The sequence below is a fragment of the Haemaphysalis longicornis genome, unplaced genomic scaffold (assembly GCF_048455015.1).
Source record: "Haemaphysalis longicornis isolate Haplotype H1 unplaced genomic scaffold, Haemaphysalis longicornis Haplotype H1 scaffold_2, whole genome shotgun sequence".
In the NCBI taxonomy this organism is placed as follows: Eukaryota; Metazoa; Arthropoda; class Arachnida; order Ixodida; family Ixodidae; genus Haemaphysalis; species Haemaphysalis longicornis.
Genome location: NW_027526295.1, coordinates 162,824,107 through 163,067,899, shown reverse-complemented (window position 1 = coordinate 163,067,899; position 243,793 = coordinate 162,824,107). Strand labels below are relative to the sequence as shown.

The window sequence follows — 243,793 nt, the reverse complement described above, 5'->3', positions numbered from 1 at the left end:
AATGTTATGACGTCAGTATGACGTCACGCGTGGCAGCAGCCGTTGCCAGGGGGGCGTGGCTGCTGCCACGCGCGTGGCAGAAGACGCTGCCAAAATATAATGTCTGTTTTGTTAAAAAACGCAAAATATGCCAGGGTTATTATAAGAAAAATACATTTGTAAGCAAATTTATAGGCAAAAAAATAAATTTAATCAATTCTGTGTTTTGAAATTCTACAATTGTCTGTCGTTTATTTCGACGGTACGACAAGAGCGCCACACTTCTCTACCTCAGCGCTGCCCTGGCGTCTGTTTTTGCCAAAATGGCTGCGGCCTGTTGTGGGTCGGACTCTTGGAATTTGGACATCAAAATCAAGTCCATCGAAAAGACCATCGCGCCCTTGGTGCAACAGGTGAGACTCGCCGGGCAAGTTTTTTTCAGCACGGTCGTTGCGCTGGCCCAATGCATACATCCAGTGGTGCTGTTGCGGAAACTTGTTCCGCTCACTCCTCGCGTGCCTGGGTGAGCGCAAATCGTCTGCTATCGATGCTTGGACGCAGACGACCATCCGTAACGCCACAGTCGCCGGCACATCGGCGCGCGGGCTGCTCGCGAGATGGCTGGAATTATTCGTCCCCTCCAGTTTACAATACAATTTCCTTCGTCTGAAGTTTGAGAATACTCCCTCATCGCGAAGAAAAGAGAGAAAAGGAAACGAAGAAACGCCGTGTTTTGGTTGCCAAGAGCGACTTCTGGAAACAGCGCAGGCCGGGGTTTCAGCGCTTGACCTTTCCGTCCAAGCGAGGGATTTAGATGTGTGCGCGGAAGTAGCGCGGACAGGATGCGCTTAATCTCCCGGCGTAAGCTTGATGAAGGCGGGCACCAGCAAATTAATTTGCTCCTTTTCGAAACACGGCTCTCACTGGAAAGATAAATGGTACAAAAAGCAAGCCGATTCAACTCGTGTTTACACCGCGATTGTTTCTGGAACTTGTCCGTGGGTCAATTGCTTTAGTTTCAGTACATGGAGGTCCGGACTTGGTACGGCTTTCCTCACGTGTATTGCGGAAAACACGTAGGTTTAGCTTATCAGTGTATATATGGCGGTTAAAAAAAAAAGAGTTTTCATCCGCTATCTTTATGAATAACGGCAGACATTTCTTACTCCCTTTTTGCAAGATTAATGACGGTTTGGTTCGCCTCGGCCGTAGTGCATTCCTTTACGCTTGCTTGCGAAAAAAAAGAATAAGAGGAAGGAGGTTCTTTCCAAGTTATAATGGCACGTCGTCTTTTGGGGCGATGAACCCGTAATAAAAGTAATTAAATTTTTTTCCGCTCTTAGATTTCGCGATGCTTTGCACGAGGGTGGATTAACCAACCTTAAAGGTTGGTTGATCTCAGTGCTCCCGTGGCTGCGGATTACAGCAAATATGTTGAACCCTGATGCCTTGAAAACGCGCGGTAACACAAATCCTGACATGAGAACTAAAACAAGCCGTTGCATTAGCTGATGAAAAATGAATAAAAAAGATTGAGTTATAAAAGTGGATTTGCACAGTGGGGGATTTGAAAGATAATAAGAAAGCTCCTAACCTACAGTGCCTACGCATTGTTTATGAGTTCGCAGGATTGCCCGTGAACCATGATTGAGATTTACGCCGCTGAAGTCTCTTTCATTTGCGTCATTTTGTCATTTTGAGTGATGTATATTGAACTGCCAGTAACGCCAGTTGAAGGCTTGGTTTTACTGGCCTTCTACCTTGCTCTCCCGTTCGTTGCCGAAAGTTGCAACTGACACAGTCGACACGCTGTGTGCGCGTTGAGTGCACCTTCAAAAAAGAAAAAAACAAAAACGAGGCGAGAGACATTTATGTAGTGATACTTGGTAGTAATGTGTTCAGATGCGCGGCTGAATTATACGGAATTCTTGGAACACCACGGCTGAGGGTACACAAAGCTTTAATAACGCCATGGCGCTGCTCCTGTTAGATGCATCCCTCCCCATCCCGCAAAGAATTCCAAGAGGCCATTTCGTTGATTCGACGAGGCTTTTGTCTTTGGCGTCCTTGTTATTCATGCCCAAAATTAGCAGTAAACTCCTTAAAAATAACTGTCTTCTGGTTCGAAACCTTAGCCACATCTAGGCGTAATTTTTTTTTTTGTATGACCACGCCTCTCACGAGACGCAATTCTCTGCACCCACCATTTTTCTAATACCCTTCACATGCAGCAACTGAAGCAGGACTGCGAGAGAGAAGATAAAAGGTCATCGTGGGTAACGCTCACTCATCTGGACATCCTAATGAATATTCAAAGCTGATTAGTGGTCGATGCTATTGGTCTCGGCAACGCTCGTTAGAAGCTCATTTGGGGCGCATCCAAGTCGTCCAACAGGCCAGCACTTCTCTCAAGAGGCTCCAAGAAAGAAAAAGAAATGTCGCCTCATGGCCAGAGATTCAGGGGACAAACATACTGATGGCGCGCAAAAAAAATAAAATAAAAAAAAATAAACATTCGAGAATGTGTGGCGCTTTATGAGCGCTTCGTTACGGGGTTCGCTAGTGCAACATTTCCTGCACAGCACGCAAGCTTGCAGGAAAAGCGAGGAAAGAAGCTCGGTGGAGTACAGAAAATATCGTCGCGGTGATAAGCGGACTACAGTTTCGCGTTTTTTTTTTTTTAAGTGTGAGATTCACGTACTTTGAGTGAAGATGTTTGTTAGTTGTTGATTGATTTAAAACTTGTACAACGGCATATTGTAGCTGTTTTCGGCGAGCAAATGCGATTTTAGCGTTCTTCGTGTTGCCAGCAGCGCGAAGGTGCATGTTGCGAAATGATTATTACATCGGCAATGTAGCAGTAGCAGGCATCGGATGCGGGTATATCAAATATCTGGAAAAGGGGACAACAGCCCTAAGGGATTTTCTCGCGAACAGATTTTTTTTTTCTTTCCAAACGCGGTTCCTTGACTTAATCTGTGTATTTTGTTTTTGTTAGAGCTGGCGTTTCAAAAAGAGTGTATCGAGTTCGCACCGTAATGTTAATAGTTTGAATCTAACCTGTTTTTACGCAACCTTCCTCTTCACAGAAACAAGTGCTTGCCTTTTACGCATCCTATTGCGCATGCTGTAGGATTGAGAGACACTTTGCGACGTCGCCGTGCAGTGCGGACAACTTTCTTCGTGGTAAAACCCAACTACGATACTTTCGCAGCTTACCTGGAATTCTTAATACCCCCCCCCCTTTCCACCCTTCATCTTCTGCGGTCGGTGGAGGTGAAGAGAGGGAAGGGTGTGATCGAAGGGGATGAACGCAACCGCCGTGGTGATTACAGACGTAGGGTGTCGGGCCACGATTTCAATTCCCGGCTCTGGAGACTATTTGGGATGGAGGCGAAATGTCGAAAACACTTTTGCGTGCGATGTTTCAGCGCACGGCTCACTCCCGGCTTGGCTATGTCAATCCGTAGCCCTCAACTACGGTGCATATCGTACCAAGCTGTAGCTTCGGGGCGCAACACCGAAATTCGAAAAGAAATTGCAAGGTCAGACGGGTAGGTTTCACGTGACGCCCCGCATTTCGTATTTATCGCAGCGTCGACTACGACGTGCTGAAGGGTAGTTCCTTTAAATAGTCACAGAATTGGAAAAAAAGAGTTACTCTGAGCTTATGAGCAGATACAACTTAGAAAAATGAAGCAGTAGTGTTTTTTTTTTTTTTCGGTGTCGGTAATAGAAAGCTCCGGTAGGCCATGTGTATATTTTTCGTTTCGCACTATGGAAAACATTTACTGTACCGGCGGGTCAATGGCTCTGTGGGTGGTTTGTGGCTACAACGCAATTCACGTTACGGCCTTACAAAAGACCCTACAGAAGTGTAAGAAATTCAATGCTTTACAAAAGTGTCGCAACAGGACGCAATTACATGCTCGTGCTGATGTGTTGATTCCGTGCCCAAACCTCATTTCATTTTTCTTGCGGTTTACTTTCCACAAGTTAAGCCGTTAGATTATGCATTTGAAAGATAGTATAACACGGGCCTTCTTTTCTTCGTGCTTCTAAACTTTTGCTAGGATTTTCTATACGTACGTTGATAGTATCATTTTTTGATATATATCCGGTGTGTTTTAAATTGTGCATAACTTACGAATGCATGCCCCCGCCTCTTCCAACCTTTTTTTATTGTTAGGAATGAAGGCCTGGTCAGGAAAAGCTGTTTGCCCTGGCTATGCTTCCGTATTGGTCCTAAACAAATAAATTCAATTGATTTGTGTACATACACAGACACAATTGGCAATGAATACCGCCCAACGATTGTATTTAGTAACGCGTGCGCACTTCACACGTTAGAGGCCAACGTTACTAGTTTATCCTACGGGCGGGGGAGCCATTGTGGCTGATCCTAGAATCAACTGTTATTCTTCTTACAACCGATGCAGGGCCGTGAAGCTTGCAATGTAAAGCGCCTCGAGGTTGAAGAGTTGTCACCTAAACTTTAATTGATTCGTGTTCAAACTCCTTAAAGAGGTCAAATCTTATGGTCAGTTCCCTACGGAACATCCACTTAACAGCGGTGAGGATTTCTAGGGCAGAAAATTATCCAACGTCTCGCAAAAGCGTGTGTTTTACCTGAACTTGAACAAAGCGAAACATATTATTGTTTCACAAAGTGCACTTTTAGATTATTTTTATATTTTACTGTCGATAGACTTAACATCCGAGCCACCTTGAGCAGAGCTACGCGCTTATGTTAATGTGTTGATATTCAGCAACCTGGGTATTTCGCGTTGAAACGATTTTACAGGCCACGCTTTAGGACTCCATCCATTAAACTACTTCTCGTCCATTCTCTCAAGGGAAAGGGTGGTTGCGACATACGAGTTACTGTAGTTATAGTCGAACGACAACACCTGCGGGTTTTTTCTTCATTCTTTTATTCAACTGTCTTTTTGTTTTTACTAGAACCTGCCATGTCTTCTCCGTGAAGTCGCCTTTCCCTCATAATAGACTCACTCGAAGTGAAGTACCCTTTACAGGGGATTGTGTTGATCGGCATGCACGCATGCTGGCGCGCAAAGCCGTGGGTACTTCCCGTTTGCAGCTTTCGCAGCAAAAAGAAACGCCGTAAAAATGGCGTCAGAGTAGTGAAGTACTGATGCATGTCTATATATATATATATATATATATAGGTAAAAGGTATGAACAACTTTGCGGTTAACGTGTTTATTAGAAATTAGTCCAACAGTTTCGGAAGTGGAACTTCCTTCTTCAGGGACAATCTTACAATCAATCTTACAATATATATATATATATATATATATATATATATATATATATATATATATATATATATATATATATATATATATATATATATATATATATATATATATATATATATATATATATATATATATAGAGAGAGAGAGAGAGAGAGAGAGAGAGAAAGAGGCAAATGGTTATCGATTTGCCCAAATATTTTATTTGGGTAAACCACGGGGAGGCTGAGACTAAAGGTGGATGTAGCCTGACAGAGGCCTCAGCCACCCGATTCATTTAAGATTTCCCCACAATCTTTGTGGTACCAACACAACGCGGCGTCCCATGCGTAGCCCGTCGCAAGGAAAAATGAAATGACATGGTTTGGGCGTTCAACTGGTTCCTTATCCCTTCTCACACTCACTCAGGGTTTAGCGTCCGTGAGATTTATTCTTGTTCGCAAACATGGAGGTCTGGCTCGGCGGGAGGAAATTTTCGTGCAACACAGCGCAACACCGACGTCAGTGCATGCGTCGCTCCACTTGACAATTTGTATTTTTTGGTATGGGACGTAGAGTACCAACGTACTGTGGAATGATCTCGGTGCCGTGAGGTGCGCTTTCGACACGCTGCTTCTGCAGCCTTCTTTACCGTCGGTTTACTGTGATGACATTAAAAGTACTGGAGACGAAATTTCGAACACGCGCCTAATGCCCTGCTTTGTGATCCCTCGGGCGCTTCTTTTTCGCGCCCAGTTCGGTGGTGGACGCGCCACAACCACGCATTAAGTTACGTATTAAGTTGCTCGTTCGCGCGCTTCCTGTAAATCGGCGGCTTCGATATTTTGCATTCCATATTTTCGACGACTTTTTCCGGGAAAGATCAACTGCCATTTTTTGGCTGACAATGGCGTTCACTTTCACCATCTGTTGGGATAGAGCGCGGCAAGAGGCTTGTGGACTCCGCTCCGTAAAAGTCGCCATCTGCTGTCATAGAAGAGCAACCCTTTGCAGGATCTACTGTCCGTGCTGTTGTAATATCCCATCAGTTATATTTGACGCTTCGGTTCCTCTCTCGAACTGCATCTTCGTTTATGCAATTATGTGTTACTGCAGCGTACAAAAGCGAGATAAATCTTGCCGTAACAGGAAATAAATAAAAAAAAAACATGCGAATGCAGCCACTTCGTGGCTGTGCCCAGCGTGCGACCGCTGTTTTTGTCGGTGTATTTTGGCTGCGCACGCTTGCTAATGCAGCGTCAATTGCAAAACACTGAAAGATTTAGCGCCCGCGTAATAAACGGCACTGATGGATCGATCGGAAAGTTTTGAGCTTTCAAAAGTTCGCTCTGTGATCGTGCTCGCTTCGCAGACACGCGGCGCTGCGGCCCCCGCCAACATATGCAAGGCAACGCGCGTAAACAAACACGTCCCTGCGCGTGCCGCCGGTATACGGCACGATAACATCTGCGAGCAGCCGGGCGAACGGAGAGCAATCGTGACTTGCGAGCGGGCGCCCCGCACGCTCGCTGATCGAGGCGGGCCGTAAAGAACGCGCGCGTCAAACGCCAGCGCCGAGAGCATGCACTACAAAATAAAAAAAAAGACTCGCTAGGGAACGAAGGTGGTTCAGGCGTGATGCACCCATGGCAGCTGCCACCACGAGACGCCATGACTTGTAAGTGGGCGCGGTGTCTCGGTTAGGAGACCGTTCACACATCCTAAACGTGCTCAATGACCGAAGCGTCGCAAACCGTGATGGCAATAGCGAGCAGGGTTCTTTGGGAGACCCGAATGTTCGTCCACCGGATGTGCAGGGCTGAAGTCGAGACGTTCGTACAGTCGACACGCATACGAAGCGCTGGATTCGACGCGCATACGCGCATACTGAGTCGACGCTCGCTCGTATTTCCGCAATCCTAGAGCTCTTCGCGCTCGCAGCATTTCTCTTAACTTCTAGACGAATCTTAAACTACGCTGTAGTGAGAATAGTATCTCCTTACGTAATCGTGATAGTGTACCCGAAGCTCAATAAACCGGCTAATTAAATTAGTGCGCACAACGTTTGGGTGTGCCGCTTCAGTGGGCAAACCCGACGCGGCTTCGTTAGCTCTTTCGAGCGTGGAAATTATGAACCCATTCCGACCGCAGCGATCTGACTTACTTCGGTTTTGGAGAGGCATTTATCGCTGTGCGGAGTCTGATTCGCAAGTTGGGCTCTTCAGTTGAGGATACAGATAGAGTCGTTTTCGTGGAAGCGGGGAGAGGAGATTAACTGGTAAACAGAGGCTGCGTTTAATAGTATGCGTTGTTTCTGCTGCGTTGGCACTGGCTCAAGATTGCACTCGGGACGAGAGGTAAAGGCATCTTAGCATGGCCAGTGCGGCACTCATGCTTTAGTTATCATTACACCAATAACAAACAAACAAAAAACGTAGGATAGGATTGGAAAAGACTTTAATGACAAAGATCCTGCAGTAGGTGGGGGCCGATTCACGGCTCCGCCTCAACGCGGCCTAACGTTGCACCTCCTTTCGCAGCCCGTGCCTTTCAAGCGCGGTGAAGATCTGCTGGATGGCCCATTCTTGATCCATCTTGCTGGCTGACTCGATGGCTCCATGAAGTTTCGCTGGATACATCTCGAAACTGGCACTGTCCGGTTCGGTGCACAGTCCCACATAACGTGCCACCGGTTGGCCGGTCCCTTCTTGCACACACTGCACAGGGCCTCGGGGTATTCGTCCGGGAACATCCGATGTAACGCTGCCGGTGATGTGACCGACGCTGTCTAAAGTCTTCTTAGCCACACCGCTTCCTCGCGACCCAGTGACCGATGCGGCGACGGGTACGCCCGTCTCGAAAGCCGCATGTTCTTGAGTGTTTCGCCATAGCCTCTCGCTCGGACCTTGTTCTCCGACCACCATTTGCACTCGGGACGACTCTCCACGTTGGGAGCGCGGTGAGTAAAAGCGCGCGCCTCCCTGTGGGCCGCCTCGTTGTGGTTGGGTGTATTCGGAGAGCACTCACCCGCGTGCGTAGGGATCCACCTGACTTCCACTCTTCTTTCTTCCTGCGCAACCACTCGTTCGATTATCTTGGCTGCCTTGTCACTGATCCGGCCGTTCGCGAGGTTTCGGACATAGCCAATCGCTTAGGACGGTGTCACACCACGGCTCGGCCATTGCTAGGGCGATGGCGATCTCCTCTGCTTCGGTTGCATTAACACACCGCATACTCGCTGACGTGGACACTTCCCCCGTTCTCGCATTGATGGTAACCGCTGCGTGTGGAATAGTATTTGTAGTCTACGATTTGACTAAATGAAGCAGATGATTTTCAGCGCTGCTGTGGGTCCTTGTAGGTTAGTTTTTCGCCGGTTGCACCCGCCGCGGTGTCTCAGTGACTGAGGCATTGTGCTGCTGAGCACGAGGACGCGTGTTGGATTCCCGGCCGCGGCGGCCGCTTTTCTGATGGAGGCGAAAAGCAAAAACGCCCGTGTGTTCGAGATTTCGGCGCACGTTAAAAATCCCCAGGTGGTCAAAATTAATCCGGAGCCATCCACTACGGCGCGCCTCATCGCCTGTGAAGTGTCGGCGCGTTAAACCCCACAATCAATCAATCAATCAATCAATCAATCAATCAATCAATCAATCAATCAATCAATCAATCAATCAATCAATCAATCAATCAATCAATCGATCAATCAATCAATCAATTGGTCAATCAATCAATCAATCAATCAATCAATCAATCAATCAATCAATCAATCAATCAATCAATCAATCAATCAATCAATCAATCAGTCAATCAATCAATCAATCAATCAAATCTTCGCCCGTTGTGCATGTTTATACGTGTTGACATGCATTCGAGCAGTCGTTTCCTGCTGCCATTTTTGTAACCGTACTCCTTTCGTAGAAGCCCAATTAAACGTTTCGGAATTCCCGTCTGCTGTCAACACAGTTTGGCGGCAGACGGGAATTCTGAAACATTTACTACTTCACCGTGAAATAATTATAACAACTAAATAAAACTCCGCAGAATTACAGTCGTATTAGCGGTGAATTTCGCTATGATTTCTTCGAAGATATCAATCTTAGATTGAGAGCTACAGAGCTTTAAAAAGAAAGCTGGCTTTGTCGCAAAGCGTATTTTGCTGCCGAACGACACAAAAAATTCTGCCCAAAGTACCTTTAACAGCTTAGATGTAAAGCATCCCACGAATTTTCCCCTCTTTTTTAGCTCGTGTGAAGAACTACGCCCTTGGACAAGGACTCGTCCCGGAAAAGTGCACCCAAGGATAAGCAAATGAACTTAAGAATCTGAGATTTGTCATCACAAGAGTCTAACGCCCCTTTCTGGAAGAAAGGTGGTTGAAACGCGAAGCTTTCCCCGATCAAGATGCACAGTTTACAAACCCAATCAGCCCAAGTTCAAATCTACGACAACGCTGAGCTAACCGAATGTGATGATATGATTTTCTACCTATGAGTTTGTTATTGGATAATCTGAATGTGCTGATTCGGTTAGCTCAGCGTCATTGTTAATTTGGGCTCCCCATTGGTTAAGCTTGTGGCATGATCAACTTACCATCTGTGGGCCTGTTAGAGAAGGCTTGCATTATCATCATTGCTAAACCGTATGACGCCGAAATTCAAGCGTATACCACAATGGAACCCGTTATGCGTGTAAAGACACTCCATTGTTTATGCGGTGTGTGATTGACGTGCGCTTTGTTGAAACCAATTGTGTAAAGTTGGCTCTCCTGCAGCAAATTTTGTTTTCCTGCAGTGCGTTTTTTTCTGACACCGCGCTAAAAAAAAAAGATATAAGACGACCTGATGGACATCTGTTCAACATGCGCAAGCATACCTCATTTGGTTCATCTGCGTCAGTAAGCAAAAACAAATGAAGCGGCTTGGCTCAGCTAACCTTGGATATGCAAAGCAAACGCTTGGCTTAGTCTGGTTGAGTCTTGGTTTCGCTTGGTTAACCTTTGATGTAGCTGTGTTGCCGACCACGGCTCAAGGTCGTTCGTTCCCGTGCAACGCTCACAGGAGAAGGCCCGGCCTCGTTTTCATTCTCGGCGAACGTGGCCGGTTCCTCTTTCACGGCGAACGCAGCGCAAGATGAGTCAAATACATGGAGGAATTTCTTCCTCCATGGTCACATAGCCCTAGACGACCCAGCGGCGCATGCGTGTGAGGCTACGGGTTTGGTCGGCTGCCGATCAGCCGAGCGGCCGCTACCGCTGCGGCCGCCGCAACTACGTCACCGGAACGACTGAAAACGGTGCCTTGTGCGCAGCGCCGACAGCGGGCCCGGCGAATCAGGCGATGCACTTCGAGGGGTGTGTCGCCGGGTGTGTGTCTCCGCTCAAAAGGTTAACTTGCGCATCCTGTACGAAACCGCTGGACGAAAGTAGAAAAGCTTCTCTGCACCAGGTTTTTTATTTTTGCGCCTATCGTTGTTTCCCCTTGCCAACGCGGTGCGTGTGCCTTCTTTCGCGCCGTTGCTGATTCCGGAGGTCGTGCGCATATATACACACAAACACCCGCGCGGAGAGCTCTGTAGTAGTCTTCCACCGCCGCGCTCCTTCACTGTGCAGGCGCAGCGCGGGATGGCATCAGTCGTCCTCTTTCATCTCCGCTGTACTGTCGTTCGTTCTTGCGAAGCCTTCCGAAAGCGCTCGAAGATTTCGAGGCTTCAGAGTGCGCGTGCAGATTTCGCACGGTCGGCACTGCTAGCGCTCTCACGCTAAACAAAATGGCCGCGTATCTGTTCACTTCGCTGCAAACGTCGAAAGACGACAGTCTTCTGCCGCTCCTGCTGCGTAAACACATCATCTCTTTCGCGCCCGCCTATGAAGCTCCTCCCTTCCCATTTCGCTCCTCCCACGATGAACGCAGTGGAGGTTTGTTCAAGCCAATTCAAATTTGCCGCGTTTTACTGCTCGCGCGCCATCTACTGGAACCTTTTGTTGTTTTTGGATTTCTTGGAATGGCGCCACGATTGGGTGCCGCGAGCGCTTTTTGAATTTTCAGGTCAAAACCTCTTTTTTAGGCGTATTTCTTTGCTATAGCAAAAATCAAGCAGCCATGTATTTTTAATCAAAATAACACTGCAAATATCACTTATGTATTGATGTTTTCCTTAAATATGCGTAATGTTTTTTTTTTGGCTCAACAGTGTTGAAATGTATGAAGTACAGTGGCTAGCCACTGTAGTATGAAGTATGGTACCAGATTTAGTGGTTTGGAAAGGTTGTGCCTATTTGAACGTCCTGTTCAAGAATTATTATATTATAAATTTTGACCGTGCGGCTGAATAGACGGACGGACGGACGGACAGACAGACAGACAGACAGACAGACAGACAGACAGACAGACAGACAGACAGACAGACAGACAGACAGACAGACAGACAGACAGACAGACAGACACAAAAATTTTCTCGTTTGAGTAACCCGACAAACGACTCATCTTTAAAAGAGCGGATGGACCGTCGTTAGGCTGCCCGAGGCTTGAAATCAGTCGGCTTCGACACAAGACGACGTGGGAATTTTCCGGGTTAATGCTTCGCCTTCCAACCACAGACACGGTACCCCACGTCATCCTCGCTCGCGGAATGAGCGAACGGGCGCTCGTTTTAGCTTCCCGCCGCCCCTGCCCCTCACTTTCCTCGAGGTTGTCGTTTTTAGCCTCTTTTACAAGACATGCTTCCTCACCCACACTATCACTCAGTGTCGACAACCATGACAACGCTGAATGGATGGGACGTACCAACAGTTCGATTACTGGAGCCAAGAGCTTGACGGCATGTTGCGAAGTGTCGGCGTAATCGGTCACTTAATTTTTTAGTGTACTGAAGGGAGCCACTTTTAAGACAAACAACCCACTAGCTTCCCGTCTCAGTGGCGGTTTGCGCGCGCCTGTTGTGAAGGTCTCTTCACAAATTACGTTTTTTGTATATTCAAAACTTGCCGTGCACACCCACATCCGATGACGTACGTAAAGGACTGGACAGTTAGTGTCGCCAAATCGTGGGCAAATTTCCGGCAGTTTCAGGAAATTTAAAGTTTAAAGGGACCATGCAGGCTACATTTGTTATATTCGAAAGATTTGGTGTTTCATAGTGTCCCCAGCGCTTGTCCGGCAGCAAACGATGCTTTATTCACTGAAAAATTAATTAATGTAGGTTAAAATTTTGATTCTCCCGCCAAATCGCGTGTTTCGTGACGTCTGCGACGACGTAACAAAGACAGGTCTTCAAGCGAACGTTAGTGCGCTGTTTACTCTTGTTACGAATGGGCCAGCGCCGCCGTACTTTCCCGCATTACTCCTCGGCTGTGCGGCGAAGCAGCCACTGCGTACACCTTTCAGCCGTCAGGCGCCAGCATGTTCATTCAAGTTTCGACAAGCCGGGCCAGACGCCTCGCTTTCAACGCGCTTTAAACTCCGGCGGTTGCCAGCGGCACGTCGAGACTTGTTCAAGGACACAGAGGCCCCGAGATCTCAGCGGAGTCCTCCTCTTTCCCCTCTCTCGGACTCAACGTGCGCCGAGGCTGCCGAGGCTACCGACTGTCACGAACTCTGGAAAGAGCGTTGTGTGTGTCTGTGACGTTCGTGGCGTGTTGCCGCTTGTTGGCGTTTTGACCGTTACGGCTTTTGGGTATAAACAGAAGCCGCCCAAGCGCTGTAACTCATTCCTGTTTGAGCAGCGAATCCATGCTGTCGCTCTGCTCGAGTCCTGTATTGTAACCTCGCCCGTCGGGGCATTGTTTTTTTTTGGCTTCGGCTCACCTCTCGCTATGAAGTAAACAGTTACGTTGGCCTACGGCTTTTGGACTTCTTCACGGCTGCAACAGCGGCTGGCCGCTCGCATCATACACGCTACCACGCAACACTCTGCAGAGTATAGCGGAACTCCTTTTTACCGTTAGTCATCCTAGATGGCTCCACCATACTGCGCAGGACCGCTCCCCCCCCCTCCCCCCTCGCTTTGTTTTAGACCTATTTGCAACTGGCTTCGTTTTGTTACGGTAGGTAGTAATAGTTTCGTAAAACATAGGGTATGATCGACAATCAGGGTCACGTAAGACCATGTCGCTTACGCCAGTCGGCGTGTGTCGTGTGAGACAACCTCAATGCGCCAGAATGCTGTGAGCTAAAACAAGCATAGTGCGCGCAGTACCGACAACAGTAAGCACTGGTACTTCTATGTTTACGTATGTTTTCGTAACTTCCATTGTTTACCCCGCCATTCTTACTGCTATAAAATGAATGCGCATTACATTTAAGGAAAAATTACTCGTTCTGCAAGCTTACAATCCCTGCCTAACTTGCGTTTGCTTTTGCCGGCCTCAGCCAATCGCACAACTGTGCGTATGACGTCAGAGGTTCTAGTGTGGGAAATGAGCTAGTGAGTCTCATGGCCATTCGACTTTTTCCTAATTCTGTAGCTTATTTGAGCGACGTTTACATTAAAAGTGGTATCAATATGGTTCTAACGAGGTAATCTTTCGAATGAACCAAACTTGTGTATTGCCGGCATGGCCCCTTAAAGATAAAAATGGAAATTTAGCTATAAAAATGAAAAATCTCTCAAACGGAATTATCGTTTCGAAGTTTTTCGGTTTTTCATTTACGAAATAGGGAAAGACTGCCATAGAACAGAACGAAAGTTTCTGCACTCCGTATGAGCGGAAGACCATTGTGAGCCCTCAACGGGCACTCGACATACGCTGAAAACACTCAGCATACAGTTTTTTTTTATTCACGCACAAGGCGAAGCTCCTAAAATAATGTGCCTCAGCGCATGTATCTACCCACAGTTCCGCTGTTAGGGCTGTGCCATATCTGGGACGGGAAGCTTCTGTATGCGCCGTACAGGCTCGCACACGGGCACGCTGCCGAAATCACTGACACATGCTGCTTCCCACGTGCGGGGACTCATAAAGCGCAGGGTGAAAGTGTCGCGATTTGGCGCAGCTGGCCCAGTATACAATTGGCCAGGCGTTTACGTGGGTGTCAACGCACTCTTTCCCACAGTTGGCGTGCGCTCTCATCTCTTTTCTTTTACCACTGTCCATCCACCCTGTTCTTAAATGTTGCATCGTCATCATCATCATTAACACTATTGAGAAAGAGAGGGTTAAGGGATCTTTCCAAGCCACACCACTCACCTCTTTCTTCCCTCTCTTTCTGTCTTCCTATTCTTTGCACCCTCTATCCCTTGCCTGGACTGGGTTGTATGAGGGTGAACTCCCCGTTGAGTTCAACAATATCCCCAGTTCTTTTCTCTTCCCTGCCTTCTTAGTAAATCACCACCCACCTCTTTCCAAGCCCGTGTAGCGCTTTGCCCGGTCCAGCTAGGCCTTGCTGATCGCTTGCGCTAATCCTGCCGGTGCCTGCTGGCCAAGGTTATCTCCCACGTTTCTTAAGGAGCCATGAAGAGAAAATACAACTTCTTTTAATTTGAAAGAACTAGGATTCAGTATCTCACTCAGCTCCATTACAGCCACAAAAGATGTTTTTTAACGAAAAAACAGCAAGAAGTACTTAAAAACTTTCAAATGTTGCGCCACAGTGACGTGTATGAGCAAGAATGACGTCATACGGACCAACAATAAAAGATAATTTTCAGTGCGTTAACTGCACGTTAGCATTCAAGTGATGCGGTTAAATGGAACTAGAGGCCCCTTTACAGACGTCCAGTCATGCGTCGTCGCGACAGGTCAGTTAGGCGGCTGCCAATCGCAAAAACAAGGTTCCGTGACGTCACAGAAAAGTTGCGGGAAATTGGCTAGGGGGTCGCGACTGCTTCACACGTTTTCTTTAATATCTCCGTTATTTGTTCGAAGATTGCGATGATATTGGTATAATTGTTACCGGGACTAAGCCGTCTTTTTAATAAACCCAACTTGTATTTTGTCTTCATGGCTCCTTTAAGAAGGTGTGTTCTGTGTTTGCCAAATGACGGGACAATTCGATATAGTGTGGGAGAGGTTGGCTTTGTCTTTGCATTGGTAACAATTTTCGCTGTATCTGCATGTCCGGGAACATTAAATCGACTCTTGATTTGTGCGGAGAGCTGTTTGTTCGAATTTTTCTGAGTGTTTGGACCTCGCAAGAGCTCTTCTTGTGGTACGGGGAGAATTCTTCTTTCTAGGCCTTTTCTTGTAAGGCGTTTGGCGTAGGTTTCATTTTGTGGGAGGGCGTACGTGCGGTCAGGCGCGCCCCGGAAATAGAGGTTCCTCGCGAGAGCATCCTCGCATTTGTTGGCTTCCAAGCCTTCGTGAGCGGGGTGTCAAATGAAGTTGTGTATTTTTTCCAGCACTTCTTCTCTGATCACCCGGCAATTATTATTGAGCTTCTTGGCCAGTCCGCCGTCGACAAAAACGATGGCATCGGAAGCGAGGATTAACTATTGGTGACGCGATGGCCCGAAACTTAATTATAATAGCTTACGTCGCAAATGACCGGATCCCAGTCACCCTGGCCGTGGTATGCCTTTCGTCTTCGCTCCCGTTTCCATGCATCACCAGCCACTGTAATCGTTTCTGCCTTTCTCATTGCAACGCGCTCTACTGAGCGAACCTCCAGGCGATCAAGGCGCAACAACCGCCCGTTGTCTGCTTAGCATCCATCCTCACAGGGACTTTCGTCGGTCGTCTTCTATTTCCAGTTATTGCTGGGAATAAAATGAACAAAGACACGTTTCGCAGGACAAAATATCTTCGTCGTTTATTAACACAAAATTTAGTGTATGATCGAGGTCTGTTAGCACTTCTGTTTGTTGTTTGTGTCTGTTTTGTACGGCTCCCTACGGCGGGTGGGCATCAAGCGAAACACACTAACTGCAGAGAGAAAGAAGACGCTTTATTAAATTAAGGGGTCTCGATCTGTGTCGTCGTACCCAAGTGCTTCGCTCTGAACCCCCTGAGGATATCAGCTAGGCTGGTAGGCGTTCCTTCGGGGTCCGAGAATCTCGAGGCGATGAACCGGCAGGAGCTGCTGTGCTGCCTGGAGGTTGACGTGCCACCTCGGTGCCAGCCAGTTCTCCCAAAAGGTTATGCGGAGGAGGCAATAGGGGTAGATGGAGGGAGGAGTACATTCTCAATAGAAATGAGGCAATTCGGAAAGGGGGGGGGGGGGGGGTGTAATGAGAGAAATCGGGGTTGGAGCTGGCTGATACTGGCTGTAAAGTGGTGGAGAACTTTTATAATAAAAATTAACTTCCACGTATGGCGCTTCAAGATTTCATGGCATCCCTGAACCCTAGGTTTGTTATTTGTTTTTGCCACGATAATAAAAAAAAAAACACTTTCGAGTTCGTCGTCGCGCGCCGCTGCGCCTTACCGTAGTATCAAGCTCATCGAAGAGTTTGCACCGAAAATAATTCTTACAAGCTCTAAATTTGCCCGAAATAACCGAGCGAAACTTCAAGAACGTCTGCTTAAACGAATGAATTTCGCGCTAATAATGTGAAATCATTCGTAAAACATTAATTACGCGAGGTTAGATTTTGGCAGCACAGCACGTTTGAAGCGTGCTTTAAACTTCCGTCCGCTTCTAACGCCGGTGTGGGGGCGTATTTCACTGCGAGGAACGTTACGAAAGTGGTTCCATCATTAAAATGCGGTTCCGGGAAGCATGCAGGGTTGGCGAAAAGCCGTTCGGAAGCACGTTTCCGCCGAAGAAAAAAGGCCCAGTGCGCGGCGACCATACTATGGGGGGGCTGTTGGCAGGAGCCAAGATCAACAAAAACTCGTGCGGGCCAGTGCTTCATGAGCCGTTCAGTTCGTCCCTCTGTTCAAGCGCGGACCGATGAAACACGTTTAACGTGTGCTGCCGCCAAAACTAAAGAAAACAATGACAAGTCGCTAAGGTGAGGACGTTCAGCCGCTGACAGGGTGCGACTAAACACGCCAAGCCGGAGTGATGCACAGAAATAAACGTCTCGTCAAACACCGTACCCTCATGTCAGTGTGGCGTATACTTTGAATATATTCAAAGTGTGTTTAGGGGGAGGAGAAAAACGGAAAACGTTTATTTAAATTTTTTAGTGGTTGCACTGCACTCCACCGGGGTATTGTGCAACGTGTGATAGTTCCCGTCCAGGGATCCAACGGCTTCTGCTGCTTTGCGTGTCCGCTGAATGAGACCCATCTGGTCTCCACAGCAGTCGCTGGCCAGCAGTGCCTCCCATTGCTCCGCATTAGGGTTTCTGATTTTGGGGACAGCCGTTGTGCTTTGGCATTCCCGTGAGGTGTGGTAGGAGGTGGGCTTTTCTTGATGGCACAATGGGCATGCCGGGGAGAGTTATGCCACCGGGAGTGCGTCCTATAAATGCTTTTTTTAATTCGCATTTTTTGCAATGTGGCATATGAAGAAAAGATAACACATTAGGTCGAATAAAGAGAAGGGGTACAGAAGCACAGGTAGTCAGGAAATTGATGACCCTGTACAAGTCCAAAGGTATGGAGTCCGGTCTCGTGTAAGAAGTTCAGCAGCGACCTGCAGTAGCGGTCTTAGTGCACCCACCGGTTGAAGACCCCCGGTTTATCCCACCGAAGACCAACCACTCTTAGCGCACTGTCCCGAGCTGTTCTGGTTCCTGTACACGTCCACAAGAGATGATTGACATCCGCTTCAACCGCCGGAGCCGGAAACTTGGGCCATGTTCCTGGGTCTTTTGGTGCGGGTCTCCAAGTCCAGGTGACTGAAGGTGTGAGAGCCACCCCAGCCCGAAGCCTCCTGAGAGAAACTTCCTCCACCCGGGAAAGATGAGGGGGCAGGAAGCAGACACATGGGGGAATTAGGGCACGTGTGTCCCTTCTCAGGAGAGATTTCATGGCTAAAAGGAGGAAGCGTGGATCACTAGGAAAAGGGCTAGGGCTAGATTCAGGTGGGGCTAGATTCAGGTGGGGCAGGCGAGTGCGAAAGGTTGTCCGCTAATTGGTTGAAAAAATTGCGACCGTGCCCCTGTATTTAATGTACGCGTACCATTAGCTGTGCTGTCATGTGGAGGCTGTGAATGTGCTGGCACATCAAAGGAGTCTTTTTCACTTGCTTTTAGGTTCTTCACAGCACCGAGCTAGTCTGTGTATATATACGCCTCTTTGATGTTAGGGAGGGCACTCGCAGCTTTGGTTGCGTCATATACAGCCTGGAGCTCCAGTAGCAGCGGGTCTGGCGTGTCGGTGAAATAACAGCGCGAGCCTTTCAGTTCTGAGTGTGTGGAACTGACGAAAGCGGTTCGTCCTCCGTGCGGTAGAAGGGCTGCGTCTGTGTACAATACACAGTGATCTTCAGGAACTGTGATATCTGAGGTTGGCGCTGACTGTTCACGGCGACAAAGCTTAATTCGTTGTCTTGTTGGTTGTTATTGCTGTATAGCGCCACTGTGGAAGGTCGTCTATGGTTGAAGTCACGGGAGGCTCCTTACAGAAATACGAATGGAGCGCTCCGACCATAGGTTTATAGAAACGCTTGAGCTTTCTTGCTTCTTCACGCTGATTGACAAGCTCCATGATATTGAGCTGGGCGTGCTTTCATCCCTTATTCTTTGAAAAGTTCAGCATGTGTTCCGGGCTCTACTGCGCATGCGCAGTTACTTGTCGACTGCGCCGTTTAGAAGGACGCTAGCACAGTCCACTGATAAAATGGCAGCTCCCAGGGCGAAAAAGGTAAAAAGGTCTATAGCTGCCATGCGCGTGCGTGCGTGCGCCCGCGGGCGCGCGCATTTGGGGTGATGTATTCTGGACTCGACGTCTTTCACACAAATCTGGCATTTTGTAAAACCGGAGGGAACCTGTGTACGCACTTGCGCGAGATCACGGAAACACGTTTCAAAGTTGCGGCGAAATCGCAATGCAGTTTGCATTACTGGCGTTTATTACGACATCTCTCCACTTTATTTTAATGTCAGGGGAGGCTTCTGATACGCGAAATATGTGTCTGGACAACCGATGAGGGATTTTAACGCCGGAAGCACCACGTGGGGCACTTAACGATTTTTTTTATCAGTGCGTTCGCTCTCACATCTTCGAGTACGCCTCCGACCCGGGTAAGGGCATCGCAGTCCGACTCCTTCGTTATGCCGCTTCACGAAAGGCAACATCATGAGTCCGCATCGTACGAACTCTTCACACTTACTTCGTGAGGGATGAGGCATCACTACCTCTTATACCAAAGAATGTCATTCGGTCCATGACGCGAAAGGGGTCTGCACACCCTGCGCCATCGAATTAGGCTGCTTCAAGCTAAACCTATTCACAAGATCGCGCCCAAGTTCGGACGAAGGTCCCAACTTTTTTTTTTCAATCCTCAACGCCATGGCCGGTTGTTAGTTGTAACTTGGCAGTAACCCCGATCACGCGAGTAAAAACAGACCATGCGGAGTAAATTTTGCTGCGAAAAATATTTTTAGGACTCCGAAGCGCTGTTACCGGTCCTTTATAAGGCTCTGCTGGTGTTAGCGCAACCAGGCTAGCGTCTGTCGGCTCATTGTGTTAAATTATCTATGGAAGAGCATCACAACTTTTGAAATTTCACTTGAATTCCTGGCCTGAGCCTGAAGCGCAACTAATAATTGTGAGCAATTACGTACGGTTAGACAGACGTTGGACGAAGAGTTGCACTGTATAGTGGCATCATTTATCATTTCGATCTCGACCGGGAGGATGAACGAGGCGCTTGTACGCACCCAAGCCTGTCGCAAATGCGCCACAATGTAATTTTAGTTGTTGTTGCCGATTAACACGAAGGAGCGTGGTCGAGAAATCCGCTTACAGCGTCGCTGGAAAACTAATTATAGTTTCCTTCGCGGCGATTCCTTGACGACACACACGACAAATTTCATCTGCGTTGGATAGAAGCATTGGAGGGCAGCTTATCATTAAATATTTGTAGGGTGCATCTGCGCGTTCGACTCCTCCCTGAATAAACTGCGAAGCGCCGTCCACGAGGAGTAGCAGCGACATCGCACTCTCTCATTCTCCATTGACATCGGTAGCAGCGCCATGATCTTGTTCCACCAGCTCCATATATATATATATATATATATATATATATATATATATATATATATATATATATATATATATATATATATATATATATATATATATATATATATATATATATATATATATATATATATATATATACATATATATATATAGCGAATCAGTATGGGAAAATAAGGGGCTCACTATTTAAGACAGAAATAAGGGTTGGCAGTCAGGACAGCCAAAGAAAGTAACGGGAAAATGTGGTAGATTATTTATATGATCATTAAAACAGATACAGTGTTTTGAAAGAAAGTGGAGAAACACATGCCCGCCGGGTGGAATGTTTCTTTCTTTCTTTCTTTCTTTCTTTCTTTCTTTCAAAAAACTATCTCTTTCAATAATCACAAAATGACCTACCTCATTTCCCCGTTGCTTTCTTTGGGTGTCTTGACTGCCTGCCCTTATTTCTGACACACAGACACACACAATTGATTGATTGATTGATTGATTGTAGGGTTTAACGCGCCGACGCAACGCAGACGATGAGGCGCGCCGTAGTGGAGGGCTCCGGATTAATTTTGACCACCTGGGGATCTTTATCGTGCGCCGAAATCTCGTACACACGGGCGTTTTTGCTTTTCGCCTCCATCAGAAAAGCGGCCGCCGCGGCCGGGAATCAGACACACACAAATATATATATATATATATATATATATATATATATATATATATATATATATATATATATATATATATATGAGATTTCGATGAGTTTTGCAACGGGCCAGAAAAAACGGTCAGGTAAAAGATAAGAACAACTTTGCGGTTAACTTGTTTATTATAAATTAGTCCGACAGTTTCGGAAGTGGAACTTCCTTCCTCAGGGACAGAGTCATTCCTATATATATAGATATATATATAAATATATATATATATATATATATATATATATATATATATATATATATATATATATATATATATATATATATGTGTGTGTGTGTGTGTGGGTTATACACGTTACAGAGGTTATATTGGCCCCATGAGAAGGGCTTGTTCCTTATGTTTCTCTATGTAGTTTCTCACACCCCTTCCCGATGAACTTAATCCCGCTCGCGGTGCCACTATTTACGTTAAAGAGCGGCTAAATTTGTTTCCTATTCGAAACAACGTCAATCCTTCCTTATTAAAGAAGAGCTGACATACGCGGCTATGAAGTAGGCAGATTAGGACTGGTTGTTCTGTTAGCTTCGTGGCTCAACACGCGTTTTTTTTTTTTTTTTTTTTGTGAAGTGTACCGGAAAATCTCGCTTCATAGCCTGCCTCCCGGTCGTCGCTTACTCTGTCGTGTCCATCACTATTACGAATATAGATGTTGGCGCGGCCGAATTGAGGTACGAACGACGCCTCCACTGGACGAAAAAGTGGCCCCGCAAATTGGGTGTGCCCACTGCGAATGGAAGACGAAAGAAGGAAATCTAGAGAGACCTCCGGGAAGCTAAATAGCGCCCCTCACCCCTCCTCCCCGTGGCAAATAGGAACGATAGATGGAAGACGGGCACAATGCAGCCGCGTCATTGATCGCAAGAACGCCCGCCCGGTAACAAAGGAACGCCACCGGGGGGGGAGGGCGCAGAATGGTTGATCAAGTGCTGCGTTGTGGTGGCCGCAGAGCAGCGGTGGGTAAAGGTCCTGCGCAGCTGCTTCCGTTTCGCTAAAAGGGGGAAGAAGGCACAGCCTTTCCCCACCATCATTTCAATGCGGACGCGGGATGGAATTGCAGAACGGCGTCACTCGCACGCCGGCTTGCAAGGCGGTAGACGGAAAGCAAGGGATGTCAGTTGGAAGATTCCACGAAGCTTTATGACAGAGTCATTCCTGCTGTCCTTTTACTCTAAGTAAAATTCTCTCTTTCTGCACCCATGCAAAGAGCACGTATACCGTACGCTATGCAAGGTTGAGGTTGCTGGGCAGGCTGTGTTAGCTACCTCCGAGCAAGGTGCGCCCACGGCCTTCGCTCATTGATTTCTGCGGATGTAAATGGTTACGTGAAGCTGCCGTGAGTCGCGGAAGCGAATGCTGTCATTTTTAACAGCTGTTTAAGCTTTTAGTTCCACCGTACAGCGTAACCATAAGAAAAATACAAATAAAAAAAACAGACCGAGTGCACGTCAGCGTGCACCTGGTGAGGAGCTCCCGGCGTCGTCCAGGTTTGCGCGAGGGCTTGCGCAACGTGAGGAGCTCGCAAAAAAAATACAAGGAAAAAAAAATTCCCGCGCCTTCCCGCGAGGGGAACGCGAGTAAATGCAGAGCATTGGGGCCTCAGTACTGGTTGAAGGCAGTGTTGCTTCCATCGCTTCTTCCGTGATGCTGGAGTAGCAGACACGAGTAAACGTGGGAGCGAGCGTCAACCAAGGAAGGAGCAACGCAGTGACTGAAGCACGAGCGACCGCTAGCCGCTTTATATTTGCAGCGCGCGCAGTAGAGGGAGAGCAGTACGGGGGGGAGCGCGCATGCGCAAGCAGCGCGCGCCCTTCTACGTCCCACCGCGCAGCTATCACGCACCGTTACGCCGAGACCGCGACGGAGCGAACGGGCTGACTACGACCCATGCGCGCGCCAGCTGCTGTTGAGAGAGAGGAGGGAAGGTGGAGAGGCGCACCTGCTGCGGACGCGGAGCTGTGGACGCCGTCCGACGCAGGAAGAGGCGAGGCTAAGAAATGCTCTGCATTTAAAATATAGAGCGCACGTGGGCGTGCGCTTTGTCAGGAACGCCCGGCGTCGGCCAGCTCGACCTTCGAGAAAACACTCTGCCCAGCGTTCGTTCCGGGATCTTTCGCGTGCTCTTCTCTTCGGCAGTTCACGTACGTTCTCGCCTGAAGTGGAGAGCACAGCTGCGCCGATTTCGCGGTACCGACGCCGAGATCGCGAAGCCGGTCGCCGCGGGTTCTAGTGCGTGCTAACGCGGTCCTCTTTGGGAGAGATTTGAAAGGCTGCGGAGAAAACGCAATCCAGGCCTGCCAGTCGTGATGAACTTTCAGCGGCAAATTCGGAAATCCATGTGAGGAGCAACAGCCGGGTCTCCGACGGCGGGAGAGGGGCCGCCAGCTCTTGTTTCTCTAGTCTTGCACCACTACAGCAAGTTGCGCCTTTTTTATTAATGCAAACAAATCAGAAGCGAAATCATGTTCTATACTTGCTGAAGTGACAGATAGGGTAGAAGCGGAAGACGGGTCATAATGAAATGCCCCAGGATAACCTAAACGGAGGCACTCAATAATCGCTCGTTCGCCGGCAACAGCATCTAGGCTCCAGAAATCGCTGCTGAAATTATCCGTATACCTCCATCCGATGGCCTGTCATAAACATTTTCCTGCACGTTTCCAGAGAGTGGTAGTCAGGCCGCCGGATTATACTGCTAATATGCGCATGCACGCGCGCATGCACGCATGCACAGACAGAGAGAAGGAGGCTGCACTTGCGTACTGTACGTTGCATATATTCTTTCTCGTAATTAATGTTTCGCGGTTTATATTTTTTCATTGCTAAATATTGCAAATACACTGAAGCCACAGACACGGTGTGGGGACTTTTCCTCGCGCATTTAAGGACTCGTTTATTTTATTTTTTTAATCTTCGGCAATCAATGTTTTGTTTGTTTCATACCTTTATTTCCTCGTGGATCTCCGCTTACGCCGTGTGGGCGAAAGTCGATGCCGATGGCGGCTGGAAATGAAAACTTGCGATCTCGTACGCCACGCGGCCGTCTTGATGCAGAGTCAGCGAGCCTCACTCACGCTGCTCTGAAATGAAATATCGACTGAAGAGTGATTAAACTTCGCCTCGCACTTTGTCGTTATCGGGGACATTTTGGACTACGCAAACGTCGCGTCCAGTCCAGATGTCGCAAAATTGGCCGTTTTCGATCTCGCAAAGCCGTGTATACACCCGGCCAGATCTGGATGCAGGATTTGTTGGACGGTCCCCTTTTTCGTTAGCTTTAGGAAGGAAATGTATTTTCAGAGTGTGTTTCAGTAACTGAGGAGAGGGAACGCTTGTTTATCTACGAAAGGGAAATACGCCCAGCCGTAGAAAGAAGCGTGTAAACCTCTGCGATTTTATTTCTTCCGAAAAACTTTCAAGAAACATGCTGTCCTGACCAGAAGCCGTTAGGTTTGATTCTTTTGTTGTTCATTTCGGTTTTTTTTCTAAGAACTGGAGATTACGTGCAGTTCACAGAAATGTTTGTTTCTGTTTTCACCGGAGAGCTCCGGTTCGTACTCACCGAACGGATCATCGAACGGATGTCGGAAGCTCGTAGGCGGGCGCATTTTTTCACTTTTAGCTGTCTCACTAAAGCACCGTATAGTTTTTGAACTGCAGCAAACACCCACCTGGCTCGATTGGAGCTGTGACAGTTTCTCTTCATTCGTGGGTCCAGACGCACGAGGCAGGGGCAAAAAACAACTAAACAATTAAATCAAAAAGAAAGAAAAGAGAGACGGAGGTACGGGCGTTCGTGACGGCTTCACTCTCATACTTCGCCCCAGCATCATTAGGCTGAAACCAAATAAGTTCCTCTATCGCTAAATCCGGGCAGTTCATTGCCTTCGTCGCTGTCATTCCCGCTGTAATTACTTTCGTCGGTAGGAGCGGTTCGCATTCCTGCTTTAGAAATATTAATCGAAACCGAGATTCGATGCCAGTTTCTGTCTGGAGTACTACCTGTCACGCACGCGGCAACAGCAGAAGAAGCACAGCGCTATGACCACCTCTGACAGCGTCGTTATAGTGGTAATAGTGCTGGACCTGTCAGGTTGTAAAGAGTGGTATAGAAACCACCATTTCTCTAGCGTACAAGTACACCGCATAGCATAAAGCTCCGACGTCGTTTAAAGTGTATAGCTAGCGGGCTGTAGTCCGGAAAAATGGTGTTTTATTATTTTTATTCTTGTCGGAGACGTATATTTTTTTCATTTTTACTTTTTAGAGCCACTGATTTTTAAATTCCTGGTCAGCTCCACACCTAACGTCACGTGACGCGGTCCGGCTGTGTCGTGGTGACGGTGTTAACCGCGACAGCGTCACGCGCATTGTGGACCAAAAGCTCAGTGCGTAAACTTAGGCGTACGAGCTGCGTGGAGACGTCCTTTGGGTGAAGATGCGCAGTAACGACGAACCGTGTCCCGCGGCTGTCTGATCAGCGGCGCCCGAACAATGGATTTTGTAATTAGCGGTTCCAAAAAGTCAGGAAAATAAAAGCTCCCGAGCCTCCATTAGTCTCCTGTTTTTGACATCAAGAACAGCGAGCGCCAGCCTTCGAACACCGAACCCGAAGCAAAAGTTGCCGGGTAAGGTTCGTTTTTTTTTTTCTTTTTGCGTTATTCGCTTTATGGGAGCCCGCTACTAAGTAATCACACGTGTGCTTCACTTTTGGTGGTTGAGCCGGGCTGGTAGTACCTAATCTGTAACTATTTTTCCCGAGCGCAATTCTATGCCTTGTCACGGCAGCGGTGGCAATGAAGATAACGCTGCCGGGGGAAAATATTTTTCACCTGTTAGTTTTATTTTTTACCGCAAGTGTGTCGCAATATAAAATCGCGATATCTACTCCTCCTGATGTTACCACTTGAGGGAGATCTAGTTCCGAAAGCCGACGGGGCCCATTTAACGCAGGAGTCAGGACTGGTGCGTGATATTATTAAAGCGAAGATTTGTGCCTCACTTGCGCCGCAGATCGAACAACAAAACGCATTGCACGAAAGCCAACTTTACACAATGGGTTACCACAAAAGGCACGTGATGACGATGGTGTCAAAACGCGAAGCGCCTCAAGAAAAAAAAAAATGGCTGCGGTTTAGCTCCGCTAACCTTGGATATGCAAAGCAAAAGCTTGGCTTAGCCTGGTTGAGTCTTGGTTTCGCTTGGTTAACCTTTGATTTAGCTGTATTGCCGACCACGTCTCAAAGCCGTTCGGTTCCGTGCAACGCTCACAGAAGGAGGCTGGGCAAACGTGGCGTTCATTCATGGCGAACGCACCGTTCCTCTCCGCCGGGCGCGAGACGATTCACGTTGCCCGAAACGACCCAGCGCCGCATGCATGGGAGGCTGCGGGGGTGGTTGGATGCCTCGGCCGCAGCGGCGGTGGCGCCAACAGCGGACCCGGCGAATCACGCAATGCGCTTCGAGGGGCGTGTCGCCGGGGGTGTGTCTCCGGTCAAAAGGTCATTTGCGCATCCTCCACAAAATCGCTGGACAAAAGTAGTAAAGCGTAGCTTTAAAAACGCTTTCCGTGGTTGGAATCGAACCTGGGCACCTTGCGTTATGAAGCCAACGTCTTTCCGATTGAGCCATTCCGACACGGTCGAGGCAGTTTGGATTTTGTAAATTCTAAATAAATCGAATTAAAAAAAAATCAGTCGTAAACAAAGACCCACTTGCTTAATTTCGTGCAAAAGCTTTGCGACTCCACCATCTTTCTCGTTACATGAAAGTGGCTTTGATTTTGTTGCAGTAGGCTCGAAATATCAACGAACCGACAGGGAATTTTGTGTCAACTCTACGAAGACGCTTTTAGAGAAACCGTAACGAGAACCATACCTCGGCAAAGTTGGCGCGGCTCACTCAAACTCACTCACAATTTTTTTTTCGAATCACCACTCACTCAAACTCAGACTCAATGCTGAGCAGCACATCTGCGCTCACTCAAACTCAAACTCACATTGAGCTCAAAACTCAGAACTCACTCGGACTCAAAACTCAAACTGTACTCAGAACTCAAAATGTACTCAAACTCAAAATGTAATCAAAACTCAAAATGTACTCAAACTCAAAATGTACTCAAACTCAATTTGGACTCAAAACTCAAAATGTACTCAAAACTCAAAATGTACTCAAACTCAAAGTGTTCTCAAACTCAAAATGGACTCAAAATCAAAATGTACTCAAACTCAAAATGAACTCAAAACTCAAAATGGACTCAAAACTCAAAATGTACTCAAACTCAAAGTGACCTCAAACTCAAAATGGACTCAAAACTCAAAATGTACTCAAAACTCAAAATGTGCTCAAACCTCAAAATGTACTCAAACTCAAAATGTACTCAAAACTCAAAATGTACTCAAAACTCAAAATGTACTCAAACTCAAAATGGACTCAAAACTCAAAATGTACTCAAAACTCAAAATGAACTCAGAACTCAAAATGGGCTGAGAACTCAAAATGAATTAAGAACTCACATGGCCTCACAGAGATTGAGACAGTCAGAGAGTGAGAGTGAGAGTTTGAGAGTGTGAGATTGAGAGTGTGAGAGTGAGAGTGAGAGTGTGAGTGTGAGTGAGAGTGTGAGTGAGAGTGTGAGTGTGAGTGTGACTGAGTGAGAGTGAGAGTGAGAGTGTGAGTGTGAGTGAGTGTGAGTGTGAGTGAGAGTGAGAAGTGAGAGTGAGAGTGGGAGTGAATGTGAGTGTGAGTGAGAGTGAGAGTGAGAGTGAGAGTGAGAGTGAGAGTGTGAGTGTGAGTGTGAGTGAGAGTGAGAGTGAGAGTGTGAGTGAGAGTGAGAGTGAGAGTGTGAGTGTGAGTGAGAGTGAGAGTGAGAGTGTGAGTGAGAGTGTGTACCTTTCGCTGTATACCTTTTGCGATATCCTCATAATTATAACCAGAAAGCATTTTCATATTTGTCCCACGTGACCCCCTCGACGAGACCTTTAATTTGATACCCCACACACCCTAGCAGGGTCATATGGAATTCATACCAGTCAAACTAACCATGACTCATGACTGTAACCAGGACGCATTATTTAGGTGTCCGACATGATTCCCCTAACTGGAACCTTCAATTTGACGCCCCACATGCTTCAGCGGCCTCACCTTGAATTTAACCCCATCTATGACTCATAATGACCATCTCATGATTCGAACTACGAAGCCTTTTTTTTATTTGTACCACGTGATTCCCCTCTTCAAGACCGTAAATTTGATACCCTACACTCCCTAGCGGGGTCACTTCGAATTTTACCCCAATATAAGACTCGCCATGACAATCTAATGGTTATAACCAGGAAGCATTTTTGTATTTCTCCCACGTGATTCGGCTCATCAAGACCATTGATTTGATACCCATCACATCCTAGCGGAATCAATTTGAACGTTAAAACAATCAATGACTAACCATGACTATCTCATGATATAGCCCTACCACATTTTTGTCCCACGTGATTTTCCTTATCGGAACCTTCAATTTGATACCCCTGACACCCAGTGGCATCATTGTGAATTTTAACCTAATTTATGACCCATTTTGACTATGTCATGATAATAATCAGGAAGCACGTGATTACCCTCATCGAGACCTTTAATTTGATACGCCCTAGCGTCATGAACCTGAATTTTAACCGAATCTTTGATTTACCATGACTACGTCATGATATATCCATATCTCATGTTCGTCCCGAATGATTCCCCACATCGAGACCTTGAATTTGATTCCCCACATGCCCTCGCAGCGTCATTTTGAATTTTAACCCAATCTATGACTCATTATGACTGCATGATGACTACAATCAGGAAGCATTTTTTTTATTTACCCCGCGTGATCCCGTTAATCCGGACCTTTCATTTCATACCTTACACGCCTTAGCCTCATCAGTTTCACTTTTCACCCAATCTAATGTGGTCATTATTCTGTCTTAAGGGGCGCTGCCCAGTCAATTCAGCTAATTCATTTGAAACAGTAGAAAGGACAGCCCCCGCCCCCATTTCCCCCCGGCTCTCACCTCTTCCTTTGTGACCCCTAGTATATCAAGCCGTTAACAGTAGCAGGCGAACAACCAGCACGCCAGCGCCGCCGTGTGCTTTCCCACCACCCTTTCCCACGCTCTTAGTTGATCCGTCAGGAGGAAAAGTTAAGACAACCCTTTTTTATGACCTCACCAGTCAATTATCACTCACGCGCCCAGCCGCGAAAATTAGGTATACAGCAAGTGCTTATGGCCATAAAAATTCAACAAGAAACTAAAAAAAATCAGACACCACCTCCCTCCCAACCGATCATGCAGATCGCGATTGGTGCCATGCCCGCAGGTAACTTGAATTCCGAGCCCACAGTGACGCATGAAACTTAACAGCCAACCATAGCTGCCTGCTAGGCTACTCATATGTACTCAAACTCCAAATGGACTTAAAACTCCTATTTACTCAGAACTCAAAATGTACTCAAAACTCAATATGTAATCAAACTCAAAATGTGCTCAAGCTCAAAATGTACTCAGAACTCAAAATGGACTCAAACTCAAAATGTACTCAGAACTCAAAATGGACTCAAACTCAAAATGGACTCAAACTCAAAATGTACTCAGAACTCAAAATGAACTCAAACTCAAAATGGACTCAAACTCAAAGTGTACTCAGAACTCAAAATGGACTCAAACTCAAAGTGTACTCAGAACTCAAAATGGACTCAAACTCAAAATGTACTCAGAACTCAAAATGGACTCAAACTCAAATTGTACTCAGAACTCAAAATGGACTCAAACTCAAAATGTACTCAGAACTCAAAATGGACTCAAACTCAAAATGGACTCAGAACTCAAAATGGACTCAAACTCAAAATGTACTCAGAACTCAAAATGGACTCAAACTCAAAATGTACTCAGAACTCAAAATGGACTCAAACTCAAAATGTACTCAGAACTCAAAATGGACTCAAACTCAGTCGGACTCAAACTCAGTCGTGATCACTCGGCTCAAACTCACTCAAGCTCAAACTCACCATGCCACACTAGCCTCGCGCTCACTCAAACTCAAACTCACGCGTGAGTTTGAGTCCAAATGAGTCTGAGTGAGTGGACTCATGAGTGAGTTTGCCGACCTCTGACGAGAACTTCATATCCGAACGATGAGTGCAGTTATAACGCAGAAACATCGGCGTAGCCAATGGTATGCGGAGAGCTGCGCGTTCGTCTCTTGTGCGGTTTTGGAAACGGCCACGCGGACGCCTTCCAAGTGAGAGGGTCACTGAACGCGTGTTTCAACAGCACGATGCCTACTGGGCCTCCGCGCGCAAGGACCGGGGGCCTGGTGCAGCGGCGAAACATGATTGGGAGTTTCCTCCTCTCCCACCAGCGCCACCCATGGCCAACGGCAAGCAACAGTGCTTGCTGATGTCGTTGGCCCATGACCAACAACATCAGCAAGCACGCACTTTCTTCCTATAATGCGACAGACACAGGGACACAGGAATAACGCCCTACAGGACGGGGGCACACAGGTGACTCGACGTCACTGATCACTATAAAATGAAGAGATATTTAGATATTTGGTGGCCGTTTTATTCTATCGGGACCAGGGTGTTGAACCGAAACCAAACCTGAACCGTCATTCTCTTAGCACGCTGAATCCGAGCTAAAACCTAACAAAAAAATGTCCACCATCTTACCGTAGGGAAACCCTGACTAGTATGCGAAGCAGCCAAGGGGTCGACTAAAGTTCCCATTAGTTTTCAGTTCGATCGCGGCGTTGCGGGAGGAGAATGAGGGGAGCGGAATGCGCGCGCGCGTCATTTATACCGCGGAGCTACAGTGGCGCCCCCAACGGAGTATGCAGCGGCTACCGTCGCGCAGGTGTTGCCATTCGTTGCGCAATCCCGGAGAAGGGAGGAGCTTCGGAGAGGAGAGGAGGAATGCCCGAGAGGAGAGGGGGAATGCTGGAGAAGAGAGGAGCGTCGGAGAGGAGAGGAGGAATGCCTCGCATACTACTCAGGGTTCCCCTACGGGAAGATGACGACGGTATTTGAACACGAAGCTATCTCCTGATGGATTCTTTGGTTGGCCAATCCCTAGGGGCATCCTGCCACAATCATCATCAGCGGTGCGTGGTTAGGCATGCGCAGTGGGGGTGTGGACACCGCACAACGGCGCCCACACAACGGCGGAGGGAACAGCGAGCTCGACCATAAGCTGCTTCGCATCTAAAATCCGCGCCAATCCACCCTGTGAAGGTGGTTGGGAAAAGAAGCCGGAAACGACGCCCACAGTGATTACTTAGTGACGTCACTTCAATTTACACACGTAGCTCTACAAAGTGTGAAACTGGAGACAAGTGAAATACACTTAACTACACCCTTTATTACTTCAGAGATATTCTTTGCTATAGGAGTAAATCAATGCATGATCCATGAATGATGGTTGGTTGAGCTGTACTGGTGAAGACATGAAGATATGAGTAGAAACTTGTTTTTTATAAAATTAAAGAAAGCTCAAACCCGGGGCTGGACGATCTCACTTCTCCTCCATCTCTGCCGCCGCCGATGGAGGTGACGAGATCGGCAGCAGAGACGGGGCAGAAGTGTGATGCCATGCGTTGGTGTGAGCTTCTTTTAATTTGTGTAATTCCTAGCGCACGCGCAAGGCGCGCACACGGCCGCTACACGTGTCGTGGGCGGAGCGCACAGCGGTGCAAGAGGTCGCGTGACGCTATCACGTGTCCTTCAGCAAGAATGCAGGGGTATAAGCCCGCAGATGTGCTCGGGGAATGCATTGTTGGTCTCCCCCGTCTCCGCGTGGGCTCGGGTTCAATCGATAGGACAACGGGCTCTCGTTCCGTATCTCTATTTGTTCCAGGTTGGATTCCTATTGGTGCCAGTAACTTCTTTTATTTGTTCGCGGGATTTTTCTGTTGACATCAACGGTTGCGAAAGAACCGCTGGGGGTAGAGGTAAAACGCTTCGCGTTAAAAACATGACACATTCTACCGTATGAAGGCAGGCGACCAGCGAAGCTTTTTAGCACACGGTATATAGGTGACGCAGAATTTAGGTATACCTTTACCGTTGGTTAACGCGTTAAACCAAGCTTGTCGAGCCTCGGTTTTCGCGCCGGGGACGCGTCGGTGAACGCACACACAGTTGCAGCGCAAGACAAAACGCAGACGCTGCTCGTCGCAGCCGGCGCGCGAACGCTCAGTAAACTTTGATCCTTGTTGTGTCATTTCCTGATGGCACCCGCCTTTACTCTTCCTCCTATCCCTTCGGCGCACCGTTCCTCTGGAGCGAGTGAGAAACGTACGAGTGACTAGGCGCTTTCACTGCGCAACCGCACGAGCCACTGGGCACCCTTTGGCATCATTTTTTAAGGCACGCACTCTTACTCCCTCTCCTAATTTCCTCTCCGCATCCTCTTTGGAACACGTTTTCAGTGCGCAACCGCACGAGAAACTGGCTTAACCTTGGCTGAGCTTGACGGTCAGATTGACGCTGCGGGAAACGAGCCGTTTTCTGCGTTTGACCTCAAATAATCAGTTTCGCTTAAAAATGGAACAGCGGTGACACATTACCGAAACGGATTCGACCATGAGATGTTGAAGGCGCGGTCAATCCCGCTTCCGGGCAATCGCAAGGCTACACTCATGCCTTGCGGTTGCAAGGTGAAAATGAGTGCGCAAGGTCAAACAAGGTGGAACTACAAGGTCATGCAAGGGGGTCAAGGTCATGCGCAAGGTCATGCAAGACGGTCATGCAAGGAGTGAGATTGCAAGCTCATGAAAGGTGGAAAGGATTGCGCACGAATACACGGAGCCCATGTTGATCCCAGTCGCGAGCGCGGAGCGCAAGGCTGCGCAAGGGAAATACCCACCACCCCGAAGTCTGAAGATGATAAGAAACATTGTCTTTGCGCGCCCAAGGCACAGGTCCAGCTGCCTCTGTGCAGGAGCAAGCATGTCACAAGCTTGCTGTTCTGCGCATCGGCGATGGCACACACTGCAAGTTGATGCTAGTTGCATTTCATTATTCCGTACAGGTTGCACAACTTGAAAGGGCAATTACATTAGAAGTGTGTTTCCATGGTAAAAAAGAGACAAAAGGCCGTGCATGTGGTTTGAAGTTAACCCGCATGCAGACAGAACAGAGTAATTTCTTCTCCTATTTCTAGCTGCCTTCGACCATGGCGTAAACATTAAACGAAAGCGTTGAATTCGCTTTAGACATTCCTTCCTATATGCCTGACCTTTCACATAACCAGATGTGTCACCGTTACGGAGGCAATGATCCCCGTGCGGCCTGTTATCAGGACGCGCACAGAACGGGGAAGTTCGCGTTTTTCAACGAAGCCAAATATAGGTAATAAATAATGCACAGAAGCCTGCTGGCGCATGGCGGCGCACATTTTTGTGCTTTTGCGAGAAACTGGATATATCCTCCCTTTCTTGAAAGCACCACGTATTTCGTCTTTGAAGAAAAGGGAACGCTGGAGGAGATCAAACATGCAGGCAGGCAGGCAGTTCGGTCGCTGTCCCATTTGTCCAGCGCCCGCCCGGTCTGCATTTTTAACGCGAAGACGTTTCTTGCCTAGGCTGGCGAAAGTGCTTGCCCTGCTGGCATCTGCAAAAGCAGTCCGCAAAAGCCGGGCCCGGAAAGCCCGTGAACTCTCCCGCCGCCACTAAAGCCGACGCCAACAGATGCCGCAGCAACACTCAGCTTTGGTTGTAACGCGTTCGTTGGCGCGTGCGTCAGAATTCTACGGAAACTGAAGTCTGCTTACGTGCTTTGAAAGCGAAAGCCTAGCGATTATCAAAGGCTTCTTTACCGCTTCACGGGGTTTGCGTCTCTTCGCTTTCGTTTCTTCGTCCTTTGACGCGAATTAATCTGACGTGAATTACTCGGAGTGAGTGAGAACACATTCATTCCATTTTGTTGCACTGGGGCGCTGCTGCGGATGATCGTAGGGTTAGTAGAGGGATTTTAAGGGAAGGGGAAAGTGCGAACCCAGTCTAAAATCAGAACAGGAATACCACAAAAACCTAACATGAATTCCTGTCGTACGACAAAAACTTTGTTGCGACAACAGAAGTCCTGTTGTTACTACAAAGTCATCTGTTGTTACGACACGCATTTCTGTCGCAACGGCAACGTCAATTTTCTCAACGACAAACGCTCCAGTAGTCACAACAGAACTGCCATTTGCGCTATTCGTCACAATGGGCAATAACATTTCAAACCATGCCTAACTGCTTATGGAACATCAGGATCACGACAAGACAGGAATTCGGCACAACGGAGCATCAAAATGAGGACAGGAATACGACACACGACAGAACATCATAATCACGACACAAGAATACAACAAGGCGACAGTACGACACGCGAAAATACAACTACAGAAATTTTTCTTGTCGTTATTTTTGACGGGGAAGGAATAACTATACCTCCAGTTACTGTGTCAGCGGCGGGGAGGCATCTCTTCAGTGAGCTGGAAGTCGATGTCCTTGTCGTCTCCTGCGCATCGCCGTGACGCCGCTCACCGACGACTGGAATTTGCGGGGTCCAGGAGGAAGAGCAGCCAGCAGCGCAGGCCGCAAGCTCCTCAAGCTAACAGCGTACCTGGTAGTTGCTTTAGCCGGCGAGCAGGACCAGGGCTGGAGAGACGTGGACCATGGTCCCAGTCGCATGTTTGGCGTGGGCACGGTACCGAGCAATGCTGTAGCGGGGGCAGTCCCACACAGTGATGTTCCATCCACGGGGAGAAGAACACCAATTTCTAGGCTCAGAAATTCCCTAGTTTTAGCATTTTCCCCGCAGGTTTCTCCAGAATTCCCCGCAAATTTCCCTGCATCCTCTTTTGTAGCTGACAGATCTTTACGTGGTTTCCTGTTCGGTTTTGGGCGTTAGCTAGCTCCACCTATGTCTACTTTACATCGCCTTCCGGACGCAGACGCCGTTCAGAGAGTGACAGTTTCCGCGTGAACTAAATTCCACTACGTCTGCAGCTCAGAAGCTTTTGACTATGCATTTCACGTTTTGTACCAAAGAGCATGCTTACTTTGCATGCTGAAGCTCTACGTTAAAACTGCCCGTCTGAAAAAACAAAAAACAAAAAAAACAAGCCATTGTCGGGTAATTGAGGTAATTTTAGCTTAGCGCCGGGACTGCTGGCGCCACCTTATGTTGACAATACGGGGACTAGGGCGCCCCCGAAATAATTTTATATTGCGCAGGAATACATGCGAACAGGCTACAGCCGTTACAGGCTACACGCCGCCGTCTCACGCTTTAATAGCTTTTTCTCATTGTGTTGTTCTTCCTCTGTGCTCCCTCCTGTTTTATGAACAGTATTGGAAGCGGTCCTAAATGATTGTGGCTTGCGCGAACAAGACCGTAGATAATTGAACACAAATCCAACGAGGCATTAAGAGAACTACTTAAAAGAAAACGAATCAATAAATGACGTGAAATCCAGTTTTATTTTTCCTTTTTACTCCACCACTCCTACAATTCTGTTAAAGATTCCCTTTTTCCCTTCTGGCCAAAATTGCAGCAGAAAATTCCGCGAGAAAGAGAAAATTCCTGCCACGGAACATCACTGGTCCCACATTAGATGTTTTAAGTCAGCCCTAACATGCCAAGTGCTGCGCGTGCTCGGGACACCGGCAGGGGCCCCACGGCGATGGAAGCTGTGGAGAGAGAGAGAGAGAGAGAGAGAGAGAGAGAGAGAGAGAGAGAGAGTAAACTTTATTTTGAAAAAAAAAAAAGGAGCACGTGGTCGGATTCCTCATTTCAGGAAGCGGTGGAGCAAAACGGGCGTAAGCAGCGTACTCGTATGAAGTAGTCGTATGGTTACAGTTTCCCGCCGCGAGATCTCACAGGATCACGCTGCGGCTTCCCCACAGTCGGCGCTTTTTTCCGCTCGCACCCGTTCTACGCACGTGCCGCCACACGCAGCTGTCACGGCGCACGCATCGGGCTGGTTCTTCTTGCATTCTGGCAGGGTTCTGAGTCAGCGCTGTGCTTGGAGTACTTGGCTACTGCCTTGGCCGCCCGGATTGAAATCCCGCACTGACCAAATTTATTTCCTCTTTACAGCGGCGGTCATTCTAGTGCCATTCGTGTTGACGGCGACTACGGTCACTTTTCGTGTTTGATGAGAAAGACACAACGCACAGACGTAGTATCTACAAGCGCGCTCTTGCCAGAAGTCTCAGATGGGCTTCAGCTTCTGTAGAGGCAGTGTCGCAACAGCATGGATATTAGAGAGTCGTAGCAGAGCAGAGAACCGGTCTAAGAACCGGTCCCGGTCAACCGGCGTCACTGGGCGTGCGCAAAGGCGGAAAAACTGGTTGTGCGCATGCGCAGGTGTACCGGGTACCGTTCCGGGACCCGCGTTGACTCGGCGCATACCCGCGTTCATATCGCAAGCAAAGAGGAAATTTCGCGGGAACGTACTTTGATACACCCATTATAGCTACTTCTGCAATTAACGTGCTCAAATTGTTCGTTAGGACCTGAGCAGATGCATTTAACACACGTTTACAAGTCAAAAGGCATAGCGTATCCATTAGGTTCAATTTTTGTTAACTGGAGTAATCGAGATGTGGTGATATTGGGGATGCGTGCTTGTATGGCCCCGGTTTCGAATTCCACACTGATGCAAATTTGCTTGATTTTGTTTGCAATTCAATCACTTGTTCTGCCGAGGAACGCTTGCATTCTGTTGAACCGAGGAACGGTGTTACTACAGTTTTTCTAAGCTAGGAAGCTTAACCCAGCGAGTACCTGTCCGTGCCCTGTCAAATTCGGCGTCAATCTGAGCATTCTTTGCTCTGTTCGCTATTCTTTGGGCCGTCGGCGTCGGCTATTTTCTGTGCCATTCATCGGCCGTTTTGTGTGTTATCTTTTGGCCGCCACGCCCGATTGTCGACCTGCCGAGTTATCTATTAATGCTCTCGAATTAAAAAAAGAAATCCGAAGCGTTTCTCGGCTGTAGAAGCTGACAAAATATTTCACGCGCTTGGTGCGTGCTCCGAAAAGATAAAAAGAAACTGCATAATGTTTTCCAAGCCCTACACGAATTCTCGTGAAACGAAACCGACTGTTTAATGCTAAGCAACCACGTTTACGTTGGGTTTTCTTTAGCAGTTGCGCGGTGCTAGCGGTGTTAGCCAAGGGATGCGGGATGCTTTATGTTCAGATGGTAGCGTATTCGCCTACATCATTTTTTATGTCATTAGCTAATTACAATCTATCTACGAGGGTTATCAAGCACTCCCCCCGCAGGCAAGAAAACACATTTCCATAAGCTATACTGCAAACTTCTCCCTGGATTAGTCGACTTCATTGCGTCCAATTAATTAGAGGCCCGTGGGCGTCGGTTGCATGTTGTGTGGCCGTCTTTCTCATTTCCTACATGTGCCCCTTATTCTCTACATCCCCGTGGTTTTCTCTATAGCTTGCAGCCTCATGCCGCGGGAACGCGCAATATGTTATCCGCAGTCTTACCGCAATGCAATGTGAGTTATCCTACCGCTCCTACGCGAATCATGAGCTCACCCTGAAAGCTGCTTTTCGCTGGCGTAGGAAACGCTGTTTTGTGTGTGAGTACGCGCGGGCTTGATGGTGCGTGCGTGCGTACGTTAGTGCGTATGAGTGCGGGTGTGTGCGCACCCTCATAAAAATTTTTACCAACATTGAGTTCAATGTTTGTTGACAAAAGTCGACAAAAGCTACCAAAATTGAGTAGACTGTCTACTTACTGTCTATAGACTTCCTAGCAACAGCCTACCAACTTTTTGTCAACCATTGGCCACCGTGTTTGAACTGAAACGTTTCTGTAGACTTTCTACAGAAAGTTTTTTGTAGACTTTATACTCAATCGCTGTTGCTAACCGAAGCGTTTCTGACAGGATTATCGAAACGTGATGCAGTGAGAAAAGCCGGCCATTCCTAGACCGTGGTGTCAATACAGCTTAATAGAACGTCGTCATTATTGCCCTTTAAGAGATCGTTTAGTGGGAGCAAAAATGAAAAAAAAAAAGAAAGCAGAAACAGATTAGGCCTCGGGAACCTCGTCTGCGAGGGTTCACATTTTGTGGAGCCACACATCCACACGCGCACTTTCTGAAAGACAACACAACAAACAACACAACCCCAGCTCACAAACGTACTACATCCGAAAAACCACATGCGCTTGCAAGCAGGACACTGACACCGCACAAATGCTAGCAGTGCACTTCATGTATATATACCCGCCAGCCGCGGGATGCCGATGCCGCGGTGAGGCGCGCCTCTCATTGCATGTTTACAAAACTACGCGTTATTATTTCCAAAATATAATACCGCGAAACACTGGAACGTAAGCAATTGCACATATCTTCATGTTTACTTTATTGTTGCAAGCTGTAACTAAACAAAACGGAAATCTGGAATGGGTTGCGCGCCGCGTTTCGGCTGCCTCCGGTGATTGACGCGTTTCTCCCGGAGGTACGCAAAGAGGGAGGGGCGCCGCTGGCGGTTGGCCGAGAGCGACCAAAACATCTGCGCCGGCCGTATTAGGTGGGCATAGCAGGCGATTTTAGATTATCCCCGTTGTTGGAGACACGTCCAGTAGTCTGTCGCGAAATATTTACGGGCATAATTCGTTCCTTTCAACCATGCATGGCACTTAGCTTGCGCAAATCAAAACACAGTGACGAGCGGTTGCGCGTGGTTGATGCCGCTGGCTGGCGCTTGTTCGGAACCGCTGAATAGTCATGTTGATCACCGTGAAGAGTGAAAGCGAGCGGGTCGTGAAGTACCAACCCGTGCGGCTGAGGGACGAACTGGTTGTTCCGAGGGAGAAACTGCGCGGCTCGAGGTACGAACAGTGAAAGTTGCTCCCTTTTGCTACTTTTTTTTTTCTCGGGCTGCACAAGTGTGAAGATACATGCAGAGAGAGAGGGAGAGAGAAAGACACGTGTGTGTGTGTGTGTGTGTGTGTGTGTGTGTGTGTGTGTGTGTGTGTGTGTGTGTGTGTGTGTGTGTGTGTGAGAGTGTGTCTGTGTCTGTGTGCGTACGTGCGTGCGTGCGTGCAGGCGCTCGGGCGCGCGTGTGTTTGTGTGTGTGTGTGTGTGTTTAAAACCTGATTCAAACAAAGTAACGTAATTTGGTTAAAGTCAAGTAAATAGTTTGTCCCCAAATATTGTGAACCTGTCCTGGTATTTAGCAAAAACCAATATGAATTAATTGAAATCGGACTCCAGGACGAAGGAAAAAGATGTTTGCGTTAAATTCAACTTGAGACAAAGCGTGTTAAAACACTTTTAGTGGTCATCCTACAGAAGCTCGTCAACAGATAAATGTCAACAAAAATGAGGTAGACTTTCTATATACAACCGTCAACAGACAAATGTCAACGTGAATTAAGTAGACTTTCTACATACAACAGTCAACAGACGGGTGTCAACATACATTCAGTAGACTTTTTACAGACGACTGTCAATAGAATGTAAGAGTATGTAGGATAGCAATAAAGTTGGTAGGATGTCAACAGAACGTCTACAGAATGTAAAAAAGCATTTTTGTAAGGGCAGTCCTGCGTGTGCGTTTTACGCGAAAGTTTTGTTGTTGATTTTTAGTGTTAGGGGGCGCACGTAGCATTCCCCTGTGTCGGGCTTTGCTGAATGCCAAAAGCGCCGAAGTCTGTAGTCGGCGCTATTCTTCGGAGGCTTCTAATACGCTCGGATTAGAACGTTAAACCTCGGAGTTTCATGCGCTCTTTATTTGTTGAACTTGGTAGTTAATTTAACTTACCGAAACGGCTGGCGGACCATTTGGGGAAGTGCCTTGGTCGAACAGGAACTGTACCAGATCGAAATGAAGTTACCTGAACCTGAACCGAACCGGTATTTTTACCGCTTCGACATCCTAGTTAGGCCGGAAAATAAAATTGTTGCAAGGTAATTCTCTTGCAGACCGCATATTGACGATGATATTTGCTTAGAGGCGACTTTTGAAAGCGCGTGTGAAGTGCAGCACCACTTACCAGCGATCGACCCGACCCAACGACAAGTTTTCGGTAGCATTACTGAAGGCGCAGTGTGCACGAGTGTTTTCTTTTTGTTGTTAAAAATTCCAGCTTGTCTGAATTAATCCGGGGCTCTCGTCTGCGTGCAGATACTGCGCACATTAAATCGTGCAGCGAGTGTGTATACGGTGAAAACGCGTCGACCTTCACCTGGCTGAAATGACTTCGCTGCAGACGACCAGAAATCGTTTCCGATTCGGTTTCATCTCAGTTAAATAAATCCGAGCAAAGTTACGCACGTTTTTTTTCTTCCTTTTCTTGCTCTCCGAACATACCGACACGGGCAGTAGACAGATTTCGCACGCTCACCCAGCAAATTTTAACAAGCCAGATTTGTCGATTTTTCGCTGCGTATTCGTTTTGTCGTCCCCAAGACTACTAGCTAAAATTGGGTCGTCCGTCCTCTTTCTTACCATATTCAAACCTTCTCTCCCTGCCTGTCTAAGCATTGGTGCACGCATGCGGAACACGAACGGCTGACACAAAGACGTAGTCAGGCATTTATGCCGTTCCAGCCTCACGAAATAACGAAAACCAGAGCTCAGTTTCGGTGGCTCAGTTTCTGGGATAAAAATCGGCAGCTCTGTTTTTGGGAATTTGGAGCTCCATGCCTGTTAAATTTGCCGCCCATTTTGCCGCTTTTTTGCCCTCGTTGCACTAGTGCCAGTAAACTTTGACAACAACAACAACAAAAAGAGAGCCTTTTCATCGTGTAAACTACGCCTGTATCTGTTTTGTTTTTTTCCCGCGTCTTCCTCTGACCTCCCGCTTCTCAGCATAGACCCAATGGAATTCGCGCCGCCTTAAAAAAGAAAAGCAGTCAGCAGTCATGCCCGCCTCGGGCCGACCACGTCTTGCTATTTCCCGAGACGAAAAAAAAAAACAGAAACAGCTGAGCTGATGATTTTCCGGGAAAAACACGGAAGCTGCGACAGCCTTTCTGCGGACACCGCCTGGAGCGTTTAGCGAGGGGGCGTAGACGTGACGCAAATGCCTTCCCGGCCGACGTTCATCATCCGTCTTCTTATCACCGCGTGGCTCATTCCAATACATGGCTCTGTCGCCTGCATTTACGCCAGCGGTCGCGCCTTGAATATTCACCCGGCTGCTTGGCGACTTTCTGTCACCCTCAATATAGAAGGAAGACCGAACCACCACCGCGAGCCCACCGCCGGCTTTCTCCTTTCCTTTGTCGCAGAAAGAGAGATTGGGGCAGAAAATAAAGAAGACAAGCAAGGCGTTCATCCGTCTTCCGGACGGAGCGAAGAAGAAAAGGATGCCCCGGAGCAAGTCGCCGATGGCGTCGTCCATATGATCTGGGAAGCTGCGGTGGCTCGCCTCTTCCGTCCCCGTGTGTCCATCTGCGGGCCTCCTGCACGCGACGATCCCCGGCTCCTCCCGAAGGCATCGGATCGCCGCAGATGCGCCGTCGCTAACCGTATAAAGGAGTGTCCTCGGCACGTGCGGCGAATGTGCCGCTAAATATATACGCGGCGCGTACACAGCGTTCTCGGCGAACGCCGAGGGCAACCCTGTGGCGCTGTGCAAAGACACGGGTGGAGCCTCCCCGCTCCGGGTACGAGCGCTCCCACGTCCGGCGGAGACAATGCGGCGTAGGGGTTCTCGTTGTCCGCTCCTAATACACGGCACGGAGACGAGCTATACGTGTGTACATAAAGGCGTTCCCGTTTTGTGCACGCCGTGGTGCGGAGTTAATTGAATCTTCGGGCACGTGTGTGTGTGTGCAGGGCGGGTGGAGGACCTCCGTGTGTGCGCGTATAGGGCAGAGCTATAGGGGTTCGGCATCGAAGGATCTCTGTGTGTGGGATGGGGCGTGCCGAGTTTGTGCTTAACGAGCTTAATTTAGCTGCCTAATTGCCCGGCGACGATCGCAAGTGGTGTGCACTTGTGACGAAGCTGTGTGGAGTGCGCTGCTAACCAGCTCGAGTTATCCCTCACGCCTTGCAGATTTGAGCGAAGGGATGTTGCGGTCGAAATCGGTCGGATGCCGGCTCGCGTGGTTAGTGATTAAAGGGACCCTGCAACACTTTCGATAAGCGCTTTCACTCTTTCCTTCGCGTCTGGAACCTCTGCGAAAGCCATAGTTATCGCCAGCACGGAGCGGCACTGCGTGATTTGCTCGTCGCACCAGATACGCCTGCCATTTCTGCTTTGTTTTTGTGACTTTTTTTTTTAAGTTGCTACCGAAAAGCTTTCATTGCTGAAACTGAAGGAAAACAGGCTGCTGGCGTAATTCGAGCCGTCGAAGAACGTCAAGACCGGGAAAGAGGGGAAAATCTTTTGAGCGAGTTTACAAGTTATCTGATGGGCATGGAGCAGTAATATTTGGCTGGGGTTCTTTGCGACCCCCTAATCTATGTACTGGGTGTGTTGAGCGACTACGTTCTACAAGCATTTAAGATTTCAAAAAAAAAGTTTGAAAAAGTTCTGCAGGGTCCCTTTTATACGGGCCGAGTTCACGCGAGTGACTCCGAGGACAACTTTTTCCTAGAAGCTGAATGTACGAAACTTCTTATAAGGAACAAGCTTGATGATTTGATGTGCTGTATCTGGGGGTCTTTGCTTCTTGTTGTTTCTCTTTCGCAATCGGGTTTACGCCGCGCAATTCGTTTTTTTGCCCCTTCGGTTTACCCGATTTTTTCCGCCGTGCCATTATTTCTGCGCGAACTTACGCGCGTAAACACAATGACATCTTCATGTGTGCTGGTGCTCAATAAATCGAATTCTGAAACCCGAGGAATGCGGCCTGACAGCGATGAGTGTGAATTATACTTCCTTGAGTTCGACGCTTTTCGAGGAAGAGCGAGCGAGTGCTTGTTTCAGAAAATGCGTAAATAATGCAGGCTGAAATCGTGGGGGAAATTTGCTGAATCATTATTCTTTTTGCACCAGTGTCGTTTTTTCGCATGTCTTTTTTTTAATGTGTAGTAGCATCGCATAAAAGTGCACCGACAAAATCATGGCGGCTGTCACCGCCTTGATACCTCGTGGCCCCTACGCAGTGGGCAATAAAAAAGGCGGGTATAAACTCCCCTTTCGCCCCCTCTATCTGTGTTTGTGTACCCGTCTCCCCTCGTTCTGCTCCGCCGAAGCTTTGTTCATTTGTCATAATTCGGCCGCTGTCCCTGCCCGCTCCCTGTCCTCTGTCTAATGTTTCATTTTCGAATCGCGCCAGGCATAACTTCAAAATATCTCCCTCAAATTTTCGCTCTTTGTCGAACTAGCACCGGCTCATAGTGAAAAACTGCAAAGTGTAAAGCAACTAGCACCGTTGCTTTACACTCTACACGGAGTGTAAAGGGTAAAGGGTGTAAAACAACGAAGCTAGTTGCTTTACACTCTGCTTTGTTGTACCGACAAGTCTTTTTTTTTTTTTTTTTGCAGCGAAGGTCACAACCAGAAATCAGAAGTATGTTTATTTGATGAAAAACAGGTACAGAAAATGGGTGAAGAGTCATCTGGATCCTTAGCCGACATGGCTAGTCATGGCATCATAATATAATAACTACAAAAAACAACAAAAAACCAATCCAAACAATTTTTTACAATAATTACACTTTATGTGAGCTAGGTAAACATATTTAGCTATGTGTTAACAGGGTGAAGTATAATGTTCAGAGAGGAAAAATTCTCTGAAGGAGCGAGTGTTATTTGGTTTTATTTTTATATTCACTGCCACATTGTTCCATAGTTTGGCACTTAGGTAAGTAACAGTGCGGCGACCGTACACATTATGTATTTTTGGTAAATTAAAATTACATTTGTGGGCGTGTCTGGTGTTTCGTTTAGGTTATATTATAACGGATGATCGGTTGGATTTATTTAGTGCTCTTTGATGTTGTTTTCTAGTCCGTTGCTACATTAAATGGCATAATGTTAAGTTCTGACCAGATTCGGGAAGATGGCGCGGTGGTGGGGGGTGCATGTCATTATTCTCATCGCCCTTCTTTTTTTTGGAGTTTGGCAATAACGGAGCTGCATGACGCGAATGCATATCCCCAAGACTCTATGCAATAACTAAGATGGCGGTGAAAAATGCTAAAGTAAAGTATATAATTCTTAGTGTTTTAGCGTCAAAGTGTTTGCGCGCTTGAAGTAATGTATAGCATTCAAATGACAATTTTTTGCTCAGCTATCTTATGTGAGACGCCCAGTGCATTGATTTATCTATAGTTAATCCCAAATATTTATATTCCTCAACTTTACTAAGGGCTGTATTTCCTATGTATAACTTGCAGTCGTCTGCTACTTGTTTTCGGTTAGAGCAGAAGACTATAAATTTTTTTTTAATATTAGAACTAATCTATTACTGTTAAACCACTTTAATGTCTCACGTAAATCTAAATTTGCTAGAGTTTCGGGTTCTTTTAGACTGTGATGAGAGACGAGTAAAGCTGTATCATCGGCATAGATAAATGCGTCTGCGTGATTTAGGGAAGTGAGGTAGTCGTTTATAAATAGAGAAAATAATATGGGACCAAGAACCGACCCCTGGGGTACCCCTGCTTGGACAGTTTTTAACCCAGATTTGCTATCTGCTATATGTACAAACTGTTTGCGGTTACTTAAATCACTGCGGAAAAAGTTTAAGGTTGGCCCTCGAAAACCGTAGCGTTCTAGTTTTTGCAACAAAAGGCCGTGATCCACACAATCAAAAGCCTTTTGTATATCAAGGAATATGCCTAATGTAATCTTGTTGTTATTTAGGGCTTGGTTAATTACAACTGTTACTGCATTAACTGCCGTTGTGGATGAGTCATTTTTGCGGAAACCATGTTGATATTTCATGTCTCTATGCATGTACGTGCAAAACGTTTTGGTTGGGTACTACTACCGGCATTTTAGGCTTACAAACGGTGGTCGCATCGCGGACTGTGATGTTTGGGCAACCGATTTGAGAGGTGCATTACGCACAGATTATTCGTACGCAATGACAGGAGCGGGCCTTCGAGAAGCAACAAGGAGGACGTACATGCCTGCAACAGCGCTAAGGAACGATCGGCGCTTCCGCCTTGTGCAACGATGTGTGCAAGCGAATTCGTCCAGCCAACTGTTCCAAAGGGCCGACCATGCGTCATACAACGGGTAGCGGCATGAACATTTCGAAGGGCATTGAAAAAACCAACGTGGATGGCTTGGGAGTTGTCTTCAGCGAATATAAGGCGGGTCCTACAGTGTTTTGATACAGGCTTCGCTTGGCGCATGCCCCTATGGTTTGGCGCTTGAATGGGAGAACGCCCGTATGCGGTACGTTATGGAGTCAGGTAACTTCGCTTTTCGCTGTATCTAATTGTGCGCAGTATTGATTGTTGATAGATTGTAGGGTTTAATGCGTAGACGCAACGGAAGCGATGAGGCGCGCCGTAGTGGAGGTCTCCGGATTAATTTTGACCACCTGGGGTTTTTAATGTGCCGAAGTCTCGTATACACACGGGTGTTTCCGCTTTCCGCCTCCACCAGAAAATCGGCCGCCGCGGCTGGGAATCGAACCCGCGTCGTTGTGCTCAGCAGCACAATGCCTTAGCCACTGAGCCACCGCGGCGGGTAATTGTGCGCAGTAGAGGGGATGTACTTTGCATCTTTATCGTTGTTTCGGTTTATACTGTTGCATAGGCGATGGTTATGATAAATAGAGCGACTGCCGCCGCATTGATCTCTGAAATTTGCACGCCCTATATGAAAGCACTAACCTCTCCTCGTAACATGCGCGGTTCTAGCAGGGCAAAATTAAAAAAAAAACTTCCTGTTTTATAGGGCTATTTGTTCTCAGCGTGTTTGTAGTGCACCCTTAAACTTTCCAAAGAGGTCTGACTCGCCAGGATCCAGTAGGGCAATGAAGCTCCATCAGTTATCAATGGTGCACATTCGCTTACATTGACTGTTCTCAATCCGTCGTTGTAGTCGTTTTGATGTCTATCAAGTCTTTGCGATTTTTTTTATTCTCAATGGCAACGTGTAATAGACTTTCGCAGTCTCTTGTCGTATTTATATAGCTTACAGTGCCTGTCAAACTGTGCCAAGCTTACCTGTACCAAGCTTTGTCGCCCTTTGCGCAATCAGGCACCAAGAACCAAATGTAGGCCTTTCTGAAGCAAACAGCGAATAAATGTCCCAGTGAGCCCACTTTTACGCATTTGCGGTTGATACCCCCCGCTGAGGTCGCACAGTTTTTCACGGAACGGGCCCAGGTAAATTTTGAAGACGTTATTCTTTCGTTGGCTACGTAAACGCGGAAAGTTTTGGTCTGCCTGAAGCTCGATTCAACCGCCCGGCCAAAAAACAGGCGAAAAAATGCTTGAACACGAAGCATATATACGCAAGACCGTTCAAAACTACTGAAACCGCTGCCGTGGCTTATACATGTCCACGTTATTTTGCACAAAAGAAATCTTGGGCACGTTTGAGATAAAATATAAGTACATAAGTGAGAGTACCGGAGTTTTTAAAAGTACGAATACACTCTGGATTAGTTGTTACGAGAGCCAACGAAAAGATAAAAAAGAAAATGTGTCAAAATTGGTGTAGATGAGAAAAACGATACAAGCAAACTAAAGCAAAGCACGTCGGCTCGCGCTGCTTTCAGCGCAGCAGAAAAGATTAAAAAAGAATAACGACGCGCACTTTCCCAACGGATGGCCCGTGAGCAGTGCGAACGTGGTAAAATGGAACAATTCTTCATTGCACTCATCCCAGGACGATTGAGAGATGTGGGAGGAGGAGAGATGAGAGGGAGTTATGGATCCTGGGTGACCGAGGGCTATCATCTTTCGACGACATTTGTAGCGAAGCAAGCAGATACGCTGACAGTTTTTCTTCTATATACGTCGCGTCTCGTCATAAACGTGCCCTCTTCCTCACCAGCCATGTATGAGCCGCTCCAGACTAACATATGGCGGGAAGAGTGGGATCACTGTCATCCTCCTCCTCCTCCTCCTCCTCCTCCTCCTCCTCCTCCTTGTGACGGACAATGACGGGTCAGCAGATTCTTCCAGCCGAGTCGCGAAGCGCCATTGTCGAAGCGCGAGCACGGAAGGAAGAGCCGTCATGCGCGAGCCGCGTGCGCGGTCTATTTTCGTTTTCTTAATCTGGTGCGACGATCGAGGTGCCGCAAGCGTAGTAGAACGCTGCCGCTGGGCGACGGATCGGCGACGCGACCGGGCGCGGTGGGCGTCGTCGACGAGATGGCCGACGACGACCGAAGTGCGTGCCTGCCGCACAGCCGCGCTCGTTCATCAATCAAAGTCCGCGGTGCGCGCGCGCTTTCACATTCTTTGCGGAGAACGCCCTGACCAAATTTAGACGCGCTCTTTGAAGAGTATTTTTTTGTTCGCTCTTTTTCGGGGTTAACGTTGCTGCGTTGTGTGTGGGTTCTTCAAATCCTAAGTAGGTTGGAGGAGAAAAAAGAAAGGGTACTGGAAGAAAGAACAGAACGGAAGGAAATAGCTCCGGGCCTGAAATACGAGTGAAACTTGTTTGAACGGAAGCATGCAATGGGAGTAAGCACCCTGGAATTTTCGAGCCGGCAAATCGGTATTCTGAGTAGCGGAAGGGACACCAGGTCGCTTGAGGCTGCTCTTTTGTTATTCTGCTATCTTTTGCGGCTGTTTCTTTGGAAATGTTGCGTGCTAGCTGCGTGCTCACTTTCTCCATTCGGGCTGACCGTGCTCAAGTATAGCGCTACAGAGGCAGGTTGCAATAAGTTGGGTACAATGGTGCGTTGATTACTCTTCTGTTCAGCTTCGTTTCGTATAGTTTCACCGGGCGACAACGGTGGCTTTGGGTATTTTCTTCACGAAGACAAATGCAAGCCTTCGCGCCCTCAGGAGAAGTACAGCTACGTAATCGAGGAGCCGTGACTCGGTTGAGGTAGGTGTAATGCCCGTGTGTGTTGGCCGCTGTAGCGCTTCACTCACCTTGTACGCAACGTTGATAGCGTAAGTTTTATTTATTTATTTATTTATTTATTTATTGTTCGTTTGTTTGTTTTGCGAGGGATTGCCTTACTGCCGAAGTACTAAACCACGCTCGCTTAGCGCAGAAAGCCAAGAAGAAACGGGTGGGGATAGCCCAATATCTTCCGTTAGAAGTCAGGGGATCTTTTGTTACGCTGCCCCGTGCCCCGGAGGTGTCTCATGAGGGCTGTACGAGATGTAAGACAGGTGGTTCTTGTCTGCTGCTTGAGAAGGAACTATACAAAAGGGGCAGGTGTCACCTATAGATGCATGAAATCGGCCCAGGGAAGAAAGGAGCAAATTAATGTACACGCTGGGGATTACAGTTTACAGTAGCCGACCGTTTTTTTCGGACTCCTGAAAGTCGGACTTGCTGGATATTTAGGACTTCCCCAAGGATCCGCCAGTTGTCCTATAGGAGTAATGACTCACGGGTTTTCCAGACTGCTCTTTTATTCGACCCATTTCTCGCTCCCCTCCACGTCCGAAAAATCGGTCGGCTACTGTACTTACATTGTAAGGGACACCTCATTTTGGCCACATTCGGAGGAAGTAGATTAGGGTGGTAGGCGGAGTCAAGAAGTGATGGGCCTGGGAATAAGTGTTTAGGGAAGCGAAAGAAACGGAGTCGGTGTCATAAGGTTGCATCGTGCGACTAAGTCCCGCTAAATCGAGGCGGCTGAGAAGCTGGGCAAGCGCCTTGATGCGGATTGTCACTGGGCCCTTTAGCCACGCTTTGTCCAGATGGCCGAAGAAGCCGCCTGGAACAAAACTCTCCGGGCTGACTGACGCCGCAGATAGAACCGAAAGCTCACTACTTGTAGGCGAACAAAGTTCCCTCTCTCTCTCTCACTGAGTTTATTGGAAAGAACAGCTCGTCCTTATGGTGAAGCGGTCCACCGCGAAAGCCGGGAAATAGCAGAGCAAGCGTTGCACTGTTCCATCGGAGGATCATGTACTGCGAGCACGCATAGTCAGACGTCTTTGATGGTGCAGTCTCGCGGCTATGTCGCCGCAGTCAAGACGGAGACGGATAAGCAGGGCTTTGGCTGCACGGCTAACGTTGGTGACAGTAATGCCACATTAACTTGAAGCCTCCACTCCAAGACCTCTCCCCAGCGAGAATTTCCGCCTTTATCGGAAGCGCAAAAAAAAAAAAAAAAAACAGAGAACACGTCTGTTTTAGACCTTGCTGAATCTTCACTGCGGCTGCGCAGAAAATAACCTTAAGCGTTGTTTGCACTCTTATTGTGTACGAACCAATGTGATTCAAGAGTGCCAATTTGACATTAATCGGCTTTTGAATATCGGCGGTGCCGAGCATCGACCTCTTAGATGAATTTTTGTAGCGCAAGATACACTACGATGCCTGGGGCAGTCTTCGCGGGTGGACCAGTTTTACCCTTGAGTGCTAGAGGTCAAACCACACTCCCTTCCGCGAGCTCCCGGCACGGAGCAGCGGCCCGATGGCTGGGAGAGATAGGCGGCAAGGGAGAGATAAGCGAGGAGGAGACGTGCGCGGGACCCGTGTGCGGGACGTGGCGGAGGAAGGCGAGGACAAGCTTATTCTAGTACCGTTGGGCGAGGAGGCGGCCACCGCATCGATAAGCGCACGCCACGAAGGAAGGCCACGAGGCCACGTGCAGCGCAGGAACACGAACATCCAGCTGTGGTCCCACGTAGAGCGGTGAGGCTTAAAAGAGCCATGAAGAGAAAATACAACTTCGTTTAATTTGAAAGAACTACGATTCAGTATCTCACTCAGCTCCATTACAGCCACAAAAGATGCTTTTTTTAACAAAAAAAAAGCAAGAAGTGTTTAAAAACTTTCAAATTTTGCGCCACAGTGACGTGTTATGAGCAAGAATGACGTCACACGGGCCAACAATAAAACATAATTTTCAGTGCGTTAACTGCACGTTAGCATTCAAGTGATGCCGTCAAATGGAACTAGAGGCCCCATTACAGACGTCCAGTCATGTGTTGTCGCGCCAGGTCAGTTAGGCGGCCGCCAATCGCACAAACAAGGTTCTGTGACGTCACAGAAAAGTTGCGGGAAAGTGGCTAGGGGGTCGCGACTGCTTCACACGTTTTCTTTAATATCTCCGTTATTTGTTCGAAGATTGCGATGATATTGGTATCATTGTTATCGGGACTGAGCAGTCTTTCTCATAAACCCAACTTGTATTTTGTCTTCATGGCTCCTTTTGTCTTTTTGTCTCCAAGGCCGTGAGGCGAAAAAGAGAAAAAACGCTACTGTTTGTGAGCTTCCTTCTTTTTTTTTGGTCTTCAGTTTACGTTTCGTACGTTGTTTCTGCTGGCGGTGCTTTGGCGGGCCGTTACGTCAACCGTATTGCTCTTCGACTGCTATTCGTAGAGGTTTACCGCGGCACGGCGCTACGTGTCTTACCGAATTCTGCCTCTTGGCCGGCGGAAATAAAAGATGCGCACGTACGCTGGCTGAACGCAAGGACAGAGCCGGGCGTAAGCGTGGCTACTTCGTGGCGTTTGTGCGTGGGAGGCGCGGGGGCGGTGGGTCCTTCCGGAAGAAATGGCCCGACCGGAAGCGCCAGCGGAACACAGGTTCGGAAGTGATGCTTCAAGGGAATCGCGCGAGAAGGTCCCGGAGAAGGCGGCCACCGCAGTTACCGTAGATACAGTAGTCTCAGCTCGAGAATTCCTCGGTACTATACTCGTATGTACGGAGGTATACTACTTTTTGCTTCCTTTTTATTTCTTTTTAGTCGCTATTTATATGCCACCTCCGCCCTCCTTTTTCAGCAGCCACTTTGTTCGAGCGGTGCGTTGACAACGCAGTATTGAATTTGTTCTTTCTCTCGGTGCTTTTGCGCCCCTCTTTGTCGGCGCCGACAATTGGAAGGAGGCCAGGTCGGCAGACGCGGCGGCTCCCTCCTTGATACGAGACCCCCCACGGAGCGGCTCACTCGCGATCGTCGATCGTTGAAGAGCTCGCAAATAAACATTCGTCAGAGCATTGACGATTTATGCCCGAGCGGCGCCCGTATTATGCACAGTCGTTGCCCGCGTTGAGTTCCCACCACGCGTCTATACGGATGGCGCGTCTTTTTGTCGCGTTTATAGGCACCGAATACTCGACCACTTTCGCGTCCGAACGAGTAGATAACGATCGGAAGAGTCACTGAGAGGAATTTCGGGAGGATCTCGCTTGGCGGCTTATCGTTGACCGGGACGAGGGGCTGTCGACCATGATGGATTGCGACGGCATTGGGGAGACATGTAATACGAGTCCTTGCCGTGACGAGTGACAAGGTTACTCTTGCGATTCGCGTGCACGATGCGCCATAATTAGCCGTTCACTGCAACGTATATATGACCGCAAAACTATTGGGCTTTTGTGAATGTGTTAAACAATGCTTGTTATTTTAATTGGAGTGGTCCTAAAACGGTTCATTGCGACGTTCTGCTGTAGAGAAGGCGCTGGTTGAACTAAAAAAATCGCGGGCGGAATTCGTCTCCGGTGGGCGTCCTCAAATGTGCAGTATTGTTTGACTTAGGAGAATCACTCGCCGAATCACTTGGCTGTAATGCCAAGAAATTTCGACGCGTTCGTGCGTGTGTGTGTGTGTGTGAAGAGAGATAGGTGTCGGAAAGCTATCATACATTTTGCAACCCACGGACAGACAGTTTGCACAGGCACCGCAGACAATTTGCAGACAGCAGCAGAGAGCACAGTAGTGAACATTGTGGTTCGTGAAAGGAATATAGAAAAATTCAGAATTTATATATCTTTTGAAGCAACTGAACAATATATATATATATATATATATATATATATATATATATATATATATATACGGCTGCAGATTGTCATCACCATCATATTTTATTTCCTTAAAGAACCCACAAGGGGGTATTAATTACATAAGGGTGGATATACAGGGTATCAAAAACATTTGCCACATAAGGGGTTAGTATACACGATATAAAAACTTTTGCTACATAAGGGGCGTATAGAAGGTATAAAAACATTGCTAGATAGGGGTGGATATAAACATTGCCATTAAGGTCTCACTGGCACAGATGAGTCGTTACATTTTAGTGAAAGTTGATGGGCAGGTGATTGTGGCGACGTGGTTCGAGAGGTCGTTCCATTCCTTCACAGCACGCGGAAAGAAGGACGCGGAGAAGGTAGCAGTCCTCGTGCGGTAACGGGAAACTTGGAGGGGGTGGCTGGTGCGGTGCGAAATGTACGTCGGGGGGATGACGTATGGAGGATGGTTGAGGGGCGAATGAAACAGCTTGGGAAACAGGGAAAGAGTGGCTATGCGATGTCGAAAGGAAAGTGGCTGTAATCCAGATTGGGCTTTTCAGGATGAAACACTAATGTCATAAGAATATGACGAATGTATGAATCGGGCTGAGCGATTTTGAAGTGATTCAAGGTCATTGATTATGGATGGCAATGGCGATGGAGATGCCGTGACATACGTACGTACGTTCCGATGGACAGGCGTACATCGTACTCTGGCTTAAAAAAAGAAGAAAAAAAATGAGAAAGGAAGATCCCGGCGCCTCGCTTCAGCTAAATCCGGTCGAGTCTTGTGTCTACCGTACGCACATAGCTGGCCGGTCCATTTTAGCCGTGCCGACGCGACGGCGTCATCCCGCGGCCGCTAAGTCAGCGCTGTTGCAAATCCTCACGGATTTTTCCAACTTATATACGCTTGTGTCAACAACGGCAACGGAGAAGCGGCCGTCTCCGGGCCGCAACCGATTCGCAGATCTCTCTCTCCTCTTCGATCGGGCGCGCCTCTTTTTCGGAGACAAAGCTAAGAAATGAATCGCCAAGCAAAGAGAAACGCACCAGAACAACAATAACAACAACAAAAAAAATGGTACAGGGGGTGAGAACGCACATCCGTCGCGCTTCGCGGTGTGTTTGCACAAAGCGACCAACAGACAGACGGAGAAAAGAGTCAACATGAGATGGTCGAAGCACTTTCGCGACCAAATGTGCGCGTCCGGTATCGATTCTGCTCTTTACAGAGCCCCCTCCCCGTCTCCTCTCACTTCGTACACTGGCTGCCTGGCGGGAATATATAGTTTTGATAAGACGCTGGGAATGCGTTCGACCACTGTCGCGATGTTCTCGAACGCTCTTCAGCTTCCTTAACATCCCTTTCAGCGCCGTATTCTTGCGCGTGCCATCAGCGCCAGCGCTGCTGGTTTTCTTGCCCCCGAGAACGTTAATAAGTGAAACGAGTCGGGTATCCATTATCGTTGATTACTGAGGAGCAGACTCAGGACTTATTCACATCTCGTTTTTTTTAACCCTTCGGTAGTTCGGGGTTTGTTGTTGTTTTGCGGTGTGAGCAGCCCGGCTCGTATACCACGAACGTGGGAGGAGCGTAAACCGATTAAGTATAAATGGACTGGAGAGGCTGGATAAGTAATTCGGGAAGGAAAACAACAATCAATAAAAAATGACCTCAGGGCAATCCTTTTCGAGGGCTTGGTTAGTCCCGCACTGCGCTGCTTGGCCATCGGCAAGGGGAGGGGCGGCAGGGATCGGCCAGGAAATAGATGAAGAGGATTAGTCATCACCAATTTCCGCCCCCACTACCTTCGACTTGGAGTGTCTCACACGGAAAATACGTTCTTTTGCAGCCAAGCCTACTAATACTGGCTTCCTTCACTCTCGAAAACATGTGTGTTATTAATGTTGTTCATGACCATGTTACGTATTCGCGTACTTAATGGGGCCATGAAGACAAAAGACAACTTTGTTTAATTTGAAAGAAAGAGCCCCGAGTAGCTCGCTCAGCTTTATTCAAGCCACGAAAGACAATTGTTGACCGAGAAAAAGAACCGCAAGCAGTATTAAAAACTTCCACATTTCGCGATACAGTGGCGTGTTATGGGCAAGCGCTGAAAATATAATTTTCAGCATTAAAGTGATGCGATCAAACGGAACCAGAGGCCCCACTGGAATCGTCCAGTCACGTGTCTTAGCGATGGGTTAGTTCGGCGGCCCCCAGTCGCGCGAACAAGATTCTGTGACGTCATAGAACAGTTGCCAGGAAGTGGCGGGGGAGTCGCCACTGCTCCACGTGTTTCCTTTAATATCTTCCTTATTGCTCGAAGTTTGCGACAAAGTTGGTATCATTGCTATCGGCCGAAAGCAGTTCTTGTAAATAACCAAACTTATATTTTGTCTTCATTGCACTATAATAGCTACAGTGCACATCGAGAGTGTCATAAATCCGGCAATCTATAGAGTGATGGCGCTGGCGGCTTTGTGAGGTGGGCACGCTTGAAGCGATCCCATAATGTGTACGGAGAGAGGCCTCAAGGGCTGAAAGCTGAGAATGCAAGAGTTGCAAGTACGGAGGGGTGTACAGAACGCGTCGACGGCAAGGAGCAAGCGATGCTCGTGGATTCCTTTTCTTTGAGACGCTGAAGCTTGGTGATACGAGTGTGGAGTGCCTGCAGAGTCAGCACCCCCCCCCCCCCCTCTCTCTCTCTCTCTCTCTCTCTCTCTCTCTCTCTCTCTCTCTCTCTCTCTCTCTCTCTCTCTATACTTATCTCTCTCTCTCTCCTCTCTCTCCCTCTCTCTGTCTGTCTGTCTGTCTGTCTGTCTGTCTGTCTGTCTGTCTCTCTCTCTCTCACTCTATACTTCTCTCTCTCTCTCTGTCTCTCTCTCTCTCTCTCTCTCTCTCTCTCTCTCTCTCTCTCTCTCTCTCTCTCTCTCTCTCTCTCTCTCTCTCTGTCTGTCTGTCTGTCTGTCTGTCTCATCCCCCCATCTTGCAAAAGCTGTTGCAAGCGGCGAAATGGGCGTGCGCAAAGCGAAATCCGGGGCAGTCGCCAGCGAGGCCCCATCCACACCTAATGTTTTTATGGCAGCAGAAGAGTTGGAATACTAATATGTCGTTGCAGGTTCCGGCGAGAATGACAGCGCGTGATTGACTTCCGCTGCTGCTAAAGTGGGTTCAGAATCCCGCCCGTTTCCGAAGCAACAGGGGCAGACCGAAGAGCGTTTGTTTGCATCCGTGCAGAGTTTGTCGCTGCGATGCGAAGAGAGGCGCCACTGTTTACTCGACCGCCCTGCCGCGATGGCTGGCACCTGTGGAGCGTATGCGGGCCTTGGGGGAGCGGCGAATTTCCATTCTCGCTACGATGCGGGATTTTTCTCTTTAGCGCATGCGTACCGGGTGGTACGCCACGACCCGTCGGCTGCCGTAATTATTCAGCGAACGAGGGCGGGAAACGCCGAGTCGGGGATTGCGTTTCCGCCGGGCAGATTTCGTGCGCTACGTTTAGGTACAGTTTCTGAAGAGGTGGCGGAAAAGTTGAACTGCGTTTGCAGTTCTGCGAACTGATCACTCGTTTTGCAGGAAGCAAAATGAGTAGGATTTATTTATTTGGTTGCTCCTCCCCCTTGTACAGAACAGTCTGTACAAACAGGCCTCCACAGCCTATCCCTCACATCCTTCCTAACGAAGCTTCTGGCGATAGCTTGGAAAAAGCGGTGTGAGCTTTATAAGCAGAAATAACAATTCCTGCTCCAAAGGGACCTCCGAAGTGGCCGATAAAAGATGCCGTGCTGTATAAGAGAGCCGCTGTTCACTTAATTATTGCTAGAAAGAGCCCGGTTAAATTGATTATAAGCCTTTTCTGTTTACTTATGCGTACAGGAAAGTTGATTAACATTGTCGCGCATTGTACCATTAACTGCGGGATAAGCGGGTACCCTTGTTTGTCGCTTTGTATAGTCACCTAAAATTTCCGTGTTCAGGGTGGTAGAACACGTCGTTGTCTCGCTTTATCTTGAAAAAGAGTTCCAGTTTGACTGCCGTGCCAGCTCACGCAACTTTTTCCCGTCGTTATTGGTGCGCTTTTCGATGCCCTTCGCACTGTGACCTTGGCTTCGACGATCTAGTGCTACGACTGCACCCTGCGGGATGTGGAGTGTGCGCTACTGGATGCCTGGCCCCGGCAAGTGATGTAACAAGTTACTTGAGGAAGTGCAAACTACGTTAAGCGGAAGTTAGTGCCGCTGTGCATGACTTTAAACATTTGGCCTTTCTTTAATTAAATTTGCAGGCGTGGGCGGCAATGGAACACGGCAGGTGTTATTAGATTCATCCGCCGCGATGAATGACACGGCATCGGTCATTCGCTCTATATTTGTGTGTTTCAGTTTTTTGGCCAGCAGACAGCTGTTGTGAGAGAGCCATGTGTATGTGCTCTTCGTAAGGATCCTATACCATGGTAAACATACTACACTATCTGCCAACAGTATTCTAAACCACAGACAAAAAAACGCGCAAATGACCTCTTTTTATATCTATATATAGTGGACGAACCGCCTTAAGAAAAATGACAACTGCTCGCCTGTTTCGCGCTAGAATTTGGGATGTAAATTCGAAGCTTGGTTTCTGAGTTGCGCTTGTTTGTTTCGTTTGGGGGTGGAGGTATTTCAAAAAGCGCCATTGCTTCAAATCTTTTGGTAGAAGCAGCGCAGCTTCGCCATTCACGTAGTGCGCTGAATGAATACCGTATGAATACCCCCCCCCCCTTATGTAATGCCTTCGGGCCTTTAAGGTGCAAATAAATGAAATGAAATGAAATAAGGTGAGGTTTTTTTCCAAAATCTGTAGTCTCGAAGTCATACCCCGCCTTATATACGAAGCTCAGTATGTAAATATATATGGCTATTTTTAGGGGCGAAGCTCTTTAAGGCGTGGGTCTGTCCATCCTCGACGTATGTATGTAGCCACCTCTAGTTTAGTTCTTGGATTGTTTACTAGATGGCGTGGCTACCTCTAGTTGAGTTCTTGGGTTGTTTACTAGATGGCGGTACTTGTATATGATGAAAAGATGCGCTTGGATTGTTTACTAGATGGCGTGGCTACCTCTAGTTTAGTTCTTGGATTGTTTACTAGATGGCGGGGAGCGTTGTAATAAAATCCGTTCGCTGTTGGCGCGCGCTGGGAGTCGCCCGATGTATAAGGCTGCAGATGTGCGAGCCCGCGAGGCAGAAGCGCTCCGTGAAGCTGCGCGACGCCGCCGCCAAGATCCTGCCGTACGAGAGCGGGAGGCCGAAGCGTGTCGTCTGGCTGCGCGACGACGCCGCCAAGATCCCAGCGTTCGAGAACGAGAGGCCCAAGCGTCACGGCAACGGCGCGAGGACCCTGCCGTACGCGAAGCGGCACGGCTGCGGTGCGAAGAGGATCTCCAAAACGTCAGAGAACGGGAAGCGGCGAGAAAGCGCGCGTATCGGCAGGCAGACCCCCATGCAGTGAGAGCTCGTGAGGCGTCTGCAAAACGCATCAGGCGAGCTCAGCCCCAAGGTGCCGACGCGCGGTTTAAGCGAGACTTTCTAGACGTTACGTTCGGACACAGATGTAGTGGGCGAACTTTCACTGAAGAGTCACGGTTTTACCGATGATTTCTCCTCAGGAGCTTCGCCCACTCATCATCATTCACCCCGTGGATATGCTGTGAATTTTTTTACTCTCCAAACTGCACCCTCGCATTATAATTTTGACCGCCTTGTAATCGGATAAATACGGTATCCTAGATGCAAATTCCACGTTGTCGCGCAGTTCAGGCCGCGCCGGGTGACCCTGCCGCGCGCCCAACAGCACAGACCTTCGTCCGTGCAGGAAACTTTGGCGCACATCCGCATTGGAACCGAATTTCTCGAAAAACTATTAGAGATAATACTGCCCTGCCCGAAACTGTTGCTTCCGCTGCTTATGAAATGTTTTCCGCTGCACTTTCGCAGCACTTGCGTACAAGTGCAACATGAGTTGTAGCTGTTTGCATTGAGTGCGGCTGTAATCTGCTGTACGCCCTGGTAGTGGTGTATGTTCACACCAAAGGTTATATTTTTTCCTCATTGTTTTTATGTCTTGTTTTAGATTATTGGTGTTTATTATACATGTATCACACCCCCTAAACAATGTAGGGATAATGTAGGTATTTTATTAAAGTAACCAAATAAATAAATAAATAAATAAGGCCGTGACGTCTGCATCGCAGCCAGATGACCGCGGCAATCACACGTGGGGCTCAGCACTGCGCCTATCGGAACAAACGGAGAGAGTATGGGAGTAGGCAGCAAGCCTTCCTAAGGAGAGTGGGTGAGAGAAACACGAAAGACGATTTTATGCCACAGAATCAACGCAATTTTCCATCTCGCTGAATGGAAATTGAAATGATTCCTGAAATACCTGAAATTGCCACTCAAACCGAAAACCAAAACAAATTTTTTTTGGTTTCGCTCCTGAACGAAATAATTAATATTGTTACGTTTTCGTTTTCGTTCCAGCCAAAAACATAGTTTTTTTTTGTTTTTCGTTTCCGGTTTTTGTTTCGTTCCGACACCATGGCCACAACTGCCTCTTTGAAGTGCGACGCACCTACCAGTTGGCAAGGTCAGCGTAGTTGTTCACAATGTATACGCGTGGCCTTTTGAGCGCAGAGTTTTTTGGGGTACGTTGATTGATTACGCAAGCAAAAGCTGCGCAACTGTGCTGCTGCTGGTGCACAATGGGTTCGCGAAAAACAAACATGGCACGCATAAAAGTCTTGATATGCCTTTGAAATTAAGCACTTCCGTTTTAGGCTCTTGCAACGTCGTGTTCAGAAAAAAGCACATGTTGTAAGGTCCTCCTACGTATTTTCTTTTCCCATTTTTTTTTTGTAGACCGCACAGCCGCTGTAGTTAGGACGGGGAGCCAGCATGTCAAAACTTCGCGTTAGTTGATATCATCCTGCGTAATTTTCAGCGCACGAGAAGTAATTTGAAAAAATAAAGCTTGCGAGCAATAAATAAAAAAAAAGCTCACCCGAAAGATCAACTCTGGGACGCTGCCAAATCCCAAGAGCTCACGGCCGACAACTAAGCATTACAGTTGGCAAGCTCAATGTTTATTCTCTCTCTCTCTCTTAGGATCGGGATTCGCGTTCCAGTTAGGCAAAAATAACGATTCGGGTACAGTTCTCGCTTTGTGCAGAGAAATTAGGGCCGGGTGGTGCCTTGAATGCACAAACATTGCAACTAAGGGGTAAGGAGAATCTCAAGAGGTGGAGAGAGCACTAACGACGCAAGGAAAGGATTAGTGCCGCGCCTTGTGTTTTGTTTTGCTCAGCGTCGTTCTCAAGATCTATAGGTATCACGCCTATGCGTCTATAATCCGCGTTTTCTTGCGCGGAAACAACAAGCGCCCTATAAGAAGCTTCGAAGCTGTGGTTTAGCTTAGACGACCTCGGGTTCGTTACTTTGCGCCAAAACTTCACTGCGCGGGCGGGATTCTATTCCGACTCCACAAACAAGACTTCCACGCTGTTTCACTTTTTGGAGGCACAGTTACCACCATCTCTGTTCGGTCCAAACGCTTTCTTACAGGCGCTTCTTTACGTTTTACGGATTCGGTTCGTTCAGAATGTCTACCTCCCGTTCTTTAAATGTATCTCGTTGTTGTCGTAGACGTTCAAAAGAGCTGGAAGGTCACTTCAAGGTATTAGCTCAGTGCAGGGCGCGGCGTTACAGCGGAAATGGTGGCGGTTTTCGTTTGATCGGGTATCAATCGCTTTCCATTCTCTCAGTGTGCCCTCGAGGAGAAAAATAAAGGCAAGAAAAGACCAGTATTTATGTATACGTCAACAAAGAGACCAGCTAAGTGATAAAAGAACATTGATTCATTAGTGTGGTTTCCCAAGCTGTCGTTCGGAGAGTGAGTGATGAGTGTGGGGAAAGGCGGCCTTGCCATTTGTCAGAGGACGCCAGATTGTTTTAAGGGGCCCATGTCAGCCGAGCGCGCTGTAGCGGTCGCCTGGTGAGACTAGCAGGGAAGCAAGGGCGCCAAGGTAACAAACTTTGCGGCTGCCTGCAGAATACAAAACTCGGGAAGAAAAGTATTTCCCCCCTCGTGAACAGCTCTTATAGCAATGAAGAAAAATTGCTAGGCGATAACCCAACGCGATCCGAATTGGCAGAAAGGGGAATTTAGATCTGAACTAGAAGCGACAGTGATGCGAATTCGACCATTTGGGGTGACTCATCGTGACTTTATTAGATATTTAATTGATTTTGCAAAGTGAAAAAAATTGATAATGGGGTATTAGTGCCGAATATTTTAAGTAGACACCTAGGTTAATATGCGTACTAATTGGTTCGATTTTGTACCATTACATTCTGAATGATGCTGCTATTTTCGCTCTGCGGCGACTAGAAGTCCTAGTCATATTTTTAGGTTATACTTTATAATTTGGAGTGCAGATATGTATTCCCTGCAGCGGCGATTTGGGGAGAATTGGTGCGTGATTACGGTGGCGGCATACGGACTAACAGCCTAAGGACTGGGATAATTACGATGCTGATGCTGCGCTGATTAGATTAGACACACCTGTGATATTGCTTTGATTTTACTTACTAAATTACTGACATTGAGTTGTTATTGCGCTTTTAACGGGATGCTGAGCCCAAGGATGCGGGTTCGCTATCGACCACGGTGGCTGCTTTTCGGATGGAGACAAAAACAAACGCGGCCCCGTGTCAAGATTTTGGCCCACGTTAAAGATCTCCAGGTGGTCAAAATTAATTTGGTTCACTCAAATACGGCGCGCCTTATAGCCCAGGTGTAGGTTCGGCGTATTAAACCCCCAACATTTGGAATTCGAATTTTAGCGGGAAAGCGGTTCATGTGGTCTTGACGTATTACTCCCTTCGCGCCATCTGTTATCGGCTCTTAGTTCCTTGCCCTTTACTCTTACCGTTCTCGAGACCTATATCTTCAAACCCGAGTGCAAAAGTGTGCCCGGAACATCAGTTTGGGTTTATGTAGCGTTAGTACTGATGCTATCACTTGGCACTACGTCGCCTTGGCCGCCCGCCAGTTTTGTGAAGCAATGAGTACACGTGCAGCTACTTGAAATTAACGCTTCGTCGAGTTTTAATGAACTGTCAAAATGCTTTGAAAATATCCTCAGACACCCATAATGTGGTGCAGTGGAACCACTTCGCGCCCGTCAGAAATACAGCCATTCGTAGGTCGACGCGGGGGAGCTTCACCGTGTCACATGTAGGTACACAGTGAAGCACGCTTGGGGGCGTTTGGCCACGACCATTTGAAACCCGTACAAACTCGCACAGTGCAGCTGATGTTCCCGTCGTTCTGAGTTTTAAAGCGAAAGCATTCGTAGTAGCACCGATGGAGTTGTGCCATAAGACTAATGCATTTCCCCATAGACCGGTCGGTCGACCGAAACGATCGGGTAATGTCTCTGGGCACGCGGCGCGTGCGTGAAACCAGGCTTCCATTGTGTTAAAAGGGTTACTGGAAAATCTCGAAAAAGTGACGGTTCTACATTATACTACACACGCATTGGTAAGGATGAAGGAGCACAATAGTATACCTTTATCTCATAAGCCACGTATCAGTATACATTTAGATTGTTCGTAGATGCGGCTACTTTAGGCCGATAAATCGTCGCGTGGGTTCGTTCTTCGTTTGCCGTTTGGGTCTTTGAAGGTGTGATGATCGGTTGGACACAGTTTCAGCGATGGGTGGACGCAGTTTGAGCTTTCGCGCTTCCCTCAAATTTGTTTTAGACTTAGTGAAGACTAAACATTGCATCTTTGGAAGTAGAAGCTCCGGTTATCTTGCCCGAGGATTTAATATGAAAATGGCGTACTACAGCACCCGAATTAGGCGCCAAATGATCTTTGGTTAGAAACATGTAAATGGCCATTGACCCCAATGTAGGGCCACTCGGCACCTAATACAAGTACCTGATGTTAATGTAAATCTTCTTGTGGGGACCGAATAGCCTCTTTCTTAGTGCGCTCGCGTTGAGCTCATCTGGGCCAAGACTGTAACGAAAAACCATGGAAGAACATGCTATTAAAATGAGTTATGCTGGTCCACACACGGCGCCAGCGCTGACGTGGCTGTGCAGGTTCAAGCTTTCCCGTCCAGCATGATCGTAGTTTTCGTATCCATCGGTGTCGTTAGAGAGCAGATGTAGGTCGGTAGCTTTTTTATAAGTCCAACTCGAGAAACCACCGCATGGTCTTCCGAGCTTTGTCCGTCAGTTAGCGTTCCGTTTTCGCGGTCGCGGTGTTTGCGTTTCTTTTCCGCTATTTGTCAGCTATTCCAACGGAACCATGCACTAAGCAATCAATAAAGCGCAAACGACATGTTTGTAACGAGTGGCATCCTTTGCCTGACTCCAAGAAGTGTAGCTACACCAATATAAGCAGAAGATTAAGTCCGCAGTGACGGTAAAAATAGGTTGCAAGATTCCTTCCTGGTCTCGGCCGTAACTCGATGCTACACAATAAATGAAAATCGGACCATTTAGACATTGAACGATGGACTGGCTGGATGAGGGACACTGCACTCTTCTGCAGACAGGCCGTTAAGAAGGCTGGCTTGTTGTGAAAGAGCGGGATACCGGTAACTGACTAAAATACCTTGCCGTGTATTCGACGCGAAGAAAAAGGGAAAAAAAAGGTAAAAATGTGTATTTCCTTATGCGCGCACAAGATCATTAGGTTAATCTATTCTCATTGGTTTCCAGTCTGCGCAGATCACGCAAATGAGGGCACCACTACTCCCACACGCGGACATTACGCTCGGATTAGGTGGCTGCATCAAATGGAAACTGAAATTTTTCGCAAAAGGGAAGCTCATGATGTTTCCTGCTGCAATAGTAAGATCGTGCTGCAGCGCCACGAGAGAAAGTAAGAATTGATTTTGATTGAAAATAAAGTTGTTGGTACTATCATAATCATAATTGATTATGAGGTTTTAGCGCCGACGCTACACAGGCGATGAGGCAGGCCCACACCTTGGGCAGGCCGTATTCGAGTACTCCGGATTAATTTCGGCCATTTGGGAATCTTTAACGTGCGCCGACATCTCGAACACGGGCGTTTTCGCTTTTCGCCTCCATCAGAAAAGCGGTCGCCGCGGCCGGAAATCGAACCCGCGTCTTTGGGGTCAACAAACATAGTAAGAATGCAATATTTATAGCACGCTCCCTATAGGGAATTTCCCCGAGCTTCGTGCGCTAGAAATTCCGCTCGCGCTTGTTTTATTTAACAAGCTGGCATCCTCACAGCCTCTTGCAGTAATTTAGTGGCAAATGCACCCTCCCCTTCTTTCCGCCATATCTTATCCTCTTCCGGAAAACCTGCTCGATACAACACTGGTCTGCCTTTGAACGTTGTAGCTGGTACGTGTGCGGCTTTCCGGGCGTTTAGCGCCCAGAGATTACGGCATTTAGCCGGCCCCCTTTGGCGCTTGTTCATTCAGACAACGCTGCAGGTGCAGTGATGACACGAGAAGGTAGCAGTCCGCCGTCCGCCTCCCCAGCCTGCACCTGTCCGCTCAAAGCTGCAAGGGTGGCCTTGCACGGAACTAAACCAGATTGCCATTGACCTTGCGACCGCGTTCGTTCGCGGGCACTGGGAACTCAGCGGGGGCCTTGCTTTAGGGAGGGGGAGAGGGTCGGGAGTACTAGCTGTTGAACTTCTAAAAAAAAGGGAACTGTGGTTGATTCCTCTGTCATAGGAATCTGTAAAACACGAAAGTGGCATGTGCAGCGAAATCTGCAGCTGAGCGCGATTTGCGGGTCGGCGGCTGTCTTGTGGGTGGGCTTGGCGAGCGACGTCCTGCTGGCGGGTCGCTTCGGCAAAGGTGTACTGGCGTCACTTCTGTGACGGATATCACGTCAGTGAAATCTTGATGTATTCCGGCATAAAACACTTTCGTGTTAAAACATAAAACCCGAAAACGAACAACCCGAAGTGTAACGTACTCTTTGTTGCTTCCCCGCAAGAAGACCCTGTGTGCAGGGGTACACCCTTTACAGGCCGTTTGCTTTGTTCATGGCGTCACTTCCGTGACTGATATGACGTCAGTGAAATCTTGGTGTGTCCGGAAATAAAGCACTTTCGTGTTAAAAAGAGCCGCACTGTAGTCGTACATACGACCCTGAAATTCACCGATATGTCGTGCTTTTATGTTCCTCTAATGCCTGTTCACCTAGCATCTCATTTTATCTCTTTCGGTGCGCTTACGCTTCCTTTCTCAGCCGTATACTTTAGCCACTTCTTATCTGCGCGAAATTCTCGTCGAGCCGATGGTTATACTTTACCCGTCTGGAACGGAAGGGGGAGCACAGTATAACTCCCGGTCAGTGAGCGAAGGTCTATTTGCAGCGCCCTGACTTCCCCGTCGATTATCCGCTGATTTAGTGGCCGCTCCTATACTCGGCGGGACGTAAGCGATCTAAAAGCAGGTCACGAGCGCCGCCAAGGTGGACGGGGCTGTTCTCCTCCGTCCCGAAAACGAATCGCTCGCACGAGCCGTGGGAAGACCTTGCGCGACGTCCGGTGCCAAAGCCAGTCTCTCCGGCCTCCGTCGCGAGAGGAGAGCGAGGAGCGGGCATTGTCCCCTTACTCATTTTTACGTCTCTTTCCGTATAACAAACCCGGCACATACGCGGAAATGTATGAAAGACTAGCCGGTTCGTCCAAAGCGTGAATACATGGAAAGAAAGTCAACGTAGTTGTCTTTGCGTACATCCCATCGTCCTCTCGCGCTTCATCCTCTTCCCATCTTTTTTTAAACACCAGGAATGAAGAGAGATGATAGATAGAAGGACTCGGCGAGAACCACTGCGCCGGTCTGGCGAGACATGCCCTGCGCACAAAGAATGGGGCCCAGTGTTCTACGCGGCGAGAGCCTTTTGTCTTCGCGGGTGTCAAAAAACGAAAGCGGCGGCGCGGCGAAGAGGGAGGGTAAGCTGACATAAAGTTGTTTGGGCTCACTGAAAATTAAATTAGGAAAACAAATTCGCTCCAGCGTGCAGCGTTTGGAGGGCAAGGGAAAGGAAGTAGCGGAGTTGCCGATATAGAGGAAAAGAGCTCGCGGGATGGGTTTAGGGAGACGGGGATGGAGCCGCCGCGAGCGCGCAGAAGCGGAAACAAGTGCGAAGCAAAAGTGAGGGAGACCTACATGTCAGCGAGGGCCGGCGAGGGGGAAAAGGTGGGCGAGGGCTTACAGCTCGGGAGGCTCGAGGGAAAGGAAGGGAGCACTTTTCTGGGAAGAAGGAGGGCGGGGTGTAAGGAGACGACGCCCGGGCGTCTCTCGCAGATCGATGCCTGCATGGGTGTGTTTGTGCCCTCGCGTGCGTTCGTGCGGGCCGGATCGCGCGTGGGACCTTTCCAGGGCGTACCGAGCGCGCTCTATCCCCAGCGCCTTGGCCCCTGGGGCTCTTTCGCTTTTACGCCTTCCCCTCCTCGCTCTCGTCCGCCTCTTCCTCATCGAACCGTGTCCCGGTCCCGGCAGGGTGTTCGCTTCCCAACGACCACTCGGCACGGCTCGGTTGGTTCCGGGGCACGACGTAACGCGCTCACCGCTGGGCCTCCGCCGCCGGCGGTGGTGGGCAGCCGGCTCCTGAAGGACGGTCGCCTCGAAATAAGATTGGACCCGAGAGCGAGCGCACTAAAATGAACGACGCCGTGGAAAAACAAAGGGGGAATTTTATGTCGGCTCCCAGGAGAGAACGGTGATCCATGCCGACGTTCGACGAGGGACCAATTAGCGCGAATGGTTGGTGGGGGGCGGGGGGGAGAAGCACTGTCTTTTGGATTACATTCTCTCGTTTCTTTGCTGCTTCGGTTACGCTTTTGCTGGATGTTGGGCCTTGCGTTGGGTAGCCGGGTATCATTAACTCCCGCTTCGTACAACTGTCGATGGCAGCGTGACCCGTAAACCGAGAAGAGCTCGGAGCGCTGTCGAAACTCTGCAAATAGTCTGCGAGATAAGTTAGCTTGTAACGGTCGCCTGTATGGCGCTATTAGGAACCTCAAACTGCGCCACTTAGATTGTCTGTGAACTGCGCAGAAGGGCAAGTTTAGGAACGTTAACGCGGAATATATTTGTCTCTTTTTTTTTCCCGCGTCGTTACATTTTCACGCTGGTACCAAATGCTCCGAACGAGTTCCAGAATCGCTAAATCTAGCTACCTTGCAATAAAACTACCGGGAAGCTTCGTTTGGTTTGATTTCCGTCAGTTTCGTGTAAATACTAACTTTGACGTTTATTCCCATTTCCCAATTTATTTTTTTCTACGGATTCCATTCGCAGTATTGGAAGAGGCTCTCTAGGCTTTCTTAAAAGTATATGTGTATCAGGATGGTGGCTTACGCAATGAAAACCCTACTATTTCAATTTATGTTAATTGAACAAAGAAAAAAACTTGAGGGGCAATGCCAACAGTTCTAAACGAGAACGCCAACGTAACTTGACAGGTTTCTCGCCCCCCGTAGAGACAGCTTTGGGAGATCGAACAAGTACTCACTGTGCAACCCTTATTCGTTTAGTTGAACCATTGTTCAGTATTCTGCGGTCTTGCCCCAGAGCACACTACACACTAAGCGACTGTTGTGCTCTGACTGGTTGCCTGGCCAACTTTACACTATACCGTCTTGCGTTTTCGCAATATATGGGGCGTGCCCTATGGTGTGCTGCTTTACATGTTCCTTAAGAACCGCGCTTCGCATACCTGAGAGCGTTAAAGAACGCTGATCCAGCAGTGCAAGTTCGCGTTTTTTTTTCTTTAATGCGAAAGCCATAGATGACCTGTTGATCAAAAAAATCGCGCCAATCCACCCTGTGAATGTGGTTGGAAAGCAAAGCTGCAACCAGCACCGAAAACGATTACCCATGCGACTTCACTTAACGTCGCTCTACATTACGGAAACCAGAGAGAAGTGAAATGCACTTAACCACACCCTTTATTACTTCAAAGAGATATTCTTGGTAAGGTTAAATCAATGCGTGATGCATGAACGGTGGTTTGTTGAGTTGTATTGGTGAAGGGCATGAGTGGAAATTTTTTTATGAAATAAAAAGAAGCTCGAACCAGGTGTTAGAAGATCTCACTTCTCCGTCGCTGCCGCCGGGGACGGAGGCGAAGAGATCGGCTGCAGATACGAAGGAGGTGGAGAAGGAGGAGAAATACTTCTATTCGGATTTCTGAATGGCCCAGAGCGCTGCCCAGGGGAGTGGTTCCTTCTTCACTGGAGCCCATATGCAGTCCGCGCCGCCTGTGCTCTGTCCACCAGCTGATGCTGGGTAGGCAGAGAGGGGCTGGACAGTAGCATCGGCCATTGCTCTTGTTGGGTAGTTTACGGAAAGAGAGGAGGGTTCTGAGGGCTAAAGTTGCACACCCCGATTATGTAGCGGAGTGTTTCTACTTCAGAGCAAAATTTACATTCAGCGTTGTAGTGATTCGGGTGCATTAGTGAAGACGCGTCGGGTGTGGGAAGGAGCTGGATTGTATGAGCCGTAGGGTAGTTTGTTGTTCTCTGCAAAGGTCAGGGTAAGGTGAAAGAGGTTAGTTCTCGAGTTCGCCACGATGATGCCGTACCGCTGCCCTCGAAGTTTTGAGGCGTCTGTGTAGATAACTGCATGATCCCCACCGAGGGTGGTGTTGAGCGCTTGAGCCCGTGTTTGTCGACGACCCTCGTCGTGTGAGGGGTTCGTATTTCTAAGCATCTATAGTTCTTGTCGCCAAAATTCCAGGAGTACATCAAGCAGAGTGACATCCTGTGCTGCCCGGCCAATCTAGTGAAGGATGCGGCGACCAGTTATGTTCAGTCGTAACTTCTGGTTATAAAGATGGCCTTCTACCAGCTCTTCCATTGTATTGTGGAGCCCCGCGCTAAGCAGCCTCTCTGTGGACGCACTCATGGGAAGACGAAAGGCCTGCTCAATCGCTTTTCTAATCATTATTTAAAGCATCTTTATGTCCTCCTCGCCGAGAATAACACAGGGGTTGACGTAAGTGATTCTCGATAGGACAAAAGCTTGAATTTTATCGAAACGTATCGGATTACTTGAGGCCTCGCTTCTTGGTGGCAACTCGCTTGATCATGTGCATGATTTGATTGATGCTGTGTTTGAGGCGCTGCAAGGATACGCCACGCTTGGTGTTGGCCTGGAGATGTAGGCCCAGGATCTTTATGCTGGGGCATGGAGTGATGGCATGGCCATCAAAGGTTATTCTAATGTGTTCCTTGGTGTGTCGTTTGGCGCGAGGGCGGACGAAAAGGAGCTGTGATTTTTTGCGTGAACAGTGGAGGCCACAGGCTTTAGCACATTGACGTACTAGAAGAGGGATTCCATGCGTTGGCGTGAACTTCCATTAATTTTTGTAACTCCTAGCACATGCGCAATCCGCGTACAGGGCCGCTAGACGTGCCGTGGGTGGAGCGCACAGCAGCGCGAGATGTCGCGTGAAGCTATCACGTTGCATTCACCGATAGAGCAGGGGGTAAACACGTTGGTGTTCTTGGTGAGTGCACCTCCTTTCTTCCCCCTTTCTGCGTGGGCTCGTAGCTAAATAGGTAAGACGACGAGCTCCCGCTTTGTTATACCAGTAGTTCCAGGTTCGATTCCTGGCGGTGCCAGTGAATTCTTTTATTTGTTCGCGGGAGTTTTCTGGTGACACCAACGGTCGCGAAAGAACCCTTGGGGGGTAGAGGTAGAAAGCTTTGCTTTAAAAAGCAGTTGTAGCATGTCTGCAGCGGCTCCTACACACCCATTGGCTTCGAGGCGCCATGTGGTTGCGAACGCAACACAAGAAAAATGAGTGCGGCATTCAATTGGACACCCAGCAGCGTGGGTTTGCGCCCAGCTTCACACTACCGCCGCTGTCTCACCGAGGGCTTAGCAGCAGTCACCAGTGACCCACCACCGCACCAGAAACTCACCCGAGAGGAGACTGTCGCCTCGCCGCAACTACAGACAAACATATGCCCCTACCTTAGCTTGATGGGCATCATACGTCTCGCCATATGACCACACTGCAACGAACATCCCACACTGTACTTGTCACTGCACTTAGGCTTGTCAGAGCACACTGGCGGCCCACATTATTCGCACCTCAGTAGTCGAGCAGTGGAAGGCCGCGCTGTCCATCTGGGACCTGGAGGTCGAGGGACAGTTGGTAGGCCGGGCACGCCGGACAGTATCCGCCGCGGAATCCCTCGACTGGGGGCTTCTCCCACTTCCAAGCGCGAACCTCATTTCACTTGAAAAAAATTCCCCGCATTTCCCCGAGGGGAAGAATGTGAAAGTGCGAATGCACGAGTTGAATTTGCGCGGTTCGGTAATGTTCGCGAAAGAGAGATCACACACACACACACACACAACTACAAAGAAAGAAAGATGCATTTATTCACAGACACCTATTTGTGTTGTCGTTGTACTTGATTGCTAGAGCGGATCTCGGCTTTGAAATTTCGTGTCAGTACTCCTTTAAGCAGGTGCATTAGCCCTTCTCACGCCCGATTCTTGGCCAATCCCCCACGTGGGTATGTGCCATGTCAGCGGCCAGGCAGCGCGCGCCCATCTCCCCCCGTTGCCAAGGAAGACGAGGAGATTCCTGGCAAATCCCCCACGTGGGTATGTGCCATGTCAGCGGCCAGGCTGCGCGCGCCCATCTCCACGTGCGCGGACATCGCCGGTGGACGCAGGTTCAGGGTCGCTTAAGAAGTGCATTGCACTTTTTTTTTTTTTATTTACGCAAGTACGCCCTTTGGCATAAATTAGATGTAGTCCAGCAGTCCCGTCTCCACAATGAAGTCGAGGAGGGGCCGGTATTGGGGACCGTGCGTCCAGCGGCGAAGGTCAGGTGGTCGTCCTGGGTGGTACCCAAGGGCCCTCATGTGACGAACTCGTGCTGCCTGGAGGCCCGAGCATGAACCAAGGAGGTGGTCCAGGGTCGCTTCAGTGGCAGGGGTTTTACAGAAAGGGCATGTTTCTGGGGGAACTTGCGTCCTCCATGAGGCCTTTATCGCCGGGGTCAAAGCTGCGCCCACGCGGATTCTCCGAAGCGCCACCTCCTCGCGGCGGGTTAAACCGCCAGGAAGGTCCGACCCACGCGGGGGAAGAAGGGCACGCGTGGAGCGCCGGAGAGACTCCTTGTGAATGATGAGGGTGTCACTCTGCGACAACTGGAGCAGGGGTAGCGGCCCAGTTACCCTCTGGGGATGGCAGGCCGCGTCAGCGTCAGTGTGGGCAGGTGTTGAACGTCTATTCCACAGAACTCGCACGGGACACGGAAAAGAGTTCACAATGCGATGCACATCGCAGGTCAAGTCGAGCGACTTGGCGACGCGTCGGAGTTCCCGGACTGACTTAATAAGTAAAGCTTCACTACTACCACCAGACAGCCAGATGGCTCTGCGCGGCGTAAGGTGGCGCCCACAATACCGGCATTTCCGCTCGGTAGTTTGAAACTAATTCTTCCGCGTTCGCAACTTTGATGACCTCGGTGATTTCTCAGAACAAGGTCAAATGCCGTGGCGACATCCACTACCAACACTTTTTTGTCTAGGCTCGGCCTAGTTAATTATATGTCAAAGAAAGGCATCAGATCGATGTGACAAAATGTGATGAAGTTTGCCACTAAAAAAAAAAAAAAATTCCCCGCATTTCCCCGAGGGGAAGAATGTGAAAGTGCGAATGCACGAGTTGAATTTGCGCGGTTCGGTAATGTTCGCGAAAGAGAGATCACACACACACACACAACTACAAAGAAAGAAAGATGCATTTATTCACAGACACCTATTTGTGTTGTCGTTGTACTTGATTGCTAGAGCGGATCTCGGCTTTGAAATTTCGTGTCAGTACTCCTTTAAGCAGGTGCATTAGCCCTTCTCACGCCCGATTCTTGGCCAATCCCCCACGTGGGTATGTGCCATGTCAGCGGCCAGGCAGCGCGCGCCCATCTCCCCCCGTTGCCAAGGAAGACGAGGAGATTCCTGGCCAATCCCCCACGTGGGTATGTGCCATGTCAGCGGCCAGGCTGCGCGCGCCCATCTCCACGCGCGCGGACATCGCCGGTGGACGCAGGTTCAGGGTCGCTTAAGAAGTGCATTGCACTTAATAAGTAAAGCTTCACTACTACCACCAGACAGCCAGATGGCTCTGCGCGGCGTAAGGTGGCGCCCACAATACCGGCATTTCCGCTCGGTAGTTTGAAACTAATGCTTCCGCGTTCGCAACTTTGATGACCTCGGTGATTTCTCAGAACAAGGTCAAATGCCGTGGCGACATCCACTACCAACACTTTTTTGTCTAGGCTCGGCCTAGTTAATTATATGTCAAAGAAAGGCATCAGATCGATGTGACAAAATGTGATGAAGTTTGCCACTAAAAAAAAAAAAAATTCCCCGCATTTCCCCGAGGGGAAGAATGTGAAAGTGCGAATGCACGAGTTGAATTTGCGCGGTTCGGTAATGTTCGCGAAAGAGAGATCACACACACACACACAACTACAAAGAAAGAAAGATGCATTTATTCACAGACACCTATTTGTGTTGTCGTTGTACTTGATTGCTAGAGCGGATCTCGGCTTTGAAATTTCGTGTCAGTACTCCTTTAAGCAGGTGCATTAGCCCTTCTCACGCCCGATTCCTGGCCAGTCCCCCACGTGGGTATGTGCCATGTCAGCGGCCAGGCAGCGCGCGCCCATCTCCCCCCGTTGCCAAGGAAGACGAGGAGCGCGCGCACCCGCTGCTGTTGCTATGCGGACGGCGGCGGAATGCGGACGGCGGCGGACGCTTCAGGCTCGCTTAAGAAGTGCATTCGCACTTAAAAAAATGTAAGAAAGCTTTTAAAGCGGTAAGAAGAAGGGGTTTCGACCGTGCTACTCCGGCAGTGTGATCGCATGCCGCGTGAGAATCGCACGGCTTGTCACAAGCTGTTTATTAGCCGGTTACTGGTACGTGAGCGCTTACATATCACTGCGTTTTCTTCGTTTTAGGATTACGAATTTGTCGAACTGCACATTGTTTTAACTAAGAAGGCTAAAAGTTCAAAAAGTCTAAATGTTTCTGAACTTGGTTCCCAGGACGTATACGTTTCAGGGTCTAAAACGACACCATTTTAGGCTCGGTGGGTCACACGCGCAGTGGGGCGCGGCAAATACTGTGCTTAACGCGTCACTTCGCTTACTCGACCGCTCCTGAGTTACTCTTCGTGCCCGAAATGAGGGACCAAACAGTTCGTTTACTCACATCCGTCTCATGTACGCCCAAGACCACTGCTGAACGATGGTGCCCCGGTAACACCACGGGAAGGAAGCACTTGGTAGGTGCAGTGGTCGATTTGAAAGTGGTCCATATTGCCACGAAGCCAAAGACAATGCAGTTGTCTTCAAGGAAAACAAGCTTATTGGAGCGAACTTGTGCTCCCCTAACAGCTCAAAGAATACACAGGTGGCGAAGCAGCAGTCAACAAAGTGGCGTGTGCAGGCGAGCGTCGGTGAGTCGAATACCGCGGCGTCTGCTCTGCACGCTTTTATCTTTCAGCGCGAGTGTTTCTCGAACCGTCGATGTACATCCAGAACATTGTAGATCAAAGAAGATTATTCTAGGCTGTTGACGTTAGTTGGAAATGCTCTCCCTATCAAAAGAGAGATAACACATGCGACATACAAATAAGGAATGCAACACGCGCTTCCCTTGGCACACAGATAACACAGACCGGCGCAGCCGGACGGTAAAAGCAAAACATAAATAAACAGACCCAATGCATGGTTCGCGGCAATATGCAACCGGTGAAGTGCGTACGTAATTGTGACGTGGGTGATTTCTTGTGGAGTTGCACATCGAAGGTGTAAACTATTCGGCTGCTCAATTACGCCTGGCGTAAATTACGCGTGGCTATGTTGCCGCCTACTAGTGATTCATGCCCTAGCTAAAATTAGGAGTTTATTTATTTTAATTATTTATTTTTAATACTGCATCTCCTAGCTTGAGAGCATTGTAGCTGGGCACAACAAATACAATGCGTTGATATACCACAGTAGTTACAGGCAACGAAGATAGGAATGAGGCCACATAAAACAAACATTCGTCACTTGATGACGGTTAGTTACAACAAACTTTCCATTTTGCACAAAACCACCGGCATGGATTGTAGAATTACAACATTTTCAAGACAAGATATCAAAAGAAGCAACCAATCAAGGACACTCAATGGATTCCTACAGCGCTAGGTTAGGAGCATTTGGAAGTGAAAGGGAGAGGCCTTCGTCCTGCAGTGGATATTGTCAGTAACCAAAGACGACGCAGCTGTCTTCAAGAAAAAACAAGTTTATTGGAGCGAACTTGTGTTCCCCTAACAACTCAAAGAATACACAGGCGGCGAAACAGCAGTCAACGAAGTGCCGTGCGTAGACTGGTGTCGCCGATTCAAATGCCGCGGCATCTGCTCAGCGGGAATTTATCACTCGGCGCGAGGGTTTCTCGAATAGTCGAAGTGTATCCAGAACACTGTAGATCAACGAAGATTATTCTGGGCTGTTCACGTTAGTTCTGAACGCTCTCCCTATCAGAAGAGATAACACATGCGGCACAGAAAGAAAGAACGGAACACGTGCCTCCCTTGGCACACAACACCGATAATACAGACCGGCGCAGCCGGGCGGCAAAAGCAAAACACAAATAAACAAACCCAATGCATGGTTCGCGGTAATATAATACGGCCTTATGATGATGGTGTGGATGATGGCGATAATTATCATGTTCCCGTCATTAAGGCAAAAAATATGTACAAACTTGAATTTTTGCAGGGTCACCTCGACGCTTCGTACGATTCACTCAGTGTTGCTATTTACTTTGTTTCGACTGGTGCGGGAAGAGCAGCGAATTTTTTTTTTTAGATCACACTCATGCTTGCGGTTAACGTTAACGATAGAGCTATACGTAAGGATTTTTGTGCTTAGTACAGAATCGCAGGATTGATTTATCGACGTTTGTGTTGTTTTTTTTTAACGCAGGGGAATTGCAGAAACGCCCAGTGTACTATCGGCGCCAAATGAAACGCGAACATGAAAACATGAATCAAAACACGCAAAATTGAAAAATACTGTTCGTTGAGGTGTAATAATGGCGCGCTATTGGTATATTTGGAAAGCCACACTTCCGGACTTTGTTTTTTGTAACCAAGCCACGCGTCATTTTGACTTGTATGGAAAGAAATCGCGCTATTTCTGTGTTTTGATTCATATTTTCGTGTTCGCGTTTCATTTGACGCCGATAGTACACGACGTTGAGAGCAGCATATATATATATATATATATATATATATATATATATATGTGATGTTATGAGGTTTCGGATACTCGAGACGAGGTACTCGGAGGTACAGTTCAGAGACTGCAACACGGGGTTTCGTAACTATGCGTGGAAGAACATTTATGACTGACAATGAAGATGGCGAAAGGCACACTACGAATGGATACAGAGTATACGAGTGAAAGGTTCAGGTGACAGGAATGATGCGGACAACGGAACAGTCCAATTCGTAACCGATAAACAAAGTGGAATGGGTGCAGTCTTACGGTTCAACAAGTCTCGCTGTGGTTTCAGAAGCGAAGTGTTGACATCTGTGTTGTCAGGTGAAGCAGCGGATGCAGAGAGCTGCGGCACGATGCTTCCTCGGCCTCTTGTGAAAGGTGCGGACGTGGTGCCTGACTGTCCGGTCGACAGACGCAGGACACCGTGGTTCTGGCCGTCCGGTCGACAGGCCGCAGAACCTTACGACTTCATCACTAACAGCGAGTGCGCTGCGCTGCCCTCCGATTCTCAACGTCTTCTTTCTCTTCCTCCGCTTTCCGCTTTGTCATCACGATACTATTCAACCATGATTGTCTTTGTTGCGCCGCACACCTCTAGTGGATTGTCCATAGTCTTTTGATTTTTACACCCTATCACATCACAATATATATAATATATATATATATATATATATATATATATATATATATAAATATATATATATATATATATATATATATATATATATATATATATATATATATATATATATATATATATATATATATATATACAGTCTAGTCCACTTATAACAATATCCAAGTGCCAAGAAAATCCCATCGTTATAACCGATAATCGTTATAAGCGGGTCGGGAAAAAAAAAGCCACAAGAGAGACCAAAACATTTTATTAGCATGCAAGTGAGGTAGTGAAACTACTCGTTTGCAGGAAAGCCATAGTCAGTCAGCTTTGACTGCTTCACGCCAAGCTGACGCACATCTTTTTCGAGAGCATCTAATTGCTCCACATAGCTGAGCGGGAGGTCCTTCGCGAAAATGAAGTCCCGTAGGGACTGTATCATTCGTTGGGCCTCGTGCGATGACGGTACCTGGGTAGGCTGCTCAGCCGCGTCGTCGTCGTCGTCGCTCTCACCGCTGTCCGCTGCACCACGCACACTCGCAACGATCGCCTCGTCACTGAGGCACTCGGACGTTTCCACACCATCGTCGGCATGGAGAAAATCGTCGAGACCCGACGCGTCTTCGTGAAGCGCCGACCATAACTGTGGCACCCCTTCATCGTCGGGTGCTTCCGTGGCCTCCCGTGGGATCGCTTCCTCCTCGCCTGCTTCCTCCTCGTGACGCATTTTCGCATTTTCGGCGCGCGCGGTAAGCGGATTCAATCGCTATATCCGATATCGCGGCTCGGGAGCATCGTAATAAGCGGGTTATTTTACCATAGAAAGCATACAAAATTGGACGGTGCAATCGTTGTCCATCGTTATATCCGATATATTGTTATAAGCGGTATCGTTATAAGTGGATTCGACTGTATATATATATATATATATATATATATATATATATATATATATATATATATATATATATATATATATATATATATATATATATATATATAGGTGGTGTATTTCTAAACTTTACCTGTATGACGGGCCTCGCTGCTAATAGATCTTTTTGGCGTTTCAAAACGACAAATTCGAGTGGTATTGCGGACAACATGCTCGTACACCCTGCGCTTCAGTAAAGGCTGACAAGATTCGCCAGAGTAGGGATGGTCAGTTAAAAGGGACTTTGGCGTGAGTAATGTGGCGCTGGTGACGGATGCCAAAGTAAGTGAAGGTTGATATGTGAGAAAGTTGACGAAAATTTATTTATTTATTTAAAGCTTCAATTTTGAGGCTTAGGTCGTCGATGATCATTGCTCCGGGTTTGCCATAATTTTTAGAAATTTTCTTTGTTGCTAAAAAAAAAGAACTTTTCGCCGTTAAATTGCTATTTTAGCTTGTCCAACACACCAAGCGCAATTGGCCGAAATTTTCAATGGAATTGCAACGCAATTGGTTGGACTTTCAGCGTTTAAGAGGTAGGCGAGCTTTTAATGACGACTGGCCATAATATCGCACGGCGAAATTCCTTCGTCAATCCAACAATTAAAACGTAAAAGATACAGTTTGGGATACTTTTTATAATGTTTTCTCGTCCGCCACCTGCGCTCTGGCAAGATCATTAACTCATCGTCGCTACCCTCGGATTTTTATCAGACTTGGCTGTAAAGACCGTTTTGCCACAACGGTCAGCTTTATCCTGAATGCGTATGCAGCTTCTCTGTTAGGGAGGTTCCGCTATGGGTTGGACGGAAACATAAGTGAATGATGTCGACCTAAATGGTAAAGAGCCGTACGACACGTACGGCCCCGTGGCGAAGCAATGCGCGAATGCGTATACGTGTATGCAGCCATCCGGAAAGCCGAAGCTGCTTCGGAGGTGCGCACGTGATGTCCCTGTAAAGGGTGCACCACCACATGAGGACTAGCCATGCGGTGCAGCCGATGCTTTCGTACTGACTTGTGAGCAGGGTGTCGAACCGAAATTTTTTCGGGTTCGGTTCGGGTTCGGGTTCAAGGCTTTCGGGTTCGGTTCGGGTTCAGTTCCGGCGCACCATTCCGTTCCGGTTCGAACCGGTTCGAACCGGTTCAAACGGGTTCGAACGGGTTCGGAGAAAAAAGAGGAGACGTGTTTTTTCCTGTTAATTTTTTTGCGTTCGATTTTCGTTTCCTTGTCAGGTTTCTTTGTCAAAAACGAAGCCATAATGTAGGTTTTTTAGATGCGATGCTCAGAGCATCTCTTGTCGGCGGCCCTGTCCTTCCTGCGTGCGTCCGTTGTTGTCCGCGTGCGTCCGTTGTTCTCCGCAGCCACTCTCCCCCTCTCCTCTCCGATAGCGAACACTCTCTCGCGAGGGGCATTGGATTGGATTCGATTGGATTGGCTTGGCTTGGCTTGGCTAGCTTGAATTGGATTGGATTGAATTTGGATTGGATTGAATTAAAGTGGATTGTGTTGGATTGTGTTGCGTCATAGCCGCGGCACTCTCTCCGTGGTCTCCTCTCCTTCGGGCGCGCTGCGCATATAACCGGTGTGCCGCTCTCCGGCGGCCTTTCGGTCGACGGTTGCTCTCCGCTTGCGCTTGAGCCCCCCTCACCGTCGCATCACACCAGGGTTCCCGCGAGAGGAGGTGGGCGTAATTGTTTTGTGAAAATGTTTTGTTTTGGCCAAAAATAAGCAACCCTGCAACCTTTTTTTCAATTTTGTTCTAAATCTTGAATGCTTGCAGAAAGTAGTCAACCAACACATCCAGTACTTAGATCAGGGAGTCGGAAAGTCCCTCAGACAAAAAGTGCTGCTCTGTCCCCATCAGATAACTTACAAACTTGCTTGAAATATTTTTCTCTCTTCCCCAGTCATGGCGTTCTTCTACCGCTGGAATGACGTCATTACAGCGATGTAGCGGCTATTTGCCGGCTTTTCTTAAGTTGCGACATTAAAATGAAACCACAAAAGCGAAGCAGAAACGGAAGGCGTATCTGCTGGTACGAGCAAATCCCGCACTGCTCCTCTGTGCTGGCAATAGCTATAATTTTTGCAGTGCTCCCAGATGCGAAGATAAGAGTGAGAGCGTTGATCTAAAGTGTTGAAGAGTTCCTTTAACTGTAAAATGTACTGCAAAATGTTTTCTAAGGTATGTCCACGATTACAACATTAACTGAAGCGAAATGAAAAATTCGCTCGGACACATAAGACTCCGTATTTGTATGAATTTGAAAGCCCTGCTTTTTGTGGCCGCAAGTTTATTTTTATTGATTTCGTGTCTTTCATTTTTATAATTTAATTTAATTTATTCTTGCTTCATAACACTGCAGTTTTATACCCCGCAGTTGTTTTCTTGAGGAAGAAAATGACGGACGATTACGACACTCGCTAATGCGAAATTTGAGTGCAGCGCGACCTCTAGTCTTCTCGGCGACGGCGCATAGATGCTGTGCATCAGGAAGTGATCGCTTCATCAGTTAATGCACGACGGCGCGCGGCATACTCTGTCGTTATCTCGTAAGGGGTCGCCCCTGTGAAGCACGTCTCCCACGGTCACGGAATTACGCCCTCCCCCTTAGACTTTCGCCATACTTGCAACCTCCGTTTTCCTGCTAGCTCTATCTTCGGTGGCGTCTTCGTTCTCTCGGTTACAATGAGTCCAACGCTGAGGGACTACGCGAAACCACAGGAGCGGGTGCTTAAGGGCTGCGTTCTAACGCATGGCTCTACGTAGCCGCTGTGCAGCCATGTGATCCACTCCCTTCGCCGACAAGTGACGGGCCGCACATCGTCTCCAAATAATGCGTTCTCGCCACAGCCTTCTGGAAGGCAAACAGGTAGCCTCCTGACCAGTGGGCAGCACACGGGTGCCTCCGACGCCTCCCCCTTGGTGCATCTTCACCAGAATCTTCTGGTAATGGGCAGCCTCCCAGCAGACTGCCTATTGCCCCGTCCTACTAAGCAGATGACCCGTCCGTCCACAATAGTTTTAATGCGTACGCCCACAGCAAGGACCGTGCAACCCCCTTCATTTCCACAAAAATACCAATTTCGCGGGAGTTCCACCTGCAATCGCTATAATAGCGTAAATGGAGATAACTGGTCGCACAAAATTTCTGAAAAACTAAAAAATAAAAAAAAGTAACCACCGAAACTGGCAAACCGTGTGACACCCTGCATTTCCACAATAATGAGTATTTCGGAAAATTTCCACCTGTAATCGTTATGTAGGGTAGATGGAGATAATTAGTCGAACAAAATCTATAAATGTAAAAAATAAAAATAATGTAAAATAATTGCGGAAACTGGCGAACCGTGTAACACCCAGCATTTCTACAATAAGGCAGATTTCGCGAGTTACAAATGTAATCGTTATAATAGCGCAAATGAAAATAATTGGTTGAACGAAATTTTAAAAAACTATAAAATAAGAAAAATATTAATCAATTAAGGAAAATGGGAAACCTATACTGCCTGCATTTCCACAATAATGGAGATTTCGCGAATATTCCATTTGTAATTACAGCAGCATCAATTGAGATAATTGGTTGGACAGGATTTATAAAAACCAAACAAATTGGCTGTAGAAACTCACACTGAGGACAAGCGGCATAGGAATGCTACGCATTAGTAGATAATTGTTTGAATTTCTACAGAAATTTTTTAGTACCCTGGAGTGTCACCATGGACAGCATTTTGCGTCTCCGCTGCCTCCCCCCTCCGCCCGCGCGTCTCGTGGAGGGCCGCCCCTCGTCCCGAAATCACGCATCCTCGCAGGAATCGCCTGCCTGGCAGGCAACCAGGCAGGCAGGTAGTTTACTGGCGAGCGGGCAGTCTTTTTGGCGGGCAGGAGAGCCTGAGCGCCCAACATCTTTTTTGGTTCCACCAAATGTCTAGGCACGCACGCGCGCATGCACCCATGTTTTCGCACAATGAGGCAAATAATTTTGCATTTAAATAAATTGATTGGTCTGCTACGCTTTTCATGTACCCTTGTTTCAACAGCGCTTTAGCTTTTACACGAAATCATTAGCACTGCTAGAAGTAGAAAACAGTCCCGCGTCGGCGTCAACCTCCGACTGTCAAGCGTAGCTGGTGGCGTTTAAAGCGATTTCCTTCTGTTCATCTTTCATATGCTAAAGTACCAGTTAGAAAGAAAGAACGGCTTTAATGACTCATTGGACGCCGTGTACAGGACGGCATTGGATAGGGAACCACCGGAGATAGGAACTTGCTAAATGGCACTTCAGCGACAGGTGAGAGCGGTTGGTGAAGTCACAAGCAGCAGTAATTATCCGAGAGGGAAAATGAACTTTAAATAAATCGAGGACAAGTTTCAGAGAGGCGTCCTCATTCAAGGGGTAGAGTCGACAGTCGTTTCCATCAAGAGAAACTGACCTTCCAGGCCGGAGCTGGCCAAGGCTTTTTCCCAAATCTCTATGGAAACGTGTAGGTTGGGTGGATCTAGGGTGGACTTGTCGCAGCCACCTACTGTGTGTATGAGATTCCCAGGCTCCCTACAGAAGTGACGAAATGGAGAGAATTGTGTCCCGTCAAAGAGGTGAAGACTGGTGATTTGTGGGAAGGTGTTAATCTGCAGTGAACAGAATAATCTTTCCTGGTTATTCGCTAGCGATTTGTGCGGGAAGGAATACGTTCTACGGGAGAGCCTATAGTGCTAATTAATTTCCTGGTATGTATACAGGATGCATGCGCTCGGGCTCGGCTTCATCAGCGCTGGCTAAGCGGGTCAAATGTCCAGCCACGAGGTTGGTGATCTTCTCTGCCGGCGATGCCAGTATGAGCTGGTGCCCATACAATCCTGGCTGGTCTCGTTGGTGGTCTCTGCTTGTTCATTCGAAGTGTTGTAACATGCAATAGACTGTTGGCAAAGTTGCACCACGCCTGATAAGAGTCTGTTATGAGACTTTTGGCGGCCCTTTGGCTAAGCGCACGTGCTATCGCCTCTTCCTCAGCTTGGAAGGGGCTGTGTTCGGGGGTTGAGATGCTACACCTGTGGAAAGCTGCAGAACGGTAGCACGAAGAAAGAGAATTCATAGTGGTGAAACAGCGCGCAAAAAACTAGGACAGAAAGAATAGGACAACAACACAGCGCTCGTGTTGTTCTCTTCTTTCTGTCCTGGTTTTTTGCGCGCTGTTTCACCACTATGAATCTGTACCAACTGGCCCAGTTCGCGACACTTTTGAAGAAAGAGAAGGTATCGGAGAATGCTATCAGGTGTTTTTCGAATCAAACCTGTTGATCGTTCCTTTTTTTTTCTTTCAGTTTAGTTGCTCCCTAGTCTTACCTCATATATATACACATTTTGAGAACCTTTTGGTTAATATAAGACATGCATTAGGCAATTATTTTTTAACTTCAGTGCGAGATGTAAATCTTACGCGAGAAATAACATAAGAGCGTAATACTTGCATAAAAAAGGCCTTTTATAGCATTCAGGTGGTCGACACATAACTTTCCGGCTATTTTGTGTGTAACTAAATTTTCTGATTGGTCGAGAAAGAGAACGCTGCAAAATTTGCAAATGTCAAGGACCCCAAATCTATCATGTTTGGTCCAACCCTCTAATCCGCCTTAACTGACCCGCTAATTCCTCTAATCCATATTAATCAACACCGCAGTCCCACTGATTCACATTAGTTCATTCACTCATCTCACTAAACCACCCTAGTCTACCCGTTAATCCGCATTAATCGACTTAAATCCATGCGTCGAAATGCTATCGCATTTGCTTTAAAAGCGAAATTGAGAAGGCCCCAATTTTTTTTTCAATTGTCATGTTCTCCTGGGGCAGTAACCAAAGGACACAACTGCACTGTACAAGAAAAAGTGATGGTGACGTAGAGAACTGTGAGTGTTTGTGTCTCAGTGCTGTTTTTATATAAGTGCCCACTCAAACTAAAATAAGTGGAAGATACGGATTTATTGTTGATGGTGTCCCTGAAGGCCTTCGCAAGCGGTCACGGATGCATTCGAATTAACAACATGAAAACTTCACACGATTTTAAACACACTGCAGATAGAAACTATAAAGAACACCCCATGATATGTTGCCACGGAATATGCGTTCTAACTTAAGTTATTGTGAATGCAAGAAGATAATTTGGGGAGATGGGCAATACCTAAAGCAAACTAGTAGTGTATACGGACTCTACATTAAATTTAGGGTAATAATAAAATGAGAACCTTATGGGCCTTGGGAACTGCAGACTATGCAAAATATTGCGTGGTGCCGTCTGGAGAATGGTAAAAATATCTTCGGATGCAAGGTAGGGTACCAGGATGGAAAACTAGAAATCACAGTTTTGAGGCCCCGGAACCGGTTCGGAACGGTTCCTTCAATTCGTTCCGGTTCGGGTTCAGTTCCAAAATGGCAGAAAAAATACGGTTCCGGTTCAGTTCCGGTTCCGGGCAAAAATTCGGGTTCGGTTCCGGTTTTCGGTTCGGTTCCGGTTCCGGTTCGACACCCTGCTTGTGAGGGCGAAGTACGATTTCGCTTGTAGAAGCACTCTAAATAACGAAAAAATGCAACGTTCGTATGGAAGAAGAAAAAACGCAGAGGCGTAAAAAAAGACTAACTTTCAGATTCCCGACTCCCCCCCCCCCTAGAAAAAAAATCTAAGGAGGAATTGCAGGCGTTTACATCTATGTGCAATTATGGCTGCGCAATGCTGGAAACGTTGCATAAGTACCTAGTAATGATTCAGCCTCTAGAAGGTCGGCTAGTCCGCCGTCCGGGCAGGTTTCCGTATGAAAGTGTGTCGTGGTACGGATGAAAAGCTTGGGGCGTACAACAAACCGATTGAGTAAAGCGGGGTCTCAGTGCACTCACCACCTTTTCCATTCGGACATTTCTTAGGAACTACATTGAGGTTACTATACCTTTTAAAACTAATTCTTTTGTTTTCGTACTTTTTTCCGTTTGAATGAGTTTTTCTAGTCGTTTTAAAAGTAGCGTCGTTTGCTCTAAACACCGCAGTTCGCCACGCTGAAGCGCGTTGGATAGTAATGTTAGTTAGCAGTATTGCATTATTGCGCTAATTTTGTACTTAAGTGTGATAGATTGACCAAATGATATACCTCGATCTCATTATCAGCGTTTTTTTTTTTTTTTTTGGTAAGCTTCTGAATAATTCCTCAGTCGGTTTTCTGCTTTTACCTGAGCAGTCCAGCGATACTAACCGCTGTAAACATAAACACGCTGAGTGTTGGTGCTCGCGACATCTTTAATTTTCAGGCGTTTGGGATGTCTATACAACTACTGACACTAGAGAGAACGCATAACAAGGTACCCTGACACTGGACGTTAAAAAGAAACTTTACGGTGCCGGCGAAGATTCTCTAACTTTCCTTTGTAGGGGAGTTTCCTTCCCAGGTGGTGACAGCTCTCCACACTGCTTAGCCTCTGTGTCTACAGCACTTTGTTTGACTGCGGCGACGCCAAATTTTCATTTCCGAAAGGACATGACTGAGGGTTTTCAATCTCATACTATCAGAACTTCTAGGGACAATAGTAATTAGGCAGTGGCGCCATTCGACGTGCGAAGCAGTGATACTCCTCAGCGTCCTTCTCACAACTGTGACGAACGCAGTAAGGGACCGAATCATGATCCCGGTTTTCATACGCCACAGAGACAGAGGAGACTTCCACTTCGACAGGGTTGGAGTGAAAAGCATTACTACGACTACCCCCCCCCCCCCCCCCCCCCCCCCCCCCCCCCCGTAGTAGACTTCCGCTTCCCATTGATTGATTGTAGGGTTTAACGCGTCGACGCAACGCAGGCGATGAGGCGCGCCGTAGAGGAGGGCTCCGGATTTGTTTTGACCACCCGGGGGGTCTTTAAAGTGCGCCGAAATCTCGTACACACGGGCGTTTTTGCTTTTCGCCTCCATCAGAAAAGCGGCCGCCGCGGCCGGGAATCGAACCGCGTCCTCGTGCTCAGCAGCGCAACGCCTTAGCCACTAGCTCAGCCACAGCGGCGGGTGACTTCCGCTTCCCACTGAGTGAGGAGTGAATGATGATTATATTTTGGATGCGCGGAAGAAGCCGCACACAAGCGCACACTCCAAGTTCTTTTACAATTGCACCATCATAAAATGTTGGGAAGCAATGGAATAAGTCTGAGGGGTTACGATGGGCCGACCTTTGATCTTACACAAGTACGGACCTGTGGCCATGGCGCGTGTATTAATAATAATCCCCTTGGGTCCTCCATCCTGCGCAGGCAGTTCATCCCGTAGGAAGAAGCCACATTGTTGGTAACCCCGAGATTGTTCCTGACCAATCACAGTGCGCGTGGCGTCAATCCTAGGAATCCAATCAGTGCCGCCGAGCATCCTGCCAGCCCCCGCATTACTTACCCCCCCCCCCCCCCCCGCTCCACTTCCTCCCTTGCTCCCGGTCTCTCGGCGGTGGCCTCAACTAATTATGTCAGCACAATTGGGGCCAGTAATTTCGTGAGGCCCTGCTGGGACCAGCAAAAGCAGTGCGGCTTGGCGGCGGCGTTCTGCCTCTTGAGCATGTTGTGCGTGGTCTGCGGGTTCGTTGCTGCTCTTTCGCCTTCTAGCTGCTGGCGTGGGCACTTTGCCAGCCTGCCCGGATTGGAGGGAACTGCTTCGGTCGCTCGTTCTCGCTGCTCGAAGACAAGGTCGCCCTAAACGGCGCTATAAATCTGCGAGATGAATCCAGGTTCGTTTCATTTTTTTTTTCGGGGTATGTAATGTGGCGAAGTTACGTATGTAGGGAAGTGGTATAGAGGCATGCCTCTCTGCACTCAACCCATGCCGGATGCGTCCGTAGATTTCCCTTCGGCTATTTCCTTCTTGTTCTTGTTCTGTTGATATTTTCTCTCGCAGTCTTGATGGCTCAAAGGGAACTATATGGGTCCCCGTTCCGTATTTGATTAGCAACAGTATTGAGCTCTAGTATTATTTGAACGGAGTTCAAGTCAGTATCGAGTACAGTTAGAGCCCTTAGGAACAGATCATCAGTTTTGTATCACCACAATGCGCCGTCCATTGCTTGTCATAAATATGTGCAGAATGGGGCAATAACGAAGTCTCGCGTGCCATAAGATTTTAAAATTACCGTCTGCGCTGTGTCATTACCGATAGCGATCATGACGTGTTTAATTAAGCACGTCGTTATCACGACGCAAACAAAATTTTATGACCACATAACATCTCGGGTCTAATTATTGGTCACTTTTGCTCCTATATACGCAACGCTCAATCATCCGTCGCGCTGTGGCAAAGCAGAGTCACTGAGGCTTCCTTTGAAGCCCAAGTATCGAACATGCACTTGAAAACAAGCGCCTAGCATTGTCTACTTATAGGTGTTATCACCATCTCTTGGTACTTTCAAAATTTAAACTACCGCATGCATAAGGTATTTACCGGGCGTAGTGGCAAAGAAATTTGCCAAAAAGAACTCACATTAAAATCTACGACGGGAGGAAGAGCAAAACACGGCCAAACTTGATGGCTTAAAAACGGGTCTGCAAATAAAACAGAACTCCCAAGGGCAGCTCCAAGACACGCACTGCCTATGCACGGCGCAGGGACGCGCGGGCGCTCCAATCAAAGGGCGTAATCCCTCCGTGCCTCAGCAGCCTATCGCTCGAGGCTCCGTAGCCTCGCCGCTTCGGGGCCCCGGCGCAAATTTCCTTCCTCGTCACGGGCTCCGGAAAGAAAGAGCAAGAAAAGTTGGAGGAAGGAGGGGGAACTGGGGACACATCGATTCCCTAGCGGCCCCGAAATAGCGCCGTCACTCGCCGAGGCCGCCGCCGCCGCCCACCTGCGCTTTACCGGTGTTTGTATGCAAGATCGAGCGACCTCCGCCGTGTAGCGGCTCCTCAAGGCTGTCGATGCCGCCGCCTGGTCCGGTGATCCACACCTCGGACGGGCACCGCGGTTGCTTGCGCTCCATTTGAGCTAGCCTTCCCTTATTCCCACACCTTGCGGAGTACTCCACGACGCCGTTTCGTACGTAGCGCCGTATACCTCTCCCCCGCTTCTCCAGCCTTTTTTTATCCCTACGCGGCGCTTTTTGGGCTCTTCGAGCCGCGAATCGCTGTCTTGCGTTGGCCGGTAGGCCGTTATTTATGTGGCTGCGCGCACCTTGACCGCTACGTATGCAACACGTCGTTCGCACGGGTTTAAGCTGCGTCGACGCGTTTTTTTTTTTCGGTTGGCCTTCTACCAGTTTTCCCCCTCTTCTGTTCATTTCGTTTCTCCACCCACCCACTTTTTATTTATAGCGACCGCGCACGGTAGTTTATTACAGGACGTGCTTTTATGGAGGAACTTTTTCTCGCCGTTTGTTCTTCGCCAGCGTCACGGCGCATGCGCAGCGGGCACAGATTTGAAAAAGAAAAGGCTTTTTCGGGATAGAGCCACCTGCTTCTGAGGAGGGTTTTTATGACCATTATTAAATTATGCTGTATTTTCTATATTATTCTATAGCGTCACTACGCCACGTCCTAAAAGCCAGGTGTATCCACGGCGCGAGTAACCTTACTTTAAATTAAAACTTTTGAAAATCGAGCTCGAATGTACCGGTGGTGGTGCGAGCCACGTGACGAGAGCCCTGCTTAGCTCGCCCTGGCACATGTACGCTATTGACGCCTGTTATGTGTCACCAGTGGAAGGGTACTGCAATGGAGGCCATATTCGCTCTGCTGTATCGTCAAATTTATAGTAAACTATGCCGCTCTGCTCTTTAATTTACAGTAAAAGTACGAGGCCAAACAGAAAAGAAGAAATTGTCCGCACTTCCTGGTTACCAATTCTATGACTGGGAAGGTTGGTACTAAACAGCCACCTGTATTCTTGTTTAAAAAAACAAAACAAAACAAAAAAGTACGTTGGATTGGCAATTATATTTGCCGCGACTTGTTAAAGAGCGCCTAGAAATTTAGGAATTTCTCGTTAATTGGTATCTGCCACTTTGTCGGGATGTTTTATATGCACGTGCAGTGTACGCCGAGGAACTACTGTTTGTTCGATTGTTTCTTAGGTAGTTCTATTTCCGAGCCGATTTATTCCTTTGATTGGTGCGTTTAGGACGCCGTTAACTCTGCGCGCCTTTTCTTTAAATTTATATGATAGGAACTGATTGATTTTATTGACTGTAGGGATTAACGCGCCAACGCAATGGAGGCGATGAGGCGCGCCGTATAGTGGAAGGCTCCGGATTAATTTTGACCACCTGGGGATCTTTAACGTGCGCGGAAATCTCGTACACACGGACGTTTTTGCTTTTCGCCTCCATCAGAAAAGCGGCCGCCGCGGCCGGGAATCGAACCCCGCGTCCTCGTGCTCAGCAGCGCAACGCATATATCATAGGAAGATACACGGGTCTGGAAATACCTATACATTTTACAAAAGAATTCACGATTCAGAGAACTGTAATTACAATAATCTGCATTCATTTGTGTGAACACTATTGTATTTAAATTCCATCTTTCTAAGTCTATATTTTGGCGTTGTGCTTATTGTCATGCCTGAGTGTACCTATTTATTAGTGAATTTTTCTTGGTTTGACTCATATTGTAATTGCTTCCTTTTTTGTTGTTCTTTTCTCAGTTTATGTTGAGTTCTTGTTTTCTTGCTTCTTTCTCAAATAAGTAACCGTGTGCTCATTGCTTTATAACTATTCTTTAAGTATCGCCAGTGGAAATCTCGTCGGCATTTTTAACAGCGAAGCTGTTGGGCGTATCGTTTGTGTACGGCGTCCGCATTTAAAAATACAAAAAAGAAAAAAATTACTCCCACCTCCCCTCGCGGGAACCCCTGTGTAGATGCGACGCATAGGGGGTTCCGTTGTTGTTTCCGTTAGGTTGATTCTCCCATCGCGTGAAACGTGCCGTGAACCCCCTGCCGCGGCTATGACGCAACGTTGCGCGGCTATGACGCAACACAATCCAACACAATCCACTTTAATCCAATCCAAATCCAATCCAAGTCAAGCCAAGCCAAGCCAAGCAAAGCCAATCGAATCCAATCCAATGCCCCTCGCGAGAGAGTGTTCGCTATCGGAGAGGAGAGGGGGTGAGTGGCGGAGAGCGCAGCTCGTGCGGCGAGGAGAATGGGGGAGGGGTGTGGACGGACAACAACAACGCCGTATGGAGGGACAAGGCGAGTGAATGAGATGCCGTCGCATCTAAAAAAGAGAGAGCTCGTTCACACACGCCTCGAGCGCACGTTCGTTACGCCAAGCAATACCACTTAAAGAGATTGGCCAACATTGACCACACAAAAAAAAAGGCGTTCGCCGTACCGTGGCGAGACTTGCTCGGAACGAGAAAGACACGTCATAGCGTACGCCCCTCGTTCGATCGTCCTCGTGTCGTCGTGCGCATGCGCTCTGTACCGTAGAAGACTTGAATGTCGAAGTTGCTGTAGATGATCATTGACTCCGCATGACCCGGCTGCGGATAGTTTGGGAAGCTCGGCGTGCAAAGCATCCTCTATAGAGACGATAAGTCGCGCTTGCAGAGTGACGTACGAAAACGTCCACCAAAATGACGAGCTCACTCTGGCCTTGCTCAACATAAGATCAACCACGACACCACAACGATACTAAAACTCAATTTTGTGTCCTTCAATGATCACCTACACCAACTTTGCCATTCAAGTCTTGCGTGTGAGTGCACGCTTCCCTGAATTTTTCACCTTGGTACCTCCTAGTGTGTCTTTACCCACTCATGCATCGTGTACACTCTTCGAAAATAAAATTTAAATTCAAAATTAAAAAAAAAACAATTCAAATTGACTACCTAGTGGCTATCGTTGCTATTATAAGACTACCCGGTGTCGGCCGTCGGGTAGCTAATTTTTCTACCTATAGAAAATATCCCACAACTTAATTACGACCTTGCTATCTTTCCGTAACAAATCTGAAACCACGGGTAAACGAAAAAAAAAAAGCTAAAACGAGCGGCGTATATTTTTCCTAGGAAGTGGAGACAATTTTTTTTAGTCTAACAAGGCGGCTCGAGTTTCGCGCCAGAGGTTAAAGTCGCTCATAATACTCTTAAGATTACTGTCATAATATTGCGAGGCGTCCGCAGGTGCCCCTATAAGCGCCGCGTGCTTTCTTAGCAGTCCTTTCCTTTCCCTCGAGTGGAGCGCCTGACAGCGACAACGCCTAGATAGAAAGAACCTCTGCGGGATGTTGAAACTTAAATATTTTTTTTTGACAGTTTCGAGATTTCAAGGAAGCAGACTAAATATTTTACAACCTTGCGGCGGGTGTCGAGTTGTAAGTGTGGCAGTGGACAGTTTCAAACTGCAGATTCACGTGCTGAAGCTGCGCTGGGACTATGACTTAGGGTTATCGTTTTCGGGTTTGATATTTTTTCAAAATCGCGGGGTAAAAATCGGGTGCTATTGTTCAAACTGATATTCGGGGAGAAATCGGGTGTTTCTGGGAAACCATTCCGAAATTCTGTTTTTTTTTTCGGTTTAAATCGATAGGTGTACTAAGGTTATGTTAATAACTCAGTTTAATTTAAAGGGTATCACGAGCTTTTTAACTCTAACGCCTTAAAATTGGTGTTTATTTCACGCTGGTAGTCCGGGGTGGGGGCTTCACGGTTCTCTCTAAAATGCTCCCCGAAATTTGGCATTTGTAGGGAAATGAACAAGTAATGACAGTCAATAGCATTGAAAACTTCTAGCAAATGAAACATTTTATTCACCAAAAGTTGGTCACCTATTGTTCCCTCACCCTTGCTTACATACATCATTGTGAACTACTTGCGCAACTTTTCGGTCTTCATTCGAGGCCCGTCTGATCGCTGAACGTATCTCAACGGGGAGAACGTTCTCTCGACAACGCAGCTTCCATTAGCCAGGCACAGCAATGTTGCGGCAGCATTTGCCAGCCTGAGGTTGCGGGTGGTGGAGTCATTCCAATACTCAATGGGTTCGGAAGGTGTGTTTGTGGGGCTTGCTTCAACGAAGTTCTGGTTGAGAACGGGGGAACGTCAGACCACGATTGTTGAGATCGCTCCTTTGAAAAGGTCCATTCGGGGAGAGAGCGGGTTTGACCCGAATCTTCTGAAACATGTTCGGGGTGTAACAATCGGGTAAAATCGAGTTTTACCTGAAAACGAACAACCCTAAAACTACGAGGCACACTGTAGGTGAAAGTTGAGACGACGTAGAAGTGTCTACCGAGCGGCGAGATCTAGTACACATGGGTCCTTTTGTTTCTCGCCTTCGCCAGAAAAGTTCGCGTGGGAGGCGCGCAGTGACATCGTTGGAGCTCCTTCGCAGACGCACAGGGCTGGCATCGCGTCGCATCGTGTACGTTTTGACCCACATCGCTTAGGGCGTCTTGAGAGAGCAATACTTTCCATCCCGCTGATTGGCGATGTCGACTGCATCCTACATCGCATACGGATGGTAATGGAACGCGACACACAGCCGTGCATCACTTAAATGGTCTGGGCGGTCGCTCACCGCAGCGGCTTATGCAGCAACACCCAAGTTCGTCGGGGCGCGTGCAACGCAGACGTTCGCTAAGCCAACTCAATGCATTACTACAGGGGTAACGGTCACCGCGTCGCCACTGCGGAGGGTGGGAACACTGCACACGGGCCGTCCCATGACTACTGCATCACCCCCACCATGAAAGCTATTAAAGCTGTAGTCGCAGGTCATTGTAAGCAACTGCTATATATAAGCGGAATACAAATCTATAATCGAAGTCTCACATCTTGTGCCACTGATATACAGAACTGAAATGCATTCATTTTTTGCATTTTTTCTGCTGCCTATAAATACTCGCCCTTTTAATCTTTAGTTCAGGTTCAGCTGAATGTTTAGTCCGCTCCCCTCCTTGTGGCATTAAACGTACCGACATTACTTTCGGCGGATTACTCGTTTACCGGAACCGGAGTGTACTAACGGTCACTTCCCGCGAGCCGCCCGCCAACGTAGCTGGCCAACGGTCGCCGAGAAAGACGTCAGGCGCGTTGCGTGCTCGAAGAGGTGGCAGCAAGTCGGCCGGTCCCGAAAGGTCAGTAATGACGAACAGCACGGCGCCGGCGCGTCTTTCGTATCCTGTCAACGAAGGCACTCCGGAAGCGAGCGGGGCCGCGCGTTGCTTGCGTATATGTACCACACGTGCGTGCGTGGTCGACTCGCGTGAGTCGGGGAGCTCGCGGTTAAAGGGGTCATTCGGAGAAAACGGACCGGACTCACGGCACCCTTAGTGCTTTGTCTTACGGGTACACTTTCGGGGTAAATTAAGGCGTGTGACGACGGGAGGCAATCTCTCCGCTGTGTGTGTGTGTGTGTGTGTGCGCGCGCGCGCGTGCGTGCGTGCGTGTGAGGCTGCATGCGTGTGTGCGGGTAACCGATCTTACCCCTGTGGTTTATCCCTATATGAGACCTGCACATCATGTTGTGTTAAGCCTTGTTTGCTTTTTTTTTTGCGTGTGTGGTGTACGCACACGCAGTCTATCGATCATACTGCATGACCTACCAAACGTACGCACATACATGGTTGCACACACGCACGCGCACGCACCGTGTTTGAGTGCCATGTATACAGCTCGATCTGTAGGCTGCTCTTTGAACTTTGTGACAAGAGCACAAGCGATAACATTGGGACCTAGTAATGTGAAAATGAGAAAAAAAGAACCCGTATGGGAAGTAGACTTGCCTCTATGCTTTGCACGCGAAGGAGATCGCCTTTGTCGGCCACCAGTGAGTTAATCACAATTTTAGGTGTTGTTGGCAATAATCAGACACATTTTTAGTGCTTTTTATTTGTTTTGACCTTATCTTGCTGTTACACAGGTCTTTCATGGTCTGGCGAATGGGATAATACACACATGTTTCATGTTTGTCTTGAATACAAGTTGAGATGAGAATGAGCGCTGACGCGGTGTTACGTCTTTCCCCAATTGCGCTGTTTGAAGGTCTACATCGTGCATTTCAACCGACAAGCTCAGCTCGCTGGTATACATTTTTCGAGATCGTCGGGACTGCTTTGGTATTTGCCGTTTCTGTTTTGCGGCGGCCCTCCAGGAAATATCCTGCAAATTTCTCCATTCAAGCGCGTTTCGCTTTATTATGTTTAACTCGCCACGACCTTCTTGTGGTTGGACAGCTTCGACGAGGAGGTACCGAAATGATGAATGAGCCTGAATGCAGGTTTGATTTCAGACTGTGTATGTATATATATATATATATATATACACACACAGAAAGAAATGTCGGCAGTCTACAACGCCAAAGAAGGCATAGGGGGAATGGTGAGACTATGTTTTACCGTTAGTGACGTTACATTATTTTTTTATTAATTACGTGAGAAAGAAAGAAAGAAAAACACGCGCCCAGAGTGGGGACCGAACCCACGCCACTCTGGGCGCGTGTTTTTCTTTCTTTCTCACGTAATTAATAAAAAAATAATGTAAAGTCACTAACGGTAAAAAATAGTTTAACCATTCCCCTATGCCTTCTTTGGCGTTTTTCCTAACGAGCCCCTCATTTCCGAACGTGTATATATATATATATATATATATATATATATATATATATATATATATATATATATATATATATATATATATATATATATATATATATATATATATATATATATATATATATATATATATATATATATATAGATAACCCGCCGTGGTGGCTCAGTGGCTAAGGCGTTGCGCTGCCAAGCACGAGGTCGCGGGTTCGATTCCCGGCCGCGGCGGCCGCTTTTCTGATGGAGGCGAAAAGCAAAAACGCCCGTGTGTACGAGATTTTGGCGTACGTTAAAGATCCCCAGGTGGTCAAAATTAATCCGGAGCCCTCCACTACGGCGCGCCTCATCGCCTGCGTTGCGTCGGCGCGTTAAACCCCACAATCATCATATATATATATATATATATATATATATATATATATATATATATATATATATATATATATATATATATATTCCACTTTCTTTCTTCCTTTATAAATTCTTGATCTGTTTCAATGACCTACCACATCACATCCCCCCCTTTGCTTTCCGAGGTTTTCTTGACTGCCAACTCTTATTTCTGTCTTATTTTCAACGAGCCCCTCATTTCCCATTCTGATTCGCTACATGCATAGCGAGGGCCTCTGCTCTGGCAGTCTTGGTGCCATAGGAAGCTTAAGAGGGTTCAACGCTGGTCGACCACTCTTGACATGTCGTAGACACTCGAGTCACGGCCCGGGGGTTAAAAAGAAGGTCCCCTTCACCCCGAGTAGTCCGAGTGGCGCTGGCTACCACCCCCAAGCACAGGAAACAAAAATACCTTAACATAAATACCCCCGAAAGTGGAGGGGAAAATAGCCAAGCCGGTAGCGTAGTGGTTATTGCACCAGACCGGTATTCTGGAGGTCGTGGGTTCGGATCCCACCTGGCGGGCATTTTTTCTCCACTTTCTTTCTTTCTTTCCAAATTCTTTATCTGTTTCAATGACCTACCACATCCTCCCCTTTGCTTTCCGAGGTTTCTTGACTGCCAACTCTTATTTCTTTCTGTCCTATTTTCAACGAGCCCCTCATTTCCCATTCTGATTCGCTACATATATATATATACATATATATATATATATATATATATATATATATATATATATATATATATATATATATATATATATATATATATATATATATATATATATATATATATATATATATATATATATATATATATATATATATACATATACATGTATATACAGGGTGTCCCAGCTATCATGCACCATGATTAAAAAAAGAGAAATTGCGTAACTCGAAGAAAACCTAGTGCATAATGTTTGCAGTACTGTGAAGAAGCGGAGAGTAATTTTTTTCGTAATTGAGACTTAATTAATTAATTGTAATTAATTATCTAACTCGAGAAATACTGTCCTAATCACTAAAGTGTCAATGAGGCACTTGTAGGTAACCACGAGGGGTATCAAACTGCGGTATTTTCAGCGACGAACTAATTGCGTACTCATTTATTCTGACTGATAAAGTAAGCCCGCGAAATATGAAAAATACCACGTGACGACGCTTACGCGCGCATTGTAAAGCAGCGTCCCCAAACAAAGCTGATTGAAAGCAACTGCTTCGCGTGTTAACCGCCCGAAGAGACAGCGCATCACCTTGATAATAGCAGGCATGGAAGGAGCAGCAGCAGCAAGATTCGCGGGACGCGTGTGCAGATAAGGAACAAACTCGGCCGCGATTTCTTCTTTCTTTCTTTTGTCTATTTCATTCTGGCTAACTCAGAGGCAGCCTGTTTGAGGGCGTTGCTTTACGGTGCGCGCGGAGGCGGCGTCACGTGGTATTTTTCATATTTCGCGGGTTTCCTTTATCAGTCAGAATAATTGTGTACGCAATTAGTTCATCGCTGAAAATGCCGCAGTTAGATGCCTCTCGTGGTTACCTACAAGTGCCTCATTGACACTTTAGTGATTAGGACAGTATTTCTCGAGTTAGATAATTAATTACAATTAGTTCATTAAGTTTCATTAAAGAAAAAAATACTGTCCGCTTCTTCACAGCACTGCAAACAATATGCACCTGGTTTCCTTTGAGTTACGCCTTTACTCTTTTTTAAAATCTTGGTGCATGATAGCTGGGACTATATATATATATATATATATATATATATATATATATATATATATATATATATATATATATATATATATACATATGAGGCTTGCAGGAGTAATTCATCTTCGAGTAAAGAGTGTTTTCTTGGTGCCTTTGTTTCTTTTTTTCTCAAGCGTAAATTCAGGCACACATTACCCGGAATTCCAAAAGTCACCAGCTTGATAAACAGGCTCATCTCTTAATTTTGCACAATTAGCTATTGCCAGACGATTTTTTTCCGCTGCTATAGCGCATTCCATAATTCCGGGCTATGTCCAAATACCTTCTTATTGAATGGAATTTTCGGTGTGCTTTATCTCACTTTTTAGCAGAGTCACGTAGCCGTGACGCGAATTTTATGACCTTCGAATTTACAAAGGATTCGGGGCATCTTTGTGCTTCCATCTTATTTTGGAAAAGAGGGGTGGGTTTTCATGTGTTAATAACCCTGATCTTTTGTCGCGCGCAACATGCAGTCCATATAGCGGCCTGGGGCGTAATAGTTCATCGTTAATTGCATAACTAGCCCCTCTTCCGACGCCAGTTCGCCACCCTTCGCTCTAATTGGATTTTAATTAGCCGGGGGCTTAATACACGTCGTTCACCACCTACACGCTTTCAACAATAATAAGGCTTGGCGTGCTCTTGCGACTGTGTTTTCACGCGTTCGCAGTCTAGAGGTGGTGCTACAAAAGAAGAGCAACGCACCACATTGTTCTTACGAAAAAAAAAAGATAGAAATGCTCTTACCACATACTTGCTTCGGGCCTTTTTTGTGTGCGCGCACCCATTCAATCAACCCACCAGACTAACCAACCGTCTTCGAAAGCTAACTTATTTGGTCTACCGCGTTTTCCTGCCCGATGATCGGCACTCACTTAACACCTTCGCCGGAGAAACTCGGTTGACTAAGCGTCCCTGAAAGGGTCTCGAGTTAGCCTAACTGCCGTTCGCGTGTATGCCGGAAGAAATTGGGCCAGCATGCGAGGTGATTCCGTTGAGTGTCGTCGAGCCCGAGACAGCGCTTCCTCCCTCCGTCCCATTCCGCCTCCCACCCACGCACCCTTACGCTGGACGGGCGAACAGAAGCCGGAGAGAGGAGGAGGCGATCGCGGGAGTAATTCGAGCGGAGGCCCGGGATACGGTTCCCGTCCCTTCAGCGCTGATTGAAACTCTGTCGATGTTTGCTTCTCCACTTCGTAGACGTCCCCTGTGTCCGCGTAACGAAGTCGCTCGCGCGCCTCTCTTGTTATTTTGCCTTTTTTTTTCTACCGCGGATTCTCGGCAGGTGTGCTCCTGACAGGTTTGCTATTTTTCTTCGCGGGACGCGGTGCCCTTATTTTGCCGCGGGAGGCCAGAAGGGAAGGGAGAGCGGGGAAGTGTAGCTCGCTAATAAGCGCAGCCCAAGCCTTGTCGCGTGCTGCCACCTGTACGACCAAGGCCGCACCTTCCCATCGACGTTCCCCAAAAGAGACGCCTGCTGGCCAGGCGCGCGCTCCCGCCGTTCCCGCGCGCCTGCGCAGTGGCGCGCTGGGTGGCCCGCTGGGTGGCCCGCTTTCCCCATTCGGGATTCCCGACGCACGCGACGCGCACCGGCGGGCCGCCGTAACTCGCTTAACATTCCTCGCGCCACCTGACTGCGCACGGCCATTCTGTTGCACTGGGGTACCCCGGGTTTCGCCTGCTCGCGTTCGCCGGTGGCCGGCGCGGCCACGTGACCGGCCGCGGCCATGTTGAGGTCGGCGCGAAGTTGGGCCCAGAGCTGTCGCCACCCTCGCCACCGGCGGGCTCCTCCCGCTGCTCCCTTCTGCGTCCCCTCTGCGTGTTCCCTGCGCTAGCGGCGGCTCCGGTGCGTCCGACGGTGTCTTCGAGGAAGCGAGCGGCCGCGAGGCCCTGAGCACGGCTGCTGCCTTGGGTCGAGCAGGGCGGCAGGGCCCGGCCAAGAGCGTCCCGGGGCGGGGGGGCGGCAGAACGGGTCTGCGGCGCGACCATGCGCGGGGACCGGGCTCTCGGCGTCGGCTCCGTCGTTCCAAGTGCGCGCTGGTCAGCGCCGTCGCCATGACTCAACGCTGCCTGCGCTCGCCGAGCGTCAACTTCGCCGACTGTGAATCGCCCCTGCCCGGAGTTACGTTCGAGCAGCCCCCGGGACGAAGGCGCTACACGCCGCGACGAGTGAGTACACGGGCCCCTTTGCTCCCTCCGGTCGTGGACCTCGGGGGTCCCAGGGGTCGCCTACCCCGCGCGCCCGGACCCCACTCCGGGGCCACGAGTCGCGAGCCTCCTCCCCCGCTCCCCTTTTCCCGGACACTTGTTTACCCGCCGCGATGATCCGAGCGCTCCCCTAACCCACTGTCGCAGTGCACGCGAGACCGCGTCGAGCGCGCGCGACCTTGCCCCCGATACCGGGCCGCTGAATGGTGAGGGCCTGCCATAGAAACTCTCCACTTGGCCGCCGCCGGCCGCCGGGGCTTTGTTTCTATCGCGTCGCCGGGCTCTCTGTGTGCTGGAAGAGAAGTTTGGATGTCAGCTCGTTTTATGGGTCGTACGGACCTTACTTAGTGGGCCTTAGAGGGTAGGAAACTACGTGCTTCACGCCCGAGCGTCGATATTTGTAAACCGCCGGGCCACATTCGATCTTATTCGCGTTCGTTTTGGGGAGCCTGATGCAGGTTGGAAAATTGTTGCCGCACCGTAATTTTCTCGCGTTCTGAGCGTGTTTTAACTGTTTCAACTTTAGCTTCACTGATAGTTTTCTCGTGCTACTGCACTCAGCTTCTCTGTACGTTCTTAGACCCACTTAATATAAATGTTTTTGGTTATCGAGCAACATGCGGCAAGGTTAAGAGCAAGATAATTTTTCAATTACGCTTTTGAGTGTGTGGTACGTTTTCGAGAATGCTGACCGTCTTATTGACATATTGAAATCTAATGCATACATCCTATGGCAACTGGGCCACAGACATGTTTTGTGAAAGAGCAAAGTACAGTCCGTCTACGACTCGCATGAAAATATTGCGAAATTGGTTAAAGCCGGAGTAAAAGGAAAGACCTTGTGCTCGAAATGAACCCGGAATTCAAAGCTGAACGACCTCGCATTTAAAATCAGACGTGCAGTGCTTTACGTCATATTATTTACGAATGTAATTCTGCAGCTTAGAAAATGTTTGAGATTATGTTTGGTATGAAGTAAGCGATGTTTATCCATAGCCGAACAGTGTTATGTTCAAAGCTGTTTTATCAATCAATCAGTATTGCGCAAACCAAGGAAGGATTGGCCTCCAGTTTCTTCAGTTTCATGTCTGGGCATTATAACACCAAGCTTTATTTAACGTCTTGCTAGGAAACAGAACGCAATCAATACAAATCATGCTGCGCTTATGTAAACGTCATTTGTTGTCATCCTAGATCGCCAGGATAAAAAGAAACGGTTGTTTTCTCCGCACTTATTACCCAATCACCCGCGTATTGTGTATGCTAGAAAATCAATTCCTTTAAAAACTAATTTAGTTACATCATCATCTTCACTACCACTAGCCTATCTACGCCCACTGCAGGGCAAAGGCCCCTCCCATTAATCTCCAATTATCCCGGTCCTGTGCTAACTGCGACCAATTTGTCCCCCCAAACTTCTTGATTTCATCTGCCCATCTAACAGACCCCGGCGACCATTGCCGGTAACGCACTCCCTCACCAGAGCAGGATTGGCCACCCTGGTGTAGTAATGGCCACAACCTCCCATGAATACGCCGATTAGTTTGTTTAGTTTAGTTTAAAAACTAAGCGCAATACTACGCTTGTAACACCGCTGAGATGTGATTTACTTACTGTCCAAATGTGATCGAAAGAAGTCTTAAGATTGTTCACGAGATGCCCACGCACCTGTCAGGTTTCCCAATCGCACCATACGCAACATCCTCGAGAAAAACTTCGCCACATTAGTAGCCCCCTTTGTCGTTGCTTTTGATCGACGAGCGGAAAAGGACGGCGGAAGATGGATGCGAAGGGCTGTCACTGTAACCTTGCTTGCACAGTGGTCGATGGAACAGTGTCGCCGTCCACAAATGACTATTTGTGTACACCGCGTACAAGCCGATTCATGGAGGCCCGAAACACGGCCGGCGATAAGGACCGTATCATCGTGTGTGTACACAGCGAGGGGTGTACCAATGGCGTCCCGAGTTAATGGGTTACACACAACCTCAGACTGATAGCAGTGAGCGTGTACCGATTCAAGCGGCTCGGACTTCTCACGCGACAACAATGTCTGCAGGCTCCGCAGTTTCGCTTACACTTGACTCTGTGGGGTTGGGCCGGCTACAAGACAGGACGAACTAAGACCGCCTGTGTTCACGCTGTAGTGCCGCTTTCTCTTTCGTCGGTTTAGGCAAGTACAGCAAACCAGTAAACCCTCGCTATAGCGAAATTACTTGATTCTAGTTATCGCTTGAGTGGAAGTTTTTCACGGTGCTAGGTGCCAACTGCAGTGCAGGGGCAACAAATCTTCACCGATGATAATGAAACACCGCTTCTAACGAAGACAGTTTCTGGTACTTATAATGAGGATATATATATATATATATATATATATATATATATATATATATATATATATATATATATATATATATATATATATATATATATAGGGTTAATTTAAGCATGCTAATTTTAGAAGTAGCAATTAAGCGAGTAACAAAGTACACTCCCAGAAAAATATACGCTTTTCATTGTGTGTCACACTAACGCCATCACGTGGAATCCACTGCAAACGTGATCGTTTGATTCGATTTTGATTGCGTGGATTAACTGGCCGACGATACTTAGGCGATGAGGCGTGCCGTGGTGGAGGTCTCCGGATTAATTTTGACCACCCGGGGATCTTTAACGTGCGCCGAAATCTCGAACACACGGGCATTTTCGCTTTTCACCTCCATCTTGAAAACAGCCGCCGCGGTCGTGATCAAACCCGCGTTCTTGGGCTCAGCAGCGCAACGCCTTAGCCACTGAGCTAGCGCGGCGGGTGTGGTCGTATTTGTGCTCTCCCAACAGACGGCTCGCGAACAGCGTAAACGCGCGTAATTTGAAATGATTTAAATTAACTTCATTCCACTAATGGTAACCTATGGCCTAGCTGGGGAAAAAGAAATATGGGATGAGAGGATGTCAACATTGTGGGGAAGAAAAGGCGCGCCAATGGGCATTTGCTACATCATAAGGTGTGCTTGGTGACCTCGCAATTTTTCGCCAATGAACTAAACAAGCGTACGCAATGGTACTCAGTGCTTTGTAGCTTCCAGTCCCAGTTCAGAAAAATAAGCAAATATTTTGGTGTCTTTATCACGGGGTAATAGCTGACAAAGGGGTGAGCGGGAAAGAAGGAGTTGCTTGTCGAGCAAAGAATCGTGGTGGACAAAAAAAAAAAAAAAGAAAAGAGAAAAGAAAAAAGAAAAAAAAGAGAAGCAGTATAACGTGGTCGAGGATAGAGAATTTGAGACACTGAACTTAGATTCGGAGGGATGACAAATACAATATAGATAAAACAGAGGCGGAATAACCACAAAATGATTCGTACCATTTGTGCGTGCGGGCGTCAAATGAGGATTATGGTTGTTATTGTTTAGTGGGGCTCTTTGGCCTCTGGTGCCCTTGCGATAATAAACACACACATACTATTGTTCAGTGGGGCTAGGCCAACAGAGGGCAAAGAGCGCCATAAATTAAGTGAAGTAAATACAAGTGGTGTAAAGCTCAGTTAAAAATCGGCCAAGTAAATGGTTTAAAAAACGGATGAGATAGTCGGTGTAAAGGGTCGTGTTATGATTATGCGTGGTACGAAACAAACTGCAAAGATTTAACCTGCTATAAAACTTCAATACATGCCCAATGGGAAACATAAGACTGTACGATGGGTGGGGTGGAATATCTTGTCTGCAGAGTTCTGGGGCGGTATTCTCGTAACTGTCCCTTTTGAAAACGTCCCTTTTGCGTCCCTTTCATCGTGACGTACTTCCGGTTAAGCAGTGGGTCTTTGATTCAAATACCGTAACTGTTCTTGCAAACGCTTTTTAAAGAACTGAAACCGTATCAGAGTGTCTTTTATGTGTTTGTTGTTCCGCGAGCGAACCAACAATAAGGCGACGAAAAATCGTCTGCTCCAAATCGTCTGCTCCAAGTAGCCACGGCTCATAGCTCCGCCGTGCTTGCATGGCGTCACATCCGGGTGTTCGCTTTTAGCCAATCAGGGCTCGCTCAAAAGGGACACTTTTCAAAGGGACACAAAAGAGACAAAACACGGGAATACCGCCCCTGAAGTGTGTTTATGTCGTGTTTTGTTGAGTGCCTTCCATTATATTAGAATGGGAATTACGGGTATGTGTTCCCCGCACCTGCTGCCCGTGGGTCAAATACACAATGTGTTTGAGCCGCAGAGACATACGATAAACAATTTGCCTATTGGCCTACTCTAACAGACTCGGCCTTACAATCTTGTTGTGGGGCCCATTTTTTCTGGGCGACACCTAGTGCAAGAAAAATAGAAATCTGTGAACATAAGCCAATTTGCCGTGTGGGGCAAACTAAGCGAACAAAATATGACTAACCGATCAATCGATTCATTCTGACCTCTCTGGTTTTCATTACACCTTTATTTTTCTCTCTTATTGATTAATTGATTGTTTTATTTATTTGTGCACTTTTTAGTCTAGAGGTGTGAACTAAGATGGCTTAAATTGTCCTAGCAATATATTCAAAGATAGCTTAACTGGAAGGTAGTGACCTGTGAGTCCAGTCACCGCTGTCTCATTCTCGCTCGTACCTTGACAAAACAGGCCGGCTGAAACAAGGTTCTGAGTGAACGTGTTTATGCTGCAAGGTTTGCACTAGGCAGCAAGCTGGCCGTGCACCGGTATACGGAGTTGCTCGCCTTAGTCTTATAATATTAGTACAGCTTATCGCAGAATCATCACGCTGCGCACACTCGGCGAGCTGTCAGCGGGCAATCCATCGTTAGGAACGGTTTCTTCCTTTTCAGGGCCTCTTCGGTAGCTTTTATAGCCCAGGAAATAACCTGAGTTGACTCATAATGCCTCCTGAGTCCCGCGTTTTGAACATGCGCCGCTTTTAGTGTGCCAGTTAGGTTTCGCGCTTTTCCCCAATCTTCTATTTCTATTTACCGCAAAGTTCTGAAAGAACGCCCACCCAAACTACAGCAATATCAAGTGAAAAATACGGGATGGGCGAACTTTCGGGTGAGGTGCGAAAAACTAAAAAATGTCACACCGCCAACCAAAACTGAGGAGATATCAACTAAGAGATACGAGACGGGCGAGCTTTCGGGTCAATGTCGGAAAGGACAAACGAACGACCGAATCGGCACATGAATAGGGGATTCGCGTTTATTTTTTTCACTCATCGTCGCTAAAGGCATCGAACGACGCGTCGCTGTCAGAGTCAAACACGATCTGCAGCGCTTTGTGCACCATGCTCTCCCGAGCTTCGGGTCCCGTCGCGCAGAGGCCAGGCGCTTGTTTAACACGCCGTCTTCAGAACCGTCAAGGCTTGCCAAGATTGCTCCCCGCCTAAACGATGCCAGGACGGTATTTCCCCGCGCTCCTATCCTTCCCATCTACTTCCCTTTCCTCATTTCTATATTTCCCATCTACTACCCATTCCTCCACCTCTGGCCAGTCAAGCCGGGCAGGTTGTGTCTCTCTGGTTCAAAATCAAGACAGCGGTGTTCGCGGCCGCAGGACGTTTTCGCGGTTGGAGCTCCCCGAGGTTTCGAAGGCGTCGAAGCTGATTTTAAGGGGTGGGAGGTCTTTGAGGTTTTTAGAAAATTGGATACTTCACCCCATAAAGTGGTGTGGGCGATTTCTCGGGAGAGAACGTTCTGTGGGAACTTTATGGTAGGTACCTTTCCTTAGATTAGGTTATATAATTTTTGCCCGCTTCTGCTCAGAACTCAAGTCATATATCGTTTTTTGTGTCTTCCCTACAATTAACTAACCAACTCGCCGAACATAACACACGATCGCATTTCTTTCGCTTGCAACGATAATAAAAAAAATGAGTTTGATCCCTCTTTCATGGGAATCGGTAAAACACGAAAGTGAGATGTGCCTTCACAGGGTCAGTCAGTGAATGTTTATTCTGCATCGATATGAACTTGCACATGGCTATTTATATTTTGTCGGTATGGCACCGTCAGACTTATCAACATTAAACACCAGATTGCACGCGCCGGAGCACTGCGTAAACCCGAATGAAACCACATGCGCTCGCAAACCATGCAAACGAAACCGAACGGGTGTTGCCAGCGAACCGTTTGGTGAACTCACGGTCCGCTGCAGCGAAGGAGCATGATTTGCGGGCCTGTCTTGTGGGTGTGCTTGGCGAGCGACAACCTGCTGGCGCTGCGCTTTCGCGACCATTTCGTCCCTGCTCCGTGGAGTGTACGGCAGCCGGTTGCGTTGCAACGAGCTCAGCTGGCGCCAACTGTCGGCGCTCATTAACATCGTGACGCACTACTTCGCTTCACCTCTCTTAGACGGCAGCACATCGAAATAGAGGCGGTTATAAGAAAGATATATGACGCGTTCAGACGCGGCTGTCTGCGCTTCAGCTCGTAGCGGAGTCGGTAAAGCGCCCGGCACCTCGTGTTGCGGCGACGGAGCACCGGGCTCGAATCCTGGCGCAGCCGCGCCTGTCTGGTGATGTCATTTCCGTGACGGATATGACGTCAGTCGTATCTTGGTGGATCCCGGCATAAAACACTTCCGTGTTAAAAAAAGTTAGTGACCTTTCTGATAATATGACAGCGTTTGGAAGCCGCACTTCAAAAGTTTCAGATGCTTACCCCGTCCTTGTGCGCCGTTTTGTACCCCACGGGACTCTGGCCCGAATTTTCTGCAGTGCCACAAAGTCCTAGGTGATCAAAGTGTATTTCAGATAAGCGTTTTTTATGTGTTCATCTGGAAGAAAATATGGACGCATAAGGGGGGTAGGGGAGCAACTCTCGCTCCTTCTCTGTTGCATACCCGCTGCTACGTGTTTCTCCACACGCATAAAAAGGTGCTGCATATTCGTCGGATAGATTCACAGACGCGCTGGTGGGCGCACACAACCAGTCATCTCCAGGTAACCCAGTAATATTTGCAGCATTGGGGGAAGACAGGCCCGGAACTCTCTATTGCGAGTTGTCATATAAAGCGTAGCATACTTTGCATATTTCTGTGGCGTTCTCTGAGTAACATAATTTGCCCACCTAAGCGCTCTCCTGCGTTAGAATTCGTCGTCTTCCGGAATGGCGTGACACTTGATGTCCTTCCTTTCTACGTATGCGAGAACGATTCCTGTGCCCTGAAGTAGATGTCGTTTTTACGTCGTATATTCCAGCGGCCGCATTTTTTGTGCCTATTTTTGTACCAACCAATGCATTTCTTTAATTAAAAGAACTCCGTGGGGCTCAGATATGTGTTCACGTTTTTCCTTAAACTGGCCTAAGGCTGCTGGTGAGTTAAGTAACGATGACATGCATGAGCCGTAACACCAGTTGTAGCAGATTGAAAATGTTTTGCCTATATTGTACATATGTATAATTCACCTTCCTACTCGGTATTAGGCAAGACTTGTTTTAATGCGGCAAGATTTATGTGAACGTTAACGTTCACATATTGGCACACAGATCGCGCTTGTGGTTTTTCTCATCATGAAAAAAAAAAGTCCAAAACTTGGGTCGGACCTGATAAAACTTTTGGTCACTAGACGAAGAATACTACGCCTTAAAAAAGAACATCGCAGAGAATATGACAAGTAAGACATATGAAAGAAAGAGTATATTTGGTGGTTGTCGAAAAAATGATATACATACAAGACGATATAAAAAAAATGGTGCACTTTTAATTCGAAAGTATTAAATGACCCGTTCAGCGAAACAGCTCGGCGTCGGTGTTGCCGTTGCCGTCAGCGGTAGCGTTGGCGTCGGATATTAGGAACTACTCCCACACGACTGCGAAGCGTCCCACAGCATAAACTTCGCAATAATAAAAACACAGGTGAAGAACCGCGCTGCTGGGCACCACAGGGCCACCCAACCGCTAGACCATGAGATCCCCGCTTGAATGGGAGACTCCCGCCTCCAAAATAGGTGGTCTGCGCTTCGCAGCCTAGGGCGAAAATGTCGAAAAAAGAAACACAATAAGCGCCTCAGAAATAAAACTGCAGAGCTGAGCCACAAAACAGAAAAATACGCAACATAATTAGCAGCAACCTGATGCAGACAAATCTGTTACCACCTGAGAGGAACACTTTGCATGAAATGCACCTGATCTCTCCTTCGTCAGCTCCTAGACCTCCGTAAATCCAAAACTGCGCAGACCAACTTGTCTACTCCTACCCAGGGATTTCGCAACAACTCCTCTCCCTTCATGAAAAATACATCCCCCCTGAAGACCACGACACCCTACCAGACTTCGAAGGAACACACTCCTCGAGGTGGATTTAAGTGAAGCAGAGGTCCTACCCACTATCCGCACTCTCAAAACCGGCTCGGCTACTGGGCAAACTTCATGACAGCTTCATCACAACACGCACACACACTTCTACAACCTACATTAAAAAGCAGGCACCTTACCGGCGGCATGGACACATCGAACATTCCACTCATCCCCAATCATGGGAAACCGCTGAGTCTTGATCACCTCCTACATCGGCATTGTACTAGAACATGTCATACATGCCAGACGCGCCAAAAACATCAACCAAACCAACATCCTTCCACTCACCGTGTTCGGCTTCCGGGACGGACTCTCTACAAATGATGTCCATCTCCAACTAAACCACGTACGACATCATTTCCTCCCCGCCACAGGCTGACACCGCACCTTTTTTGGCGTTAGACCTCACCAAAACGTTTGACAGGGTCTCACATCAGTCAGTCCTCCAAGGATTTTCCGCTATCTCCCCTAGCTTACGAACACACAATTACACCAAAGCTTTCCTATCTTCGTGGACCGCAATTCTCTGGCTAGTCATTCTAGAATCAGGCGAGCGCCATTCACCCCAGTAGGCACTCCGCAAGGATCCGTGCTGTCTCCTCAGTTGTAATATATACCAAAAGCTCTAGGTTGTATTCCCAACCTTAACTTTAGTCTCTACACAGACAACATCTCACTTTGGACAAACGGAGGTAGCGTTGCACAAATAAGAGAGACTCTCCAAGCCGCAACATTGGCTGTGGTTGAGAGAGCCACTAGAGCCGGCTTCCAATGTTATCCCTCTATACAGAACTTTTCATCCTCCCCCTAAAGCAAGCAAACCACACAACTGCCAACACCCAAGCTGTGACAATCGTCCCACAAATAAAAATCTTCGGCCTAGCCATACACCGTAATCGTTTCAACACAGACCACAACAAGCATCTCTCCTCACATACCTCCCAAACCATCTGACTCAGGGTCTGTGTGGAGCCAATGCAGCTTGACAACGGCGTAACGGTGACTCAATCCACACACCACGCGTGTCTCATTCGGCAGGCTCAAACCTCTTCACTCCCCTGCCATCACATTCTTCACCGCATCTATCGGCGCCCTGGCCATCCTTCCTGTCCCACCTGTTCTTACTACCCATCCATCCCTCATTCTTATTGGGACTGCACCCCGCCATCACTTCACCCATCCCTCGCCTCCATCACCTCCTGGGAGCCTCCATCACCTCCATCACCTCCATCACCTCCCCGCCTACAGTAAACATCCAGGCTGCCCAGGAAGCTCTCTACAAACACGTGCACCAGATCCGCACGGACATTCTGGAGTAGTACGTGGATCTGGTGAATTGAACTTTCAAATTAGGACCTGGACTTAGGTCATGCGGAAAATAAAGCTTGTTCTCTCTCTCTCTGAAAAGCGTGTTCAGCCACTCTTACCGACAAAGATTTTTCGGGGGTTGTTGGCTCCGCTGTGGAGGCCTTGGTGGTGTGGATGCGCAAAGTTCGCTTTTGTTAGAGTACTTCGTGGGCTACAACTTGATGCTGGAATTGAAAGTACTACTGCGCCCGGAACGTAAGTAAAACAGGCGGGCGCGCGATCATGTAGCCGAAAATTAGAAGCATAAAAATGTAATATAGGGATAACCTAATATGATTTGGGGAAAGGAGGGAGGGAGTGTAAGACAGTCCGGATAGTTCAGCGCTGTTCTAAACGGTTCGTAACACAGCGAAATGTTGTTTTTGAGTGCTTCAGAGGTGAAGCAGTAAGTTTCCGTGTTGGTGAAGTTTAAATTGCCCTCAGCAATGCTTAAATTTCACAAAACCTTCACTTGAATATTTTACACGGGTAGAGAGAGAGAGAGAGAGAGAGAGAGAGAGAGAGAGAGAGAGAGAGAGAGAGAGAGAGAGAGAGAGAGAGAGAGATTTTTTACACTGTGGATTAGGGCGCGGTGGGCGCAACCCTGAGTGTTGCGGCGACTTCAGCCACTCGAATCACGAGCTTCTTCTGGAGCTGGGGGTCCGAGCGGCCCAACGCCTCCATCCACTGGTCAGGGGAATTAATGGTAGGGAATGGGTCCTCTGTACAAGCCCACATTTGGTGTTGGACCGTGGCCCTTTCACCGCAGCCGGGGCAGAGGGGGCATGGGTACAGGGAGGGGTAGATGTGATGCAGAACGGCTCTGCAGGGCAGGTACTCCGTTTGCAGTTGACGTCAGAGGTGTTCTTCCTCTAGAGTAAGGGATGAGTGGGCGGGGGGAGAGGAGTTAATGCTGCGTGACCTCTCTGAAGGTCAGGAGACTATCCCTGGTTGATCTGGCTCCATGGAAGGTAGAGTCCACATCGTATGCCGGGGTGACAAGCGCTCGGGCTGCCGTGTGGGCCGTCTCTATCCATCCAATGCCCGCGTGAGCCGGGAACCAATGGAGTTCGACCGTGTGGGATGGCGAATTTAGACAGAACATTTTGTGTGCCTGGGCCGAAATGAGGCTTTTGGCGAAGTTTTGGACGGCCGTTTTCGAATCGGATAATATAATTTCCGGGGTGGGCCTTTGTGTTAATGCCAACGCGACTGCCGCCTCTTCTGCTACATGCGGGTGTCGGGTATGAAGGGTGAGAGTAGCAAGAGGAGGAGATGACGAGGAGGGAATAACGGCGATAGCTAACGCCTCTTTATGGCGATATTCTGCAGCGTCCACATAAAGGGTAGCTCTGGAAGGAGGAAATTTTCGAGCTAATGACATGGCTCGATGCGTCCGCCTTTAGGTATGTAATGATGGGTGCATATTTTTTGGGATGGGTCGAACGAGGATATGATGATTTAATGCTGCACACTAACGCATGCCCTTGAGCTGGGCCGATCCCAAGTCTTTCTAGGAGGAATCTGCCCGCGGAGGAGCGCGCCAGGCGGTTGAATTGGCCAGTGCGGTGGCCTTCTATAAGTTCTGCTGTCGTGTTGTATGCCCCTGTTTCCTCCAGCCTGGCAGTTGAAGCGTTCGGGGGTAACTGCAGAGCAGCTCGGAATGCTTTGCGGATTAGGCCATTTACTTTTCTTATCTCGCTGTCGGTAAGGGATAGATAGGGAAGGGCGTATGTAATCCTGCTGATTAGGAACGCATGGACAAGTCTCAGGCGCTCTTTGTCTTTGAGGCCGTGCTCTCGAGCAACGATCCTTCGGAGCAGGCCGATTATCTGGGTGACATGCGCCGAAAGCTTTAAGAGCACCTCCGTGTTGCGCCGATTACTCTGCAGTGTGAATCCTAAATTTTTGAGGCTAGTGACTCGAGGTACAGGCTTTCCGTCCACTGAAACGTGGATGGAAGCTTCTCGCGAAGGTCCTGATCTTCTAGTGGGCAGAACTAAAAGTTCTGACTTTGTCGGGGACCACTGCAGGCCCGCTACTCGGGTTCCTTGTACGACGGCTCTAGCGCCAGCTTGAAGGGTTTCTTCTATGCAGGCATCACTTCCCCGAGTGACCCATAGGGTTATGTCATCCGCGTACATACTGTACTGGAGGCAGGGCACTCGGTCAGGAGCGGAGGCTATGTGTGATACTGCCAAATTGAATAATAGGGGAGATAGAACCTACCCCTGCGGTGTGCCAGAAGATGGAAGCCGGAGTTCTGGTGATTCCAAGTCTCCCAGCCTTAGCGTGGCTGTGAGATAGAAATGCGGGAACATAGTTGTATGTCCGTACGCCCGGTCCTATACGCTCCAGCCCTGCCAAGATGGCTTTGTGAGATACTTTATCGAATTTCTTTGTTAGATCCAAGGCCAGGATCACTGCTGAGTCTCGCGAGGGAGGGTTCTTTAGCAGATCGTCATATAGTCTCAGGTGGACATCATTTGTCGAAAGCCCGGCCCTGAAGCATACATATTGGGTGACAACAATTCCTGTTCTTCTGCTAACCTGTTTATTCGAGTTAGAATGATGCGCTCAAGTATTTTTCCTATACATGAGGTGAGCGATATCGGCCTAAGATTTTCTATCGAAAGCTGCTCGCCCGGCTTGGGGATTGGGGTTATGTTAGCATGACGGAATTCTTGAGGAAGAATGCCCTCCATCCAATGTTATTAAACAGCTTAGTGAGGTAGGCGATTGAGCCGTCGTCAAGATTTCTGAGCATTTTATTTGTTACGCGGTCTTGCCCTGGGGCGGAAGACGTTCGCACATCCTGCAGCGCTCCTCTGACTTCTGCCTCTGTGATTTCCTCGTCCAAGGAGGAATTAGGTGGCCCGGAGTAGTCCTGATGCTTTTCTTATTCTCCGTCTAATACGTATCTTCTGACAAGGTCTCGAATTGCCCGGTTCGGATCGGTCTCGAGATGTCTGGTGAGCTGGGTAATTTTTTTGGCCTGCTCCGTTGTAGAGCGGCTTGGATCATGAAAGCGCCGCAGAAGGGACCAAGTCCTCTTCATGCTCATAGATCCCTGTAGTTGATCGCATAGCTGTTCCCATCCTGATCTGACTAGTTTGGCAGAGTAACTTTCGATTTCCCTGGTTAGGGTAGCTATCAGTTTCCTTAGGCGCTTGTTGTGCTTTTGAGTGCGCCATCGCCTTTTGAGGCTTTTAAGAGCTTCACACATATGCTGCAATTCAGAGTCGACGTGTGGCGTCGGTATTTCCGGATATAATTCTTGTTGATATTTTCTTACACCCCCAAGGAGCTGATCCGTCCATTGAGCTAGGTCAAGCGTCGGGGAGGAGGGCAGGTCCTCAGCTCGTCGTGCCTCCCGTAAAGCGTGCCAGTCTGTGATGACAGTCTGCATGCGCTCTGGTGGTGTGGGGTGTTTGAGTGTCGTGTGTAGCTGTATTATGTGATGATCACTGCCTAGTGTGTCATCTAACCTTCTCCATTCTGTATGGCCCACTCTGTAGGTTAGGGCGAGGTTTGGGGTGGTGTCTCGTTGTACACTTGTTCCCTCCCTGGTCGGTAGGTCTGGTGGAGTATCGAGTGTCAGCTGCTGAGAGTTGCTGCCCTTTTTGCTCATGCCGTGTGTGGAGCGTTAAACCCTCCAGTGATTGAGGGGTGAGCCCGAACCGGCTTTTTTGGCGGCCAAGATCAGTGATCGAAAATTATGTGCGTGTTGCTTGGGGCTACCGTAAACGTTTAGTATGTGCATGACCTGTTCTCCTCTACGTCTCGGGTAGACCGTTACAAATTCCTGAGGGATCAAACAGCTATCAAAGTGTGTGTGTTGGGCAGATATGTTTCGCTGTACTAGTACTGCTTTGTCGTGTAATGTTTGCAAGGACTGGTATCCTAGACATTTGACCTGCTTCCCAGGTTCCTGTAGCGTAATTATGTCAGGGGGGATTATCTACTTGTTCTAGCAGTAGCTGCAGTTCCGCCCATTTCCGAGCAAAGCCTCGACAATTCCACTGCCAGAGAATGACTCCCTTTTTAGAGGCCTTCATCAGTGATGTCATACATTGGGGTATTTTGGGAATTTATCCGTGCAGCCAGATCTCTGACACTCGACAACATCTTCTGATGCATATTTTCAAATCGGGCCTGTATTTCGGCCTGGGCGGTGAGTATGGCTTGTACCACTTGAGTGCATTCAAGCTTGTACTCCGCTAGCGACCTTTCTAGACGGCCTAGGCGCTCCTCCGATGGGGGACTCAGGCGAGGGAGGCACTTCCTCATCTGATGGGTTGGGTGCTTTCCGTTTGGGCGGGGGCTCCTCTCGCTTCGGAGTTCGTAACAGATTGATCTCTTTTTTTCAGGGTGGCATTCTCAGCTCGCAGCGCGGCCATTTCGAGGCGCATGGCTTGTAATTCGCGTGCTATGTCAGATGAGAGGGAATGGGTGGGTTGGATGGGGTTGGGTGATGAGAGGGGTAATGTTTGCATGCAGGTGGGGTTTCTGACCAGGGGAGTAGAGGCGCTGGGGCCGCTCACCTGTTGCCGTGGTGGTCTTCCACCTTGCTGGAGGGCGGCTTTGTAGGTGCCTTTGGGTCCCGCCCCGGGCTGGTTTCGGGGTGAATGCTGCCCCGCCTTGTGCTCGTTGCCCTCGGTTAGCTCGTCTCTGTCCTTGGAGCTCCGGGCCTGGCGCTCGGGGTGGGCAGTCCGGGTTCCGTGATGGAGTCCAGGAAAATCTACGTCCCGGCCGTCCGGACCTTGGAGCAGGTGTCCTTGTTCAGAGACCACCTGAGCATACGAGGGGGGTGGCTTGCGGGGTTGAAACCGTCTTGGGCAGTCCGCGGAGCCCGTGGAGTGAGGGCCCTCGCCCACTATGCACTGGGGGTGCACGAGTGGTCATCGGAGGGATTCGTCGTGCCGCAGCGGGAGCAGCGCGGGTGGGATCTGGCGTTTGGGCGTACGTCTTGTCGTTGCCCGGCTTGCCAGCACGCCGCGCAAGCCTCCGTCTTGCGGCGAAAGGGCTTGCACCGGTACGTCGTTGCTCTGTATCTGTACCCAGAAGGGGACTCGGTGACCGTCGAACAGAATTTGCACCATTTTGGAACTGTTCAAGCGTTTGGTGTCAAGAATTGGTAAGTCCAGGTTTTAGTTGAAAATACTGTCCAGCGCTTGTTCCCGGGTGTCGTTTTCTGGAATATTGAAGATGATTCCCATGGTGGTATTGGCTAGTGGGGACACGTGAGCGGCTATTTCGAATTGCTGCCCACGAAGCACGAGACATTTAATGCCGACATATTTGGTGGCACGGTCTTCTGAAGGTGTGCTGATGAGGAGATAATTAGCCACGTGGTGCACTCGAATTTGGTCCTCACGGTTCAGTGGCACTCCCGCTTCCACCAGGATTGCATCTGCTAATGGGGCTTGCGCTATAGATGAGAGCGCGAGTCCTCCTCGGGGGCGCAGGATGATTTTCACATCGGAAGATGGGAGAGGCGAAGCCGACGGCGGGCGACGCGGGGAACGCTTTTTCTCTTTCTTGGGTTCTCGTGCGGCGCCCGATGTGTTCGTGGCTGCAGTAGACGCACGAGCTTGGTCGCGCGAGGCGTTTTGCCGGTGGTGAATCGCAGCCCACCCGGGCTGCGGTAGCTCCTCGGGGTCGACGTCCTCCCCTTCCACGATGCTTTCCATGCTGGGTCTTGCGCTAAGCGGCGATTCACCGGAACTCGCGCCGCCGCTTGCAGATGTTGAGCCGCCGACGGCGACGGCGACTCCCTAGGCCTGTGACGCCTAGCGGAGCCGGTAGGGTGGCAGATTTCCAAAAGGCTGTAACTGACCGTTGGGTTGGTCCTCGGCCACGATGTTGGTGTGCTCAGTATTGGTGTGGCTTGCCGGTTATCGCGGTGCACAAATTGGCAACGTGGAAATGAATTAAACGGCAAGACAGGGGTCCAAAAACGGAGCCGACGAGAAATGGGTTCGCATCGTGCGGCCCCCTAGCTGTCCTCTTTACACGGGTATATCATGGCCGAAAAAGGCACTCACTGTGGATTGCTTCAAAGTGTAAGCCATAACTTTTGTTTTTTATGCTATAACCAAAGAGCTGAAAAAAGGAGGCTGCAGCTTCCAATCAGTGCTAGCACCGTAACAGTCTTCCTTGTGCGGGGGTCCATTTTTGTTGGTTCTGTTTCTTTTTGTATGCTTGCAGCAAGAAATGCAGATTACATCCGCTAGATGGCATTACCTTTGACCTTCTAGGCAGAGGACATTGCGCTGGGGTTTCGCCTATTTGTGTTCCCCCACTTCCGTTTAGAGGACCGCTTACTGGCATGGTGCGTGTGGGTGGATTCGAACACGTAAATCCGTGCGGTTTGTTGGTGACATTTCGCTTTGTTTATGTCGTGTTTCGCTGCTCTGCGGAGGCGGTAATTAGCATCAAGCGCACGAGTGGGCGTGCTAGTTGATAATTTTAGGGAACAAACCAGGGTAAAATGATTGAAAGCCTTTAGATTCTGCTGTACACTGTCACTACGCTAGGCTGGGAGATTACGTTTGTGAGGACATGTACGGTCTCCGGATCCAGGTGTGTATAAAATTGATGCGCGTACTCACGAACGACTGATCAATCAATCAATCAATCAATCAATCAATCAATCAATCAATCAATCAATCAATCAATCAATCAATCAATCAATCAATCAATCAATCAATCAATCAATCAATAACAGGAAACAACCATAAGGTTTTAGTAATTGCGACCATGAAGCTTATACACGGCATTACGATGCACAGTTACGTGGATGTTTGGATGATAAACATGAATACTGTAATAAAATTTTCTGATAAAATTGAAAACGAATATTGCGGAATAAGAATTGGCTTCGAATATCAAATCAAAGATCGATTTTTTTCTCTATAGGTATTTACGATATTCTTCACAAGATGAAGAAATACCTACCAACACAAGTAAAACGAAGGAATAAGAAAATGCAGGCGAGACGCGCCCTGCTCGTTGCTTCTATATTTCTTAGTGTATTGTCGTCCTTTCGCTGGTATTTATGAGAGATGCAGGTATGCCAACTTCCCCTACTCGCAATTGCCACAAATATTCAGAAAAACACCTGAGCCCGCATCAAAATAGCCTTGCGGGTACACAAAATAACTAAAAAGGACTTTTCCTCCAGTGAATTGTTACGACACTAACGACGGTGTTTTGTTACGACAACTTGTACTCAGGACCGAAGTTATTGAGGGATAATATATCATGTTCGTCGATGGGACGCACCGGCTCTTAGCGCCTCCAAAGGCCAGCAACAGTCTCCACCATTGAGCGGGAGGAATACCGAGAACACATTGTTACGAGCATTGCGTATTGTTCTGCAAGCTCGTTATTATGCGTGAACCTTTCCGATATCGCCTCGGGCCCCCAGGACGAAGAAGCCCCTTCGCGGACATGCCTTCTCCCTTTTGTTCGGCTAGAGGGGAACCCTGTAAAGCGTGCTTTGCCTGTCAAGCTCAGAAGCGCTGCGGGACAGCCAGTCTCGGGGGAGGGCTTGGAAGCCATGCCGGCCGGCCTCTTCTTACGAACGATGAGGGGATTCAGGAGGGGCTTTCTTTTTCTTCCTCGCTGTTTACTCCCTCGAATTGTTTGCTTTCTGCGCCTGCGAGTCGCCGCTTTTCGCCCTGATTCCTGTTTCTTGTGCGGGTGCGGGTGTCAGTCGCCGAGAGCGGACTTTATACGTGACGCGCAGATTTAGTGCTCGTTTGTTATATCGTACGTTCCGACGTTGCCGGTTTATCCCGGCCGAAACACCGTTGTTTCTTTGGACGCCCGAGATCAGAAACATCGCTCAGTGACGTGCAACGGCTCGGGAAGATGGGTCGCGCTGTCCCACTGAAGCCGCCGCGTACACGCTTGCTAACAGATTGGTGCCCGAATGCTGGCCTCTGTGGAAGAGCCAATGACGGTAGCCGTCTCCCGCTCGGGTGCTGTTCGACCTGCTGTTTATCGGCAAATGTGATGTAGCGTGCTCCGCAGAGGACCAGGTTTTGGAGGGATGCAGCTAAAGCTTCGAGCGCCGCGAGGATTTGTCGGCAGATATTATGCGAATGCAATTAGTTATTACGGCGGTGTTCAACAGTGTTAACAAAGTATAAATAAACAAATAACTAAATAGGGGATGCATTCCAAGGGACACCCGAGAGGCTTTGTGCTGGCGCACGACAAGAATGATAAAACACGCACAATGTACACGCTGCATGCTATGAATAGAAACAAAACTGACATGATTTGGCAGAACACAATTTCACTATGCTGATCAAAGAAAACGATTACGTAGTAATATAATAAATTCGTAATAACTAATTAATTGATTATCTAAAAATTTAAATAATGGACAATTAATTAATTACGTTAACTGTTTATTAGTATGTACAGGAACAACTGGAGGGCCTTTGTACTGGCCCGCGAGAAGAAAAACAAAACAAAAGGAAACAGGCGACGCAAGATGTGCACATCTCACACACAAAAAATAGCATTGGTTACACTGAACAAAATTGCACGCTTTGGCGCGCAATTTTGGCGCGCAATCTGAAGGCCGCTGTCCTAAACCGCTACGGTATAGGAACGCCTTTTTCTACACCACCACGCCTTCCAACGGCATCCGTAGATTACACGTCGCCGGCAGGTCCACCCTCGCCTCACCAACAAACGTGAGCCCCGACTACGACTTGCGGCACTTCCGCGTTGGTGTTTCACTGCCCACGGACCACTTTCGTGCCCACGGACCACTGACTGCCCACAGACTCTCTCTGGCTACGGACAAACATTACATGTGCCTGTGAACTTCGATAAGTCCTTCTCCTGCCGCTCCCCCCTCCCCCGCTTTTACGTACAGTACTGCACAAAACATCACCCAGCTCAGTCTTCTCTATCGCGCTCCACGCTAGGCAGGGAGCCCTGTAGCGCCACTATCATCATCAGCAGATTGACCAGCTGGCACGGAAGACACTGGAGCGGCACCCCGATTCTACTCGCCTCGTTCTGACCATGGCACGGCAGCGCAACCTCAATAAACATGGGCTCGGCCACACCGCTTTATCGGCCGCCTACAACATCATCAGCATATAAAAGGAAGTTACAATGACTAAATACTGGCGAAACATCATTTATAAAGATTGAGAAGAGCAGTGGCCCAAGAACTGAACCCCGAGGGAAACCGCTGGTGGCCTCATAAGAAACAGAAGACTTTCCATTTACGCGCACGAAACATGACCTATCACACAAATAGTCGCATATAAGGGATATGATGGATGCGTGTACGTATATCAAGTTGAGGCAGTTTTTTCGAGTAAGAGCTCGTGGCAGACATCAAAAGCCTTTCTCAAATCAAAGTAAACGACATCAAGTTGGCCTCTCCCCTGCAGACCTTCACAAGCGTGCAGCATAAAGTTGACAAGATTGGTAGTTGCCGATCAACCGGCGAGAAATCCATGCTTTCAGGTATTAATATGGTCTTTATACTGAGCGTCAGTACTATTTGTAACACGGACTCAAAGAGCTTAGAAGCAGCACATGTAATAGAAATCGGTCGATAGTTCGTCGGCTCTAATTTTGATCCTGACTTAACTACAAGAACAACCCGCGCAGTCTTCCAATGAGCGGGGAACTTGCCGGTCTTGAGAGAAGTTTGAAATATACACGTCAAGACCGGAACACGGATATCAGCAAATGCTTTTAGTAGTGCAGAATGAATGCCATCAGGGCTGCACGAAAACGACAATTTTATTTTTTTGAGGCTTTTGAAACAAGACTTTCGGGAACCAACATTTCTGAATACTGGTCGTAACCCAAAGACCGTTGAGAGGGGCAAGCTGCACTTTTTTGCCGTTTTCGGAACGGAATTGTTGCGCAAAGGCATTAGCAACGTCTAATATGCTCTCTCCGCTTTCATCGAAAAGATGAATATCTCCAGGTGAATTTTCAAAGGTTTGTGAAAGGACGTGGCCCCAGAAAGCCTTGGTATTGCGTTTTGCATCAGCTTCAAGCTCGGCGACGTAACTAGGCCTATCGCGCTTGATCAAATATTTACCAAAAGATCCGAGTTGGCGAAACTCATTCTGCCACCTTTCTTGTCCCGTTTTCTTGACTTGTATGTGAGCTCGATTTTTCTTCCCCAAAGCTCGTTTCAGTATAGCAGAAAACCAACGCGTAAAATTCTTTTTTCAAGTTTTTATGTAGAAATCTGCTCAAGCCGCCGTGGAGAATATTTAAAAAATTAGTCTGCTCGTCGATGTCTTTGAGGTTGGCCATTGGCGACCCGTCAGGAAATAAACTAACGTTGTCCCCACGAGTAAATGCGGAACTACTGCTTCCTGGTGTTCAAGCAGGGCTACTGTGAATAACGAGAGATAAGTTATGTAATGTGTAGAGCGCATGCCACGGAGGCGTTGAAAGAGAGAGACGACCAGACCACGTAGCAAGGCCGGTTTATTCCGAACGCCGTGGGGTCTCTATCTACTGATGCCAGGGGCGCACGAGCTCTCCGGCGGGTGAGCGCGCTCGTGGGCCTGTGTCCCGCTGCTGCCGCTGGCACTGTGGCTTGCCACTACAGGGATCCCCCCCAAGAGAGGAGCTGGTTCAACGCTCTGATGAACCCAACGTACATGATGGTCACGGTGGTGTGCAGCCACAGTGGGAAGACTCGTAGGGTTGATCTCGGCGGCAGTGGCGTATGCCGGCTTCAGGCGCTCTAGGGCTATGTTGTCGTGAGAGCCATTGATGTCGATGACATATGTTGACGAGTGTCGTTCTACCACTGGGAAAGGGCCAACGTAGTGTGGTTGCAAAGGGCGGCGCACGGGTCCGTACCGCACAAACACATGTGTTGCCTGTTCAAGGTCCGGAAGCACATAAGGTCCTCTGGGTTTTCGTTCCCGTGTAGGCTGCGGTCGAAGGTCCGCGAAGATCAATCTCAGAGATTTCACGTAGTCCGCGGCGGAAGATGCTTGGGACGGTACCTCGAACAGGTCGGCTGGTAGTCGAAGCTGGGTTCCAAAAACGAGTTCAGCCGAAGAACACGTCAGGTCAGTTTTGAAGGCGGTGCGTATGCCCAGAAGTGTGAGGGGCAAGCGCTGGACCCACTGTGGCTGCACACCACCGTGACCATCATGTACGTTGGGTTCATCAGAGCGTCGAACCAGCTCCTCTCTTGGGGGGGAGCCCCCCCAACAAATGAAATGTGCAATGGAGAATAAAACTTGTCGGGCTTTACAAGGTGAGTATTACAGCGCGAGGCCTCGACGCCTTCCAAGTTAGACACAGTTCCAAAACGTTCCCGCATGAATTCTTAAAAAGGTTACACTGATGAAAAGAAGTAAATGAGACGAAAGTTGATAAAATGTCACACTTTTGTGATACTGGATGAGACGCCTGATTGATTAGCTGAGTTTCCCATTAAATTCTGAGTGCGTTAAAATCCCCAGTGATTAGGAAGTGGTAATCACTGTGGTATGTCACAGTAGTTTCGATTGAGTTTAGGATGCTTTTAAAGTCAGTGGGATGTGTTTGGGGTGATATACAGTAGGTAAATATATATCACCCGAAAGGTATAGTATAGAGTAAGTAGGTATAGAGTAAATACACTCACTTTCTGTTTCAAGGTCGAGGCGCTGTTTACACCTAATGGAGTCATGTAGGGCAACAAGTACACCACAACCCCGTTGTTTACCGCGCAGAGAGTCACACTCATTGCGGAACACTTGATAATGTGGAAGAAAAAAAAAGAATTAGTCCGGGCACAGCCCAGTTGCGGTCAGAATAACAGGCGCGCAAGAATAAATGACATTTGAAAAAAACTTTCAGTGATTTCGTTATAGTCCACGGACATTCTGATAAAAAATAATGTTGAATGATTTGTCATAGGAATCGGTAAAACGCGAAAGTGAAATGTGCAGCGAAGTCTGCAGCTCAGCATGATTTGCGGGTCGGCGGCTGTCTTTTGGTGTGCTTAGCGAGCTACGTCCTGCTGGCGGGCCGCTTTGGCAAAGGTGCACTGGCGTCATTTCCGTGACGGATATGACGTCAGTGAAATCTTGGTGTATCCCGGCATGAAACACTTTCGTGTTAAAATATAAAACCCGAAAACGAACAAGCCTACTCTTTAGTTCTAAAGGTTGCTTCCCCGCAAGAAGACACTGTGTGCAGGGGTGTACCCTTTACAGGCCGCTTGCTTCGTTGTACTGGCGTCATTTCCGTGACGGATATGACGTCAGTGAAATCTGTGTAACCCGGAATAAAACACTTTCGTGTTAAAATCAAGCCTCTTATTACTGGCGATCATCGGGACCCAGCTCTTCAGCATGAATAATTTTGTCATGCAAATCGCCACGGAAAGGCTTGAAAAGACAACGAGCGCAGGGTCTTTGAGCCGCTCAAAGCACGCGTCCTCCACAGAGACGTATATAAAGAGGCATGGTAGTCATGCCTCGTCTTCAGTCATTTGCACTTAATTGGGACGGGCCCCACGCCGTACAGGTGCGCAAAAACTGGCGCCGAAGTTGTTGGGGAAACCAGCTTTGTTATGAACACTGCTTTGGGGGGCCTGCCAGTCCAGTTCCCTCCGAGACACCAACAGCCACGGGACGCGCTACGGAGGGCTTGGGAGTACATTGGTGAACGGGTATGCCCGGGCGAGGAGGAGATTAATGAACTCCTACTTCTAGCGAACTTTAACACCGGAGGAAGAAGGAAAAGACAAAACACACGCTAGACTTCAACTTGGTCTATGCCAAAAGAGAACCAGAAAACGCGCATGTATGTACCTGAAGCCATGATCTCCTAAAGATCGAGGGGAACATATATACCCACTAAAGACGAACGTATCGAAAGACAAGATTCCTCGATATGAAAAACATAATAAAAATAATAAGAAAAAAACGCTAACACGGACAGCATACGAAACAAACGAGCATACGAAATTTTATGGAAGCGAAGAAGCTGGCAAAACTCGCACTAAGTCGCGCAAAGGCCTCAACCGTACCGAAGCTGCAGGATTCCTTTCTACGTGAGCACTGAAGGACGCATCACCACGCATTTGTACAAGTTTGAAATTGTTTATTTACATGTTTCGTCGCCGCTTTGCACTGCGCTAGCAGTAATCATCGTCATATGCATGGATGTCGTCGTGTTCCTCATTAAGCATTACATGCGCGACAGCACTTGATGACAGCTGAGGCGCAGCGGCAGCGCGTACGTGCACGACGCATGCGCGGCGTTCCTGGAGTCGCGTCGAGTTTCCGTGGAGCAGGTGTTGCGCCAGCTGTAGCGTTGTTGGTTGCTAGGCAACAAGAGGCGCTGTTTAGGGGTTTTCGCCAGGTTTCCTTTTTTTTTGCTAAAGCCACTGCGCGAGCCGGGGACGCTCGGCGGTCGCCGCGAGGCACGCGCTTCTGAGCGCTCGGAATTTTTTTGGTATTTTTAACGCGTTGCGCGTTACGCGATACCTATTACGGCCAACTACAACAACTTCGCTGTTAATAAGGGAGATTTTGTCCTCCACATGAACTGAACAGATGAAGTGAGATATTGAGAACAGTAACAATCCTAGAATAGAAGTTGTAATTATTCAAGGGAGCAATGTGAGCATGTCAATTACGGAAGTAGTAATTAGGCGAGTAGCAAAGTACGTTCCCGCCAGATGTCTGCTTTGCTGGGCGATGCCGACCCCGGCATACGGCGAGTCATTGTAACGGAGAAAAGAAGATGCTAAAGGAAGAGGCGTTGCGGCCTTCGACTGAGAAACGGGTGTTAGAGACGTGTACTGAGGCTTACAGGAGCAATTGAGCACGCTTATTGCAAAAGTAGCAACAAGGGGTGTACCAAAGTACGTCCCCGTGAATGTCCTCCTTTCTCGGCGGCGCGAACGCGGATACGTGCCGAGCTGTAGTAATTGAGAGCATGAATGAATGAAAGGCTTTATTAAGAAGGAGGCGTGCGTATGCCATGATTTGGGGTTGAATCATGTTAAAAAAGGAAACAGAGATTAGAAGGAGAAGGTGCAAAATGTAAACCATGATGATGATAATGAGAGGACACGTTCGGCAATCGCACACTCAAGATTTCGCAATCATTTCGTCATGAGGCGCGCTTACGTCTCCTCGTAATTGTTTAATAACGTGCAATAGTTTAGCTTATCTGGTTTACTTTTCTGGCGAGCATCGACTGTTCGTAATCTTTCAGTGCCAATTATGAAATTTGCCTGTTTGATTTTTCTGAGGCTATCGCAAGGACTAACCCCACTCAACCAGTGAATAGCCATCGGGGGGCAAACTATTGGTCCATTAATGGAATAGATATTCAGGGGCTAGTTGGTCTTGTATTTCAAGCTACTACTCCTAGAGCATGCGAAAAAGGGGCTGTGATTTGATTTATATAACCTTATTGGTATTGCCAATAGTATAACCGAACCGAAATTCGTTAACGTTAACTACCACTTCGGCGCGCATACGCGCCGAAGTGGTAGTTAACGGTAACGAATTAAAATTTTGTCTTGTTAAAATAACGACAACAAAATGAAGTTTCTACGGGGTTTTATAAAAAAATTAATTTAGCATTATTTCATTGTTATACGATTATTCGGGACTGGCCGATCGATCGATCGATTGATTTTTAAATTTGATTGATTGATTGATTGGTCTTATCAACATTTTTTTGCTATTTTGGCTACATATTGGCTATTTTGACTGTATAACATCGTGGCTATTTCGGCTATAGATTTTTCAACTGAAGATAAGGCGGAAAATGTAAGCACTTCAGGATATTGCCACTCTAAAGACCAAGGTGAATGAGGGACAAGTCTGAAAACGCACTCATACGAGAAATCAGGCTAAACGCTCTACTACATGGGCTTGTAACAAGTACAATGCTTCACGCCAACGTACCCTAACAAGACGTGAAGTCCGGCTGAAGCACCTTTTAAATGCGAAAGTTCTGGTGGCTGTCTCGTGTCAACATTCCGACTTTCCCGCGCAACGAAAGTGAGATCTGGCGACAGGGAGAACAACCACCGCTGTGGGTTGGAATGTTCCGCTGTAATGCAATTTGCACCCACTTTTTGGAAACATCTAACATGCGGGAAATTGAATTATTCGCGCAGTAACGGCAGTTGCCTGGCTGTGAAATGAATCTAGAGCGACGTGTAAATCGCGAGCGCACTGGTTTCCGGAACTTTTGTGATTGTTTGGGTTTTAACCTGTTTACTTTGAGTCTGTGAGAAGTTATGGGCGGACGTGTCCGCTCAAAACGAATTTCGCCTCACCTCGTTTACACTGCGCCTTGCCGCGCAGAGAGGTCTTTATTTGTTTTCGTTGAATTTTGTGGCGAAATGTTTGTTTGAGCCTTTGTGGGTTGTTAAAAAGCAAGCGTTTACCACCCCCCTCCCCCCAAAAAAGGTGTCCGTGGTTCCCTGCTTTCACTTTGATATTGCCGTTATTCTTCCTCTTCTCCTGCGTTTTCTTTATCTTCCTTTTTATCCTCCTGTTTTTACCGTGATGTTCTTCTTGACTGACTGTTTCTTATCCACTTTCTTAATGTTCTCTTTTTTCTGCTTTGAAAAAATGTCCCTTCAATGTATGACTCTTCCTCCTCTTCCTCCTCCTCCTTCTTCTGTTCATCTTCATCCTTTTCGTCTTCATCTTTATCTTATTGATGTTTATTACTCCTGTTCCTCCCCCATTTTTCTTTTCCTTATTTTTCTTGTCCTTCCCTTTTTCTCTCCTTCTTCTTCGTCTCCTTTTTCTCCTTTCTGTCTTCCCTTTTTCTTTAATTTTCTTAGTTCTGACTTGTTCCTTTACTACGTATCGGGTATTACATGAACGCGACCTGCACTCAAAATGTACGATCTCGATTTTCGGTATTATGAACCGAAGCTGCTCCTGGCCCATAAACCGCGCAGCGTTGGAGAGCTACGAAATGATTTAGACCACCTGGAGATTACGAACGAGTGCCAAGATGTCGCCCACACGGACGGTTCTGTGTTTGCTTTTCAGCTGCATTAGAAAAACAGCCTTTAAGCCTCGGAATTGAACCCACGTCTTCGTGCTCTAGAGTATACGCCATATCCTATGAGCCACCGCTGCGAGTCTTGAAACATACAGGGTATTTCTCTAGCGGTGCCAACCTTTTGAAAAGAAAATGGGCCTAAAGGTAGCTTCATGATTTCTTTTTCTTCCTGCACGTGTCTTTGCTGCCCCGAAAATAAAAAAAAAAGCAATTGTACTCCGGGTTTGAAAGTTTTAAACATTTTATTTTTTGGTAGTAGTGACAGCGATTCGGACATTTTGCGTAAGCCCGCCGCTTCTGCTTGGAGCTTTACACCTGAGGTTTCTTGTTTTCGGGTTTTGTAATTTTGTAACTGTGGGCAGAAAAAAATTGGTAGTGTTTTCAGGGTTCTGATTCGAGGTGCAAATTTTGTTTGTAGAAATAACTTTCGGAAGCTCGGGTTTTATTTTCATGAAGAAATGTGCTGGTAAGCTGCATTCATGATTTTCCAGGCGGAAAAATTTCGCGCAGAGCACGCACACTGCAGAACTGGTAAAAGCGTGGGAACGAGTTAGTCGAACTAGTGCAATCTCTATGTCTTCGCAGAATTTCCATTTTGGCGGCTTTTTTTTGTTGTTTTTTTTTTATTTAGGGCAGTTGTGTCTCTAATGGCCAGCGACATTTTTTTATTATGAAACGTATCTTAGCGAATCTCAGTGGCTTTGCAAATTTAGGCACAAATGGCTACTTTATAGCCGATCTAAGCAAAAAAAGAAAGTTGAATGTTTTTCAAAATCGTTGCTCTGGTGGCCAGCCAGACGTAGCCTTTTTTTTTCTGGCTGTTCCGAATTTTCGGCTGATATTTTTGCTACCTCTGCGCGTGACCGCTGTTCGCCCTTTGCGTTCCCACATGAATGACGGGGATCTCGATTTGCATATAAAGATGTTATCGTGTGCTGAGACGACCCTGTACACTTACCACTGCAACTAGACGGAACGCTCATCAGTTGTGAAAGAATACACTGTGGTCACTCGAACTGATGCATTTCTCCAACCTCGCAATTATTTCGTCAAGTAAGTAGCATAAAAACTCCAAACTATTTTTTTTAGTCGCGAAAACAATGGAATTATTTTTCTCGTTTGTAAAATCTATTTACTTCGTCCATTCGAAAGTTATCTCTGTTAACTTCTGAAAAATGACACTTTCTGCAGCTTCGTCTGCGCGCCATTCACTTCGCGCTCCACTTCGGCTGCAGTGTTTTTGAAAACGCGGTGGCGACGTTGGTCTTGGCAAAGTAAACAAACGTGGCAGACCTGGAAAAACACCCTATAGCGAATTTCCGGCTAAGCTCGTGGCTTCCCGACTGACTGGTGTTTTTTTTTTCTTTTCAGACTTTCAAATGAAAGTTTTATTACCGGATCTTTGAAAGAAAGCGACAGAGCGTCACACGTGACGGGAGGGGAAGCGCTTGCGCTAGTATTGCCCTTCCCATCCCGTCCGACGCACTGTCGCTTTCTTTCAGACCAACTTCTAACTCTTCTTTAATCACCGTATATTTTTGGTGGTACAGTCAAACCCGCTTATAACGAACTTCAAATTGCCGCGAAAAGTGGTCTTTATGCCAGTGGTTCGTTGTGAATAAACCCGCCCTTTAAAATGCGCGCAAATTAGCGAACATGTCGAACAACCGCTTCGGTCACAAATTAAGCTTTTTCGATTCATGAAGGGACGCCCGCTGCTTGCTTACGAACGAACTAACTAAACTTTGTTTGCGTCCAACCTTCCGCTACTGGCACAATGCCCGCGAAGAAATTCTTTCGGGCGTCTTCGAAATCTCCACTCGCCGTAATGGTTTCGATAGCTATCAACTAGTCCATGGGCTGAGCGTAGCGGGACCTGCGTCGCTTCCGCCGGAGAAGAGCGAAGTTCGAAAGTTTGAATGTTGTCACTATTCGTTATCAGCTACTGCGAAAACGAAGTGTCGGCGGACCGTGATATCTAGGTGGCAGCTAAGTAACCACCGGCGCTTTTTGCAGCGCGCGGTGCCGCGCTAGCGTCGACTCGGGCGGCGTGAAGATCGACACTGGCGATAGCAATGTTTGAACGGCAGTTGATATGGAGCGGCGTATAATGTTCATCTAAGCATCTTGCAGTTGCTTAAGATTCTAAATTGTACACACTTATTACCTTAACCGCGGTATACGATTTAGGGCTGCTGATAACGACAATAAAAACAATTAGTTTACCTTTTTTTATATCATCACTGCCATTCTGCATAAATAGCCTGGAAAGTGAATGACCTCGGTCGTGGCGTCCGAAATCGGCGGGTGGTGCTCGCTGGTATGGGACGTCTTCGTCGCGATTAAACTGAAGCGGTGAACGCACCAGGTCGCCGCCTCTCTCGTGCTTTAAGGACTGTTTTGATTGTTTCTCCCTTCGTATGCGCCATATTTTTACCGTGACCGTGTCGCAAGTTTTCGTTGTAAAAGTAGGACGCTTTGAAAAAACGTTCGGTATATCTAGACGTAGTTTCAATGGACAGCATAGACAAGTCGTAAGTGCACAGAAATGTGGTTGTTATAACCGATAGATCGTTATATCTGGGATCGTTATAACTGGGTTCTACTTATTAAAACAAATGTTTAGCAGATTTTCGAGAATTCCTGGACTGTTCTGGAGGAACTCTTTGGCCTTGAGGTGGCGACACTATGCCTTCGATGGGCCAGTATCGTCATGCCGAGAATAATAGTCTTTTTTTTTCATTCTTGAGCATTTATAACGGCAGATGCTCCCCGAGGCTACATTAATATTTCCTCCCATCTGATTAGCCTTTTTTTTCTCAATTATCTCCTGGCAGGCGCTGCCGAAACCTACTTCCAAGCCAGCTTTAAGTGGCCGTCACCGAAGCAAACATAACTTTTTAATCCTATTTTTAATCCTTTTCAATCCTAACTTTTTTAAAGAATAATCCACCGCGGGAAGTGTTTCTTCTTGTTTAAAACTACTGCCAAACTCAATGTCTGTATAGCGCATCTTCACGTTTTCAGAAAAATTTAGTTTGAAGGTGTATTCCATTCTGTGGGCACCAATCCGTGAAGACATCAGGCTTAGGTGTTTATAAACGTCGTTTGGGGAGGAAGGGGGAATATCCAGCGATAGCATTCTTGAGGGACCATCGTGGTGGCACGAAAGTTACTGTCGCCGTAATTGCATAACCTTCAGGTGATCCTCTGCGAAGTGTTTAGAGCTACGTTGTAGTTAATCATGCTTAATATTGTGTCGCTTCATTCCGTTTCTTGTGACCGTCGTGTTATACTGAAAATCGCATGAGCGCAGTTGCAGCATTAGCTACTTTATTTTGCATTTTGTGCAACATAACACACTACCGCCTGTATTGTTGCAATGGGGAGCTATATTATAAAGCCCGGAAAAAAGGTCAAGTGCTCACACAAGTTTGTAAACTACAGCCATCGTAGCGCACGGAACGTGCATCTGTTAGCGACTTTGAAATGACGAACTTGCAGGTGATTGCGGTTGCCAGTGCCGCCGCTCTGTGTAATGCGGGACAGGCTACAAGGTCCTCTACTTTGTGTTGTCCTCCCGGAAGAAGACATTGCTCTCGAAAATATTATTTTGCTTGTATTTATACATTTTACCGCCGCACCAAGTGCAAACTAAACCGTTTGCAACTTTGGAGCCAGCCCTGTGCGCATTCTTTCACCTGGTTTGCCGATACGTTGGGTAACCAACCGGACGGTTCTCTTGTTAGCTTCCCTAAATATTTCCAACGCTGTTCTTTTTCTCCTTCTTCCAACTTTCCTGAAGAAAAGATTTGGCTATATAAAGCCGGCTTATTTAGTCGTCTCCTCGAAATTATATTTTAAGCTATTTGCGTGCGTGTGTGCTTGTGTGTGTGCGTGCGTGTGTGTTTGTGCGTGTGCGTGTGCGTGTGCGTGCGCGTGCCTGTGCATGCGTGCGTGCGTGCACGTGTTTTCGTTGTACCGGAGCTTTCTCTGGTCGCTTTTGCGTTCGCGCAATGTCATTAAGTGACAGTGAAGATGTTGTACGAAGTAAAACCCATGTTCTTGTTAACACCGCTCTTTCCTTAACCTTTGAAATTTGCCATGAATATCCAAACAGGCTGGCTATCCTTGTAAAAAGAGTTCGTGAATTGCTTCTGGCACCAGTTACGATTTTTTTTTTCGGGGAACAGAAGTTAAACACACAAATTCTGAATGGCAGAACTATCACAGGTATACAGAACTTTCAAAGATCATTTTTTTGTGTTTTGTGCTTACAATGTACCAGACCTTTTAGGCAGCACATTGTAAATCATCTAAAACTCATCAGAGTTCAAGCTGACTCGCGGGTTTCCTTTCCTTAGGCAGCTCGTTCGGGCTTCGTCGAATTTTTTTTTTCTTTACGGTTGAACTATAGCGAACACCCAGTGAAACTGGGACGCATTTCAGGTGAAAGTTAAAACAGCATTTTGGTAGGGTCCAACTTAAACTAGTAAAGATATGCAAGATACGTACAAGTGCGGGCTCTAAAGACTCCTAAGCTTCGGCCTTTAACGACTACCCTACCACCCCTTGCTGGTTTTTAAATCTCTCTTGCTGTCTCTGGTGCGGAGAGAAGTGGTTTACACGACATTTTCGGCTTTCTTCACGCACGCGCACAGCCGCTTACAGGCGGCGCCTTGACGTGCTTTTCTATGCGCGCTCTCCAAAAGCGCGTTGGTATGAAAGAGGACACATGCCTGAATTTTTTTACTGAAAAGGTTTTGTGGGTGTTTTTTTTTTTTTTTTTCAGAACTTGAGAGCTCGTGTAGTGTCGTACAGTTTCTTTCAACGGCTGAGGAACTTAAAGGGACCGCGCTCCGCGGTCTTCATTGTTTCCTAGTGTTTCTTTGTAAGCGTATACATTCACGTGCAGCTGCGAATGATATTGCTGAGCTATTTCAGCGATATTCGTGTGTATTCTTTTGCGGCGAAGCTGACAGTGACGTCTTCGCCGGGATATTTCGTGAACCCGTCCGTCGTTAGTAGGCGGAATGCGCTTTGCGGCGAAGCCAACTTTCTCGCGAAAGCTCTATTACTGGCGTCTTAAAAGCATATGTCTTAGAAAAAAAAATTGCATGTGTGGGCGCTAACGCGACTCTAAATGTGGGCCAAATTTCACGTGTTAGTGTCCATGGTTGACAGGAAAAGTTTGGAATTCTTCCTGCTGTCAGTACTTGAGGGCCTGGAGAGTAGGATTTCGGGAAATGGCTGTAACTTGTGTTTACGCCATGTTTACAACAGTAGACAAATAAAACTTCTTTTGTAACTGTGGGTGGTTTTGCTTCAGCCGGTGCCTTTGGCATGTAGCAGTCGCGGTCGCGGTCTAAGTGCATATAGCGTGCACCGAAGCTTTCGAAACTTGCCTGTTTCGCCATGTTTTGGTAAATTCGCTGTGAAGCGGGTTTAAAAACCAAACCGTTTGTGTCCGCTGGGAAAGAACTGTAATCTTACAAAGATAAAGTAAGCGACTTCACTAAGACGAATGCCAAATCCAAACTGAATACGATCGTTATTTAGTTTCCAGCGCTCATTTCGTCTCGGAACCAGGGACAGTGCTCAGGTCATTTCGGCCGTAAATTTAAAAGAAATAACAAATAAACAGTTTAACGCGAAATATCGTTGTAAAATACATTGCATCGCATACACGCAGACTCCTCTCGTTCCCTGGTCATTGATGTCTTTATGAGGTGGGTGTCAGCATGCTTTTATGAGGAGGAGGGCGGTGGAAATTTTATTTGTGCATGGACATGAGTTTGAAGCATCAACGGCATCGTTTTTGCCGGTGCTGTTTCCAGTTGCGGAGGAATATTCAAACCGAAATTAATTTCGATGCCATAGCAATAAATGACTTAAGGGTCGGAAAATGACATCGGCAATATCTGTAGCCGCGAAACGGCTCCTAAACACACATGACTGCGAAACGCTCTAGAGTGCGAGAGTTACGTTATTGAGACACACACAAAAAAACGCGCTGTTACGCACGCTATTACGCGTGCATGAAGCGCGCGCCGCAGTGGCCCCACCCTGAGGCGCAACAGGTACCAGCGAGCCTGACCGCTCTGTGAGGTCATATAATTATACTTCTCAGCATCGTAGTTCATATGATTCTGGTCTACAAGTTTTTTTGCAAGTCCTTCACTGTTCTAGGAAGAAAACTGAAGCGCTGCACAGAATATTCGTTATTTTCGTGCGGCGGTCGCGCTCCGAACCCATGCCAAGAGATAGTCTATTCCTTCTATTAGAATGCGGGGGCTTGTCCGCAGTTTTGTTCACGAACTTGTTCCCTTTATTTTTAATGTAGACAAGCCGTTACTGTGACTGTGGCTTTAACGCCGCTTGTGTACCTATTTGTCGTTTCTACGTGCTCCAAAGGGACGATTGGTGTCTCGGACTCCGTGAGGATTTCTGAAGGAAGTTTCGTATACACCCTATGTTCTCAAAGTACATTTCTCGCTAGAATACTTATCTAATCTCTCCAAGGAGCATGTAACCCGTGCATTGCTGAAAATCTTGTTCTCTGTGCCAGTGTATCGTCAACCGTACTTCTACGCTATTGACCGCACTGTTAACTCGATAGCGTTACTAGGCGCATTAAGCGATTGTCCATGTGCAATAGGCTTCCGCAGCTGCCGTGTTCCTCAGCCCTGTTCCTCAGCCACGCACATAAGGCGTCCTCGAAAACTACGTCATAACCGCCACCGGGAAACGACGACGGTGGCACCGAGAAGCGAGCGCCCGCCTGCAGCTCGGATCAGGCGCAGTGATAACTGGACTGGAAAAAAAAGCCGTTCCACTCAACGTGAAAGCTGTCGGAAGTGCAGAGCAGTGATTCGCCATAATTGGCTGCAGCTCCGTTATCTGCTTACTGCTACCACCCAATGCAATTCAAATTTCCCGCCTTCACAGTGCTCGCGCGCCCCCTGCCTGAAACTGCGCCAGCGGGAGTTCTGTTCTCTTTGTGCTTGCTTTTCCTCCCGCACGTGCCGGCGTTGCACTGCCACTTTTTTTCGCTTAGTATCGTAAAAACCAACCCTACGAGCGTTCCTAACTAAATGAGCGCGGGCGCTGCCGGTTAGTTACGTATGTCTTGCGTCAAATGTACCTGCAGTTTTCTTTGCGCTAAACAACGGGGCGATGTATGACAAGCGCCAGCGGTTCACGAATTTCTAACGCTTATGAGTATATACACCGCTTGGCTTTCGAAGCCTGTGTGGGACGCCGCGACGACAGAACGCCGTGCGGCTCTACTTGGGTCCAGCGAGCGAGCTACGACAAGGCGAGCCCCTAAAGTGCTCTGCACTTTAAAAAAGCAGGCGTGCCGGTCGGCTGGACGACAACGATAGTACAGCGCATGGAGGAAAAAAAAGCTTTTCTTTCCTCCATGGTACAGCGGAAAAGAAATAGAGGAAACGGGATCTCATTACGCGCCGTGCATGCGCAGTGCGGTTCGTTCGCCTGCGCTCTGCACTCGCACCGATGGGTCCATTCACTAGAAACGTGGGAGGCGACTGTGTCCAGCGAGGCCTTGGAAGACCTGCGCCACTGATCGACAGGGCCTGGGCCGGGGCACAAGCCCTGGAAAGAGGACTCCATCCAAGTTTTTCCCTTTAATGGCTTCCCCACCCTCAACAAAGTTTTACTGAACTGAACTGCACCGATGGGTCATTGTTTTCGTGTGCCTCTGAGCATAAACCGTCGCTGCTGGTCTTGCGCACCCAGCTGACATTTGACACTTGGAGACCATGGAAGGTAATGCAGCAATTACCTTTAATACGCTCATTCGATGAAGAAGTAGCGCTATTATGTCTCGCACTTTCAGACATAAACGTCGATCTCCTCTGCAACTTATTTATCACGCATTCAACCTGCAACAAAGAACTTCTTTAAATTACACATATTGATACGCCCAGTTAAAATATGACCAGTTTACAAGGGCTATTTAGCACCACGTTCTGTGAGTTGTCGGGTTGTAGTAGCAACCTCTAAGTGTGGACCAGTGTTTTGTGCTATGTATAGACGCGGTTTCTTCTGAAACATCCTACTACCACCACCGAAGAAAGATACAAACATAACCTCATACATACGTGGATCGATATCTTCCGATGAAAAAAGAGCAGTGCAGTCCGTAATGATTTCTTCCTTCTTATGAGGCTATTCAGTCTGGGGAAATGCCGTAATATCGACCGTCATGCGTACCCTCCCCGTTCAACGAAATCACTTTTCCGGGAACAATGTTGCATGGGCGCGTTGGGTGTCTGGCACACAAAGTGAGCCGCCAGAGTGGCTCCACCTGTTCGATATGTTTCTGTGCCTTTAAAATTTTTACTGTGAACTTTTGAGTTCTGAACATTTTACGACTGTGGAGTAGACTTTAAACTGATTATCGGCTGTGCCTTTCATTTCCTGTGGGGCTATTCGGGCACAAAAGTACTGTTTATCTAGCACGTATTAAGACAAAAAAAAAAAGTTCGCCGCAGAAGAGCGGACACGATTCCCTCCTCAGAAGCAAGGGGCCTAGGCAGTGATGTTCCGTACTGTGTAGAAAAATTCTCATTTGTAGATTCTGAAATTCTTTATTTTGTAGCGCTTTCCCTGCAGGTTTCTCAAGAATTCCCTACATATTTCCCTGCTGCATCCTCTTTTTGCAACTGATAGATATTTACGTTGATTTCTGCTCGGTTTTGGGCGTTTACCATCGCCACGTATGTGTACTTTACATAGCCTTCCGGACACAGACGCCATTCAGAGCATCAGAATTTCAGCATGAACTAATTCCGCTACATCTGCCGCTGTTCTGTACCAAACATAATGCTTACTTTGCATGTTAAAGCTCTAAGTTAAAACTGCCCGCATGAAAAAGAGTAAGACGTTCTTGGGGAAATGAGGTATGTTTAGCTCGGCGCCGGGACTGCTGGCCCCATTACTTGCAGACAGTACGCGGGCTAAGGCGCAACCGAAACACCTTTTTGTATTTTGTTCAACCAGGCGTCAGCCCTTCAGCCGCCGCCGCTTCACGCTTTACTAGGTCGTTATGATGGAGTATTCTATGCTCTTTCCTGATTTGTGAACTGGACTGAAAGCGGTCTTGGATGCTTGTGGCTTGCGGGAACACGACTGCGGATATTTGAGCATAAATTTAGCGATGCGTTGATGAAACTTTTTAAAGGAAAACAAAGTAATAAATGACGCGAGGTCCGGTTTGCTGTTACTCCACGCCTCCTGAAATTCCCTGCATCTACTCAAGATTCCCTTTTGGGCAAAATTACAGCCAGAAATTCCCCGAAAACGGGAAAATCCCCCCACGGAGCATCAGTGGGCCTAGGTTTGGAACCCTTAAACTTTAAATTGTAAAGAACGATTTATTTTTGCTCTCTGTGATTGGTGGCGTACGCACTATGATACCGGCGACGAACACGGGCCAAGCCGCCTGGTATAGGGGCACACAGATATTTTCAGATGATGCGTCTTTATTGATGTTCGTTTGTAACGCGAAAGCTTGAAGTGCCCATTCTGCGAAAAACTGTCGTTGTTGTAGTTGTTGTCTAGTACAGAAAATGGCCGCCGCTGTAATGTGTAAACAAAAAAATAAAGTCTGGCGATTACGATACTCCCTAATGCGATACTCACTAATGCGATAGCACTCACTCGTGGGTTCTCTCGACGGCAGCGATGATGAGCCTCTGCGTCGGCGGCGCGAAGTGCATCTCAGGAAGGGAATGCGAACTCGCACATGATAGTCACTGTAATGATGCCAGCGCCGATGCACCTCGTCAGAGCGATGACCCTCCTCCCTTCTTGTGGCTTGGTTGCGTCCCCCCCTCTGGTGGCGGAATGTCGGGGCGGCCTCCGCCGACGTCAGCGAGTCGCAACCCTTTGTATGGGCCTCTCCGGCGGCTTTTTACGCGGCGTCGGGGAAGGCTTTCCTGTCCCTGACCTTCGGGGACGGACAGGCGGGGAGTGGAGGTCAAAACCCCAATTGGAATGTGCGCTGCTGTGGGGAGGCGGCTTTGCGTGCGCCCTGCTCGCGCATGCTCCAACGAGTTCGTCCGGAGAAGCCGCCGAGAGCGCACGCTGGCAGACTTGCTCCCGTGGTAGCCTCTGGGCGCCAGAGCTCCACGCACGTTACAGCCAACCGCGCGGCGGTTCGGCACACTCTCGGCCTACGGGCTGTTCTCCATAGGGATTGCACTGCGATAGCCCTCGTACGCGGCAGCGTATTTTATGTTAACCCAGTTATCCGCATCTTTCGTCGTTGGTATGCCCTGTAAATACTTGTAAATAGGCTTTTCTGAATCACCTGCCCCGCGCGTCTTGTCATCTGGGACTTTACTCCATCCACGGCGACCTCAGCAATCTTCATCGACGAACCAACCATTACTGTCACGCGCACGGCCCACGGTGAACCGCCCTCCTCTCCCAATTTCGCAACACTCTCCTCCTCTGCTTTCTTTCATCGTTCGCTTTTTCATTCACTCGTCGGTCTTGCCATCATACACTCGGTTACGCCGACAACGCGGCTCAGCCCAGAGATGACCGCCAAAGGGCTGCGCCCTAAAAGAACACAATTGAGTTCGCATGTGATTTGAACCCGGGGCTCCCGAGTAGTAGCGGAGTGCGTTCTTACCGCTCTACCTCCGAGCGTTGGCAGCAGTGGAACAGAAAATATGAACTAGCGTTTGCCGCGTGGCTCGTGAAGGTGACGGAACGTGACTAGTACAGGGGGGCACCCCAGCCGCGCGGAACTGTGATTCTAGGGAAGCTGTGGGGGGGGGGGGGGGGGCTTACTAGTGTCCTTGTTTAATTAATTCGCATGAAAAGACGGAGAAATGAAAGTGAAGGAAGTAACGCTAACTCGATGCAGCAGTAAAAGGGGCCTAAGGAATAAAGTGCAGTAAAGGCTTCATTCGTGCGGTTACGGTTCCAGGAAGACCCAACAAGAAAGCGATGTTGATGACACTGGTGCCGCTGAGAAGATGGAGAGGATGCGATAATGATTAAGAGCAAACTCAGAATAGGGGGATTGTCCGCATGCTGAAACTTATAGCTTGTACCGTTGCTCACAGTAAATAAATATATACGTGTGTGTGAGTATGGTTATATATTTCTGTACTGATTCGGTACCTGTTCCAGCAACAACAACACAGCGTCGTGCTTTGTTGTCCCCGTTGTAGCAATCTTTCGGCGTCCCGCAGTCAATCCAGCCCCGCAAGAGTGAGTACCAGTGTTCCAGGCCTGCTCCCTGAAGAAAGCGGCGGCGGCGGCGGCGGCTGCGGGCCGGGACCATGTGTCGCTGTAATCAGGCCTGTTTGCGCGCTCTCGTGGACGCCTCCTGAATGATTCATGGCGCACGGCGGGCGCGCAACACGTAGCTCGCTGGAGTGCAACACCCGGATTGGCCGCGCGATCCGACCGACCGCGCCGACGCACGCTGGGCACGAACCGTGCCGCAGCTTCCTAGGATCCGCCGGGCGGAAAAGAAGAGGAGGAGGAAGAGAGATGACGGTCCACCATCAAACTTTCAAGCGCCGCCAAAACCAGAGCTGCTGCTGCTGCCGCTGCGGCGGCGGAAAATAAAAGGAAAGTGCCGGTGGGCATAAACGCCGACCGGCGCAGCACCTTTTGTTCGCTTAACGAGAGCCACGAAGAACAAAAACGTGGCGGTCGCGGTGTGCGGACCACCGTCGCGGCTAACACACACTTTTACACTGCCCGTAGCTCGGTCTTCCCTCCCCTACTCCTCTTTTTATGTTTTCATAGACAGCAGCTGACTGGCGCGAGGAAGAAAAAAAACAAAGAAAAGATGTCGCCGTGCTCCCGCAACCGAGCTTTTTGAGGAGAAACAAACTAACCGCAACACTCCTGCGAGTGGGCCACGAAATGAGAAGGTGACGTTGTGCCGCGGTAGGATAGGATGACGGGAGAAAAGGGCGGGGATGGCGAGGCCGTAGAGCGTCGAGGTTGAAGGGGGTCTTGTGGCTGGAGAGACAGCAGCGGTCTGTCGTAGCGGGCGCTAGCTCTCCTGCTCGAAGAGGATATAAGTGAGCGAAAAAGAAAGGGAGCAAAGGGGGAGGAGAAAAAAAAAAACAATATAACGCAATAACACGCCGCGGCCGGGCCTCTCTCGGGCGAAACTGCGCTGACGCCGCCGCCAGCGCGCCGACGACGTCCGTGTGTCCGACACTTGGCGCGTTCTGCGGGAAACAATAGAAACTTGACGAGGGCCTTCCCCTAGCCCCACCCCTCTTCATCGGCCCGGAACAATGAATCGATCGCAGTGGCGGCAGCATCGATTCTCCGAGGGGGAGGGAACGGGGGCCCTGCTGCAGTGTGCAGGAGAAGTGAGGCACACGTGAAGGATCTCCCTCTCCCTCTCCCTCCTCTCCCCCTCCTGTCCTGTTTGCCCCTCCGACGCCTTTTGCTACCTCCGTAATACGTTTCTTTCTTTCTTGTTACTACCGAACATGATCACGACCACACTTGGCTCCGTCCGGCCTTCTCCGCTTTAAGCGTAGATTTTTTTTTTTTCTGTCTATTTCAAGACACGTGCTTCGTTCTTTTGCTTGCTCCCTTGAGGACGACACCTCCCTACGTGGTGGGAGTACATGGTAGTACATTTTGCCGTGCCGCTTGTTCACTTTTCGTCGAATTCAGAGCGACCTCAATTCGTTGATTGCGCTGAAAGGTTGAGGCGACAAACTCGCCGCGGACGCCCCTCCTTCTTTCTTTATGATTTGCGTTCATTCTGAAAGCCTGGCCGTTTCGTTTCCCTCTCTTTCCGGCGAAAAAGATAAGCGAATGGACGCTTTGATATTTCCAACGTTCTCCTTCCAACCTTTTTTTTTTTTTTTTTTTTGAGTACGTGGTCCTTGTTTCCAGCGCAGTGGACGTAGTACGTAACGGCTGACGACATCCGTCCGCCGCAGTGGCGACCTGCGTCGCCTGCGTTCTGTGGCTGGACCGGCGTGCCCATCCCCTGTTATGACGGGATATTGTTATGGCCACAGGGCCGGCGCCAATGCGCCGCTTCGTCGCTCTCCTCTTCCGCAGTTTTCCGGTGACTGTCTCCTTCACACCCTCATCGTGGAGAACTGTCGTCCAACAGCTGCCCCGTTGCTTTATCGCGCTACTGTAGTACTTTTATACGAGGCGCCCGAGTTTTTATGTTTTTGTGTTTGTATTTCCGTCTTCCCGGTACCGGTGGAGGAGCCTAATCTATTCATCGCACGAGATGTGACGAACGTTTTCGTTGTTTTTCCCGTAACGTTCGCTCTTCTCATTACGTGGCACTCCCAGAGCATTGGTATTCTCGAGGGCCGAGCAAGGAAACGACTATCTCCGCTACCTGGGCAAATGGGGACTTTAGAGTAAAAAACCTCGGTTTTCTCAACCCTGCTGTCACTTTTCCTTCAAGGGTAATCGCTAAAAGTGTAAAGTATGTGGCGCTGCTGTTGGAAGGCTTTAACTGTACGGAAAGGTGGAAATCTTGCGATGTCTTCTGTAGACGCCCTCTCTCCCGCCTTTTCTCTTACAATCTGGTGCGACAAATGGCTAAAGAACAAGTGTGACTGTGATCTCGTGTATCTGACAATAGATTTCTGTGTCTACTCTTAACGGTGTCTTTGTTGTCTGCTGGCAGTGGGGGGGAAAACGTCTATCTTCTAAGCGCAACCTTCGAAGAAAACATGACTGTGCGTTTAGAACGACCGAAGGAGAAGGAAACATAACAAAAAAAGCTATTTTTGTGCCAGTGTAAGTGGGAGTGGTTGTCAATCTGCGTGGACAGCTTGCGTAGCTGCGGTCATCTCGCATATATCTTTTTTTTTTTCGTACAGAATGTTTCCCTTGTGCTATGGATAGACGGCGAATTCATTTTTTTTCTTTTTGAAGGCTGTACATGTGGAATTCATTTAACCACTTTGTGGAAAGCAATGGGATGTTTTTCTTTTCAAAATTTCTTTGCAATTATTTGAAGTAAATGTATGTTGCGACACCCTCGGTGGTTCGCTGAACACCACAATGGCGAGTGAATGTAAATTCCATGGAAGTTTGGTAACTCGGAAGCTACCACGTTCATGTAAAGTCTTCCCTCAGCGAAGGCTTTTATGCGCACGAATTGCGTGCCGTAATGAAAGAAGGATGATGCATCAGCCTCAAATTCCACCTTTGTGCCGAACTCATGGCCAGCTACATGTTCCCCAAGTGCATTTATAGACATCCTTTTAATGTGTCTTCTGGTGCACAGAAGTAACTGGTCGCTCCACCTTTGTGCCGAACTCATTGCCAGCGACATTTTCTCCAAGTGCATTTATAGATATCCTTTTATTGTATCTTCTGGTGCACAAAAGTAACTGGCTGCTCAAAATAATTTAATGAGTTGACCCTCCTCTATGTCGCAGTGGCTGGCGTAGTATGCGCTACATTCCGAGTTCGATGACCAAAAGCAAGATCAGTATTAGGCATGGAATGCTTTTACGGAACGGAACGGTCGAAATTCGTCGTCAAATTTTTCTGCGTGTGTGCGTACGTGGAGACATTAAGCGGAAATCCATAAAATTAAATATTCGTATCAGTTTGAAACTGGTGGATGGATGACCCACCATTTGTAAAGGACTAACCGTAACCACGATCAGTCCCGGTTTTCTTGTCTGTCCTGAAATTTATTACATACACATAAAGTTATATGCACAAGAACTACTTACAGGTCGCAATATTTAGGGGTCCTGCCCCTGTGGCATACATGTTACTTCATACCTGCTAAAAGCAAGACAACACCAAAAATTGAAGCAGGAAAGCAAAACAACGCTAGCGGAACCCGTACTTATCATAGGAGTCTTTCGGATGAATTAATAGTTGACTAAAATGACCCTTAGAGGACACAATTGGTTAAGCATGCCTATCATGCTCGTGTTCCGTGAACTTGGAAGGCGCATAACCCTGGCGTCAAGATACAGGTTTGGTTCATTAGTAAAACCGCCCGATAGATAAACAACCACGCCAATTTTAACGCTGGCTTTGAACAATTAAGCTGTAAATTAGCAGAAACGGTTTAAACTGCGGCGATTTACTAGCCACGTTCCCCGGCGCCACAGGGGCTGGTTTGCGCGACTGAAGTGGCGACAGGCAACAATACTTATCGCCAATAAACGTGATTGTTACTTATTACCCTTATTAGTTACTTGTCGGAGAGAACCTTTCGCGTGAGGGTCGGTAGTGCACTCTCAAAGGTTTCCGTGCAAGAAAATGGCGTGCCGCAAGGCGGAGTGTTGAGCTGCACCCTTTTCATAATTAAGATGAACTCTCTTGAGAAGGCATTGCCACCTACAATCTCTTATTCCATGTATGTAGGTGACGTCCAGATATCCTTTAAATCATGTAATATGTCAATATGCGAACGTCAAGTCCAGATGGGCGCCAAGAAACTTGCCGGCTGGGCAGACAGGAATGGTTTTAGACTGAATCCTGCAAAAAACTCTGCGCTGTGTTCTCCAGGAAGCGTGGGATTCATCCGGACCCAGACATTACTCTGAATGGCGTGTCGCTTCCTGTGGACAATGAGCACAAGTTTTTAGGTGTTGTGTTTGACCACAAACTCAAATTCGTTCCTCAAATCAAGCAACTGAAGCATAAATGTATCAAAACAATGAACATCCTTAAGGTCCTCTCACACCAATCGTATGGTGCCGACAAAGAACTCTTGCTACGCCTGTATGCTTCTTTGGTTGGGTGTCGTTTGGACTATGGCAGTGTGGTGTATGGGTCGGCGACAAAAACAGCATTAAGAATGCTCAACTCAGTGCTACACTTGGGGCTTCGCCTTGCGTCGGGTGCTTTCCGCACTAGCCCCGTCCAAAGTTTCTATGCTGAGTGTAACAAGTGGTGCCTTGAGGACCAATGAACGTACATGGACTTGCTCTGCGCTCTTAAAATTTCATCACTGAATAAACATTCTTTTAAACCTGTTTTTAATGATACATTCGCATCTCCACTGTTTGTAAATCGCCCGTCCGTTTCTTTGCCGTTCTCACTTAGGGTGAGACAGGAAGCTTCGGGTTTCAACATCTCCTTTTTAGACATTTACACATCTTCTTTTACTGACATTTTACCACCCTGGCAGCTTTAACCTGTATCTTGCGACTTGTCTTTCATGAAAATTGATAAAACCAGGGTACCACAAACTGCTATTTTGCAGCACTTCTTGTCCCTGCAGTATAAGTATCAAAGTGCAGAGTTCTATAGTGACGCATCAAAAATAGCAACCATGGTGTGTTGCGCTGCTGATGGGCCAAACTTTGATGCATGCAGAACCATGAGCACATACACCACAATTTATTCAGCTGAAGCATATGTCATCTTATTCATTGCACAACATATTCTTGAACACAAAATTCCAAAGTCCATCATGTGTACACAATCCTTGAGTGTTGTGCGCGCATTGACATCACACAAGCCGTGCAAAAACAGGATTGTCAGCATGTTCCTCAACACTATCATGTCTATATATGCCCAATAACTATCTCTTGTCTTGTGCTAGGTTCCAGGCCACGATGGGATCGCTGGCAATGAGGTTGCTGATGAGAGGGCCGCTGCCGCCGCACTCAGGAACACAGTAGACATGACAACACTACCACACAGTGACCTCAAGCCACAAATTCGACAACACCTTCGCAACAAATGGCAAGCACAATGAAATGAACAGACAGATGACAAGTTACACGTAATAAAGCCACACTTCGGACGATACACAACTGACTCACACAACAGACACATTGAAGTTACCTTAGCTAGGTTGCGGATAGGCCACACACATGTAACACACTCACACCTGCTCACTAGCTCTCCAAGACCCGTGTGTAGCAGGTGTGGGGAGGGCCTATTCGCAGTCCACATCCTAAACACATGCAAGGCGCTCGACACAACAAGACACAGATACTTCAAGGAACTATACAGACAAAACATTCCGCTACACCTTTCCATCTTTTTGGGTGACAATGCCATGGTTTCTGTGCAACGCGTTTTTAAATATTTGTCTGATGTTAATTTTTTAATCCTCATTTCCTATCATGCGTAATCAAAACTGGCCCTATACACCAGCCATCACCTTTGCTTTTAATTGATTTTACTGTTATTCTGGCTTACACATTTTACTAGCCACTGTTTCTTTTATATACTTTTGTTTGGCGCTCTTTGCCCCAGCTGGCTTTGCGCCGAAAAATCCAAACCATCATCATAATATCTTCAGTATAGACACCACTGTGCACCGCACACGATGGGATGTCAAGTCTAAATTCATTTTTGAAGTTCATAGGAGGACATCCCAGTAAAACATTGCCCCTTTACAATCGATGAAACAGGGATCAGTCGTTTGCGCTCATGACATAGCTCTTGATTAACAGATATGACATAAATACATACGATGCAAACGTCTTTTAACCGACCAAAAACAGCATTTTTTTTAGTGCGCAGCCTTTAGACGTACGCTACTGTGCTTTTGCGGCGTCGCCGGCCTTATAGCCGAGCGAGCTATGGAGACACCGAAGACAGAAGAAAAAGAGAGGAGGAAAGTGCGGTGAAATCGTGAGGGGGAGGGCGGTATGCCGAGGTGGCGCGAGACGCACCCTGGCGGCGACGCGCTACGAGATAACCGAGAGAACGAAGACAAAGGAAGGCGGAGGATGAAAGTATGGCGAAAATGTGATGGGGAGGGCAATATGCGGAGGCCGCGCCAGAAAAGCACTGCACGCGCTGCGTGATGCACGCACATCGGTCCTTCGGCGTCCTCCTCGTTGCGTGACTCATACGAACCACGCGGCATTTGCGCGGGAGGTTCAAACACGATTTACAACATTCTCGACGGCTACGGCGTGCTGCGAGGTAACGGCAGAGTAGCGCGCGCCGCCGTGCGTTCGCTCATCACGCGATCACTTCCCGAGACGCAGCAGCTATACGCCGTGACTGTGAAGGCTGCAGTTCGCACTGCGCACAAATTTTGCATAATAATCGTCAGCCTTTTTTTTTTTTTTTTTTGCACATGGAGTTTGCGTCATTTTACGTGAGAACGTCAGTCCGTGTAGGCCAATCTAAGCAGATCGATACAGAAGTGCTCCAAAGAGCATGAGTATTCTGGTATTCTTGTGAGCCGCTGCAAAAGCAGTGTACGCTATGGTGAGAGCGCGTTGAGATACTTCGGCATTGAGAATGTGCGGAGACCTGCTTTCCGCACAACCTTTCAATATTCGGCCGCGCTATCGCGAGCAAGATCTTTTTTTTCGACTAGGAATTGCTGTATACAGGCATTGCAAATCCCATACTGCGGCGGAATTTCAAGCCAACTTTTTCGCATAGCGCCTCTGATATTTGTCCGATCTTCTACCACGTAGCTTATACGAGATGGCGCAACCTTTTTCGTCCTGCGGGGAGCTGGTGAACTAGGCTTCATGCACCTCTCTCTATGCGTGGTAGTCAATGTTGACGTGGTTTTCTTTTTTTTTTTTCGGTTTCCTTGGTACGTCTAATACTGTTCTTTAGCCTTTCTGACAAGTAAGATTTGTAGGCGTCCTGGTTATTCGCCCTCTTTTTCTGTCCACCCTCTTTCTTATGGCGGAGGGTTCGTGCAGGGGGTGTTCTTTTCAATCAGGTTTTGTGGGCTGGCGATTCGGCTGACTATCTCTATATGTTTACACTAAAATGCGACGAGACGCTGTGCTAAAATTTGTAACCTTTTTTACTGCTGATACAGAAAGGTAACTACCAAAATTTCAAAGCAAGTTTTATGGCATGTTACAAGATCCGGAAGCCAACAACAAAAAAAATCAACTTGATCTGCCGATTTCGGCACGGGCAGCTAGTAGTAGTACACGAAAAAAAAAAAAAAAACATGCCGCTACTCTTCCAGAACTTATGCTTATTGGAGGAAATGATTATACTTTTGCCACAAGTATGATCACGTTGATAATCATAGGCGAGCTCAGAATGTACTGAGCTCAAGCTGAATGAACTTTACAGCTTTACTAATGGAAATTAGGTCGCTGGCCGTCATCACCACAATCAATGTCATCACCACCTGTAATCTGGCTTATTTTTCTTGAGTCGGTTCTTCCCCCGAAAGACTGGTGCCCGGAATCTCCAGAATATTTGGTGGCCACATCTACGTATCTCTGCCAATGCCTTGCAGGGACACGGCCCTCCTCACAGCCACAGCACAGTGCACCCAACAATATAAGTCCTTTCATCGTTCTCTTGAACGGGCATATAGAATCACGTAGCCCGTGAGGCTGACCCTTCACGCTGACACAAAAGCCTATAAAACAACGAGCCTGTATATGAAGTGCATAGGGGATATTCGTAAGTGACTTGCACGCCAGCATAGCACCTGCTATACTTTTTTCCTCACCGCTGCGCTTTAGCCTAAGTGTATATCGAGCGGGGTAAAGCTGAGGCTTCGCGACGTACGCCGCACTGCGTTGTAAAATGGCAAATGCCACTCGTTTGCTTGATAGATCCAGAAGGTCACCTAACTTCAGAAACTTTACCACGCAGGCGCAAATGGCACATGCCCACACTGGGAACTGTCCATGATAAATAGAAAGTGCGTGTCACCTGCTACAAATGCGTCGTCTTTGCTTTCTCGCACGCCTCCTCACAATGCTCAGTCGCTAAATGACTCTTCGCATCGTTTTGTGGCAGAGCGAAATACACGAGCCACCGTGTGTAGCGGGAGCTTCGGCTCATTCGCAGAACCCTATCTGGCCTAAATTCGTGTCCTTGCGCCAGTGATGTGATAAAAGCTACACGGTATCCGTGTACTGCTGTGGCTTCGGCGGTTTAAACCGTAAATGTTCAAATTTCTGTTAAGATTGAGTCGTTCAAACGGGTCATTTTTGTGCTTCAGGGACGAAGCATATTCAAGGAAGTGCAATCTGGAACGTTCTGCCACGCAAAAAAAAAAAAAAAAACGCACACAAAAGCGCCCCACCCGTCTACCTCCACTCTTTTGGCCATCCTCATTTATACGACGTTTTTTGTACTCAAAGAACACAAAAGAAATCAGCTCGTTTAAATAATCTGGAGCCCTTCACTACAGGAGCGTTACAGCCCAGGTGTTGTCCTGACGCATTCATCTCAGAACTTGAAGAAAAACGGGGCACGCTTTGTACGCATTGAACGTATACCGTATACGCGGCCTTCTTTGCAACCGCTTTACCCTAAATTGAGGTGTCGGGCGGAGAAGAAAGGCTGTAGGGGCCAGAGTTTGCCATAAAGAACAAAACAGGTCTCGTAAGGGTGAAATGGGTGGCAGTAAAATCACTGAATTCTTCTTCAGCACAAAGCGCCCGCGCCAGAACAGACCAATATTTTATGGCGGCATAAAGCGGCAGCGTTTTCAATGCACGCTCATGTTCGCCACGCGATCCCTGAAAGAGGCTGCTCTCTTTCCTTCCACGAGCACACTCCCTGGCGCCTCGTACACTGCCGCGCTGTTTACGCAACCAAACTAAACTAAACTGAGGAAACGATAAGGTCCGGTAAAAGAATTACTGCGTTCGCGTTACAACCAGGTGCGCGGTATAAGAAATGTCGCGGGACAAAAACGTTTTATTAGAGGCCTTCGCGTGCGGAAGCTTGGAGCACGCGTGTGTTGAGTTCCTAGGTTTAAAGGTGCGGGAAAATACATAAAAAGCAAAAGTTAGAGTAAAGCTGCGTAAAAATTCAGCAAAAACCACAAGAAGACCTGCACGACAAGCCTGCTTATACAAATTGAACATGCATGCATGTCCTAACATATACATGGACGTCAAAGAGTACATAATACATGGACGTCATTGATGTTGGGGTTAGGGAAATCGTGGCAAAATATCAAGAATAAAAAACGTGAAGAGAAAACAAGCTCCCGCAAGGCTGTTGATTGCCCTCGTTGACTGCTGAAAACACAAACTGTTTATGGAGACCAATTGCTTTCAAATCAACTTCTGGGGGTGCCTTGTGTACGTTGCGTAGGTTGGCTGTTGGCAGCATTGGCAGCATTGCGTTGCAGCATTGCGTAGGTGGGCTGATTAACCCTACCGTAACTGTACAGCTAGTTAGGAATGCTTGGTCCTAGTTACATCTATGTCGTCTGCAGTTCGTTTAACTGAAAGCGGTGAGTTTGACTTCGAGGGATGCATTATCGAAAGCGCTTTTAATGTCGAGTGCCGCTATTGTATAACGATTTCGTGAAGCAAAATGGTTGAGAATGTTTTTTTTTTTTTCCTACGTATAAGAGAATCTCCCGCGTTGCGCTGCCGTGGGTGACAGAGAAAACTTCTTTAGGTCTGCGGAAAAGAAACAGAAACTAATCGACCAGATTTAGGGGAAATCCCCAAGGTGGAGTAAGTTTCTGTGAAGGGAAGTTTGACATCCACCTAAATGCAGCCATACGGCTACAAAGGAAAGCTATACAGCTTTCTCAGAAACTTCGCAGTTGAAGTTTGAAGTCCTCCTGTTTGAAGTTGAAGTCATCCTGGACCAGGACGAATTTTTCTTCAACTGAGAAGTTTCTGAGAAAGCTGCATAGCTTTCCTTTGTAGCCGTATGGCTGCATTTAGGTGGATGTCAAACTTTCCTTCACAGAAACAGAAACTATGCGGCACATTGTGTTAGAATGTGAGGGTGTCCATCCAGATCTACATGAGGGAAATATTGGGCTTCCAAAAGCCCTAGGATTTAAGGGTAGCACAGAGGACGTTAACTTCAAGGCTGTCGAGGGGACGAAAAGAAGATTAGAATGCTGGTGGACAAGAAGCAGAGAGGGGAATATTGCCTAGAACAGTTACCAACTGTAACAGGAAAAAAAAAGTATTTTGTGCCTTTTTTTGCCTGCCCTAAGCAGCGCTAGTATTAAACCAAAAGTATAAAACATAGGTATATAAGTCCTTTTTGGTAAGCTGACATGTCATCACCCCGCTACAAAGGGAAAACCAATAGCAATCATCATCATCATCATCATCATCATCATCGGGAAAAATGTTGAATAGGTGTTCTCGCCCTATTTTGAGGCTTTGCACAAAACGCACACGATATATTCCCACCGCCCTGAAACAAATAACTGCGAGAGACAGTTCAAATTTTCGGGAGTTCCGAGGTACGCATCTGCGGGAAAAGGTGATTACGCGGTTAAAAACAAAACTAATGCAAGTATTCCCAAGGGTTTTATAGCCGCGCTTTCCATCGTCCTGGGAAAACAAAATGCTACAGAGTTTTTAAATTTTCAGGTAACGGCAGACATTTAAAGGGTAATGTCGGCACAAAGCTCCAACTTTGTATATCGTTAGGCGCTCTAGGCAACGTGAACATATGCGGCTTTTGGCGTTATTGAGAAAAAGAGGGAGATAGAACAACCTTTATTATCATAAGGACCTAAATGTCGTTCTCAATTTAAAGGAGTACTGACACGAAATTTTCGTGTTACGTTTTTTTCGCTGCTATGCGTGTCTACCAGCCCACTATCATAGAATAACACATTAGATGGTCGAGCGCAGCGTAAACATTCATTTATGGGATCGTTTATTCGTGTCAGTTTCGGTTTCGACAAAACGAACGCCTAGTGGCCGCCATGACAGGAGGTATCACGTGACGTCACCATTCTTGCCGTACCGCTGCCGCTCTGGACGCGCGCGCGCACGCGCGCTCCCAGACCGGCCGAGGTCTTCACCGTCCCCACGCGGCCGGGCAGCATGACATCAGTCCAAAGACCATGACGTGTACACACACCAGAGCAGCGCGCGTCAACCACAGCCAGCGCGTCAGCTTCGTCACGAGAGCCCCGACGTCGGTGGTTTGGGGCAAGTCGGCCCGCTCTGGGCTTTCTCGTGTGGGCGAAAATTAAAATGGATTTAAAATATGTTACACCGAATGGTTGCTGTTGAAATTTGCTGGGAGATATCTCCTGATAAAAAGGAAGCATTTTACGTAGTTAACTCAGCTTTGAAATTTCGTGTCAGTACTCCTTTAAGTTGAACCCTTTTAGTGAGTCTTTAGTGAACCTCTTTAGCGAGCCTAATGCGAAGGCAAGATAACCGTTGGTCATTAAGGGCAACAGAGTGGGTCCCTAGAGAGGAGGAGGAGGATAAACTTTATTGACCTGCATCGTAATGCGGTGTGGGGCCCTCAATCCAGGACTCCATTGGAGACCCCTGCCGCCACGGCCCTTTCCACCAGCCTAAGCTGGGAATCGAGACCGGAGCTGTACAGCTCCTTCTGCTACTGCTCAAGGGAAGGGTGCGCTATTCTTTGAATTTTGGGGTTTGCGGAACACTCCCATACCATATGGTACAGGGTGCCCGGGGCGGCGCAAAATTTGCACAGCGGGAAGTGCAGCGTTGGATGAAGCAAGTGAAGTTTTGTCGGATGAGGAAAGGTATTTGTTTGGAGGAGCCGGAGGCAGTGCTCCTGCCCTTTGGTTAGAGATTCATGAGCGGGGGGATAGATCATTCTTTGGCACTTATAGTACCCCGTTATGTCTTGATACGTAACCAAAGGACACGCAGTCTCTAACCTACACCCTCGGGTCGCCTGGCGGGATAGATCTCGGGCGATGTCGTGGGCGGTCGTGTTGCCCTGGAGGGTTGAGTGGGCTCGCGTCCAAACAATCTTCACTTTTCTTTCGGGTGGCTTTTGCAGCAGGATGTCCAGAGCCGTCTTGGAAATTCTACCACGAAGGAAGTTTCGGCAAGCCTGTTGCGAGTCCGTAATAACGGTATCCGCTTTTGTCTGGGAGATGGCCAGAGCAATGGCTGCTTCCTCTGCCTGGGTAGTGGTTGTGAAGGGCAAGGTGATGCTAGTGAGGTGGTTCACCGTTGAAGTAACCACGGCGGTCATGGCTCCCCTTCTGGCATAGTTGGCGGCGTTGGTGTAAACCGTGCGGTCTCGGTCTTTGTGTCGTTTGTCGAGAGTGCGCTCTCTTGATTCTCTTCTCCCTGCGTGGCTAGTAGGGTCCACCTTACGGGGTATAGGGGCAATGCCAATGTTTATTCTTATTTTTGGAGGTACGTCGCGTAATTGCTGGAATTTTTCTTCGTGGAATCCCTAGAGAGGGCAAGCGTGGCAGTGGGCGGCAGAAAGTTAGGAGGGCAAATGAGATCAAGAGTTTTGTGGAGATAAATTGGTCGCAGTTAGCACAGGGCTGGGATAACTGGAGACCTATGGGAGAAGTCTTTGCCCTGCAGTGACTTTTCACTGACGTCATATCCGTCACGGAAATGGAGCCAGTACACCTTTGCCGAAGCGACTCGCCAGCAGGACGTCGCTCGCCAAGCACACCACAAGACAGCCACCGACCCGCAAACCATGCTCAGCTGCAGATTTCGCTGCACATTGCACTTTCGTGTTTTACTGATTCTTATGACAGAGGAATCAACCACAGTTTTTCTAAATTAGCGTTAAAATTGGCACCATTTTATTGACACAAAGCACTTTTCTTTATGAACCGAACTTGTCTTCGTGCAGAAAAATTCTAGCGCATGCGGACGAGGACAAGAAAAGAGAACAGAGAGACCACGGTGGTGTCTCTGTTCTCTTTTCTTCCCCTCGTCCGGATGCGCTAGAATTTTCCTGCGCGAAGACAAGTTCGGTTCATAAAGAAAAGTGCTTTGTGTCAATAAAATGGTGCCAATTTTAACGCTAATTTAGAAAAACTGTGGTTGATTCCTCTGTCATAAGAATTCCAGCAATTACGCGACGTACCTCCAAAAATAAGAATAAACATTGGCGTTGCCCCTATGCCCCGTAAGGTGGACCCTACTCACCACGCAGGGAGAAGAGAATCAAGAGAGCGCACTCTCGACAAACGACACAAAGACCGAGACCGCACGGCGTTTGCGAAAACAACGTCTTTTGAAGCCGGAATGAAGTGCAATGTGAGTTAACAAAGGCTTTTTTTTTTTCAAATAAGACATAGTCATATTTTGTCTTCATGGTCCTTTTAAGATCTCTTTTTTTATATCTCTCTCTGTGCGTGTGAATGTGCGCTTCTCCGAAAAAAAACCTTTTCCTGATTGCATCCCAGTTGTTTTTCAATACAAAACAAACGTATGTGTTTGGCATGTTCAATGGCATACTTTTGTCGAGTATTGCAATTCTATACATAAGGGAGAGAAAAACAATTTCGATTATATTTTGAACTAAAAGGAACAACTTCTCGGTTGTAACAATCTTTTTACCCCCCCCCCCCCCGCACAATAAAAACAGTTTTCGTTCCACCTCAGAAAAAAGAAAAAGAAAACATTTGCCATGGCTCCTACTCACTGAGGCTGCTCCGACGAGCAGGGATCACACAGCGCCGGGCAGCAAAAAGACTCCCGGCGTACCGCATGTTGTCCTCCGCTGTGCTAAACGATCCGCCTAAGTTCGGTCTAATTTTGTATAAATTAAGCAGTTAACCGCACAAGTGCACCGGGCCTATACATTACCGCCCACTCGCACTTGCATTCATTGGCGTTAACAAGCTTGGGGGTGTATACACAAGCCGCTACGCGCCTGGTTACCCTTAAGTCTGGCGACGACATCCGCGATTTAAAATAAAAAAAACATATTTCGTACGCTTCCCAGCACGCTGCAGTCGCTGAGTTATGTTCCCCGGTAGCGAAGCAGGAGAATAGAGAGATGCCAATGTGTTCGAGGGGAGAAAACGCGATAAATGCGCCTGTCAAACATAGACTAAGCTGAGCGCGTTTCCCCACTACGCAGTTTTTTATCTAGAGAGCGTAGTATGGGGCCGGTGGGATGCTTTGCGGCAGACAGGCCGTTATCTCTCCTTCAATCCGTGCTCGGGGGGAGCGAGGGAGCGGGTGAGTAAGAGTGCGAGGGAAAGAGGGAGCCGGTTTCTGGGAAAGGTCACGCGGTCATGACCTCGTTCGGGCGAAAACTCGGGCGCGCGGCTAGAGCGCCTTGAGCGGACCCGCCCCTCCGACTATCGCTTCCTTTCTCCGGGGCGGATTTTTGGACACCTGCTTTCTTGCGGAAATTTTCGCGCCTCTTTCGAAGCTGCGAGCTTTATCTCCCGTTACGCGCCCGTAAGACGTGCGTTGGGGAATATTAGAAAGAAAAAAAAAAAAAAAACGCCCTCTCTGCTTACGAGGGAAGCGCCTAATGGTGTTTCTTTATCTTGTCCTCTGGCTGAGTGATATTTTTTTTTTCTAAACCGGCACCCAGAGCTGCGCTTAAGCGGCATGGAGGGATCGCAAATACTGGTGCGGAAGGAAAATTGAGGAACGTGGGAAAGACGATCGGTGTTTTATTCGGTATTTTTGTTTCCAGTTCTGTCTTGGATAATACAGTCCTGGTCTTTCCGTTTTCTTTGCACAAGATGCATTTATTTATGCGCGCGTTTTCGTGAGCAAATCTACCTATTAGATGGTCGCGTCCTAGCGACACGCGCTTTGGACATGGAGCGAGACACTGGAGCCAGGGCGCACAGAGCAAGAAAAGTGAACACAGAGGGCCGCAACGCTCACGGGCTCTGTACCGTTGGAACAAAAGCTTTGTTCACACACGTGTCTGCAGTAGCAAGCTACGTGTAACTAAACAAGTTTCTGAACTACTGACACTGGTGGCCTGATTCATGCATGCCGACTTTGTTAAGTGCAAAGGATACCTGGAGCCCATTTGAGGCGAAGCGCAAGTACATAACTAAAGATATCAACGTTCTTTGATTAAAAGTAAGCGCTGGATTTGTTTTTACGTAATCAACATAAAGACGTTGGAAAGAGGCGAGGCAACAGCACGTGCCATAGGCAGAAGCACCGCCGCAACCCCCCAACCCCCTTCACCTCCTGAAGAGAAAAGACGTTATTCCTCTTTGCCAGGGAGCTGGCGTCTCGGTGAAGTGGCCCACGGTACCGCGACCAGCTACGCCACAAAGCTGAACGCTGACGGCAGAGGTTAACATTGATAAACGTGTTATGTACTCCGTGTGTTTGTCAGCGTAACCAAACTGGTATCAGTTTTAGAAAAACATGGCTAGCGTCCGAGCTTTCGGGCGCCTCCGTTTTAGCGCCAGGTATACAGAGACTAGAAACAGATGACACCCTGCGCGCTTATTGAAGGCGTTGGTTAGTCGTTAAAGAGGAATTTTGTCAAGAACACGCATATCAGCCGCAAGTTCAATAACCTGTTAAGGCTTGGGGACAAACACATATATCAAGGCAGAATTAATCGATAATTCTCTTTAAATTACAAGCGTTCTTTGGATTGATGCAATTGTTCACTATTACATCACAGGCAACCACAATCAAAGACACTTCGACCCTTTACGGAAAATAGGTCATGTAGTGCGAATGCGCGAGCGTGAGTAGTGCTAGTGCGAGCAGCGCGTATATGCTTCGCAATATTACTAACGTTGGCTTCACCGCCGTACTGCATACTGTGCTGTGGTGCACGCTTTACAGACAGGTCGGTGATAAATGATTTAACGTGAGAGGCCATATACCGGGTACCACAAAGAAGGTGGGGCAGCCAAATAATTCTTGGCATTAAAACTACCTGAAAATTTGGACTTCGTGGAGAAGTGTTTAAGCTGCCTTGGTTGCCGGGGTGAAATCTTATTTATTTATTTATTTATTTATTTATTTATTTATTTATTTATTTATTTATTTACTTATTCATTTATTTATTTATTTATTTATTTATTTATTTATTTATTTATTTATTTATTTATTTATTTATTTATTTATTTATTTATTCTCTAGCTGTCCATGAAACTGTTCAGCCTCTTGCGCTGAGTCATCTTTCACAGCTTCCATCAAGCCTTTGTTATCGTAAGGAGAGCTGCACATACACACAGTCGCATGTACAGAATTACAATACTCGACAAAACTATGGCACTGAACGTGCCCAACACATACGTTCGTTTTTGTATTGAAAAACAGCTGAGATGTATTCATGAAAAGGTTTTTTCGGAGAAGCGCACATTCACACGCACAGAGAGAGAGAGAGAGAGAGAGAGAGAGAATATAACCATGTTTTATTTGGAAAAAAAAGTAGCCTTTGGTAACCCACACTGCACTTCATTCCGTCTTCAAAAGACGTTGTTCACACAAACACGCAAAAAAGAAAGAAAATCTGGCAAAACTTATAGATTTCCCGCTACACAACGTCAGCAATGGCTGAATAGGGAAAATACTAAAAAAAAGCATAGCCTGAAATCAGGGCTATGGCAGGAGTGGGGAAAAGAGACCAGTACAGGAAATCACACAGTGGAATCGGTCAGATATATAAAAACCTGACGATTTTTGTAGCAAGTCAAGCACACGCTTGATCCTGCCCAGTACTCGTCTCTAAGCCGTGGGCTGTAATCGCTAGTGTTCGATTGCGTGACCGCTGCTTCAAATTGAAGCCTTTTTATTCGCTGCTCATTCATTTGAACTCCTCGACATTTTGTGGAAAGTCAATGAGTGGCAGGTTGTAGCGTGCCGGGCGGCAGCCGCGTCGTTATGCCCAGCAGGCACGCCACCAGGTTAAGTCTACGCTTGGCGTTTCGGCATTATACTCCGAGTATACGGGAGTCACTTTCGCGTGGTTTAATTAACGGTTTAGCGGCGCAAACGTTTAAAGGAGGTTTTACTAATGAAAGTTAAAACAGCGCCGCCGGTGAGGGATTAGTCGAAAAAGAAAAACACGTACGCAACGCTTGGCTTCTGGTTTGGGGCGCTGTTTTAAAGTTCACGTGTTTTTTTGGCGCTCCTTGCCCTAGTTATCCCTGCGCCATTAAACACCAACCGTCATTATCAAAGTTCACATGATTGTCGCACCGTCTTGCCCAAGCCTTCATTTTCGAAATCAAATCAAATAAAGTTTGTTTTCAGCAACAAACAGTGCTAGACGTTACGTTTTACAGATAAGCCTTATCTTGCAGAAAGAAGCTTTAGTTGACCTTGCGAAGTTCCTGTACAGGTCAGCTGTTCATTCTCTTATCGCAGGACCTGCTATATGCGTGGCTTCAGCAAAAATCTTTGAACGTACAGCCACGATCAAAAGTTTAATTAAGGACCAAAACCATGGCAATTTTAGGTTATTTCTCTTCCGGTAGCAGCCCTACAAATTGCCGTGTGCATGCGAGATGTCGTATAGTTACTGAAGTAATGAAGAATACCAAGCATAGTACCTCGGGCTGCCCTGCGGCAGATAAATAACCCACAATTGCTGCTTTGGTGGTCCGTAGACTTTTGCTTTGGGTTTACGTATGCCCGTGCATATCGAACTACAGGACATCCTAGCCTTTAGCCTCAAGTATAACCGCAGCAGTGCAGTACCGGTTCATGCCGGTAGGTTAAACTAGAAGTCACGTGCAGTAATTCCTCCAGCAGATTTGTTCGTTCGCAGTACTCCAACAGCATCGTCGTTACCGCGCTAAAACCATGTATTCACTTGAATCACATAGCATCATATCTCGCCTCTGCCTCCTTCGTGCATTTTCTTCATCCCCTGAAATCGAGTCACTCGCTCTTGAACGCCTGAACCATTACAACAGCGCCACATCGCGGCTTTACTATCTTACTTTATTAGTACTGAGCTCATTCTTTCCCCCTACAACATTCCGTTGAAATAATCTATCCGGTTCGATGGTCTCATGCGCTGACCGCCAACTATTCCGTGAAAAATAAACCAGCCCTATCTTATAGTAAATGTGTAGCAAATGTCCTTCAAGCATAGCAAAATGAAGTATTCATAGCATTCGTATTTTAATTGTGAGACACTTTGACCACGCCCACTTCGCCATAATCAGCACAATATCATCGGACAATTTCCCACAACATCAGCATCATCATCACTGGGAGGGTTTCTTGACTGGAGTTTCCGAATATTCGGTAACCGTTTCCCCAATTCATACAGGCTGATTATATAGGGCCATGAGGTGGGCGTTTTAGCCCCAAAAAGCCACCCCGTTTCTTGGCCAATCCTTCTCGTGGGTATGTGCCACTCGAAAAGGAACAACAACAACAAAACCGGTAACGCTGTCCATCGTCTCTCAATGTAAGTTATTGCTGATCAATCTAACTGAAAATTATTTGACGGGAAATTTGCAAAATTGGCGGTAGAGCTCCGAGTTTAAAATGGTTCTGGCTGGTCATTTTTTGTCTCGCAGGTTTTGTACGTAATAATAAACGGGGTCTAACATTAGGAACTAAGAGCATCCGCTGATAGATGGGGAAGAGAACTGCTGTATTTTTTACACATTCCCAGGACGGTGTGTATGTGTATAAGGACAAATCCCACCAAAGTGCTGCAACCCGCTGGCTAAAATGGAGCGGGCAAGCGAACGTGCAGCGGACGAACGTCCCCGTCATCGTGACGCCGTTGCCTTCCCTTCACGCCGAGCTAAGCACTAAAGCGCAGCGTTTTCGGGCCCCATTTAACCGACGTCGCTGCTGCCACCGTGGAGTGCGTGCCGCCATTCCCGTGGTAATCGCAGCGGGGGCCCAAATTGAGGCTGCGCATCGCTTGGGGCTGACGCATTAACTGGAACGGCCAATCCTGGGGTGCACCTCTCGGTCCATTAAAATTTCAACTCGCCATGCGTTGGTTACTTTGTTTCTTTGTTTGTTTGTTGTTTTGTTTTGGAGTATCCGGGTGTTAAGAACGACATTTTCTGAAGTTGCCGCGGTTGCTCAGTGTGTAAAACGTTGTACTGCTGATTGTAGATACGCGTGTAAAGAGAACAAATTCTGTCATAGAAAGAACAACATTCTAGCGCTCCTATCTTGGGCCGGCCGATTGGGAGTTCTGCTTTTTTTGCCCCAAAACTTAATTTGCTCACCGCTCCGCCCATTCTTCTGTCTCCCTCTGCTTCACGATTGTCACGTGACGCTCCCTCTTACAGTTTCATTCCTCCATGGTGGTGAATAATGGGTAGCTTGGTCCTGACGATAGCGATTGGGATGTCGGGACGCACGTACGAACGACCTGCGACCTCAGAACCCCCCTCCCCCTCCACTCCTTCTACCTCGGCTAAGTAATAACAAAAAAAAAAATTCAGCGTGCACTTAGTCAATTCCTATGCGCTGTGAATGCGAAAGCATTAATGTCGAATTAAACGCTGCCCGGTGCTCGAAGAGTCCAGTTTTGCACTGCGAGTAACTGTCAGCGCTCGTCCGCCGCTTTTTGTCCTTCGTCTGTGTTCAGTTATACCCCTGTCAAACGTGCCTATTTAAGTGCACTTACACGGAGTGCACTTGGATAAAATGTCATTCGGGAGCAGCTAAACGGCAAACGCGAATGACACTTTACAAGGAACGCACTTTAAGCTGAGTGTGGTCCCCAAACACACTTTACCGGGGCCAGCTCGCCGAGTGAGTAATCTCGTGAACAGAAGTCCGAAAATCGGAAAAATTAACGTAAAACCGCGAGCGTTTAGATGATAATAAGTAACGTTAAAAGTTAATTATAGATATATTGCTTATTTACCTTTACAAAAATTGAAGCAGCGACGAAAAATAAGAAAATAACCTCTCTCTCAACAACGTGCCAGCGCCGCCTGGTGGGTGTTTTGCTCCATGGCAGCCGTTCTCTGCGGCGTTCTCGTAGGTGGTTTCTTGTGGCCCTGTGATTGTGTTCGTGTTTCAGCCTATTTCCGTTGTATTCAACGCTTTCAGATAATTTCCCCCGAACAATAATGCAGCTGTCATTCACTGCGCAGTGAATAACAGAAGATAAAAGCGCCGGTGTTCAGTCACCGTCCCGACTCTGTTTTTGTGGTCTTGTGCGATGCGCCGATTGCGATTTTAAACAATTCAAACACAACGAATTGTTTACAATATTCCTCACGTGATAAAGAGGGGGGATTTCAAGTAATTTTGCGTAATATTTACGCCGGCTATCGTCACTGACATCACGGCCAAGGGCACTTTATTTCGTCGTTTAGCAGCGCGCAGCCTAAGTGTCACTTGGGAAGCCCGAGTGCACTCGGCGGAAGTGCACTTAAATAGGCACGTTTGAATCAGCACGTTTGAATCAGTACCAACTCGCCCAATTGTCAGTTCTTCTGCATAACTGTGGCTGTTTAGCCGTTGTGTCAGGCCAGAGAGAGAGAGAGAGAGAGATTTAACAAAGGGTTACTGCAGCTTGGTGGCCGAAGACCGTAGTGCTTCGGCGACTCTGGCTGCACGTCCCGTGGGCTCCTTGAGAAGATCCAGGTTTGAACGACACAGCGCTGCTTCCGACGGGTAGAGGGAGGTGATGAAAGAGAAGGGGTCATATTTGCGGGACCGCTTATTAAGATGTTTCGCTGTGGACCGTTCTCCGCAGTGCTGGCAGAGTGTTGCGGGATATAGTGAGGGGTGAATGTAATGAAGAATGGCTAAACAGGGAAGGGATTCAGTTTGAAGCTGTCGCCAAAGGCGTTCCTCTTCCGCTTATAGGGATTGGTGGGTGGGAGGGTATTTGCGACGGGAGAGGCGGGAATGTGATGTCAGCGGGGCGCGTGCTTGATAAGCCGCCGAACATTGAACTCATGGCCGCAGCTGCAACTCTTCTGCTTTCCGCGTGGCTTACGCAGGCCCAGGCGTTGCTTAGCAGTGCGGTCCGTTACTTGCGTTTTTGTTATTGCAAAGTCCCTTCGAAGTCGAGTGGCAGTCGTTTCTTGCCGGCCTTTTCGGGGCCAGTTACTGCTTTCGCATAAAGAGCTAGTTGCCTAGAATAATCTGCGGTCTGTCCACTCCGACAAGCACGGTACGCCTCGAGCGCGTTAAACCGCAAACTCGAACTTCCCGTTCCACCAATCAGCGTAACCCTCCACCAACACCGCTGCGCAGCTACACGCGTGTGGCACATTTTCGTATTCAAACTGCCATGAACACATGTGTTTCAAACTGCTTGAAATTTCAGGTGTCGTGTTTCTGGGGTGAACTTCCGGTTCCTGTTTCTGGTACGGTGACTGGCTTGTATTGTAGCGCTAGTGGACTGCTGAAGAGGGACCTAATGACGGTCATGCAACTTGGATATGGCTATGTCCTCTTATTTAAAAAATCATGTAGCGCAAGGTGATGACAAATGTTGCAATATGCGAGCCTTTCCACGTAAGAAGAAATTCGAAGGTCGTTCCGCGAAGTGAACCCGTATTTCGCGTGAACGTACCTTCTCTCATTTTTAAAGAAGATAGTCTTTCTTGGGCAACTAAAACACAGACATTTTGGCCTGTCTGTGACTCGATTCAGCCACCTGACCAAAGTGGAATAAAATCTGCGCAATAGTCTTATATACTCACAGTCAAATCTAAATGTTTAAGTCCGGTGCCAATGTTCATACTTGTGAACATTGTTGAACAAGAACTACACATTACGCAAACATAAGGCAGAAAATCAATGCATAAGTAGTACTATCAGTGTTCCTTTATTAAAAAGTTAATGGATGCTTGGTTTTTACGATAGCAACTTTATTATTTTTTTTTTTTGCGAGAGATTGCCCTATGGCATAAGAAAATATTCTCATATGTACAACACTGCACCCGTAGCGCGCAAAACTTCAAGAAGATACCGGTGCTGGGGCCCCCATTTCCAGTGCTTTAGGTCTGGGGGTCTGCCAGGATGGAGCCCTGTGCCTCGGAGGTGTTGCGTTCGGGCATCTCGAAGGCCTGGGCAAGTCCAGAGCAAACGTTCAACGTCAGCTTCTGACGCACGAAGCACTCAGAAGGGGTAAGTGTACGCAAACGGCGCGAGATAGCGGTCAGGCCAAGCGTGTGTAACAGCTGGGGATAACGCCACCCCAACCTGAAGCCTCCGCAGCACGACCTCCTCCCAACGAGCGAGCCCACTGGGGAGGTCAGTTCCACGCCGTGGAAGTAAAGCACGCGTGGCGCGACGGAGGGTTTCCTTTTCCACCAGCAGTTCTTCTATCGTAGATACAGGAAGAAGTGGTAGTGGCCGTGGGAGGTCCCTGTTACAGGCGCGATCTGCCGCTGTATGAGCAGGAAGCATGTCCCGGCGAATCCATGAAACGCGGACAGGGCATGGGTAAGTGTCCATAATCTCGTGAATGCGTGCGGCCAGGCTTGTACAACGCGCAACGCGACGCAAATCCCGAATCGCTGCCGTTGAGTCCGTGTAAAGTTCCAGCCTGTCCCCAGTAGTCAAAGTCGATGCAAACGCCCGCAGGCCATCCCTAAAGGCAGTAAGTTCTGCTAGCAGGCTTAGGAGTGCACGGAGTGACTCGTACGCGCAGCTTGAATTTGATTTAGGGCAGCAAATGAAATACTACATCAACTGCAGAAAACCGACGTCTGCTCTTGCCCGCGCTACCTCTCGATGGCATTTAAGAAATCCAACTGCAACAGCAACGAAAAGTTCCACTAGATAGGTCTCACGTTCCGCTTGGAACGCTCGTGGAGAAGGGCAACGTGATTCTATAAACGTTGTAGTACGGTACCTCGATTCACGCGCGTCTCCGCCGTACGGCAGCGCTAGCATCGAGGCACCCGACTTGGAGCAGTGGAATGCGGTAAATTTAATTCGACTTGAGCAAACCTCTAGCGTGTTATCTTGGGACGAACGAGACGGGAAAGGAACAGCATGAGAAGTGAGCGGGAAAGAGAAGGGAGGCATTTGCTTGCCAGGGGCGCCGCCAGTCGACTATCGTCTTTCGGCGACATTTGCAACGAAAGGAGCAGACACGAGGCCGTTTTTTTCTTCTGTCATTTTAAATCGAAGCCTTTTGCGCCTCACTTGCATCGTAGATCGTTACACCAAGGCGCACTGCAGGAAAGCCAACTTTACACAGTGGGCTTCCACAAAGGTCTGTGAGAAATGATGATGATGATAATGAAACAAGAAAAAAAAACGCTTCCCGTGGTCGGAATCGAACCTGGCTCCCTCGTGTTATGAAGCCGACGTCTAACAGTTTGCACCACTCCGACAAGGTCGAATCAGTTTGGATCTCGGACTTTCTATTTGACACAGGTTAAACCCTAGCTTCGCGTTTAACCATCGTTCTCTTGAAGGGCTTTGATTTTTTTAATGTAAGTATTCTCCTATAGTCCTTCCCATTTTTCATCTTAGTGTTTGTCTAATTAATTCGCCTGTTTTCGGCCCGCTTCACGGCAGCACCATTGCGTGCATCAATTTGCCGTGAACATATCTGCGTTGCTGAGCTGGCGCTGAGCCAACTTTTGTCGCCCGGCTTCATGCGCGCGCTGCGTGAATCTCAAAGGGACACTGAAGTGATTTGTAAACATTCCGGCATTACTAGCGCAAATTGTAGTCTGAAGTCCCTATAGGCCATGTTTCGACCACTCTGGGTGTGTTTACAGAAATTAATTTAGTAGAAAAATCAATTAAAAAATGCTGTCTGCATCCTCGTCCATTTTCTGTGGTCTTTTCGTGCGACGTCAGGAGGAAATGACTTGGCTTGACTGCGCTCCTGCACGGCTCGCCGACCTTCCGACAGAGTCAGTCGGCCCCGTCGCGATTCGTTCGCTCAGTTGAAACTAAGCCACGACACGTTTGTGAATGAAAGAACGTGCCTTTCTTTAGTTTTTTTAGTGTGTGCACTGTATCAAGCTCGAAGCCCAGGTCGCTCCACACGAGCGCTGTACAAGCGGACATCTGACGCTTCGCTGGTTGGTATACGCTAGTAGAAAAATCTAAGGCTAATTGAAGGCGGGAGAAGAGTCGGCGAAGTTAATATAGGTACTAAGTAAGTAAATTCAACTGAAACTTTTACCGTACAGCGTAAAACTAGGGTGCGGGAAGCACTTTTTTTGCGCTGGGTGAACAAGCACAGCGGTCAGCAGCACGACCCCACATGTGCGAACGCTTCTCCGTCTAAGAAATGAAATTGCTAGACGTGAGGTATTGTCATCTAAGCTGCTTGAAATGTAAGAACTAAATAAAAATGTACACTGGTTATACATTGTATACCCCATATTTCCGTCTCTGGCAGCTCTGGCTTGTGGCCGAGTGGTGAGCGCTAGGTATGTTATTTTGCAAGTCGCAAGTTCGAATCTCCTAGGGTACATCCTTTTTTTTTGTAAATTAATTTCTTTGTTTTCGGCCCATGTTTTTTATACTGAATTCACCATTTTTGTGCCGTAAGGTTCATTGCTTCACGGGCGAGTTTGCAGAACGCGCACAGACTGGCACTGACGCGCGAGCGAGTTCTCGTTGGCGTGCTGTTGCCATAAGTACCGACTGCTTCCGGGCAGTGGGCCCAGGCCAGAATCAGCAGACCCTTGGCCTGGTACGAACACGCTTTTTACGATACAGGCATGAGTGAGGCAAGCTCCAAAGATAGGGGAAAAGCGCATTGCATTTGAGCGTCTGCGATGACGCGGAGGGCGTTCATCCACTGCGTAGGCCTCGGCTAGTGATTGCTACGACTCCAAGCCGTCCTGGTAGGCTTATCTGGGGCATTTGACAGCCGACAACATGGCAGAAGCGCGGTATGGCGATTATTGAGATATCGAGAATGTCCGTCCAACGATAACGTCGGATGCCAAGCATGTTGTTTCACGGAACCGAAACCAAAACTTATTTAAATGCTAATCTTGGACATCGTCCAATTACGTAGCACCTTTACCTGACGTCACTGCGGTTAATTGGTGCAGCCGCTGCAAACCGCGCATGGTATACCTTCACTTCTTTCAGGCTTTATAAAATGAATAGCGCCTTATCCCCCGGATAAACGATGTTGTTAGTCTACGCAGCGCAAGCAAAAACGGGAGCTTGACAAATTCACTTCGGTGTGTTTTTAAAGGTAAGGATCATACACGCACACTCGTAAAATTGAAAGTCGTTTCACAGCGGTAAATGCGGGTGGTAGCGCTCAAATAGGGGAAGCGTATGCGCAGTAGCAGACGACGCGCTTCCACCGTTTCCGCCTGCAGCGCCACACAACGATTATCCCGGGTGTTGCCTAGCAACACCTTTTCTTGCTTGCGTGGCATGTGATAGAGCGATATTGCCTATAGCGACGCTCTTACGGATACCCGTGGTCTAACACCGGTATATTCATTTTCCGATGGCGCGTGCCTTTGGTTAGCTGGCTTCATACATTTTCGGCGCGAATCTTCAATATGGGGCAACGTGGGTTATAATATAGGATCACGCGTAAAAAGGCAAGAAAGACCAAGAATAGTTTGACGGACTGTGCCGTATGCTTCTCTGCCCGTTCCCTTTTGCGAACCGTGCACATTTCGTATGAGTGACGTCGTCCGTTCATAAACGCCGGTCCGCACCGCATTCCCGGACGATCCGTCAGTCCATTAGCGCGAAACGTCGACATACTAACGAGGTGACAGTCTCTACACAAAAGCGCCAGACCCGGGCGCGCGCGCGCGCCCACGCACGCACGTGCGCGGCCCCGGTGCCTGCACAAATGGGGGTTTGCGGTCGGAAAAAGGGACGCGATTGGTATTCTCTCTGGCGTCGCCACCGCCGCCAGCCGCCGCTACCTCAACAGCGATGACAAAGTGCAGATCGGTCGTAGTGCGGGGCGGTGCCGCCGCCGGTGGACTCCCGGTCGTAGGCGGCGGGAACCGAATCCGTAATCATCCGAAATCGGACAAGGCCTGCTAGCGCATTCACCTCCGAGTTAAAGACAGACATTCCTGATTTTCCTCCGCCGTGTTCTTAATACCGCGCCACTCGCTGCTGATAGATTCATTTCTTTTTATGTAGCCACTTTTGCTTTCTTTATTGGTTCAATCATTCGACAAACTACCTCTGGCGACTCAGTTTTCAAGCCTTCGTTTACCTGGGTGGTGGTGGCCGTGCAAACCGCACGTCCCGAGGAGTATCTGGCCGCGCCTATTTGATTGCCGGCTGCCGGTATTGAGTTTCGGTGCATGACCGACCGTGCTCGCGTATCGATCTGACGGATTCATAAGCAAAGGACACCTCCAGCTGGCTGATGCTGCGCCGTGCTGTTTGGTCTTGGGCGTCACCGGTCATAACTCAACGCGTCGCCACTTCGCCTCCATCTGTGGACATTCCGCGAGAGTCGTCGGCGGTGACAGGTTCACATACAATGCGGGAGGCCGCCGGTTTCCCAACGTGGCAGGGAACCTGTGGGTGGCACGCACGCGTGGAACGCCGCAAACTGCTGCGCGATGTTTGCTCCATGCCTTAATGTCGCGAGTGGAGACGCGCGAGACATGTCAGACGCAGTTGCCAGAGTTGTGGCACGTCACTTCGGGCATGCATGTTTGGACGTTGCGCCACGCCGATGGAATTGCGAAGGAGAAATTGCGGTTGAAAGTGAGGTACCGATGTGATGTTTGAAAAATCTCCAAGTTTGCGTACCCGTGAATAACTGCAGTTCTTTAGCAGTGACAGAACCATCTGGAACGTCCGTTAGTCGCCCCATGTTCGGTTATTTTGGTCTGTTTAGTGTAGCGTACTGCCTATACGTTTTGAGGCGTTGAACATATACATTAGGTAGCCTGACAGCACACTCAGCTGCAAGGCGTAGTGCAAGGAGTTTTCATTCGTGAATTGAACTGCCCGAAAATGGGTGAATGGAAATGGTAAGAACAAGAAAGGCAAAATTTGAAGAAGCTACGCCCCTTTCGTGCGCTTAGGAGTGAGAGAAAGAGAGAAAGACTTTATTTATGGCCAGCAGGGAGTTGAGGTCGGGATGCGCAGGGCCTCCACATCCCACCCACGTTCACGACGTCTTCGGGACTAGGCCCCGCCGGCGTCGGCGTGAGCGGTGCGCGAAAGGTACTCGGGAGTTCGTCCCTTTCCCCCCCGTCTGCGACTCGCTCCGCTTCTGCCTGGCGAGAGCAGCCTCGAGCTGCTGGACGGCTAGAGTTTGTGCGTCCAGGTCCGTCGTATATACGGCACTCGTTATGGTAAGCACCAAGCACAATGGCACCATAAAATACGTGGTGTGTAGCACGTGATGTGCAGCACTCCCCATAATTTCGCTTCGACGAAGCGAAATTATGTGGAGTAGTTCGCAAGCTGAAAGTGCGTCACTTGGACACCGGTATGTAAGAATGTATACCCCGCACATTTTATCGAGGCAGTGCCACGCTAGCAATCAGTCAAACGTAAATCTACACTTTTTAAGAACGAATTGCGGAAGGACGTGGAACGGTATATCACGGTAAAAAGAACGCAGGAAGTGTATACGTATGATCCTCTTAGCCGAGCTTGCTTGCTCAGGACGGATAGAAGAATAGAGCTTTGTGCGCAAAGTACCCACCATTAGTCGTGAGTTCCGAAGGACGCAATTACATTTGCTTTACTTTAGGGGGGACGTGCGTTGAGTGGATCAAACGAAGACCATGCAGCGTGTAACCGAGGGTATTTTTCGCCTTTTGGGGAATACGATGGCCTTTGCGCGCATTTTAATCCCCGCGCCCCTTTGGGTTTCGTCTCCCGCCATGCTGCTTATCTACAGCTTCCAAACGACTAAGTGATTTACTTGAAAGAAGAAAGGAACTTCGAAATACTGCTGGTAACGCTGGGAAGGCTTGCACCAGAGACGCTTCGCACTTCTATGGCTATACAGTATACCGCCAGTGAGCGGGGCTAAGTGCTGGCAAATAGGACGACGTCAAGAGATCGCCCTACAGGAAACACTTTGTGTACGTCAAGAGATCGCCCTACAGGAAGTACTTTGTGTGGTACAGTTTATACTGTGGCAAACATTTTTTCTACACATATTTTGTTAATCTTTACGCCAAATACGTGCATGTACCCGCCGCGGTGGCTCAGTGGCTAAGGCGTTGCGCTGCTGAGCACAAGGTCGCGGGTTCGATTCCCGGCCGCGGCGGCCGCTTTTCTGATGGAGGCGAAAAGCAAAAACGCCCGTGTGTACGAGATTTCGGCGCACGATAAAGATCCCCAGGTGGTCAAAATTAATCCGGAGCCCTCCACTACGGCGCGCCTCATCGCCTGCGTTGCGTCGGCGCGTTAAACCCCACAATCATCATCAAATACGTGCATGTAATTCCCGTGAAGCAATTGGATAGTGGCTGACTCTCTGAAGTATTTATTGAGCATTAAGCTCACGCATTCGTTTTTTGTTTGTTTTTTCATAAACTCGGATTGATATTAGTAATGGATATTGGTAAGTGAGGTGTGACTGACTGATAAACGCTAATTAAGATACCAAAGAGAGTAAACATTTCGCCTTCGTGAGCACCGCCGCCCATGTGCCGTTGCTCATGCACCATGACACTATCAAGATTTTGCGGAATATCATCTTTAAAGCGAAGCTTCAGTGCCCTCGCTGATGCCGTTGTACGCCAATACGCCCTGCAGGAAAGCCAACTTTCTCTGACCATTTTGATGAATGATCGTTGGTGAAGTGAAAGAAAGAAAAAAAACGCTTCCCGTGGCCCGAATCAAACTTCGGTCTCTCGCGTTATGAAGCCGGCTCCTATCTGATTGTTCCATTCCGACACAGTGGACGCGAACGCCAAGCAGCAGGTACCGATTCGCACCGTACACCCCAAACCCAAACGTTAGGCCTACGGAGTGCACACCCGGGAGTTGCTGTGGGTATTCTAGAAAAGCGATACGTACCTCCAGAGTAGCACATACTCGCAGTGTGGGACTGGCCACCCAAAGAGTCCATCACGAGAAAGCTTCGCGTTCAACCATTGCCGTCGTTAGACGGAGGGGGTGCATGATTTTTGGCGTATGTTTGACATCAAAACTGGCTGTCTATAGTTCATTCCACAAGCTAGGTGCAGCACTGTGGATGCTAGATTGTTGTCAACAGCCCGCCCCCTCAGCGGGCCTAACTCACCGCGAAGGAAGCGACAAAAGGCGCCGGGGCCTTGCGGTTCCACTTACCGAGAGGGGAGAAGGGAACGTCCTTTCAGGACCCCCTTAACGGCGAGTTAGGCGCCCCCAGTGGGCGCACTGTTGACAACAATTTAGCCTCCACAGTGCTGCACCCAGATTGTGGTATGAACTATAGTTGTTCGTGCTTCTCGTAAATGAGGCTCATTGGTCTCAGACATGAGGTACTTATGGGCTTACCGCAGTGCTTGGCCGCTCAATCTCACCGTCGCTCTAAGCGACTTCTCTTTGCCCTCGCCGGTTTTCGAAGGGCATGAAAGTACGAAAGTATAAATTGTGGTTATACACGCCTGCGCCACGCTTGGGTTATGAAGTGCAATGTAGTGGACGCCTGCAGGCTAATTTAGACCTCGGCATCCAAGTGGTCAGTAGTGCAACGCCGTAGCCACTTAACTACCGCAGTGAGTATTATTGAAGAGTATTGGAGCTCATACGGCCTCACGGCACAAATGCGCCAATGTAGGCCTTGGTATAGCGCAAGGTGTCTATAAATTTTTTAATAGTCATGACCGTGACAACGGGCATCTTAATGATAAACTTAATGTTTTTCAGCGGGTGTTCTTTCAGCGCCTAAGCGCCGCACTGGCGGCGCTTTTAGGCGAACGTGTTTTCGCATCTCACTCTGCAGTGACAACGTGTACGCACGTCCAGAACGCTATAGTGCGTTCTTACGTGAGCGCGCTGGCGTTTCCGTTCCACTCAGCCAATAGGCGAGAAGCACGAAACGTCGAAACGTATACATTTATTGCTGCGCTATCGCAAGAAAACGTTCGCGGGAAATGTTCGAACGTGGCGCGCCTATAATAACGTCGCGTGCGTGTGCCTTGGACGCAGATCAGCACGCTGGTGAGCGCCAAGGACCGGGCGGTGCGCAGCGAACAGGCTGTGCGGGCGCGAGTGGGCCAGGCGGTGAACCTGGCTGTGGAGCGGTTCGTCTCGGTTGGGGAGACCCTGGCCGACGACAACGTAGAGATCAAGCTCGACATGTACGACGCGTGCCGCAGTGCCCGCGCCGCCGGTAAGGCTGCTCTCTCTCTCTCTCTCTCTCTCTCTCTCTCTCTCTCTCTCTCTCTCTCTCTCTCTCTCTCTCTCTCTCTCTCTCTCTCTCTCTCTCTCTCTCTCTCTCTCTCTCTCTCTCTCTCTCTCTCTCTCTCTCTCTCTCTCTCTTCCCCTCTCTCCCTTTCTCTCTTCATTCTGCGGCTATCGCTGAGGAATATTAAACGTCGAGTATAATAAGTAGCTTTCCGGCTATACTACTTTACTGACGTAAAAAAATGTAAACAACTTCTCCTCGTTGTATAGCTGTGCTATCTGTGGAGTCCTGGTGCTGGAGACAAAGAAGAGTGTCCAGGCTTCATTTTAGGTATAAATGTAATCAGAAGTGTAATGCAGCATTTTTTTTTACTTCATTCTGGATTCAACGATGAGAACTGGCAGTTAAAAAGAATAACCGTAAGTATTCTGGTACACATGCAAAGTGTTGCACTCCGTGTTTTAAGGCTCAAGTGGCTTCTTCGGGCCAAGCATAGTGTCGCTGCTTTGGCGTAGAAGCGGTAAAAATAATTCGCATTATTGATAACCTTTAAGTCAAATGGCCATCTTGAGCGGGTCACTGACAGCACCGGCTTAAGCTATGGGCCGAGATGACTTCGGGCTACGCTCTGCACATACGCGGCATAGACGCTACCTGTGCACGTGTGCGCGTGCTTGGGAATCTACATCGTTCCTTGCCCCTCTCCTCCTCCTTTTCGCAGGCGCCAGCATCGAGCAGTTGTGCGACGTGCGGCTAGACGAAGCGGCCGAGGACCGGGGCGCCCTGGCGCGAGCAGCCCGCGCCCTCCTCGCCTCCGTCACGCGCGTCCTCCTCCTAGCAGACACCGTCGTGGTCAAGCAGCTTCTCAGCGCCAAAGACAGGGTACGTCGTCCTCCTTGTAGTGCTCCAGCAGTCCGACCTCTCCACCTTTCTGGTTATGCAACGTGCGAGCTTCTTTTCCTGTTAGGGAGGAAAAGAAGTTTGCCTTCAAAGTTTGCTTCACAGCAAACACACTTGTGTTGTGGTGAAGCCTGCAAATAAGACTTACCATGCGGGGGAAGCTAGTACAGGGCTATCTGAAAATTATAATGATACATTTAATAATAAATTACGATAATTCACGCCACGGGAGGCTGAAATTGGTAGGCAGGCCAACACTCAATTATTCCATTAAGTTCGTATAATTTAATGCATGTTGTTTTATGTTGCAGGTGCAAGATTTAAACGTGTGTTTCTGCAAATTAAGCTTTCGCAATTTTTTTTTTCGTGCATGGTGTTACGGTGCGTGCAAGCGCTGGTAAAATGGAGCCGGCTGCGGCGTTTTCTCTGGCTTTCTTCGGAACCAAGTGAGTGCTTGAAGTAGCACAATAACTATTTTAAAATAACAGGATCCTGACGCCTAAAGCACTGAAAGAACTGCGCTCAAGTTGTGCGGCGCGGAGTAGGGGAGGGACCTGGTTCCTGGATGAAGTAAGATTCCTATAGGGTTTGCCTAGCAGCGCGTGCAAGGAATTATTTGTCCGATTACGAAATTACCCCGCTTTGCTTACTTGCCTAGAATACTCCGAGCTTGGAATTGCTGCGTGCGCATAAAGCAAGGAAAGCTGTTGTTGTGAAGCGCTTGCATTAAAAAATAAGTACAGCCGTGTGGATAGTGCGACGTCGTACCCGTTGTATCTTGACGAAAATCATAAAGCAAACAGACAAAATGATTTCTCAGTGAAGTGATTTTGGATGAAGCGGGAAGTTATTTATGTTTGCAAGCTGTGGCCCATATGTTTCTTGCTTCAAAAAAGCGTGATTCTGGGCTAATTGAAACAGCTAGAATTTTTAAAATACTTCTTAGCGCGCAAATACAGTAAACGGCGTTCCTCCTTCCCCTTTTCCGTGTTTCGATCTTTTCAAGTGCTTCGTTTCCTGGGTTTCGTTTCTTAAGTATTTCGCGAGTTGGTCGCCGGACGCTAGGGAGTGAAGAGGCCCCCGCCAAAGAGTCTCCGAGTGCCTCCAGCCCTTATCCTTGAACTACGGCCATAGGCAGGAAAGACGCGATGTTCGTAGCAACGTTCAACGACGCTGGCCCCTTCGTAGAACTCAATGTTCTCCACTCGCGCCCCTGTATTTCAGACGTCGTGAAAGCGCACGCTTTCGGTTCTAAACTCCCCAGGCAATGTCATGCAACCTAACAAATGTGAACCGGCCTCCATTTCTTAATGTCGAATCCCCGGCGCATATCCTGGCACGAAGCACGAAGCACGCTTACTGGAGCACGCTTATTGGACCGCTCACACGCCCTCATTCCGCACATCCCAATTTACCTGGGAAGCTGACCGGCTGCCACTTCCACCTCATCCTTTTCAGGGAAGAAACAGTAGACCACGCTACAGAAGAGGAGAGGCAAGACAAGGACAGTCACTGGACTGTCCAGTGACTGTCCTTGTCTTGCCTCTCCTCTTGTGTAGCGTGTTTCCACTGGTTTTTCCCTGAACATCATGAACCAACAGGCCCAGACTTCCACTTTCCACCTCATCTTTCTCGTTTCCGTACGGACCATCGCCCCATCCCCTCATCTCGCCTCCAACTGCGTAGAACTAGGTTCGTAAATTTCGGGGGCTTTTTTTTTTTTTTTCTATCGAAATCCGGATGCTGCTTTTCTGGGTTGTAGTTTTTGCTTCGGGAAAGTTTTAAGTTCCTCGGAGTGTTTGTTTCGCCATTTACAGTAGGGAAAATTTCAGCGGTGTTGTTTATTCGGCTGAAATGTATCTTTAACCGGTGGTCTCCACATATCAAAATCCGCATTAAGTCCTTAAAGGAGAGAGAGAGAGAGAGAGAGAGAGAGAGAACACTGGATTAAACAAATTATTTTCTGCAGCGGTGAAGGGATGCGTGATTCCAAACACCTTATTATAATATGTACGAGCGTAATTTTGGTGTTATCCTTCGTGGTTGTAGCACGTTCCTTTCACCTCACGATCCATGGAACGTCGAGAAGGATTTTTCACGTTCGTGCCGGGTACAGGGAAAGCCTCCAAAAACATTGCGGGCATTGTAAAAACAAAACGAAAATTCCGGGTTATCTCCACTAACGTGAAACCTGGAGGGAGCATGCAGTGTATAAGTGGCGACTTGGCGTTTTTGCCCACGGAAATGAAACCGTTGGGGGGGTAGAGGTACACAGGTTTGCTGTGAAATTCTCGTGTCTTTGAAGCACGAAGCATTCTAGCGCGAGGCGTTGGAAAACGAGTGTCCTGTTGATTTAGAACCGTGACTATATGATACTACGACGACATGAGACGCCGACAGCCCGAGCCCCTAAAATATATACGCGACAGTCCGCCGCCCACACACGCGATAACTGCATTGGTTCAACGACTGCCCAAGAAGCCAGGAGAATGGATGGGTAGTAAGGAGAGGATCGGGTGAGAAGCGCTAAAGCCTGATCACAAGCGTCTGTAGCGCTGCAAAATACAAACTTCAAATAAAGTGAGCATTTGGAACTGCATCTGCAAGTAGTCCCTCGCCTTTGAAAATGGCTGACCGGTCGGCGACAAAAGCCTCGCATCTTTCGTAGAGCATGCTAGAACTACAAATTCACCCCGTCATTCAGTCTGTCTCGAAGCTTTTCCTCTGGTGCGGTATTTAGTAAGCATAAATTAAACTATAAAAAACTAATTATCAGAAGCTAAATTTGGGCTTAGCAAAGCTCGACGTGTAGTCCTTCCTGCACGAATTTTCTTACTTCCCCTACAGCGCGTTTGATGCACGCAAATTTTAAATTTTTTCCCGGCTCTCGCTATGAACGTCCAATGTTTCGTCGCCTCGGCACATGGCTTTTCACAGAAAATTATTACATTTCGGTGCTGGAAACGGAAACTTGGAAATCCGAAAGCCAACATAAGAGAATATACTTTTTTATATATCCATGCCGTAGATTCTCAAAATTTGAACTTATCTGCGCAACTCCAAGTCCTGATAAAATTAATTTTACTGGTGGATGGCTCTGCAAGCTTTCCGCAGTTACCTGAATACACGGTGCGTTACGTAAAGCCATAGGTGGGACCTTTAAATCCACCTCAATGCCTCAATGCGTTTCTTCACCCCTTCACCCCGAGTAGTCTGAGTGGCGCTGGCTACCATCCCCAAGCGCAGGAAACAAAAATACCTGAACATAAATACCCCAGAAAGTGGAGGGGAACATAAATACCCCAGAATACCCCGCCGGTAGCGTAGTGGTCATCACACCAGACCGGTATTCTGGAGGTCGTGGGTTCGGATCCCACCTGGCGGGCATTTTTTTCTCCACTTTCTTTCTTTGTTTCCAAATTCTTTATCCGTTTCAAAGGCCTATCCCATCCTTCCCTTTGCTTTCCGAGGTTTTCTTGACTACCAGCCCTTATTTCTGTATTATTTCAACGAGCCCCTAATTTCCTATTCTGATTTGCTACGTGCATAGCGAGGGCCTCTGTTCTGGCAGTCTTGGTGCCGTAGGGAGCTTAAGAGGGTTCAACGCTGGTCGACCACTCTCGACATGTCGTAGACACTCGAGTCACGGCCCGGGGGTTAAAAAGAAGGTCCTCTTCACCCCGAATAGTCCGAGAGGCGCTGGCTACCACCCCCAAGTGCAGGAAACAAAAATACCTGAACATAAATACCCCAGAAAGTGGAGGGAAAGATAGCCCCGCCGGTAGCGCAGTGGTCATCGCACCAGACCGGTATTCTGGAGGTCGTGGGTTCGGATCCCACCTGGCGGGCATTTTTTCTTCACTTTCTTTCTTTCTTACCAAATTCTTTATCTGTTTCAGTGACCTACCACATCCTCCCCTTTGCTTTCGAAGGTTTTCTTGATTGTCAACCCTTATTTATGTTATATATATACAGTCAAACCTGGCTATAACGAACCCGGATAGAGCGAATTATGCTATATATCGAACAAAAATAATTCAGTTACGGAAATACATGGGAAACATATTCCTTATAACGAAGTTCACATCCGATATATCGAACTCTGGGCGCCTAGAATGGCCGCCGAAATGCATGATCCCGGAGCGGCGATTGAGATGTGGATTGGCCGCGACCACGGAGCAAGAGCCGCGACTGAGACATTGCGCCTCGCACGGAGCGACGTGACGCCCAATACTTTCCTGAACTGTTTCCGACGCGCGGGACTCGTGACGGAACCCCCCCCCCCCCCCCCCCCCAGTCAGTGAGTGCGGACCAAGACAGCAGCATCGGTGAACTGTGGGAAGAGCTCGCCGACGTTCCCGATGATGTCGCCAGTGAAATCCGTCCGACGCTCATAATGAAGCTCTTTCGGCGGTCGATGTGCTCCGCCAATGCTTCTTAGATTTTTGAGGACACGGACTCGAACTGGTGCAAACAATGTTTCGTGTAGAGAATGCTATGCTAGTTGAAGCCGCCAAAACGAAAGTGAAAACAAAAATCACCGTTTTTTTTTTTTTTGCAACGTGGGCAGTTAAGGCGGAAAGTAGCTTTGATACTTGCAATAAATGGATTATTTTGGTCTGGTAATGGCTAATGTACTGTGTTCGTTTCTGCATACGCGGATGGCGGAGTTGGGGAGGGGGCGGGGGCCTCCCGCCGATTGCGAACTCGTAACAATAAGCTCGTTATAGGTGGGTTCGGCTATATCGAACTAATCGCGGTGCATATTGCAGTTCGCTATAAACAAATTTGACTGTATATATATATATATATATATATATATATATATATATATATATATATATATATATATATATATATATATATATATATATATATATATATTGTACCAAGGCTAATGAGCAGCTCTTGTACGCCATCAGCTTATCGGGGTATGCGCCGCATCAGGAAAGAGTGCCATGCGATCGTGGCCAATCTATGCACGATTGTATGCGCGCACGCTGGTAGCAGCGGAAGAAGTACCGCACAAGGTGCTCGGCGCGCGAGTTCGGCCATCGTCCGTACGCTTGTACCTACGCTCGCCTTGCTTCTGCTCCTGCCAATAAACGACGTTTTGTCTACTACCGGAGGGTCAACTATATCCCTTACAATATATTTAAAGTGCCCTACAATTACTTACTATTAGCTCTAACTCCGTATTCGCAAAGGAGAACCCAGCAACTCTTTCTATTCGGCGCTCGCCGGCACCCACCATTCGTGGACACACTGCTTTATAAACTGCCATAAACTTCGAGCTCGGCTCAGCGTCCTCACTGTGCCGATTGCTCGTATTACACCGTGCGCCCTTCCGATTGTGACTGCCTCTCTTCCAAGTGTGGCAACAGTTCACTTGGCCGTACTGTTATAGCCGTACTATTACTGTTAAAGAGCTGCTTTCCCGCATTCTGGGTAACTACGTGGTGAAGCACGCTTCACAGGCAGCTGTCGGTAGGGCCGTCGAAGTGAATTCGCCGAACTCAATTTGCGGCTACCTTGGCGCACTTTAATTCGTTTTCCTTTAGAACATGACCGGTGACCCATGTAGGTCATCAGATATATCCTTGTGCATTGGCTGCTGCTGCCGTGTCGGTGGCGGAGCTCTGCTGCATTTTCTTTCAAGCCGTCTTTCTCCACGGTTTGATGGGGGAAAAAAAAAAAGAGAGAAAGGAGATGCCCATGCGGGTGATATTTTGAAGGACCTAAAAAAAAACGCCTTGCATTACTTTGCGCTTCATATCGCAGTGATAGTTACACCTTGTGGAACAGAAGGTCTCTTCATTTGTCGTTTAACAGTGCCCAGAACTGCACCAAAGCAGCCTCGTATTTAATAATACGTTCTCTTAATTCGTACTCAGTGCGGGTGGAGCCAGGCATACAGGGCAGCAAAAGGCAAGGCTGCCCATACCAACAAGACTTGCTTACCCGATATTTTACCATAGAATTTCTTTTGCGAGAGCAACTTTTGTCTGCCCAAGGAGTGCTCGAAACTGCTCTGGGCAGGCAAATAAATTAAAAGAGGCCAAGAGATGCGGACTCGAATTTTTCTTCGTGCTGACGAGCAAGCGGCGTTCCTACTCCGCGACGTACATTGCCAGAACTGAAACTCGCACCACTTGCCTCCACCTGGATGTGTTGAACTCATCAACGCAAAGCTCAACTCCAAACACTAGCACATTTTAAAAGTCGTTTTGCGTCAGAGGCTACAACCATTTTTCGGCACTTGGCTAACTAGGGACACTTTAACCGTCGCTTTTTAATTGTAGGTAAGCCAAGAAAGTGGTATTTAGTCATGGAGTCCATGGATTTAGTCTTGTTCCGTTGGCCATGATGACGGTACTCGTGATACTCGTACGGACTTCTTTTTGTATTGGAGGATCAGGATTACGGATTGTTTCGCTTGCCACATTGCGATTGTCTCTGCCATACACACATTTTAACAATGTATCCAACGTGCCTAGATGGAGTGCTGTACGTCTTGTGTGTGATTTTAGGCCGAAGCCCCTTATAGGGGTCGGGCTGTTGCCGTCTCATTTCGTCGTCGTAACCGTTGTCTCATGTGTAGTCAGAAAACACCTGGACACTCGTTTACGCCTCGCGCTTGAACGCTTCGTAACGTGCACTAAAAACACACCGGTAACTTGATTACGCCTCGCGCTAGAACGCAATTCGTGCTTCGAAGGCACGAGACTTTCACACCAAGGCTGTATACCTCTACACCCCAATAGTTTCATCTCCGTTGGCAAAAACGCCAAGGCGCCAAGAATACATTTATACAGTGCATGCTTCGCCGCTCCCCAGGTTTCACGTGTAGATGGCCCGGGATTTTGTCTTGTGCCGGCACCTCACCCTCTCTCTTCTCGTGCGTGTGTGTTTATATAACCTTAATTTGCACTCCTCTTTCTTGAATAGCTATCGTGGTTTCTCATGCTCCCGCATTTCACTTTTCTGTGCAGGTATCCATAAGTTTGAATCGCCTTGAGAACGTCGCTAACTTCACGGAGTTTGTGAAGGCTTTCAGCCAGTTCGGAACTGAAATGGTTGAGCTGGCGCACCTCACGGGAGATAGGCAGAACGTGAGTACAACTTGCCTCTTCACGCATGTGTGTCAAAAGCATAAAGTGATGCTCATTTCGCTACTAAACCCGCTACTTGTTTGCTACATGTATTGTGCATACGTGAGAGTCGTGTCAAGAGCTGCACATGCGTGCTTATAGACGTCAGTGAAACAAATGTAAAGCAGATATATGCTCTTGAAGGGGCCATGAAGACAAAATAAAAGTCTGTTTTATTCGAAAAATTTTGTGTTTTATAGTTCCCCCATCGCTTGTCCGTCAAGACGATGAGAAATTAAATATTTTAAGCACAAATTTTAATTCTCCCGCTAAATCGTTTGTTTCGTGATGTCAGCGCGTAGATGTCTTCAAAATATATACCTAACACGACAGTTAATACGTTGGCTGCGGCTGCTGCGAATGGCGAAACCGTCTTTGTGTTCGTGGTTTACCGGCGCGCCTTCGTATACATGGCAGGATATGATACCGCTCGAGGACCGCCGTCCAAACTTGCTTTGTTTTTGATGCGATTTGTACCTGGCTTGCTTTTGTTGCGGTTGGTAGTAATCGTTCGTAAAAGACTGGGTATGCTCGACAAACGGGGCCATGTAAGTGGCGATGTCACTTGTGTCAATTTCAATTGGCCAGTGTCGTGGCAGACAAGCGCAACGCGCCCGATAGCTGTGCAGCATCGGCCGGCATGATGCGTGCTGTATGCATTGCTGCTTCTATGTCTATGTGTTCGTTCGTAACTTTCATTGCTTACCACACAATCGCTACTGCTATGAAAAGAATTTGCACTAAATTTAACCGCAAATATTCCGTTCTGCAAAGCTTATAATCCCTGTTAAATTTGCATTGGATTTTTTTTTGGCCTCAACCAATCGCTACTACCTGCTCTTAATGCGTCATTCTATTCTAACGAGGCGATCTTCGATTGCTTGATTATGAGGTGTAGCGCCGACACTACACAGGCGATGAGGCGCGCGCCGTAGTGGAGAACTCCGGATTAATTTTGACCACCTGGGGATCTTTAATGTGCGGCGAAATCTCAGACACACGGGCACTTTCGCTTTTCACCTACATCAGAAGAGCGGCCGCCACGGCAGGGAATCGAACCCGCGTCCTTGGGTTCAGCTGCACAACGCCTTAGCCTCTCAGCCTCCACGGTGGGTGAGACAATCTTTCGAATGAACCAAACTTGCATTTTGTCTTCATTGCCCCTTAAGTGATGCAGTAAATGTCTTGATAAAGGTCCCTTTCTGGCCTAACCGCTTTTGATTTTCTGTTTCCTGTTCCTGCCTATATTTTCGCGTCGTTGTTGTGACGCATCCTGGTTTCACTGACGGCACTGCATATAACAGTCTGCTGTTGTATTTTGTGCGCCAACTATTTTTTTTTTATGTTTGACTTTAATTCAACTGTTCAGCCCGCGCTCTTTTTCTGCCATACAAAATGTTTAGAACTCTAATTCTCTGCATAGGTAATCTTTTTGCGTCCGTTAAATGTGGCTTTTCAATAAAGATACGACAGAAGTTTCGACTAAAATGTGAAAGTTGCTGCCCACAACAGAATATAGGGCATACGTAGGCTGACTTTCTGGTTCGTTCATGCATCGTCACTCTTATGCTGATAAACACACTGTCATAAATTAAAATGCTTACAAATGTGCAGTTGGCACAAAAGAGTAAACGGAACACATGATCTAAATTTCTTTCTTACGTAGCAGCATGAAAGAGTCAGTGCACCTGCTTAAATGTTGCCCTAAGGCTGGAGAAGAAGAGTGCGAGTTGAATATTTCAAAGGCACGACAGCTAGCATGTCAATACGCTCAACTGTTTGCGTGAATTATACTAGCAAGCTTTCAGCAGCACAACATAGCAATCTGCTTAACTTCTTGCAGGACATGAAGGACGAGAAACGGAGAGCCCAGATGGCATCGGCGAGGACGATCCTCGAGAGGTCCACTATGATGCTGCTCACAGCGTCAAAAGTATGTCACCTCATAGCTTAGATTTTTTTTTCTTTTTTGCCATGCCTGTTTCATGAATGTTGGCCCTGTGTTTGCCAACTTTCTTTTGAGGTGCAAAAAAAGGTGCTTCGGGAGAGGCGGTCATTGCTTGCTGCACGAAAAGTCATATGGTGTCTGTTATTAGCTTTTACTTGTAAACATTGGGACTATGTATACCGATGTCCTTTAATGTTGGCTTCACTATTACACATATGCTTTACTGAGAAGATATTTTTCCAAAGGGAATACAAGATCTCATATATGGAAATCTGGGGGACGTCAGGCCTTATATTAAATGCCTCCTCAAGACCCCATGTATCCCTACGAAGTGTTACTGACCAAGTTCATTTAGAGTTGGCTTCACCACTATACACAAATGCATTGCTGGGAAAATGTTACTTGGGGGCAATTTAAGGAGTGGCGTTAAATTATGAAGGCCTTCCTTAAATGGCTAGCATTTTCATATGCAGCCAAAGTGTAACACATCAGTCGGAACAGACAGAGAGACAGCTTTCGTCGTTGAATCTACATAGGAACGCACTTAAACTAATGACACTGTTCTCAAGCTTGCATGCATGCTCACACATAGCAAGCCAAGCTCGCCTGATCACACCACACACTTCCAGCAGGGGAGCACCGCTGAGCTGTCGTTGGCCGTTGCACGTGCGTGACGCATCGGCGCATGCGTGTGCTGTGACTGTTACAGACAATAAGGTTTTCTTCCCAAGGCAGACGGCCCACTACCGTCATTTGCCACTTTCATTCCATGAAGACGATCACAAAAGCCAGATACGACTGTTTAAAGTTAGTCTCCTCTTGGGTTCGTGCGCACCTGACATCATTCACGAATACCTTCTCAAACGAAGGCAGAAAACGATTTTCAACGCTACCGTGCCACGGCATCTGCAGCTTTTGTATTCACAAACGGCATCTTTGTAAACTGGGTGGAGGGGTATAGGCAAATCCTGCTGGCACCAACGCCTGCTAGCATAGAAAATTGTTTAATGCTCATGTATTTGGGAAGATGTTCATGCACCCCGCCATCTACATGTGAACACACATGAAAAGTGCTCGAGAATAGCTGAGTTTGGCATTTTAAACAGTTTTCAATGGAAGCAAGCAGTGCACATTACTTTACTGGGATGCAGCTGCCACAAGTGTGAGCCGCATTGACTGCCCCATTTGTGGGTTACGTGCGGATGCAACCTGTTTCTCCAGGCAATGCTGGCTCGTTGCCACTGTTCTGAGATGATCAGCCGTGCACTGGCCCACAAAGCTACAACTTCTAATTTGTTTTCCTTTCTCCCTTTTATCACTCTTAAGCCTAGAAAAAAGAAATTGCAAATTTATTTGCGTGAAATTGCAAATTTATTTGCTCGGTATACCTTAACGGGACCTTATTCCTTTGCCGAAATATTACAAATGCTTCTTTGACTGCGCAATCACTCCCTCCTTTTAAATACGGTAGCCTTTCTTGGGCAACTTAAACCCAGAAATTTTGGTCTGTCTGCCTGTCTGTCTGTCTGTCTGTCTGTGACTCGACTGAGCCAGCCGGCCAAAGTGAAACATCTGCGCAATAGTCTTATATACTCACAGCCAAATCTAAACGTCTACATCCGGTGTCAATGTTCATACTTGTCAACATTGTTTAACAAGAACAAAACATTATACAAATATAAGGCAGCAAATCAATACACAAGTGATATTTGCAGTGTTCCTTTATAAAAAAATTCATAAATGCTTAATTTTTGCTAAATGAAATACTACATACATCCACTGCAGAAAAAAAATTCACTCTGTCGCCTGCTGTCGCCCACACCACTATAGGTTCTGGTGGCATTTTAAGACATTAAGCGGCAACAGTTACAAAAGGTTCCACTAGATGGGTTCCACGTTCTGCTTGGAACGCACGTAGAGTAGGGCAACGTGGTTCTATAAACGTTAAAGTAGGGCGCCTCGATTCATGCGCATCTCCGCCGTATGGCAGCACTGGGATTGAGGCACCCAGCCTGGAGCAGTCGAACGTGGTAAAGTTAAATTGACTTGATATGTTTACCTTGGGAGGAGCACGGCAGAAGAGGAACAGCATGAGAGGTGAGTGGGAAAGTGAAGGGAGGCAATTACTTGGCAAATGTCGACAAAGACTATCTCTTTTGTCAACATTTGCAACGAAAGGAGCAGTTACGCGGCAATTTTTTGTTACACCCTGGCCATTGATATCCGCACTGCTGTGCCTCTGCACCCGATGTCTCATTTCCCCATTTGTCCATTCCATGCCTATTTTCCTGATCACCAATGTGCCATTCATCTACACTCCTGTCTCAGCTCATAAACAATTAAAAATAGGTTCATATCCATAGCTGTGAGGTTGCGCACACATGCTTGGAGATAGAAAAACACTGCATGATGATTTGCTTTGTTCTACAGTCCATTGCATTTAGGTTATTAATGGACAAATGAGGCTCTTTTTTTTTTAATGAGCCAGGTCCATAAACTGAAACCAAGTCTGATGAAACTGCAGTGACAAGAAAAAGTCGGCAACGTTACCCTAAAAAAGGGGTGGCAAGTAAATAGTTGAGAGAACGCCCTAAAAACGTGTACGCAGATCATAGTTTTTATCGAAAATGCACCAGATCCTGGATCAAAATGAATCAAACCTATTTGCCCAATGGGCGTTTGCTTTTGGCTTGACTGTTAAGACTGTTTCGTGGGTGTTTTGGGAAGTTCATTTTTTTTTTTTTTGCTTTTCGAAGCTGGCTTATGAATCCAGACGGCAGTTAGGAGATCAGTGAAAGATCTGCTCACAGGTACCAACGACTAAGTGTTTGAAAGAGTGAACAAAGTGAGGCCGAGAGATATGTGAAACAACAATTTCATTCCATCTCACCCTACCCTACGAAATATAACTCTGGTTATATTTATTTTTTTAACTCCAATATTTACCATTTTAGTACTTAACTAAATAACCGCCTCTTAAAAGCCCTGGCAAATCTCCCCCTGCCCGGGCCCCTGCTGCTGACAGTACGCTCAATTCATTAAGGTGAACAAGAGCTGGGCAGCCTTCTTGTGAAGTGTTTTGGAAATTCATGGCAAAGCAGCGAAGAGCTTGCTTACTTCGTGAGTGCCTTCAGGTGTGCCCAAGAAAATTATCCTAGGGAAGAATTCGAAAAGAGCTGCAGATGGTGCCAAGAGGACTCACGTGCTCTCCATGTATAGTTCTACTGTACTTGAAGCCCTAATGCATGTTTTAATGCCTTTTCCACTAAAACTCAATCGCACCATGCTTGCTGAAAGTCAATTTAAATAAAGTTTTCATAAGAATGCCACATCAACTTGAGTGTTTCAATTCAGTATGAGCCAAATCCAAGCTTATCACCGCAACACTGCTTATCACCCCAATGCGGCATAATTTTTAATTACTTGTGGCCATAAACTTCCCCTAGCTTGCATGTAAAATATATCATATAATAGCTTTGACAGCGTTGCAGTTAGGTCCGGTAACAAACTTCCGCTTGTTCCTCAAATTCGCGTTAGGTGGCTCTAGTTCACTTTGAAAAAAAAAAAATGCCACAAATGGCCTAGGAATTGAGTTCTTTTCTGTCCCCCTCCTCCTCATCTTCTTCTTCATTCCTGCGTGCTGCCCACTGCAGGCCTGCCTGAGGCACCCGGAGTGCGAGACAGCGCGGGAGAACCGCGACACGGTGTTCCTGCAGATGCGCCGGGCCATGGACCTGGTGCACTTTGTGGTCAAGGACGGCGTCATTCCAGAGCTCGCCTGTGCTGCCTCCTCCTCCTCCTCTTCCGAGTGCCGCCGCAAGGGCGCCCGCAGGGGCTCCTGGCGCCTTGACGAATTCGACCGATGTGCCACCGTCCACAACGCTGTGAAGATGTTCGAGGTGGGCGCACCCACCGCTTGCACGCAGACACTGCAGGGGTAGTGTCTGCGTGCGCGGTTGTGTGCTTGATGTGAAGGATCCTCGCTCGTTGACTCATGAGGTCGCTATAGCGGATGAAAAGAGCGCTGTGTCGCGATGTTTCTGGCATGTTTGAGCACTTTCACAATAATGGCCTTTTGTGCTAGGCAATTTTACACACACACAAAAGAAAGGGTGACTGTGAATGAATGTGGGCCAATTAAACTAAATTGTTGATGTGCACAGGTTGTGCACTCTACCAACTGTTCATATCCCATGGAATCGACTGCTGACCCAATCAGGAGCATGAATAGAACTGCCTTTCTTCCAGTGTGCCCAGGAACAAGTGCTCTGACTTACCATGGTGACACTTACCATTTTGCAGAGCTAATGCTCGCTTTGACTAATTTTTCTTCAACTATTACATTTTTCAAAAAAGTTTCATAGCATTTCTTTCTAGCTGTGCGTCTAATTTGGGTGGACAACTTTTCTTTTGCCAGAAAACAGAGGTACTTCTCGCAGGAAGCTTCTCCTAAATACTGCACCAACAACTTTTCTTGCTGTTGAGTGGTTGACACAACATGGTTGACACAAGTGGTTGGCACAGCAAGTGCTGCAATGCAACCCTGTCTTGCTTGTAGGAGGCACTGGTAACCTTCAGTGGGTCTCCATGTGTAGACCCTTGAGCAAAGAGGCCAGCAATGACCGTAGCACTCTTACTGATTGACTATTTAACCTGTAGCATATCAGGAAGTGGCAACACAGAGGGTTATAACAAACAGTTGCCACCCATTGTGTCTTTCTCATTCCTTGTTGTTGTCCTTATCCTTTTGAGCTGCCACTTTCAAGAGAAGCTACTAAAGCACTTGCAGGGATTGTGTGAATGGCGTCTTATTTTAACCCTTTGCGACACGCATTACGATGTAGCCATCAGAAAAATTTTAAACTGCCTCTGTATGTTTTTTGGTAAACCGAAATTTCACTTGAAACCATAAACAACTCGATATCATAAGTAATTAATAAATTAGGTCGTATCCTAATTGTAAACATGCTATTCTAAACGTGACCACCATTTCCTAACTGTTGCTACAATAGAAAATGTATACATATTATTGTAATCTGTAGCCCTTATATATTAAGGTAACAACTTCAGTTTTGCTTTAATAAACGTTTTAACTAGAAGAAAACGTAAATCGAAGAACACGTACTCGACGCACCGAGGATTTGGTGCGTCAAGTATGTGTTCTTGAACCACTCAATAGTTGTTCTTGAACCCCACTTGAACCACTTAGCCAGCATTCGCATTTCCCGCCGTAGAGCGGGAAATGCGTATGCTGGCTGAGCAGTTCAAGTGGGTATGACGACGATTGTAACTCACAAAAATGTCCTAAAAGTTGCGTGTACAAGTGTACACGCTGTGTCGCAAATGGTTGAATGGTTTGGGCTCCATAGACGTCTCTCAAGCCGCCACTTGTGCTGCGGCTGTCGTCGTCGTCCTTGCAGGACCTGGTGGAGACGATGCGCATGACGCTGGTGGGGCCCAGCTGTCGGGAGCGGCTGTCGAGTGCCTTAGACGCGGTGGTGGAGCGCACGCAGGACTTCACCGACTCTGCCTACACGTCACACGAGCACCGCGAAAAGATCCTCCTGCTCTGCGACAGGGCCAAGCTCGAGCTCAACCAGCTTCTCAGGATCGGCGTCAGCCTGGTACGTGGGGACCCGGCCGCCGCAACCCTCGCCACCACCGCTGCTGGCTAGCGATCTACGAAATAACCCCCTGCTATCGTTCCTGGTGCATGCAGGACCAAGCAGGTTGTACGTCTCCAAACGAGGACCTTGAAAATGCCATAGAACAGACGCTCAGGGCCACAGCTGACCTCAAGCAACAGGTTTGTGCTTCCTTTGCATATATATATTCCTCTCCTTTCTCGACGATCCTGAATAGCAAACTTCTTTATATGTCGGTAAATACAGATGCTAAGCCTTGCGATGTGTACCGTATTTATTCGCGTAAGGAACCCACTTTTTTTTCCAGAAAATTCAGCATGAATTCGGGGGGAGGTTCATTATGCGGGAAAAAATTGCAACAGATTTTTAAAAGTTGAAATTTCATTCAATAAAGCTGCTAAGGGAAGTGCTGTCAGAGCCTTGCCATTTTCTTAAAAACACGTTGGTAATTATGTAATCAAATTTCTTTTTTATTCCCAACATGCTAGTGGCACCCCAGTCACCATAAAGCTGTCCTCCTCACTAAAGTTGCTTGCGGCTTCACATTTGTTGTCGGCCCACAGTGCACCGTCTTCCGTGCCGTCAAGGCACTCCAAAACTTTTTTTTCCGACACCGGGAAACTTCCCTTCTTTGGGCCCACGAAACACACGGCGATCACTGTTAACCCCCCAGAAACCTCTCGTTTTCACCCGTAGCGTACACGCTCTGGTTCAACACTGAAGTGCTGCCCATCCACGGTTCCCATGTGCATCAATGCATGCTCCACCACCTTCAGCTTAAAATCTGCTGCGTAGTTTATGTACTGGCCCATCGTACAGCGCACACCAGGAGCACGAAAAAAGGTTGGAACACAGGTGAACAACAAAACCATGGAGCGTAATGGCGAAGTCACGGAACAGCAAGAGCAGAGGAGTGCGGAGTACGTTTCGTGCTTTGTTCGCTCGCCGCAATGTTTTTATGGCGCAAGAAGGTTTGTTTTGTGTTCAGCACATGACACTCCGCAAGCGTGCAATTTTTAAATTGTGAGTTGCAGCATTCGCGCTCACGTCTCCGGCTACAGTTGAGATTTCTTTTTGTTGGAATGCATTTTTAGCATTTCTGCGCGTACTGTGGCGTGATATCAAGTTACTGCGATCATCTACTGCATCATCAACCTTGATGAGATAAAAACGTCGTCCCGCTGCATTTCTTATTCAAAGTGACAAAAAAGTAAATTCTCGAGAAGAGAAGTGGGAGAGGGTTCATTACGCAAGTAAATACGGTACATATGCTCCGCTGGCTCTCTTCCAGCACAACTATTGTTCTTCTTGCATCAAGAGCAGAACTTCGCTACTACCGAAATTTCAAGTTTCCGTCGTGTTACGTCATTGCAGTTCTCACTCTTCGTGTCGTTAGCTGTGGTGTAACTGTTTTTTACGTGGCGCCCTTGCTCGCAGCTTCGCGACACGGCCCTGGACCACGCGGACGAGTTGTTCAAGACCATGGACGAAGGGGAGCTGCTCAACAGGCTGAAGAACGCCTCGCTAGCAGGCGACCACACGAGGCTAGAGGAGTATGCGGACAAGTTCGCCGAGCACGCCGAACATGTTCAGGAGGTATGATGAGCCCTTCTTTCCAACATCACTTTGACCAATCACGACAAAATTACAAGTTATTGTTCAGAAATACTTCCCGACGCATTTTGTGTACAAAGGAATTGTTACTTTCCTTCTTACCCATGATGCAGCCTATTTCACAATGTTTTCTTTTTACTATACCGCAGTATGTAACTACTATACATATTGTTAGCTGATGTATGCCAGCCTAAAAGCTCTCAAAGAGCTTGTAGTGGCAGCATTCCCATACCTATAGGTTTCTGTGCAACCAGTTATACAGTTAAACCTCGTTGTAACGAGACAGACTATGACAAAATATTGGGTATAACGAGCAAACCGTAATTTCCCGTGAAAGTTCCCTTAGTAACCAATGTATTTAAAACTTTGTTTTAATGAGGTAAAATTTGCCGGTTGCGGGATATAGCAAACAAATTACTTTAGGAAATAAAATTTTGATCCAATTTCACGACGGAGGGCAAAGTGGATTTGGGACGGTGCACAAGTCGACGACTGTATTTAGCAGTTCAAAACTCCCGCCTCGCATCCTTCAGCAACACGCACAAGGCTGGACAGCGCGCCGTGCACCCACTGTGCCAGCGAAGCCATTCCCACCTCCCTCTCGTTGCACATGGCATGCGGCCAATGCATGCAGTGCACTCGCCTGCAACTGTTGTCACTGCCGAAATGTGCCCGCGCCAGCCGCGTTGCTGAAGTTGGAGTGATTTTTTGGAGTGCTTCAGCTTTATCATTTATCGTGCTGTGCGCGATTTGAGCAGCATGAATGCCGTAGGCAGGAAGCGGAAGTGAAGGATTATATTGCTGGACTTGAACAGGCGGCTATTATAAAAGCCGTCAGATCGGGCACGAAGCTGAGTGAGCCATTGTTGCATCAGAAAGCTGCATCAACTTCTAATTACGGACTTCTTTGCAGCAAAGTCAATTTGAAATATGAGTTACATATTTTGAACTGCAATGAGGTAGATATCTGACTTTTACTTTTTATCTTCGGAATGCAGTTATTTTGTTGTGTGCCACCATGCCGCGAGACTAAATTTCGCCCACTATTCGTTTTGAGTAAGTGCAGCGCACAATATTTGCAGTAAATGGCCGCTACGGCTAAAACGAAATATTGGTTATAATGAGCAAATCGCGGGTCCTCTTCAATTTCGTTATAACGAGGTTGAACTGTACCGGCTGATTATTTCCGCAGGTGTGTCGACTGCTTTACCACGTGGCGAGCACGGAGGCCCTCCAGGTTACCGCAAAAAATACGGATGCCTGTCTCAAGGTCTACGGCTCTCAGGTTAGCATCAGACTCTCAATGTGCTTGGGATACGGTATAGGTTGTTTTCACTGGCATGGTGCGAATACCAGCAACCATGTGTGTCGCCTTAGCATGGCAGTGCACGCATGAGGCCGCCCCACTGAGCTCAAAAGCATTACCTCAACATTAAAGCGGTTGTGAAGAGAGATTGCATTTGTCTTTGCTTTATTTTATCTCGTTGAACAACCTTTTAAGAACGTAAATCCCAAATATTTTCGCAATTCATTGCTTCTAGTATTTAGGAGATGCATCAAAGCAACATGCGCCTCAAAACGAGCATTTCAGCTCGTTTCGAAGCGCATCGCAAGCGACCATGCGCGCTTCGTCGGTCGGCAGCGCGACTAGCAGTGATGTCATGTTAAGAACATTCGAGAGTTCGACACTCTTTGCGTATATTATTTTGTGAAGCTCCAAGCCCAATATTTTAAAAATAATGCATCCTTTATTCAGTGCCATAAACAGTTTTCTATCAATGTGACCAGTGGCGCGAACACTTCAGTTGTCTGGCAACCATTGCAGCAGAACTCAGACCTACTGGCTATTTGTTTGGTTTGTACTCGGATTACCTGCTGAAGTTCATGTTGTCTTGCCGAATTCTATTCGGAACCATACCTTTTTGTATCAGACGGCACAAAGTCGCTCAAGCAAAACAAGGAAAGTGCTCCGTGTGTGATTTGAACTTGTGGCCACCGCGCCAGCCTGCATTGAAGTCAGGCACTTCACCCACTAGACTACGGACATAAAAAGCACGCGCGGCAGAAAACTGCGGCATAAAAGCCGGTCCGCATTTGTAACCCAACACTGTGGTGTGTTTTCATAAATTTTAATCAACCCAATGCTTTAACGGCCAACTTAGTGTTGTACGCTCCTGCAGTAAGCCAAAGGGGAGCATATACAATTAACGAAACAACGTCAACAGCATTGTTTATCAGAAGAAAGCAATCGTGGAATTCGGCGACGCACTGTATCCCTGCTTCTCGATTTTTTTTTTGTGCTTGATGAGTAAATGATGGGTTGGCTTTAATTTCAGCCTACTCAAAGTTCCTTCAATAAATGTGTTCATGTAGTAAATTCCCATACACTGGGGACATACAAAGGCGGGGGACTCTGGTCTTGAAGACATTTTTGTTATTTTTGAACCAATCTTCCTGAAATTTGCTCATTAAGTGTGCTTTGACATCCTCAGCACAAATATGTAGTCAGTTTTCATCTATATAATCTAAGTTCAGAGTTTTGCAACATGTTATGTTATTCCATTTCGGGCAATTTTTTTAATTATCTGCTTATGATATACTTGAATAATTCTTGTTCCTTTGTGCTCTCGAAGGACCAGGGAGTCCAACTATACCACAGCAGTAATTTTATCACTGTTTCTGCAATTGCTCTGAACTTATGAAATGTCAGGTCATCAATTATCAATGTTTTTGTAAAACAAAATGCATAAAAAATTGTACTAGTACAAAATTTTTTTATATTTTTCTGGTTTTATTGCACTGTTCAGTTCTTAAGCTTTCAAATGCAGCAAGAATGACGCAAATCTGATCAGTACATCCCAAGATATTGTACCCGACAGTTGACCTCATGGGAAAAAAACTGGTTTTGAGAAACGCAGTGTCTAGAGTTACGTCCGACGGAACCCAAAATTGAAAACTAGAGTTACGTCCGACGGAACTTTAAGCCAGTTTCTAGAGTTACGTCCGACGGAACCCAGAATTGAAAACTAGAGTTACGACCGACGGAACTTTAAGCCAGTTTCTAGGGTTACGTCCGACGTAACTCAGAATTGAAAGCTAGAGTTACGTCCGGCGGAACTTTAGGCCGATGTTTTGAGTTACGTCCGGTGTTAAGTAAAGCACAAAAAAAAATTTACAGCTAACGGCGCCAGCTAACGGCGCCGGCCAGCCAGCTGTGTAATCTATACGCAACATTATTGAAATTGTCGCTTGTACGATAAATGAAGTCAAATTCGGAAACAGAAATGCTGCTGCTTTACGGCTAAACCGGTTCGGAATGAGCAAATCATAGGTAACATGTTCGACAGCGCCGGCTCCCCATCGGTCGAGTGGACAGAACGTGATATAAGCGCCCACACTTCTGTAGCGATGTGAGTTCGAATCCCAGCTGGGTTGATAGAGTTTTTTTTAATTAAAAGATTCAAATTTTTCTGTACCAGTCCACGCACACTTCTTTCCATATCCAACACATGCAAGCAGAAGAGAAGACGGTGATTAACAAAATAGAACCTCGTGCTGTGGGCGCAGTGCCAGTTTGTAGCGTCTGCAGTTTGCCGAGAACAAATTTACATGCATCAAGAGACTTAACAAAAGTAATTAATTGGGCTAGGCGTCGGTTAATATTTTAACCCGATTAATCGGCTGGCTTTATGCATCGAATATTCGGTTGTGCTGGTTTGGAAGAACAAATGACCAAAAATAATTATGTAGTAGCAGAAATTAGATCAATATGCTCATACACTTGCTCACACATATTCCAGATGAGGTAAGTTGGTCATCGTCACGGCGCATGATGCGGGTGAGATGCTTATCAGCTCGTTCGTCACATACGTTTCTAGAATTGGGAACATCAGCACCCGCCGTGAGTGCAGATGGCGCCGAATTATCGTGCCTTGCTTACTACAGAAATAGTTTATACAACGGCAAAACGGTATATATAATTGCCCACTCGTTTTTTGTGCCGTGTATATTTGTAGTATTTATTCAGAATTTTGCCCTGTAGAATGAAGATACACGAGTTCAGAGGTACACGAACAAGTCGACTTCGTGAATAAAGTCTGAGAGTTGTCGATGAAATATTATTGAGTTTTCTCACCAGCTTAAACCGGTTAAAACAATTATTCGCGGCTAAAGCATTAATTGTATAATCGGAAGGTTATTAAAAAAAACTCTATCATCCCAGCTGGGATTCGAACCCACATCACTGCAGAAGTGTGGGGGCTTATATCACGTTCTGCCCACTCGACCGACGGGGAGCCGGCGCTGTCGAACATGTTACATATATGATTTACTCATTCCGAACCGGTTTGGCCGTAAAGCAGCAGCATTTGTGTTTCCGAATTTGACTTCATTTATTGTACAAGCGGCCATTTCAATAATGTTGCGTATATATTACACATATAGAGCGTCACGGTAGCTGCATGGTGCCGTTAGCTGTAAATTTTTTTTGTGCTTTACTTGACGCCGGACGTAAATCAAAACATTGGCCTAAAGTTCCGCCGGACGTAACTCTAGTTTTCAATGCTGGGTTCCGTCGGACGTAACCCTAAAAACTGGCTTAAAGTTCCGTCGGACGTAACTCTAGTTTTCAATTCTGGGTTCCGTCGGACGTAACTCTAGAAACTGGCTTAAAGTTCCGTCGGACGTAACTATAGTTTTCAATTTTGGGTTCCGTCAAACGTAACTCTAGACACTGCGTTTGAGACAAGGCACAAAGTTCGGCAATGCAGGGGAAAATGGCCATTTAGCCAACTTCAAATGGTGACAGCTTTGTAAATACTTATGGTACAGCTAATATTTTGCAGGTACATTCTTTGGACCTATAGACTGCAAATAAAATTAATACAGAAAATTGATTTTTTGGCAAATTTTTGGTCTTCAAGACCAGTGTCCCCCCTTAAGCTTTTGGTTGTTTATCTTGTCAGGTCAGAAATTTCACGTTCGCGCAATTGCAAGCTTGAGCAAGAATACCGGCACAACGACAGTTTAGACTAGTGCAAAACACCCAGTTTAACGTGGTCACTTGTGCCTGCACCAGTCGCCCGTGTTGTTGACTGAAAGTTCGACCATGTTGATCAGTCGTATCTGAGATCAGACATCTCCTGTTCAGTTGCAGGGCGAGTTTCATCATGGCACCGATGTTGTAGCTTGATCTGACCCTTTGCGAGCCCTCTGTGCCGACATGTTGTGCAAGCAAGGGGGAACTATGACTGGCTTCTTAACATGACGTCACTTAGTGGCTTGAGGAGGAAAGCCTCGGTGAAACCGTAACTGCATTTTTTTCCCTATTTGCTGATGTCGGGCAACGAAACGACTATGCATAGTTTGTTTATCAAGGTTCCACAGTTCTAAGTACCCACAGAACACAAAACCCACAGAACACAAAAATACTGTTTCGCGCAGGGATCTACAGCCTGCCTGTCGCAAGCCACGAGTGAAGTGATTGCCAGCTGCCGTGTTTTGGTATCGGCCACAGATTGCCCAGTTCTCGGCGAACACTTCCACTTCGGCCACTCGGCCACTTGCCGATAGATGTCACTAGTCTCCCAGCTGACAATGCACTCACTGCTACACTGCTGCACTACTGCCGTATCTCAATCATCATGTGTGCGAACCTCACATTTTCTTCTGAAGCATTATTTGGCTTTCGTACTGGACGACTCTGCCTGGGGAAAGGGGCGGGCGCACTTGTGTCTATATCCGTACTCACAGGTAACTGCGTTGCAGTGTAGGCATTTCATGTGTAGTGTCGCCTTTTGCAACTATGGCTGCATCCCCTGGTGGTGATGCGGAGTTATCTAGGGCAAGTAGAGCATCACTACACAATGTCACTGCTATTATTCATGTCTGTTGACACCACGGCCAAGTACTGGGTGGTAACGGCACGGACGATGGACGTCGGGGCCTGTTTTTTTTTCTCTGCGAGATGCGGACGCATGCACAGACACAGTGGGCACTGTCATTGCAGTTTTCAGTGTTGCCGAAATTGCCCGCTAAATTCTTATGTGAATACCATCTATAGCTAAATACTTTCAAAAAGCTGGCCCCTTCTCACGATAAGAGACCAGATAAATCTCTCACATGTAAACGTCAGTTGTGACACATTCCTCAGCACTTGGTGCGAATAAATTCAGAGACTGCTTTTTAACAACACCAAGAGGCGGTTTATTAGTTGGAATCTGTTTTATGGCTGACAGTAACTGCGCCATTTTTGTCAGAAGTTTCACAGTTACTCTTGGCTTTTCAAGAAGAACCTTCTCTTATGAAGTCCATTTTACCCATGGACAGCAAGTGCTGAGGCAGCCCTCGTGAAATTAAGGCAGTAATGGGCACGTTACCAGTAAATAGTAACAGTGTTACAGTTACAGTTACCTAAGCCAGAGAAGTAACACTGTTACAGTTTCAGGTACCTAAGCCAGAGAAGTAGTCCAAAAATAGCTTGTTACAATTACTGCGAAAAAGGTTACTTTTTCGTGACTGTATGAAACTAAGTAATAAATCACAAAACCAAACGAAAGAGTTTATTCAATAGAGATGTACGAATGCATGTGAGTAGTCATAATTTCACGTACTGAAACCCTAGAAGAAGGGAACCTTAATTAAAGGGGGTACACTCAAGCCAAACACAAACAATCGTCCTGTACGCCTCATTTTGTTGCATCAAACTTTTTGTGGATGCACCCTTGGTGTCCCGATAGGTTCCTCGTTTTCTGTGGGCCCCTCTGCGGTGGTCTTCCTTACAAGGGTTGGCCAGCTTCCTCCCCAGCAGAGGTCTAATAGCCAGTTTCTATTTTACTTATTTCCGCTCGACTCTAGATGAAGGAAAAGTTTTAGAAGTCATCTCGGTCTTCCGCAGGGAAGATAATCGTATAACGACCTCCTCTCCTAATCTGTGAGGGGAGACGTGTAGCGGAAAGGTGAAATTTAGAAAAGATATGGGAAGGAAGAAAGTCCAAAAAAAGTGAAAAGCATGAACTGTACGTCGGCCTTTAACGAGTGATGCTGTTGGATTTTTTTTATAAAAAAAGAAGTGACTGTAACAGTGTTTTTTGGTTTCAGTTACTGAGTAAAAACGTAACGTGGTACAGTTACAAGTTCCTCCATCTAAAAGTAACTACTCGTTACAGCAAAAAGTTACTGAAAAGTAACTAGTTACTGGTAATGTGTTACAAATAACTAGTTACTGCCCAAGACTGAATTAAGGCACTGCACATTCGCTGCTTGCTACCAATGTGGCTTTCATTGGCTTCAGAGGCTGAGCATTGGCTCAGGTGCACACGGTTCCAGAAAGCACGGAAGTTGTTGTAGAGCTTGTCAGATTTGTGTTGGCACTTTCTGCTCTGTATGTTGAGTGAAGGCCTTCGATCGCTGTGACTTGAGTGAGCATTGGTGCCTTCAACTGCCGCAGGTGGTGAGTGCGTGCCAGACGTTGAGCACGCACCCGGTGAGCAAGATTGCCAAGGAGAACCTGGAAGTGTTCATGGAGGTGTGGCAGTCGCTGGTCAACGATGTGGCCTCCATCTCACGCGAGGCCAGCCAGCAGTGCCGACCACCGCCACCCCAGGGCCCTGACGGCGCGCGATCCGTCTACATGTCGCTGCCAAGGCCCGGGGTGAGGCAACTAGACTCTTTACGCTTCCCTTTTACGCTGCACCTGACCATGTGTGAAAAGGGGCCGGGAAGATTCTCTGCTCCTGGTGTATAAAACAATGCACTCTCGGCTTTATGCAAAGTGCCTGTTAGGGAAGCAAGGCTTTAGTTTAGTGGACACTTGCACTACTAGGACTTGGGGTATGTCTGCACTTCTCATTTCGGCATTCCTATTTATACCCGCTTGGAAAGCACGCGCGTGCCACCGTACAGAACAACGCAAGGTGGCAAAAGTTACATAAGCACCACCGTTGGCGAAAGACCAAAGGACTGCCACTTATCCTCTATTCTGCTGCGGAAACCACCCCGAGACACCCGAAGCATTCCTTCAGTTTTAACAGCGCAGATGTTGAGCAAATAGTAATTTTTCCTGTCCGCAGTTAGAAATACCAAGAAAATGCCGTGCGCGCATACCTGAGCGCATGCCTTGCGGCGACCGCCCAGCAGTAAAAAAAATGAAGAAAATGCTTAGCGCTCGTGTGTGCATGCCTCGCGACGACTGCCCAGCGTCCCCGGCGTGTACGTTTGTCAAGCCAAAGATACCCACTTAGGGATATTCGCCAAGATTGACAAAAAAAAAATACAGTATTCGCCGTAATTGTGGCAACACTTGCTTGGAATGAGAAAGACATGTCATAGGGTATGCCTCTCCAAGGTGATGTCCAATGATTATCAGTTCCAAAAGAGTGAAGGAAGCTCACACTTACAGAAAAAATGATGCAGTAAAGGTCGTTGTGGCAGCGAAGAAGGAAAGCGGCTGCAATCGTGGACTTAAACCATCTTGATGGTCAAAAAGGTTGCGTACAGCTTCGCTACCTTCAAGTCTTACGCGTTAGTGTGAGCTTCCTTAATTTTTTTTGCTTGGCCTCGCTTGATACGAGGGCCTAGTATTTTAAACTTCAGACATAATAATTATCTACAGTTCGTAACATTATCAGGGTACCTTTATTTTTTTTTCTATATAGTTTCTATATATTTACTTTTCATTCCCGCTTTCTAAAAAGTGGCAAAATTGTTTTAATGCTGCAGGGTGGCGTGGTCTTGCTTTTGATTTCTGGGGCACGGTAGCAGAATCTGTGCTAACCTTGTTGATGTTTGTTTCATATCTTTGTGCCGGTCACAAAGTCTGTCTGAAGCAAAACACGTTCATTGAAGCTGCATTGACGTAATGTAACAATTTAATATAAAATCTCTGAAATTCCTCAATGCTGTTTGACTAGCACAGCTGATAAGGACCGTTTTGTTATAGCTGTAGCATCTTAACCTCCCATTTGTTTGCTTTAGACTGCGCACCACATTCACCGTCAGTAAAGCCGGTACTCACGGTCCTTTTTGTTCCCTACGTGTTTATTGTAGGAGTCTGAAAAACACAGTGTGAATATTTTTGCCATCTTTCATTGCTAGCCCAGTCACCTGCAAGCCTAGAACATTGGCTTCGTAACACTCTTTATCTTTATTCTGAACTGTTGTTGCCATTAATGCGTTTTTGTGCAACCAATTCCATGAATGCACTTATGGGTGGATGTTTTTCCCCAAGTTCTTCTCTTCAAATAACAATTTATTTTACTTTGATTTAAAAGCATAACTGCTGCATTGTATTCTGGTAATGCATGTCACTGAACATTTGGTGCTGACATTGCCTGAGAGAACTGTTGAAATGTAAAATCCTTCAGTTGAGTTTTTGGCTTCTCCGCATAAACAATTTGCTTATGGCAAAGTAACCTTTACAGAAAACAAATTGTTATGAATGTTTTCGAAACTACACCTATTCGTGGACAGTAACAAAGAAACGAACAAAAAGTTTGCACAAATTAATCTAGGTCTATAGTATCTTTTTTAATCCCATCTGTAGAAACCATCACTTTTAGCCTGTATTCAGGTACACAAGAACACGCTTCTTCATTTTTCTATTTTGCCAAGGGCTTTGGGAGATCCAGCTCTGCAAGAAAAAAAAAAAAAGAATGTTGCAGGCTTTTATTTTAACATATGCAACACAAGCATGCTGGCACATATTAGACGCTCCCTTAGTTTAAAAACGAGGCTGCCGTTGCACTTTATTAAAAGTATTTTGCATATGTATCCTTGCATGAGCGAATATACCTAATTATGCTGTTGGCGCTAGGTCATAAGTTAGAGCATGCTCATGTGGCCAACGGCCATGGTGGAAAGAAACAGCAATCATGCTTTTGTTGCTTGTGTGATGCAGTGTGAGGCCACACTTTTCACTCAAATGAAGAAGCAGCTTCAAGTATTTTGAACATTAGGAGCTTCTTTAACAAAGCACATTTCACTGCGACTTTAATAGTGCTTCTTTCATTGCACTGAAACACATGTGCCTTTTTTCTCCCTCCACTTTTTCCTTCCTATATTTGTCCACAGCGCCACGGTACTACGAGCAAGCCACTCAAACCCATGAAATTGGACACTGAGGTATTAATGCTTGCATTTTTCTATTTCACACCGTGTCACAGCTTTTCTTTCTTTTTGCAAATGCAATTGCTTTGTGCATGATTTTACATGTGTCTTTTATGTAAAATTGTTCATCATTTAAAAACAAACAGTGGCCCTGCCATGGTGACTCAGTGGCTAAGCTGTCGTGTTGCTGAGCCCAAGAACATGCGTTTATTCCTGGACATGTTGGCAGTTCCTTCTCGTGAAGGCAAAAAATAAAAACGCCTGCATTTTAAAATTTCAGAAAGAAAAGGTCTGAGGACACATATGCAGCACTTCTCACAAGTTGTGAACATGAAAGCATTACTATTTGTCCAGTTGAATGCCGCTGAGTGCTCCTTTGAAGTGGGCACGTTGACATCGTAGCCTACGAAAACTGGTGAATTGGTTATCAGCCTCCGATGACAGCTGTCTCTGTCATTGGCCAATCCCCTTATAGGCGAACTGTGGGTGGGTGTATCGAGGTTGTAGCGAAATGGGAATAGGCAAAACAGTGCAGTGAGCTTATGGTGGCCGCTGTTATTGGCAGAAGCCAATCCAGTTGAGTTGGTATGTTGTCATGCCTAAATTCATCCTTAAAGTGTGATCACCTTAACACTCAGCTTAACGATGTTCCAAGCAACGTCCAATCTGTTATACATCCAGCTGTGTACTGGTTGTTGATGTTTTTAAGTCAGAGGCACAACACATTCATTAGATGGCCTGCGTTTAGTCAAGCAGGGACATGGGGCCATAGTCGTGTCGTGGATGCAAGCTCAACTACCATTCTGGTGGTCCTGGGTTGGATTCCCATCCAGTCACACATTTTCTTAATTTTTTTTTTTCAACTTAGTCACTTTAAGTTATTCCCTTTGCACCATCCACCATTTTAACGGCCGTTTTATTGCGGAATATGCCGACACCGGAAAAGGAAAAAAAGCCTTTTGCCGGAAGAGGCAAAAAAGCCTCAGTGGGCCATTTAATGCTTTTGCATTAAGAAATCATAGTTCTTACTGCTATATATATGTCACATAAATGGTTTCATGTAGCCAAACTAGTGCTTTATATCTCACATACAGCTGGATTTGTTTAGCTGAACTCCTGCTACATAAGTCACACAAACAGTTTCATGTAGCTGTTTCATGACATTTAGTTAGGGAAGGGCAGAATAAAGGGGGAGGGGAGGTACAAATGAAAGGGAGATTATTCGGGACATAATGGTAGGAAGGTCGCAAAGAATGCACAGTAGGCTTAGCAGTGCTTGTATGCAGAAAGCGATTGAAGAGAAGGGCTGCCCGCCCTCTTTTCCACCCTACTATAAAATCGGCTAATTTTCAAGGGTGATACAGATTAGCAATGCTGCTCATTCGTAGGAATGTCAGGTGTAGTTCCTCTTTAGAAGCGCAGTGTTGTAGTAGTGCCGTGCCGAGGTGTTCGTAGAGCGCGTGTCGAGTCTAGCGCAGTGCATGGACTCCCAGGAGCAGGCCAAGATTGCCAAGCTGGGCCTCGAGATGAAGCTGTTGACGTCGGAGATGGACGCTGAGACGGAGAAGTGGCCCGCCGCCGAGAACGACATCGTGGGACGGGCACGCGCCATGTCTCAGATGGCCTTCTCCATGTACCAGTTCACTCGAGGAGAGGGCGACCTCAAGACCACACAGGTGCGTCACCCACTCCCCCTTTTTCCTCCTCTCCTCCACTCCTTGTATCAGCCACGCAGATTTGGGCATGCGAAAGGGGCGCATGGAGCAGTTAGTATGCGTACCTATGGTCTACTGGGCATTTAAGTCTATCACTTGAGGCATTTTGGTTATGTTAACAAAAATTACTCCCACCTCCCCTCGCGGGAACCCCTGTGTAGATGCGATGCATAGGGGGTTCCGTTGTTGCTTCCGTTAGGTTGATTCTCCCATCGCGTGAAACGTGCCGTGAACCCCCTGCCGCGGCTATGACGCAACGTGGTGCGGCTGTGACGCAACACAATCCAACACAATCCACTTCAATCCAATACAAATCCAAGCCAAGCCAATCCAATCGAATCCAATCCAATGCCCCTCGCGAGAGAGTGTCCGCTATCGGAGAGGAGAGGGGGTGAGCGGCGGAGAGCGCAGCTCGCGCGGTGAGGAGAATGGGGCAGGGGTGTGGACGGACAACGACAACGCCGTATGGAGGGACAAGGCCAGTGAATGAGATGCCGTCGCATCTAAAAGGATAGAAATAAAAAGAAGTATAGGTTGAAATTGTACAGCGAAGCTGTATATGCCTCAGTTTTCGCGTATAGCGTGCATGGATAAATCGGCATAGACCGGCAATTTTTCGCATGCAATAGCTTTGCGCTTCTTTCTTGAAGGGCTCCTGGTGTGATGTTTTTGCCAGTGTTTTTCCCGTCCAGCTTTAAGGGCTCCCAGAGAGCAACACTTTGGCCAGTGTCTTTCACGTCCAAGCATGCGCACATCACCACTTATTGGTTATGCATGCACAGGTGTGGGAATGGAGGGGGTGGGTGTGCATGTGAAGGCAAGCTTTATGCGCTCACTGATGACATAACCGCTGTGCTGGGGGGAGATTTAATTAAACGTGGACATTTCACAGCCCAATGAGACCTGACTGCTGTCCTGTGTGGTTGAGCGGTTTGGGGTGGTGTTTTACACCGACAGTAGGATACCTACGACACAAGGGGAAATAGACAGTCCCATGTTTGTCTGCTAGAATAAAGCTGTAGTCCTTACAAGTTTCATTCAGCTAATTAGCTAGGAAGTATGCTCAATCACAAATTACAAACAAACATGTTTCGTTTCGTACACTCCTTGGACTGCGCCCAGCTTCCCTGGTTGCCCTTCTTCACTTAGTGGAAGGGCACTGAATTTTTTTTTTTAAATGTGGACGAAACAGGTGCACAGTAGTCATGGGAGATATTAAATTTTGAATAGAGCCTTCATCAGCTAAATTTTTCTTTGTTTATAATTGATTTATTGGTACATAGTGCAGCCCTGGTTGTACACTGTTCACATGTTGGCAGCCGCAAATGGCAGACACCTACACAATTGAGAAACAATGCCTTTCTAAAAAAAGCTTTCTTAAATAAAAAGCACACGCCTGCAAAGGTGTTTCTTGCCCAAGTATGACTCATAGGTTTTGGAGCCAAGGGATCATCAGAAAGCCATAAATTCTGAAAGAAACTCATGTAAGGAGAAGCGCACCTAATTTTGGTGTTGTAGCTTGCAATAACAAAATAATTGTTTTGGAGGTAGCTGTGCAGTTCGTAGGGACATTTTGTTTTCAACTGTTTCAGTTGAGCACACTTTTCAAAACTGCTTGCAGAAGTGCAGATAGAACAATGCACTTCAACAATGTTTCAGTGGAACAATATATTAACACAAAATGCATTTCAGGGGCACAAAAACTTAGCACAGCATCAAAGCATGCCCTACAGTGATATTGCAACAGTGCAGTGTAATTTTATTCTTACACTCTTGCTTTCAGTACAATTAAGCTACAGCCGCATTAACAGCAATCTAAACACTTTGTCTCATTGGCTGTCAACTCTTGGTTCGAGGTGTTGCTGTTGTCTTAGCTGTTGCTCTTGACTTTAAAAGTTTAGTAGCTACATGCAACTATGGTTCTACTGCATGAAGTAACGCAGCAAATTGTATTACACTTATGTTAGTCATCAACCAGTATATACTTCAAAGAAATTTTAAGCATGGTACGGTGCAATACCCACAATTTATAACCCCCCCCCCCTCAAAAAAAGCATCCTCTTCCCTAAATTTCCTACCCACTTGCACTAAATTTTTGCATGCACGCCATATTTTGCTATTTTTTAGCATTAGGATTGACAGTGATGCTGGCTTAATTCTGTCAGATCAAAACACAGTGTCCACTGAAAGCCACCTCCACAGCCCCAAGCATGTTCTGGAAATGACAGTTTCATTTATCCTCGTAGGAGAATGCTACGTCATTGCAGACAAATCAGTCCTGCCCATTTTTACTGAACTTGCCGCTTGAAAACATACAACTAATGCTGCTTATGTACAGTGCGTGTTATTAGACACTTCCCATGAGAAAAATCTTTTAAAAAAGTATTGATGGGTTCAGTACAATGTGCTGAGAAATCACGATTTCTTATAAGAACATTAATCTCTCTGTTTTGTCGCATAAGAAGTTGCTAAGGCTCAGTTTTTTTCAGTGGGGTTTATACAGAAATGCGGAGACTGCAGGAGTCAGTCGTGGGTTAAACAAAGCTGCTGTATTTGTTTTTTTTTTTTTTTCTCTCTAAATTTTTCATGCAAGTTGTGTCCTGCAAGTATTCACTTCTCTAAGCTCATTTCCATCTTTTTCTGCCCTTTCAGGACCTGTTCACACAGGCGGAGTTCTTTGCAGAAGAAGCAAACAAACTCTACAAGGTTGTACGACAGTTTTCGTACCAGGTGAGTTGGAAAATGCACAGTAATTATAGCGTGGTGTTGATCGTTGTTTCAGAGTAATTGTGTTGTATAGCCCTGAACATTCGGTAAGAGCATTCTCCTGATGTCTTAAATGCGATACAATTCTTGGGTTTAACGACCATGTACAGTCGAGCCCACTTATAACGAACTCGCCCGTCATGCTGAGGTTGTTCGTTATATCTGAAGTTAATCATAAGTGTAGTAAGTGTTTCCTGCGCGCGCGAAAATGCGGCACGTATGCGGCGGGTGCACTGACGCGGCTGCACCCATGAAGCAAAGTTTGCCGTTTGCCTGCTGGAATGGAACTCCCGGCCATAAAAGAAGTTAGGCAAGAGGAGAAATAGCTCGTAAGATATGCATAAATGTCCTATGAATTATCATTTACCATTGCGATTCTTAGGCGACCGGTCGACGTTGAACTTGGAGCTCAGGACCATCTCTCTGTCTTTAGAGATTGTAAAGATTGTCGACTTGGGCAGATCGTGCTGCTTCACCAGGTTGCGGTTTTTTGCTCCCTGCGTAAGATCGTTCACAATGTCCGAAGAGAAAAACCAGTGACCCTTCAGTGGCACTCGACGCGTTTCGGCATCATAGCACGTATTGCCAGGGTTGCTTCCTGTTCTTTTCTTTTTTTTTTTCACTTTTCTCTCACCAAACTTGCCCGCCGATTTGTCCACCCTCTGGCAGGCTGGACAGGAGAAACGTACGTGCCTCACAGGTGTTGGCACAGTGACACCTCCAACTTTCTGCAAGTGTATCAACCATGATGACAACGGCGTCGTTTTTTTTCTCTCTCCATTTTCTGTCCTTTGGTTTTCTTTTGCTGCCTGCAATCATTTCAGTTAGAACAGGGTGACCCAAGCGCAGTTCATTTGACGCTTCGCATTTGCGGCAAGCTGATCAAGTGGTGACTGCGAACACTAGGCGTGCTTGGGCGAGGGCCAATCGTTCGCTGTGCCCGAGTTACACCCTCGCACCAGTTCGTTATATCTGAAACAAAATATCATGCCTCAATGCATGCTATGATCGTCATGCTGCATTCATTTGTTGTAAGCGAGTGTTCATTATAAGTGGGCTCGACCGTACATTTTAGTGGATGTACCAAGTCCTTCCTCCACAGCAAATAACATGCAGAGAGGTCTGTCAGGGATCGCAGAGAAGGGGACGAGTTGTGGCTGCTTGTGTGAATGCAATAGTAGCACTAAAGGGACCGTTAAGACAAAATACAAGTTTGGTTCATTCGAAAAATTGCCACGCGAGAATAACAATCACAGCTGTTTACGTGCGAACTCCGAACAATTAAGCTCGGTAATAGGCAAAACAGAAAAGAAATCCAGAGAGACACCCAGAATCTGTTACATAGTTATGTGTGAAAGCATATATGTATGAGTGGGTAAGTTAACATTACAGCCGAATGGGATTTGATGATTCAGTCGTGGGCCTCTGATGGCAGCTGTAATCGCCATTGGCCAATGTGTCCCCAATTGTCCCCTTCATTGGGTCTGTGACAATGTTGTTCGGAGGCCTATATTCAGCCTCGATAGCAGGTAACCTCAGCGTTGAGCCTAACGACATGTTAAGCAGTGTAAAACCCATTGTACGTCAAGCTGCAAATGCCTGTGGGCGACGTTAGACCTCAAAGCATAATGTTAGGATTAATGAAAAATAATATTACACACTCCAATCATTGAATAGTACAAAGAATGGAGAACCTGACATTTTGGAACCAGCTCGGTTCTTTCCTCAGGGATGACTGGGGTTACGCTGCAGTGGTGTCTTGTAAAAAGTGTGGCCCATCTCTCACCAAGCTATTCACTGTAGAGCGCAGCCAATGCATGTATACAGACGAGAGAGTTCCAAGGTAGCGATTAAGGTTTTGTTGAGTTCACGGAATGCGCCACGACTCAAGCAGAAGCCTCTTCCTCCGGTTTGTTTCGTTCTCAAGGATGGCCATTCCGGCAAAGTCAGATCTGTGGTGGGATGCCTGGCAGTGCTCAGGCATCCCTCAGTGCTGCAGGCATCAGTGCTGCACTGTCTGTTTGTTTGTTGACGTCATTCTTGCATTTGTTAATTCATTCTGGTAGATTTTTGGTTTCACCGATGTACGAAGAGGCGCGCACAGAATCCGGTATACTACTCTGGACGCTTTGTCCTCTGTTGCACTGTCTTTAGGGCCGGAGAAGAGGTGGCCTATAGTCCTCAAACACTTGTGCACAATGGGCACCGTTTATCTTTTAAATACGCTGTCCACTACCTCGGTTGCTGCGACACGTAAGGCGCCGGCATGCGTTCAGGGGGTCGGGGGAGGTCCATACATGCCAGAAGCCACGTGGTGGTTTACTGACAATCAGTGAACCCCCAGGGTAACAGATCTAGTGGTAGTTAATGACAAAGTCATTAACTTAAAGGAGGAATAGAACTGGAAAATTCAGAGGCAAAGAATGGACTAGGGCATCTGGAGGTCAGGGACGGTGGTTGGAGGAACATGAGAAAGGGCTTTGTCCTGTAGTAGGAATAGATAGACTGCTGCTGCTGATGATGATGTTAAGTTAAAGTGTCCCATTGTACATGAGTCTGTCATTGCATGTGCAATGTAGAAGTAGAACTTTTGATTGATTTGACAAGCTGGCTGGCTTGCTCCTGCGGCAGGTTCCCACGGGACAACACAAGAAAGAGCTGCTTGAGTTTCTGGACAAGGTACCCACATTTGTCCAGCAGCTACAGTTCACGGTGAAGAACCCGACAGTGGGAAAGGCGGCCACGTTCACAAAGGTGACCCATCCGTCCTCTGTGCATTTGTCTCGTTCGTTTCATGATTGATTTCGTGACTACAGTCACGAAATCAGTTGCTAGGCTGAAGTACGTATAGGAAGAAATGCATGCGTTTGTTGGCCCCTTGCTTGTGGTTAATGACTTGCTGAATGCCATGTCATTTTTGCAGGTCGACAACGTCATACAGGAGACAAAAAGCCTGATGAACGTTATCTCCAAAGTGGTCACAACCTGTTTAGTATGTGCAACAAAGGTAAGGGCAATGCTCTCTTTCAAGCCTGAAATTGCAACGTGTATGCACGATTAACATTTGCACGAGCATGGTTTTAGCCGTCATGTACCTTACTGATGTTGCTTGCTCACTTATGAAATCTGCATTGCTGGTTGTTTGGCAACACTAAAAAAACACGATTACTTGGTCGTAACAAAGGCATGGTCTTATGCAAGACTAATACTACTAATTGGATGGAGCATTGCTGGTAGAATGTCTTCAGTATCTAGAGAAGTGGAAAGCCAGGAAATCGGTGAAAAAGAACAGGTGACCGGACCTAGGAGCTGTCTTGATCCCACGCCAATGATGCGATAGATGAGGCTTCTAAACAGCAATCTATGGCTGCGAGGTAGAAGCTATGAGTACATATGCCACAGAGAGTTGTCAACAACCACATAGAATTTCACATTAGTAAAAAAAGAGGTCACCGTGACTGCTTATATCCGTCAAGCAGACCTGTGTCGCGGCACAAGCTGTCCTCTTGACAAATAGGAAGCTTGCTGAAAAGCGAATGCAGGATATCACACAGCTCACGAGGTATCTGTAATTTATATAAGAAGCAAGCAGCGCAAAAAGAAGTGATGGAAGCTTCTTTTTAGCGCCTTCTATGCTAGGCACACGCGCCTGCCTTGTTGCCTCACAGCCAGCAAAAGAGGAGAGCAAATGGTTAGTTGCGCGCTGTTTTGGGGTGGGTCCCCGACCGACGAGCTGCCGCCTCTGGCCCCACCCAGTACAACCTGGACTTCCGGGGCGCGGAAGTTGGCCGGGCACACTCCCAGTGTGGCTACCAGGAGGAGACGGAGTACAGCTACAGCGATGGTGGCGGCGGCGGCTCAGGATTCAGCTCGAAAGGAGGCCCCAGTGCCGTCAGCTCGTCGGACCCGGGCATCTGACAGTACGGGATGGGCCCCCGAGGGCCCAAGCAGGACGCCCGCCGCACCAGGGTGTCTTTTTTACTCTTTTAGGGTCAAAATCCAAGCGGGACTAAGGGGACGCGGTTGAGGGCCGCCGGTACAGCGCTCCTTGGGGGCTGCCGACGCTGCCCGCACGCATCCGTCAGTGGCTGCGCGTGGCTTCGGCAGCTCTGGGAGCTTTCGTCGGCGGTTCGACCGTGGCTCGGCGGTTCTGCCTTGACCATCGACCTTTGCTGCAACACTGTCAACCACTTTGCATTTGTTTCATTCTGCCTGAGTGAGAAAAAGATGCATGTTTTAATGAGCTTTGCATTGGGTGTTGATCTTCAGTCCTATCAGGTTTGCCATCTTCTATTACTAACTCAACTTTCTTACTAAGGTTTAACGTATAGTCAGTGCAGTTTGATGTATGCCAAAAAACCTTGCGGGGCTAAAAATGGCATCCTGTGAGGTAACAAACTCTCTTCCTTTTTATACTTCTTGCTATGTTTGCCCCGTGCATGGTCACACCCTGCCCATGCAGTGGGAAATGATGGCAGCTTTGGTTGTTGCTGGTCGGTGGTCAGAGCAGATGTGGTCCTGTCTGGCCCACCCTTGACGTGCGCTGCCCAGTCGCCGGAGAAATGAATGATAAAATTCCTCCATGCTCAAAATCCCACCGCTGCATTGCTTGCGTGTGCCCCCAAAGCACTTGAAGCTACAGCTTATGTACGCCGTCAAAAATTAAAGTAAAAAAAACCCAGTGAAAGCTTGGTGCTAAAGTGTGCCAGGCCTGATTTGCTGTCGCCGCACTGGCGACATAAATCCAGAAGTATTTTGAAATCTCACGGCAATCTAAGTCTTAAAACCTGGTATACTCATTCCAACCTTCCAAAAAACACAGTGTTCTATCTGCCTGCACTAACCTTGCCTGACGAGCGAAAGGACTACTCCAAAGCCACGCCTCAATCATCTATCGCTACTGCACCTTGCTGACCGGTTATCAAGACTGCGCGCTTGCACGTCAAGTCGTGGGTGGGTTTTGACCCTGAAACGGTATTTTTCCCCCACTTCAATCATTCCCCGTTAAAAAGCGTGCGACATTTTCACCCCTCTTTTCTGTTACTCATGTGCCAAGGTGCCATTCCGACGAAGCTGGCAAACGTTTTGGTGGGAGTTTCTTTTTTTATTGATACTTAGTGCTTTTCAAACTTCTATGTCATGCTCGTGGGGAAAGTAACGCCAGTTTGAAAGAGCACTGATAAGCCGATTCAACTTTGCGTGCTACAACTCTGGGATGTACTTTTTTTCGACTGCAAGCCACCATACAGTGTTACCGAGCAGTGGCTATTAGTGAGAGTTGGCAGATAACAAACCAACTCTCTGGTTAGTTGTTAAGGTCCCACAAATCTGGTAGGTGCATCTAGTAGCCCAAAGACTGCTGGCTAACAGCAAGCATAACTCGGAGGCTTCTACAGGTTTGAGATGAGTTACGTTGCAGACCAGGCTACTTGCGGTCGACTGGTGTGATGTATGTCACAAGTTCCTGATAACACACAAGTTCAGCCCATCTAAATTGAGGACGCGTGACTGAGGCCTACCCTTCAACTTGGCATCTGAGCCCATGGACAGACGTAGTGCCCCAAGATTTGTTGTGTAAGTGCTGCTACTGACAGCAGAACAAGAGCTACTAGTTGCAAAACTTGTTAACTTCAAGCGCACTATCGTTACATGCTAGACACCAGACGACGTGGAAGACCTTAGCTCATGGGGTGTGTTTTCGACAGTCCTCTCTAATCGTCGTTCCCAATGTCGCTGTTTTACCCTCGCATGTTGAGGCCAGCCCTTCCTTCATGCTGCCATTTTTTACACACCACGGTGCGTCGAATAGTCGTACTAACCCAGCCTTCATTGCTTCCAGTAGTAGTGGTCAGCGTACAAACCTTGTTGGAGCCCCGTCGTATTCCTGAATTTCTTCCTTCTGACCGCCGTGTCTTAGAGTCTTCCGAATACCCAGCCAGTTCGTTACTACCCCCTTGTGGTTGGTGATGACACAGCTCAGGGCTCCTAACGTTCTTTCGGGAAAGGTGTCGCCACTTCCCGTTTCCCCTCGATTCCACATGGTCTTCCCCGGTGTTTCCCTATGGGTGAAACCGACGTCCCTACGTCACCGAAAGCCAAAGATGAAAGCAATAGCCGATGATACCCGTCAGCCTCAGATTCCATGTTGCCTGTTTTGTTCTTCGTGCATGTGTTATGTGGGAGAGACACGCCATGGGCTCAGCAGTCGGCTGCCATACGGCATCACTTTAGCGAAACACAACAAATCTGTCTTAGGTGTTCCGATGTTTGGTGAAATTCTTTATCCTCCACGGTTTGCAGGACTAACCTGCATAAGATGGCTGCTTGCACGTGGGAGTCAGAAGCAGAAGTTTCGACTTCAAGTTCACTGATGCAGCTGACAGATCAGTTTAAACCTTGTGTACAGCAGCAACTTGTACGGGCACCCCAAAGAAAGCAACTAAAATGTACAGCTTGTACGCAAGCATGGTCTTCTGAAGGGCAAACCTTTCTCGAATAATTTCAGAGTAACATTCAGCAGTCTAATGTTTAGACAATGGCCTTTTGTTGTTTGCCAACACCGTCAAGTCATCAGGATTCTCTCCGGTATTCTTCGTTCTAACATGTCAACACATCAAAAGTGCCGCCAGCTCGCGGAAACGGATCAAGCGCCACTCACCAAATTTTTTGTTACTCAACCATCTCATAGGATGTGCCGATGTGACGGGTGATTTCTGGGTGAACATAATCAGCCCAGGAGGAAACTCGCGTGGTCGGTGCGTTGCCGCCTTCAGGCAACGTCTGCACCGCCACTGATAGCCTTCGCAGTGGGCGATGACAATGGTGAATGCCTGGGTGCAGTGGTGACTCCCGCTGTGGTGTGAGTGTGTGAGCGTGCAAACGATATCTATGCGTTGCCGAGTGGTGGACTCAGACGGGACGCACGCAGCGTGCCATCCGTTCCACTGCTTGGTGGCGAATGCGCCATGTGACCCCCGCTAGCTCGCAACCCTGCTCCTTTTACTCCGGCAGCTTGCTTGGATTGTGACCGCGTGTGAACGTGAGAAACTGGAGAGAAGATGGGTCGGCTCTCTGCGGCCACCGTCTAGTACCTAAGGCTGCCCGACCACTCCGGTTGAGTCACATGTGCGGCCCGTAGCTGACAGGTAACACGTTGTCTGACACTGCGAGGCATGGAGCGTAGATGACCCGTAGCTTTGAAGCACTCCAGATGCCTCTGACTAGATTTCTTACGTTGTCGTGCCTTATAAACCAAGCTCAATTCTTGTGGCCCTACCGCAGAACATTTTTTTGCCCTTCATGTAGAATAAACTTAATTAGTGGGTTCTTTTTTAAAGCTGTAGAGTCTGCTGTGGTCAGTTTACATTCCTCGTATTGTTTAGATACATGGAGGACAACCACTTGTCAGCAACTGCCGAACGCAGGGGTTCTTGGCCTCGCGTGCGTGCAAATGAAGAACGGTTCTTACTAAGCCAAAGTTCTACGGCCACTGGTCTACCTGTCCCCAGTTCCGCATCCTCACACGCCCACCTAGAGGTTGTGCGTTGCTTGAGAACCTCATGTCCATGGCAAGCCTGTTGGGGAAAAACGGAGAGGTGTCGCGAGCAGCTGGAGGTGTATCGAAGGCGCAGTGTCTCAAGTATACATCAAAGTCAATGTCGAATACTATCCCGAGAACGCTGCTTTTCTCTCGCGGACTCTGATTTCATCACCTTCGGACAGGAGTGTTCTCCTGTCAACCTTCCTCCTATACATATATATAATATACACATACACACATAATACATATAGTGCTCACACCGTTTTATAGAAAGAAAAAGAGAGAGAGTTAAAAAAAAATAGAAGCAACCGCCAGCCGCACACGCCTTGATTTAGCCGCGTTCGGTGGTCTGTTCACCCCTCCTTTTTCAAATTCCTTTACTCCCCCACGCACGTAGCGACATGGTAGCAGAGCCCCTTGAACCTAGAGGGTGATGCCCCAGATCTGCACACTACTTCGTACAGATTTCGTATTCTCTGTTTTTTTGCTGCTGTATTGCACTCAACCCTAAGTCGAGAGTCAAACAGGGAAAGTCGCCTCCACACTTATGTCAGGGCAGACCTGCATTTGTGTGGCTAGAACTTCTGCCGTATTTGGACGCTCACAGAGGCATTACCATACGCTACTGTGCTAAATGCACGGAAATGAAAAAAAGCTTTCTACTTCTTTACAGCTAAGATTTTGAGCAAGGAATTGTTTTTATGTACACTGGATGCAATGGTCTTTAATGGCTACACTAGCTTTCCTCTTCTTCCAAGCTCTGAATTTTGGTGCATCATGCATCCTGTGCAAATATGAAGCTTGTTATCTTAATTCATTTATCGCTCACTGCAGATGAGCAGTAAGCTTCTGAAAGTAGCAAGGGTGCCTTGAATGCAAACAGTGTACTTTTTTATCCACGCACTGTAGGACACAGCCACAGTGCTTACGATTCTCTTTAGTTCACCCACATCTGCATTTTATTTCACTGCACAGCATAAAATCAGTGAGAGCTGAATCATTAGGCCGGGTTGTGAAATTATGAGTTTTAAGAAGCAGGAAATGGCATGGCCTCCAAAAATAAAAAAGAGGAAAACGTGACCCCTTTAGTTGCAACTTTCATTTTAATTAGGACCCCAGGAGTTAACACAGAATGACAACAAATGTGCTGTGAAAGCAGCCACACTATAACAAATTGGTGAATTACAACATTTCTAGTACACACCTAAACTTGCTTCTAGGGGTTCAGAATAATATCATATTCGTTTTTTTCTTTTTCGCACGATATGAAAAGGCACGGCCAGAAAGCGCAACAAAACCTCTCAGTACTAGTATTTGCCACGTCTGAAACCTCTTTGTTTAGCCATTGAAAACAAAAGGATACACATAAATACAAAAAAAGTGCAAACTGCTCTAGGCATGCAACCACCGGTGATAAGCTACCCATGGGAATCACCTGTACTTAGCATAAGTGGTGCACAAAGCACAGCAGCACAATGCAATAATGATAGCCACGAAACGCACGTCAGGAGAAGAGGGCTCTCATAGTTTGCTTTTGTGACGTCTACAACCTGCAATCACACGCGCATTACTGTGCCAGTGCACAGTAGCAGTATGCAGAAACAAGCGATACATAACCAATGCATTGAGCCCCAAAGTATACAGTGCCAAACGTAGATTATAACTGAAGTCATGTTGCAAAGGCTCTCCAGGCAGTTATGCAGACTTGTACAAAGCATGCCGTAGTCAGTGTTTGGACTTGATATTACGTGAAGCATACTGAATGTGCTGGCGCTAACTTGCATCTCAGTGGTGCCACAGCAGGGTGACCTTTGCGCATTGAAAAGCCATGGGCAAAGTCAGTCGTTTCTTAACACAGGCCAGCAGAGGGCGAGATGCAATTTAAATAGCCTTGTATATCTTGTTTTGATATGTCGCCTGGCCAAGACTTGTAAACATGTAAGTTCATCTGAACTACTGCCATAAGAGAGATTTCTGTCTTTGAGTTGTAGATGAATGGAGGCCTTCCTTGCGTTGTAACATTCCAACATGTCAGTTGTTTTCCAGGTTGCAAATAGTAAACCAGGGCTTTACTTTTCGAGTAGTCTTGCCTGTTTCTCAGTGAATTAGAGTCCTTGCTACACCAGTGTAGCAGGAACTATTGCAACATTGGCGTGAGTTTTCTTTTCTCCTTTACGTGGGAGCGACATACCTAATAGCATAGAAATTTGGTGGCACAACTACATCTGTTCATAAAACTTTCAGAAGTGCATACGGTGTGTCTGTAGGTGTAAGCTCCTTGAGTGCTCTCCCCTTCCAAAGAGGCATTGGCAGAGAGCGCGAGAAATTCCCGTTTGGTTCACCCGCTAAGTTCAACGTGCACCTTAGACGACAGTCATAACGGGGCAGTGCAGAGAGGAGGAGGCATCTGCGAGGTGAAGTTGCAGAAACATCCTGCTGTGCAGTGTGCGCCTGCGTGCGTGTTTCCGTTCCACAAGTGTCTCCCCGCCCAACTCTCCTCCTGTCCCACCCTGAACGAAGCAGCAGCAGCGCCCTGCTTAGGTCTAGTCCTCTCACTGCCAGGTTTTTGATAGGCATTTACGGAGACTCGGTCCAGTCGCACCCATATAGGCGGCCTTCCACCCCCTGTGGCTCTCTCTCTTCTTCTAGGTCGGTATATCAACATATCCCGTATCACGTTGTAGGCGGTGGTGGTACATGCATTGACGTAGCGGCGCCGTGTGTCTGGAGCGGTTGGACGCAGCTTGTTTTGTATGCACGCGTGTGGACAGACTAGCAGCAACACTGCTCTCCTGGAGCGATGTGCACCCTCCTGAATTATGTAACAATTTCTTGTTGGCTGTGCGGGTGCGTAGGCAGTTTTGCCCTCATTTTCAACGTACATATTGGAGTGAAATTACTCCAAAATTGCTTTAATATTGGAGTAAGATTACTATAATTCCCCAAGAACAGAGTCAAGTACCATCTACTTGCGACACAAATATGACCGTGCGCCATTTGGTCTTGAGAGAAATATGCCCCATTAACAGAGTCCACTATTGGTCGAGTTGGTGCAATCAAGGCCAGCAGTTATGAGAAAGGTAAAACAATAATTACATGGCAATACTGGGCTACAAATTTACTTTAAGGATTTGCTATGAACACGTTTCATTCTTATAACACTACAGAGCCATCAAGTGGAATGCGCAATCTGTAACATGCAATTTCGTGCTGCAAAACCGTATTACACCTACAGTTACATAATCGGGCGAGATATGTGCAAATGTTCACTCATTTGGAATGTTAAACTGATCCGCTGTTCTTTCAGTAATTTTTCAAACTGAATGACAGCATTTACAAAATTTGTAAATACCCTTACTGCTAAGTAAATTACACAAGCGAGGGCACTTGTTTTTACTAATTTTCACTATGGCTATGCATGTGGGTCACTTTCAGTCAAATGCTACTCAGTGAGATTACAGAGCCATGCCGCCACTCTTACTTAACGGCCAGTAATGTTCTTTGATATCAAGAGACCCCCCTTATTTACTAACATTTTGCTACGGTGATTGTTCAAAAAGGTTCATGCAAAATCACCATTCTATTTTATTTGATGTCAAACCATAAAAAAACAGTTCGCACATGTCTGGTTTAGTTCCTTTAAAATTGAGATGATAGAGTTCATTTGACACATGTTCATTCAAAATTAAGTCATAAAATGATGGCTCGTAGGACACAGGGTGGAAGTTTTATCACCAAGTATTTTACAGCAGTTAATAGTTTTTGCTTACAAATTGATGACAGATTGCTTTTAACGACACCAAAAAAAAAAACACTTGGCCATCCATATGTGCCACCTGCTTCTTTAAGGCAGCCATATGCGTAACTACATGAAAACTAAGACGAAAATTCTAATAATTTTTAAATGCTATCCAGCTAATGCCACTGCGAAGGCTTGAGTCTCGTTACTTCTCCTACAAGGCCATGTCAGCCAAACACACAATTCCTAGCTATAACTTGCCAATAGAATGTATTCACATTTTGGAAAGCAGACTTGCGTGTCATACGACTCTGATGACGTAATTCCTCCAGGCACGGATTTCAAAACTTCCCGACAAGCGTAGAAGCACGAGACGTAAGCAGGAAGTAACGCGCCACGAAACCTGCAGCACCACACGCCAAATCTAGAGGGAAAGCGAAGGAAAAGGACCGTGTGACCAGGACGGGTGAAGCAGTGATAACGCGTGTACGCCAGGAAAATGAAAGGGTGACGACGGTATACAAATACTGCATGTTGTACTCACGTTTTATAGTTGTTTTTCACCAGCACTTTGCCTGCTTTTCGCTGTAAGTATATAAATACATATAAATATATTCTGATCACTTTGGGTTTCCCTTCGTGTACATAGTAGGAATGAACTATTTCTCCCCTTCACTCTAAAGACAAAGGTTGTTTCTATAGATGTACATATAAGTGTCAGTGTTGATGTGAAAGAAAAAAATGGTTTAAACAAATGAATAAATATAAATAAATATATATTATATATGAGTATACGAAAGCGTCGTCTACACAATGCCGATTGCCATATGCTCGTGAAACAGAACTGTTTGCAGAGTACGTAGGTTTTAATGTCTCGAAGTGCATTCTTAGATGCGCCTGTTTTCTGCGCCGGCCGTAGGTGTTATCGCCCCCTCCCCCTTTCCCCTCTCTGGAGAAACTGTCAGGAGGTCGTAATAGGCTAGGAACTGCAGCGGCGTCGAGGAGTAGCTGGATAGAACGTGGCCGCAGTTGTTCGTTTCAACCGACCACCGGAAGTGAAACGCATTCTTTCTTTGGCAGCGAGCAGGCAGGCTCCAGCCCACACCCTCTCTCTGTTGACTCAAGTTTCGGTTGTGCATGGGGGTCGCTGACCCCCTGTTTGCCTCGACAAAATAGTGGTTAGCATGCACACCAGACGGTGTGTGTCCAAAAGCTGTGCGCACGCCAGCCCGAACCCAAAACATGCGCACTTGGACGCAGTACCATACTGGTGTATGAAGAATTGTCGAATATTTTTTTGAGGTTGAAGCTACCTTGCACATACGCCAAAGTTTAGTTTTTAAGATGCTGAATTTTGTTTGATTTCGAGCAATGCGTTATCTGCCCTGTAATTATGCAAGGCAGCAGTAGAAACTTTGGCAACGTTCCTGAGGTATACTTTGCCCATGGGAGGAAGTCCCAGAGGCCTTGGGAGGTAACAGGGTCAACATTTCTGGGGAAATTAGCTTCACGATGTCAGCTTTTGTTTGCAGCCTCCTCCACACATACAAGCTCAGAGACTATGCCCGTCTTGTTCTTTCGAGCTATGCTTCTTTCACTGGAGGATGCAAAACAGAGTAGCGTGTGCATTTGCAGGCATTTCAGCTGAAGTGCGAGTTCGTGATTGTCTTGCTCGTAGCACCACAACAGTTGCGCAAGCGTCAGGATTCAAACGTTTTTAACAATGCCTGCAGAATAGTTGTCATCCCTTGTGGAATTTCGCGTGGCAAAAAAAAAAGAGGAAGCCACAATAAAATGAGATGAGGCAGCTATGTGAGGCGCCCGAAGGGAGAGTTCTTAAGCAACTCTGAGCACAGGTGTTCGGTGCATCGCTGTGGCAGGTTTCTCACAACGTTTTGTGTAGAGTTAGAGGCAGTGGTGTTGCCAAGAGCGCCACTTCCTGGCGTAGACGCAGAAAGGCTGGCGTAAAGTGAGTGGAACCTCCTTGTGGTATTCAGCGTTGTGTTTTCACAGATCTACTAGGCTAGGTATGATTGACGTGTTTTAGAGTTTCAGCCATCTAGCATACAACGAAACGTGAGCAATATAGGTCTTTGAAGATGTCTTTGATCTGTTGGGAGTTGCAGTGCGTTGAAATAGTTGAGCAAAGAATTCGCAAACTTATGCCAGGAAGTCTTTTCCCGACTGCGGCCGCATTTTGATTTTTTTTCTTCGCAGCATGCACTCTACGCCACTGCCTGTGTGTTGCTGCTTTTGCCTCGCCTTTTGTGTCCTGTGTGGCAGGAAGTATGCAGAATACTGTGCAAGTCGTCCCGATAGGCACAAGGGGGTGAAATGTGATTAAGAGAGCATTAGCCCACATTGCCGTTCAGGACTGGAGGGTGTACTTTGACGATTTGCTAAGTCGTCAGGCATGTTTTCGTGTATGAATTGAATACTCGGGGGAAAAAAAAAAATACTCGGGGAACATGAGTGCTAAGAATGCAGACAGGTTGATAGCCGGCAGCTTTCCATTGTTTATTATTTCGAAAGCTGCGTGAAAGGCTGGTTGCAGAGGAAGTGGATAGAAGTGCGGGACATGTGAAAACGCGCTGAGGCGTCTCTTCAGTTAGTCGTTTACGGCCGACTTGCTGTATTTGCATTTCAAACGAACCTACTTTTGTAACGTCCCCCCCCCCCAACGATGCACATTCCTTTTTACAAATTACACTCCGACCTTTGATTCCTTTCCATTCTAAGCTAGCTGCTTGCACATTGTTATCTCGAGCACAATCGTTTTCCTCCGCTGTTGCAGTGTCCAGCGCCAATTCTTCGAGGGCAGGATTCCTAAGATGATGTATAATGCGATGCCCCGAGCAATGTTGGGAAGAGAAATAAAACAGGTACGCTCTGTTTTGGGGGGAAAATGTTACGTTCTTCCACATGTTCTCCTTCCAAATGTCTATAACATTTGTGTCCTTCGAAATAAAATCGTTTTGCATTAACACGTCTGTTGTCGACTGGTGTGCATTATACTGCATGGAGAGTGGTGTGACTAATTGAGAAAAGGTAAGTGCGAACTGCATGCACCTATGTGTCTTTTATAAATAACCTCGTTACGTACTGAAGTGGCAGGTATGGTGATTGCACACATGGGAAAAAAGCAGGCTCGTAACGCCCCACTTACTCTGAATGAAATTTCAGCGAGGTATGCAGTAGAGGAGCCTGAAGGAACGACATGCGTGTTCAAAGAATAAAGATGCTCCGTCATTGTCTTGCACTATCAATGTGCAGTTCAGCTCACTTATAACAATACCGGTTACAATACATAAAATTTAACAATTAACAGTCGCGGCAGCATCAACTTCGTCGAATGCTATATGGTAAAATAAATGGCTTATTACAATGGCCACTGTCCTCATAATCTGTACTACGAATTGAGCCCGACAGTACCGGAAAACTCAAACTCCAGTCTTTGGAGACCTGTGAACAGTAACAGGAGCATTACAGTCGAACCTCGTAAAAATGAAGTAGTATGGGGGCAGTAAATTAGTTCGTTGTATCCAATATTCATTGTAACAGCATCGGTAAAAATCGGCTTCAACAAATGGGCAATCTGGCTAGCGTAAAAAATCTTGGATACAAAAACACTACATAGTGGGCTTCGAACCCACTATAAACAAGGTAGTCGTTCCCTGTCTCCTAACAGCATTTTGAACTAAATGGACCAGAACACTAGAAAGTGAAATTACAACACAATAAAGTGTGTTTGACAAAACAGGCCCGCGTTTTTATTTGTAGTACGATGTGATCTTCGTCAGGTGGCTTTGCACAGCACCGAGCAGGATGAAGTTTTCCACATTGTACATGCACGAAAGGGCATTTTCTACTTCCGTAATTTTGGAAGTCAAGAGTTTTTTGCTAGTAGCCTATCAGCCTTCCTGAAATATTCCTTCGTTATAGCCGATATTGCGCGTGGCTCTAGCGGTTCCGGTTTCATTATAAACAAAATAAGTGTCACTGAAATAAAGCGTGACCAACCAAAGTTCGTATTTAGTTCGCTATAGCCGATAATTCGCTATATCAGTGTTCGTTATAATGAGGTTCAACTGCATGTGCGTAACGCACATTTTTAAAGACGAAAGGAATTTCACTGCTTATATTATTTGCACCACATGGTCTATCTTTCCAGCCCCCAGAAAAAGTTCTTATACGCAACAGCTTTCGAGAGACCACACGATTTCTTCAGACCACTCGATTTCCCCTCTGGTCTCCCGCTGCGAGCTGGCCCCGAGATAAGAGTAGCAGGAAGCCTTCTTCCAATTCTTTCTAGCTTTTGAGATAGAAAGAAAGCTGCAGTGCCTCTTATAATCGAATGGACTGGATTCCCTAGGCTGCCGTTTATCAGAGATTAAAAAGAAAAAAACACTGCAGTAGTGTAAAATCTTCCAATGATACGCGGAGGCGGAAGGTGTTCTTGCAAGTTTTGTTGAGCCAGTTTGCATACACTGCTTAGTCTACAGTGCCATACAATTATCTGTTTTGTAAATTGCTTGGTAAAAAAACCTAAGGTGCCTGGGAATCTTTTCTGCCTCGTTATCTTTTTCTGCCTTGCCTAGTTACTACAATTTGATTGCGCTTCAGTATTATAAGTGGGTTAGACTGTATACTATGCGTATACAAGGTGGTACCAACATGTTTCGAGCCTAGCCCTGCGTACAAGGAAGGGCTTTTTAAGGGTGAAGCCCATTAGGGGCTCAGACTGTCCCCATCTCCTGTCTCATGTAGTCATGGTACTAAAACACTGGGACACTCGTTTTCCGACACCTCGCACTAGAACGTAACGCATACTAAAAGAACACACCAGGACACTCATTTTCCAATGCCTCGTGCTAGAACGTTCCATCTCCATGGGTAAAAACGTGCACTAAAAGAACACACCGGGACACTCGTTTTTCAACTGCTCGCACTATGTACTTCTTAGATACTTCTTAGCATGCTGCGGCGTGCAACACGAAGACAGGTTATGGCCAGTCTGCCTCTCAAATTAATTGCTTAAATCCAGTCCAACGCAAGAGACAGTGCCACCGCATCAGCAAGCGCGCGACTGCTCCTTCCACTGGCGCTTCTCCGGTGCCCAATCAGTGTGCGCCGTGTGGCAAGAGATAGACTTACAATCTTTGGATGCACTTATACACTGTATTCCTCGCCCCTCTCCAGGTTTCACATTAGTGTAGATGACACTGGATCTTTTTTTTATCTGCATTTACGCATAACCACCCTCAAAATAATCCCCTTGCACAGCAATGCAGTGCTACCAGCGTTCCCGCCTTGTGCTACAATGTACCCTCGGAGACTTCCTTTCAAAATACATCGAGCACCTTCTGCAATTCACGCTAAATCTCTGTTGTGGTGTCAGAACAACCACCTTGGAGTCAGATATTCTAACTTTGAGTCAGAAGCCTCCAGGAACTAGATCTGGCGAGTAGGGTAGGTGCAGAAACATGTGAAGAGAGCGCGGTTACAGGGTGCATTGCTGTCATCGGTTATTCAGCTTTTCACAACTACAGATTTGGTTGCTGCTGGCAGATGTTTTCCCTCAAAGGCCTAGAAAACCAGTCAGTACATCTTGCTATTGATGGCCTGACCTTGGAGACAAGCTCTTGATGGAAAATGTAACAAATGTCGGAAAACACGATGAGCATGCGGTTGGTGAAGCTGTGGACCTATTTCGCCTTTTTTGGTCGGGAAGACCTGTGAAGACTGCTGCTTCGTTGAGGGTCGTTTCTGTAAGCCTAAGTTTCATTACCAGAGACAATTTTTGGCATGAAGGTCAGGTCATTGCTGGAACGCTGACAGAGTTCTTGGCAAACTTCAATGTGGTGTTCCTTCTGCTCCTGGGTCAGCAGCAAGGAACATGCTTGGCAGCAAACAGCGCATGTTCAAATCACCCATGAGGATTGCCTGGACTGTTCCGTACGACCCGACGACAATGGGGACAATGGTGTGGATTGCTCTCCAACTATTCCCATGCACAGGTTTTCACAGTGGCTCAGTGCCTAAGGTTAAACACCATAATCTAAAGCACAGGTTGCCGGATGATTGCGACATTTTTAGGGACCGAGCTTGTTGAAGGTTTTCCTGTTCCCCATTTACCTTCCAGTGATGTTCTGCCACTCTTGAACCGCGTGTGCCGCTCAGAACACCTTGCACAACTCACTGCAGCACTGTCGTTAACTTGCTGGATCGTGCCAAATGTCTCTGTAGCAGATTTGCAACTTCATGCAGAATTGCATGTTCACTCATTGTTCTATAACTGGTTAATCGTGATGAAATCACAGACGGTAGCACATGTGGTTGGAATAACAACAGTTGCACATCTCCCGATGTACACAGGATGGTGTCTTTTGACACATTGCACATGAAGATCTGTGCTTTATTTGCTGCGCATATACCGTTGTGCTGCCAGGTTGAAAGCTTGTTTCCAAACTTTCAGTATCACCTAGTACGCATAGTTAGCCGTTTCAAAACAGTATTGCCATAATTTATTTTGCCATTTTAAGGTGATCGCAAGTGCTCTTTACTGCACACATGCAGTCATACAGGAAACCAATACACAGAAGAAATTATGAGTGTCACGAATGTCTGCGACTTTCATATTGGCTTCTAGTACATGTCATAATACAGTCCACAGTCAAGAGCTTTTTGCAGAAAAAAGAAAAAAAAAAACAGAGAACAGAAAGGTCACTGACTTTGTATCAAAAGCAGGCATAAAATTGCCAAATAACCTGGCAAGGGGAAAAAAGGGACCTTCGGGGCGGGTTCTTGACAGCTTTACATAAAAGAGTTTAAAAACAGAAGTACTATTATGGACATCGTGCTAATACTGCATACTTCTGAAAAAAGAGTGGGTAGACATCTCTTTCAGGGTTGTCCGAGAAATGTGATTGAATGCTGTCAAGCACGAGAAGTAGCTGTTGTGGATGATCACACACTTAGTCACATTCCAAAGAAGACTAGTTCAAATTGCATAACTGGCAGTAGTTTATCTCCAAAAAATTTAATGTGCACTGCTGCCCAGTATGGGCATGTCCAGAGGAGGGCATCAACACTTACCGGTATGCAATTACGGTCTTGTCAAGCACGGCACTTCCAGATGTAGACACAGGAAAGCTCACGCCATGTGTGTGGAATCTTCTCCCAGCAATCAGCGTTTTGCTTTCAGGGGCCTACTAGGCTAGGTGTGATAAACGTGTTCTAGGGTTTCAACCATCCAGCGTACAAAACCTGTTCATCTCACATTTGCTCGCTACACAAAGCCTTCGTTCCAAAACTCCTTTACAGCAGAGCAACAAAGTTGGCTTGATTAGTAATCATAGCAAACTACAAAGCAGAATACTAAATATTTGGGAGTTGTTTCTGCTCGAGAATGAAGGCCACAAAATTCAAGCCATACCAACATTCTTGTTTTATTTTTAACAGACATTCTGATTTATTACATGTGCAGCTGGCTGCATACAAAACTCCAAAAATAAATCCGTAGCTGCACTGTACACAAAATTTGGTCGATAAAACAGTCTCAGTTTCAAGAGAGAAACTTACGATGTAAAGCGCGCAACGATATATAACAAGACTCCCACACTTACAGTACCTTACCGTTCACAAACACTCCAGTAAAGATGAGGTTTTGGATCAAGGGTTGGCAACAAGTAAAAAAAAAAGTGTAAAACTGCAAGCCCGCGAAAAATAACACAAAGGGCAGACGACTTGCTTATAATCAAACTTCACAAGTACAGCACAACACGCAGCTTGAGATAGTTCAATGTTATGTACAAAATATGGACGGATATTGACCTTTGCGGTCACAGTTGCTGAAGTAGTGGCAGTAAGCTCGCGCACGTTAAATCTGAATAAAATAAAGGCAATTCAGCACACATCACGCGACCTTTCCATGAGCCACAGATCGTGAGTGATGAGTGCAGTAGAAAGACAGGAATAGTATCTAACAACATGAAAGAGAGCAACGGGAATAAAAACGTGTGCTTGTACCATATAAGCTTCAGATCTCAATACCCAACATTACCACAGGTTTGCAGAAGACTCAATAACATGGCAAACCATAATTAATCCTTGGAATGACCAAGGGTTGATGACAAACATAGACAGGGAATGGAATGTTTACTGCTATAAAACAGCCCGAGCTCACAGGTACCCAATAGTACAGAAATTGCACCAAGACAGTGTGCTCGACCAGCAAAGCTATTCTAGTCTTAAGCCACACTCCCTGAGCAGCTCTTGGCTTTTTGCATGCTTTTCTTTCCTCTGCAAGGTACAGTGTTCCACACTGAGTGTTACTGCCCCACCAGTATAAGACGACGGTAAAAATATGTTCTGGTGCTTTAATAGGGAACTCGCACACAATCTGTACAGCACTGATGTGCACGGCCGTTCACACAACACACTACATGACAGTTGCAGTCTCTGCGTAAGTAGCTGATAAGTACAGGTACACACGAGGCAATAAGTTACTTCTAGCTTGCTCATGCCTCGGAGATTGAAGGTTTGCAGACATGATGCCAAAAAAAAGTAATTACCATTGAAAATGCGCACTAGCTGGTTTACGAGAGTAATACCCCTGTCAAACGTGCCTATTTAAGTGCACTTCCACAGAGTGCACTGGGCTAAAATGTCATTCAAGCGCAGCTAAACTGCAGACCCAAATGACACTTGCCACCAAACGCACTTTAAGCTGAGTGCGTTTCCGAAACACACTTTACCTGGGCCGGCTCGCCGAGTGGGTTGTCTCGGCTGCAGTGGTCAAAAATCGGCAAACATAACATAAAAGAACAAGTGTTTAGATGTCTAAAAATTATGTTAAAATTTTAATGGATGTATCATTGATTTATTTTTACAAAAAGGGCTGCAGCGACGATAAAGAAGAAAGTAATCCCTCGCCAAACAACGCGCCAGCGTCGCCTGGTGGGGTGTTGCTCCATGGCCGCCGTTCTCTGCGGCATTCACGTAACTGTTTGTTGTGGCTTTGTGGTCGCATTCCCGTTTCAGTCTTTTTGGTTACAATCCACGCTCTCTGATAATTTTTCCTCGACAATAATTCTGCTGCAATTCACTGCACAGCAAATAAATGAAAATATGACCGCCAGTGTTCTTTGTGGACTTGTGAGAGACGCCGATTGCAGTGTTGCAACACAATGAAGTGTTTGCATTGTCTCTCACGTGACAAAAAGGCGGAATTTCAAGTAATTTTGCGGAATATTTGTGCAAGCTATCGTCACTGACATCACGGCCAAAGGCACTTTATTTCGTCGTTTAGCAGCGCACAGCCAAAGTGCCATTCAGGGAGCCCGAGTGCACTCAAATAGGCACGTTTGACAGGGGCAGAAGCCGCTTGTAAAAGTGATTTTTAACTGCACTTGGTGCACATCGGACAATTAACTTCGCTCTGTGCAGTCCCACCAGGACCCGCAAATTTTGCAGTCTGCTAACAAGAATGCATCACCGAGTTCACCGAGTTCACCGACGGACTGGCAAGGGTCAGTGGCATTCTCTCACCATATTGCACTACCATTTTGTCCCTCCCAACAAAATTACACACACCTCACACGAATGTTGTGCTTTGCATGGCGTTAGCACCAACACTAAAGCAGAAGACCGCAGTTCTGTCATGGAGACGTCGGTTTGAGGCATGCTTGCGAGTGAAAATACGAGGCTCGGACAACTGTCATCAGGTAAGCAAGCAGCGAACTGAGTTCAACCTTTTCTGGTGTAAAAGCTAGCCACTTCATCGTGAGAAGATGTTTCCAGCAGTTATTTTTCCAATCAAGTTGGATGCAACGTTACGTGGCAGTATTACCAGAGCCCCACAAACTAAAAACTGTATGTCAGTAACGTTTACTGTGTTTGAGAGCACTGGTAATGTCAAAATATATCTTTTCTTTTTTGTCACGAAATGAGGTCCTCTTGGTGCTACGCATGTGTCAACAGGAGCTCATTCTGCGCTCAAAAGGAGAATTTGCATGCACAACCATTTTCTGGCATACTTTGTGTTGAGCCACAATGCGCAGTGCTTGTAATGACGAAACCTTCTACTAACTACAGTCTTGAGAGTTTCGTAAGATAATACAGTCGAACCTACTTATAACGATCCCAGATATAACGACCATATTTCGGTGCACTTGCGACTTTCCTATGGCACCCATCGAAACTGTGTCCAGATATACCAAACGTTTTTCAAAGCGTCCTACTTTCACAATGAACACTACCGATACGGTCACAGTAAAAATATGGTGCATACGAAGTGAAATTAAAAAAATGAAAAGTCCTTAAAGCATGGGAGAGGTGGCGTGCTGGTGCGTTCACTGCTTCAGTTTAATCGCGACAAAGATATTCCAGATCGGCGAACACCACCCACAGATTTCGGACGCAGCGACTGAGGTCACTCAATTTCCAAGCATTTCTACAAAGGCATCTATCCGTAGCTGCATGAGGCAGTGAAGAACCGAAAAAAAAAAAAAAAAAAAAAAAAAAAAAAAAAAAAAGAAAGAAAGAAAAAAGAGGGGCGTGAAGCCTGGCGGTTAGCTGGCGGTCAATCAGCAAAAGCATAGCCTTTAAGATCTGCCCTCTGTATCACCTGCCACTCAAGCATTGCTATCGCCGGTGTCGATCTTCACGCCATAGGGTTTCATTTCACATATTAGTATGAAACTCTATGCTTTATGCCGCCCGAGTCGACGCGAATGCGGCACTGCGCGCTGCAAAAAGTGCCGGTGGTTACTTAGCTGCCATCTAGAGATCCTGGTTCGCTGACCCTTCGTTTGGACGGTTGCTGATAACGAATCATGATGACATTCAAAATTTCAAACTTAGCTCTTCTCCAGCCAAAGCAACACAGCTCCCGGTACGCTCAGCCTGGCACGGCTGATAGCTATCAAAGCCATTACAGCGAGTGGAGACTTTGAAGACGCCTGAAAGAATTTCTTCGCAGGCACTGTGTTGGTAGCAGCAGGTTCGACACACAGTTTGGTTCGTTCGTAAACAAGCAGCGGGCCTCCCTTCGTAAAGTGAAAGGCTCAACTTGTCACCGAAAGGGTTGTTGACATGTTCGCTAATTTGCGCGCGTTTTAAAGGTCAAGTCCATCTACAACAAACTACAGGTATAACGACTACTTATCGTGGCACTTTCGAGTTTGTTATAAGCAAGTTTGACTGTACAAAAACCACTCTGCCCCCCAATGCTTCAAGCATTACCTCTCTCAAATACGCACGGGCCTACACTCCATAGGAAAAGTTACTGGGCAGCATTTGCTCCGAACAGCCAAGAAGTGGCATAAAACATCATTCACATTTCAGAACAGATCCTGACTTGCTCGAGATAACACATTCAACTTCAGTAAAGGCGAAAGTGAATGCAAAAAAAAAAAAAAAAAGGAATGTAGCCTTCACAGAATTAAAATATTCTCTGCAGCATGATTTTCACACATTCTCAAGACAGCAAAGAACCAAAGGATGCATGTGAGCCCAGATGAATAAAAAGAGATTCTGCTCTCTATCACCACCCCGTGAACAATGGGGTGGCCCCGTTGCAGCCTGTCACTAAGCCACACTGCAAAGAGATTCCACCCTCACAGCGCATTACATTCTGGCCTGATACGACTGCAGGGGCCACTTGTGACAAGGCACACGACTCAGAGCGAAGAATCGTACTCGGTGGATCCCTGCAAGGAGGCCTCCAGCACGCTGAGACCTGAATGCTGAGATCCATCAGGGGCTGTAGGAGCCGTGAGCAACGTGGGACCCACCGCGTCACGATGCCCTGAAGTACGCAAGCAATCCGATGGCAGCCGCAGCCAGGCAGAGCCACATCGACGGCCGTGAATGCCCTGCAGCAAGCTGCAACCAGGGAAAAGAACATTAACGTCGGACAACGCCATCATTGCCGAAAGCTGGGACAATGTGCAGCATGGCGTATCAGCTCACAACTGGCTATTGCAAAGATACATTATTTTTCTTCACTAGGCAGGGTGCATGTTTATAGCAGATGCCTGACATGAGTTTCTTTGCTAGCATAGGGAAGAAACTACACCATTCCTTGCTTTGTGAGACCATAAGTTGCATGTGGGTCGCATTAAAAGAGCATGTCCACACACCAAACAAAAATCCTTCATCAAACACCAAAACAGACAAAACAGGCAGAGTGCTATGCAGTTTCCCCTCGAAGCACTGCTTTTTATTTTTTGCCATGGGAGGGGACGAAAAGATGACAAGCCTTCAAATCGTTCTGTGCACCATTTCTACACTACAAATACCATGGCTTTTGGTAGGGAATCATAATGACGTCAGGTGTCACAGAGAGCTGTGTTTCATCCCCCCACTCCTTAATTTAGCGAACAGCAAGGTGCAGAATAAGGTTACAATCCCACTCCTACCATAGGCAAAAACTAACCCACTCCTCCAGCAAATCTTTGATAAGCAGCTCACTAATGCTTCCAGCATTTAAAGAATAATGTGGCTGAACCAATCAAAAGTACAGGAATCGTAAACACAAATGGAATTCAAAACTGCACGTAAAAGAGGTCTGCAGCTTATCTTTGGTACTAGTGGATAACTGCTGGCCAGAGTGACGGGTCACTTCACTGGCTGTCACACAGAACAGCACACATGGGGTTATGAGATGAGCAGGCCACGTACAGTGGTCATGACCAACTCAGGTTCTCATCACAATACTAAAATATTTGTAGCACAGGAGATGAGGAAGGAGCAGGTTGATAGTAGAGCGTGGTGCTTTCGGTGTGTGCACTTTGTGCTGAACACAGCTCAGTCATACATCATTAATTTGGCTTAGTTGCCACTGTTGTCGAAAGAAGCGTAATGCATTCAAAACACTGACAGCTCATAGGGGCACACGGTGCATGTTGAGATTTGTGACTCGCAACCAAGAATAAATTAAAACTATATTTCCGGTGTTACCTTAGTGCAGACGTTCACATACACTTGATTTTGTCCATGTCCTTTTTCTCATGACTTACCGAAAAACAGCAAAATGCAATATATTTGCATTCCTTCAAATTATCGCCCTCCAGCATATCTCATTACTTGTCAGGATCAGCGTTTGCCACTACATCATTAATAACATTTCACGAATTTGCGTAAGATGGCACTTTTTCTTCTTTATTTTCCTTTTATGTTTTGAGAACAGTTTTGTGCTGCCTTTTCTATGTCTGGTATTCAGTGTTCGCATCATCTTCATAAAAATAACATTGGCAACGGACGCCCAAATGGCCTAAAACTGAAACAGAACAAACTGGGCAGGTTCTGATTGGGAGCCAACACATGCCTCAGCTTCTGATGAGAATTAAGAAAGCAACAGATACCTTGTGAAAATATCTACACTCTGAGCACATACAGGCTGTTCCAAGTACATTTAGAAACAACAGCGGTTATCTTTCTCTACCTAAATAACGAAAGTGAGAGACACGCAGTCAGCTCCCGCACTGGGTAGCTGATCATATACCGTATTTTCGCACGTAGGGGGTGCGTGTAGCAAAGTAGGGGTGCGGATAATACACAGGGTTTTTTCTTTAGTGCAGCTTTACAGCAATGCGCGTTGTGCCGTGAAGCTCCTTCACAGTAACACTGACTAAGCCTTCCATAGCAGCGATTGCTGAAAACATACAAGGACAAGGAAGAAAAAACAAGGATGGACGCGATCTAACTACTGAATTTTATTAGTCAATTAAGACTGTCGCCTTGTAGTCAGTGCATACTCTACTTGCTAAATATACGCTTTTTCTGCCTACATAGTATGTGATGTGTTGCTTGAGCAGTAGCTTTGGAGGAGCCTTTCCTGTGTCAGATATGCGGACAATACACAGGAATTTTTTTTTTTTCTTGGCGGTCTGAAAGTGGGGGTGCGGATTATATGCAGGGTTTGGTTCTACGCGCGAAAATATGGTAACCGGGTGGATGATGCCAACAGCAGCATATGCCCTTGCCTTCACAATAAACACTAGCAGTATGTAATGGCTCTGGCATAAGCAAGCCGAAATGCACGTTACAGTGTGCCTTTGTCATGTTTGGAGCGTAGCTAGCAAGGACTGTTCTGTAATAAGCCAACTGTGATGTCAACTGCCAACACAGCCCCTCTTAGAAACTTTGCTGGGAACACCCATAAGTAAGTGGAAGATGAAACTGAAACTAGAGAGGTGTTTCATTCAGTTAATTTTTAGATACTTTCGCCAAGTGAAAGCACCACCATACTATACTACTCACATTTCATGCTAGCAGAAGTGTTAGAAGTTTCCTGCTAAGTTAAATGAAACATATGAGCAAGAAAGTACGCTGCTGTTGCTGCAGTTTTTTTTTTTTTTTTTTCTCGCCGAAGCGTACATGGCATTGTCAAGTAGCCAAAGCCCGAATCTCTTATTTTTCCTTGCCTGAAACTTGCTCCTTACAAATGATTGTGATAAGAACAGCCGTTACAGTTGTTAAAAATAAGCACAAGTGGTAGGCCCATTATCAACGAGCCAAGCTGATGACACTTGCAACACAAGCAGCAGTTGAAATAATCTTAGCAATAGTGACATTACTGTAATAGGGCCACTATAGTCTTTACTAACGACACTTTACACAGGTGACAGCATTGTCAGATGCAGTCATGTGCTTGACAGTCAGTCATTTCCACTTTGGGTCCTTCCAAAGCGGCACTGCCATCCATTACCATTACTGTTGGCACATCTTCAGGACGCCCTCACACGGGGGTAACAAGAGTGCATCGTAAAAGCCCTCGCAGGTTTCTCCACATGTCTTGAACCAACAAAAAGCAATCTCTGAATGTACAATAGAGTGATCGTGAGTTGCGGTGAAGCCAACAATTTACACCACGTTTTCTCTTGGTCCTAAGTCACAACAATAGCGCTCAGTCTGTGGAAGACGGCATACGAAAGGAAGAGGCCTCTCGATAAAAAATTTGTGCTCAAGACTTTTTAGTTTGTTACCCTTGTGACGCGAGATGTCCATTCAAGTCCACGAATAAAAGCTCTGTCTTTTCTATTCGTTTTTCCAATGTCAATACGTATATACCTTCCCACGTCCAAAGAAATTCTTGCCCTTAAAGGGGCCACGCAGACAAAATGCAAGTTTGTTTTATTCAAAAGATTTGGTGTTTTGCAGTGCACCCAGCGCTTGTCTGGCTTTGTTCACTGAGGAATTAATCACTATAAGTTGAAATTTTGATTCTCCCGCCAAATTGTGTGTTTCATGAAGTCTGCGATGACATAACCAGGAAAGGACTGCAAGTGAACATTAGTGCGCTGTTCAGTCTGCAGCAGACTGATGAACGCCTTGTTTACCATCAGTCCTCCTATATGGCGCCACCATACTGCACAGAACCGCTGTCCGTCTTTGCTTTGTTTCTGACCGCAGTTGCGCCTGGCTTGCTTTTGTTACTGTAGGTAGTAATCGTTTCATGAAACATGGGGTATATGCAATTATAACAAGCATAGTGCACGCAGTACCAACAGTAGAACACACTGCTACTTCTATGTTTACGTGTACTTTTGCAACTTCCATTGTTTACCCCATCATTCTTACTGCTATAAAACGAATATGCATTACATTTAAGCAAAAATAGCTCATTTTGCAAGCTTACAAGCCCTGTCTAACTTGCGTTTGCTTTTGCCTGCCTCAGCCATCTGCACACCTGTGCATATTACGTCGTAGGTTATAGTGTGGGAAAGGAGCTAGTGAGTTGCATGACCATTCCCTTTTTTCATAATTATACAGCTTATTTGAGCAAAGTTTCATTAAAAGTGGTGTCACTATGATTCTAATGAGGGAATCATTCAAATGAACCAAGCTTGTGTTTTGTCTGCATGGCCTTTTTAAAACAATGTTTGTCATCCTGCCTGGCAGGCAGCAAAAAATTGAAAACAAAGCACACCTGACCATACTTACAAAGGATGAGAACGACTTGAGCTTGCATATAGAACTTAGCTGCGCAGAGATTTTCAAAAGACACTCGAGTTAATGGCCTAAGAATTTAAGCCTGAAGTTGTGGTGCTACAACCACCGAAATTGTCCTAGCAAAAATTTGTACGAAGTGACTACGTTCGCATCAAATCTGCATTATAGTGTCCAAAAAAGAAAAAGAAAGAAGAAAAAGGAAAAAGAAAGAAAAAAGAACTTGGCGCAGCTTGCACTAGGTAGTGTAGCAAGGCTAGAGAAACAGTGGACCTGGGGGTCGAGCTAGCTTTTTCTGTTTTTGTTAAGTTTTGCTGGATTTGGCGATGTTCTTGCTAGGCTAGGCTAGGTGTTGAGGGGGTAAGGCCATTCGTGCCACCCATGAATTTGCAGGCTTGACATTGGAAGTTCTCTATTACTCAACGTCCGGGGTCATTTTGCTGGTGATACTGCTTGCACTCCACATCACAAGCGCGGTACTTCGGATCTTCCACTCTTTTCTGCCATTTAGGCGCGCCAGCTTTGGTGCGATACTCGGGGTTGGATCGTAGCTGTCTCGTATGTTCTCGAACAGCGATACTACGGCGTTCATGCTGCCCTTCTTGGTACGGAGTTACATACTTCTTCGGCTGACTCATGCTTTGCGGGAGTCTAAACGATGCGCTTGGCGTGGAGTCACAAGGCACTGTGTGTCGCCAACATGGGGACAAGAAGCTGCTGCGTTGGCACAGTGACATCATAACCAGGCGAGGCTTGGCTTCGTCTATGCAGCTGCACGAAGTTGTGCGAGGCAAGGCACAATGGTTGTGCCGCGTGGCTTGCGCCGGAGGAGTCCTTTTTTTTGGGGGGGGCTTTTTTTTTTTTTTTTTTTGCCAGCGCCAACGAACTGGCACTGGCAAGCTTAAACAGCTCCGCTGTTAAAAGGGGTTGCGTGAAGTAATTGTCAAATACGACCATTATCGGTTGCACGTGGCCACAGTGGTCATGGCCTTGGTAGTAGTGTAGTAATTACCTTTCACTTCTCACTGACAAACCAAAGAACAACAAAAGAAGATGCAGGGCTGCTGCTTTCCTTGTCTGTTAGGCTCATTGATGCACCCTTCCAATGCACCCCCTCACCCTGGATTTTTGTTTGCATTCTCTTGTGAGAGGGAGGAGTGAATGAGCAGAGAAAATCCATGTTGATGTCGCAGGGAGTGTAGAGCTTCCTGCTCGGTTTCTTGTGTATATTTGTGTGTTGTCTGAATACACTATCAAACAGACAACAGACTGTTGGGCTGGCAGCCAATCAGGATAGGCTGCAAACTGATAGCTGCGATGCAAAAGAAAAAAAAAAAGGTTTTCCTATCAGAAAAGTAGGCAGAACAGCGCCTTACAGTGGCCCAAGATTCAACAGTGTCTATCAGTTGTGCACCGAATCCTTCACTTATGTCCATCTGACTTTCTGTGTTAGCAGCAAATTGCTGTCGGAGACTTCGTTCAAGTGTTTTTTATGTGGGATTGTATATCCCTGCTCTCTCAGATTCGTGTTCAGGGTGAACTTTGGCCTGACAAAACGTATTCCACCTCAAAATCTTTTTTTTAGTATGTTCCTTATGTTCTTTCCTCGCTTTGGCGAGGTGCCTCCCACAGACAATTACACGGTAACCTGCAAAATATCAGGGCTCTTGTGTCCCATGGCTAGGATCCAGAATGCATGAGACATCATAAAGCTGTAAAATTATTGCACACACTTAAATTTTGTCATGCCAAAGGGCAAAGAATTCGTACCGTTACAAAGTAGTTGCAGCGGTCACCAGTGCAGCATTCAACACACTCCCAGTCGTTGTACCAAATGCGGTCACACCGGTACCGGTACCGCTTCAGTTCGGAGCTGCAGTGGTCTTCCGTGGCACAGGACTTGCTAATGTAGAACTGCTTCTCGCCTGAAGGTGCCCAGTATGGTGTGCCTGCGATCGGTTGGTTTCACAAGCGCCATTTAGCTCTCAGTATACACTGAGCGCCAATAACCAACAGCACTTGTCATATAATTTCCTGACTGCAAAAAAAGAGGCAACTACAGGCATTTGCAACTAAAGTGTGCTCATTTGTACAGCCAGAACTATTTTCACAGCAGTCGCTACTGACGCCATACATATGCATCTCTTCAATGCTACACTGTTAGGTACATTAGTACACCATGTTTCACAGCATAGAGGCATGCATACGGAAGGAATTTTGGTCGGCGCTCACAGGGGCAGACAGGACTAAGCACTGTTACATTAAATTCCACTGGATCGCCTGCATCCCAACATGGGTGCGAAACAGTCACCAGCCACTAGTAAATGCCTCCTCACTAACATACATTCCCTTGTATAGCTGTGCCAATTTTGATGTAGAATAAATTAAAAAAAAAAACTACCAGCATTCAATTGCACTCTTTTCGACCAATGCGGCTGTGCAATGGTGTAAAACAATACAAGTACGTATACTCCGTACAGCACTGCAGGCCATCGCATAGAAGCGACAGGACTGCACAGATGGCTATACAGCAAGCACATGGTATGGTGACTGTGCTGCGACCACAGACATTTGTGAACGTAAAGTATCACTTTTTTTCTCTCCCCTTAATATTGTGGGGGGGAAAACATACATTTGCAGCCCTCAGCATTTTGATCCCTGCTGTTTTCATTCTACTGGGTAGAAATGATGTTCAAGCTACACAGCATCCTCTTTTGTGTACAGCACCCCATGTCAGCTAACGCACATTGCAGTACACGGTGACACTGCATCCTAGCAAACATGTCGAAACCGTTCTACATTCAATATGCACAAACGTTGCACACACCAAGCAGTTCTTATTTAAAATCCAGCTTGACCAATCAATGCATTTGAGCTGCTGAGTAGAACGCTGTGCATTGTCTCTATGCGTGCAGAGTTGCAGCTCTTTCTGTAGTGCAAGCAGCACTCAGTACACATCCTGCATATTTAGGGTTGTTCATTTTTTTTTACCCGATTCTTACACCTCGAACATGTTCCAGGAGAATCGGGTTAAACCCGGGTTAAATCTGCATGCATAATTGTGAGCTGACGGCCCGCCGTTCTCAACCAGTATTTTCTGGAAGAAAGCTCCACAAACACAGTGTCTAAACTCATTGAGTATTGGCATGACTCTACCGCTCGCAACCTCAGGCCGGCATATGATTGCACTGCCATTATTGTGCCTAGCTAATAGAAGCTGTGTTGTCGAGAACCTTCTCCCAATTGAGGTACGTTCAACGATAAGACTGGTTTCGAATAGAGATTGACATGTTGCGCATGCAGATAATATGTAAACAAGGACGAGTGAATAGTCGATGACCAGCTATTCGTGAATAGAATGTTTCATTTCTTTGAAATGATCAATGCTCTTTACTGTCACCATTACGGATTCATGTCCAAACAAATGCCAAAGTTCGGAGAGCATTTGCTAAAAGACCCTTATGTCCCCCCAATTAACAGCTCGAAACAAACACCTATTTTAACCAGTGAGAGTTCAGAACCTTGTGATACCTTATAAACTAAACTAAACTTATAAAATAAACTTATAAAATAAAATAGTACATCTGAAGATTTAACCCGAAAAAACACGAATTTCAGAATGGTTACAGAAAAAAGCCCGATTTCTCATGGATTATTACTTTGAAAAATAGCATCCGAATTTTACCCCCCCGATTTTAAAAAAGTATAAAACCCGAAAACGAACAACCCTGCAGGTATTTTCTAAATATGCATTGCAGATTATCGAGGCTCCATTTTGTGACTTGAGTTGGAGCACTGTACTATACTCGCAATTGAGATTATAAATGTATGTGCAACTCAGTGATGGTGTGAACTCAACACCCTGTAATTTTCGTTTCCTACTTTCATTACCTGATGCATACCATGCGTTTTAATTTTCTAATGCCCCTGGAAACCCGTTAAATTAATAAGCGCAGGGGCGATCGTCGGGAACTGTTGTTGATCAACCAAAAATTTCGATTACGACAGCCTCGATGCACACCAAGCACGAGAGTGACCGGTCTATTTTAATGAGTCGAAGGGCAGATTTCCCCCAAACTGCCAACAAAAAATTCAGACAATATCTACGATTCGCTAACGCGTGTTGAAGTCCGATGCCTGAGCGGGTAACAAACCACCTGTTGTCACGCGCGATAGCGCAAGCAAGGTTTCATACTTACTTCCCCAGCGAACTTCTGTAAGGCATCGGGTCTCGGAAGGGTCGCAAGTCCTTATCGTTTCGGTACATTTTTCGTTGTTTTTGTCTTGACTCGTGCACACGTAGCATTCTAGGGCAAAACCTGCAAGAAGAAACGATCAGCAACCACCCTGTCACCAACCCGACTCTTTCTACCGAAATGGGATCATTCTTGTTGCGCCACTGTGAATATACCGGACTGTGTATAAAACACAGACTGTGTATATACTGCCACTGTGTACAAACAACAACCGGCAGCCTCGACGCAGAAAGTGCAATTTTCTAACGATTAACGCAAGACTGAAATCATCCGTTGGCAACGGAAGTTTGACAACTTCAACGGAATGTGGATGCAGCCGAAGCAGCCGCACCCTTACGCTCGCACGACATCAGCAAGTCATTAACTAAACAAGTATCAACTTATAGTACGGCGATTTCTCACTTACACGTTGATGTGCATGTCAGAAGAAGTGATAACCATCGAATCATTTCGGAGTTGCTTTAAAATGTAGCAAATCGGACACAGTCAACACGTCGCACCAAACTACCAAAACAACGGTCGCCCAGAAACACCCTGCTTCGGGAAGAGTAGCGTCAACTTGTAACAACGGAAAGCACTGGAGGTAAGGTGGCGGTTTGTGACGTAATGGTGACGTAGCACCAATCCGCCATGTTTGGTTGTTTCGTCAGTGGCGCCTTTACTAAAGTCTCTCCATTAGCGTTTATCGAGGGACTTTATCCCTTACAAACGAAAAACGAATTTTTCCAGTACAGTTGCTGGAAAACGAAAATACACCTTAATGAACTGTTGTTCTTAAATGTAAAAAAATTCCTACCTCACATCACAAACTCGCGCTGACGCAGTTAGGAGCATTGTTTGAGGAGCTGTCCAGCCGTGATGTGATTAAACGAGTGAGTGAGTTAAACTACGATCGTTTTCAGGTAGCGATCTTAAAAACTTCTGAGTGAATTAGTAGGTAATTCACTCCACCTTCTAGGAGCAGATATAATATACCTATAGGACGAAGATTGAGGCTATAGTGAGGTTGCTGTACACGGTGCCCGGACCGGAACGGCTGCAAACCTGCAGGGCCATTTTCATTTGCACTAAAACTGCTAATTTTATACGATCAATCATTACATATGTGACAACTTATATAAGACCAGACCGATAATACTGTCGCGAAGCGGAGGTCTCTTGATGATTTCTGGTTGTTTTGAGTTCTGTTCCCGCCGCGGGGGCTCTTCCTCCCAAGTGTTTTGTGTGAAAACGCTTCGGACGCGGCTGGGCCCTGGCCCCCTTTTTTCTGAGAAACGGCTCCGGCGCGTGTGTTTGCCCGTCGGCCGACCAGGAGTACGCGACTGTTGAGAACGAGCCATCGGCCCGTCTCAGGTTACCGCGCGCAGTGGCGTCTCCGACCCCCCGTTGCGTCTACGCGGGCCGCTCTGGGCTCCGAACTCTCGGCCTAGTTGAAACGACCGCCTGTCTTTTTCCCTTTCGAGTGTGTATACCTTTACTTTATTCTCAACAGTAATTCTTTTGCCAGAAACGGGTGCCTTCGAGTTTGAACTTGGTGTCTTCTGTGTTTGATTTTTTTCCTTTTCACTTTGGTGGGGACATGTCTGATTGGAGCTAAGAAGCGTCTCCCCGATTGGCTGCAGAAAGCCTTGTTCCATTGCGTACGCACGCTCCAGGATGCGCTTTTTCCCCCAATACGTCCCACACCGGACAGCTTGAAGCGAATATAACGCGGCGCCTCCGGCTATCGGGGGCGGCGGGCGGCCTGCACCAGAACTCTCTTCAGAAACTCCGCCGCTCGACGTCGTGCCCCCCCGCCGGGAGACCGAGATCCAGTCAGCCATGTCCCGCTAAGTACTCTTAATCTATTGACTGTCTTTCTCATTTATGTAACAAGTGTATTCGTTCTGATTCTTATGTGCTAAATGTCATCAATGTTACCAGTAAATTAAATCAGTTAACTTTAAAACCTCTTCAACGCCTCGACGCGTTACAATCGAAGAGGCAAGTTTTTTCGTTTCCCCCCCCCCCCCCTGTAAAATCAGGTGCGCGTTAGAATCGGGGGTGCGTTAGAATCGGGTAAGTACAGTAATACATGGGACTCTATGCGAGCTACGCCGGGACTAGACAAAAACAATGTAGCAGCCGGGAAAACGCAGCACTGAGGAACGTAAGAGCGGGGTTCCACTGTAGTAGCTTATTTGGTGCCTCTAGCCTACACTTCCCACTAGACGAACAGAAAGGCATCTCACGCTATCTTTGCTGGCCCACATAGACTGCCCGCCGCTGCCCCGCGTCGTACAAAGCATAGAAGTACGTTACTTCTAGAAACTCACAGAAGCAGCCCAGGGCACACTCACCTGTCTGCATCCTGGGCCACGGAGATGCTCTGGACAGCATTGCAAACAAAGCTGTACCGGTAAGCAGGGTTATCACTGAGTTGCTTGATTTGTTGGGGATCCACTCTGACCCTGGAGGAAGGAAAAATCAACGTTCACGCAACACAAGAGCATGTCACCAGGGAGAGACTGCACTTAACAGATCATTGGACATTAAAGATTTACTTTTGAGCTTGCACAATCATGACTTCTTGACAAGGCTCCTGATCTGTGGACTAAGTTGTAGCAGCAAGATTTTTTTTATTAACTGACAGCCTTGGTGACAATTTTGTTAAACTTGTTCACTCACCTTACCCACCTGAAACACAAACAGCACTTGGCATCACCTGGAACTATATCTCGCGCATCAGCAGGGCCCACACATTTAAAAGTGAATTCTGCCAGATATTTTGAACTTCTCAAGTGGAACAGAATGCACGGAAGAATTTTGTCACGATTTAGTCCCGCGTTCGTGAACCTGGGAGGGTAGGGGTACCCTCCAGCCGAGAGACGACATGCAGCGTGCTGGTGGTGACGGTGACTGACCCCCGAGCCGCCGTGCTCGGAGGTGTTTATTGCCCGGCCACACACAAGGTTGCCCACCGAGCCTGGTGGGGCCACTGAACTTAGCGGCCAACGAATATCAGGGATGGGGGGCGCCACACACTTGTCACACCCCTCACCCCCAAGTTTGTCCTACACAAACACGAAGCAACACTTGTCCCCCCGGCGAGTAACGGTCTGGCGGTCTCCGTAGTCTCGCACTCCGCCTGGGCACAGGTGTCGATGCAGGTGTGGCAGCATTGGGTGCCGCCTGGGTCACACTCGCACCAGCTGTCGGCCTTGCAGGTGGCCCCGGGCTTGCATGTGGCGCCACACGAGTAGCACCAGCCCCTGGTGCTGTGCTGGCAGCGGTCGGTGAAGCTGGCTCCCCTTGAAGGAGTCCAGGCTGAGGCAGTGCAGCGGGCCCGTGGCCAGGCAGCCCGGCTGCGCCAGCACCTGCTCGGGCGCGAACGGGTCCCCGCACAGCATCAGCCGCAGGTCCGGCCGGGACCCCGCGACCGCGGGCAGCGCCTGGTAGATGTGAAGCCGGCCCGCCCGCCGCTCGATGCTCTCCACCAGCGCGCACAGCGCCTGCTCCAGCCGCACGGGGTCCAGGCCGCCGCCGTCGTCCACGAAGGGGCACTGCAGGCTCTTGGCCCGGTTGATGCCCTCCTCGCGCATGAAGTCCCCCTGGCCCGCAGACACCATGACCAGGGGCAGGCCGTGGAAGGGCAGCCGGTCCTCCTGCTCCAGGTTGGCCAGCAGGGTCTTCTCGAGGCTCCCGCGGATGTACTCCAGCCCCGGCTGGCTGGCGTACACGCACAGGCAGCCGTGGGGCAGGGGCTCCGTGCGGAACGAGTTGTGCGGCAGGCCCATGTCGCCGTCGATGATCCTGAAGTCCAGCGCGTACTGGGCCTTGTCGTCGAGCCGGAAACCCTGCGGGAGCACCTGCCGCATAGCCTGCGCCACCTGCTGGGCGCTGCCCCCGGCACCCAGCACCACCAGGTGCAGCAGGCGGTCGTTGGTGCCCAGCACCCCGCCGCCGTTGGTGCCGGCCTCTCGCCGGTGCAGCAGCTGCTCGATGACGCCGTCCATGCAGTCGGGCTGGACGGGGCAGTGCTCCCTCTGGCACCTGAATGCTTGCCGCCGTGCCGGTGAATGTCCCCACCTCGGGCTGGAACAGGGCCTCGAATTTAGTCAGGAGGCCGGGGACGTCTGCCACTGCATGCACTGCTTCCTGGTACTCCGGCAGCCTCACGCCCAACGCCAGGATCCAGTTCCGGCCCAGCAGCGTCGGTGACGGCCCCTTGGTCAGGTACAGGGGCAGGGTTGCCTCCCTGTCGCCAAGGCGCACGCTGACCTGGGCTTGACCCTCGACCTGGGCGAGCTGTCCGGAGTAGCTGCGCAGCATGACGCCCGACGCCTCGATGGACACGCCAGGAAAGGTGCGCTTGAATGCTTTCCCGGCCATGACCGACACACTGGCCCCTGTGTCCAGCTCCATGGAGGGGGCGCCCGCAGACGTAGGCGTGCGCACAGGGGGGGCCAGAGGGGGCGGCCGCCCCCCCTAATCATCTGAAGGGGGGCGCCAAATTTGCCCCATACCTTGTCGATGTAACACATGAAAGTAAAAAATTCTGCTCAGAAATATTTTGTGTATTGCAATTCCATCGCATTGAAATAAAAATTTTACGAGCATCCCTCTTTGCACTCCGTTCGGACCGCTAGATTTTCAGTGGGAAGAGGTCGGGAGTTGATGAAGGGGGGGGGGGGGGGGCGCAGCGCTAAGACTTTGCCCCCCCTAATCGAGAACTCTGCGCACGCCTATGCCCGCAGACTTCGATGGTCAGCCAGTATGGTGGCACCAGCGGCTGCACTGTGGCCGCGTGCCACATGTCGAAAATCTGCGGGTCTTCGGCCACGACGTGAAGCCTAGCCGTTGCACCCGAAGCTGCTGCCGCACGCCCCCGCCGCCTACCCTTGCGCCAACTCCCTCGGCCGTGGGCTGGCGCGGAACCTGTGCTCGACGCCGGCTGCTGCTTCCGTCCGTCCGCCGTCGTCCCCCCTCGGCACGCCCGAGCAATGTGCCCAGTTCTTCCGCACGCAAAGCACTCCGCTTGCGCGAACTGGCACTGTGAAGGGGGGTGGTCACCACCGCAGCGAACGCATCTGCCATGCCGTGCCACCATCTTGTTCACCGCCGCCTCCGTCGACGGTGAGCCGGCCGCACGTGCTAGCTCGCCCGCGTCCTTGGCCGCAGCCTCCATCGCCAGCGCTGCCTTCACGGCGTCGTCCAGCGAGGGGTCGGGAAGCTCCAGGAGTCGCGTCTGCATGGCGGGGCCGTTGATGCCGCAGACGAAACGGTCCCGGAGCAGCGAGTCGAGCTGCTCCCCGAAGGCGCAGCCGCTCGCCAACCCTCGCAGCGCTGCGACGAACTGCCCGAGCGTCTCTCCGTCTCGGCGGCTCCGGTTATTGAAGCGAAAACGCTCCATTAACGTCGACAGAGCCGGGCTGTAGTGCGAGCGTAGCGTAGCGAGCAGCTCACCCAGCGACTTATCGTGCGGCGTGGCCGGCTTGAGCAGGTCGAGCAGGAGAGCGAAGACGTGGGTCCCGCAGCTGGCCAGGAAGATGTCGCGCTGTTTCGCCTCGGGGTGTGTCGTTCGCCCGGAAAAACACGCCGACTTGCTCCTCGTAGACCGGCCAGGCGGACCCTTCACCCTCGAACGGCTCGAGCCTCCCGTACAGCGGCATGGCGTAATGGCGGCTGGCTTGAGGGGGCGGTGTCTCGGCGTTCTCGGTGGCGGCGTTCACGGTGGCTTCGGCCGCTCCGCGGGCTTCTTCCCTCGTCGCCAGTGTCACGATTTAGATCCGCGTTCGTGAACCTGGGAGGGTAGGGGTACCCTCCAGCCGAGAGACGACATGCAGCGTGCTGGTGGTGACGGTGACTGACCCCCGAGCAGCCGTGCTCGGCGGTGTTTATTGCCCGGCCACACACAATGTTGCCCACCGAGCCTGGTGGGGCCACTGAACTTAGCGGCCAACGAATATCAGGGATGGGGGGCGCCACACACTTGTCACAAGCATGCTACCGTAGCCGCAGATATGTGACCAAATTACGCCGTTACAATACTACTACAGGCACGTATCCTCAGCAGTCAAAAAACTCTAATTGCAGAAAATCTTCTATGGGCCACCTGCCGCCAGTATTTACGATATAGTTGCGAAATTCGTTTCTACGGAATTTAGTACCACGTGGCTATCGCAAAAACTCGTGGGAACACAATAAAGGGCAAGATAGTGGGTGCACTGTCTTTCCGGCGTCATCTGCACACGTTTGTCAAGCCAAGCATACACGTTTAGGGAGATTGGCCCAGATGGCGGCGACCGCCCGGCCGTTAACAACACCAAGAAAATGCCTAGCGCTCGTGTGTGCGTGCCTCGCGACGACCTTCCAGCGTCCCCTGCTCTAGGCGGTCGTCGCGAGGCACGGACACATGAGCTATCCTTTCATTTTTTGTGGAAGTGATAATCATTCGAGGGGCAGGCTAGGACGTGTTTTTCTTGTTCCGAACAAGTGTTGCCACGATTACGGCGAATGTTGCAGTCTTTCTGGTTCCGAGCAAGTGCTGCCCCGGCGGCGAACACTCCCGTTTTTTTTTTTGCTGATCTTGGCCTATTTTCGTAAGTGGATATGCTTGACTTGACAAACGTGCGCCGGGGACGCTCGGCAGTCGCCGCGAGGCACGCACTCACGTGCGCGCGCTCGGCGATTTCTTGGTATTTTTAACTGCGGACACGCAAAATTACGATTTGCTAAACAGCTCCGCTGTCAAAATAAACTTGAACCCAGTTCCACCCATTGTGAAATCTGCTGAAACAGCGGAGCTGTGGTTTTCTTGCCAGTTTGAACGTAAACAGGCGCTCGCCCGAGAATGGCAGCGGCGTCACCGCGCAAATTCTACGGTTTGCGCAGGGAAATCTGTAGCTAAACGCCAGCGGCAGGCCCCTTTCTCTCCCCTAAGGTATTTTAGTTCACTCTACCGGGAGAGAGAGCAGGGATTTATACACACCCCCCTAACACCCCCCCAACACCCCCCAACACCCCCCCAGAAGGACTTCGACACCCCCCCCCCCAAAAAAAAAAAGATTCCACAACCACAAGCACCCTGCCTAGGGATTTATACAACACCCCCCCAAACATCCAACCGACGCCCCCCCCCCCCCCCCAAAATCGAAATTCTGCATAAACCCCTGAGAGAGAGGAACCCGCCGATGACGACAATGAGGTTGTTTGTGCAGTTATTCCCTTGACAACGGGCGGGTGAGAGGTCTCCACCCCAACCAAAGGAAAATAAAGAAAGTAAAAGAGGAAAAGTGCAGGAAGTAAACAACGCATGCACTCTACACACAGAGTTCAGGACGCGTAAAAGTCTAGCGGCCGAAGAACTGAAACCCATCGTCCCAGTCCTACGCCGCGACATTGTTTGTAAATTGTCCCTTGTACGTACAGGTACACACATCGGCACCCCAACCACTAACGGCCGAGGGTCGCCCTCTTCCACAGTTCAAGACGGCTCTTTGTCCGCGCCACATTCGCTGAACCACCATCACTCCCCGTGCTTTCACTGCACGGTCCAAGCCGAACACACTGAAGGACCACATGCTCAACTGTTTCTTCCTCTTTCGCACACGCGCGACAAAGCCCATTTTCCAGCGAGTTGCCCAGCCTCTTTGACACGTGCGTGTTATGTAACAATGCTAGGGCCTCGACCGCCCACTTACTCTGGGACTGTGAAGTGCGACCTAACGAGGCGGCAACCAGGACAGACCTACCGCCGTGGATCCAAGAAGCAGTGCGCAGTTGTGACAAGGACACCCAACTATCAGCCGTCCAGCAGGTCCTGGCGGCCCTCGAAAAGCAGCACCGGAGCGAAAGCTGCGGGGCGACGCCCCCCCCTTATGGGGCAGCGGCGTCCAACCCCGTAGGGAGTAGCGAAGGTGTGGTCCGAGTAGGGGTGATGTCGGGATCGACGAGTGGCTACGTCCGGGCGCCGTGTACACACTGTGTCTGTTGCAGGCACTCAACAAAGTCTTTCTTACTTCCTTCCTTTTGCCGCATCAGCGTGCGTGGTGCCCCTGCTAGAGCCTCAAAAAGGAGATCGCTGCCAAGGCTGTTGTACAGTCGCACCAAACGAATTGTGGTTACGTGGGATCTATACAGGGCTAGAGGCGACTTTTCGGAGCACGTATGGCGCAACTCCCCCTCTTCTCCCTCACAAACCCTCTGCCGCACTTCACAGGTCCACGACGTCGCCGAGTCCGCCTCCACGGGCCCTCGGAAGAGGCCGTACTTTTGCTCTAGCTTGTCGAGTACTACTACACTTCACTTCATGACGTCCACTTCGTGCGCAGGCACGTCGCCGCCATGTACTTGAAGACACGGCGCGCCCAGCGTTGACGCTTCATAAACAGCAGGCAGCCCTTAAACCCGAGCTTGCTGGAGGCTTTCCATGCTTCGAACGAGGACCAGCCAAGGTCGCCCTGCACAGCCTCGCTGGCCACGGTATTATGGAACCCGACTGCCGTTCGATCCACCTCGCGTTGCTGTCGCTCTAGCCATCCCCTGGCAACCCATGACAGGCAGATCACGGCGTTGGCAAATGTCAGAGCTGGCACATGCACCATCTGCCACAGCTTGCGTACCATAGCACAGCGGTTGCAGCCCCACAGCACCCGACGTCTGAGGATGCCTTGATCCCCGCAGTGCAGACTGCCGGAGCTTTTCCTCCTGTTCACCGCACAAGTTCTCGCCTGCCGCTGCCACACAACCAGGTATTTGTACGGCGCTCGAGGGGAGAAATGTTTTCCGCCCAGTTTAAAGCCGGTCGTGGTTTTAACTTACTGTGCATTTTCTGCCCACCAGGGACGCAAACGACTGCCGTATTCGTAGTGTTGAACCACATGCCCATTTTCGTGATCTCGGCATAGCAAATTTCCAGCAATACCTGAAGCTCTGATGAACTTTCTGGCATGACAACCAAATTGTCAGTGACGGCCAGACCTGGGAGTATACATCTGTCATCCATGCCCCTGGGGCTAAACCTCAAGCCAAAGCCATGGCCCGATTTGAGCAGCTTCCGCTCAATACCATCTTGCATGTAGAATGTACAGCTGCCGAATTTTCTAACAATATCGCGGCAGTGTCGATCGGCGGGTGGGTCAGCGCCTTATCACGGGAGAAAGCGGCAAAACGAGTGAGAATGGACCGCACAGTTCGTAAGTGCAGAACGAAGCCACCAGCGGAATCGTATATACGCTTATAGGATGTTTGGCGATATCATTGCGCGCATACTATAGCCGTTCGAGCTATTCTCGCTCATTTCGCCACTTTCTCCCGTGATAAGGCGCTGTCCCACGCGCCGGTCGACCCTGCCGCGATATTATTAGAAAATTCGGCGGCTGTACAGCAGTGGTGAAAGTTGGCACCTCGTTGGCCACTTGGATCCGTGCAGATTGCGCGCCACCAAACTTAACAACAAAATTGACCTCATACTTGTATAGTGAACAGAAGGGCCCCTGGGAGACCCAGAAGTGACAGTCGCTGGAAGAGGAGAGTGCGGGGTACAGACGTAGAGCACTGCACGGGCCTGATTTTAAGGATCGAGCCCGGCCCGAGCCCGCTTTGTGAAGCCCGAGCCCGACCCGGAGCCGTAACACCGAGCCCGAGCCCGGGCCCGGCCCGGGCATTCATAAGTGAGCCTAGCCCGGGCCGGGCCCGGGCCCGTCGTCTCAATCCCAGGCCCGGCCCGGGCCCGGTCATTTATTTTTGAGCCTAGGGAGGGCTCGCGTGTGTGTGACCAGGCCTGGTCTTAGACTCTGAAGAAAATTTGTTTATTATATTTGGTCCACTGCCTTCGTAGCGGGAAATCATACGAAGCATCTAGTCTGTACAAGCACGTCATGAATTGAAACGCAAAAAATAAGGGTTTAAAAGTGGATGTAGTTTAGCTTAAACCGTCTGCAGTTCACGCCACAACGGCGTAATAATAGCTCATATTCTTACACGAGACACCATCACCTTTGATGAGAGAATCTTGGCAACTTCACGTGGTTGTCTCGGTCACAAGTTTGATTTCCAGTTTGACGAGTTTGATTTCCAGCCACGGCAGCCGCATTTAGATTAGTTCGACATCTAAAACACACGTACATAGACATAAGTGCACAGCTACAGGGTGTCTTAATTAATTCCTTCCCCACCAGGGCATTCCTTGTAACCATATCTTTGATATGTTATACATTAAAATGTAAAATCTTGATGCACTACATGAAATGTCATTAAAATTACAGTATAGTGACTATCAGACCTAGCAAAACACGTTTTTAAAACAATGTGTACAACTAACATCAAGAAGCGCGTAAAAGTAAACTCAGAATAGTCATTTTTATGCTCTTTTCTACACTTCACGTCGGAACTATTAACGGCCGGGCCTATGAATTCAAGCCCGAGCCCGGCCCGGTCCCATGGCGTCGAGTCCGAGCCCGGCCCGGGCCCGGGCTTTAGGGCCGGCCCGGGCCCGTGCAGTGCTCTAGTACAGAGTCATACGCCCTCTCTACGGGCAAGAAGCATCACAACAGAGAGCGGCTTTTCTTTCTGGCAATTTCTGCCCACTGCGTATGTACACACAGGTTAGGTTATCGCCCAGTCCGCGACTCCGTCGAAATCCATTCTCCAATTTCGTAGGAGATCGTTCGCCTCGGCCCAGCCGCTGAGCCAGTCCTTGAGAATGCTCGTGAACAGGCGGTACACAATACTCGTGAAGGTAAGAGGCCGGGGGTCGCCCAGGTGTTTAGCATTGCCACCCTGCTTGCCCTGCTTAAAGGAGCCATGAAGAGAAAATACAACTTCGTTTAATTTGAAAGAACTAGGATTCAGTATCTCACTCAGCTCCATTACAGCCACAAAAGTTGTTTTTTAACGAAAAAAAAGAAAGAAATATTTAAAAACTTTCGAATTTTGCGCCACAGTGACGTGTTATGAGCAAGAATGACGTCATACGGGCTAGCAATAAAATATAATTTTCAGTGCGTTAACTGCACGTTAGCATTCATGTGATGCGGTCAAACGGAACTAGAGGCCCCATTACAGACGTCCAGTCATGTGTGGTCGCGATAGGTCAGTTAGGCGGCCTCCAATCGCACAAAGAAGGTTCCGTGACGTCATAGAAAAGTTGCGGGAAATTGGCTAGGGGGTCGCGACTGCTTCAAACGTTTTCTTTAATATCTCCGTTATTTGTTCGAAGATTGTGATGATATTGGTATCATTGTTATCGGGACTAAGCACTCTTTCTAATAAACCCAACTTGTATTTTGTCTTCATGGCTCCTTTAAGGGTAAGGGTGATATTGGCCAATCCAACGAGTATCTATACACGTTGGGCCAATCGCCAGTCCTCGGGGATTGGAGCTTCCTCTAGGATCGCTGTGAAAAGGTCCGCCAACTGTTCCCTTGCGCTGGAATGAGGGCCTCCCTGTTATGCCGTACGGCAATCTATCGCATAAGAAAAAAAAAAAAAAGAAGGGCTGACAGACAGTCTAGACCCGTGGATTTGCGGGCCCTCAAACGTGCTAGGGCTCGGTCCACACCCATACTCGAGAAAGCATAATGCGGGCTCTCTTCCCCGTACTTGGCAGAGGTAGTGTCGTGTGATACGGCCTCCACCTGCCCATCACACAGGTCAGCTGGAGGATCCGGGTCCTCAAATGAATGTGTGAAATGTTGGGTTAGATGCTCTTCAAGTCCAGGATAGGGTGTCGAGAAACCACATCCTAAGCTAGCCTGTAGAGGAGGGGGGTGCTGGCCAATCCAACTACATATATCGCTAAACCCTCTGTGCAGTTGGACTTGTCATCCGAGCGTAAGGACAGGAAGAGGCGCATGTTATGTTCAGACATCTTAGCTTGGACCAATGCTTGCACCTTTTGCTTTAATTCAATGTACTGAGCCCACAGAAGTGAGACCGCCTCGGCACTCCCTGTCTTGAGTGCCCGCTTGTGTCCGCGGTTTGCTTTACGACTCTCTTTCCATGCCGTCTCGACCTCATCATCCCACGCGTGTTCTTCCTGGCTTCGCCTGACTTCCTATCCTGCCCCACATGACGCTCGGTGTCCTATCATAAGGCTCTTACGAAGTACATGTATGATGTTGCTGCGTGCCTATAGTAACAGCGCAAACAACACGATAGACACAAGAAGAAAAGAGGGCACAAAGATGGCGCTGACTAACTGCTATATAAAGATTGCTAGGGCATGTCACGTTGGTCATCTCGCTGCCAGGCTCGCCGCTTTTCATAAGCTCCGCCGCAATTTTAAATGGAATGTCCGTTGTACGTATTGTACTTCGTAAAACGCGAAGTCATTGCCTCGCGGTGTTCATACCTTCTCACGTGATCATTCACCTTCTCACGTGATCGGTGAGGAGGAAAAACCAAACTCAGGCGTCCACAATTAGCGTGCCGCACAAGCTAGCTGTTTCCCAAATGATTAGCATCATTGTGTTCCTAATGGAGGAGGAATAAACATTTATTTTTTTTTCAAGGGAAAGGGGAGGGGGAAAGGAGAATGGGTGGTGGCCTCAGTCCAGGCCGCCTTCAGGTCCCCTAGCAGTCCACGCCCGGGAGATCAGGCACCCCTGTTCCTCGAGCTGGAAGCTCGTCAGGCTGTCCTCCCACTGCTCCAATATAGGCGATGATATTGGGTTGGGAGGTTTGACGCACTCCCATACGAGGTGATAAGTGTTGTTTGGTGTATTACATGTTGTGCAGTTGTAGGGAAACACAGTTGGTGAAATGTGATGTAAAATCTTCAAAATGTAGCAAGTGTGTGTTTGAATTCGGGGCCAAATTCGTGAGAGTGATGGGTAGGGTTCTTTTTTTTTATTTTAGACAATCGTTCCGTTTTCGCAACGTCTGACATTGATCGATTTGTTTCGTCACCTTTGCTCTCTCTCTCTCTCTCTCTCTCTCTCTCTCTCTCTCTCTCTCTCTCTCTCTCTCTCTCTCTCTCTGTGCGTGCGTGCGTGCGTGCGTACGTGCATGTGCGTGCGTGTGACAGAGCCCTTCAGCGCAGCTTCAAAGGCGAGAGAAGGCGCATGCGCACAAAGAAGACAAGCAAACTTGTTCGCATCCTGTACGGGGCAATAGCGCTGGCTTTATCAACAAATCCCCGGCGGCGGAGCGTTGCCCGCTTTGAATTTGCCTCCTAGGGAATCGTTATGAGTGCACTTACCAGCTGGCGCCACCATGTCTGTTTAATGGCTCTGGACTTGGACCATTTGCTTCTAAAAATGGGGCAGATTCTTTTTAACTATGGCGGTGAAAAGGCGTTTAGGAGGGAACATCACGTCAAGCAGTGGTCTTTCAATTAACCTCTTTCGTTCCCGTCATATTTACTTTATCTCCCCCGTCCACTGCGTCAGCAAGGGAGGGTACGACAGCGAGGTTTGCGAGTTCGAGGATGTGTTACATTTTCTTTTGTTTGTTCATTTACGACAGGGGAGAAGGGATGCTTGTTGTTCTTCCAACAAATGCAAAGAAGTTAGTTGGCACATTTGAAATCTAGCTTTCGTTATGTCCAGAAGCACCCAATTCTCTCGAAAAACTTCAAAAACAATACTAAAGCATTCGCAAGATTGCGCTATTTCCATCATTTGAAAAAGGAACGGCTACAGATATCGACGACTTTTATGGCGTCGAAGGACTTAGTCGGGACCATTTTCCACTTGGGACCATACTGTCCGGAACGATTTTGCCGGGGACCGTATTGTCCGGGACCAAATTATCCGGGCCGTATTGTCCTACACCACGTTTGGTTACATTAGCATCGGAATTGGCTGCCCGTCACTCTTTTTGTTGTCAACCAGTGTCGGCGCTTCGTAGGTGTCATTCCGCTTTCGTTCTCTTTTGCCGCCCTGCACAAGCGGCAGACTCCATTTTACAGCGCTTGCAAGCGGTGGCGGGAGCCGCGGGACACGTTGAGACCAGGGTGTCGAACCGGAATTTTTTCGGGTTCGGTTCGGGTTCGGGTTCAAGCCTTTCGGGTTCGGTTCGGGTTCAGTTCCGGCGCACCATTCCGTTCCGGTTCGAACCGGTTCGAACCGGTTCAAACGGGTTCGAACGGGTTCGGAGAAAAAAAAAGCAAGCCTGTTTTTTTTCTGTTAATTTTTTTTGTGTTCTCGGGCGAAGGCGGCGGTGACCCTGCGCGGCCTACCGGAATAGGATGACCACCCACCGCTCCTAACTCTTTCTCTCCCCCTCCCCTCTCCCTTTTCCTGAATAAACGTTTTTATCCTTTTCCTCCTCCTCGATTTTCGTTTCCTTGTCAGGTTTCCTTGTCAAAAACGAAGCCATAATGTAGGTTTTTTTGTGCAAATGTTTTGTTTTGGCCACAAATAAGCAACCCTGCAACACTTTTTTCTACTTTGTTCGAAATCTTGAATGCTAGCAGAAAGTAGTCAACGAACACATCCAGTACTTAGATCAGGAAGTTCGAAAGTCCCTCAGACAAAAAGTACTGCTCTGTCCCCATCAGATAACTTACAAACTTGCTTAACATATTTTTCTCTCTTCCCCAGTCTTGGCGTTCTTCTACCGCTGGAATGACGTCATTACAGTGATGTAGCGGCTATTTGCCGGCTTTCCTTAAAGGGGTCCTGAAATGCCTTCCGCCGATGCATGGATGTACATGTAACCAAATAAAGCAATGTATTAGCAATCTCCTCCTGCAAGAATTTTGTTAAAGCGATGAGTATTAGCTGAGAAATCGTAAATCAAAAACCGCGCATTATCGTCGCGCCGTATTTCCTCCTCCTTTCAACTGTTTCTTCGCTGTTGGCCTCCCCTCCCATGATGCTCCGCTCCTCAGCGGTGACGAACTTCCGCTATTGCGCTCCCACAGACTGCTGTCTGCTACGGGCCAGCTCTTTCGGCTTTTTCATCTTTGTTGACCCCATGGACACTCCTCTAAAGGCTGGAAAAGTGAACGAAGGACCTGGCCGCATGTGTGCGGCCTGGCCTTGCCCTTTCGCGGTGTACGTAGCTGCCGTTGGTATCGGCGGCGAATTCGCAGCCGCGCGGGGGGAATCGTGCGCTCGTTCCCTTTGGTGCACCGCGCACTGTTTATCCAGAAAGCGCGGTCTCAGATGTGACCCCGTTGGTGCCGGGTGTTATTTTGCGGCGGTTGTAATTCCTACTACCGGCGGCATGTGAAAAAGGGCATTTTAAACCGACACAGAACCCGTGCACAAAACACGCCGGATTGGATCGCTTTATCAGCGGCGATGAACGGGAAGGCGCAGAGCAAACCAACGCCGCACTCGATCAGCGAGAACCCGTGTTCTGACAAGCTGCACCCATGTGTTGCATTCAACACTGACGGGAAAGCGTATGTTTGCACTTGTTTGGATAGTCGTAAAATTGGTAAAATGTCCAAACACTCCGGCACTCCGATAGCAGATGAGCCGGCGAGACATTTCGGAAAACATTTGACAGATGGCGCCGTATGCATTAGTGTGTCGCTACGCAAAACTGATTAGACGCTCTACCGCTCTACTAAAACTCCCCTCGCAGTGTTTACGTAGCGGGATGCAAAAATTTAGCGTTTAGCGTATGCAAAGGCCACAAACGCTGTACTAAAACTCTATTAGCAGCAAAATAGCGTGGGTATGTGAGGCCGCTTGCGTTTACAAAGCTGCACGCCGAGCGCGTACGTTTCAAACCTAGTGACATCGTTTAAATACACTGGCAAGCACAGTGTAACGTAGTCAGATATAAACCGTATGCTCAGGCGATAAGCAAGAGCTTGTTTTATGTGATTGCGCATAAAGGCCCGTTCGCACTTGCGACGAAAGCGAGTGAAAGCGGCAGGAATTCCGTCGCTTTGTCGCGCGACGATCGTTTTTGTCGAATGGTCGATGGTCGGGACAAATTTTCGTCGCGCGACAGAATTTCCGTCGCATTCGCTCGCTTTCGTCGCAAGCGGGAATGGAAAGTTCTGCCGCTGCCGTCTGCGCCGCCGCTCGGAGGTAACCGCGCGATCTGCTCGGGCCGAACGAACGCGCACACTCCCGCACGGCAGCGCCCCAAGCTGCAGCCGGCCGCGTACATCGCTCCCGGCGCCCGCCTGGAGCCCGCCCTCGGCACACTAGCCAGTATATTTCAGGCACTATAATGGAGGACATATTTTTTGCTTCCGATTAACCTAGTTCTTTGCTCCTGTGTTGTTAAATACGTGAAGTGGTTAGCACGTCGTCCTCACGCAGCTCTGTATCGTCGTAGCATCGCTGATTGT

The 243,793-nt window shown here is 47.7% G+C and overlaps 2 protein-coding genes across 2 annotated transcripts; one reads left to right on the top strand and one right to left on the bottom strand.

Annotated features, from left to right (window-relative positions):
- The first annotated feature begins 299 nt into the window (after nucleotides 1-299).
- Nucleotides 300-216,848, top strand: Alpha-catr (alpha-catenin related). The gene is made up of 18 exons (XM_077698542.1): nucleotides 300-392; nucleotides 164,020-164,203; nucleotides 164,940-165,100; nucleotides 172,111-172,230; nucleotides 174,113-174,202; nucleotides 177,871-178,116; nucleotides 179,638-179,841; nucleotides 179,937-180,023; nucleotides 181,300-181,458; nucleotides 182,669-182,761; nucleotides 188,924-189,127; nucleotides 191,545-191,595; nucleotides 193,059-193,256; nucleotides 195,948-196,025; nucleotides 198,693-198,815; nucleotides 198,985-199,068; nucleotides 199,818-199,981; nucleotides 216,788-216,848. The coding sequence occupies exons 1-17, from the start codon at nucleotides 303-305 to the stop codon at nucleotides 199,977-199,979; spliced, it is 2,334 nt and encodes a 777-aa protein (XP_077554668.1). The 5' UTR covers nucleotides 300-302; the 3' UTR covers nucleotides 199,980-199,981; nucleotides 216,788-216,848.
- Nucleotides 214,764-228,115, bottom strand: LOC144169414 (UPAR/Ly6 domain-containing protein cold-like). Its single transcript, XM_077698543.1, has 4 exons — nucleotides 227,957-228,115; nucleotides 227,494-227,613; nucleotides 225,065-225,243; nucleotides 214,764-219,226 (listed from the first exon to the last, which is right to left on the bottom strand). The coding sequence occupies exons 1-4, from the start codon at nucleotides 227,997-227,999 to the stop codon at nucleotides 219,140-219,142; spliced, it is 429 nt and encodes a 142-aa protein (XP_077554669.1). The 5' UTR covers nucleotides 228,000-228,115; the 3' UTR covers nucleotides 214,764-219,139.
- Between the last annotated feature and the right edge of the window lie 15,678 nt (nucleotides 228,116-243,793).

Coding starts and splice junctions, on each gene's coding strand:
- Alpha-catr (XM_077698542.1), top strand. CDS start 303: ATGGCTGCGGCCTGTTGTGGGTCGGACTCTTGGAATTTGGACATCAAA. Junction 180,024..181,299: donor CAGCTGACCTCAAGCAACAG/GTTTGTGCTTCC, acceptor CCTTGCTCGCAG/CTTCGCGACACGGCCCTGGA. Junction 199,069..199,817: donor GTTTAGTATGTGCAACAAAG/GTAAGGGCAATG, acceptor GGCCCCACCCAG/TACAACCTGGACTTCCGGGG.
- LOC144169414 (XM_077698543.1), bottom strand. CDS start 227,999: ATGATTCGATGGTTATCACTTCTTCTGACATGCACATCAACGT. Junction 225,244..227,493: donor TACAGAAGTTCGCTGGGGAA/GTAAGTATGAAA, acceptor AACCGATCGCAG/GCACACCATACTGGGCACCT. Junction 219,227..225,064: donor GCTGCAACTACTTTGTAACG/GTACGAATTCTT, acceptor CCCTGGTTGCAG/CTTGCTGCAGGGCATTCACG.